This window comes from Camarhynchus parvulus, chromosome 17 (genome assembly GCF_901933205.1).
Source record: "Camarhynchus parvulus chromosome 17, STF_HiC, whole genome shotgun sequence".
In the NCBI taxonomy this organism is placed as follows: Eukaryota; Metazoa; Chordata; class Aves; order Passeriformes; family Thraupidae; genus Camarhynchus; species Camarhynchus parvulus.
The window spans coordinates 4,642,834-4,858,665 of NC_044587.1; the positions used below are offsets into that span (position 1 = coordinate 4,642,834).

The following is a 215,832-nucleotide window of genomic DNA, read 5'->3' on the forward strand; positions in this document are numbered from 1 at the left end:
AGCCAGTGGGAAACCCACTGTCAGCCTCCGGGGAGAAAGAGAAGGGTTTGCAGCTCAATAATTGCCCTGCGCGTTCCCAGCACCAGTTTTAATGGGATTTGCATCCTGCAGGGATGAGGTTTTCCAGGTGTTTTGCTTTTCCTGTGGTACTGAGGCTGTAAGCTCAGGACAGGAGATAGAATCATAAAATACTCTGAGTTGGAAGAGACCCAAAAGGATCATTGAGCCCAACTCTTAAGTGAATGACCCATATGGGGATTGATCCCACGACCTTGGCACTGTTAACAGCATGCTCTAACCAAACCTTTCGTGTCAAGGGTTTGCCTCCTGCTCCTTGGGATGCAGCACTCATCCCTGAGATGATTTGCCTGCCCCTGTTACAGAGGGGTCCATGCTAGAGAGTGATGACACCACACAGCCAGGGCTCAGGATGCTGATGAGTGTCCCAATCCCTCCTCCTCCTCCAGCACAGCCCACTGGGTGTGAGGGCATGGCCCACAGGGGCAGAGCTTGGTGGGAATTGGTGCTGACACTGCTGTGCTCTGCAGTGGGGATGCTGGAGCTGGGGTGGGAACTGCACATTCCCAGATGGATTCAGCTGTGCCCCAGACTGGATAAGCCCTCACCAGGCTCCTGCCAGGTGGTGGGTACAAGTTTGCCCCTTGCCCAAGGGGATGCCCTACACTTGCTGTGGTCCACTGGTAACAAAGCCCAACCTCACCTGAACTCCTCTGTACCTGGAGAGACTTCAGCCACTGCTCCAGGACTTTGGTCCAAGCACTTGAGGGATGTGGTGACCAAGGCTGTGATGACACCAACCTGTCCAGGAGCCTTCTTCTGCCCCAACACAGACCTGGAACCCCGCAAGGGTTAAAAGCCGTGGAGGCGGAGAGGAGAAAATGTTCTTCTGATTTGCTTAATGAACGTTAATTAAGAAGACAGAAGATAGCAGATTCCTTCAGGGTAGAGATGAAAGGCCCGTTAATTAAATCTGGAGAGCGAGGAACAGGGCCAACTGATCCTCCCCCTGATCAGACCTGACAAGGCAGGCGCGGGGCAGGAGCGAGGTGTGCCAGATCCCACAGCCCCTCGTGTCCCACAGCCCAGCTCCAGGCTGGCAGCACGGCCAGGTTCTGGCAGGGTGTGTGGGGCTGGGTGCCTCTTACCTGCCTCCAGCACCGCTGAGGCTGAGGGTGGCCCCATCCACGCCCTGGGGCTGGGGTGAGAGCTGGGTCACTGCCCCGGGCTCCACTGCACTCCTGGAGTGGTTCTGTTCTTAACTTCCAGCAGGAGCTTCTCCTAAAGGGATGAGCTGAACTTGCTGGAGGAAGGGGAACACAGGATGGACAGCTCCATCCTGAGGAGGAGAAGGTTTGGTCACCCAGCTTGGTGGTTTGCCCCAGGTCCCACCACTCACAGGAGCTGGCCACAGGTTAAATGGGAGAGGGTCAGGAAGGCACTGACCACCACCTTGTGCCATGGAGGGGCAAGCCTCTGGGATGGACACCTACCTGTGTTTCAGCTGCCTCACCTTCCTGGAACAGGCAGCTCCTACCACCAGTGATTTGCCAAAAATGGCTTTTGTGCCTGTAGCTGAGACTTGGGGCACAGTAACAGGATTCTGCTGGCAGCCTGCTGCCTCCATGCTCTCCTCCCGCTTTCAGCACAGCCTTATTTTTAAAGCATCCCAAATCACAGTCCAAAAACCACAGCAGCCTTACATGGTCCCTTCCTGACACTGTGTCCAGTTCCCTCTCCCCCTGCATCCCTCGCCCTGGGACTGGAGCAGGGGTTGGAGGCAGGCTGAGCTGCAGGATGCCACGAGCATTCCAATGAGCACAGACATGGCTCTGCTGCTCTCCCAGCCCTGCAAGGGGGCACAGCTGGGGTGACAGGGTGCTCTTTGTCACAAACAGCAGCCCCATGGGCAGGGAGGAGGAAAGGGCAGCTGCCAGCACACCCCCCAGCTCTGCTGACCACGCAGTGAAGACCCCATCTTCAGTGTAGTGGGAAAATAAACCTGCAGTGTAAATAATGGCTGGAGCATCTCTCATGCACGCTGGCTTATTTTGTAAACCTGAACTTTGCAAAATGTCACAAAATGGAGAAACGAGAGGCCTGGGATGAGTAAATCTCTATTAGAAATTCCCTGGGATGGCAGCAGTCATGTTCTCGCTCGATGATGGCACATTCCAGCCCAGCCCAGCTCGGGGAGCGGGGTCATGCGTGTCGCTGATTGCAGAAAGTATTTAATTAACACTGCTGCAAATGCAGTGCTGGAGATGCCAGCCAGACCACGGAGGGCCACCACGCTGCTGAGCTGCAGGAAGTTCTGCCAAGGCTGACAGGAGATGAGGGAGGGCAGAGAAAATTCAGCAGATTTTGCTCCCTGCTTTGCCACAGCCCTCGAGGGGCAAGGGGAGGATGGGGCAGTGACACTGCCAGAATGTCCCCTGAGCAAGAAGGCTTCACCAGCAGTGCCCAAACAAATGGGGAAACCCCATAACGGGTAAAGGAGCTCTGTCCCAAAGCAATTGTCAGGACACACATCACCATCCTCTTCCCTGATGCACAAATGGTCTAAAGTCACCTTTTCAGAGGTAATCATCCCCAAATTCTCTCAATACCTGGCAGACAGTGAAAATAGGAACATCTCAGCTTCACTCGTGCATGACCACAAGCTCATCATCTCACTGATGAGCTGAGCTACTCCAGATCTGACCCAGCTCAAGGACACAGGGTGACAGCCAAGCCATCACTGTCCGCAGGACACGCTTTTCACCCATTGCCTTGGGCTCAGGAGGTCGGGGAGCACAGCAGGAGGAAGCGCCAGGTCAGAGCAGGACCAGCCTGTTTCAGGCACAGCCAAAAAGGACCTTTTCTCTCCTGAGCTCATCAACAGCCTAATGACACTGCCTAAAAAGCTCCACAGTCCCTAATCGCTCATCGTATTACGGCTGCTCACAAGTGAGGCCAACCAGTACAAACCTCCTCGAAGCCTTTCTAAATAATGAGCAGAGGCTTAGGCTCTCCCAAGCCCAAAAGCAGCATCTCAGATAAAACCAGCAGCCTCCTGCCAGCCCCAGTCCCCTTGATAAACCCCTTTGATGGGCTTGTCAGCATCACCTGAGGCCACTCCATTGGCTAACAAGGCACATCTGTCTGTGTGTTCCTCCCTGCCTTTGTGCTGTGGGGTGGGGAGATGTCCGTCCATCCATCCATCCATCCATCCATCCATCCATCCATCCATCCATCCATCCATCCATCCATCCATCCATCCATCCATCCATCCATCCATCCCCACCGTGGCATGGGATGTTCCTGCCATGGCTGCCCCCAATCCTCTGCTGGATCCCTGGACATGCCCCCTGCCTGCCCCATCCATGAGGTGCCCGGATTTCCCCTTCACCAGGGGGTGGGTGACAGCTGAGCAGCAGCAGATGCCACCAGATGGTCACCACAATGAGAGACCTGCCTGAGCTGGTAACTGGGAGGACACTGGAGCCCCTCATTTGCTAAGTGGCTCCCTGTTCTGGTCCCAAGGGGAGCGAGCTCTGGATGGTGGCGCTGAGCTGCTGCCCACAAGACCTTTGCAGCACTGAAGCACCTGCACTGGCACTGCCACAAAGGTTTGTGGCCACAGCCACAGCCTGGGCTGTCCCCTGAGATTGCCTGAGCACTCGCACCTCATCACAGAGATGGTTTCTCAGGGGCTTTGGAAAATCAGGCTTGGGAATCGCTTAAGGACTTTTTAAGCCTGCTGTAAGCCTGGGGGCTTTCCCACAGCCCCCCAGAGCCCATCACTGTGACGAGTGCTGAGTGCTCAGCCCCTCTGCCAGGGGCTGCCTCCCTCCCTCCCCTCCCTCCCTTTCCCATCCATCAGAGGTGCCCCAATACGCTCTGCGATGAATAAAAGTTGTTGCGATACCTTTGACTTTAAAGTAGGAGAAATAACTCCTCTGTAACGTGATCTACCGTGTCTCTCTATCCCCAGGCGTGTCGCCCTGCATTGGGGCTGGGGCTCTGATTTAATATTCTCATGGAAACCGGTGCCCTCATCCAATTACCACGGGGATTTCGGAGCAGGCAGCAGCTGAGCCACCGGCAGCCCCCGGCACTGAATGAGCCCCACGGGGGACAGAGCCCACGGTGACGCCACTGGGGTCACCCCAAAGGTGCTGCAGGGGGTCCCGAGTTAATCTGGCACTCCCAGAGTGGCGGCTGTGCCAAGGACTGGGTTAGACTGGGAGGCACTGGTGGGCACTGGGAGAGCGAAGGAAAAACAAAGCCTCGCTCCAGGCGGCGGCAGAGAGCTCTGTGGGAAACGTCCCTGGAGATTTCCACTTACCACGGGAATAAAACCCTTCTGTTTCCAACTGGAATGCCTGCTGCTCAGCATCCCCCTCCAGCCACGGAGGCTGGATGCTCCCTGGTAATCCTGCATCATTTATTTTCATTGGCTGACAGAAAAAGTGCCATCAGAAAAGCGATGTTAGCTACGCTGGCTGGCATAGAAAATGTTGCTTTAATTGTATTTTATTTGCCAATAAGAAAAGAGAAGCAAGAACAAACCCTCGAGATATCCCCTCTCTCCCCCTCCCATTTAAAATTTCAATTTGGTAATTTTATGACAATGTTTCTGATAAAACCCAACAAAGCACATTAAAGTGAGAGAAGTGATTTATCCTTTTCAGTGGCACGTGATCTTTGGATACATTTCCCAGTCTATATCCATTAAGACAGTTAAAAAAACCAAAAACCCAAACAAACTTGTTTGGTTGTTTTTCATGTCAGTTGTTATTTTTCAGCCATAAACCCCACTATTTTTTCCAACCTTGGTTTCCTCCTTTCTGATCTCTAAAGGCAAAACCAGGCAAGTATTGGACATCCCATCTGAAAAAACCATCACGGAACAGCCCCACTTCCTTCATCCCAGACCTGGCCATCACACCATGTCCTGCTGTGATTTTTACACTTTCAAGGCCATTTTCCTTGAAAATTTCCCTTCCATCCTATCCTCAAAGAAACTGTGTCATTGATTTACTGTTGGAATTGGAGGAAGTGGCTGGCTCGTGCTCAGCCTCCCCTGACGCCGATGCCAGCTGGGAGCTGCACGGGCTGGCCATGGTTTGGGGGTTCCCTGGCCTTTCCCCATCATCTCCACAAGCTGGGAGGATAAAACCTTCCAAACTAACCTGCCATTTAGAAACCAAACCACCAACACATAAACCTGAGGGGTTTCTCTGTGCCACCTGGAATCAAACACTCTGAAGTCTTGGCTAACCAGCCTGGTTCTCCCACCCAGCCGAGCATCCTGAGCTTCCCTCCAGCCTCCTGCAGATTTATTTGCTGCATAAATCCCTGCTCCCACCCAGTGTGGCAGCGACGCCTTCGAAGCGCCGGGTGTTCCACACAGCGTGGGGAGGGCTTGGGAAGGGGTTAATGGGTGGGCACAGGCAGAGCTGGGGAGTTGCTAGGAGACTTGGGGCTTTGGGATGCTGGATGTGATGCTCAGCCAATGGAGAAGTCCTCTGAGGAGTAAATCTGCTAATTTGGGCATCGTTGACTGCAGGGGCTCAGGGTAGATGTGGGTGCTGAGCAGAGCTGACCCTGACCCCCTCCTCCCAGCCCCACACTGATGCTTTCCCATCCTGCTCCTGTGGTTTCAATTAAACCGCTGAATTAATCTCTCGCAATAAACTCAGCTGCTATTGTAGTTTGCTTTGGGATTCATCATCACTTTTGCAGCAAATACAGCAATGAAACAGAGAGGTCTTGGTAGCTCAGGAGGGGAAAGCTGGGCTCCCCCAGGCTGTTTGGGGTTGGGGTACCCAGGTCCCCCCCGGGTTAGTTTTCACCAGCCCAAAGCCCTTTCTGGAGGCTGCCGAGAGCAAGGGGAGCTGGAGGAGGCACCACTGCCCCCCCTCACCTGCATATGCTCCTCCAGATGGCCCAGGCTGCTGCTCTCCATGTGGGAAAAGGTTTTAAATTAAAATCTTCCTTGTGTTTTTTGGCGATTTTTGGCTGGGTTTCTTTCCCCTGACTTTCCAGCTCTCCAGCCCATTTGCCATCATGCAGTGCAGATGGAGTGGCAGCAGAATGGAGCTGGGTGGGTGGGTGGGCACGGGGGGGTCTCCAGCCAGGGCCCAGACACACAGAGACAGCCTTGCACCCCACAGTGAGCCCCTCTCAGCCTGGGGTCAGCCCTACCTCCCCACAGCCCTCCTTGGCTGTCAGGAAAATGAATTGTTCCTTTCTGGAGATCCCTGCTGAGCCCCCCAGCCAGCCCCTCTCATCAGCACCAACATCCCTCCTTCACCATCCCCTGCCCTGCCAAAAGGGCAGGCAGCACTCTGGATATCCATCCCAGTGGGATCTGACCTGGATCTGCTCCAAACCAGAGCCTTTTCCCACCCATCAGCTGCTCATGATGACCCTCTCACCAAGCGTAGAGATGGGACGGGACAAGAGAGGGATGGGATGGGATGGGATGGGATGGGATGGGATGGGATGGGATGGGATGGGATGGGGATGGATGCAGCTTTCCTGCTATCCACAAGCCTGGCAGAGGAGCAATACCCACACCAGGGCAGGATCTGGGCCCTCCAGGGACTCTGGGATGCCAACTTTTCAGAGAAACGGCGGATTACAGCACATCAGCTCCAATCAATACTCTGCCGTAGCAGAAAGCAAAGGGAAAAGAGGAACAAAAAGAGGTTTCTCATTTGCAGGGGATTTGGGGCTTTTGTTGTGTTTGGAGGGAGGAGTGGAAAAAAAATCTTGAGAAAGGGCTGGGAAGGAAGAGCTGGGGGGGACAGAGCAGCACCCACCCCTCTGGGACACTGCTGCAGGGTGGGACCCTCTGAAACATTTGGGGTGCCAGGGAGAGCACGAGGGCATGGGGTGGGATTGGGATGGGAACAGGCTGGGCATGGGGTGCTCCATCTCCTCCTGGCACAGAGGGCTCCATTCTCTCCTCTCCAGACCATGGCATCAGCAGCCAAGAGGGGCAAAAGTGGAGGAGAGGGTTTGGCAGAGGGGAGAGAGGAGAAAAGATGCTCAGCCCTGATCTGATCCTGTTGAGACCCTCACAAAGTACAACCAGGCTGGGGGATGCTCTAGACAAAACAGGGGTGTTAAAGGCGGGGTTTTGGAAACCCAAATATCTTGCAGGGAGAAGAACAGAAGTGATGCCACTGACCCCATGCGGACTGCAGCCCAAGAGCTCTTTGTGGGTGGTTTGTCTCTTGTCTGAACCATCGATTCCTCCCGTGGAAGAAAAAGGCCCTGACACAGCCAGCGGTGTCCTGCCGTGTCACTCAGCAATGGACAGAGCACCCTGGGGGAGAGGCTCCTTCCCTGGCAGCCAAAACGGGCTGAAAGAGGGGGGCAGGGGAGCCTGCACAGCCTCAGCACAGGGCAGTGCTGGAACAGGAGCTGGGGACACACAGGGGAGCCTGCACAGCCTCAGCACAGGGCAGTGCTGGAACAGGAGCTGGGCACACCCTGGGCTGCCCTGCTCCTGTGCAGGGACCCCCGCAGCAGCCAAACTCCCAGCAGGGAGAGCCCCCAGGGGGACCAGGGTGGGTTTTTGTCACTCCGGGTCGGTGGCCTGGTGAAGGACCAGCGAAGGACCATCCGGGCACCGCAGCGCTCTCCCTCGGCTGCTTGGGATGAGGCTCACGCAGCTCCTCTGCATTCCGCGCTCTCACCGGCGCGGGGACGGAGAGCTTTGAAGGAGCTGCCCTTTCATTATTAATATGATGATGATGTCTGACGCCGTGCGTGTGCAGCGACGGCTCTGCCTCCCCTGGCTCCCTGCCAAAGAAAGCACACACGCTGTTCCTGGGGGAGGGCTCGGTGTCCCCCATCCCAGCCTTTCCCCAGCCCTGGCACCGCGTCTCGGTGACCCACGGGACATCCGTGCTCTCACCAGCTCTGGCAGCCTGGGGATGCACACCGAGTGTGGCTGAACACAACAAGGAGGGTGAAGTGCCACCCTCCTGTCCCACTCTCTGTAGTGTCCTGTCCCCAGGGGGCACAGCGCTGACCCCAGCCCAGCCTCTGCCCCACGCCCCCACTGCAACTCTGCTCGCTGTCTTGGGCCACAACGTCGGAGAGAGTGTCTGAAATGTTTCAAAGGGCTCTGTTTAGAGCTTGGGTCTGATCCTGTGTTGCTTCAGCCGTTTTCTTCCCCCAGGCCAAGCCGGGACCCCGGGGCAGCGCGGGCAGAGCAGCTTCGGGAGGGGAAACGCTGCCAGGAGCCGCAGCTCCCAGCAGGAGCCGCAGCCTCCCGGCATCCTCACATCAAACCTCTCCCCGCTTTTGCCCTCGGGCCACAGCCTGAGACATGAATCATCCTCTGCGATGCCTATCGATCCGGGCTGGGCTGCTGGCAGAGCCCCCTCCTCAGCCCCGGGGGAGGGTCTGTGCCCATCGGTGCCCAGACACCACCGTGTGCCCAAAACAAGGCGCACCCTGAGCACCCAATCCCTCCCCACACAGCCTGTGGAGCTGGGTCCAGGGCTGTGGGGCCGAGGGTCTCAGCTGGCCATGGGTGCCCCTTCCCATGTCCCCAGTTCCACAGCTACAGCCGGACCCTATGACAGGTAACAGGAGGTGCCGCGGCTCAGTGTAAGTCCGTGATGAGCCAGGCCAGTGTCCCTGCTGGCCCCTGGCCCGGGCAGGGCTCACCCTGAGCATCGCTCAAGCTCCCAAAACCCCTCTGCCAGGGTGGCAGCCTCTGTCCCGCTCACCTGGAGACCGGCAATTGGGGGCAGCACTGGGACCGAGCCGGACCCTGCACCCTGGGGCAGCCGGTGTCAGGGGACAGCAGTGGGGACACCCCACACACGGCAGGGCTGCGAGGGGCCAGCCCTGCCGGCACAGCCCGGCCAGCCGGCTCCCAGGCTCCCACCCTGCACCACCTCCACCGTTCGGCTGTGGGTTGTGTCAAGGTATGTTGGATTGCAAATTAAGCGTCAGCCCCGCTGCACGGTCCCGGCTCCATCTGCAGAAAATGAGTTGCTGGACTTGGAGAGTGTCCAGTTGTGCAGCTCGGCGTGCCTAACGCCCAGGGCTGACAAGCCACTGAATCACTCCTCCCCGCGCTGCCAGGCCACATGAAGCCAAGATGCATTTCTTTTTAATGATAAGTTTTTATTGTTTGGAGTTCAGCTTAAACAGCTTGCCGGGGGCAGCGGCTCCTGCCTCCAGCACGGCTGAGCGGAGCAGGGAGCTGAGCCCGGCTGGTGCGGGCGCACCGAGCACCAGGGGCACGAGCTGGCCGGGCTCAGCTGCGAAGGGAAGTCCTTGAAAATCATCCACGGGGAAGGAGCTGGGCTGGCAGCCACGAGCATCGCCCGGTGAATCCACACAAAACACCTCTGCAGCCAAGGGCAGGATTTGCACCTGGCCGGGAGACAATGAACACACACCCCCCACACACACGGAACCGATGGATTGAGGCAACGCCTGCGCTCCCCTCCCTGCTCCAGGGAGCTCTTTGGGAATATTCGCCAGCCCAGCACGCATCCAGCTCTTCCCAAAATAGGGTGTGTGCCCTGGAGACAAGCTGATTGAACCCCTTGTTCCCCACACATGCCACCTGCCACCCTGTGCCACACCTGCCCCACAGACAGGCAGCCCCCAGCCCAGTGGAGCCACATGGGAGCTGCTGGAGGTCCCGACTGGGGCTGAGCTCCAGGACAGAGACCCAGGGGGGGTTGGGGGGTGCCCAGGGGACAGCGTCACGCTGCAGGACAAGGGGCTGCAGGGCTGCCCAGGAGGTTTCCCAGGGGATTCTCAGCCTGGAGAGAGAATTCAGCCTCCCCCCAGCCGGATTGAAGCAGCTCTGAGCCATCGCTGCTCTCACGATGCTCCTCTGAACCTCTCAGCAACGCTCCTGCCCGCAGGTCAGACAAGTGGCAAATAAAAGATTTACGGGAGGTGCGGCAAAGCTATGGGAAGGAAAAACCACATCCACACGGGAGTCGCGGCACATGGGGCCGGGAGGGAGCCCTGGCACGCAGGGCCAGCACCACGGCTCAGGGCTGGGAGCGCTGGGCTTTGGGCATCGCGGTGACCCTGGAGGGGCTGGGGGCGGCCGCTGCCTCGCCCCGCCAGCACCAGCTCCGCAGAGTGCGCTGGGATTTGCTCCGAGAGCCCCCCAGCACTTCGGGCACCCTCGGGCACAAAGGTTTGGGGGGTGGCGATGCCAATGCCGCCCTCTCCGCCCCCCCGCCCGGCACCCTGCCCATCCCTGCCCACCGATGGGACTGAGCCCCACCAGCTCGGGGCGTTCCACCGGAGGATGTGGGGGCGTTTCTCCGGGAAGGGGTGAGCGGGTTCCGGGGGCACCCCCCGCTCTCCCCCGGGCCCCCGCAGCACCCCCGATCCCGCTGGTACCCTGCCTTACCTGCTGCCGCTGCTCCAGCTGTGCTGCCACATCTGGGCAGCTGCGGAGCTCGGGGCTGGAGGGGGGGTTCGGGTCCGGATCCGGAATGATCGGGTCCGGGTCCGGGGGGCGGCGGGCGGTGCTGGGGGGGGCGGGGAGATCCCCCGGGGCATCACCGGGAGGGGTGCCCGGAGCGGGGCCGGGGGAGCCCCGGGGGTCGGGGCGGGCGGGGAGGGAAGATCCACCCCCGCGTCCGTGCCCGTGTCCTCCCTCCCTCCTCTTCCTCCCTCCCTCCTCCTCCTCCTCCTCCTCCTCCGCCGCCGCCGCCGCCGCCGCCGCCCGTCCTCCGCCGCGGCCAGCCGGGCAGCGCGGGCGGGCCGGGGGCTGCGCCGCCGGGGAGGAGGTTTGGGGGGGCTTGTGGGGGTCCGGGCACTTACTTGGGCTGGAAGTTGGCGGCGCGATGGGGAACGAGCGTTGGAAAACCGTGGGAGGAGCCTCGCAACTTGAGGATGGGCAGCAGGAGAAATCACAGGTACGGGGCGGGGGGCAAGGGGGGCGGGGGGGGTCACCCAGCCCGGGGGTCCCAGCGACCCCCCAGTGTCCCCAGCGAGCTTTCCTCCCGGCGCACCCCAGCGTGGAGAGCTGCTCCCTGTCCCCACCGTGCGAAGCCCCCCGGGCTGCACCTCCTCACCCCCCTCCCAATTAATGCGTTAATTAACCTGCGGCCAGGGCTCCCACCCAGCGCCGCGGCTGCCCCGGGCTGGGGCAGCGGGCGATGCTCCGGGGCTGCCACACTGCTGAACCGCTCTAAACTGCTTAAATAACCCTTTAAAAGGGATTTGGCATCTCAGCTCCGCGCTGCAGCCGGGCTCATCCCTCCCGGTTCGGGGGCTCCCGGCCGCTGGAGCGGCTCCCGGCCCCCGCTGGGTTTTGGGGGGAGGCCGGCGCTGCGGCGGCAGAGCCTGCGGTGACACGCGGGGATCCGGCACGTGCCGGAGCCCGTTTGCACATCCCGCTGCACGTGTGGCAGCTCCGCCAGCCCGGCCGCCAGCCCCCGGCACGGCCGAGCGGGCTGCGAGCCCGAGAAGTGCGGGATGGCTCGGCTTGGAAGGGACGTTAAAGATTACCCAGTTCCCACCCCCTTGCCACGGGCAGGGACACCTTCCCCTAGAGCAGGTTGCTCAATCCCCCATCCAGCCTGGCCCTGGACAGTTCTAGGGATAGGCACGGGCGTGGATGCGCGCTGAGCGCGGGCAGGATGGGAAGAAGGAGTGCGGAGTATGGGCAAACGTGTCTGCAAAGAGCTGGAGGACAGCAAATCTCCAGCGAGCCTGTGAGTGAAGGGAAAGGACCGAGAGCTGGCAGTGCTGCCCTTCCTCGGCACCCAGGAGCTGGGCAAGGATGGAGGGAGCAGCCGTGAGACGCTCGACCCCAGCTCCGCCACTTTCCTGTCCCCTGACACCCGCAGCGAGGCAAGAGAGGGGATTCTGCCCGACTTCTCCTTCTGCCAGCAGCTCCCGCGCCTCACTGGAGAGGGGCTGCGCACCCCGGCAGACCCCTGACCCCCCGAGACAGAAACCAGCCTGCCCTCCCCTCCCCTCCCCGGCAGAGCTCCCTCCCTGCACACAGGGATTCGAGCGGTGCCATCCGCCCGGAGCTGCCATCCCCCCGGCTTGTGCCCCCGAGGGCGAGCCGGGCAGGATCAGGACGGATCCAGCCCCACCAGCCCTGGACAAGACAGCGCGGGGCCGATGGTTCGCGGTGGGCTCCAGGGGATGCTCAGAGTTTGCCGTGCAGCCGGTGCTGCGGTCCCGGCTCCGGTGGAACCCAGCCCAGCCCGCTGCTGCTCACCCACAGAGCGGCTCCGGCGCTCGCCATCCTGCCCGTCCTCTCTCCTCTCCTCTCCCCATCCGCAGAGAGCGGCGTGCCCAGGCAGCGGGGGCAGGCAGGCTCTGGGTGACGGAGGAGAGCCGGAAAACGGGAGCGGGGTTCAGCTCAGCCGCTCCGTGCCCGCGGGGGGCACACAGCCCCGGCCCGGGGCGAGGGGAGCGCGGCTGCAGCCCCGAGCCGGGCAGGGCGGGATGGGCAGCGAGGGAGGACAGGGACGGAGCGGTGGGGCAGAGCGAGGATGCAAACTGAGCTCTGAATGAGCGAGAGGTCGGGGCTGGGGGACAGACCCTCGCTGCCCTGGGGCGCCTGCAGCGCTGGGTGGACCCCGGCAGGGAGGTGCGGGTATCTGGACTAAAGTTTGCACCAGCAGCTGAGCCTGAGCGATGCAAACCTCGGTGTCCACTTACCTGGGAAGCAGAACACAGGTTCGTCCCTGTCTGAGGGCACAGCTCGGGGGCAGAGCAGCCAGGCTGCAGGACCACTGCCTGCCATCCCTCAGTCTGCTGAGCTGGAGAGGAGCAGGGATTTTGGCAGGATCAAAGGGGACTCCTCATCTTAGAGCATCTCCGAGGGCAGAGCTCAGCCTCTCCTGCCACCACTCTCCATCCATGCTCTCCAGGGACCAGCCACCTCTGGTGCCCTGGGGACGAGCCAGCTCGTGTCCTTCCCTTCCCACAGACTGCAAGTGCTGGAGCTGCTTGTCTCCATCCCCAGAACAGCCAGTCTGCCTGGCTGAGTGGGCTGGGGGCTGATTTGAGGGTCCTGATGGGGTCCAGAGCTGCTCATGAAGTCTGGCTGGGTCACCAAGGACCCAGCTCCCATGGGTGACCAAGTGTAGATCTGCCTGTGCCAGTGCAGGACATGGAGAGCACGGCTCACCAGGGACACAACCATCCCTTAGATCCTGCCTGGGGCTCCCTCCAGGCTCCAGAGCAGGTTTGCAAGTGAAGATCTGCTCATCCCAAGCACCACTCAGTCTCACAGCTTCTGCTCTCCTCAGGAAGGAGTGATTTGAAGACACTGGGACCTCCAGCCCAATGGATGTCCCCAGGGGAACATCAATAACCAGAGCAGGGGGATGTCTTACAGCTGTCCAAAAGTCTTGGCAAGAATTCCAGGAGCTTGAGGCCATGGAACAGGCAGCAGAGACCCCATGGATCGCGAGAGCTGGGTCATGGTGAGGCAGGAGTGTGTGGCAGGGGGTGTCTGCAGGGCCCCACGCCAGCAGCTGTGCATGCTGCTGCAGTGCTGCTTTGCTGGAGGGGCTTGGGGGGACCCCCACCCCAGTTTGGAGTGCTCTTGGTGCCACTGGCTGAGTTTGCCTCCTCTCCCCACTGCAGGTTGCCAGGTAACACAACCTGCCAGCAAAATGCCGTGGGACTCCTGGGGCTGCTGCCACTCAGGATCCTGCAGTCACAAGCAGGGGGGATCCCTTCGGAAGGAGACTGGCCCCCAATTCCTGGTGCTGGTGGGAGGGCAGTGATTCTGAAGGCTGGAAACAGCTGGATGCAGCTCCTGGTGTGGTGTACACCCGGGCAGAGCTGGGAGGCTTTGGTGTGTTACAGCCCAGCTGGATTGTGTGGCCATGGGAAGAGGAGCCTCATCCACTCATGGCTCTGTTCTGGGAGCTCTCACTGCTCAGAGGGGACCTTGGGCTCTGCATCTCCTTGTGCCCCTCCAGCTGGGCATGGCAGCATTGTGGGGAGCAGCATGGGAGGGCACAAAGCCCTGGAGATGAGGGTGCTGCCACAGCCAGGACAACCACAGGGACACTGTCCCTGCTCATCCTGTAGATCCCAAACCACCTGACACTGGCCTTTGGTCAGCAGCCACCCCTCCTGTCACTTCAGGGTGCTGAGAGGCCCAGCTGAGCCCAGGTCCTGGGTGTCCACATAAGGATGTGAGCAATGGGCATCTGCCACCTCTGTCTGCCACCACCCTGCTGCTCCTGGGTGTCCCCCGTGCCCCCAAGCAGGGCTCTGCGTCTACTGCACCCACCAGGCAAACTCCTCAACCCCCTGCTTGCCCAGAGTTTCCCTTATTGCCTTTGACATCTCCTTTTAACCTGCACCGAGGGGCTGAGCCTGGGGCTGCCTCCTCACAGAGCTCCCTGCAGGTGGCTTCCCATGCAGCCCGGTGCTGTTTGATCTGCAGCCTCACTCCATGGAGAGGGGGAGAAACCCAGAGCACACCCTGGGGCTGGTGGGGCATCCCCAGCCCCTCTGCAGCTCTGGGGTCACCTTAATGCAAATGGTTGCGTGAGAGGGAATGAAATGAAGGGTGCTTGAAGGAAGGTGTCACTCCAGATAGATGTGCACGGGAGGGGACAGGGCCTGGGAAATCTTTGCAGATGCAGCAATTTTCCCCTCGTTTCTGTGGAAAGTAGTCTTTGTCTCTCTGAATCTGCAGTTTGCTGCCAGCCCTGCAATTCCTTGTGACAGCTGTGGCCAGGGTCAGGGGGAAATCGCAGCCTCTGTCCTGCAGGTGTAACGAGGAAGGGAGGGGGACCGGGAGCCGAGGGGATCGGGTGGCAGCTCACCCGCTCTGCACCGACTGTGCTGGCACTCGAGGCTTTGCAGGGAGAAAAGGCTCCTGGTGGGCATGGAGCAGGTGCCAGGGGCTGAGCCCATGGGTCTGAGCAGCAGCAGAGCTGCCAGAGGGGCTGGGGGCTCAGAGACCTTTCCCACAGCGGCTCTCCCTTGCCAGGAGGCTCTGGGACTGATCCAAAGGCTTTGGGAGCAGCTCTGCCCCCCTCCAGCAGGAAATGAGGTGGCAAGGGGGATGAAGATAAGTTGCCTGCCATAGCTGGGAGCTGCCCTGTGCAGAGCAGGTCCCCATGGCACTCAGGGCAACGTGACCCCAGCACAGCCCCACAGCCACCAGCGCTGTGATCCCTGCTGTGAGGGACACGAGGGGTTTTCCCATTTTCTCCCCACATTTGTGCCAGGGCAGCAGGGAGCCCCCCCCCACATCTCCTGGGGAGCCAGGGCTGCTCCAGCCGAGGCTCAGGGCTGTAAATAAAACAGGCCACGGGAGCGGGCGGTGCCGTGCCTTGCTCTCGTTATTATTTCATGGCCCGCTCCCCGGCGGGCTCGGCCGCTCTGCTCACTCACTGTGGCCTCCGTGTCCCTGCAGGGCTCCCTGGGGTCCTCCCCTCCCTCAGAGCCATTGCCAGGCCCCAAACCCCGTGCAGATCCCAGCTGTGGGGTGAGGGGATGGGGCAGGGCTGACGGTGTGTGTGTGTGTGTGCCCGCAGAGGATGAGCTGTGGCTACATCCTGTGCACCGTGCTGCTCTCGGTGGCCGTGCTCCTGGCCGTGACAGTCACGGGGGCCATCCTCTTCATGAACCACTACCACACGCCCGTCACCGAGCCGCCCCCCGTCATCAGCACCAACCCCGAGGAGGCCAACGCGCTGGTGACCATCGAGAAGGCCGACAGCTCCCGCATCAACATCTTCATCGACCCCAACTGCCCCAGCGCCGCCGGCGCCCTGGGCCGCCTGGAGGGGCTGCAGGGCTCCCTGCTGCACGCCCTCACCGAGCACGACGCCGAGGCCAAGGCCACCAAGAGCCAGCAGAAGGCCCTGCTGGTGACGGTGGCGGACGAGGTGGCCAAGCTGCTGAGCCACGCCGTGCAGCTGCGAGCCGACTGCGACGGGCTCAAGAAGGGGCACAGCGCCATGGGGCAGGAGCTCAGCGCCCTGCAGGGAGAGCAGGGCAGGCTCATCCAGGTGAGCTGGGGCTGGCAGTGCCAGGCAGGGCAGGCCCTACTCCTACCATGAGCCACCCAACTACAATCCCCTACCAGCACCCTAACCTGAACCTCCTCACTTATCCTCCTCCTTACCCTAGGACTAGTCTACGAACGAATTCAAGGAGGATTAGAATGAGCAGAATAACAGAAAGTTAGTCTAAGATGGTTGATTTTGACTCAAGAGTTTATAGCTCCCACCCTATAACTTTCTTTATGTCCTACCTCCACCTAAGCTTCTACTCAGCCTTCACCCTAAGCAGCCTAGGCCTAGCCTTCCACCAAACCCACCCATCCTAACCCACCGACCCCCACGAATCCCTGGGGGTGGAATTCCCTGTGCCAGTGTCCCTGTGGGCATGGCTGCTCACAGCCCCTGCCATGAGCATCCAGGGGAGAGCACCAGGAGAAGGAGCTGAGGTTGAAGGCAAGTGCTTGGGAATTGGAAGCTGGGAAGTGTCTCCCTGCCAAACCACCCCAGTGGCAGTGAGCCTGGTGTGCAGCCTCCCCCATTGTGGCTGTCCCAGCTCCAGGTCCACTTTGGGAGCTCCAGACAGAGCCAAGCACACCACAGAGCCTTCTCAAGGGCAGCTCATGCAGCAATCAGCCCCCCCTCCTTACAGTCCCCACAATTTCCCAGCCAGTGAGCTGTGTTGAAATGCTTACCTGAGTATGCCAGGGGTCTGCCAGGTGTCACAGCAAGATCCAGGGCATGGCTGGGTGCTCCATGCCTGACCCTCCTGGTACTCAACTCCCTCTGCCCAGAGCTGCTTGTTTCTCGCTGCTTCGCTTCTCTGCCCATCCTGGTGCTCTGCCACAGCCACCCAGTGTCACTGTCCCAGCCTGGGTCACCTCAGGGGACGACAAGAGCTGGCGGCTGCCTCAGGACACGGCTATTCCTGCCGCCTCCGTCATCCTGCCCTCTCCCAGGGATGCTTTTATCCCACGGGACTGCAGCACCACTGCACCCAGCTTTGGGGATTTCTCCTCCCTGGGGGCAATAGGTGCTTATCTGGACCCTGACCCCTGCCAAAAAGCAACAGAGATCAGAGATAAAGCAGCAGAGATGTTTTATGGGATCTGTGCGTTTACACCCCGGCATTGCTGAGCACAGCGGCCAAGGAGCTGGCATGTGGAAGGGGTTTAACCATTTCACCACAATTTCTGTGTCCCCCCCCGTGTGCCCTGCCCGCAGCTGCTGTCGGAGAGCCAGAGCAGCGTGGCTCGGCTGGTGAGCTCTGTCAGCGACGCGCTGGACTCGCTGCAGAGGGAGCGCGGCGGGGCCCGGCCCCGGCTCAAGGCTGACCTGCAGCGAGCCCCGGCCAGGGGAGCCCGGCCCCGGGGCTGCTCCAACGGTGAGAGGCGTCCCTGGGGACAGGGATGGGCCTGGGGCTGCGCGGGGCAGGGAGGAACCACCCAGCATGGGGCAGAGCATCCCGGAGAAGGGATTGAGTACAGCGCAGGAGGTGGAGAAGGGGGAGAGGGAAAGGTGTGTCCTGGGAGGGGGACACTTCCAGTTGTCCATAAACCAGCCCAAAAGCCCCCCCACACCCCTGCAAACCCACCTGCTCCTCACAGAGTGTAGCAGGGACCAGGCAGGGCATTCACCTCCGTGGGGTGTGGAGGGTGGCCCTGCATACATAAAGAGTCACATCCCTCAGCGTTGGGTTGGGATGCAGCTGAGGGAGCCTGTCCTGGAGCTGGGAGCACATGCCCACAGCCTCCCTGGGCACTGGCTCACCCCCATCTGGGTCCCAGCTTGCCCTTGCCATCTCACAGGGACACGAGGTCAGTCCCTGCCAGCTGCTGGGGAGCCCCATCCCCCCTGGCACTGCTCACCCCGAGCATCAGAGGAGAAGGGAGGGAAAGAGCAAAGCAGCACCAAGCTGGAAGCAAGGTTGGGAGCCTGGAAGAAATGGCAAGACATTAAATTAGACCATTAATTAACCAGCTTTCCCCTCATGCCACCCCACCCCGATGGCACCCTGCAGGCTCCCGGCCCCGAGACTGCTTTGACATCTACGTGAGCGGGCAGCAGGAGGATGGGATTTACTCCATCTTCCCCACGCACTACCCCGATGGCTTCCAGGTCTACTGTGACATGAGCACGGACGGGGCGGCTGGACGGTAAGTGAGCTGCCAGCACCCCGCTGGGGACACGGGGACGTGGCCCTGCTGGCCCTGCTGGGCGTGGGAGATGTCACCTTGGACACCAGGAGGTGTCACCAGGAGGGACAGTGGATGTCAGGGGGGCCTGGCTGTGCACCCAGAGCTGCCCAGTGGTGCCAGGCAGAGCCCTGAGCCCAGTGTCTGCCTGGCCTGGGGAGCTGGGCTGGAGCTGCAGGGGGTTCAGGCAGGGAGCTGGTGCCACCTCTGGAATTTGTCCTTCTCAGCAGGGCTGGGGTGTGCTTTGCTGTGCTTTGCCCCAGTGGGGCCGTGCTGGGGCTCAGGGCAGACCCCAAACCCCGACACCTGGCCTCATTTAAGGCCGGGGTGCCTGGGGCACCTCGGGAGCTCTGCTGATTCACTGCAATGGGCCATAATCACAGCAATGGGAGCAGGGGGGGACACGGCTCTGCCACTGCCCCAGGGAGCAGCTGGGGGTCAGCAGCTCCGCCTGCCCTGGAGGGCATCACCGGGGGTCCCAGGAGGTGCTGGGGTCTCAGCAGGAGGGGTGGGCAGGCAGCCTCTGCCCTGAGGCCAGCGCCCCTCCAGCTGGGCACTCTAGGAAACAAATCCCCACCATCTGATTGCCCTAAGCAGCTTTGAGCAGGGCCAGGAGGGAGCTTAGCCCCCCTGCCCTCAGGGGCTGGTGAGAGCCTCTGAGAGCCCACCCAGGGCAGGAGGAACCTGGGGTGGGCACCAGGGTGGTACCAGAGCTCCAGTGGGGAAACTGAGGCACAGCACAGCCGGGGACTCAGCTCTAGGGGGATTACAGAGGGGAGAGGGGGACCCTTCTGGCTCCCCAGGGGGCAGAGGGTCCTTGCAAACCCCGTGCACAGCCTCTGCCAGCCCCAGCCAAGCCTGAAGAGCAGCCCAAGGTGATTAGCGAGACACTCAGAGGCTTATTTAAAGCTGCTGCAGGCGGGAGGGCTCGGCTGGGCTGGGGAGGGGGCTCAGCGAGGGATTCTGAGCCTGGGAGTGCAGTGGCACAGACACCACAGAGCTCTGCCCTGCCTTGATGGGGCCAGGAGCCAAAGCAGGGTCCCAGAGACAGCCAGGGCTGGGCTGGGGGTGCCCACCCCAGGCTCCTGTTTCTGGGGCTGCTCTGCAGCAGAGGGTCCCAAACGTGCCCCCAGTGCCTCGGGTGCAGCGATTGCCTCAGCCACCTCCGGGGGGCTGGGGGGGCACTGCCTGACCCCGGCTCCAGGTGAGCCATGGCATGGCTGGGCGCTGTGGGGCAGAGCCTGAGAATTTCCCCTTCCCTTCCCTTCCCTTCCCTTCCCTTCCCTTCCCTTCCCTTCCCTTCCCTTCCCTTCCCTTCCCTTCCCTTCCCTTCCCTTCCCTTCCCTTCCCTTCCCTTCCCTTCCCTTCCCTTCCCTTCCCTTCCCTTCCCTTCCCTTCCTCTCTGGAGGGATTTCTCCTGACATTTGGGCTCATTTGCATGTGGTGGGTGGGTGGAAGCGATGGCAGCAGCTGAATCAATTTTGACTCGGGAGCTTGGGAGCTGCTGAGCTCAGCTTTAGGCTGCTTGGGCAGCTCAGAGGCCAGGGGGAGATCTCAGGACCTCACTGTCCCCAAATCCTGCTCTGCAGGGTCCTGCTTGCTCCCTGTCCCCATCCTGGGCTGTTTTGTCCCCACTCGGTCCTGCCCAGCAGCAGCAGGGCCACGTTTGTGCTGCTGGGGATGTGGATCTGGGTCAGTGCCACCCGTACCCTGCGCCCAGCACTGCCTGGGGGTGCCCTGTGGCTGCCCAGCCCAGCTCTGCCCCTGACACTCACCTCTGGCTCCTTCTTAAAGTGGTGATGGCATGGTGGAGGTCAAGGGAGCTCAGCATCCCAGCAGGGCTCCAGAAGTTGCCTCTTCACATGATGCTGTCTTCAGAATGTCTTTGCAAATGCCCCACGCTCCTCCCAGTGCCCCTGAGCCTCCATTGCTCCTCATTTGGGGCAAAATTCCCTGGATCAGCACCTCAGCATCAGTGCTCTGTGTGCCTCAGCATCACCCCATGTGCAGTGAGCACTGGGAAATGGTGGGAGAGCCAAAGAAAGCAGGAGAAAAGGCTGTGCCAGCAGCACAACGGCTGTGGTGACATCCAGTGACAGCTTCCAGCTGCAGGGGTACCTGCTGTGCTGGGACACTGCTGGGGACAGCCTCACCAGCCTGGAGAGGGGTCCTGGACAGGGATGGGGCTGAGCAGACAGTGGGCATTGACGCTGGGCTGGGGCAAACCACAGGCAGGGGCTGAGAGGAGCCACAAACCTGTTCTGTTTCCAAGGATGTGGCTTATGTGTCACCACAAACAGGGACAAGACAATTCTGCTGGCAGGGCCGGGCAGGAGCAGCTCCTGGGAGGGCAGAGCTGCCAGCTCTGGTGTTCACAGGCTGCCCCAAGGCACTGGCACACCCTGGGGCCTGGCTCTGCCCAGAGCTTTCTCCCTGGCTGCCTTTGGGTCTCCCTGACCCACAGATGGTCTCTCTGCTGTGACAGGGCTCAGAGGACACCCTGGGCTCTGTGCCATGGCTGCCAAAACTGGACCAGGAGCCTGAGCTCTGTGCTGGTGATGTCCCCACACTGGGAGCTTCAAGCCCAGCAGGAGTTTGGTGGAGCTGAGGGAGAGGAATCTCCAGTGCCACAGCAGGCACAAGCTGGTGCTCCCACTTCTCCCTGCTTTTAACCCATTTTTTTGGGTTTGTGGCTCTGCAGGAGCCTGTCCCTGCCCCACAGGGGCAACTGGGGGAGGCAGAGAATGAGGGAGATAAATATTTCAGCCTTGCCTTTAAAGAAGGGAGGGAAATCCTTTTTGCTTAAGAGGGGGGTGATGCATATTTGATGAGGAGGAAAAGAGCAGCGAGGCAGGGCTGGAGCACATGAGCCTGTGGGTCACTGGTGCACCCAGCATCCCCAGCACCCCACAGGGTGATCAGGAGGCTCCCACAGCCCTGCCTGCACCTGGAGGGCGCAAAAAAGAGGCACAGAAGGGATTGTGCATGAGAGATGATGAGGATGGAGCAGGAGATTCGGGAGGACACAGGACCTCCAGCACTCACCAGCAACAATCCTGGTTTCAAACCCCCTTGGGGCTGAGCCTGGTGGGCAGAGGAGCACTGAAGGCTTCTCCTGGGGTGATTCCTGAGCTGTGCCAAGGCTCAGGCAGTGGAGCCCTGTCCCACACGCTTCCCTGGGCACCACTCAGGCAATTGGCCTATTTAGAGCCGTGGCTCAAAGCCGATTAGGAGGCAGCACTGGTGCTGCAGCCACCTCCTTCCCCACGCCAGCCACGGAGCTCGTGGTGGCTGGGAAAAGCAGCTTCAGGCCCCTGTCCAGCCACGCTGTCCCCCTTTCCCAGCAAGGCTGAAGAAAGCCCCTTTAAATGGGCTTAACCACAGCTTCTCAAGTGCTCAACGCGGGGATAAAAATTAAGGCTCTAATTCTAGAAGGTAAGTACAGCAGGATCAGAGCTGTGCCAGAGCCTCAGCCAGCCCCAAAAACGCCCATCTGGGGAAGGGCAAACAGGGAGAGCTTCACAGGGTGGTTCTGCTTCACGTGCCAGGGTGAAACCCTGTGTGGGAGGGCAGGAGCAGCCAGGGGGAGAAAAGGAGAGTGGCTTCTCCCAACTCCAGGGCTCATCCACATTCCCCAGTCCTGGGGTGCTGGAAGCTCAGCTGGGCAGCTCTGAAGATGGGGCTCTCTGGCCCCTGGCAGGGCTCTGCCCAAGCCACCAAGTGTCCCAGCTGTCCCCACCACGGCCTCGGGAGCGCAGAGCTCGGTGGGAGCGGGGCAGGCTTGCTCAGCCAACTTTAATGCAATTAATCCAGGGCTGGAGGCTTAATTAAGTTCAAATGGTCGGGCATGAAGCAGCGTTTTCTGGATCGCTGTCAATAAATCAAACCCAAAAGTATGGATGAAAGGGGATGGAACACACAGGGCACACGGGCTGGTGAGCAGATGGGAGAGGAAAAGGGAAAGGCTCCGAGCAAAGCTGCACTGAGCCCTGGGATCTGCCTGGATCTGGGGGCTCTGCAGGGCTCAGGGCACTCAGTGCCTCACAGCTGATTTCTCTGGGACATTAATGAGGCCATCACAGAGATGATGTTTTATAATGGGGTGCCTGCCCAGGAGAGCAAGGAGATCCAGGAGGAAGAAATCAGCCCTGCTGGGTTTCACACAGTTCTGAGCACCCACAGTCGGCAGGAGGGCTCACAGCAACCTGGGCAGCCCGTGCTGCAGGACAGAGCTCGGGTCGTGCCCCTGTGTCCCTGCTCCCCTGTGCAGCCTGCAGGGCGTCCACCACTCCAGGGACACCCCACACCTTCCCAAGGAACTTCAGGTTCCCAAGGAACTTCAGGTTTCCTGAGCTCTGCTCACACTTCCAGGCAGAGAATCCTGTGGAGGGTTTTGCCTGAGCAGACCCACCCATCCCTGGGATGGAGCATTTCCCCGGGGAGCTCATCCCTGTGCAACCATTGAGCCCGCAGGGTTTAATTTGTGCCGCTAATTAGGCAGTGGCAGCGAGGGGTTGGCAGGGAGGGGTGGGCAGCGCGGTGGGGAGCAGAGGGCTCACACAGGCTGCGAACAGCCCCACAGCTGATGCCCTTTGTGTGTCCCCAGGTGTTCCAGCGGCGGGAGGACGGCTCTGTGAACTTTTTCCGTGGCTGGGAAGCCTACCGGGACGGCTTCGGGAAGCTGACAGGAGAGCACTGGCTGGGTGTGTGGGGCTGGCACTGCTGGGTCCGGGCGAAGCCTGGGGAGCTCTGGGGTCCCTTTGTGATGGAGGGGACGCTGAGACCCCCACCCATGGGCTGGGCAGGCAGGGAGGGGCTGGAGCACCCCATCCCCACACTCACCCCTTTGCCTCTGCCAGGGCTGAAGAGGATCCACCTGCTGACGGTGCAGGGCAGCTACGAGCTCCGCATCGACCTGGAGGACTTTGACAACGGCACCGCCTTCGCCCACTACGGCAGCTTCGGGGTGGGGCTCTTCTCCGTGGACCCCGAGGAGGACGGGTACCCCATCACCATCGCCGACTACTCAGGGACTGCAGGTGGGCAGCAGGATGGGGGGCACATCCCACATGGGCGGGGGTGGTCCACAGCTGTGGTGGTGTTCACAGGGGTCTTAGGAAGAGACGAGCATCTGACTCCATGTTTCAGAAGGCTAATATATTATTTTATAAAAATAAATATTATTTTTATTTATATATAAATAGAAACGATTCTGTTTTATATATAAATAATATTTATAGATAAATAATATTTATAATATAATATTATATAAGAATATTTTATATAAATACATATATATAATATTTATAATATTTATATAAAAATAATATTTATATATAAATAACATTTAAATTTAAATAATATCTAAATAAATATTCTATATAAAATATTTATATATAAATAATTTTATATATAAACAATATTCTATATAAGTATTGTATATTTATATATAAAAATAAAAATATACTTCTATATTTCTATAATATAAATGTATATGTTTATATAAATATATATTTTATATGTCTATGGAATATATTATATAAATAATATACTATTAATATATAATATAATATAATATAATATAATATAATATAATATAATATAATATAATATAATATAATATAATATAATATAATATAATATAATATAATATAATATATATTAAAACGATAATGAAAGAATAGAAGAAAGGATTTCATCAGAAGGCTTGGACAGAATAGAAAAGGAATGAAAATGGAATGATGATAAAATCTTGTGACTGACAGCTGGACTGTGATTGGTTACTAGTTAGAACCAACTAATCAAAGATGCACCTGTTGCATTCCACAACAGCAGATAATCAATATTTACATTTTGTTCCTGAGGCCTCTCATCTTCTCAGGAGGAAAAACCCTAGGGAAAGGATTTTTCATAAAAGATGTCTGTGACAGGGATCTGCTGGAGGACCCCCACGGGGCAGGGCAGGGCAGGGCAGGGCAGGGCAGGGCAGGAGGTGCCCATCAGGAGCTCCTTTCCCCTGGCACAGGTGACTCCTTCCTGAAGCACAACGGGATGAAGTTCACCACCAAGGACCTGGACAACGACCACTCGGAGAACAACTGCGCCTCCTTCTACCACGGCGCCTGGTGGTACCGCAACTGCCACACGTCCAACCTGAACGGGCAGTACCTGCGCGGCCACCACAGCTCCTACGCCGACGGCATCGAGTGGTCCTCGTGGACCGGCTGGCAGTACTCGCTCAAGTTCACCGAGATGAAGATCCGGCCCATCCGCGAGGAGAATTAGCTGATGGCATCAGCGCCCCCACACCGTGCCCGGCCCCCTGCCCCTCCCCAGCTCCCTGCAGACCCATTCCCTCAGCTGCCATCCTCCTCATCCTCTCCGAGGGCTTGCCCACCTCTGAGGGGCTCCTGAGGAGCATCTGCTGCCAGTGAGGGTGACTTTGGCTCCTGGACACCCACAGATGTTGTCAGACCTTTGCTTCCCACTGCCACGACCAGGTGTCCTGGCCAGAGTGTGACCCACGGCCTGTGCTCATGGCTGGGGCACAGAGGATGCAGCTATTTGGGCAGAGGTGCCCAGCAGGAAGGAAAGGGGCTGCCTGGAGGGAGGGAGGGAGGGAGGGAGGGAGGGAAGGAAGGAAGGAAGGAAGGAAGGAGGAAGGAGGAAGGGAGGAAGGGAGGGAGGGAGGGAGGGAGGGAGGGAGGGAGGGGAGGGGGAGGAGAGAGAGGAAGGAAGGAAGGAAGGAAGGAAGGAAGGAAGGAAGGAAGGAAGGAAGGAAGGAAGGAAGGAAGGAAGGAAGGAAGGAAGGAAGGAAGGAAGGAAGGAAGGAAGGAAGGAAGGAAGGAAGGAAGGAAGGAAGGAAGGAAGGAAGGAAGGAAGGAAGGAAGGAAGGAAGGAAGGAAGGAAGGAAGGAGGGAGGGATGCAGCAGCCCAGGCAGGCTGAGCACCTCTGGACACCTCTGCTCTGGGCACTGACACCTGGCAGTGGGCTTGCCAAGCTGGCAAGGGGCTGGGGGCCCTTGTCATGGGGAACCCCAGGCCCCCCAAACCCCCAGGACTGGGATGAGGCTTCTCCAGCTCCCCCATGGTGCTACTGGTGATGGGAGGCTCAGCTGGGCCAGCCTGACCGTGCCAGCAACTCCTCCCCTGGACTGCAGAACGCTCTCCGCTGCCCCTGCAGGAGCAGCGCAGCTGGGGAGGGACAACCACCAGCTCCTTACTCCCCATTGTCCCTGTCCTGACCCCTGGAGCCTCCCAGCAGGTCGGGACACCCCAAAGTGAGCCAGACCGGCCCTGCAAGGACGCACACCCAGAACTGAGCACAGCATGGAGCTGCTTTGGCAGTGCTGGGCAAACCGGGAGCACAGCAAGGAGGAGAAGGAGGAGAGGAAGGGTCACTTCCCAACACAGCTCTGCCTGCAGCTCACAGCCCCTCCCTCCCAACCAGACCCACTGGATTCACATCAGACTCTCACCATCCAAAGGCTGTGACCTTTCCCCAGCCCCTCTGGGCAGCTCAGCCCCATCTCCCAGCGAGCCCCCTCTGCTCACTGCTGGCCCGGGCACCGCGCTCATTCCCACCCAGCTGAGCTGCGGCACTGGCTCGGCACCTGCAGATATCCAAAGCCTTTCATTTCCTCAAATCCTGTTAAGGTTTTGCAAAAGAGAAGCCCCGAGTGGGGCTTAGCATCTGCAGGGCCCTGATAACTGGGCAGCAGCACCAGCCAGCCCAGGCAGGAGCTGCCATGGGACTGATGTCTCCTGCTGGCTCCCTGGAAGGACTCAAATGGGGGATTTTGTCCAAAAAAAACAAGAACCAAATGTGAGCAGACTCTGGACTGAGAGGGGAGGGGACAGACAGAGCCCTGCCACCCTTTACAGCACTCTGCCTGTGCTACAGCAGAGCCCTGCCCCAAGAAACACCATCAGACAGACAGATGGACTGAGGAGGGGAGGAAAACTCCCCCTGTCTCCATTTCCAGGGGAGCTTAAAGCACGGGGAGATCAAAGGCTCAGCTTCCCAACTGTGCCAGGTTTGTACTTCTCTCTATGAACCTTCTTTTTTTTTTTAAGCCTTCCCCACCTCGGATCTTGTTCTGGACAAGATCTCTCACCCACTGGGTGAGTGTCTGTCTGTCTGCCCTGACAGAGAAATGGACAAACGATGCACTGGGATCACCAGAGCTTTTTACTCTGCCAGAGAGATCCTTCAGAGCCCTCAGGGGAGGGAGAGCTCTGAGTGAAGGGCACTCAGCTCCACGCACTCCATCCGTGCCCAGAGCAGCGGGTCAGGCTTTTCTGGAGCAATGGGAACTGGGGGAACTCAGCAGTGGCATTTCTCAGCACAACAGCAGGAGCCCTGACAGCTTCCAAGGAGCTTCCTGCATTCCCCTGGACCTTTCTGGAAAGGTTCCTGCCTGCACCCATCTTTACTTTTTGATCAGTTTTTGGTGGATTAGCTGCAGCTGGGTTTTCTGATGCTTTGGGCAGGAATGCACATGGAAGCATGCGCTGGGTGGGAAGGCTCATCCCCCCCCCAGACCCCTCCACCGGCGTTCTGCCGTGCCAGGGAGGGAATGCTGTACGTTGGTTTGTTGGTAGCACATCCTTGTGTAACTGCCTGTGTCACCCAGGACCCCCCAGAGATTTGTTTTGACTTGCACGAGAGGTTTTTAATCCATGCCAAGAGGCAGGATTTCCCAGGATTATTCCCAAGAGCTCAAGCATTGCTCCCTGGCCCTGGATTAGGTTAAACCCATCCGTGGTGACACCTCCCTGGACAGGGGTGGGCAGGGGTGACCAGGGGGCTGGGATGTGGCCATGGACCTTCCCAGGGAAGCCCTCTGGCCGTGGTGTGTAGCAGTGCTGTGAAGTCTAGGTCGTGTGTGAGTGTGTCCAACGCTGTACATGTGGACTTTCTAAACTCCTTAATAAAAGGATCTCATCGTTACTCACCGTGTGACAGCTGTGACAGCGCGGGGACACGGCCAGAGGGACGGCAAAGGGGGTGACACTGAATCCCTGCAGCTCCTCTCCGTGCTGGGGGATGGCTCCTTCCCCGTGTCAGGCTCATGGCACAGCACCCTTGGGGACTTGCACCATCACCACACCAAAACCACCCTGCAAAACAAGAGCTGGGGACACCCAGGGGCTGAGGAGGCTCCCCAGGGCTCCAGCCCAAACCAAGGCCCTGCAGGACCCTGGGGTGGCCCCGGGACTGTGGGGGTGGCAGTGTCTGTGCCACGGGGACCTGCTCCCATGGACAGAGCACAGAGCCATGCCCCAGTCGCTCCCTGCTGCCCACTCCACTGCCACAGCCCAGGACACACCTGGAGGGGACAGCAGGGTGCCTTGGGGACCGTGTTCCAGCACTGGGGCTGTGTGTGCTGACCAGGGAGGGTGGGAGCACTCGGCCATGTCCCTGTGGGGCCAGGCCCTGGGCGGGTTTGGGGTCTCCAGTGCTGCCTGTGCACACAAACAGATGGGTGGGACCCCCAAGAGCTGCACACAGGACACACCAGCCATATGAAGGGGACACACTTGGACCCCAGATGAGACCCTCCATCCCTGCAGCACCCCTGACAGCTGCCAGGGACACAAGGCCAGCTCCCAGCCGCTCCTCCAAATGAGGCAGCAAACGAAGGCGGCGCGTTAATGAGCTGCTGCGTTCCCATTGTGGCAGCTCCACCAACCCCTGTCCCCTCCGTCCCCTGTTCAGCTCCCTCCCCGAGGGTCCCACCCTCCTCTCCCTGTGGCCACACGCCCAGGGGTGACACGGCAACAGCGCCCGTGGCTATTTAATGGCCCGAGGCGGGTCCCGCTCATCCGGCACAGAGAGTGCCAGGGGAGGCAGCACCGGGCAGCACCGAGGCGCAGAGGTAAGTGACTGGTGCCCGTGTGTCTGTCTGTCCCTCTGTCCCTGCCTCACACCCCTGCCTCGACGGGCAGCACAGCCGGGGAGCAGTGAAAGGCTGGTGGGAAGCAGCTGGGGACCCACAGCACGCCCGGACCCCAGGATGGGACTCAGAAATTTGGATCCGTGACGGGCAACGGGGAGCAAAAAGGGAGAGGGCAGAACAGAGGCAAGGTGTGAAAAGAGAGGGGGGTGAAAAAGGTAGGGGTGAAACCTCCGGGGTAACGGGTGTTGGGAAGGGCAGGCAGGGGCTTGAGTGCACTTGAGTGAGAAACAAACTCCTTGGGTAGAGCAGACAGCCTGGCCCCCAGCACCTGCAGCAGATTTAAAGGCAGTATCTCCTGATGATGATGATGATTAAAAAAAAAAAATATATATATATACAACCTGTTGATAATAATAATACAACCTGTTTCCTCTTCTGAGCCTTTGCGGGAGGAGGAAGGGAAGGCAGGGGGGAGCCCGGACCCTCTCTGGGCTGGGCGCTGGTGTGGAGGCTGCTGCAGGAGGAGCAGCGGGGGCTCGGGGGGTTCTAGCAGGGGCGGCAGGGCTGGTTTGGGGGGGCTGCAGCAGGGATGGGGAACAGCCCAGGGCAGCCCCCGCTCCCCTGACATCGCTTCCCCTCCCTGTGCTTCCCCCAGATGAGAGCGCCCTACTCGCTGTCCTGCCTGCTCCTGCTGAGCCTGGGCGCCTGCTTCCCTCCCGGCGAGCGCTGGGAGCCGGCACCGCCCGGGGAAGGGGCTCTGCTCGGCCCCGGCTGGCACACGGAGGGCCGGGGTCCCGGCTGGAGGGCAGGGCCGAAGCGGAGGAGGAGCGAGGAGGAGCGGGATGCGCTGCTGAGCGTGGCCCGGGAGCTGCGGGCGCTCGGGGCCGGGCGGCGGCCGGGCAGCAGCGGCGGCCCCGAGGCGCTGCCCAGCGGAGGGGAGAAGCGCAGCGGAGCCCTGGGCAACCTGGCGGAGGAACTCACCGGCTACAACAGGAAAAAAGGGGGCTTCACCTTCCGCTTTGGGAGATGAGAGCTTGGACTGCATTCCCCACCTCCTGCGGGTCACCCCGTCCCGTCCTTCCCTTTTGTCTCATCTGCGTTTGCTTGGAAAAAAAAGGATATTTGGGGTTTTGCTGCTGGGGGTGCCTTGGGGAGGGGGGACACTGCATTTGCCCCGCTCCCAGCTCTGCTCTAGATCTCCCATCCCTGTTCCTGACCGATGCAGTGGAAGAAGAGGAGGGTGCCTTAAGGAGGAGAAATCACCAAATCCGTTCCCTGATCACACAGAGCTTTTGCTGGGGCGCAGGGAAAGGGCCTGGTGCTGGGTCTGCAGTGCTGGCAGAGAGCAGGGGTGACACACGGGCATGGGCAGAGCAGGGGTGGCACAATGGGATGGGCAGTGCCAGCAGGGCCAGGCAGCGAGGCTGGAGGGTTACAGCAGGATGCTGTGGTGCTGACAGTCCCCAAGACTGTCTGTAGTCCAGGGCCAGCCGTCAGTGAGGAGAGGGTCCCTCAGAGCTCTCCACCGAGCTGCTGCTCTCCCGCCTATTAAGGGAAAGTCCCTCCGGCAGCAATTTCTGCTTAGTGTCAAGATGCCTCTTACACGAGGCAGCTTCTGCCCGCAAAACCAGGGCAGAGCAGCAGGGTTCGAGAAAATCTCGTCCTTAGCAACCCCTGGAGTGAGCACAGAACCCTGCCCTGGCACCACCAGCCCTGCCACAGCCCCACACTCCTCACCAGGGCGAGATTGTGATGCCTGACCTTCGATGTCCTTGTCACCACCCAGCTCCTGCTGACAGCCTGGCCCTTCCCAATGCCTTCCTGGCCTCCTCACCACCTAATCCAGCTGTAGCTACTGCAGAACTTGGCTGCAGAAGGACTGAAACAAGAACTTCTGACCACTGAGAGGTGCTCAGTGTCACTGGTGCTCCAGCCACCGTCAGTGCAGCTTTGGGGACCATTAGCCCCAAAAGCCAGCACAGGAAGAGCCCCAGCCACTGCCTTCCCCTCTTTTGGGCAGATTTAGCTGTGCCTATCCCAGTGTTTTCTCTGTGCCTGCCAGAGGTAGCAGCAATCAGAGCTCTAACTACCTGCTGCAGGCACTAACAGCAACTCACACACTGAGCCACGGCTGATATTTCATTGCAGGCACAGAAATGAGCCTGGAGATGATTTGCAAGCGCTGAATTGCACCCTCAAAAATCAGAGACCGTGGCAGGACTTGGTTGGGGGAGTAAAAAGATTAAAAAAAAAAAACCTAAATCAGGCTGCAAGAGGTGCATTGTAATATCCATCAAGCAGACAGAGCACTTAATGCAGTGCTGCGTGAGTCCTTCTGGCAGCAGGAGCAGTGACTGTGGCTGGATGGAGGAGCTGGAGCCCAGGGGGAACAATCATGGGGCAGCAGGTGCAGGGAGCAGGGGAGGCACAGCACCAGGCTCATCCAGGTCTGCAGGGACACGGACAGCGCCAGGTTTGGCCCTCAGGTGAGGATGGTGATGGCTGTGAAGGTGAGGACGGGCATTTCCCCCCCTGCAGCCCTGAGCATCTGGCACTGGGGAGAGCAGCAGGGCCACCCACGGCACTCAGGGCGGCTGAGCCCGCACAGACCCGCAGCGCAGGCACCCCCAAACCCATCTCCATCCCTCCATCCCTCCCCAGTCCTGCCCCTGTTTGGATCGGGACGCCGGCGCCGCCTCACGCAGCGGAGACGGAGCTTTATCGACGTTCCCATGGCAACCACTTCCCCCTGCCCCTCTCTTTTGAGTGTTCAAACCATCAATAAACTCGCACTGATCAATTTTACCCTGCGCTGGAGCCGGGGGGAGGGATGCAAGGGAGGAAGGGGAAGAGTTTTGGTGTAACTCGGGGTTAGTGAGGGCTGGTAAATCCCTGGCTTTGCTGTGATGGATCATTGCAGGGGAAAGTGGCACTGGCTGCTGCGGGAAGGGAAAGGGAACCTGCTGGGCGATGCCGTGGCTGAAGGGATGCCTGGGCTCCTGCACTCAAGTCCCGGAGAGGAACAGGCTCAGAACAGCCTCATAAAAGCTCTCACATAATGAGGCTTTGATTGATGTGCAATAACCTCGGTAGAACTCACTGAAAATCGGAGCACTTACCTGGCAGGTGGGACGAGGTTGGGCTCAGCCCCCACGCCTCAGGGCTCCTTGATGGGGCGCTTGGGGCCAGCAGGGCAATGCCATCACCCTCTGCCAGGAAAGGGGCTCCTGCCAGGCTGTGACATGGGGCAGGTGAGGGGCCATGGCATCCCTGAGCTCCCCTGAGCACACCTCGGGGTGCCTGGGAAGAGGCAGCGTTCCAGGCTCTTGGTTACTGCTCTTTGGTGATTAACGCTGGGGAGGGGAGATAAAAGTGAATGGAAAATAACTGCCTGGAGCCTGGGGGTGTAGCTGGGAGGAAGGAGGGGGGAACATGCCAGGAACGACCCCTGAGGGGCTGGAATGCCCACCCCTGCACAATGCATCTCCCAGCCAGCTCCCACAGGAAGCTGCACCCCTGCCCAGGTCCTCTCCTCCTGATGGGGAGCAGCTCCTGAGGGGCACCCAGACCCTGAACATCTCTGAGGGGTGGAGAGCTCAGAACTCACCCACCCACAGGGAGCTGCATCAAACAGGCCCTGGATTCCTCTACAGGTGGCCAGAGACAGCCCTGCAAGCATTGCCACCACAGCTGGGACTGTCCATGAAGTGCCCCATTAACCTTCCCTGCCCAGGCACAGCCCCTGGCCCTCCCCTGGCCTCTGCTGCACTCCCATGGGCTGCCCCTCACTGCTCCTCCAGCCCTGGCAGGGCTGCTGCACTACAAACACACAACAGGAACAGCAAATCTCCGAAACCCAAAGGATCCTCTGTACAGAAGAGCCTGGATTAATTGCATCCCAGGGACTCACGAAGAGGCTCTGGGTATCATAACTGGGTCATGCAGGCTGCAGGAGCACAGGTGGGACCTTTACAGCAGAATAGATGCCAGGACAAACACAGAACCCTCAACAAAGGGGTGATTGCTGGGAAAACGTTCAGCACAGCCTGGTTTGCAGGTCAGCTTTCTGCTGAGCTGGATCTGCCACTGAGCAGCCAGGGAGGACAGCCCTGAGATAACTGAGGGCTGTGCTCACCCACAGCTTTAGGGACATTGGCACTGCCAGGGCATCAGGACTGACCAGGAGTTGACCAGGCAGTGTGCTGGCACACCTGGAAACACCACGGGCCCAGCCAGGCTGCCATGCCAGCCTGACCATAAAAACACGGGATTTGCAAGAAAAAGAGTGAGCACAAAACACTGACCACATTTTACATCTCGTGACAAGCAACTTCCCAACAAAAAGCAAGATGACATTAAACGAAAACTTAAAAGAGTGAACATTGTAATTTCAAAGACACGAAAACCAAAACAAAAGCACAAACACAGCTATTTTTCCCCCAGAGCACTCTCACTTTCAAGCTCAATAGCCTTGAAAATTGGAGCAATCAAACTGTTAAATGCATCGATCTGTTAAATCAACTCCTACTGTACTCAGCTAAATTTAGCCTTTAATCCCCTCTCTCTCACTCCCAACACCAAAGATCCAGGGGCTTTCCCCAGCCAGGTCAACCAGGCTCTGCCTTCCCACACCAGAGAGCAGCCCCTAAGCCAGCAGGGATGGAAATCACGAGCAGTGACAGCATTTAGGGGCAGGTGAAGCTTCTCCATCTTCCCTCAGCCCACAGCTACTCACCATACCCAAGTTTGGACCTTGGCCAGGGTGTTGGTCACTCACAATCCCACCCAGAGCTCCCTGAGTGCTGCAGACCCCTTTGCTGGGCCTGTGCCTTGCCAATAATTTTGTTTATATTCACCAGTGCATCCTCCTGCTTCTCCTTCAGCTTCCTCAGCCTCACCAGCAGCAGCCCAAGGTTTCCCATCAGCCTTGTTCCCCTTCAGCCAGGACCCACAGATTTCACCAGGGACTTACTGAGGGGATTAGAAATGGAAAGAACTGGGTTACAACCCTAAAACGTCGTTGTGGAACTGTGGGACACCACACGCTGTCACCTGCCCTTGTTTTCTTCTCATCCTTTTTTAGTGTTCAGCATCTTCATTAATCAAAGCAGTGGCTGATTTTAGAGGCTGCTCAGTGCCTGGAAATGTTCCTCCCCCGAGGTTTGCTAGAAAGGCTGAAGGGAAACAGAAAATAAGAATGGGCAAGCAGAAACGAGGGAGGGAACTGTATGAGGAGAGAAACTCATGGGTCATTTCAGAGCAGAGGAGGAGGAGGAGGAGGAAAACACATCAGCAGCTGAATTACAAAACACAAACCATTAACAGAAGAAAAGTTTAGTCAGATCTCTGATATAAATCTCCTTGAAGACAACAGCAAAGTCTTTGATTCAGAAGAGGTGATGACACAGTCTTACTCTGTGTACCTCTTTTCTCTCCTGACTTTTCAGAGCCAGATCAAAGGAACATGGGAAGGGGCTGCTGGCCTGGCTCTGACCATCCCACTGTGCTCAAGGGTCACAATGAACCACCCAAACAGGGAATTCCTGGTTTCGGATGAGGAGTCTAAAGGGAGTGAGCTGGGTTGGAAAAGCCTCGCTAACAGACAAACACCAGTTTTCCTCAACATTGATTTATTTTTAAATACACTACGCAAGAGAGACTGGAATAAAAAAACAAATCAAAAAAATGGAAATAGAGAAAGAGAGAAGAATTGAAAGTCATGTACAGAAACAATCTGTACTGGACTAAATTAAAGGGGAAACGACCCCCTTAAGTATCACAGAGATGAAGGACAGAGCTATTTACACACTGTAAAAAAGACAAGTCTACAAAAGTGTGTAATAACGAGATACAAATGTATAATATAGTGGCACAATATGTTATCAAAGTAAAAACAGTACCTCCAGGAAAGAGACAATTCAAGGGTTGGGGTTTTTCTTACATTTTTAAAGGCAGCCTGTGGCAGAAGTGTGTATTTTCTTTTGAACATTTGTCACATGTTAAGTCATGGCTGTTTGTGAGGGCGAGAAGTGGCATGAACACACACGAGTGAACTACTAGAAATCATATACAAAACAAACAGTTCCAAAGAGAACAGCATAAAATACAATTGAAGGCAATTAGTGTTTAAGATACACAAGAGGGGTCACGAGTTACAGGGGAACAGAAAATGGGAAATGTGTTTTTTCTCATGTTTGGAACTGTTAAGAGGAGTTAAATTGCACTGTTAATAGCCCTAAACCTTGTTCTTTCACTATTGTCACCAGTCACAATTAGTTCCCAGCATTAATTGGGAAGGTCACAGGACCTTGGCAAGGAAGGCCTGGAGTCTTGCTGTCAGCATGTTGAGGCAGTTTCCTTGGGAGATGCACCCCAGGGAAGTGTCTGCAGTCTCCCCAGATCCTTGTCTGATGCTGGATGGAACCATGCTGGCATGAGGGTAGGAAAGCTCTCAGCCCCAGAGCTCTGGCACTGGATCTCCTGCCAGAGGGTTCCAGGGGCACAGAAAGGCAGACACCACAGCCCCCCAAAGCTCTGCAGGAGGGCAGGGGCCAGGCTCCATCTCCATCACTAAACAAACAGCTGGAAATTCAACTGGAGACACAGCACAGCAGCTCTCACCCACTGTGAGGGGCAGGCTCAGCCAGAACAGGAGCTGGAGGCACAGCTGGATGTGGATGGCTCACCCTGAGCCATCTCCTCCCACTGCCACCCTCCCAGCTGCCCAAGCTCTGTGACCCCCACCCCAAAGACCAGCCCTGTTAGTGCCACATCCTCCTCCTGACCTTCTCCAGGCCTGTTCTGCAGCTGAGGGAGATCCACAAACAGGCTCCAGGGCTGTGACACCAGCGGGGGCTGCCTCCAACACTGTGAGCCCAAGCAATCCACTGGAGCTCAACAACACTGAGAAACTACTGAAAACACAGAAACCAAGGGCAGCGGGTGCAATCAGAGGAAGAATTTGGGCAATCATCACTTGTAGCATTCTGTCATTGAAAAAAACCTTACATTAATAATTTTCCTCCCTTCCCTCCCAAGCACCAAATCTGTTGCATTAGTGTCAGGTAAATGTCAGACTTGGGCCAGGACCACGTGCTGGGCAAACTCTCCCAAGAAATGCAGTGGGTATATTGCTATCCAAACACTCATCCTCATGTGCAGGGGGGCAGAAGGAGGGGACAAAAATGCAGTACAAAGTCCTCCTGGGGAGGAGGTCATCTCAGTGTCCATCAGTCTGGCTTCAGTCTCAACGGTCTGTCCAGAACAATAAAATATTAATAAAAAGGCATGGTGTGACATCAGCATTTAGACTTGTAGTCCACAAGGCAAGAACTCCACAGATAAGACGATTACAAGTATATGAAACACAGGGAATGTGGGTTCAGAGGGTGGGAAGTGCCTCCTGAACACAGCCCTGCCCTTTGGAGCTGGGGTGTCCATTCACAGTCTGTGTCCTTGGCACAGCCCTAACCCCAACACCCCGCTCCTTTCTCAGTCCACACGTTACTCTCTCCACAGCTGGCTTTGGCCCATTGTGATTGATTGATTCATGGTTTGTTTTCCAGCCTGGTTTCTTGCTACCTCTGGACGATGTCGCTGATTTCTTTCACCGAGCTGAGCAGTTTGCTAAAGTCCTGGGTGGCGGCGGGGCCGCTGCCAGCGCTCGCGGGGCAGATCTGGAGCTCCCTCAGGTTGTTCTCCAGCTTATTGATGGCCTCCCGAAAGGCAAATTTGTTCCTCATCTGCTGAATGGAGTCCACGTAGCTCACACAGAAGGTGTAGAGGTTCTTGCCAGCCTCCAGGACGGCGCTGTGGCTGGCCATCTGCTCAGAGTTCTTGCTGATGGCGAGCCGCAGCGCCTCGGTGCTCTCCAACACCACCCCTTTGGTGATGGTGCCACTGGCAATCCTCTCCGGGGGCTGCCGGGTCTTCCTCAGCGAGACCCTGGTGGATATGAGGGGGATGAAGGCTGTGGATGACGTCTGGTCCCCGCCTGGGGCAGAGGGTACGGATGAGGAAGAGGCAGCTGGGGTTGCTGTGCTCAGCAGCAGCTTTGTAGAGGATTGTGGCTTTGGTACAGAGGGGATCCCCAGCTTTTTCACACCTTCCCCTGACTGGTTTGGCTTGACAGCATCACTGCCTGCAGCCTCTCCAACCTGAGTCAACTGTTTGGATTTCGGCCCAGACACCACATCTGCTGCTGCTTCATGGCTGGGACTGTGAGAAACCTTCCCAGGCTTGGCAATGGACGATGAAGACAGTGGGAGTGGAGGGGCTGGTTTCAGCTTCGGTAACTTCCCTTTGTCCTTCCCTGCCGACTCTGAGGTCTGCTTGAGCCTCCTCAGGCGTGGCTCCTCAGAGGAAGCTTTGCTGGCCCCCACGAACCCAGCAGGGTTGGGTTTGGCAGCAGAACCTTGGTCCATCATCACAGTGGTACCTAAGGCACTGGATTTGACTCCATCATCCTTGTGGAGCCCGCTGGAGGAAGGAGGGGCAGCAGGCTGCCTACGGCCAAGTTTTGGTGTCAGGGTGGGAGGGCTGGAGCCAGGGCTGGACTCTGCATCTTTGAACACATCATCAGCAGTCTCTTCATTCTTCTTAAGCAGCCGTGGAGGAGGGGTCACTGTTCCCCTGACAGCAATTTCAGGTTTGGCCTCGTTCGCCCGTTTCCGAGGCAGCGCTGGCTTCTCACTCTTGTGCCCCCCGAAAGTGGAGGAGTCAAACTGGCGTCCCGTGGACTGCAGATCCCGAGGCAGAGTCACAGATTTCCACTCTGTGTCCTTGGCTCCATGGGGCACACAGGAGGCTGAGCAGGACCTCAAGAAACGCTTGCTGGAGTTGGAACTGCTCTCCTCCTCACCAGCCACCCCTCGATTGCTGCTCATCGTGCTGGACTTCTTCCGTAGGTGGGGAGATAAGAACCCAGAGTTCCCAGCCACGACCCCGTTGGTGACACCAGCCCCATTGCTCGGGCTCTGGAACTTGGAGGGCTCAGCTGTGTCTGCAGGAGGGGCAATGAAAGCTCCATTTCCAGCATCTCTACACTCCTCCTCCCCGCCCACCCTGCGCTCCGAGTGTCCGTCCATCTCCCTGAAGGAGCTGCTCCTTTTCGGAGGGGTGGGGGCAGTTTTCTTCTTCTTCTTGATCAGGGCACTGAAGAGGTTGTGCTTTTTGTCTTTTGGCAGCAGCCGCTCATCTTCATTCAAACTGCTCTCCAGGGCCACCCTCTCCTTCCGTGGGAGCAAGGGAGAAACAGCAGGTTCGTGATCCAGGAGGTCTGCAAGGGAAAAGGGAAGTTTTCTGAGATTGCCCAAAGAGCCAGAATAACCCATTTTATTACAGGATCAGTCTGGTGCAGCACCTCCAAAAGGTGCAGGTTCTCTAAACAGACACAACTTCAGAGCAGAAATAAATCAAGTGCAGCCACACTCAAGCCTAGACTGAACATGGTCCATGATCCTGCATCCATTCATTCCTGAGGTGGCTGCCAAACTACTTTCCCTGTGGGTTTCTGACTGGAAGAGTGACATACAAACACTACATGTTTGTGTTCAGATTCCCCTCCTCACATCTGGAGATTTGTCTAAACTTCACACTGTGAAGAAGATAAATAGGAAGAAGCCTTTGCTTTAGTCCCTGTGCTATTGCTGTCTTTTGAATCGCTGACCCTCTGAATTAATAAGGCACCTCTGTAACCCACCTCCATCCCCAGGCTCCTCGTTCATTTTCCTGATGTCATCCTTTGTGGGGAATGGAAAGGACTGTTTCATGACCAGAAATGGAGATCAAGCTATGACACTTCAGGTTGTAGCACAGTGAAGATGCTCAGCTTTGTACAGCAACAGAGAAAAGGGGCAGTGCCAGGCTCCTTCAGCAGCGCTGCTGCAGAGGGAAGCGAGGGGGTGACCCTCTCTCCACTTACAAGCAGTACTTAAAAATGAATAATGGTTTATAATAAATTCATAGAGAGTCCTGAAGGTCTCTGTGCTTGACTGACAGAGGGGCTCGTTCCCAGGCCAGGCACTCCAATGGCATTCTAATCCAAAGGAGGAATGCCTGCAGGGCAGCATATACATTTACAGCTTGACTAGGCAGCAAGAAGGGAGATGAAGCAGAGTCATAAGGAAGGATGCTTCTTAGTCACAAACTGGTGATCATCATGCTAAGGGGAGGATTTTGGCTGAGGAATGGATTTTGGTTGAGGGAAGAGAATTTGAAAAGAAAATATTTGTGTCGTTTGAGAGGACAACATGTTTTGCACAGGAACACTGCAGTTACACCATTCCCATGGGATTCAGGGGGACCTGGACAGCCAGAAGAGCCAGATCATGGCCCTGCTGAGTATAGACACTGTAGAGGTGCAGAAATCCAGAGAAAACTAGCAGCTAACACTAAGGATCAGCTTCCAGCTGCTGGACTTGCTATGGAAACACTGACAATTGGAAGGGAAACTGCAATAAAACTTTATTGTGAAAAAATTTCTTCCACAGTAAAGAATGAAATGATTCCCAGCATAATGTTAAAATCATATTATGCCTGCTGTACTTTAATTTCTCAAAGCTCTCAAGTATTTAAATGAAATTATTTTAACTTCAAAAGCTTGTAATAATAGGCAATTATATTTCCTATATATGGTAAATAACCTTCCTGCCTGAGTCACTGATACTTTCTTTTTCCATCATTTAAAATCCCCTTTTTCCCTCCCCTCTGCCCAGATGTACTTTGGCTACTGACACATGTACCACTGGGTGAATCTGACATTACACAAAAGAGGTCAGTCTCATGAATGGTCAGAAGAGGCAGCCTCAACAGGAGCTGCAAAAAACCCCACTGCATTTCATTTTACATTCTTGTTTTTCAAGCATAGAGCTAGACACAAATCTCCTGTACTCATTCAGCCTTTTACCACTGCTTTTATTACCTCGGAATGGAAGGTAAGTGCCTGAAAAAACTGATTGGAAGTTTAATTTTATGGAAGAGTCTGTAAATACCTCTTTGTCCCTCGCTGAAATTATATTTGGTGCTTGCCAAGAGTAATACTCTTCTGTGCTGCAAGCACAAATCTGGTAGGATGGAACAGTGAAGAAACCTCCCTTATGGGGCTTGCTAAACCCAAGCTATCACCCTGCTTTAAATTATGCAGTGTGGTAGTGTAAAGTGGCTTGAACACAGCAGATTACCCAGCACTCAGATGCAGTGGGAGATCCCACTGATAGCTACTGCCAGGGAATGGGAAGAGAATATGATCAGAGAGCTCTGTGCTCAGGCTCTGGTCTTTGGGGAGCTGCAGGCAACAGCCATTAAGTTAAAAGAACTCCAAGGGCTTCTCTAAGCAACAGCAGGGAGATCACCAGTCCCTCAGCCAGTTAAGGATTCACACTCCCAGCTGCTCTGTGTATCTGGTTCCAGAATTAACAACCTACCTTTGCAAAAACTAATAAAAGGAGTTCTGGACCCAGGACAGCAAACTCAGCAGCCTGTCACCCAGAAACACAGCGAGGTGGCACCTGTGATTAGGCACAGCTTTGCCTACGTGAGGGCCTGAAGCTAGATGTGCATTTTGTTTCCCCCTGTATTTCCTGAAGGAATAATGACTTTAATTAAAACCTACCACATTCCCCCTGGCCTCGAGCATGTGCAGTCTCCAAGCCCTCGTTGGCATCTTTGCTTTCTGCAGCTCTCCTCGATGTTCGCGTTTTGGTTGGCAACTCTGGGGCTTGCAGGAAATTGCTCACTACACTCCTCATGCCCTTCTTTCCCAACTCCTTCTCCACCTCTGCAAGGCACAGAAGAAAAACAATCACTGCAATCAACTGAAGATAAAAAACTATTGCTCTGTTTGGAATTAATAGCACAAAAGAAAAACAACACAAAACAGGGGTTCCTTGGGGTTGTTCCCTTTAAAATGAGATGGCTGCCCAGAAAAAAATACCCATGTAAACAAATAACTGCTTTTGCTTTCCACAGCATTTACACCAGGTAGTAGAACACAGGACTGAGTTTCACTGCAAAGCAGTCTATGAATAACAGCAGAGTTAAGGATGAAGTCAGCCCTGATCTCACCCCTGGTACTGCTGGTCCAACAGGGACCCAGACCTACCATCAGATATGCTGGATTCCTGAAACATCGTTTCAAAGGCCTGATGGATCTCAGCAAAGGATGGTCTATCAGAAGGACTCCACTGCCAGCCTGAAAAAAAGCACACCACCACTCAAATCTTCCCTCCAGCAGCAGACACTCACTCAGTACCCTGCACCAAGAGGAGCCAGAAATCACAGCTCCCTTCCAATACACTGAGATAAAATACTGACATGAAAATGTGATTTACAGGGTGCTGAGTGTCTGCAACCACTTTGGCTCAGTGACAGCTGCAGACACCCAGCACTCCCTAAATCAGGTTTTGGTGTCAGTGTGTGACAGTAGGTGCTGAGCACTGCTGGGGAAAAGTGCAGGGCACTGAGTCACGTACCAAAAGGCCACAGTGAAGAGTCACAGTCTGTCCTGCAAGAAGCCAAATGAAGCTCCTGCTTCATCCTTGGAGCACAAGCTTTTCTTTAAGTTGTCAGGAAAAAGGAGACAAAGGAAGCATTGAGCTCCACAACAAATCTCCTCTCTGGGCCTGTGGGCTCCCAGCAGAGATGAACAGCTGGTTTCATAGCATGTTCATCCTCTAGAGAAAGCAGTTTTAACCAAACACTTCCACACAGAACTGCACCTTCCCTGATACTGGCAGGGGATTCTCACGTGTTGTGGTACATAGCCAGACCCCTGCACTTTTATTGCACCCTCGCAGAGGTAAAAAGCAGCATCTGCAGGGCTAACAAACACTTACATGCTCTCATGAGCTCATAAACTTTCTCAGGACAGCCTTCAGGTCGCTCCATACGATAGTCCTTCTCCAACAGCTCATAGACTTGAGACAGGTCAATCCCAGGGTAAGGGGACATACCATAGGTTGCAATTTCCCACAGCAGAACACCAAAGGCTGCAGTAGAGAACGAGAGGAAAGAAAAAAAAAAGGGGAGGAAAAAAATCAATAAGCTTTGTTTTCATCTTGAATTTGAGAGGATGTTTAGTGGGAGCAGTCACTAAACAGTGCTGCACACTTAGACCAGCCCTGGGTGGCTCAGATCCCATGCTCAGCAGCAGCTTAAATGTTAAAGAAGCGTAACAAGGCTCTCCGTCAGCACAGACAAGTCTCCTGCGATATGACAGGGTAGAATTAGACTAATTTTCAATGTATCAGTTGTCTCCAACCTGAACGCCTTGAGATCCTTCAAGTCCTATTAGAGGCACAATTAAGAGACTTCACAGTGGATTAGCTGAAACTGCTTCACTGCTGCACTGCAGTCGCTCCCTCGGTGTGACAGCTCCTCTCATTTGCAACCTCTCCCTGGAGGACTCGCACATTTTAATAGCTCAGTGTTTTTGGGGTGCCCTTGTTTAGCTGCAGTGTGGTCTGGAAGGGGAATTTGGGAGGCAGCAGTGAGTGGAAAGTTTGAGCAGTTGTTAGCAATGGGATACGGTGAGGGTGAGACATTTTGGGCCCAGGGAAAGCTGAATAGGAAAAAGGAGAGCACAAAAAGGGTCTTGGAACAGGCATTCAAGTGGCAGCAGTCAGTGGGGATGCAGGTCAGCAGCGGGGTCAGGCGGCTAACCCAGGAGTCAGGCACACAGAATCAACCCAACACCAGTTCAACAACCTGCATGTAATTAGTTCAGTCACCCTATTCTGTTCTTAACCTGAAGAGAAAGCGATTACAATTCTGCATAAATAAGGAAATCACATCACATTACATGGCAACGCCACCAAGGGCAATTTACATTAGACATTTCTGTGCACAATTTTCTTTGATTGCTGTCTTGAGGCAGTGAGGTGAAAACATCTAAACCCTGGCATGCCCAGCAGCAGCCCTGGCCTCTGGGGACAGCTGATCTCTGATGAGATCCCAAAGTCCACTGCCCCAACTCTGCTTCCTGAGGTTACATTAACCCTCAATAAAGATACCCCGTATTCCTTTGGGATCTTTCCTCACCCAAATACTCTGTTATTGAAAGGCACCAGGGATCCTGCAGCCACCACAGCAGTACAGCAACATCCTAAGACTGTGGCAGACACTCAGCAGTCAACACCACATGGAAACCCAAAGCAGCAGAAACACCTTGGTCAGCAATCACATACTCCTTGGGAGGCTGCTTTGGCTTTTCCTCCTCCATCTACGAAACATTTTACATCAGCCATCTACCTAAAAGTTTCTTCAACATAAAACCTTTCTCTGCACATTTTCCCCCAAACTGCAGAAAACTTCATCTCTGCTTCACTACTGTCTGTTGGTTTATACATAGAAGATGCTCAGGATGTCATTTTCCAAGTGCCTTTGGGACCACATTCCACAAACCTCTATCTCATGTCACTGGGCACTTTTGAGAATTTGACCAACAGCTATTGCAGAGATATAAAACCCAAAGAAATGTACTGATAAAAGTACAATGAGATTTTCTGTGGTCAGATTTGATACAATATAGCTCAATTTAGCTAAGTCTACTCTTATCACCAGCACTTCAGGGCTCTTCAATAACCATTTGTCATCAAATTTTCCCTCTGCTTCTCCTCATCTCATTCCAAAGATTATTCCTTTAAAATGCAGAAAGACAAGCTTGGAGCTATCACTAGACAGATACACACATAATTATTTTTTTTAACATAAAACGAACCAGATTCTTTAGTCCTTGAAGTAGTTAGAAAGTTTTTGGCTATATAATAATGTATCACTTCATAGTCCTGTGCCAGAACCCCATCAAGGCAGTAGCACTGCTGCACTTCAGCCCCATTTCTACATTTCTATGAACACTAAAGTACCCTTTACTTTTCATATTTGCCAACAACTCAAATATATAAAATCAGGTGGGCATTCTCTGCTGAGACTGCCTAAGCAGAGATTACTCCTGCACTCTGACAAGCTCACAGAACAACGTGGCTCAAACCAGGGAATTTGCTGCTCCCTCCTGAAATGTTCCACAACAGCCTCACTTCCCAGCCCTGGAAAAGAAGACTATCATCTGCATTAATTTCCCATGCAAATTCTTACCCCAGACGTCGGATTTGATGGAGAACTTGTTGTAGGCCAGGCTTTCTGGTGCAGTCCACTTGATGGGGAATTTTGCTCCAGCGTGGGCCGTGTAGGTGTCACCCGTCATTAACCTGCTCAGGCCAAAGTCTGCCACCTTCACCAAGTGGTTCTCCCCTACAAGGCAGTTCCTGGCAGCAAGGTCCCTAAAAAGAAGAGGCAAAAATAGGCAATGAGAATTCTTTACCATCTCACTTTTAGTGATAGCAAGGCAGCCTGCTGTTCCTGAAGAAACCTGGGCCTGTGTGATTATTTTGATCCAAATATTACACAGAAATTCTGGAGTTACATGCACACACACAAGAGGGAAAGTTATTTTCCATTCCCTCTTGGTAAGACTGTCATCCCAATTTTTTTTTTCTTCTAATTTGAAGTGAGAGCTTCAAGAAGCCCCCTCACTTTCAATAAAAGCTGCCACCCTCAGGATAAAAATATTTCAAAGAAATGTCAGTGCTCAAGTTATCAATAGCTGGGGATGAGCGCTGAATAAACTGAGTTTCAATTCCTCACTTCTTGCCCACCTCTGTGGCACTTCAGTCACCCCAGCCAACACCAGCCTTTCTCCAGAACTCCTTTTCCAGTCCTTGGTTAAGGACCAGGACGAGCTCCCCGCCCTGCTCTTCCTCCTCCCAGGTGTACCACCTTTCACAACACAACTTGTTCACAACCAGCATTTGGCCTTTGCAAACCTGCTGGAGCCTCTGCTATCAGTGCTGGCATTTTCAAAGGACTGGGTAAAAAGCAGATTTAACTTTTTCTCCTCTTTTTTTCCACCATTGGCCCCACCCTGGCAGGTGAGAGATGTGTACAGTGTATTTGCCACTTCCCTGGCTTGTACATGCTGTTTGCATCCTTGGAAATGCTTCAGGAGGATAAAAATGTAAAGCACAGAACTACATTTCTCCTAATATTAGGTTTTGTTAAAAACACTTTTCCAGATTATGTCACATTGAACTAAAAATTGATTGTACCAGGAAGCTCCTGTGAGATCTTTAGATATGAGGCAGACACTGCTGTTTCTGTTGCTTGTTCTGCTCAACTGGAATAAATTAAAAACAGAAAAAAGTACATCTAACTGGATGCCCATTTAAATTTCACAGTGTTTTTGAATGTACCTTCTTATCAATGCTGATTACTACAATGTGTATCCAAATAAAAGCTCCTCTCCATAATCAAATTCCTCCTCCTTCCTGATTTATTAAATGAGGTCAGAGCACAGCATTTGAATCCATGGATGTGAATTGTGACAACACTCTTCAAATAATTGGGTAGGTGGTTATGGGGGTGGCTGATAAGGAAAGAAGCTACTATTTATTTTAGATAAATGGGTCATCAGAAGTAAGAGGAAATGAAATGAATGGCAGAGAAGACAAATGAGATTCACACAAAGGAGTTTTTAAAGTTTACTTCCTGCGGGCTGAAGGGACAAAATCCTTTCAACAGAGCAAATCAAAGGCTGGAAATTTTAATTGGCAGCATCACTGTTCAATTTATTGACTGATAGCAGCATTTAACCAGGCCTTTCAAGCAGCAAAGGCAACTCATGGCTTAGAAGAGCACCTAGAACTTTACACACCATCTTCATATTTGTCTGTAATAAAAAACCCACGTGCTAATTCCATATTCCAGTTAATTGGGCAGGAAAGGTCATGCTACAACACTGAGAGCATCTTGTACAAAGCTCAGGCACTCTGAGCCCTGATGCAGGATGTGTCATTACATTGCCAGGAGCCCATTTCTGCAGACAAGGAACGCAAAGCTCCAGCCATAATTGCAGCACACTTTAAAGGTCAGAGTCCCTGAGACTTTTAAGACAGTAGAAATGCTTATTAAAGTGAATACACAATCTGGACAATAGCATGGAACAATCCCTGCAGTGGAAAACAAAGTGAACCAAACAAGAAAGAACAGAGGCTGGGGCGGTGCTGGGAGGGTGATTCTGCTGCAGGGACCTGCACACATCCAGCATCACCAACTGCAGCTGGTTTGAAAGGCTGTTAGAAAGAAGGAACTGGCTTATCTGGTCCATTAAAAGTCCATTACTTTGGCTTAAATTCACATTTCAGCCCTTGCCCAAAGCATATAATACTGATGTGTCTTTCACCTGCATCTACTTCAAAGGCAAGAGAAAAAACCTGTGAGAAAACCCATCCTTTGGGCAGGTTAACAGACTGTGCCAGATTTGCACTAGTGTGTTAAATATATGACACCAATCAATGCTGTGACAGACTGAAAGGGAGGAAAATACATCAAGGATTGTTCTGTGCTCAAGATTCAAGGGTGCTCCCTGTCCTTCCTACCTGTGGATGAAGTTTTTCTTCTCCAGGTACTCCATGGCTGAGGAGATCTGAGTTGCCATGTACAGCAGCACCACAGCATTCACCTCCTGCCTGTTACACTCCCTCAGGTAATCCAGCAGGTTCCCATATGTCATGAACTCTGTGATGATGTAGAAAGGAGGTTCCCTTGTGCACACCCCTGGGGAACAACATAAAGTTGACAGTGAATGTTGGAGAATATAAGTGAATCTTCAGGTTTCAACCTCAAAGGCAATTTGTACCTCCAGAAGGCAGAAAAATGGGGCTGGTGGAAAGAATGGATTCTGCTTGGAAGTGGTTAATAAAGGGGCTTAATTTTCTGCTTCAGCCTCTGGCAAATTAAACATTAGGGAGACGAGATCATTAAAAATCATGTATTAGTGGTACAAATTGTGAATTTTGCCAGACAATAAGTGTCTGTATTTAAAGCCTTGCTATGGTAAGCAGCTTATCTGCTCCTTAACATCCATATCACTGCACAAGGGTTTAGTTCAAATCCCTCTGCTTGGTATTTATCACTTACCTAATAATTGCACCAAGTTCGGATGCTTGATCTCCTTCATTACTGCAGCTTCTTTCAAGAACTCTTCCACCTCCATGGTATCCTCCTGCAGAACAATGGCAAAGCTTTGGCAAAGGCAGTGTACACAAAGGAGAAAGAGATTTTTATATGAGGACACAAAAAGAACTGCAAACTGACAACATACGCCACAGTTCTCACACAGTAATTTTTCCCTGTAGCCACAACACAAAGCCAGGGAGTTACAAACATTAATTTTTTTTGTATGATTTTAAAAATACATATTTTTGTCATTTTCATACTAGCTGAGCTTGCTGGGGCAAGAAAATCCATATGCCTTTTGTGAAGAGTCTCTCACAGAACACTTGGGAGCAGAAAAGGAAAAAATAAGCCTGTTCCTAACAGGAAAAAAAATAACATTAAATAAAAAGTACAGAAAAGGAACAAGAACGAACATAAAAGAAAGGATACACCACAATCAAATGGTTGAGAGGCTGCTGAAAGGCAGGCCCTTGTGTTCACTGGGCAGGAATAAGAAATTCCCTCTCTCAGTCAGGGAGGCACGACCGATGGCAGCCGTGGTGTGACTGAAAACCTAAGGTTTCACAGATTCATTTCTGGCATTCAGAGCCTGACCCATGACGTACCCATACTGGGTAGAGGTGTCACTACCAATTTGTTGGGCACCATAAAGTCATGGGGCACAGCACAAAACCAAGAAAGATACAATCTTGCTCAAAAGACGTATTTTTCTGAAGGAGATACGCCCCAAATGGCCGGAAGGTCATTTCAAAGTGGTGCAAAAATACAGACCTATTCCTAAAGCAATGTTTCTTTCTATATCCATATTTTTTTCAATGATGGATTAATGTTGACAGGCTACATGGACAAAGTGTTTTAGGGAAGGATTGGAAAGGATTTACTGCTGCTGGTGAGAACGATAACAGTGGGCTGCCACTGTGAGATCCAGCCAGCTCCCTGCTCTGCACTTAGCACTGAGAACATTTTTCCAACACTTCCATTCAATCATTTACTATTCATTGCCAATTAGCTTGATTGACAGCTGTGATTTGCTCAACACACTGTCAAAACTAATAGTCCAAAGGTCCTTGTGAGCAGAACCTTAAACTGTTCTCTTTGGCAAAGGAAACTGGGTTAATAATCCAGGTTGCAAAATTATCCTAAATATGCCTTTGTCTTATTCATGCTACGCAAACCTTGGAAGGCTTGTCCTTTGCATAGCTGCTCCACAGTTTGAAATTTCTTACCTCTCAGTGACCATATTAATAAGAAGGACACATACACAGAACCACTGTAGCAATGACCTCTCTGAAAACCTGATCTCGTGGAAAGGACCAAGCTTTAACTGGCTTCCAGCTCCTACTATACTAAACCACGGCAGAAATAAAACAGTTCTGGCTGTCCAGCATTTTCCCAGCACAGCACAGGACCATGCCATGGCATTAAGGGACACCAGGGTTACATGTTGCCTAATTTAAAACACAGACTTCTCTGCTGAGGAAAAAATAAAGGAGGAAAAAAAAAAAAGAAAAGAAAAAGCAGCAGCAGTCCTAGGAGCAGCAGAACTGAGGTGAGCAGTAAGAAATGTGCTGAGCTGACCAGCTCACAGCAGCTCAGCCATTAAATGGCCCTCAGGAGAAGCAGTTATGGCCAGAGTCACAACTGGCTGCACTTGGTCCAGTGCAGGTCACAGAGCCCCTGTCCCCACAGCCACTGCCTTGTGCTCCTCTCCAATTTGGGGGTAAAACCACAAATTCACAGTGTGTCCTGTTATAACAGCCCCTGATAAATACTGTGTCCTGTGCAACTCACAGAGCTGCCAGGGATGGATTTTAACAGGCAACATCTCATTACCAAAACACGGTCCTGCCCTCTCCAGTTAAACACTGAGGAACAGCATGTGCTGCTTCCATCGCTTCTTCTCCAGTTCTGTGCCAGCCATGAGCTATCTTTAGACACTTGACAGAAAACTGAACAACAAATGGGTGTTCATAAAGCATCATTATTCAAAAAGATGCTGGGAGGACTTTTTTCCTCCTCTCTCTTTTAGTCTTTGCTCTCCTTTATCTTTCTTATAGAGATATCTGAGGTAGAGGGGGAAGGAGCAAGAAGAATCATACAAAGTTTTGAAAAACATTCTCTCAAAGGAAAATAAAATGAGTCATCTGAAGATTCGGGCAGAAGCTGCAAAAGGCTTGTTTTTCCCAGTAGAACTGGGATATAAATGTGATTTTAAAATGTTTCCCAAAACTTTGAAGAAAGCTATAATCCCACCTGTCAGGCAGTAGACTAATGGATTTAAAGAAGGTGGATTATAAATTTGCTTTTAAGGATGGTTTTAGCGTACATAATTGCAGGTTGAAGTGTTTCTCAACTCTCCTCCTGGTTGTTCTTCCACTTCCCAGCGGAACACGCTGCTCCATACTACATTATGAACCACTTTTAGTCGTGTTTCATTAAATATTTATTGATTTGAAACAGCCATGGTGTGTATTAAGGTTTCTCCTTCGCACAAACAGATTTGATGGGATAACATGCAGCTTGTCTTTGTTGATGGGTTTCAGGGAGATGAGAATGAAAGCAACAACTTCAGCTTGGAGCAAGATGGGAAGTCTGAAAGCACCAGGAATCCTCACACTGCAGCCAGCAGCAGGAAGATGTTACTGCAAGCTCTGCTCAGTGTGAGCAGGTGTTGTGCTGAACCTGGCCCCAGCCCAGCCCACCTGCACCGCGGCGCTCCAAGCATCCCGAGCAGGGACAACACTAGATGTCACTCGCTCCCTGTGCAAGCTGCACTTGGACTCCCCCACCGGGAGCAGCAGCAGGAACCTCCAGAGTACAGAAAAGGCCAAAATGAAAATACTTTCTGCAGCCATGGCAACCCAGAAGTACTGAGGCAGCCGCTGCTCAGAGAGCAAGGAAGAAATATTTTCCCCAAATCAAGGAAAAGTTCTTCCCCTGACACTGAAGCATCTACACAGTTCCCTCCACTTCAAAATTTCCATTGCAAAAAACCCAAAAAGAAACAAACGAAACCCTCGGTTCTGTTTGTTTCTGCAAGACCAAACCACGTCCCCATTCGAGGAGAGAGAACATGGTGTCAAGTTTGCATAAACTCCTATTAAGCAATCAAATGCAATGCATGCAGATGGTGCCAGAAGATCTCAAGACAGTTTTATAAACATAGATGAATTAAGAAATGACCTTATGAACTCACAGAGCACTATTTGCATTTCAAGAGACAAGGAAACCAAGATGCAGAAATCAGGGAGCAGAGCCAGAAACAGAACTGATTATCCAGTTCTTCATTAAAGCCACTTATGAATTTTAATATACCTTAGCTTGCATACCATTTTTCCTCCTCTTGTGTCTTTTATAAGAAGCAGCTGTGAACAGTTGCTTAAGACTTTCAGGTACACAAGGAGCTTGTCTTTTGGGAAAGACGCCACATAAGACAGAAAATCAAAACATGTAAAGCCTCCCTGAAGCACAGCCTTTGAATTTTATGTTGACTGACTCACAATCCAGAGATTTCTTTAATACACCAGCTTGTGCTGGTGTGTTCATCCGTGAACAGCTCACCTCTACCACACCCTGAACACGAGACACCGTGGCACTATTTACTTTTCTAAGGTTTCATCCATTCTCCAGTAAAAATTGTGCTGTTAACATCCTCCTTTGTTTAGATACGAGTGTTATAGGTATCACATAAACCATAAGAGGATCAAGCTCTTTTAAAAATATTCTTGTTCCAGCCTACAGCACTCAAAGGGAGGGCCACCATCAATGTAACCTAACTAGAAGTGAGGGCAGGCAGCCAGCCTGAACGGGGACTGCTCCGAGATCGAGTCCTACCTTGAGAGTTTTCACAGCCACTGTCAGGTTGTACTTCTTCCAGACTCCTTCATAGACCTCTCCATACTGGCCTCCCCCCAGCTTGTGCTTCATGGTGATGTCGGTGCGCTCGATCTCCCACTTGTCGTAGTTGGGGGACACGCCGTAGATGGTGGGCTTGTTGCGCTTGGGCGCCGGGTAGTGCAGCGTGGTGATGAGCCCATCTGCCACGGTGGAGTGGTGATGGACCAGCTCTGCCAGGGTGTTGAAGCGGCTCTCTGAAGACACATAGAGCTGGGAACCAAAGGGGAAGGGAAAAGCTTGTTCAGGTAATGCCTCTCGGAGAGCTCGTACATAGGGGCTGCATTATAAAATTGTGAAAGCAAAGTGTGGTGTTGCTTCTGCTTGAGCCATGGAACTGTGAGCTCCAGAAGCTCTGTAACCAGCTCCAGAGCCCAGAACAACCAATGCTTACATGGGAAAGGCATGGATTCAGGAGAAAATACATGCACTTTGCCAAAACAACAGGGCAGAAATAGCTGCAAATAGCACTAGACTGGCATGCTGTTGCTTGAGATGTCTTTTTTCAAAAGGCTGGTCAGTGGGACATTTCCTGGGGAGTATGGGGGTTGTCACCCTCAGTGTCTCAACTTCACTATTACTGTTTGGATTATGACAGTTTCACCTGCCTAAATTCTCCCTGAAGCTTCACTAGCAAACCAGAGCTTTCCCTGCTTTAGGCCTGAGCTTCTGCAGAGGTTTAGCATGAAGTGAGGAGCTGCTCTGCTCCATCCCTGTGATGGGCACTGATCAATAGCACAGAAGGAAAATCATTACCACTGAATGAAAACCTGCTGAGAGGCATGATAACCCATATTTGTTACCTTCTTAACATTTATACACAAGATCCATTTTAAGATCCTGCTAAAGATAATGGACAACTGACTCCCTCCCACCAGAGCTGTGTGTTTCCTGCTTCCATCCTCAAGCCCAGTCTTCTGCCAGGCAAGGTGAAAAAAGCTAGAAATTGAATTATTTGAAAAGTGCTGGTTACACCTGAAGGAAACAGGGAGAAATCTTTGCATCAATATGCATTTTGCATCATGGTCTAGCCTACAACACAGAAGATGGAAGAGCTCCATTTCTCACAAAGGCCTGAGGTTTGGCAAGGGACAAGCTTGCAGGAAGAGCAGCACCCAAATTCCTGTCCACTCCACACACTAGTCCTGCTGCTCACATCCCATGCCAACAGCTATGATCAAACTTCCCAAATGCTTCTGACATGCTGGATGTACACTCAACAGTTTCTGCATGTGCACTGGCCATCTGTTTGGGATTTCAGGAGGCTGGAAGTTGATGGCACTGCCAGACATCTAAAAATCCTAGACTTAGGGTAAAATTCTGCTTCTCCCACCTAGACAGAATATTTGGATGGAAAAAGAAAGTGCATCTGTGAAGCTCCAGCAATAAGAGAGCATCACCAACAAAAAAGGGAGCTGCATTTGTAAGAGAAAAAAAGTGTTTGCAAGAAGGGACAAAACCACCCTCAGACTTGATTAGTCTTTTTAATGAAGACTGGAAAATAATGGCACCCTCCTGGGGAGCATGTTCACAGCTCTCCACTAGAATTAATCAGATATTCTTTTGATATCTCATTTCAACACTATGGCTAAAAAATCCCCCTCAAATGAAAAAAAACCCTACAAAAACCTACAACACTTTCCATGATCAAACAGGTGCAATCACCTTAAAACCAGATGTTTTCAGAACAAAAAGGTGGCAACATAAGAGGCTGTTACAGCTGCTTGGTGTGAGTGACCAAGCATTAGCCAGTACAACCCCAATTTAGAACAAGCCACGCCTGTTTGGGAATGACTTGAAGTACTTGCAATGGTATAAGCAGTTCCCATGTTACACTGAGAATTAAAATCTAAAAATATGGATGTAGGAAAAGCTGAACCCCAGGATTACTTGGAAGTATTAGAGAGGCATGGAGAAGGAAGCTCCCCCATGGTTTTATGACAAGTTATATCTCATGAAAATTAGAGATATCTGTATTTAGTGTGACAGATTGTATGATCCTGCTACAGAAGGAGAAAGAAGCTAAATAAATGGCCAAAGATTTTAGAGAAAAGCTGTAGGAGGATGAGGACAGAACAGGACTGCCCTGTCCAGGCCACAAAAACAACACTTCATGCCTTAACACTCATGAAGTTTTCCATTTACGTTAAGATAAACGTCCACCAGTAAATGTGTTTATTCTGTAGGCAGGTTTTTTCTATCCTCTCACTGATGACACCCAACAAGAAAACCACGTGGTGCTGCTGACTTGTACTCTCACAGAGGTGACAGACCCAGCATCTGAGCTTTGTAGGGACTCAAGTTTGCTTCCTGGCTATGTTATTGACACACTATTTGGTCAGTTTTTGTGTACCAAACAAACCATAAACAACAGCCCTGTTTCAAGGGGCTCTGCTTGCACAAATGGACTGCTCATCTGCACTTCTGCCTCCAGACCACATCTCTCTTTCCTGGCTGGGGTATTTTGTACAGGTGGTTGAACTGGCCTGTGCTAACCTCAGCAGATCCTCAATCCAGTGGCACTCCCACTCCCCCCACTCAGCAGACAAAATTGAACAACCACACCAAAAAATCCATGGAGGTTCAAGTCTGCATCCAGTTCAGCCACTGGAAGATCCAAGAGACTCAAGCAGGACCCCAGTCCTGTTTCCTTCCTGCTGAGGACAGCAGGATTTGAACTGGCTGGACAAGGCTATTTATTCAGTTGGGTTACTCAGTAGAAGGTTTTCCCTCAAGTTCTATCAAGTCAGGAAAACCAAGGCCTCTGTACCACGGAAGTGGTTTACCACATGACTGGCTGCACTGTGCCAGCCAAATCAAGAAAGGTCACTTTTAATACCTTCCTTAAAAAAACCCCAACCAACAAAACAAAACATTAGAGGGTGGTCCAAAATAATATGACCCATTAAAGTGGAAAATAAAGAAAAAATTCCCAGAGGAATTTTTTTGAAGCGGGCCAATGCATTCAATATAGTTTGTACTAAAATGAAGATGTACAAACCTCTGATCTCCCTAGTCCCTTCAATTTTCTCCCAGGAAAAAGTCTGGGTGAGGCTTTGCAATGCAGGACACACCACTGAGCTGAGCAGCAGCTGCTCCACATGTTCCTCTAATACCTCTTTCTCCTGAAGCGTGTTCTGCCAGGCATAGGATATGATCCCACCAAAGCCATTCATCCTTACTGCAGCACTGGGAGATATTAAATTCCCTGGACAGGCTGACTAATGATCCAGCAGGCTGGGAGGGCCCCAGGTGCTCAGGGCAGTGAAGGTAAGAGCTCTCCTCCAGCACAGCCATGATCTGCGGCAAAGCTGTAATAAACAGAGTGTGACACGAGCAGCTCAGAGCAGGACCTGCTCCAGCAGCCTCCATTCTGCAGAGGGATAAACAGGGATATTGGCTGTTTCTCTTCCCAGCTCCTCAGCTCTGACAGCCAGGGACAGGGTGCTGGAAGAGCACAGTGTCCCCAGCCCAGCAGCACATCTGCCGCTGAGATGTCGCAATTCACTGCCCAGCTCGTTAACGCAAATTAAAACCAATGAGCTTTAACAGGCCAGGCTGCAAACTGCAGCACATGATGCATGGACATGGCAAACTGCCCCTTCTGCAGGGATGCTGGCACTTGGCACAGCAGCAGGAGCCCTGTGGCTACCTCTGTGCTTGATCCTGCAACGCCCAAAAGCCACAGGTCTCGGTCACTGCTGCTGCTCAGTTTTGTATTTCCAACCACCATGAGCTGCAGATCTGCTTTAGTGAGTTGTTCCAACCTGTGCTTTGCTTTTCCTCAAAAACACCAATGCAAGCAACTTTGTAGAAAACGAACAGTTAACCTGGCTAACACAGACCTGAATGGATTACTGGAGCTCTGCAGAACTGTTTTTCTGGGATAAAAACAGCTCTGCTGGGATGAAAGCCTTCATATGCCAAACTCTATTACAGCTCAAATGGAGAACATGTGCTATCTCCTCACGGACACATGCTTATTTACACCAACCCAAGGAGCCTTCAGTTCAAAACGTTCACATGTGAGCACTGCTCATCTGCCAGCATCTATGGGAACAGAAGGAATATCCACTACAGAGACAGGAGGAGGAATAAGATTCCAGATTGCCATGTAGTCCTTCAAGTATGCTGCATGTCAGCACTTCACAGAGCTGATGTTGACCACAGAGTGTCTACATCGGAGGGAGAAGGAAGAATCAAAATGCCGTAAGTTGGGAATATGTTGCCTTAAATAACATGGTCAGAATTGTCTCAATTACAATCTATTTGTTAAAGCAGACAAAAGTAAAATCTGGTTATCTTATTGGAGGTTTTAGAGTGTTGAGCCTGATAAATAGGAAACACGGGGTACCGGTTCCCTGTATTTTCATACTAAAGATTTTGCAGTCAGCTTTGCTCTAAGAAGAGTAAAGGTCTCATAGGACAAAGGAAAATTTGGCACAGTGGGCTGCTACTATACTTGATTACTTTTGTTTTTTTCTTTTGAAGAAATTTAATGGCACAGAATCTGTCATCTATTAGACGCTGGCAAGAAGAGCCTCAGCAGCCATGCTCCAGACCCACACTTCAACTTCTGTACAGGATCTAAAGAGACACTGCTTAAAATAGATTTGTTAAAAAACAACATTTTCCAAATTCCAATGCTAGTGGAAATGTTTCCATGAAATCAAAACAAAAACCTGTGGAAAACTACACTTTTATGCTAACATTTCTCTGCAGCATCCACAAAGCACAGCATTGCACCACTGCTACAGCACACAACAATCTAGGGAAAAAATGAAGGAACTGGGGACAAAGCCCATATAAAAGTGAAAGTGCCTACCCGTCTCCAATGATCACGCTGAAATACTGTAGAGAAATCAAAACAGTAGTTAAAAATACTGCAGAACACCTCAGAAAGCATTCTGTCCCTAATATTTACAAGATTATTAGCAACAGGCGCTGACTTTTCTGATTTGACAGTCAGGGATTATGTTTTGAACATAAGGGACAAGAATTCTCAGGATCTCTTATTAATGGTCTATTAGATTCTGCTCTGATCTAACTCTACTATTTTCTCCCGTAAAGAAAGGGATAAAATGTTTCTGTATTACATTGTTTTCTACAGGAACAGAACTGTTTTGTCCCAGCCAGGTCAGAATCTCACGGTTTACTGTAACTACACACGTCAAGCCCTGCGACCCGAGCTCAGAACCGCTCAGTTCCATTGCTACTGCTCCACCAAGTATCCCAGCAGGGTTTGCAGAGCCTGGAGCTTACCTTGCCATCAGAGGCAGTGTTGATCCTGTAGTGGTAGACCCTGCCCTCGTAGCGCAGGGAGATGGATCTCTGCCCGGGGCTGCTCTCGCTCTCGCGCACCAGGAAGCTGCCGTTGATGCCGCTGCTCAGCAGGTACTCGGCGGCGTTCCGTGACACCGGCCCGTGGTACCACGAGTGCTTCTCCAAGCTGTTCACTGGGGTGATGTAATTGCTGGGGACCCAGCCCTGCCCGTTCTTGGTCTGAGCCTCGCACCACTCCCCATTGTGATTGTAGCCCAGCACACGGAGCTTTTCACCTTGAGGAAGAGAAAATGGATTTATGTAGCAGGCTCCGAGCTCGCTAGGGCCCCATAGAGGGCCGAGGTGCAAAGAGAGGAATTGCCAAGTCATGATGAAATAGCTAAAGAAGCTCCTGTCTTCCACCTCTCAGACCCTAGCTTATCTCTGTAACCCTATAGGTCACTTTCCCTTAACCCCTACTACTGGACAAGTTTGGGTCCCGTTATACCCTATAAAAAGGGGCTGTTTTAGCCCATTCTGGTTTAGAAGAGCCATTGCTGGAACCCTTCAAAGATCCCTCAATAAAACCATTGCTGTGGAACCGCCAGGACGTTTTCTTCTCCTCTCTTGCATCTGCTTCCTCACTAGCCTGGGCACCTTAGCAAGCAAAGAGCTGGAACCCTAAGAGAGCTGAATCACTAAAGAGCTGATATCCACTGGGTTTGCTAAGAGCGGCCAGGGTACTCGGACACTCTGTCCCCATGAAGGACTGAGCCATCCGGCCCGTGCTGCCTGCTCGGGGGCAAATTAGCCCAGCAGAGAGTCGGGATTAGATTTAGACATGGGAGCCCAGGAGTTGAGGACAAAGATAAGTTCTTTCTGCCTAGCAGATGATTAAATAATCTCCTATAAGAATAGGTATCTGACTCAGCAGGGAGCATGTGTTTCTCTTCAAGCTTGAGTGGATCTCTCCAAGCCAAATAAAGTCACATGCTTCAGATTTTAAGGCTCTCCTGCAGTTCTGCACCAGCTCCAATACTGCTCAAGTTTAAAAAATGAATCCAGCAAATTTTATTTGAACTGAGTTGGCTTGTTGGAGCTAGGAAAGAACTGAAGTGGATAAACAATTAAAAAATAATTTCAATTAGGAAGATAAGTAGATGTGACTTGGAGTACATACAGTGTTTTCTTTCTCAATCCTTCTGGTCCTTATATCTGTACAGTCATTTTTCATACAGGGACTGTGTTTGGAGAACTACGAAAATCAGAGGCTAGCCTCCAAAATCAGCTTAGTTTAATTTCTCAGCTCAAATTCTTGATCCTAATGGAGAATTTAGTTTTGACAGTTTCTTGCCCAATGCAATAAAAAAAAGACAGTCATAACCTTTAAAAAGGTCATGACTTTGTGAAGTATTTGTATTTGTTTAAGATTATTTCCCACAGTAAAAAAAATTCCACAGGGTTTGGTGTAAAACTTAATTATTTCACAGCGACCTTCCTTCCTACACCTTCTCCCACACTCCCAGTGGAATTCTGGCCAGTGACCTTACCTTTAGTTATGCTGAGAGTGTTGTCCCCACTTGCCACAAAATCATACAGTGCAACAAAGAGATGGGGGTCATTTTCACTGGGGCAGGAGAGGAGGTTTTCCTTGGAGTTCCAGCGAGCTGCTTCGCTCAGACCCTGCGGCTCAAAGTCTGACACTACCGGTCTCTGAAGGGCTTCTGCAGGAGAAAGAGGGAGAGAAAGGAAAAAGCAGGTTCATTTTGGCTGATAAAAGCCATCTGGCCAACCCACACACTCTGACTTTCTAAGTTGCATTGTTTCATGACACGTGTGCTCCTCGTGCGTCAGAGGACAGATATGGACGGTGCCTTAATGCAGATCTCTTGCCACATGGGCAGGACACTCTTGTTCCAGAGCTGTCCCCAACCCTCCCAGAGCCCCCAGCTCCTGCCTCTCAGGAAATGCAGGAAAGGGAAAGCCCTTCTCCATCCCTCCAGTGAATGCAGCTCACGTAGGCTGTTTGCTGCCTGTAAATCCTTTGGCTCACACCTAGCTGCTGGAATGGTTAGATTTGAAAACAAACCCAAGACCTTTAAAAGGTAAATCCCTTAATTATCCTATAAATGAAATGGCTAGAACGTGCAGCAAATGGAGCCAAGCAAGGTGAGATTTATAAGACATGGTATTTAAGAAGGAGTTAGGTCTTTCAGGTCTTCACAGTTTTTTTAATCATTTCTCTTCTTATTTGAGAACAAGGCAGTATTTTTTGTTGCTCTCTATCCTGCCCATCCCTCTCAAACTACAGCAGTCTTGAGCATACTTCTACATTTTTAGGAACCCTGGGACAACTCCAAAGACAGAGATTCCTGAAAACTGAGCTTTACAGGTGAATAAAAACCAACCTCCAAAGTTCTTTATACACTGCAGCACATTAGGCATGTAATATTCAGTAAGTATCAGGCAAGTCCCAATACACCAGGGAATTTTACTGCAGTTGCTCCTGCAAGTCCTTCACTTTGGGGCATGACTGTAGAGTTTGGAGCAGAAATGTTCCAGATAATTGTGCCCCCTCACTCTTTAACATGCTACCCCCAGATGTGCTGGCATGCCTGACTGTACTGGCACAGAGCCAGGACAATAAGTTGTGAAACTCTCGTATTTTGAAGGGTCATTCTCCATCTGGATGAGTTTGTTGAGCGAGGTCAGAGAGTTGCACACAAACCATTGCGTCAGTGCAGCTCTGGGGACAGGAAACACGGCACTGTCACTGCAGCCCCTTGCCCCATGAACTGCCCTTCATTACAGCACCAGCCCCTGTCTGCTGAGCCCCTCTATGCACACACACAGGGCTCTGGACACAGAAATTCCATGCCAAGTGTTTCCTAGACTGTCAGGCCACCTGGGAGCACAGAACTGTTTTTATACCTGCAATACTCAGTAGCACTGTGCTGCTATACAGATGCAATCCCGTCAAAACATGATTTTAACACCACTGTTTGTTTGGCCTGGAAATTGACTATAAGCTGTGCCAGTAAACCAGTGAACTGATGCAACTGACATCAGAAAAGGCATGGAAGTTTAGTGTGGACTGGGACATGTGCAAAATATGTTCCCAGTGGAGAAATGATTAAAAAAAAAATCCCACCAACCCCCCAAAATTCAACCTACAAATCATAACAATACACATTATTTTCTAATATCATTTTTGATAGTGAAAGTGCAAATAGTAGTGGTGGCCACTATTTACCCGAAGACAATCTGGCATCCTTGATGTGTTGGTCAGGTGACCACTGGTAAAGGCTCTGTGGGTGGTTATTTATGTACATGAGTACTACTGTATTTGTTGGAAAAAGTATATCATGTATGTGAGCAGAATAGGAAATACAGACACTGCTGGGCCTGTTTTCCTAGCCAAACTGTAACTGCAGGCAGATATATTTCCATAGTGAATCAGAGCAGTTAAATAATTCCACTTTCTAAATGATTCCACAGTCAGAAAAAGTGATAGTGTGTTGGGGGGTTATTTTAAAGCACCTTGATATCCTGGCTTCCTCTTCCTGTGTCCTGCAGGAGAATATATTTTAATAGCCTGGGTTTCCCTCAAGAGTGTCAATGAGACAAGAAACAGAAAATCCACTTCCAGAAATTAAGCTATAATCATTTTACCATGAAAACGCTTTGAAGCCCATTAAGCTCCCTCATCAAACACAGGGCACTAGAGTGATGGGAGATAGTCCAAGGAGTTAGACCATCAGTGAACACCTGGAACAGACAGACAGCAGAGCTGCAAGGGGCAGGCACACAATCTAAGCAAGTAGCAATGCTGTGATGCTCTCCCCCAAATATGGGACAAACCAGCACTCCCTGCTCTGTGGGATGGACCATAATCTCCGTTAGGAAGGAAAATGCCTCCCACACGGGGCACTAATTCGACAGGAAGGCAGGAAATCCAAGGCAGGCTCCCCTCCAACTCCAGCACATCGCAGCCCAGTGAGGATGGCTCAGGCACAAACAGGGATGGGGATGTGGGAGCAAAGCCAAGCGCTCCACAAGAATCCTTCCCTCGTGCCCAGGCCGTGGTGAGGCTGGGACTGACTCACTGCACAGGGATGCCAAGGTATGTGCTTCGATTCAGCTGTGAGACAACACCATGCCAGCGCCAGCAACACCCACGAGTGTGCTACAGAGTCGGGGAAGGCTGGCTGTGCTCGAGGACATTCCTACAGACACTGACTCAGTGATAACACCTGCAACACCAAGGACCTGCAGGAGCAAGGGCTGTTAAACACACACACGACAATTTGCTAAGCTGGAAAACCACGCTGGTCTCCCAGTGAAATCAGAGGATGCTCACACCCTCTGTCTCTCCCAGTCTGACCCTCCTGTGCAGCCACAGGCACCCCAACAGAGTTGCTGGCTGTGTGTGAACGTGCTGAGCAGGAGAGCATGATGGGGACATGCCAGACAACTCCTGGGCTGAGTGGGGCTGGTTTTTCCAGAAGGTAGGAACCCCAAGTTAAGAAATGGGGTGGAGAAGGTGGCGAATGAAGCTTGAAGAGTGTCCAGAAAGGGAGGACGAGGCCCTGAGTCAACACAGAGAAAAGCATAAAGGAAAGAGCAGAATTGTGGTGACCCGAGTGTAGCAGAAGCTTGATAGACCGTGACAAAACACACTTTTAAAGGTCTGGGCCCCAAGAGGAGACTGTCAACAGACTGAGGACACAAAACCATGAAGTGAGAGAAGCAGACAGGACATGTCCATCTGGGAGCCACGTACAGCCGGCTGTCAGCAGCGTTTATCCCTCTGAGCAATTCTCCAGCAAATCTGCCCAGACATTCCAGTCCTTCAGAGCAGGAATTAGACATTGCTGTTCCTACATATTGAGAATCCTTTTCAACACACAGCTCCTTCACCTCCTACTGCTGGTTTTAACTACAATTTTACAGCACTGCTGAGATCTTCAGTGGGCCAGGTTCCTCCTAATAAATCAGCCTGGCTGCTGTACCTACAGGAGGCCATCCTGGCACGGTGATGGGGCAGGAAGCGAGCGTAATTCAATCTGTTATCGCTGGGCTGTCCTTCCTTCCACACATCCACTTTGTCTTGTGCTGCATCCCAGCAAGGCTGCAATTTATTACTCTGCTCTGGATAACACCTGGGTTCCTGATAGGAGTGCTAAAGCAGCACTATAATTCAGTTCTCCACTAACATCAACTAAATGATGATTCTTAATTAAAGTGGTGCAGACTTTGAAATAAGACAACAGCAGCTTGTATTTTGAGGCATTAGCCATAAGAATGTCATCATTTCCTCCCTAATTTTTTCCCCAGAAGGTATTTATGCTTGCACACTAAAAGGTTTCGTAAGTGTAACTATCTCCTACTCATTACTGTTCATACAAAGCCATGAATCATTGTTAGGGGCTGTGTGAGAACTCCTCAGATATGAACAATTCTGGTCTAGATGAACGCAAGCAAATTTCCTTCACAAAGCAAGGGAAGGGCTGGCAAACAGGCAGGAGCACAGAATTACACTTGGCTCCTCCAGAGCTGACTGCAAGGCAGTCCCCAGGGAAGGAAGAGACCTCCTGTCTCCCTACAAAACAAACATCCTGTGGGCTTACAAACTGTGCTGGCATTTTTTCCACAAGGTTTGTAGAGCAAGGGAGTGCAGAACACATCTAGTAATCTCTTTGGAAACACAGCACATGCCACCTAAGCCTTCTCTTTTCCCTACATCCCCTCTACTCCCCTTTTCCCCTGGAAGAAATGATGATAAATAGCAACGCAGATTTAATACTTCCAAATGTTTCCCACTCTGAGCACATATGATGGAGCAGCTGCCTCTCTGTCTCAGTATTGTTCCTTAGTGGCCCTCACAGATTCCCTATGCCTGATGGAATACGGATTTAAATATAAAATTAAAGAACCTGTAAAGCAGATCTTTCCAAAAAGAAGGAAGGATTCATGTTTTATTTCATACTTATCACTCCAGTGAGATCAGGCTCAGCCTCTGCTGTTACCCACTGCACAGACCAGGCCACAAACCCTTCTGCAACAATGGCAATTGCTGTTTTTCCTGCTCTTGGCTGATATTTGGAAAGTCCACCTTAGAACCAGCATGAGGATAAATACCACTTTTTAAACATTGTGTATTTATACACAGAGATGAAGCAGTACAGAAACTGATCCAGCCCCACTCCCCTGAGCTGGGCCACTCCTCCAGGAGATGATTCCATAATTCTGGGGCTTTTAATGTAATTTTTGGTTTTGTTGGTTTGTTTGTGGGTTGTTCTGTTGGGTTTTTCGTCAAGTTCAGTCTTACACAGACTTGTAGGCTCTACCTGAACTCATTCACTGAGTTTATTCCATTTATAACCCCTTAGTGACATGGCAAACATCATCTTTCTCCAGCCAACTAATCACAGCTGTAAATGGATGGAGTGGAACAGTGGGTATGGCAGAAATTTGAACTTTACTCCCAAATCTGCCACTGAGTTCTGCCTGACCTTAGACAATAATGTCTGGGAGAGGAAGACTAAAGAGTAACTAGATGAAAGTGAACTTCAGTATTTCTGACAACTTCACTTTTACAGCTTTCGGTTTTGTTTCCTTCCTGAAGGAGCAGAAGTAGGAAAGTCTGCCTGATTCTGAGCCCTGGGGCAGGGAAAGCACCAAGCAACAATCATCAAGATTTACTGTTATACTCCCTTGTTTTACTGAGCAGCCCTACAGACTGCTCAGGGAAGGACTGACGTGTCTGTGGATGATCAGTTTCACGTCTCGAACCAGTTACAACTTTTCCTGTGAAATGATAATCCTTCCTCTTACCACATCCCCCGGGAAACTGTAGCAAGCACCATCAACCAGATTTTTGAACAAATAAGAACCACTGGAACAAGCACACAACAAAGAAGCCACTGCAAAGCCAGAAATGTGGATAACAGCAAGAGCTCTTCTGAGTGGTGGTAGATGAGAGGCCACAAGGTGAGGAGCAGAAAATAGCCAAGGAAGAGAGGAAATACAGAAGGGAGGCAGCAATTTCACATTAATGCAATTGCTCTCCCAAGCAGGGGCAGATGATTTTGCTCTCCCAGTGACATTGGGGCAGAGGAGTCACCGTGCTGCCAATTTAGGCCTGGCTTAATGTGTGCCCAAATGCATTACAAAAATCCCTCTCCGGGAACAGGGCAATGGGTACAGGCTGCTCTCCTCCCCAGGCTTGTCTCCTCTAGCTGTATCAAGACATGCTAAAAGAAATAAATTAGGGAAGAAAAAAAAAAGAGTCAGTCTGACAGCTGGCAGGACAGGAGTCTCTTCAGTTAAAAAACAAAAGGACTTTACTAGTGTCCCCAAAATGTTTTTTTAAAACTTCACAGAGAATGCTAACAGGTTTTAAACAAGGCTTTTGCCTCTCAGTGGTAGAGCCAAGCCCAAAAAGGCAGCAAGACTATTCCAGCCCCTATTTGGGACATGGACACATTCTGTTTTCCTGATCAGATTGGCAGCAGTACTCGCTGTGCCTCTTCCCTTCTACTCTTTACCCTTTCTTGGTGTGAAGTGGGTGAGGAATTATTCACTTTGGCAAAGGCAGACAGGAGAAAGCCGATGAGGGAAATTCAAATCTGTCACATTTTAAAATAATATTTACTAGTGGGAATAGAAATGAGGGCAAAGAAATGCCCAGCTCAAACATCAATATGAAAACTCAGTCAATGTTAGAACCAGTTTGAACTTATTTTTGACCAAGTTAAGAGAAGGTTTCAGCTTTTCCAGGGAGCAGGACAGTCTGCCCTTGCACACCAGCACACAGCCACGGGCCACAGCACCTGCTAGCCCCCCACACCACACACAGAGCATCTCCAAACAACCCTCGTTCCTGCAAACTAACAGAGCATAAAAGCCTTTCAGAAGGGACCACCATGAAAAGAAAACCACATTTCTGACTACTTGGTCAAAGGACACGTACACCTACACACGTGCCTCACACCAAATCAGCCTTACAGCGAATCCACACTCAGCAAAATATTCTCCATAAGTGTGTTTGAAAATACAACAAATAGACTTGATTTTGTTACATCCCATGCTATTCATCAACCAAGAACTGAATTATTTCTATTACCATATGAATACAAAAATAAGGAATTAAGTAAAATTTTATCTATCCTCCTGGCTGCAACTGGTTTTCCAAGCACCTAATGGACCTTGGAGCCTTTAAGCAGTTATGTTTAAGGTTTCCCAATCTATTACAGTAAAGAAACTTTCAGCTTTCCACACAACTAAAAGAGCAACAGCAGAGTTAAATCCTCCAATGATACCACCACCATCCCATTAATTCTTTCTTTTAGAGGCTGAGGGTTGTGCATGGAAATGGACTGCCCATCACAGGCTGTTCACAGGGATCCAGGAGCAATGATCCAGAGTTTCTGACCCTTGACACAACCCTGCCCCCTTCTCACGATCTGCCAAGCTTAAAATAACAAATCCATATGTAAAAACTTGTTACATTCTTAAGGGCAACACAAGCAAATGGATTTCACTTGTGCTCTTGGAATTCAGGAGTTTGGGACAAGCCACCACCATTCTTTTGGAGGAGTCCTCAAAAATTATTTCAACCTCACAGTAATGTTTATCAGAAAGCTGCCCAGGAAGACATTCAGCTTTAGAAAGGAGTACCAGAAAATCCTGATTTTTCAAACTTCTTTTTCCTCAGCTGAGTATCTCACCCTGCTCTCCAGGAGTTCCCCAATCAATTATGGGGGTTCTGGGCAGTCTGTGTCCTGACTGCCACATTAAGGTTGCAGTTGCCACATTTGTACACCTTTAACATCAACTCTGAGACTGGCTTTGGGTTTGCCCCATGCTGAGGTGAGAAGTGAGCTACCTTGAGATTGAGTAAAAGTCGTTCCAATATGCATTTCCCATTACATCATTAAAAAACCCAAATATACAACACAGTCTTAGGGAAGGAGAAGCTAGAAATACTACAATATTAATTGTGTCCAACGTTCTTAACTCATACTGCCTATACAGCCAAGTCAAACTATGCTCTAATCCTATTATGAAACTGCATTGCAAATTGGGAAGGGGGGGAGTGGCTGTAAGGAACACAAAAGAGAAAACTTGCAGAAAGAGTCAGGGCACCACCCCTGTAACATCATCCTTCAGCATTCATTTCTGCAGAGGGAAATGAGGCCCCAGATGCTCTGCCTGCTCTCCCAGGGCTGTGTTGAAAGATCCAGCAGCACAGACAGGAGGCCCAGCACAGCTTGGGGCTCCTTCTCCACACACACCCTGAGCAATACCAGAGGCAGGGGACACAGACAGAGGCTTTGTATGCTTAAAAGATCGCAGAAGAAGTCAGTCACATAAAAACATCAAAATTATTCATGCATCTGCCCACCATTTGGTTTCTGAAACTTTAAATAAGCAGAAAAAGTCCTCTGGACAATGTTCTTTGATTTTAGAGAACAGAAAAAATTCCTCAGAGTCACTGAATGTATCCAATAAATACAGACTCTCGATCCCAAACTTCTTCAAGTGAGTTTGCCTCGAGCAGCCATTTGTAGATTTTGAGATTCCTAACCTATGAATTTCCGAGGGCCGTTTCTGCAGTGAATATTTGAGAGTTGAGCAACAGCGACTTGCGATAGGCCCCTGGAAATCAGCTGCTGCCTTCCGTGCCTCTGATTTGATGAGTTAGCACGGTCCTCCTGGCAGGAGGATTATTTTTACTGAAACAACATCCAGCAACACAAAAGGAGTTGAAGGAGCCTGGACCTGTGGGATGGACACAGCCCTGGGAGTGCAGTGAACGGGCTGAAAGGAGGGACACAAGGCTGTTCCAGGCAGGGTGTGAAGCCACGGCAGGGTGAAAATCCTGCTTGAGGTCACACCAAGCAAGACCTCAGCCCAAATCCCCCTTGCCCAGCGCGGTGCCTCTGTTGCCCAAGCTTTCCATCCAAACCAGTTGACTCCATATGTTTAACATCTCGCTGTCTGCAAGTAACCACGGCTGTGACTCAAAAATCACTTTTTAAAAGCAAACACGCAAGAAAATTCAGTTAAACGAATGCCTGTGGAAAGCACACTAAGAAGGGGGATAACCAAAACTGACTAATGTGTTACGTATTAACACATGCTGAAAATATTTTACCCATGGATTCATCTAAATTTTCTTCTTGAGTATGGCGTTGGGTTTTTTCACGTCCAAAATAAGGAAGATTCCCCCCACCCCCACCCCAGGGAAAAAAAAATAATAAAGCTGAGGCCTGAAGATAGGGATTTGTTTATGGGCTCGGCAATAAGATCACTTGACATTTTACAACCATAAATGGTAGAGCCGCGCTCCCTCTGTAACTGCATTAATGAAAGGCACCTGGGTCCGCACGCCGCCGGCACCGCTGGGTTCTTCACCGTGGCTCGGGAAAACCCAGCCCGAACGTGGCCAGCTCCGAACATCCCCCAAACCTGGCCCCAGCTTAAAATCGAGGGATAAAACTCTGTCCGGGATGGTGGGGTCGGGATGTGCCCCCCGGGGGTACTCACCTTCCAGGTAGCAGCTGGAGGAGGAGGAAAGCCCCTTCTTCGATTTGCAACCCACCAATTTCAAGCAAATCTCCAACATTTTCATTTGTTAGAGTTTGGCTTCGGCTGTTCTGTTTTCCCTTCCGTCCCCCGTCCTTCAGCGTCTTTTCTATGTGGAATTATCCGTTAGAAGTCTTAAAAGTCTAAAAAGATCCCGGTAAAAGTCTAAAAAAAGTCTAAAACAACATATCCAGGAGAAGCCTGAAACAAAATATCCAGGAAAACTCGACGAAATCCAGCGCTCCGAAAAGCATTACAAGGGCGAGCCCGAGAGGCGGAAAATGCAGGGGCCCCGCACCTCCTCTCCCGGGGAGTTAACTCCAGCCATCTTCCCTCCTTCCCAACTCTTTTGGCGGGAGAGAGAGAGGAAAGGAGGCGGGGAATGAGGTGGGGGAAGAATAAAAGAAAAAAAAAAAAAAGAATAAAAGCTGTAAGAAGAAAAAAAAAAAAAAAAAAAAGCGCAGCCAACTAAGTTGGGGCAGAGTGAGCGGTGCCGGCCGTGCGCGGCAGCCGGCGGGCGCTGCTGGGGCTCGGCTGCCAACAAAGGGCCCCTCACTCCGCCGCCGCCGGCCTCCATGACATCAGGCACGCAGCAACGCCCTCGCTCCTTAACCTCCTCCTGCCTGCGCCTCTCCCAGCGCCCAGGAGGCCGAGGGGGAAACCAGCAGGCTTGGGGAAGAGGAGGAAAGGCGGGATACTGGAGCTCCGTGCCGCCCGGGGAACCTTCCAAGCGCGTCACTTCACAGCCCGTTCCGGGGCTGCTCGAACACCGCCGGCAGCGATGCCCATGGTAACCCGGCACAGAAACGGCGGGGGAGCTGCAGCTCCTGCCCTGCGATCTGTCCCAGCGTCTCTGCGCTAATTACAGGCACAGGGATTCGGGTTAATGCGGTTACTGCTGCTCCTCCGGCACAAGGGCCCAAAAGTTTTCACTCTCACACTACCTACTGTTCTTTTCCCCGGCATGTTACTCAAGGCTACACACCAATTAATGCTCTCTGCTTATGCATTTTTTATAGATTGTTTTCTGGCATTATTGTGTGTGTCCCATTTAAACAAACATAATTTTATATGTTTTTATATATATATATATAAACATATATATATATACACACATTTATAGGTTTATATATATTATACATATATTAAATATATTTATATTTAATCTATTTTATATATTTATCTCTTTTATATATTTATATATTTATATATTTATATATTTATATATTTATATATTTATATATTTATATATTTGTATATTTATATTTATAGATATAGTAGATATAGTAGATATAGTCTATCTACCTACCTATCTCTCTCTAAAGGAGATAGCATATTGGGTATGTATACAACTGCATTATTTCCACTCAAAAATCCCTTTTCACCTCCCAAAGCTTGGGGTGCTCTTGCTGCTTGGAGCAAGAGGTGCTCAAGGGTGCAGAGCTCATAAGGGGCGCAAAACACAGAGCTTGGGGAAAACGGCCTGGGAAGCTGATCCCAGCACAAAACACCCCACAACGTGTGGAGCCCTTGGTGTGTTACACACAGAGTCAACAGAGCAGCAAATCTTCATTTTTGTCCCTGAAAACTTGCCTTCACATCTGACAGTTTATTTTGGCAAGGTTTCTGACTAGTGCTTGTGCTCTTTTGCCCTCCATGGTTTTCAAACATTGAATACTTTAGGGGAAACTCTGCATGCTTCCAGCATCTGAGGTCTGTGCCTCCGAAACAGCAAACATTGCTCAGACTCTTTAAACATTATTTTACAATATCACTTTGCCTCAGTCTTCTGATCCATGGGGTAAAAACATGAAAGGCAGCTGGGAAAAAAAATCCTTGATCTCTCAACCCACACTGAACTGCAATAAGAGCATTTGTTTTTGTTTTGTTTTTTAATACCACAAGTCACATTTCTAGCAAAGAAATAACAGTAAGGACAGTGTGATGTTCACAATGCTTTCACCTTTTTCTCAGAAAACACAAACATGGATATTCCCATTTAATACACCAGAAAGCAGGCAGAGAACTTCAACATTTCCTCAATTCAGACAAAGAGCTGAGGCTCTCATCCCCACTGCTGGCAGCCTGCATGGACATTGGGAAAAAAACAATACATTTCTTCCCACTCTATTCCATCCTCTCTACACTTCTGGAGAATTTCTGTTTTATGGAAGCACCAGAGTTTAAGAGAAACCAACACCTATCTACTTGTTCCTTGCCTGCCTAACAGGGAACTTGTGTGCAACTGCACTGGGGGAGTGAAAAAAAAACAGGAAAAAAAAGATGAGTTAAACACAGATTTGGAGGAGAAAAGTTACATAAATCACAGGAGGAGCTCAGTCCTCACATGTTTCAGCCCAGTGTCATGTTTTAGGATGAAATGAGGTTTTAAGAGCAGACCAAGCATCCTGCACGCAACTTCTTTTCCATGAGATGAGCATCCCCATCCCTATCCCACTTTTCCTGCAGCTGTAGGAACTCAGAATCCCCAAAGCATTCCCTGCAGTACAAAGGCTGCCCCCCACGAGCACCACCCAGCCATCACAATTAAGGTTAATACAATGAGTGCCAGCAGAATTAATGCGGATTACATTTCTGATGAACTCCTGGGGTTCTTATTCCTGAAGAAGAATGCCTCATCTCAAATTAAATTAACCCGCCTGCAGAAGAACCTCACTGTAGGAGAAACACATCCACTTGGGGAGTTAAACACAAAGAGCTAACTGGATAACTTCCTCTGTAGATAAACAAATTAATTCCCTTTATGTTTCCAGGCAGACACGCTTGTGTGGTCCCTGTGCTACAAACATCATCCTTCAACATTTCCTCCTTTGTGTCATGGCAAACTGGGCTGTAAATACTTTGAGCAAATACCCTCTGCCATTCCTGAATGCCATGAAATTAACTGGTGATACAGAAATAAAAGCCATACTGGTAGTGTCACACAACCTCTGCCACTCTTAGTGCTGTCAGCTATAAATCCCTCTCACATTTGTTTGTCATACACATCTTAAACAAGATCAGTCATGAAATGTGTGCAGATTTCTGGACTACAGTGACTGATGCAGCCTTCAACTCAGGCTGTCTGCTGCAGAATGGCAAAACAATTTGGTTGGGAGCAGGCTCAGAAGGTCTCCAGTTCCAGCTCCTGCTCAGAGGGAGGCTATCTCCCTACATCAGGATTTTCCAGGCTTAGAGTGTGCTGGGCAGTTAAACACTTTTTATCCTCTCATACCTACCCAGCTTTGCCTGGTTGTGAGTTTTAAGTGTTGCTTCTCCTCCTTTTGCTGTGCACCTCTGAGAAGAGCCTTTCCAGCCACCAGTGGGGTGGTTATGAAAGCTCTGGGACCCCTTCCACCCCCTCTCTCCCTCGGTCCTGGGGGGCAGTGCTGGCTCCAGCCCCCTCCAGCTCCCTCCAGGGTCTCAGCATCTGCTACAGGGGAAGGAGCTCCAGATGCGGCTTCACAAGAGCCAAAAAGAGGGAAATAATCACTTCCCTCGACCTGCTGGCTCTGCTCTCATTAATGCAATCCAGTATCCATTAGCCTTTATTGTTCATGCTCCTACAAGAGCACAAACCTATTTAGCCAACAGCCTTTGTGTTTGAGCTGCTTCTAGCAGACTGAGATTTATTCTTTACATTCTTAACACTACCCAGAATTTGAGGACAGATTTTTATCCAAAAGAGAATGATCACACACACACACATGACAGCAGCAGCAAAAGGACTGGACTCCATGAACAGAAAGTGAGTTTTGGCATGATCTCACGTGTTAGCAGCTGGAGTGAATTTTGTTGCGATACTGTTAAAAACAGCTTGAGTGTTTGTCACCCATTTAAAATCTGAGCTTAATTTTGTTTTAAAATCCTCCTCTGAAACATGGAAAGTTAACAGAGTTTCAAGTCCTAAAGTCTGGGCATTTTTTGATAGGCACATTCAGCTGATTTGGGATGGGAAAAGTCACTTGAAATCGAAGTATCTCAAACTAGTGGTTAAAGCAAAGGAGTAAACAAGTGTGCCAGAAAAAGAGCAAATTCTAGCTTAAAGTTACCTGTGCCTTATCTTTCTCTTCTATAAATGCAGTTGAGAATTTCCCCACGATAAAGACTAACTCAGTGCCATCTGTAAAACAGTTTTTTTGTCTCTGGAGCAACAAAATGTAGAATCACATAATTTATGAGATGCATTTTTCTTAGTAAGTGGTAAGATTACATTGATTTGGCACATTCATAGGTCACTGTCTTTAGGATTAACAATACACCCATGCCACAGAACCACCCCCATGCTGCACAGCTCTCTTCTAATGGCATTTTTCACATAGTGGAATAACACATCCTAACATCATTACCTGATAAAAAATGTGTGTGTGTGTATGTGTATATGCAAATAATTAAAGAAGCCGATGTTGAAATCAATGAATGACCACAGCATGTGCTACAGATGGAGCTGTAACAAAGCTGGGCTTTGATCCGACAGCAAATGCAGCACTGCCTGTTTTCCTGGGGGTTAGTCCTGCTTTGTCTGACAGGTTCCAGCTTTCCTTTGTTTTTTCAGATCCTCCACTGTTAAACAACTTCATCCACTCTTAGACACCGAGTGCCAAACATTTGGGAAGACAGTGCTATCTATCAGAGAGGACTAGCAGCTTTCAAACCCGGGCTACTCAACTCTACCTTCTTGGCACGTGCAGCACAAAAACTCTGGTGGAGTCTTGTAGAGCTGTTGGCAGTGAATACAATGACTTCACTGAGTCGAGCACATTGAGTCATGAGAGCTTTGTTATGGTAGAGAAATTCCCAAGGCTGGCAGGGTTAGAGGTGAGTGCACATCCCACACCCAGCCACCTCAGATTTAAACAACTGTCTCCTAAGTGGATCACCTCTTAGTCTCAAGTGATTGTTCAGACACCTTGTAGCTACTCCAAAGGACAAGTGAAAACAAGTCTTCCAGGATACTCCAAGGTTCTTCACTTCCTTGGCTATGACAGCACTACACAAGAAGGCAATGACATTTGGGATTCAGTTGTAATATCTGCCATGTAACGAGGAGAGGGTGAGAAAAGTCCTTGCTGGTGTTTTCACACAAAATGTGCTCTACATCAGCCTGGTAAGATCTCCAAGTGAGATTCTCCACAGGAGAAAGCCCAGGAAACCAGGATACTGAGGGATCTACAACTACCACTTATTTGGTGAGCTCTAGGAATCCCACTGGCATTGGGAATTCACACCCAGATAAACAGGGCTCAAGTGGTTTCACCACTCTGCCCAGATGAACCTTTGTGCCAGAGATGTGTGCAAATGCCAGCCTTTCTCCACCACTGCCCTAACTTGGAACCACTCCACCAGTGCTGCCAGTGTCTCTCTTCCAGCTTTTTATGTAGAAACCTCTGTCTCTCCTTTTCCAATTCACACACAAAACATTTTTAGACCACTGTTCTACCTTCCTGTTTAAGCTCAAGATCCAGCTGACATGTTTACAACAGCCAGTTAAAACAGCGTGGTAAAAACAAAAGCCTCTTGGTACTACTCAGATCATTCCACAATAGGTATTATTGTAAATAAAATTTAAAAAAAACACAAACAAAGGCAAGCTAACACCTGAGGGCAAAGAATGTTTTTCTTCCTTCAGTCACCATCCAGCAGAGCTGGAATAGCCCTGCAAGAGCACAGAGAGGCAAATGCATGTACAGGGAGATATTAAACACTTTTGGTACTTGGACTTACTAAGTCCCACTCTCGTTGGTAGAAACTTCACAAAAAAACCAAGAAAAGCCAGGTTACAAAAAGTCCACTGTACACATCAACAGAAAAGCCAAGGATTTTGCAATAAACCATGTGCATTTGTTGGTTTTTCTCCTTGATTTAACAGATGTTTGTTATTTGCAATTTTCATGAGTGAAGGAGGTGCCTGGAAAGTGGTGGGATTTCAGAGATGGAATGTTCAACTATTTGAAATTCCTTTCAAGCAACAGAGCAGAATCCTTATTTTTTTAAGGTAGTAACAAGGCAGAAGGTACTACTAAACTCCTGCAATGGTGATATGTATTCACTGTACTCATGTAAAAACACAAGACAGGTCATGGGCTCCACAGGGAATTGCTTGGAGTATTATCATTTGAAGCCTGCAAGGTTAAATCCAAGTCCAAAGGGCCTCATCACCAATCACTGAAAAAGTTTTGGGCCTCTTCCACTAAACACTTTATGAAACATCTGCAGGCAAAGGGGAAAAAAAAGAAACCAAAGAAACTTGCACTTTACAGATCTGAAAAAAAATAGCAGTGTACCTTAAAGACACAAAAATGGCATAAATTCCTTCTGACTATTAATGACTGAACTTCCATTGTCCAGGCAGTTTGTTAAGGTTGCGAAAGAGAGAGCAGGGACTGGAAGTTCCTGTGCATTAGGTAGAATTCCATCAGTTTAGGGATCCTGCTGGAGTTCAGTATTTTCTGCCAGCCCAGGGAAGGGAGGAATCACAGCCAGCCAGGACGCAATCAGAAAACATACATGCTTGGAAAGGACCAGCAAACAAATTTTAGAGAAATATCTGTGCCAAATACTGACTCAGATCATGAGTGGGAGCATTTCCGTACTTCTTTCAAATGAAAAGGCAAGGAAATACAGAATGAAAAAGTAAAGGTAAAAGAAGAGGTTAAAAGGGGAGCTCAGAGCTGATGACTTCGTGGGCTTTTCTTGGGTAAGCCCGAGCACGTCTGCAAGAAGAGCCAGAGGGACCAGTGAACAGGGGTTAGCCCTGGCAGTAACTAAGTGGTTAATTTCTTCCATTCAAGAGCTGAAAAATCTGCCAAAGCAGAAGAGCAGGCCTCGGAGATCAAATTACACATGAGGAGGGGGTGGAAGGGGAGAAGAAGAAAAGAAAACAAGTATTACTGAACCACGGCCGCATGAGACCCAGCGGGGATTAGGAGAACATGGAGGAGGAGAGCTTTATCCAGGGCTGGCTGTAAACACAAACCCAATCCACGCCTGCAGCTCGCCATTCCCTGCGGGAACACCGACCTGCCCTGAGCCCCTGAGCCCCGGCAGTGTGGAAAACCTCCTGTGCATCAGCTGTGGAATTCCAGTGATGGGACCAGCTGGATCTCCTTTCTCCCTCTGGCTCTCCCCACCCAGGCAAAGTGGTCGTGCTGCTTTCCCTCTCCCAGCTGGAGAGTTTAGGCTGGGGCACACATCTATGGATGTGTCCTGCTGCTGCCACAGGTGCGGGAATCACCAAAGGACTTGAAAAGCAGAGGGATAAAAGCCACGTGGAGCAAGTAATGATGCACAAATAAACAAATAATCCATCAAACCAAGGAGCAATTCAATTCCTTTGCCTTGAAGTTGATCACACAAAGGAGGTCTCGCAGCAGTATTGACATTTTCACAGCCATTTCAGGGCAGGTGAACGTTCCCTTCCCAGCCACACATCATTTCTGTACTCACTCACCTAAGCCTTTTCAGCACTGAATTCAGCAAAGATTATCCTAATTTACTGAAATGCAGAAAATTTCAAGTAACACATGCACACAGCCACAAGAGAATAGGATAAATTTGATTGCAGAGATCATTTTTCTCTAGGGAGCTAATCCTTGACAGCTGGTGCCTTTGAACACTATCAACATCAACAGGCAGAAACCTTTACAACATACAGATATTTTGACAATGAAATGAGTGTGCTCTTTTTTTTTTTTTCCTCTTCTTTTAAATTATTTTTTTTTTAAACCAAGGGAAAAAACCCTCAAAACCCCAACCCAAAGCCCCAAACTCCAGTGCCTTCTGCTCAGGAATTCCAGACGTCACTAATTCATCCACAGGGGAATACATATTATTTTGAGAAAATAGTGGAAGCCCTTTGTAACTATAGAAATAAAAAAGCACCCATATAAGCATAAAACCCACTATATAAAGCTATCTACAGTCACTTGATATGAATTACTCTACTTATCCACCCTCAGGATCTACTCTCAGCCTCCTTTAGATGTGCAGGTAAGTGCCTGGTGCTCCTTAGCACTAATTGCTTATTATTCCCAGTGTAAGAAAGTAAATATATGCTCCCAGAAAGGAAAAGCTTCCAGTTAATTAGAACTGCCTGCAGCAATGGTTCCCTCCAAACAGTTCAGCATTTTATTTTGTTGTCAGGACACAATATAAGAAGTTTTAAGAGTCCTGCTGGGACTATGACGTAAAGGCAGGACCAGTATTTTTTCCTGTGAAGGCTGGGGCCGACAGGAAGAAGCTTCAGACAGAAATAAGGCAAAATCCAAATGTATATATACACCTCTGTCCTGGTCCAACTGGAGCAGGGATACAGGAAAAGGGTCTCTAATTTACTCATGCACTGCTGAGTAAATAGATGGATGCAGTTCAAGTGCTAAACTCTTACAAAGGCTGAACACTCTTTTCCAATTCCTAAACATAAAAACACATTGAAAGAAGCATTTTAATTTGGATTTTTATGAAAAAGCTAGGGAACATTGTCCCTGGGTTGCACCATTAAGACAAAGCAAAAGACTGATGCTGAATTCATAAGGGACAAAAGTTATTAAGCTAAGCTCTTTAAGAATGAGGGTTTTTTGTATGCTTAATCATGCTTGTCATATCTGAATATAGATTTAGAAAATGGCATGAGACTGTGCAATACCTCTGCATGTTTTCTGCCTTTCCAGGCACAAGTGGAAAGATAAAGGAAGGTATAAAAAAGAAATCAGTGCTACTGATCTCCAGCAACCCCAGAAGTTCCTTTCTATTCACTGCCTCTTTACCTGCCCATCATTAATCAGAGCCATTCCCAGAGCTGATATGTTAAATGTAGTCTGAGCTGATTCTGTCTGCCCACATACCAGACAGAAAATAGGGAGAAGTGCCAAGTATCAAGTAGTAACAGCCACTGGCACCCTCCAAGCCATCCCACCCTGCTCCAAGGGTGAGCTAGACACTTCTGTCATGTCAGGCTCAGCTGAGTCACTTCACTGCTCAGGGAGAGAAGAGGATCTCGAGGATGTGCACAAATATTTAAACAAACAAACACAAAACTAAAATACCTGCAACTGCTCTGAAAAGTTGCACAATGCAGCAGCAGGGCAGGAAGCAGGAAAGTGCTGCAGACAAACACTGAGATGAGCTGGGAAGAAATGCTGCTGACACAGAGTGAGGGTCTTCAGCCAGTTAACCCATCTAAACAGAGAGTACCTCAGTCCCACCTTTCCCTTCTTCTCCTTCTTGCTGGCACTGGTGCTCACACAGCCACGTGGTGACCCAGTTCAAGAATGTCAAGAGTCTTGTCAGTGTATGTTCACACAAATAACAGTGCTGGCATCACGAGGGGGCCAGCAAAGCTGTTCCTTAATTCAAAATATTGAGTAAACCATCTGTATTGACAAGTTGTATATAAACAGCTTAATCTTACCAACCTTTCCTACTGAGACAGCTACAAACAAATCCCAAAGAAATAAATATATGAATATAGAACTGGACCAGCTATAGATGGAGTTCATCAATCATTCAGAGACCCTCAAACAGACCACAGTTATTCTGTGCTGGGAGACGTGCTTCCACCTGAAATGGAAGTACTTCATTCAGCCTCCAGTAACTGGCTGCACTCCAGTCTGGATCTAGGGAATGCAATGCCTCAAATTCCTAGAGAACTGACAGATACCCAGATATGCAGCAGTGCTGCAATACAGACAGCAGTCCCAGAAAACACAGCTTGGTGAGAAACCTTCTGGAGTAAGAAGTTCCTCTGCAGCTCCACTCTGCACCTCTCCTGATTCTGGGGTTGTTCCACAGAAGTTCCAGACAGAAGATAGCACAACTCTGGAATTTAACTCACTTTTCTCATTGCCAGTCCATACTGAGGTCTCATGCCAGCCATATACAAGCTCAGCCAAGTTAGAGATGTTATATTCAGTTACTATAAGAATAAAGACTAAAAGCCTGGAACATCAGAGAAGGAAGGCTCTGGCTCGAACTGACATCAGGTGGGAATACCCAGAGCAAAAATCAATGAACTGGTTTTTGTTAGGCCACACATCCTGATTTCCTCCCTTCCTTGGTTCAGCTCAGTCTTTGCACGTCCAGCATGACCAGAGGATTTTCAGATGGTGAAAGAGCTGCTGTGTTCTCCTAATCCCTCCCTCCCACACGTACAGCAGCCAGGGTGCCAGGAGAACCCATTTTAAAATTAATCTCAACGTAGAGGAACATTCATAGAAAGAATCAGGACTAGATATCTTCAGCAGCTCTAGGGTCAAGGGGGATGAAGCAAGGGCACTGCACGGACAATAGAGGATATTGAGGAGTGACACAAAAGGATTTTAAGCCATGTAACACACCATTTATAAAATGGAAAAACCTCACAGACCATGTGATCTCCAATTTTTTAGTTCTACCTGAAGTGTTTATAAAGGACATCACAAGGTCACTGGGAGGATTAGCAGGTTATTGTTTTGGAAAGACCTGAAAGATAACTTGGGTCACTTTTGCTTACACTGTCAACCCCCCAGGCAGGGCCTGGATTTTAAGAAAAAAAAATTTTGGGGGGAAAAATTAAAAAGAGAAAATTAAGTATTTAAAGAGAATAAAATAAGGGAAAATTAACTATTCTGCTTCATTATATAAACAGACATGCCATAATTTTATTTCCAACTCTTCTTTAGATTTCTCCAATCACTGTGGATAAATTACCTGACTTGGCATCTCCATTTTTTTCCCCCAAATGTAAATACTACAAACCTTCAAACTACAAATCAGGAGCCCACTGCTAGGAGTTACTACACAAATGTGAAACATTCAGTAACACACCCAACACACCAACTTCCAGCTTAGAAACCACACTTCCCATGTACTTCAAGGGCACTCACATTCTTTCCATCAAGTGGGACTGCCTCTCGTGGCTGTGGCACAGGGCAGGATTTTAAGACTCCTGAATTCAAATCTGAGGGAGGCTTTTCCCAGCTCACTCAGGGTGTGCTCAATATCACCCACACACCCTGCACCACCTGGGAAATGTCTGCACATGCAGAAATTCTAACAGACACGAAAAGGAGATAGTTCCAAGCACAACAGACAATTTTTTCTCCTCTTGCACAGAAAGACTTTGTTTGCAACCAAAAGGAAGGAGGTTTTCATGTGTTGGAGCACTAAGAAGCCTATCCTGGGAGGAAAACCAGGTATCCCTGATGAAAAGCTGTTGCACAGAAATGTGCTAGGACTCCCTGGGGTCTCTTAGCACAGACAGAGGAGTAACAGAAGCTCGGGGAGCTCGACAGCCTAAGGACAAAAGTGCTCCAAACCACTTCAGTCTTGAAAGCTTGAGGAGTCAACATGGTATTAATTGGACAATACAGAGTCTTCCACAAATGCCTGTGAACACTGATTACTGCCCTTTTCTGAATCCACTCTCTTCAAGCTTCTTATAATATCATAAGAAAAAGCAAACATGAACAGCAATGAGGAACAGCCTATTCTGAAACCACTTCCAGGAACAGGGATTGTTTAAACAAAATACATTAAGTGAAACCATATGTATTAAGGGTCAAACGCCATCTGAGGCTGAATGTGCAGAAATAGCCATTTTACAAAATTTGGGCAATTATCCCTCTGTTGTTTTTGTTTTTAACATGAATAATCAGGGTGTTGGAGGTGTTACCAAGGGGGCAAAGCTTGAGGAAGGAATTTAACTCCACAGCTCCCAAGCTGATGGTGCCAAGAAAATATTCCTGTTAATCCTGGTGCTGCCCTGTCCCAGCGTGCTGGGAGGAAGGTTTGCTCAATCCCATGGACAGAGCATCCTCTCCCCAAGCAGTGAGGGGTCCAGGGTGGGGGTCTGCCCTTGGATTGATCCCCACAGGAGGGTCCCTGTCCTGCTGCCAGACAGTCATTTAATCTGAATCACAAGGGATGCTGCTTTCACAAGACTTGCTGGCAAAACAGAGGTGACAGAAGAGGCTCAGAGAAGGAAAAATAAGGCAATTTAAAGGTGCAGAGCCATGAAAGATGTGCTTTAAGTAATTTCAGCACAGAGCACTAGTGCTGGAACTCAGGGGGATTTAAAGATGGTTGACCATTGCTAAAGATAAATACTAAGCTAAAATATTCAACATTTATGTGGAGCCTATAAATGGGCATCTTGTATGAGACTGACACATTGTACTATTTCAAATACATGTTGATCCTTTCCCACCCTAAATCCATCCAACGTACCTGAAACTTAACTTTAATCAGAGCAGCCTGGGAACCTCAGTGCCTCAAAGCAAAGGGAACAGAGCAGATCTTGGGCACTAAGCTCCTCCAAAGCAAAGGGAATGGAGCAAATCTTGGACACTAAGCTCCTCAAGTATGTATTTAATATAAAGTGTGAAGTGGTATCACTATACAAAGGGGTAAAGTGCCATGGAGGAAAACCTTCCCTCAAAGATCTTGCTCATTGCAACTACATCTGAGTATGGTCTTAGTCACCTGCTGTGGATTTGATAACATCCAATTAACTGCAGAAATATTTCCGTATTCATCACTAGTGAAGTCAGACTGCAATCAAATGTTGCAGCTGCAAAGGCTAAAGCTCATTAATCATTTTTTCTGGAAACCAAGGAGGATGATGATGGAAGGGAAAACTACGATTCATTTCTTTTCAACAAAACTGCCAGCAAGAAGGCCAAAAGAATACCAATTTCTAATTTTTTAAAAATTAATATTTACATGCTAACATGTTAATGCCTGCCAGCTCTTTAAGTGGACAAGTATTTAATGGATACAACATAAATGTATATGCCAGTTATCAGAAGGCAAATTGCACAGCTATGATGTAATGAAATAGCTTAGCTTTATGGGAATGAGGTGACAGCTTTGAAATATGGCTTTAGGTGTAAAAAAAAAACTTGATTTTTCACAGAAGCCACAAAACTGTAATGCAATTACTTGCCTAAGTCTAAAATTTTATAGAAATTTAAATTCAACTTTAAAGATACAAATGAGTCATCAATTTGCATTAGGATGGCTGGGGACCATATCACTCTTCAATCAACATGAACTAATGAAGCTTTCCTGGTCTGAATAAAACAGCTAAACTGAAGTGCTGAGGTGCATACACATCACAGTCACAAAATGCTTTTATGTTCTTGATAATAAAGTGTCAGAATGGGTCTGAAGGAGCCCAGGGACTGAGCTACCCCTGCTCAAAAAAACCCAAATGAATGGGAAAAGCCATGTTTTCTCGTTTTTTCTTCATTCTTGGCTCTCCAGAAACTCATTCTTTTATTTACAGAAAAGTCACTCTGGAGGTTCATCTTACCTGTAAAGGGCCAGCTCGCTTTGATGCTCTTACCCTGCCCTGCTCAGATAAACCAACGAAAATCAGCACCTCAAGTTACTCAGTCCCAGTAAGCAAAGAGCCTGCCTGGAAGGGAGATTTTTCAGGATTTTTTGCTGTGCTGTGCTGGGAGGAACAGCCTCGTTCTGCTGGTCTGGTAAATGAGGAAAAGGGGCTCAGTTCTGAAGCAGAACCAATACGAAATATATAAGCACAAGACACTGTCTTTGACTTCACTGCTAGGCTACTTCCCCTCTTTTCTTTGTACTTTTTCCCTCCAGAAACAGACCATAAAGGTTTGAGTGGGTTTGAATGGCTCACACCCCTGAGAGCTTTCAAATGAAACAACCAACACACCCACAGTACCACGACAGACCTTGGCTATTTCACCTCTGACAGGAACTGAAAGCATTTTAAGGAGAGTACACCTCTGAAATGTCCTGCTGTGGATCACTGCTGGCTTTGGAGGAAGGAGGGATGCCATACCCACTTTGTCCAGCTGTGGGTGGACACAAAGAGAAAGAGCAGCATGCGCTGACAGCAAACCTCCCCATGGTGGTGACACGGCCCAGCAAGGACCTGGGCACGTCCTTACAAGCCACACTGGGTTCTGTGACATCTCCTGGGCCAGAGGAGCTGGGCCAAGAGCAATCCCAACCCAGCTGCACTGCAGCAACACACAGCTTGTAATGCTGTGGAAACCATCCCAAATCTGAGGGCGGTTGAAAATGTTAAGGAAAAGGAGGAGTGGGGGCCAAACCAAGAGGCTGCCCCCACCTTCCTTCCTGTCCATCCCCATAAGTTATTCATTAACATACCAAAATACACAGATCAATGAAGAATTCATGGAGATTCTCTGAATACCAAATTACTGAGCATATTGACAAGGAGAACTTGCTTAACACCCTCTTCCAGTTCCACACCCTGTCCCGGGTGGATCGCTCATAAAGCTCCACTTGTATTTTACAGCAGCAAAGTCCTCCCTGAACCCCTTCCTCACCAACACCTCTGAAGAGTGCAGACCATCTCTAAACAGAGCAGCAGCCACAAATGCTGTGTCTTTAAATCCATCCCCGTTTCATTTTCCAAGTTTCTGTTTGAGCCGTTACAGCTCCCTCAGGACTGCACTGACTCACTGCATTTTCTGGATGACGCAAGCATGCTCCTCTGCACAGCTTCAAAACAGGCTCCAAACATTTCCAGGCAGAAAGTGGCCACCAAAGAACCATGGAAATTAGGTGTTCTTACTTAGCAGGCATCACCCCATGAAGCAGAGGGGCAAATTTCAGTTCCTATCCTTACTGCAAACAGATTCATCGCTGGCATCACTTCTTCCTGGGAATACTTCTAGGAAAGCTTAAGTTTCCACTCTGAATTCTGTGGAAAATATTTTGGTTCTGACAGAACACCTACAAGCACTGGTCCACCACTTCCTCTGACCCATCCAGCTCTGCCCCTATTCCCATGGGATTGTAGTTCCAGCTCTATTATTGAGTGCAAACCTCTGCTCTCAAGCTGCACCCTTTTTAAAGTACCCTCAAAATTCAAAATCACACTAAATTTTCCAAGCTGATTCCCAGTTTCATCTTCCCAGCAAGGGCAGGGAGGTAAAAGAAGAGAAAGCCTATTCCAGAAGGGAACGTTTAGGGAACGCTCCAACAGGTTAAGCACATGTGCTCGTGGGTGGACTCTGTGAAGAGACCTGAAACCACCATGGGGAGACATGCATGCAAAAAACACTGGATTGGGAAAAGCATTTTCCATGACTCAAAACTGAACTCTGTTTCTCTTCCTTCTGAATCCCTTCACTCAGCTCTTTGTGTTCTCCCAATTACTGCAAGTCAGCAAACAGCCCTTTTATGTACATTTTTTTTTTCATACAGGAATGGTAACAAAAGCAAAATAAACACTGGGCTTCTGACTGATGTTTGCAGCTTGATAGCAAAGGAAGCTGAAAAATTCTGGTTTCTGCTTGTTGCCTTCAGCTTTTATCCCCTCTGAAAGATTTCACTGTGATAAAGAGAACTGGAAGTGACATAAAAATGTAAAACTACATAATGAAGTGGAGAACAAATTCAGAGAGAAAGACGAGTGTCTTGTTTTATCATCTCCACTAACGTTGGTAACACACATCTCAGGGAACAGGCCTCCTTGCTGGAGAGGCTGCTCATTCATTCCATTCAAGCCAAATAAAGGAAGATAAATGTCTAAGACAAACCTGTTCACCCTTCACTCTCCAGGGCAGAAAGGCAAAAGCCTTTTGCTAGCAGAAGGCTCCTGATTCCTGCCTCACAGGGAGCACCTAACACTCATTTCCTCACGCTGCAGAGTAACAAGCGTTAGCACAAACACTGCAATATCTGAAACCAAGAATATGGAGCACATGAGGAGCTTGGAGCCCCCAGGAGAAGAGCAGGCAGCAGGCAGCAGGACTGAAGCATGGAGGTGCTAAGAAGTGCAGGATAGCTTCACATGGGCCAGGAGTTCAGAAATCAGTGCCCTGGCTCCATTCCTGCACCAAAACAAGGACTTGGAGGGGACCTGCAAAACTGGTTTTAATCCTTATTGTCAGTCATTCATAAAAAGGCACATGAAGCTTCACATTCTCTGTGCAGAATTGGGAGTTTTATGTTGAACCATATGTGAAAAAGATATCTAGTGTTAATATATGCAAACAACTTTATTTAGATATAGATTTTTTTAATTAGTATTTGCACTGTCTTGGAAAGAGAGGATTGAGGATCCTGCCAGATCTTAACAAAAAGAGCAGATTTTCTAAACAGGCAAACACACTGTGTTTTACAAACTGTGAACTGAAAACTGCATACAAAGAATGCTTTAGCTCACAATCAAATTACTGGTCATTTATCACATTTCTACAGCTAACTAAATTTCTTTCTCTAATTTTTTTGTGTCTTCTGTTTCACTCTTAAAGCAACAGAGGAAAAGAAATGAGCCAGAGTCTTGACGTGGGATTAATGCATTGGTGTAGGAAATTGGCAAACTTTTAAACTGCTTGAGAGCCCTTTTCTTCCCATCAGACTGGATTGGCAGCCTGTGAACCAAGGACACACTAAGGACAGCGATTAGAAAAGCATCAGGAATTATGATTCAGAGAGGTGAATCACCAGCAGCTCCCCTGGGGGGTGAATTTGGGATAAGCATACCCAAAGTGCAGCCCTGTGCCAGATTACACAACCCAGGGCAGCGAGCACAGGATCGTTTACTTGGAGACAGAACTCAGGTCCTGGTTCCCAACCCTCTCCTGGCGGAGCAGCGCGCGGCGCCTGCTGCTCTCGCTGGGCTGTTCCCACTTGCAGCCTGAGCTCTCTCCTGCCCAAAGCCCACACACCAGCACAGCCCTGCTGCCAAGCACGCCACGGAGCCCTGGCATGGAAGCTGGACTTGATCTTCTCAAGAGCTGTTTGTTATTCAACAGCCACAGATGAGCCAGCTTCGCTCTGACTTCACATGGGAAGAGCAGCAGTGCTTTAATCCTGGCGTGCACCGCTCCACTCTTCCCATTCTAGGCTTTACCTTCAGACAGTACAGGCTGGGAGCTTCCCAATGGTTTTACCTCTAGCAAAAGAACATCCCAAGATCAGCACTGGGCCAAATAAACCACAACACCTTCAAGGAAGTTCATTTTGTTCCATGGGAAGCTCTGAGATGCGTTTTTATGAGGGTGCTTTGAATCATGGGTGTGCAAACAGGGAGAGAAATTCTGCAGCCCAGCTCAAGTAGAAACAGTGGAATTTGGCCTGCAGTGCTTCGTCCAAGCAGCCATCTGATCTCATGACTAAGTGCATGCAGAGCAATGGGGGTGGTGGGGAGGAAGAGATGCAAGAAGATGAAGCTCTTCTAGTAAACATCTGAGCTGTCTGCAATCAAGGCTGTGCTATTAAAATGAAGCCCTTGCTGGTTTTCCAGCATCTTTCCCTCTGTTTATCTCAGTTGCCATGGCTCTCACTTGAATCATCTGCACAAATTGCATACACATGTCCCAGGCCACATTATTTCCACTCTCTCCACAGCTCCAGATCAACTTTCACTCACCTGGCAGCGGCTCGTGCCAAGCAGTGTCATTGTGGCCAGCGATGGAGCGCTGCCTCACAGACACCCCTGCTTGGAAAACCATGGCAGTTATTTCAAAAAGGCTGATTAATATTTCAGGAATTGCAGAAAAGGGAAAGAACTCAGAAAAAAAACAGTCTCATGCTATCCTTCATGACCTGGGTTCCAAGAGAGTTGAGTCTCCAGTGTTGATACAACCAAGAGCTCTTCTGGGGCAGCTGGAGCAGGCCAGCTCTGAGCTGCTGAAGCTGCTCCCCTGCTCCTCCAGTGTATGAGCAAGATTGAAAGGAATGGAGTCAAAATTCATCTCCCTGGCACATCAAGCTATCTGAATAATCCAGTATATTGTCCTCTGGCTATGGTTCTGTGCCATGTGTCCCAAACTAATTACTTACATAATCCAAAACCAGGTACCAGCCTACTGACAGAAGATCAGACCCTTGGTGCTGCTGATGCACAGCTCTCAGAAATACACGGTACTGTTTGAAACTTGGAGCTTAGCAAGGTAACCCTAAAGCATCCTATACCTGCAGTAAGATGTATTATCTGAGCATTTCTCTTTGCATTAGAGAATTTACAGAAGAGAACAATGCCCTGCTTAAACAAAGAGCATAAAAACCAAGCTCTACCACTGCTGCCATGTCAAAATTGCAAATACATAAGATTTCTGCCCCCTCCTCCCACTTCCATCCTCTCCAGACCATTAAGAACCAGAAGGTGAGAGCTGAGGCTGTCTGAAAGCAGCAGCTGAGGCAGCACTGCAGACAGGATCCTCTGCCCAGACAGAGGATCTGCTGCTGCTGGAGACAGAAAGACGGCTCAGAGAGCCTGCTGTCCTCCTGTGTCAGACAGACAGCAGACACCCACACCACCCCAACAGGCTCAGGTTGCACAAAAACAAGTATCCCTCACAGTTTGTCTTGGGAATGACTTTTTGTCTGGAGCTGAGCAAGATGGAAACAGAAGGGGATTGCTGTCGTGGTTCCAGAAGTCTGATTACTCCTGCTCACCTGCCCTCTGCTAAGGGAAATCCTGAGCAGCCAGCCAGTGCTGTGCCAGTACCTGCAGTCACACAGCTCAGAAACAGCTCTGAGGTATCATGGTGCTGAAAATGGAAAATCATTTTCTGTAACACCAATGTTCCCACCCTGGGAATTTAACAAACAAGCAAAATATAACAAGGAAACTTCCACTTTAATGCTTAATCGAAACACTGTAATGTTTTAATCAAAGTTTGCATTAGGTGAGAAGCAGGCCCAACGTCAAAATCCCTCTGTTGCCTTCAGCAACTCCATCAAGCAGGTTTATTCTAGAGGAAATTGGCCTTCACCAGGTTTTCCTTCTGTCTATTTTATAATCCTGGGATATAGCTGCAAAGGAATAAAAGAACCACTAAAAGCAACATGGTTTAGTTGTGGCCTTGGCAGCGCAGGGTTAATGGTTGCACTTGATCTTGGAGAGCTTTTCCAACCTCAACAATTCCATAATTCTGTAAAAAGCACTAGTGCTTTGACTTTACTGGGTACCTCCACAATTCTGCACTGAACTGAACACAGCACAAATTATCTCACTTTGCAGCACACCAGATTTCAGAACCCAAGAAAATTGATCCCAAATTCTTGAGATTACTGATTTGCTTCAGGACTATAGCTACTAGAAAGGTTCTCCTGGCACCAGCAGCATGAAATCCACTAAAATAGCTTAATACTAGATGGGTTCATGAATGTTTCAACAGGCAAAGTGTTGCCATAGAGCGGCACAAAAAGAGCAAACTTAATTTTTTATTTTATTCTACTGCTCTGACTTTCTGGGAGAACTTTGCCAGATTTGAATGGAAAGAGAAAACTAAACTGGACTGATTCAATGAAGATATTCTGTGGTTAGTCCAGTACAACATAAATGCTCATCTGACCAGCTTCTACTGTGCAGGAAGATTGACAAATGAGCTTTCCCTGCTTCTCCCTTTATTCCTGGATTAAATTTGGCTGCAAGTTATAAGGTATGGACCAATTACCACACAGACACTATGCAGGAAACCTGCCTGAAACATATTTTCTTCACTTGAAAAAAGTCCAGCTAACAGATTCACTGTCTAGAATAAATTAGCAAAAACCTCACCAGCACCAGGATTGTGCCTTTCTTTCATGCTGCTCATCTCTCATGGAAAGATGAGCAGCACGGCCTGAACAGCCTTTAAGAGGCTGCTCACAAGGTGTGAACGTGTGGATATGTGTCACCCCTGGTGACAACCTGAGACACATTGCAGTGATAGAGACCTGCCATTTCCTGCTCCACAAAAAAGCCCTCCCAGCACTGATATTCCAGGGAGTGATATAATGAGAAGTGATAACCTGGTATTTGGAGCAAACTGGCATTGAGGAGCTGAATCCCTGCTCTTTACTTCACATGCAAATAAATCCCTGTAGCCCAGCCTTCTTTACTCTGAGCTTTGCTCAGTGTGTGTGGAGAAACACACACTGGTCAGTTGAGCTCAAGCCTCCCCTTTAGTGGTGATTTTATTTTAAAACACTGTCACCAAGTGGCAGAGCTCCGAATGGCTGCACGAGGTCAGCAGAGCTGCAAACACCATCAGCTGGAGCAAGACAACCAAAAATCCCCTGTCCCAGGACATCTCAGCACAATGAGGGAAATGTCAGGATAGATCGGTAACTAAATCAAAATAAGCCATGGAAAAAAAAATATCTCAGAAGGAACTTCAAATACTGTGAGGTTTGTTCTGTCAGTATAAAAACTGGTAGATTCAGTTTTTGATTCTTTCCTTTGAAGCGCAGAAATCACTGACAACAAAGCCTGATGATACTGTTTCATGTGAAACAGCCACCTTGGGGGCTGTAAAACAAAAAGAAGGAAAGACACAGCCTCCCACTTTAATCTGCAGTTTGAGTCAAAATGCAATGTTTTATACCTGACATGAAGTAATACAAGTTATTTTTAACTATTATACTTAGTGTTTTCCCAAAGCACTACAAAAAGGCAATTTTTAAGAGTACATACATCTAGGCAAAGCAGGCATTTGAGGATTCATCTATTAATCAAGCTGGAGCCTGGCTGGTGGAGCTGTTAGCAAACTGCATTACCATTGCACCCACAGGGAGGGAGACTCCTCAGCTCATCAGGCACATTGTGATCCATGCAGGAAGTACAGGATGGATTTGTTTCATCCCATACCTGTAAGTAGCCATTTGCACTACAACAGTAGCCAGGCTGTGATTTTGTTACTCCTCCAAGCAAAATGCCACAGTTCCTCTTTTAAATTGCTTTCAATCTTGATTTCTCTATGTGTAACTGAAGGTGAGTGAAGACAGGGAAGGGCATTGCCAGGAACCACCAAGATTTACATCAACAACAACAACCAATCTTTGTGGGTTACTGCTTATATACAGACTATATCCAGAGAGCAGGGACCATCAGAGCACAATGATGGAGCACGTGATACCCAAGTAGTCTCCTGACAACTGCTGTCAGTGCTTTAGAAAGAGCTTTGATGCACCATCATTAAAGCTACATCAGCTCTCTGGGTCTAAACCTGCAGCAAATCACAGAATATTTTGGATTGGAAAGGACCCATAAGGGTCATCAAGCCCTGAAGCTTGGAGATAATTTAGGCTACCTGTGCCTGCTTTCCTGATAGAAACTTGCCTTCTAGTTTATTTGGGGAGTAAACCAAGTGAGTTTACATGGAATTTTCTTTGCACTCTCTATTCATTAGCCAGAAATCCAAAACAGTGTTAAAGACCTGGGAAGATTTTCAGGAGTAAATTGGAGGCAGTGACTTTCTTGCAAGCCTCCCAAAACGTAGCTGATGTTTACTTAGGCCTGCTATAGGGTTTTCTCAGCAATCAACAAAGTTTCCAGCCTCTCAGAAGTTACAGAAGTTTTGACAGATTTCCATCCAGGCTGGCACGTCCAGCTGCAATGGGTCTGGATTCACCAGCCACCCACAAAGGAACTGCTCTCAACAGTACAAAGAGAAGACGGTGCCACATTTCCTCTGTAGCTGACAGTGCAGTTAAAACCAGCATCACCTGAGAGAGGAAAACATCAAATCTGCAAACTGGAGTCCCTGTGCTTCTGCTGTAGCTGTGCAACGCAGCGAAAAGCCCAGTCTGCAGGCTGGTGTTTGTTAGAGCACAGCACACCCCCATGCCAGGGCTGAACACAGGTCCATTGAGCTCCCCTTGGCTGCTCCCAGCTGGCACAGCCCAGGGAACCCATCATCCCCACACTGACACAGACATCTGGGGATTCGGGAGGTTGGGAGCGCCGGGGAACCCAACTCATCCCACAGAACCCACAAAACAATGATTCCACTTTACTAATTGCTCTGCTCTAGATCCCAAAAATGATGCAAAAGAAACAGCTGCCAGCCACTCCCTAAAATAACCTATCATTTCCACCATCCTTCTTGTCTCTCTCAAAAAAAAAAAAAAAATCCTTCTGCCACAGCAAACTGATCTGGAGGCTTTACAGCTCCTGGAGGAAATCTTGCCTCATGCCTAGAGACCTTTAGAAAAGCACTGGCAGCAGAATAAATTATTTACAGTACTATTTCTGACAATACCATCTCCATAAATGATACAAGATTGAAGGGTTTAAAAATGTGTGCATGTGGCATGGGGCCCAAAGAGGTGTCTAATAGAAATATTGATTAACTCGATTTCTACAGACTCTGTAAACAGTCTGATGAAAACAGAAACCGCAAGTAGATTTTTTTTTTCCCATTTACTGTAAAGTAGGACAAAGCAATCACTCCACCCATTCAAACTAAGCCAAATTAAAGTGGTTTTGGACATTTACAAAATTATTTTCTCTTTAAAGCAATGCAATCTACATGTTATTTACCTGATTCTAACTCACAACTTATTCCATTTCCCCAGAATAACTCAGTCATTTGAGGCTTCTGGCTTGAAGCAAGGTTCCTGCTGTTTACTTAGGTTTTCCAGCTGGGTTGAATGATATGCAAAGAGGTCTGAGGACTTGCTGGAGGTCATACAGAGAGGAAAGTCAGTTGGCTCCACTGGCATAATAGCCCTGCACTTTTACAGCTCCCAGGACTTTGCTCTAAGCACCAGAGTAACCTTCTCATCAAAAGATACTAAATCTGTTCTCAACATTTCAAACATTCCCCGGTTCTTAGGAAAAGGCACTTCCCTCCATAAAGAGTTTGAAGCAACCCTGCTAAAGGGCATGATGAAAATCTGAAGGCACTGAGTGCACATGCTCACAATTAGAAAATTCACTGGAAACTGTCAGTGTGGAGTTTTCCATTTTCAACAGCAGAATTTCGAACTTACTTAGGCAAGCAATATAAAAGAAAGGAAACTGCAGGGGATGTTTAAATAGAGCCTGCCTAAATATTTTGTTTAAGGGAACTATTTTCATTTTGACTAGAATTTATGGGAGAAGCATCCCAGGCAACCCATAATGGCCATCAGCCTTCAATTCATCCATTCTGGACTTCCTGCACAGCCAAGGACAATCCAATGCATTCCCTGATGCCTCTGATCCTGCAGAGCCACAAGGAAGGTAGGCAGTACACCCTGAGGTTTTCTCACCCCTACAATTCCACCAGGATAAACTGCCCTGCTAAGCAGGGCTCTGGAGTATTGGATTGGCTGCAGAGCTTTTGATTTGTGATGTTTGGTGGTGTTGTCCCAGAGCAGCACCAGGGACACCAACCACTGCAAGAGCAATTCACCTCTCTTGTGCCACTGCCAACGTGCTTGACATAAACAACCCCCTCTGAAACACTGACAAGATAAAAACAAGGGTTGTAAACTCCTATTTGAACACAGCACTGACACTAAGAGAGATTAACAAGGATATTTTGAAGAAAAGGCATTTTACTAGCAATTCAACACCCACTCCTATCCATAGGGGCCGAACCATTACAATCCATTCTCCAAGAACTGCAGGGCCCTCCAGCAAAAACCTTCCACTTCATCATTTCACCCCAATAGGCCTCCTGCCTTTCAACATTTATACTTCTGCCATCTAAAACCCACTTATTTTCACCTCCAAGCTCTTCAAATTCATGCCCTGATGTTCCTCAGCTCCTCTTCTCTTCCATCCCAGAATAATTCAGGCGACTGTACTTCTGAGATCTGCTCTGCCAGCTCAGCTGTTCTAATGCCCTCTGGCTCCAGTGTGGCTCCTCAGCCCTTTCTTTTTCCCCTCCAGTGCACCAATATTGCATCAGCTCCCATTTCTCAGTTTAGTATTCTTTAAACTTTCTTCTTCTTTTCAACCTTCACAGTTTATTCTCTTTATTTTCTCCCAGTGTTCCTCACTCTATTCTCCTAATGGACATCTCCAATTAAACCTTAATTATATCTCGTACCAGCAGCTGTTCTCTGGCTGATGAGCACACTCTAGAAGAAAACCCAAGGCAAAAGGTCTTGCCTGTTAGACACTTTGCTGTAATCCAAAGGTCACACGTACAGACACATAACCCAGTAATTTACACTTCCTCCAGCATCACAGATTTCTTTTCTTGCTTAAATTACTTTGGAAGAGGTTACCCTACCCTTAACAAGGTTAAGTATCGTTGTATGGTGATGACTGCACATATGGTGATGACTGCAGATGTATAAAGTTTGGCAAGCTGTGATGCTGGGACAGCAGTGCTGGCTGGTTTAGTGACAGGATGACTTTTCTAGGTGCCATCCCCTCCTGTCCCAGCATTCCTGCTGTGCCGTGGCGGGCTCAGACCCTGAGCTGGTCTCTAGGCTCCAGTTAAGCAGGACTCAGGCTTGGCTTAGGGGTTACCACGGTTCTCCAGCCTGACCATGAACCAGCCTGGACAGGGGGTGGGGATGCAGAAGCCAAGTTATGCCAGGAATGAGCCTGGGGAATGCAGCAGAGGTCACATTGCAGAGCGGGTACCGACACATGCCGCTCGTTCCAGCTCCTGGATGGAGGCTCTCCCAAAGCCTGGGAAACTGGCAGTGGGCGATGACCTGCACCCACTGGATCCTCATCCTGCTTAGCATATGCCAAATACAATAAAATGCATTAAGTCAAGTCTTTGCTCTACCCAGCGCATGATGTGATTGGCAGAATAACCTTTTTTCCCCCTCTAATTCTGCTGATAGTATGTAATTCTGTTCATCCCTTTAGCCTTAGCCAAATATTTATGTCAAGTTGGGAAAAAATGCCAGGCACAGAGCAGGAGGTGGAGGGGAAGCAATCTAGAAAAGGCTTATAAACCAATTTCAGTACATAAAGAACTCATTTCTGCAGAGTCACACTCAGATTAACAATCAGGTCCCTATGCTGGCCATTCCTTTTTTTAATTAACCTTCAACAGGTTAAACAGCCCAGGACAATGCTATTGGATGATCAATAAACTTGGGTGCTAATTCCATACACACAACACAAATGTTTTCCTGGGTTAGGATAAAACCTCAGTTGCTTGTCAGACACAGCAACTGGCTGCTAGTGGGGGGCAGATGGACCCTAAAGCACTAATGATCCCACACACTCATGGATACCCAGCCTGCCTGAACTGCATTCAATTCTTCAGTCACACTGCTGCTGCCAGGCAGGGATCTAACACATACATCACTTCTAACACTTAGCCGGTTCTGGATGAATGGGAAAATTCATTATTCATTTAATTCTAAGTAACAGCCAAATGGCCCAATAATCAGCAGAGTGCCCCAATGCTGTGCCAACACAGATGAGGAACAGCTTCTCTCTGATGCAAAGGGCTCAGCGCTGTAGCTCTTGGGGTAAGAATACGCCATCATTTTCTTAAGAGAGTCAAAAGCAAAAGCAAAGCCATAAATTATTTTCTAATTGTTTAGCAGTGAACAAAGGCAAAATGGGCCTGCTGTGTCACAACTCTTCCAAAGGCACACGTGAATAAACAGGACTGCTGGAAGCCTAACAAACTGACAGCCCATCCCAGGGAACACAAAGAGGAATGTTTGCCTAAACACCATCTTTCAGCAAGACTGTAATCAAAGGGAAAAAAAAACCATGTATGATAAGAAAGATTCCTGGTGGTTCTGGCACAGTGATTATTCTCTAAGTAATTGGGAAGTTTGGAAACACTTGAGTACTCTGTTCTGATGGCATGCTTTCAAAAAACACTAAAAACCCAAATGGAGTAGTTCAAACAGCAAACAAGGCCCCAAACCAGTTACTAAACCAAAGCACTACAGACTGACAGGAAAAAAACTCTACACATTTCTTCACATTTTCTGCACTATGAATGAAGAGATAATGGAAGCCTGTACAGATAGCTGGTATTAGCGTGTCCACAGGACAAAGGTATAACTAGTGCAAGTTGAAAATAATCAACTTGCTTTTATGGAGGAGTCAAACAAAAGGGCAGAGAGGGGAGCTCGAGCTGCACATCCCAGCAGGGACAGGAGTGGGCAATGTGACTCCATCAAGTATTGTGGCCCTGTGAGGAACCCAGGAGGTCTGCACTTGATGGCTTTGAAACTGATCCATAAGCTCTGCTAGGTTTGCAGGAAATCAAAGAGGCAGAAAGATCATGGAAACAGGAAAAAAAATCAGGAAGAGAGATAATACCAGTCAAAACAAGTGAGTAACAGAAAGAGAGGAGGATAAACTGGTCTTCTTCCTAGGCAAGTAGGAAGATCCTGCGGAAAAGCTTCTTAGAACTAAGGGAGCACCATTTCAAAATCCTACCAAAAGACAGCATATCCTGAGAAAACAATGTTCCCCTCAGAAGAAGATGAGTCCAATCAGAATTGCTCCTGAAAAACCCAGAGACCACAGAGCACTCCTGTACAGCGCATCAGCTCTCCCTAGAGCCATCTGCCTGTAGGGAACGGATTTACCTTGGTACAAATCACCTGTGCAAGGGAAAGGCAGCACAGCCTAAGCACACAGGGTTTGAGGTTAAATACAAGTTAATACTGTTTATCTGAACCAGGCCAGAAGCAGCTGTTGGATATAATAAGATTGCGACGGAATGAAATGCACAGCCTGAACTTCTAAGCCATAAAACTGAGCTAAGCCAACAATTCATTAGTTATTTTTTTAAAGCTGGCCATATCTGCTGAAATGTGAGCTAGATCACTCAGCAGGTATTCCTCAGATGCATGGGAGTAAAACATCCTACAAGGTATTATTAATGTTTACTATGTAGGTTGGTACAACATCGTTTATCACTGGCTATCTTCAACAGGCTCAACCCCTCAGGCTGAATTAGCCTGGAGTTTTCCAGAAAACAAAACATGAGGGTGCACAGCCTGAAGGGGATCTCCCCAGGCAGAGCTGTGCCTCTGCTCCTGCAGTGAAGTCTGCAGGCTGGCACTCTGCAGATTGACACCCACAAAGCCCCCAGAACGCCTCCACATGCAGGAGTACATCGGTGAAAGGAAAAGAAATGTATGACCTCTTTCATCAGTCATGTTGACAAATCAGAAATAACTCAAGATATCTTAATTACAAAGCCCAAAATTCACTTTTGTGGTTCTCTGGGAGGTGTTGGAAGGGAAACAATCCTTCAAGAGAAAGCAATGAGCTGGTTCAGGTTCTTACAGATGGTAAAGGGGCCACAAATGCTGACTTTAAGTCAATAAAAACACTTTCATTAATAATTCCTAGGAATAAATTTCTCTTTCTACAGTGTTATTTTATTATAAAGATGTTTGCTGTCCTGTAACTACTGAAATGAGATCACCCTGAATTTTCCCACTAGCACCCACAAGCCCTCAAGTAGATATTCCAAACCATACACCTGAGTTATTAAACCAGCAGTCACAGCACATTTAAGAACTCCTTGCACAAAAGCCCTATTGAAGGCAGTTCTGCAGGGGGACCCTGCCTGCTGACCCCAGGCAGACGTGGCTTCCCTGGCCTGAAATGGAGAGGTCTGGCACAAAAAGGGGTTTTGTCCAGGAGGCAGAGAAACCCCCCTACCCAAAACACACCTCCCACTACAGCCCTACACCAGCCAGCTCTAACAGCAATGCTTCAAGGCTTTCACAGAGTGAAACAGCCATAGGAAAACCTGCTCAAGCCTCCCCAGAGCAAAGAGGGATTCCACCAGACGCCCAGGAAAAAGCTCATATAAGCTGTAAAACTAATTTCAGCTTCGAACAGAGAGCCGGCCCCTCTCTATCTCTCTAATTGAGCAGGAGAGCAGCCACGGGGACAGGAGAGGAAACCTGCTCTTGTTCTCTCCCAGAGAAAGGTAATGACAGCATGGCAGAGCCTTTCTATGAGCTCCCAGACTGCCAGAGCACCATTCATCAGGAGAATGGGCCGGGAGAACAATCAGAAATCCATTAGCAAGCTGCGGCTCCGCCTGAGCTCCTGATCAAATGTCACAGCGCTGAATGGCTTCTGCTGCTCCGGAGGATGGAAGGAGCAGGGAATTGTTCCAAGGCGATAAAGATATTATTACAATTTTTAGCTTATATTACAATTATTAGCTTATATACGAGGGGCAGCCATTTGCAATCTACGATGTGCCTTCAGGCAAGGCTCTCAAATGCGGGACAAAAGCTTCCAGAGTTATCAAAATGGAAAGAGATCTCCTCCAGCACCAGCGACTGGCACCACAAGGAAAGCGGTGGGGGAGAAGGGAAAGCTGGAGGTGGAGGGAGCATTGCTGGAGGGATGTGAGCAGTGCTTTTCCTGCCTCTAACCAGCAGGATTTCAACTTGGAAATACTGCAAACTTGCGAGAAAATAGCAAGAATTACCAACGCTGCTATTTCCTAGCAGGGGAGTGACTCCACAGGAATAAATCAGCTCATCAGCAGCATTGCACCCTGCTCTTCTGCAGGTTCAGTCCTGCTCTCAGTGACACTTCACTGTCCACCTATCACAGCAGGAGACAGAGCCAAAACCAATCTGCTCCAAATCTACCCGAGTTGCTTCTTCCCTCAGATGAAGGGTGGTCATCAGGCCATTTAAAAAGCAATGCAAATAACCAGGTTCATAAATACGTTTATCCATTAAGGAGTCTGTACCATGTCTCTGCAATGTTATTTACGCGTCTGAAAGCTGTTATCTGAGCTATTATCCAGCACAGAGACAAGAAAAAGATATTCTGAGTGTATTAGCAACATATTGAAATGATTTGTGCAGATTCCTTCCATTCAGATATGTTGATGCTTGAAATATAATCAGGGGTCTCAAACAGGAAACTTGGATATGTATTATAAGCAGGGAAAAAGCAATAATTAAAAAAAAATAGGAATTCTTCAGTGCAAATATTTCCAACTACAACCTGATTCTCATTATCTTTCATCTGCCAGAAAACAAAATTAAAATATCAATCAAATGTAGTGATCCAGGTAAAAGTCTTAGACTGCATCTCTGGTTCAATAACTGCAATTATTGTGTCACTGTTCTCAACTCGTTGAGCTCCTCAAATGAGATCAGAAATGACTACAGAAAAAAAAACCCCAACAACACAAAATCTCAAAAAACTCTCTCATCCACAAGACGTGAATTACATTTGAACAATGACATTTTTGTCTCCAAAACAGGTAACAGCAAAATGAAAACAAGGTTGTCAGCACTGCCAATATGAAACGTTAGCCATAAAAACTGCTACCGTGGAGTTTTCATTTGCTTTATTTACTAGAATTCTTCTTTTTTTTCAAGAGAGAATCAGTCTGAAGCTTTGAAGTGTGTGAAAACAAAGTGTCAGTATCAGATCCTGGAGGAGGAAAGGCTGCTGAGCACAGCTGAGAGACACTTACTGTGACACTGCAAGCCCAGGGTGGGTACAGTGTTTGTTTTACACCAGGGTACGGAGCTGTCACGAGTTATACACAGGAGCAGATCTTAAAGCTCTGCTTGTTTTCCACCCAGACAAGAGGAAATGCACAGCCAGCAAAAGAGCACTTGGATCTACACGAGTCCCAGCAACTTTCCTTCATCTGTGTGGATCAGATCATACACATGAAAATTAAAATACTGTCAAATAATGGAAAGTACTAGAGCTAGTGGCAAAACTCTTCCTGTAATGTGCAACTCCGGGTCTATTTGTAGTCGCAGTATTTTACAAGTTGAAATTTCCTAAGGAAATTCCCTCCAATATTATCTTTATTCTGGAAAAGCCACTTAGGGGTACTCAGACTCTGATCTCTCCTATGCCAACTGTCAGCTGAGCATGAATCTCCTCTAAAACAATAGTTAAGAACCAGTGGAGGAGGGGTGATTTCCTTACTGGTACGAGGTCTGTGTTCTCCCCACAGCCCATCCTGGCAGGGATCAGCCATCACAAGCATCCAAGGGCTGTGGTGTGGCTGCTACCAGATGAGATGGGCTATTAGTGATGGCCCAGTGCCTACAGGACAGATGTCCTCCCTGCAGTCCATAAGCACAGCCATCAGCCTTGCTGACAGCACCAGCAGCTGGGGGAGTGGGCAGGACACTCTAAAATGCCCTTTCTCTCCCTAAAATACCCAGAACCCTTCCCACTGTCACTGCCTGTAGATCTTCAGGGACTTTTCTGCCAGAGGTTTCAAACCAACAACTTCTGAAGTGCGACGCTCATGTAAATAAGTAGTTTTTCTAAGAACGAATTAGTTGAGCATATTCTATGGAGTTTTTTCATTTGTTTTTGCTCCTGTTCATTTATTCCAATCTGCTGCACCTTCCCTTGGAGAGGTTATTAAACTCTCTGCTAATGGGAGCCAGCACTCGTTTAATTCTTCCTAATGAATGTATGAGTGAGTAGCGGAAGCTATTATGTGGGGCTTAATAAAGGGCGGGAAGGAATTTCCTAAAATTTATTGCCACAGGCTGCTGCTTGAAGATAAAATAAATGGTAATTGCTTGAAACAGGAAAGAGGAGGATGATAAAATGTCCCCAGACATGAGGTAAAAAAAATACCAAATGCTCCGAACCAAAATCTCAAAGCCCAAAGGATCATGAAGGCAAGATGGCCTCCTCCAGCTTCAGCTTTTTATTAATCCTTAAGACTTCTCCTTTGAATATGGATGCTGAAGGATGAACTTGATCTCAGCTGGAATGGTTATTTTATGACACAGAAAAGACATATATATATAAAAAAAGGCATTCATTCTGACTGCATCTTATGAAAATAATATTTGTAGGAAAGAGACAATGTAGAGGAAATGGAAGGACAATGTTTCTGGACTATTGAGTCCAGCAATACAATCTTCCCTAAAATACAATCTTCGCAGAATGGAGGAGACACACATAACATCTTGCTACTATTATGTTCTTTCTTTCCCATTGTTGTGTTGGTCAGGGTTCATGGAAGAAGAGAAATTGCTGAGACGTGAACCTGTGCATTGTTTCTTCAATTTCTGCAACTGTTTGTTAAAAAAGATAAAAACCTGCAGGCTGGATGAGAAAAAGCATCTGAACTGGAAGTCCCAAGTGTCTGTCCTGCTCCAGAGTGCTGCAATCACACTGCCAACCTCCCAGCAAGCTCCAGGTCAGGCCTCAACAACTGGCAAGAACAAAGTGGAAATCTAAGTCCCATCCCCTGTAATTGCAATGTAGGAGAAAAACACAGGTTTTCAAAACAAAGCTTCTTGTTATAACTCACAACAGCCTCCTGTCCACGTAATCCTTCAGGCTTCATTCAGTGTGATCCTGTCAGACAGATGAGTTTGGCTAAAAGCTTTGATCCATGTCATCAAGAAAGCTAAAAAGCAAGTTTCCCAAGAACAAGTCTGATTTTCTGGTTCCACTGAGCTGTTGGAGGTGGTATTTTGCACCTTAGAGACTGCTAAAGTGTTCCCTACCATCAGGCTACTCAGGAGTTACACCAACTTGCATGTTTAATTACAGAAGCAGTGATCAATAGCTCAAGGGTCGCAGGCTGTGGTGGGAGAGGAGAGCAGGGATGTCAGGGATGTCTGGATGTCACCTTCTCCAAATGCCATCAGCATTTCAAGTCCAGCTGTCCCAAAAAGGACACTGCCAATCTCTAAAGCCAATCTTCCCAAAATGCAGCAAGAAGGAACAAGTATAGAAAGATGCCAAAATATCAATCTGAGTGGGCAAAGGAGCCATCACCCTTTACTTAAAGGGGCAGAAAGAAAGAAATATTATTGTCAATAGCAAGCTAATATATCCAAGAACTTAAAAGATGACCTGAGAAGAAAAAACAAGATTAGGTTTGCTCTTTTTTGCTGCTTTGGGCAGACAAAGCCCCTCTCTGAAAACCACTATTTTTCATGCCAGCTTTGACCATCTTAAAACCAGGAAAAAAGAGGATAAAACCCAATTTTTCTTTCTTAAATCCTTGGCAGGTCACCTGCAGGAGCAGGCCAACAGCTTTTCCAGCAGGCAGTAAGAAATTATTACTTCCTTTCTAAACAAGGATTTCAGTTGCTTCAGCTCAACAGCAGGATTTCCATAGCCTTACACAATACAAAGCAATCACTCAACCTGCAAGAGCATCCAATTTGAAAATGGACAGTTGTTTCTCCAAGAGAAAAAGCAACAATTTTGATAGAGACAAAGAAAGCCAACAACAACCAACCCCAAAATAATCAAAACAAATAAAAATAAACAGCTTTAACACACTGAAAGACAACAGGTGAGCAGTTAAGTGCGAAATATCAGGGATATACAACACAGATTTTTCAAAGGACCAAATTTGGGTGCCAACAGGATAGGCATCTACTAGAGGTGTTATCCAGGAAGAGTTTAATCTTCACCCACTCCAATGAATAAATCAAAGCCAATTAAACATGCACAGCATTCCATGTTGGCATCAATACCTGCACAAAAGGCAGAGCTCCCAATTTAAACCAGCAAACACAAATTATTCCATTTCTGTGGACCTTCAAGCACTGCCACACTTTCAACCCTCTTTCCCTCCTATGAAGAAATCTTACTAACCATTTATATGGGTTATAGAGCAAGAAGTTGCAGCCTTATGATGACAAAGAACATAAAGGATCTGGTTTTGACTTAGGAACAATCCAAGCAGGCACTTGTTAACTATCTGTGATGTTGTTCCCTGGTACAAGAAATAACACAGGACTTCATCTGCCTCAGCACCAGTGCATCCTGGAATCACTGCCTACACAAACCTCAATTATCCAGCCTAAAAATATGCATTTTACTTATCCAAGGACAAGCCCAGCACAGAGGAGAAATTATTGAAAAAAAATCTCAGTCATTCTTTGGAATGTAACACTGATGTCAGATGCAAAGAAAAAGCTGGTTTTTTTCCTGTATTATTTGGTCTGCTTTTGGTAGCACATTGCTAATGTGTGCAGGGGCCAGGTGTGGGAGGAAGAGAGGAGGTGGCACAAGGAAAAGCAGGATCCAAAGTCCCTGTTGTGGTTTATCTGCGGTGTCACAGTAACAGCAGCTCTGTCACCCAGTCTGGCTCATAGAAGAGCCCTGGAGAAGCTGGAAAAGAACACGGAGAGAACATTTCCATGGCTCTCCTCCCCCATCCCTGCTATCTGCTTTTACTTGTGCATCTCATAAAACACCCCCAGGCCAACCCCTGGCAAGGCCAGCTCCTCAAGCTTCATAAAACGTCCCAGGTATGATCCCAGGCTAAAAGCAAATCCCTCCCCACAGCCACAAACCTTGGATGCTCAGACTGAGATGTCAGTCCCTGAAATCAGGAGTCAGGGAGGGTGATTTGTACTCCAGAGGAGTCAGCAGTGCTGCATGGCACAAGGAGGTGAATTCCAACATCCCTGGCTCCTGTGGGGCTTTGTTTGGGCAGGAGCTGCATTCACACAGCTCGGCCCCACCACAACATGGAGTCAGGGTGGAGGTGCACTAACAGAACTCTGCAAAAGCTCTCTCACACACATCATCCTCCATCCCTTTTTTGTCTAGAGCATTGCACTCAGATTGGTTTTTTTAAATACCTTTTTTGATGAGGAGAGAGGCACAAGGGGAAGCATCCAACATACTCTAATCCTATTTGTTGTAGTCTAAAAGAAATCCATTTGTTCAGCTTTGCATTCGGCATCCTTGTGATAATAATTTTTAATAGCACTGCTTATTTGGATCCATTTTAAATAAATCAGAAGTGGATTATAAGTCAGGAATGCACCCTGCAATTACCTTTTGAGTGTGAGCCCTCTCAGGTAAGACCTTACTCTGCAGAGCTCCCCTGGACTCATCCCTTATGGACACCTCCACATGGCTGACCATGGATACAAACAGAACACACTGCAGCAAGACAAAGAGAACTCAAATCCAAGTGTGATTGTGCAAGACTGTAGTAAAGAGGTCTTGGAGTAGAAGACAGCACCTTTACTTGCACAGGCTTAGTTTTACTCCTAAAAATTTTAGAAGTTACTACATTTTTAAAATTCAGCTTCTAGCAATTCCAATTTGAGAATCATAAAAAGTGCTGTATTAATAATTGAGATGTAAAATGCCTGTTTGAGTCACTCCAGCCCTCAGTCCCCCTCCCCAAAGGGCTTGTTTGCCTTAGGGGAGCATTTCACAAGCAGCACACCAACTTTCTAAAATACAACTTCAGCAGATGAAAGCCTCATAACCAGAGAAGAGCCACCTTCCTCCTAAATCTGGAATTTTAAAAACTGTGACACCCATGGAGCAATTTAAAGGTAGAATGGGCAGGATATTTCAGCCCAGCCAAGCACTTTGGCTACCACATGGTGTAGTTATTTCAGAAGTGGCTGAGTGGTGATCTCCCCATTTCAGCCACAACATCCACCCTTTATCTGCGGGCAGACACAGCTCTGCCCCGGCTGTGACTCAGGGCTCTGGGGTGACGAGGCACCCCCAGCACTGGGTGATTCAGGCCTGTCCATGGCCATGAAATGTGTCTCATTCCAGGGGCTCCACATCATCCTGCTCCCTGGCTGCTGAAGCCCACCACTTCCTAATTTGGGAACGCTGCAGATGACAGAGATGTCTGAGCCGCGCAGCCACGGCTCTGTTGGTGTCTGTGACTTTCACCTCCATGTTTTTAATGCCTCTCTAGTTAGGCATGACTAAATGATGTGGACATGGCAAACACAATGCAATATTCACTTTTTTGGGGAAAAGCAGCCCAAGTTAACAAATCAGAGCAAAAACACCTCACTGGATTTGTGCTACTTATTGCTATGAGGGGAATGCAAATCTTTCAAGTTAACATTTCACGGTTCTTTGAATCCTTACCTGATAATGAATGCAGCACTGATCTATTTTCATTTAATGTTTTTCAAATCCTGTGTTTTTAACCACGATTACAAAACCATGCTGCTGCTCACTGAAGTTCACAATTCCTCTCAGGAGGGGTCGGCTTATCAACATTGCAGCAGGTCTTCAATGAAATGTCATGCACTGCCTTTGCTTTGCAGAGGCAAAACTGCAGTCACCAAGATGATTATATTAGCATTTCAAGCTAGCATTTGCCTCCAAAAATCCAACCTTTATCATTCTAATTCCTGCTTTTGCTTGGCTCAAAATATCACCTGCTTAAGAGGTAGCTCAGTACGTGCTGCTAACCAGCCACAGCCTTCAGGATTTGACCCTCTCCAGAATAACTGCTGCAGCAAATCCAGAATTAACTCCCAGATTATGTCTCCAAATTGTATTTCACAAGCACAACAACCCACATCACATCTGGTGGTGTACCTGTGGTCAGAAAAGCCTTTTTTATCCCACTTTTCAGCAAGAGCAAGGTAAAAACCACCAGCAGTTCTCACAGTGAGGTCTAAATTAGACTGAAGTTTCCCCAACAGGTTTTTTTCCCCAATGACATGGAATTTGAAAGGTTGAGCAACACTTACACTGTCTTATGTGATCACCTCATAACAATAATTACTACTTAAAACCTGAAACATGATAGCACCTTGACATCCACCCTCAGCGTGGGAGGCACTATTTAGACATAACAGACAATCTGCAGAGCCCAGGGAAATTACAGCTTCTATATGAACATCAACAGTATCAAATGATGGGAAGAGCTTTGTCTTCCCTCCAGTTCATTTCCTGTAAAGGACATCTATTTTCTATTAAATAGCTGCACGTTGAGAAAAAAAAAAAAAAGAATGTATATAGCAAACACATTTAGTGCAATCCATCAATAAGTCTTGTAAGAAGTAATGGTTTAATTGCAGAGACTTTTAAATGCAGCTTCTTCTCCATCCAGCTAAATATATTAAAGAAAAAATAACAGCTTGGCATTTATTCAAAACTTTTCATTTGAGCTTTCCTAAGTTATTTGCAAACATGAGGTGTAGCCAGACAACAATAGCTCTAATAGCTGTTCCAGTTATTCAGGCTAAAATGGGATGTAGTTTTTAAATTAACATTATGTGTTCTCAGACTTATATCAGGAATGAAAAGAACTTAGAGCCAATAAAAATAATAAAAAGAAAACCCCATTCACACATACATATTTATAGCTTAAACTATTTTGCTAGATGCACTAAATCTTCATTATTATAAAAGTCTCCCACCCAAAAGAGATTTGAGTAAAATAGAGTATTACTAGATTACAGCTTTGCTTTTGTGAGCATTGTTATGACTTCATAACAATTTAACTCCACCATTAGCTCTGTGAGAGCAATTCTGACATTCAGACAACACCAACTGTGTAAATAAGTGTCACAGGCTGAATTTGTTTCCAGATATTCCCTGAGCATCCTTGCCATAAAAAGCTCATGTTCACAAATGTTGAACTCAATGCTACAAGAGGATTTACCAAATCAATTTCTATACTGAGAGGGATCTAATATTTAATATTAATATTAGGAAAGTATTTATATCTTTTAAAAGTCAGTGCAGCATGACAAAAGAAGTAGGGGAATTAGACCAATTGCAGAAGACATCAATAAGTGAAAAGGAATGCAGAACTGAAAACCATTTCTTTTATTTTTTTAAACAAAGAATGGGCTGAAATGGAGCTTGAGGAGATGAGGGAGCAAGATTTTCCCATTAACAGTGAAAGCAAACATCACCTACCAAGCTTTTTTTTCATCAGCAAGCAAGCACACAGAGATTACAGGTTCTAGTAGTGTCTAAAAAGACCTGACAGCCAATATTTCTGAAATTCACAGTTGTCACTTCTGACCCTGGTTCTCACCATTAAACTTTTGCTCATTTCCAAGACGATCTCACTGCAGGGATTGTTTTAATCAGAGCAAGTTAGTGAAGAGTCACAGAAGACATCTGGTGGCCAGTGCCCCAAATGACAATTTCACTTGCTTTACACCTTTGCAATAAAGCTTAAATTTTATTAAGTAAATAATTTTAAACACTTCAAATTAATTCAATCATTTCATTCACAAAAACCCAAGTGAAAACAGTTGTGTTTGCTGCATAACAGCCCTGTGATAACCCTCTGTGGTCAGGCCAGGAGCTGAGAACTTGGGAACAGGTATGTTACATGAGGCTGAACGTAACAAGCAGCCTTTGAATTTGGGCAACTTGAACACGAATGACAGAGCAAACATTTCCTGAAAGCCCAAGGAATTTCCTATTTAAAGTTTCCATGGCCTTATCCCACTACCATTCACACATTCAGCCTCTGGAAAAACAACCTTGTTTATTCTGGGAACACACAGGCACAAAAAAAGGCCATGAATTAGCCATCAGTTCCCCCAGGTGTGGAGTGGCAGGAGATCAGCTCACTGGGGTCACTACCAAACCTGACAGAGCCCATGTGGGTGTGTTTTGGATTCTGGATGTGCAGAGCAAGTGAAATTTCCTCCTCTGCAGCTCAGAGTGACAGGAAGCACAGGGAACATGCCCAGGTCACTCTGTACTTCCAGCAGAGATGGACATTGGACAGGGAACAAACAGCAGGTCAGACAACAGGGGAGTCCTGTCCTCCAGCAAGCCTTGCCATCCAAACCCAGCATTTAACAGGCAGCAGAGTATGTAATTCAATATATTCTTCATCACACATTATTCCCAGTTTCTGAGGCCATCACTCCCTCTTTGATGCAAATGTGGAGCGCAAACCACAGCAGAGGAAGGTCCAGCCTTTTACTATTTCATGAGCTCTAAGGAGACACTGGAGCAAATAACATTTGCTACTGCTCAGACAGCACTTCAAAGGAGGAATCTGCAGAGAGGCAGACTGGACACAGCTCAGGCCCTGGAAGACGTGGCAGGAATAAGGTAGGAACTGAAGTCAGCCAAAATGATAAATGCACCAGAATGCCTTAGAAAAGCAGCACTAATGGATAAGCAGCTTCTCAAGGCAGGCAACATGTAGCAATATTGATTCTTTAATACACACAATGAAACCAAAGTCTTAATGATTAATAATCTGTTGTGAAAGTCTATTCATTAGGTAAAAACAGTGCTCAGAAATGACACAACATAAATCAGGCAGTCTCCTCACTCATGAAAGAATGATGAGCTTGCTCGCATCCATGTAAATTAGCAGCAATCACTCTGCATAAAAGCAAGCTCCTGCTTTTCACAACCCAGCTGGTAACAGCCAGGAAAAAATGTTGGAAAAAAAAGAAAATATACATAAAAAACCCCCTAAATCTAATTTCAACACTAATTTCAAAAAATACTTAAGCAAAAACTAAAGCAAGCTGGTACTCAGGACACACAAGGAAATGTGTAGAAAGGGACTCCTCCCAGAGCACAACACACCATTTTAGCAGAATTATATAAAATTTTGCCACAAGCATGATGAAACTTCCAGCCATGTCACAAAAATTAAAGCTTAATATCTAAGTGCAACACTGGCATTAAACACAGAAGTTTAAAAATCAGATTTAAGAACTAACTAAGAAGTAATTTAGTTAAGAACCAAGGAAAGACACTGCCTTAGGCAGCTTTACTCACTAAAATTGAATGCTCATTACCTTTTTGCCCAAGAATCCTCCTTAAACCAATTAAGTGGACACTCTGGCAAGCAGATTAATAACCTCTACAGATTGTTTAGATTGATCTTCAATCAACATAGAGCAGAGTAAGAGCTGAGTGATAAGAGAGTCACAGAAGCAAAGAAGCAAGAGTCCCTGTCTCTGCTGGAACTGCTCTGGATGCTCCTACAGCAAAGGACTTCACAACAGACCTTTTATAAGGAGACTAACTCCTCACAAGAATGGCTGAAGTGACAGAACACTGCTGGGTGCAGACACTGCTCCTCACAGACACTGCAGAGGGAAGGCAGCCCCTTCCCCCTGCCAAAGAATAAGGAAAGCAAAATCTGTATTTTTCCATCTGCAAAAATACTCCAGAAGGTCAGTAGTGTTTCAAACACTTCCTTCAGTCTTTGTAAATGCAAATCAGAGTGTTTTATACAGCTGAAAGAGATGGTACCTGCAACACACCCAGTGTCCACCCACACAGTACCACAGCCATGCAGGTTTTAAACTTTACAGGGTGGCTCAAGTACACTGAGGGAGCTGCAGGAATGTCCTGGTGATGCTGAAATACTTCAAACAGCCCAAAACCCACGGCAGGTGCTCTGAACTTTTACTGAACACAACACTGGTGTCAGCTGGGTGTGAAGAGCTGGACAAACTCCTGCAGCTCTGTATCCCCACTGCCTGGTGCCAGCTGAGAGCATTCCTCACTGGCACCTGCCAAGGCTCTGCTTACAGTCCCATCCACACCAGGGCTATCAAAACACTCTCCCGATTATTTCTTGTCTGCTTTGTCACAGTTCCTACAGGCACAGCTGGAAACACATCCCTGTTGTTCCAAGGCACAACCCAACAGCATCACCACCCTAAAGTGACAGTCAACAGGACAAGACTTTCCAAGGCCATTTCCACCTTTCTGCACCCTCATGATTTGCCACAGAGCCTGACACTGAGAGCACCAGGGATGAAACTCAGGACTCTCAACTCTCAGCAACAGGATTGTGTCAACTCCTCACTTTCAAGCTTCAGATTTAAACTTTCCAATGTAAAATACTGCGAGTTTGATGGTAAATGTTGAAGTGTGCTGAAAGAGATGACTGCCTGCAAGGGAAGATTTCTATGCTAATACCCTGTAGCCTTCTCTTGCCTCCCTGTCCTGATTTCCTACCACAGCCTCCCTATTAAAATTTGTAAATAAAAATGCAGAACTAGCATAATCTGTTAATGAAAGTCTGGCATATGAGCAAGCACTACCTATTTGTCATGAAGGAGATCAACTGCTTAAATATGGCAAGTTATCAAAGATTAGCCAGTGCACAGAACAGAACTGCTTTTGCCCAGGAAAGGGATTAGCCTTTCCCCATCATCACCATCATCATCCACCTCAGCCTGTGGAAAAGCAGTTTAGAAAGTCTTAGGTCTCTCTCCATACATATTCCAACCATAGATCAAGTTTAGTGGAAGAGCTTCTTAGCAAAACCTAGTAGTGTTTGATAATTGAAGCAAGAAAAAAATACAGCAAGTGATTTTTATGATGAAAAGAGATACAGTCAGAGGCAGTAAACAAATCTGCATTCAGCATGCAGCAGATGTCAGCATTAACCAGGCTAATACTGAGGCACAGTGAAGTTGGATTCATACGCAATGATCCCAAAAGCTGGAGATAAGTCTCTCCTAATAGAGATGGAAATTGAAATTTGGGAGCTGCCAAATCTCCAGCCTGACAACAAAGAAAGTTTTGTCAGCTCAGAATGAAAACCTGAAATACTGAAGGCAGACTAAAAAATGGCTTCCAATTAGGCCAGTGCTAATGATCCAATTTCAGGTGAATGGTCTAAAGTGGAGTCAGGAGTAGTAAAGCAGTTTCTTTGAAGTCTCAGGTTTTGCAGTTGGTGAAGCAGAGACAAAGTATAGAAATTCCCTGAGGTACAATGGAAAGAGATAAATGCAGGGGTTTTAAGTACATGGGTTTGAAGAAACAGTTCTAGTATGGAAGGAGTCTCATTTAAATCATTTCCATTATGGGCAATTGACTATCTAATAAATGTATATTGCATATAAGGAAGACATATTGAGCTCCCCTGTAGGATAAAGGATAATGAGTACAAAAATCAGACCTTGAAGATAATCTTGTTCCAAAACCCTGCCATGGGCAGGGACACCTTCCACTACCCCAAGCTGCTCCAAGCCCTGTCCAACCTGGCCCTGAACACTCCCAGGGATCCAGGGGCAGCCACAGCTTCTCTGGGAACCTGTGCCTCCCTCACAGGGAGGGATTTATTCTGTGTATCTCATCTACCCTCAGTCTGCAGCCATTCCCTGTGTCCTGTCCCTCCAGACCCTTATCCAAAGTCCCTGTCCAGCTCTCCTGGAGCCCCTTTAGGCACTGGAAGGAGCTCTGAGCTCTCCCTGGAGCCTCCTCTGAGCTGAACATCCCCAGCTGCCTCCAGAGCACAGGGACTCCAGTCCTTGGAGCTCCCCATGGCCTTGTCTGGACTCTTTCCAACAGCTCCATGTCCTTCCCATGCTGGAGACAGCACTGCAGGTGGGGTCTCAGCACAGTGGAGTACAGGGGGAGAATTCCCCCCCTGCCCTTCATCCCACACTGTGGGATGAGCCCAGGATATGCTTAGAAGTGATTAGAATGTAATTTATTCATTTTCACAACTGAAGTACTTGAAACATGAAACTTAACAGCATAAAACAAGATAGATTATTAAACATAGAGACCCTTAAAATTTATTTTTAATCGATAACGTAGGAAATGGTACTTTTAATTGTTGGGGTTTTTCCTCACAGTGAACTGTACAGGGCACATCTCCAACTGGCAGCTGTGGCAAGCTGGTGCTATAGATCCATTTTCCACAATTGCTTCCTAATTAAAGCAGTAAAATCTTTCAGCACCCTTGTAAGAAAAAGAATTCAGATCTAATATGACAGAGACTGTAGTTGGCTGACTTCAGCTATATTCAGCACTAAATGTTTAAGAAAAATGGACCCAGTTCTGCAGTTTATCTCTCTTTACAGTGAGGTAAACAGCTCATTTAAGCTTCCCTATCACTCACCTGCTGGAAGAGAAACTCTAAGACCACATTTGATCACTATGAAAGACTATGAAAAGGCCATTTTTGTTCGAGTGCTTTATCAATCTCTCCCTCATCTCAGCATCACGTATGTAATAATTAGAGTTCATTTTTTAAGCCTTCAAGTGCTGCTTTTGCTTGGAGATACTGTTCTACCAACATGCTTCAGGGGATCTGCTCATCATTCAGCACAGCAACACCTCCATGAGACAGTCAGAGGAGGTGTGGTGTTTGCCAGTCCCTCCAGTCAGCTCCTGCCAACTCTGCGATCACAGATGAGCCCTCTGAGCACGCACCTTCCTTTGCAGAAAGTTTGAGTTTTGCTGAAATTAACATTCTGGAAAGGCACAAGATACGCTAGTGTGCAAATTTCAAAGGTGCACTGACAGAGTCTTTCCCCTTAACTGTCTACTGGCCACACTTTTTTCTCAGCTGGATGTCCCCAAAAAGCAGTGATTATAGACTCAACTGTCACCAAGGAAAGCAGAGAGAAAGAAGCAAACTTTGCCTTTATAATTCCTCTCAAGTTCAAGCTTGCAAGCAAACTGTGAGCTGGAGTAATCTGCAGCAGGGTGAAATTTGTGAAATCCCAGCAAGGGCTACTCTGCTGCCCTGGGTAACGACACGAGCATGAACTCCAGCTTGTAAAACACCCTCCGTGGGGAAAGCAACAGCACAAAGAGACAAGCCCAAAACTTGCCCATAGATTACTTTTTTCCCCTTAAGGCACTCCTCAATTGTCAACTCAGGACAAAATTTAGAGCCTTTTTGCATTATTCTCACAGAACATTTGAGCACCAGCAGAGCTGATTTCTGGCCAGTTGCCTCCTTGGCTTTTCAGAAGCCTCTCCATGTGTCGCTTTGGGTGCTACGGAGAGTGCGACGACCGAAAAACAGAATTACTTTGCTGGAAGTTATTTTGCCTTACACTGTTAGAATTTGACAATATTCACCAACCCTTTCAGCCAAAATCTGGTACTACTGAAGCAATCCAGATCTTTCACTAAGCGCCTGCTGGATGAGCTCAGTAAAACTTTGCAGGTAATGGTCCCACCAAAAGAAGATCACAAATACCTTTATAAAAACAACTCTAAAAGGAGAGGCCTACTACCAAAAGTTCCACTTCTTGTATTTGTTTTATCATGGGCTTTAATATACAAGAACTTCAGACAAGTACATTTAAGAATTCACCTGTCTCTAGGGGGTTAAGTGCCCCACCATGGAATTTCTCCTTAAGCATTTCTTAGTTATGAAAAGCCAGAAACACAATTTTCCTGGGACAAACCAGTTCCCACAGTGCAACAGAGAAACCAGATACAGTGTTTGGTATTTAGAAGAAACTGTAATAACATACTGAAAGGGAAACATGCAAATATTTAAGCCCTGGAAAAACACCAATCTTATTTTTATGGACTACAGCCCATGGCACAGTAGCTGAATAGGACTGAAGGCATTAAATACTGATCTGTTCATTAATTATAAATTATGTCAGTCTATTTCAAAGGCAAGTTACTGAAAGGAAAAGGAAAAACTTTCTAAAACAAACTTTGTTCCCTCTTAATTTGTCCAGATTTTTAATATGCCATTTTTCAGGACAGGAGCAGCCCAAACTCAGAAGAGAGCTGAATAAACAGTGGTACTGCCTTCTACTGCCAGGACCTGGGAGAACCTTTTCATCCACTCAAAAGAAGAAACATTTCCTCATGTGTATAAGCGAGGCTGATCTTTTGCAGTTCTTTTAACAGATGTCCTAGCCCTGATGTCCCCTTTCAAGTTTATTCTCTTCTAAATCAAGACACCAAGGTCTCTTGTGGACATATGGCACATGGACATTAGAGATGCCATTTTTCCTCGTGAATGTGCTGGGATCTGCTGACCTCAGGTCACACTGGCAAGAAGTTACCATCTGCCTATTGCTGTTAGATGATCAAAAAAGAACGTTTCTGGCTTTTCTGCCACAGCAAAACACCAGAGGGACTAAGAACACTGTATTGCTTGCAGCAAGTGCTCTGGCTGTATCTCACCTGACCTTGAAACTCTGTCCAAAGTAGTAAAAGCAGGAACCAAACTGGGGGTGGAGGAGTGGGTATATCACAGCACTGAAAGCAAGGAAAAATCCAGCAGCAGGTTTAACATCAGAGGGCCAAGTTAGCCCTGATATTCTCTAACCCTCCCTTAATTACCTCAAGTTTCTTCAGTGCACAAACATTGTATGGAAAAATAAAACACTGAAGTAACTCAAAACAGTATTTCAGCAGGGCAGGGTAAACATGGGATTTCTGTGTGTTTGTTGAACACTGCAGAGAATTCCTTGGGCCCTTCTAGAAACACAGAATGAGAAAAAGCTAGAAAGCAAAGCCCTTTAAAAGTAAGAACAAATCAAAACTTTTCCTCTAATGAGATTGTGTTCTTAGACAGCAAATATTTCAATTTTTAGTTCTATACAGATTACAGATGCAGTTTTGTTTTGTTCACAGATAAACTTCCTCTACAGGACAAAACTGTTGCAGAAGCTTTGTTAAAGTCACATTCTCCAGCCAAAGACAGCAGCCAGCAGCACATAATTTCAAAGAAATCTCTTAAAATTCTAATATTGTATTAGAATTTTAAAAGTGTTGTTCAAAAGCAAGGATTACTCCAAATTTTAAGCAAAACCAATGCATTTCTGCACCTCACTTCTGTAGAGATGCCTTCAGTATACAGTTTCTTTGGTTGTGGGAGTGGAGGGGGTTGTTTGGTTGGTTTTTGTTGTTTAAGGAAGAATTTGATGCAGCCACCAAATCCACCTCTGAGTCCCACGGAGTTTTTCATTTGGCTTCTTTCCTGAGATTCTGAACTTCCCCATACTTTGCAGAAGGCCAGCAAGTGACAGGGTCGCTCTACCCCAAACTTCTGGCCTCTAGGACTTCAATCCATCACAGCACAGGATGGAGGTTTAACCAGCTATGAGAAACCACTGAGCAAAGCTGCTCCAAATGCACCAAGAAACTCTTTTCACAACAGCATTAAGTTCACAAACTTTCCAAAATAAAGGTTTTTTTCCAGTTCCAAGTAGCAAAGTCCCTTTGGTAAAGATAATTAAAGAACACCTGTGACTGACCACAGCATCACCACTGGCTGAGTGGTGACACAGACAACTCAAAAAGAATCAAACACTTCCCCAGATTGCAAACCAGAACATAACCAAGGCAGAAATGAGAAACTTGTACAATGTTAAAAAGTTACTCCCTTGCATTTCACCTTTAGCTGTACAATAACCTCTCCCCGGGTTTCAAGCAATCTAACCCAAGTATTTTCTTAAAAAACAAATCAAGATGATTTGCATTAAGCAGCAAGAAAAAGAAAACAAGACTTCCATAAAGTACATGTCTGTATCTGCTCCATGGTCTTGAATAAATCCATATTATACCTAGCTCAGCAAACCAAAATTAAACCAAATACCAATAGAAACTTCTCACCATGTTCCACGAAGACGTTGCAGTGTGGGCCCGCATGCCTCGATGACTCCTTCTTCCCTGCTCCTTTGATGAAGTGCAGGGCAGGCAGACTTGGCCTCCTTTGGTCCCCAAGAACTTTTCCAGGCTGCTGCCCCATAAAGTAACTATGGGCAGCCTTTCCCAGGACGAGAAGTTTTTGTAGCAGTCTGTGATCCCTGATCTTGCAGGCTGGGAAGGAGTTTTGCAGGAGAAGGTATTTAGGTGGGTGCACTGGCTGCACTCACAGTGGGATAAAGTCACTTGAGGTGAAGAATTAAGACAAATTCCTCCAATGCTCCTGAAGACAGCAACAAGGCCCCTTAGGTGATTTTATGCACAAAAAAAAGAAAAAAAACCAAACAAAACAAACAAGTTCAAACCGCTCAGCAATGACCAAGCAGTACCAAAGTTTCAGGTTGCCATATGTAGTGTGTCTTCCACCAGCTAAAGGAGAATCAGTTCATCTCACAAGCAAGAAACCACACATGGGCTCACCCAGGGCAGGAAACAGCCATTCCCACCACAGCTAGTGTCAAGGTTTCTTTTTTTTTCCTCCTTTTCTTTTGCATAGCATTGAGTTAGCAAAGGCCAAAGAGCCACGGGGATTTGGCTTCAAGTATCGCCGAAGTCCAGCAGGGTCAGGTGCGCTGGAACCACGGCAGCTCTCCGGGCGAAGCAGCAGCAGCAGCAGCTCCTGGTGGGCTCCGCACGCTCCCGGGGCTGCAGCGATGGGACCGGGGCTCCTCGGTCACCGGGCTTCGGCTCCTTCCAGCGCCGCTACCTCGGGGCCGGGGGGCGCGGCGGGGCCATGGCGGCGTCGGAGCAGCGCTGGGGCGGCCGGGCCGGCGCCCCGTGCCCGCTGCCTCAGGCGGAGCCGGGCGCGGGGCTGCGAGGCCGTGGAGCTCCGGGAGGCCGGTTCCTGCCCAGCAGCCGGGCCGGGGCAGCCGGGGGGCACCGCGCCGGCCGCATCCCCGGGCGGCGGCGGCAGCGGGGCCGGGCGGGCGGAGCGGGGCGAGGGGCCGCGGGTAGCCCGGGGCTGCGGGACTGGCGGGGGGCGGCGGAGGCGGCGAGGGAGATCCCGGAACCCCCGGGCCGGCGGGCGGGCGGTCACATCCCCTTCCGGCCCCTCCTCCTCCGCCGCCCCCGCCTCCCGCCCGATCCCGGCCCCGCTCCCGGCTCCGGGGACCGGCCGGGCGGGGAAGGGCAGCGGAGGCTCCCGGGAGAAGCCTCTGAGCAGCGTGGCCGGCAGGGCGAGGGAGGGGATCCTCCCTTCAGGCGGCCTTGGGGAGGCACATCTGGAGTGCTGTGCCCAGTGCTGGGCACCTCGGGGCGAGATGGGCGAGGAGCGGCTGGAGGGGGTTCTGGGGGGCACCCAGAGGATTTGGGGCTGGAGCAGCTCTCTGATGAGGAGACACTGCGGAGCTGGGCCGGGTCAGTCTGGAGAAGGGAAGGATGAGAGGGGATCTCAGCAATCCATGTCCGTATCTCCCCGGCGTGTCTGAGGATGGTGCCAAACTCTCTTTCTTCAGTGGTGACTGGGTGAGAAGCAATGGCCATAAAGTAAAACATAAAAAGTTTCCTCTCAACAGGAGGAATAACTTCTTTATGTTGAGGGTGGCGGAGCTCTGGAACAGGTGCCCAGGGAGGGCATGGAGTTTCCCTCTCTGGAAACATTCCAAACCCACCTGGGCACCTTCCTGTGTCACCTGCTCCAGGTGACCCTGCCCTGGCAGGAGGGTTGGACAGGATGAGCTCCAGAGATCCCCTCCCACCCTAACTAATCTATGATTCTGTGAAAAAACCCCTGTGAACAGGCCCCAAAAAGCTCGTGTGAAATCCTTTACTTCTTTAGAAGGGCCACCCAAGTTGTTTTCCCACAGATCTGACTCTGCAGGGGTCTCAGAGCCTCTGGCCAGCTCCGGACCCTGGATGCTTGCAGAGATGGACAGGGAAGAAGAGATCCTTGTGGGATCAGCTGTGTGCACAGCCAGGAATCTGTCACCCTGCTTGCACAAAGGACTTCCCTTCCTTATAAATGCTCTCAGCATACACGGAACTCGATACCAAAACCAGCCATAGAGTCCAGTGACAATTGAAAAAAATATTTTATTGACCTATTTTTGTGCACCATTTGGTACAAAGATGGAGTTAAACCGCCAAATTCTTCAGCAGGCACTGAGAGTTCCCTGAGCTAAAGAGCAGACCGTGGTGCTGAAGATATTTAGTTTTTCATACATTCTCCAGTACACCTTGGGGATAAAGAAGGTCAAGGCAGCAGCTTGAGGTCAGGGTGTTTTGGTCAAAGGTCTGTGGTTGCTCCCACTTGACAACAGGAGAACACACAATTGCAATTCTGTGCTGTAGCCTCCTGCTCAGGGCAACCATCTGGACACAGAGCAGCTTGTTTATACTGACTCCTCCCTTGTGACAAATCCAAACACACTCCATGTCTCCTATGCCATATTCAAGGTCTCTGGCAGACCTGTATTTTTCATCTTCTAACAATTGCATCCAAAATGTAGCACTTCATACAGCCCTGCGGGATCCACCATCTCTGCTGTGCCAGGCTGCTCCTACATCACTAATTCTTAGTCAGGAGACTGAGCTCAAACCATTGCTATTGGATTTCTCCATCAATCACTCAGTTTGCAGGTACTGAGACTGGTTGTGCTGCACACGCACCCATACAGGAGAGAGAAATTCTCGTGCTGAGACAAATCCAGGGTCACATCTGTTGAACTCTGCGGAATTTCTCCAGGTTTATCTCAGTAAAGGAGATCAGCTTCTCACCGAGGTGATATAACCCCCTCTGGGCTCCCACAGAATGGAGGAAAGGGAGGAAATGAAGCTGTCAGCACAGGCCAAGCAGCCCAAGAGAAATTTCTTACAAAACCCAATACCAACCATTCTTCACTGTAAAAGTTACTCTCTTCTGGGTCTGACTGGAGCATCCTGGATAATCTCTCCTACCGTGGCAGGGCTGAAGCAGAGTAAACTCCAGAAGACAACCATGGGTCCACAATAGTCAGAAAAACCTTCACCAAATTAAGCAAAAGTCATTCCAAACATGCAATAGAATCACAGAACTGTTTGGGTTGGAAGGGACCCTAAAGACCATCATGTTCCACCCCTGTCGCACAGGCAGGGACATCTTCCAGGTTGCTCCAAGCCCTATCTAACCTGTCCTTGAACACTTCTAGGGCTGTGCTGTGGACAGTAAAGGCTGTAAATGTGCTCTTCCCGGCTTGCCTGAGATCTGTGCAGAGGAATGCACTTACTTTTTATTTAATAGACCAGGTGAGTCTATCATTCAGGCTGACAGGCAGTTATTCCTTCTGATGCTGTGCAATCACAAGCAGCAAAGTGGGGCAGGTCCTTTGCCAGCAGTTGCCAGCCTCTTTCCACTCAGCAGTTTCTCCAAAAGCATTTCCTGTTTCCCAGAGCACTACTGTAGTTAATCTGGGACAATACAGAGGCAGATGAGTCAGCTGGTCACTCCCAAATGTCCTGGTGAGATACCTGCCTTCCCCTTCCTGAAGGGTACTACATGTTCTGCCCCCAGCCCTGCTGCCAGTTTTTGTGAACATGACTCTCATGTTAAACTTGAAAGCTGCCCAGAAGATTCAGAAATTGTTAGAGAGACAGAAAAGTTGTGTGAATACAGAATAAGTTAAAAAAAAGACTTCAGAGTGTTTTTTTCAATCAAGTCCATGTACATACCACCATTTATTTTTTTTCCTAAGAGATATTTCAGCACTTTTTCTGTTTACCTCCCATTAAGTGTGGGTTCTCACCCAACAGCTGCAGTGACATTTTCTCCATAACAATATTTTTAAAACTCAGCCTCTTCACCAAATAATAAAACTTGGCATGCTAATTAACAGTCCTCAGGAACCTGAGAGAACCATTTCAAGATGTCTCAAATCTCAGTGGGATTTCAGTCTCTTCTCAGGTCTGTGCAAAGCTTTTTATTTGTACCACTCTCAGCTGAACAGCAAAACTGCACGGATGGTACAGAAGTAATGCAATAAGCAGCAGTAATTGGATTAATAACCCATTAGCACAAATTTAAAATCTCAGTGGTTATTCCTAGGAGTAAAGGAATTCTTGCTATTAGTACAAGAACACTGGCACCAAGAAACGAGAAAATTCTTTTTGCAGATGAATGATGTTGTGTTCTTATTCCTACAGACAACACTCACCAGGAAGGGAACCAGCTACCAACCCCACTTCTGAGCACAGCTGCACCATGTGTTAACCCTGGAGGAGGCAGCACAGGAGGTGCTACAGATGCTTTACAGTGTCAGACACTGGTGAACAAAGAAATCAGATTGGTCTGAGCTGTTTTAATGCCTGCCTGGGCCTTTTAGTTCCCCATAGAAAAATGAACACTTACTAGGTTATTCTGACCCTCCTTTCAACTACTTTTTTTTTTTTTTGTTCTTAAACCAGAGAAGCCATAGTTTCTTCCCTTCCACCCTTCTAGCTTAGAAGTTGCCCAGCACAATCCCACAGACTATTTCAAGAATTTAAGGGGCCACTGCTGTTGCTGGCTTGTTGTTTTGTTGCTGCTGGTTTGCAGAGCTGTACTGGATGGGAACTGCCAGCAATGACCTTGCTGAAGCCTTGTTACAGAATTTAGGTCTTGGCACAGCACTGGCTGAATGTGCAAAGATCAATAATTACCCCTCATGGTCACTGGGGAAAATACTGACACCTTTGGTTCCCTCCCATCAGGAAAGATCCACAATCAAACCTCACTAGCTGGTCCTCTTCTTGGGTTTAAAAACAAAAGTGCCAGGTAATCAGGAGTAAGGGAACTGGATGAGTCACATGCCTCCCCCATTTAACTCATTATTAATGCCAAAATATCAGGAATCCTGCAGCTAGCAGGAGGAATCAGAAAGCTCAGAGCTGAAGCAGTCCAGATCTTGAGTTGTTTTTTAGCAGAAATCTCTGAATTTCCCCCTGTGGTATTAAGATAAACAGCTGCTACATTACAGCATTGGGTAAGGGGGTGGGTGGGGGAAGTACTTTTCTAAGTGAAAAATGCAGACTGCTAAAGTTTTTTTTAGCCTTTTTGAACCGGTTTTGTCCGTGGAGGTGTGTATTATGTGGCTACCAGCAGCCTCATGGAGACCTGAAAGTGTCACCATTAAACCTTGGTTTTCAAATTTCCCCAGTCATCTTGAAGATGTGATTGTTACAACACTAACTATGAAATCCTCTTAAAACTCAAAAACAACAATTCCCAGGTCTTGTGTGGACCATTCCAGTGATACCCCCAGCAAGCTCAGTACTCTTTTTAGAGGCAGCACGGGCAGTTGTGCAGCAGCAGAACGGATTAGCCATGTCCTTGCTTGTCCTTAGCCCCATTGTGCTTTAGGATTTGGGCAGCAGCGCTGGTGGCAGCCGCCCAGGCCCTGCTGTTTGGCAGGGCAGCGAGGCGGAGCTGCTGGAGAAGGGAAGTGCCACAAACGCGATCCAAAGGTGCCATCTAGTGCCTGCTCGGGACCACAGGGAAAGCAGCCCGAGCGGCAGGGACAGCAACGAAGGAATTTCTGGTTCCCAGGAAAGCACCGAGGAAAGAATTTTCCCATGTGCCTGAGGAAGAATGCGAATTTGCAACGTGCAATTGGATTCAGGGACAATTGGGACAGATGTTTTATCATCATTTTTAAGAATTACAGTGCTGTGGTGCAAGGATATATTTGCAATACAAATAGATGGAATACATATATAATAAACTAGCTCTAATACAGCACCTGTATTAGAGCTGAGGGGATTCTCCAGGAAAAGCATCACATTCTTCACAGAGAACATGACTAACTGCCTGCCAACACTTATCTCAACGTGTCCACCTCTAACCACTGACCTGAAGGTCTTCGCCAGTGTCATAGTGGGCTCCCTGTCACCCCACAGTCACCTCTGCTTGACTCGCCTTTCCAAGGGATCCTGCAGGGAAGCAGTGCTTGGAAAACCACTGTGAACACCAGGCAGTCCTTCCAGAGGAACCCTGTAAGGGCTGAAGAGGAAGGTCAGGTCCTGCTGGAATGAAGAGCAGCAGCTGAAGCGAAGATAAGACAGTGGAACCATTCCAAGTGTCCTAGCACAAGGAAACTTGAGCCGACCACAGCTCTCAAGCTAGGCTAAAAACAAGCCAATGCACACACTGCTGAAGGACTGATTTGTTTCAAAAATTTATTGAAATGTAAAATACTTAATACAAAACCATACTGGTGACTCCTCAGAAGAGGAGCTCACCTCTCAGGCATAAAAAAAAAAAGACCAGCAGGATATACACAAACCAGGACACTGCTTGTCCAGAGCTCCTGGCTCATATGGACAGAGACAGCCACATCCCATCTCATACCCCTGAGACATTCAAGTCATGAACAGCCAGATCCAAACTGTGGTTAGCAAGGCTGTGGATATTCCTGTTCTCTAAACACATGTGCCTGGGTTGACATTCTTAAAAATGAGGGCTCTCAGTCAGGGGACAGACTGGCAGATCTGTATCACAAGTAAATTAAAATCCAAATCATCTTCTGGGGAGAGAGAAACATCACAAAACAAATCCCTTCCTCTCTGTCATTCTGCAGAAAGTTCTGGGGCACTGGACACAGCAACAGGTGCTAGCAGACAGGTCCCAGTTGCATCTGATCTTTATAAAGGTCAGATATCGATTTTTCAGGCCGTTGCACTAAAAGGCTATTGTACTTAAGTACTACTTTGTACTAAAAGGACACAGGAGATATCCTAGGAGTGAGGAATTTTGGTGGTTTCTGAAGTGTGGAAAGAATGTTGGGAACTAGAACACTGAAAAAAACCATATAATACTGAGAATCAAAGCTGCCATGCTGGGATTTCAAATGACTGCTTCTGGCCATGTGCCCTATCCTATCCCTCTGAATCCAGCAACCTCTGTCGAGCTCCCAGAACAATCTCCTCTGTCACCTCTGGTTTGAGAATGTCCTTGATCTGCAGTGGAAAGAAGAGCAATATGAGCACCAGGAATCAACAACTACTTTGCACTCTGTGGGAAGACAAAGGTCCCTGACACACGACAGCAACCAGCAAAGGAGTTTAGAGGGTTGTGGTGAAAAAAGATCTATGGCAGAGGGTCCAAGGCATAATTAACACCTCATAGGGAATGAAAGCAGAATTCAGATCTCATTTATTTATGGGAAGAGAATTGCCCGTGATAGTGCTGGCAGGAATCATAGTGAAAAGCTGTACAGCAAGAGAGCAAATGGAGGCAGTCCTCCAGCAGTGCAGGATGTGGGTACAGACATGAGCCTGCTCTCTGTACAATACATGACATTTACTTTTTCATTGCTTTATAAAATGCACTGTACCCTCATACAATGCCAAATTTAACACTGTTCTCACAGGAATTAAAGGGTCCATAATCCCAGTGAGGGATACACAACATCTCTCAAAAAGGGACTGATCCCTCCTTAGGAATAGTTAGACTTTGCCAAAGGCAGAACCTTTCAAACTGTCCCTAGAATTGTGCAAAGCAACTTATATTGTGCAGAAGAGGAGAGTTCATGCTGTCACTTACTACAGTATGCTTTGGTAAATTGAAAGGAAACTCTGACTTCAGCAGCAACTGATGCAGCCTTTCTGTTCCCTCCCCTCAGTGTGGAATAAACACCACTGGTTCCTGTACCTGATGAGGAAGGGATGCTTCATAGCAATACAAGATGCTGGTGTCAAAGAGCATTATCTTGTGAGTAACCAGAGCCATGATGCAGTTTCGGAGCCGTGAGATCACCTCCCGGTCAGACAAGGGAACTGGCTGAGGAAGGACAGAGGAAAAGGGATGAATGCACAGGGAAATAATGCAAGGAGAAAAGCCGTGCTGTGCACCTAACACAGGATCCTGAAAGTCTCAGGTTACTCAGGTGCCTGTGACTATGTCAGACTAAAAACCATCACTGGTAGAAGAGGACTCACATTCCCTGGACTCACCTCCAGGTTGGCAGTGTAGCCTCCAGCCTCGTCATCCTTCTGCTCTGGGGTTGGGTAGATCCAGATGAAGCCATTGTTGCCAAGGATCACGGAGGCACCACAGGGCAGGTCATGGAAATGAGTCTTCTGGCGTTTCACAAGGGAGGGAGAGACCTGAACCAGCACACCCTGGGCAAGCTGGAGAGCGGACCACAAACTCAGCGTGAGAGACATCGTGAGCCACCACAGATAACACCAAGCCACTGATACACACTCACTCCATTCCTGGCCTAGAACAACTCTGTTTTAACACCTTTTCCTGTGAAACAGTGAATATAAAACCTGCCTGCCTCTGGGAGCGCTGGGAGGATTAGCTAATGCCTGTGCAGCCCTTTGAAGATGAAGAATACTCTAAGTGCTTAGCACAAATGTTAATAACATCTTGATCGTAACTACACATCAACCATCCCTGCAGAAAAATGAGGAGTCAGAGGCCCAATTTAGCAGAACATTTTCCCTCATAATCCAATCACTGTCCTTCACCCTTTGTGCAATAAGCACACTTCCCTTTCATCTTTTAAGTGCTAATACCCTTGGTCTGGTAATCCCAAACTGCAGCCTACGCTCCAACGGCCCCTTGGCTTATTTCAATGCACAAAACCAGAGATAAATGCCAACTGTGTAAAGCCTAAAATAGAGCCCTGGGGAGAAGAACAAGTCACAGGGGCAACGGCCAGCAGAAGAGGAGTGAGGAGATGTCTCCACAGGATTTAATTCCCAAGTGGCTAGTGGGGCAAACAGAACTAGCAGGCTGAAACTGCAGACAGGGAAAGCAGTGGATCAAAGGGCAACTCAAGGACACTTCCTTTGCTTTGGGGAAACTCTGCTTGGTGGTCCCATGGAAGAGCTGAGGGTCTTCCTGTCCTGCAGGAATGAGTAATAACAACATCCTGCTCTACTGCATAGCTCTTTTCTTAAAAAAGCCTCCAAAAGACCTTATACAAATCGACTGGTGCAGAATGAACCCAGGATCAAGGGCTTTGGAATAACTCACCTTCCCATACTTCAGGCTCCGGGTGTGCAGCGATACAGCCCCATCAGAAAATATAGACTGGACCTCTGCCTGTTGGTGCCACTTAAGGAAAAAGGGTCCCTAAGGCTGCCCAGTGCCACCTCAGCATAGCTCTCACCCCCAGCCAGGCCAGCCAAGCTCTCACTGTTCTTCCCATGCCCTTGGCTCTTCCATCAATGGGAGCAGCAGAAGGATACACTGATGAGATCCCCTTCCTGCAGGTAGTCCCTCATTGCAAGCTCATCTTCTGCCGATTTCCTTCTCTGAAACATCACAAAAAAAGTTACATGTAGCCCAGAATGAGAAAACATCCATCAGTAGCTCTTTGTGGGCGACCTTAGGATGCCATGCAAAACACAACCAGCTACACTCACCAGCTCCCCACCAGGTAAATTTATAGACGATAGCAACAGGACTGAATCCAGCCTGGAATTTGTTTCCACTTTCCATCGCTTCTGCTGAACCTACGGGAAAAAAAAATCCACCCAAACTTATAAGTACACACTCAAAAACTGAATGGGAGCTGCAGCTCACCAAACTGCAGGAGGGGACAGCTCTGCTGGCTTCTTCCAGCCCCATCCCGGTTAAAATCCACACCAGTACCCTGCGCAGGAACACTGATGTGCGTCCGTGTTTTAGGATCCCGGGAAGCGCTTAGATGAGCCACAACCACCCTCCTCCTCCTCCTGGGCACCGCGGCAAACACGAGGTTTTACCTCCGTAATCCTGCCGACCACGATGTCGCCGATCTCGCCGTTGTACCTGGGACAGAGAGCGGCGGTCACACACCTCCCTCACCCGGCCGAGCCAGGCCCCGCCGCCGCCCGCACCGCCGCGGCCGCGCTCACCTGGCCTTCAGCGCCCTGACACACACCAGCTTGTTCACCCTCTCCACCACGCCGGCCACCGAGGCGATCAGCTTGTCGTCCTCCACATAAGTACCGTGGCCCCTGCGGAGAGACAGCGGCTACCTAAAGACAGCCCAAAGCCGCGCCGCGCCGCCCTGCCGCCGCTGCCGCCCCTCCGGCGCTGCCCGCACCTCATGTATCCCGTGTCCGTGGTGATGGTGTCCCCCGGTGCCACCAGGTGCTTCTCGCCGCCCCGGAGCGCGCTGGAATCCAGGGGCGCGCGGGCCGCCGGCAGCCTCATGGTGACCGCCGCCATCTTGGCCCCGCCGCACGCGCCTTCCGCCCGCCATGTTGGCTGCTGGCGACAGCGCGCCTGAGGGCGCGGGCGGCGCCATCTTGAGTGAGGGCGGCAGGGGCGGTGACAGGGCAGCCATGTTTGTTCATGGCAGCGGAGAGCCTCTCGGGCTTCGCTCCGATGGAGCCCAAGGGGGACCGCGGGCATCTTTAGTGCGGGCAGCGCCCGGCCGTGACCCGCTCCCTCAGAACCTGCCCAGTAAACCGGGGGGAAGCCCGGGAACCCTCCCCCGGGGCTCACCGGGCCCCACAGCCCGGGCCGAGGCGGCGAGCAGCGCCCCCCGTTCGGGTGCCCCTCACACACGGTGTTCCCCTGAGGGCAGTCCTCTGACGCCCTCCCCAGCTGGCTGCTGCTCACGCTGGGCTCAGACATCCCCACGGGGATCGGCACTGAGCCCTTCCCCTCGGCCGAGCTGTGCCAGCACGAACTGATATGTCCGTGGAAAAGTTTTTTTCCATGCAAGCACTGGTTAGGGTCTCAGGGCTGCGGAGGAAATGCCAAAATCAGCCCTCCATGAGATGACCGTCAGCAAATATGTCGCTTCCTTCCAGCAGGGCTTGCACCTGTGTCCCATCACAGCCAAAATATGGGCACTAATTCATGGAATGTATCAAAGGATGGCAGCAGCTGTGGCTTTATAAGGGACTGTACAAATTCACAAGAATAGGGACTGGCAGGGTGGAATCAGTAGATAGCACCCACTGCAGAGTGAGCCAGCCCTTACCCTGGCTTCCAAACTGAAAAATGGCTTCTTTAGCCAAAACCTGGAGTTTTTTCCCCTCCCAGATGCACTTCTTGGTCCAACAGATGACGCCACATCTCACTCCCAGGTTGTTGTGGTAGTTAAGACCTTCACTCATCCCAATACCCACATCCTTCCCTTGGCACATAAAATAAAGCTCTCCATGCAATCCCTCTTCTAAATGATAAATGTTCCAAGTAATTTTTATTTAGAATACAAGAGAGGTACAAATGTATTTACACTGTGTACATTTACAATCAAATAATATATAATATCAAAGTCTTGTAAATAATGTTTACATAAATATTTACAAAGTTAAAGTGACAGTTGTTTGGGTTTTTTTTCTTTTGTTTTGTTTATTTTCTTCTGGAAGTGAAACACGGTTTGTGAGAACTTCATACATCTTAGACTTATAATTAATATTAGAATACCTTTTCTTAAGATTTATGATACACAGCTCTCCTCCGCAGTGTGGGGACTCCAGAGGGCGCTTAGAGTTGTCCCTGGGGACAGAGCTGGCCCGGGGACAGGTTTTCTCCGTCCCCAGAGGGCAGTAGCAGTTCCAACCAAAATGTTCCTTCAGAGCTGGGAAAGGGATGGGGAGAAGAACTGCCAGGGCTGGAACGGGCACAGCCCGGCAGAGCTCAGGGTCCCTGCAAATCCTGCCTGCGGATGGGCGTTCCCAGCTGGCACGGTGTCCCCTCTGCCCACAGCATGGCTTGGAGCAGTGACAGACCTCGGTACAGGGCTCAGGCTGGAGCAGGGCGGGCAGAGGGGGCTCGGGTACGGGGAAAATGCAAGTGTTCATTAACTCCGGGCTCCCAAGCAAGGAAAGGTGTCCCTTGGAAGGAGCCACCGGGACCAAAGCCACTCCTGAGGCAAACAGGTATGACTGGGGTGGCCGCATCAGGGCTGTGCCAACCTTTCAATGGGTGACATTGAAAGGTTAGAGCAGAGGAGGATGCATAAGAGGAATTTTTCTTTCTACCAAATTATCTGTAAAACTCAGGCATGACTCCTCCAAGCCTGGCTTTTCGGCTCTTGCAGTCCTCCCCCAGTTCACTGGCAAACCCACAGAGAACATCTCACTGCGTCACTGCATCCCTTCTCCCCTGCCAACCCCAGGGGCCACCAGCCCACCCTGCGCCACATCTCCCTGGGGATGATCCCCCACAACTCATCTGCAGAGCTGGGGGCTCCCCTCCTGCCGACCCCCCGCAGTCAGCGATGCCCAAAAACAACCCAACACTCTCCGAGACACAAAGCAGCTCAGCCAAGGGCCACCCCCCCGGTTCATTGCATGTCTCAGCATCAGTCTCTGCTGTCCCAAATCCTGCTGCCACGCCGGGGCTTCACAGCACCATGGTGGGGATGTGATGGGCCAGGGAGGCAGGGTGGGGCACGGGCAGGGCAGGCGAGTGGGCCTGCAGGGAGGCGTTGGGGGGCCGGTGGCGGGCGCTTTTCTGGTGCGCCCGCAGCCCCGCGAGCTGGGAATAGGCACTTTGGCAAACCTGGCACTTGTAGGGCCGCTCGCCCGTGTGCAAGCGGACGTGGTTGCGGAGTGTGGAGGACTGGCTGAAGCGGCGGTTGCAGAAGCGGCACACGAAGGGCTTGTCCAGGGTGTGGATGCGCATGTGGGAGCGCAGGTTGCTGCGGGAGTTGAAGCCGCGGTGGCAGATGACGCAGCGCATGCGCCCCGTCGTGCTGGCCCCCGTCTCCACCGCGTGGAAATCCTCTGGGGACGACAGGAGATAGTCAGGCGCTGCCCTCCAGCCCGGCAGCTCACCCCACCAGAAGTGCCTGGGGTGCTGGGTGCTCTGGAAACTCCTCACTGCCCTCTTGCTGGCTCCCTGCTGCTGAGGTCACCCATCCTGGCTGGCTCTTAGGATTTTGGGATGCAGCCAGTGCTGGGAATGTATTCAGCCAGATTTAGGTAAGGGGAACATTCAAGCTGAGCTGAATGAATTCCTTATAAATGGGCACAAAACCAATTTTCCCCTCCCTGGGCTGCAGCAGAGCTGGAGGAGGTGGGTGCAGGAGCTCCCAGGAACCTCCGGCCACACTGTCCCACCCCTGCCCCAGTCCCAGCTTCTCCCCTCACTCTGCTGGCTCAGACATGGCTCTCTCAGAGTGGGGAGTAGAGTCAGGGAGCACAGAAGTGGCTCCAAACACAGCCTGAGCTCTGCTGTGCTACAGAGAAGCACCTCAGGGAGCCACTGAGACAAGCAGAGAGAGAGTGAAAGTCCAAGGAGAGGTTCAGATCCCTTAAATGCAGAGTGGGGGTGTAGAGGCTGAGTCTATTTGGTGTTTGATGGAGTGGTGGGGCTGCCTTGCACTCACACCCTGCACTGCTCCTCTCTGCCTGGCTGGGTCAGGCAGCGACTGCCAACACCCCACCAGCAACAGCCATGGGCAAACTGGCCTGGAGGCATCATCCTTAATTACTGAGGACCTGCTCAAGCTGTATGGATCATTTCATAGTCCCTGTGCTTGTCCACAGAGAACTGGGATATCTGACATGCCCTGGGATGTCCCTGCCTTGTGCCCACCCAATGTCCTCAGAGCTGGGCACAGGGTGAGCAAGCAGGGATGCTGCACCCTTGGCTCTTTCTGATGTTACCTACCATGTTTGTTCTTCTTCTGCTCCTCTTCCAGCCCTGGCACACCTGGGATGCCCAGGAAGGTGTTGTGGGAGTTCCCGTACCAGACCAGCAGCTCTTGGTCTGGAGGAATCATCTAGAAAGAGAGATAAAGAAAGGGTTGTTGGGAGGGGTGATGAACATCCATCCCTGCTCTGATCCATTCAGACCTACCCTGGCTGTGCCCCATTTCTGTGAGACCCTGCTGCCATCTGGGACCTGCCAGCAGTCCCCAACACCCACAGGCAGGCACAGAGCAGCCCAGGATGCAGCACTGGAGGTAATGGCACAGCTCAGCACCAGCACAAACCCACTCCAGGCTCTCTCCCAAGATGGGATACAAATATATTTACAGGCAAATATGCAGCTACGGAGCACAGGGACAGATCTGGGGTCTCCAGAGTGCAGGACCCAGAGGTCCCAGCAGCTCGGGGAGACCAGGACAGGGTGGAACACAGAGACATGGAGAAAAAAAAACATTTGTGGAGCCACAACCAGCATGAGTGACACAGACTAAAGCAAGGAGATGGGACATGGAGCCCCAGCCCAGGGCTCCAGCAGAGCATTTTCTCTTTGGACAGAGCCATCAGCACCCTTCAGCTGCGGGGCACAGGCAGCACCTCCCACCCATCCACCCCTGCTGGGTGATTTTAGAAGGTGGAAATGCAGATCCACCAGCAAAGGGCTCATGAGCCCGTGGAGCAGAGGAGAGCTCAGGGCTGCTGTCAGAGACCATGGCTCAGGTGTGAAGCGCTGCCTATATCCTCCACCAAAGCTGCAGTCCCTGAAACAGCCCAAGGACAGCTACAGGAGCAGGGCAGGGGTTTTGCATCATCCACGCTCCTGTTTCCCTGCAGTGACGACACTTCTCCTGTCCCTGCTGTTCCTGTTGTGTTCCCGCATGGCCGGGGCGAGCGGCCAGGAAACGCCACTCACAGCTCCCCTCATGCAGCAGCCGTGGCTGGGAAGATGGATCCTCTCAGACCAGTTCAAACAACACAAATAACAACACCACTTCATAAAAAATCCATATTTTCCCTAGTAATCCCTGCTGTTACGAACCTAATTTAGAAATAGGAACGTCCTGCGTTTTGGAGGTTGGTTTTCTGTACACTGAGCATGTTAGATCCAAGTAAAACATCATCCACATGAAACATAGATGCTAAGTTCAATCACCTCAACATTGAAAATATGTTGAATTTAAAGCATTTGAAATAAATAGGAATTTTACTTCATATCTCTGTCCCTCTGCATAAAGACCTCACTGGGCTGCAGAGGAGGAATTTAGGAGGCAGAGGAAGCCGATATCCTTTTGCACCCCAAATTGATGACACTGTTTCTTGGCATTATTTACTCTTAAAAGAAAATTACCCATTTTTAATACAAGCAAATAAAATATTGCTGAAAGGATAAAACAATCTGCATGGGTGCATGCATGGGTGTATGGTTTTTTCTGCTGAAGCTGCTGCAGCCACACCAGCAGCAGGTGAGCACCCATGTGCATACACCCCAAAGCAAATTCAAATTGCCCCCCAGGAATCTTATGGCCTTCAGATCAAAGGCCAAAACTTTCTGCCTTAGCTTTATTTTCCAGCAGCAGCAACTTGGTATTGCTGAGAAAGAGGATGGGAAAAACAAATCAGCAAATAAGGGCAGGAACGGGCAAAATGCATTAAAATATCCAAGGTAAATAGGAAAAAAAAGCACCAAATCAATCTGGATTTTTGGCATGTAGGTGAGAAAGGCATCCAAAGAGATGGATTCTCTGGCTGGGAAGCCACCAGGGCTGGTGGGGGATGGAGGGTGGCAATGGCTCTGCATGGACACCTCTGGTGCTGAGTAGGGCAGGACCTAAGTTCGGGTCAGTGTGTGTGTGCCCTGCCAAGCTCGGGGAGCAGTATGACAGCAGGGACCCTTTGTGCCCACCTCCTCCCACACATCTCTTGGGGTTCTGCACTCTTAGCATCTCAAATTCACTGCTTGTCCCAAGGGAATTAAACTCATCCTGCTCCACTGCTCACTGCTCCCGCCCTAGGAGCAAGCCCACAGCTCGATCATGGCTATACTCAAGCATTCATTCACCCACCCTCTCTTCTGTGCCTGCACAAGGTGTAAAAACCACAGCTGTGTTCCTAATTACACCACAGCTACCTGGGATTATTTTACTTATTTGCATAATTTAAGAACAGTAGTAAAAAGTACTTAAGGTGCTGTCACAACAGGCACAGCTGCCCACAGGAATATCAGGTCTTAAAACTACAAACACCTGAAGCCTTTTGTCCAGCATGAGAACAGCAGGGAAGTGCTTGGAATTCTTGGGAAAGGTGGCAGAGCCCAATGGGCATACAGGACTCTCCAGCAGGAGGAAAGAATATCTGATCCTCTTCCTGCCCACCCATTCTCCTTTGCCACCCCATGGCAGCAATCCCTAACCCAGCCCTGCTGTGGTCCTGTGCTGTGGAGCACTTGGGTTCGTGCTCCTCCGTGAGCCACTGCAGGAGCCTGGACAGATCCAGAGCGCTGCCCGTGCCCACAGAGCCAGCAGGCACTCATGGTCATTCCCAGCTGAGACCCTCTGCCAGCTGCAAACACTCCTCAGGTGAGACTCTGAACCCGAAACTGGAGTGGCACAATCCCACAGTGCTGGTCTGGGATGGACTGGGACGTGTGCCCTCCTGTGAATCTGTAAGCCAGGGCTGCGGCACGGGGCCATGTCCCCAAGCCACCACCTTTCTCCACCTGCAGTAGTGTTGGGTCATGGAGACACTGCCCATAAGCAGGGCTGGTCCCCACCATCTCCCTGCTGCTCTGGCACTCTGTGATTTGCATGCACATGTCACCAATAATGCCAGGGAGCCAGACACCCACCTCCATCCCAGAGCCTCCAGTAGGGAGCTGTGGGCACTTTTCAGCCATCACCCCACTGCACGGCAGCCTGTGCCACCTCTGGGACTCTGCCCCTGCTCCTGTGCCAGCACAGACCAGCACTTCATGCAGGAGCACAGGGATGAGGGGGCAAGAAGAGCCCCCTCCCCACAGTGTAAAGCCCAGGGCAGAACTGCACCAGCACCACTCCCTGCCCTCTCTGTGGCCCCCTGCACAGCCAGAGTGATGCCCAAGCAAAGCAGTGCGGAGTCAGGCACAGCCTGTGCTCGGCATCTGGATTTCACAGAACCCCCCAAACTTTACCCTGCTATAAAGAAGCAGGTTCTGCACAAAATCCCACTTTTTCAATAGAGCATCCAAGCCCTGTCCTTGCCCAAAGCCCCATATGGGCCAGAACTGCAGCTCTTTTCATGCTTTACATCCCAAACAAGGATCTACTCTCGCCCTGTTCAACACACATCACTCCATGAGCCCACACAAAGAGGGGAGAGAGGAGAAGGGGCCTTTACTACTCCCTGAAGCCCATGCAATAGCCCTTCCCTGTGGTTTCTACCTCTACTGGTGGATCTGAGTGCCAAGGATGGAAAAGCTGCTGCGTCCTTCCACAGTCACCCCGCCACCAACCCAAAGAACAAGGGACCGAGAGTCTGTAGGGGGGGGATACCTACCACCCTACTCTTCTATTGCAGATGCCCGGTTGCCCTTCAGCCCCACTTACCTCAATGGCCTTGTAGAAGATGCTGTTCCCGATCTGGACCACCTCGAGGTTCTGCTCCTGCTCGTTCCGTGCACATTTGATGTAGGTCATCCAGCTGCGGTGATCCTCCTGGCTGGCGTCGATGAAGTACCGCACAGTGCCATCCTCGTTGAAGACCTGTGAGGGCAGAGAGGGCTTGGTAGTGATGCTGCCTGCTGTGGGCTGAGCCCCTCCACCTCTGGGATAAAGCCCCTGGGCAGGGACAAGCTCAAGCCAGCAGAGCCTCGGGGCTGAGATCGTGACAGCAGCTGGAGATGCTGAACCCTTCCTGCTCGTGGTGCTGGGCTGCGGCGGGGCTGGGAAATGTGCCCTGCTCTCACTGGCATGGCTGGTTCTGCCAGGCCCTACCTCCCTGCATAACCCAGCTCCCTTCCTCAATCTCCCTTCTCATCAGAGCCCCACCAGCAGCTCAGCCATAGAGGAAGGGGCTGTTCAGCATCCTGCAGCTGCCATGGGGGCAGGAGAATCCCTGGGTGGAGGGGGAAGGTGCATGCCATGCCCGGAAAGATGCTTAGCAGGATGCCAGAAAAGATGAGACAAGTTTCTGTTAGGTATAAAATTACAATAATAATTAACAATAATTAAGAAGCGCAAGTCTGAGTCAAACAATTTTTTAAAAAATGGGAAAACCCTCCCTATTCACTGTGCATTAGTGCACAATGTCCTGGCGTCTCAGATCCCTCCAAACTCCACGGTTTCATTCGGATTAACCTCACCAGGGCTGGGGCAAAGCAGGGGGCAAGGGACAGGGCAGAGCTGTTTGTGTCCACTGTGGCCAGTGCAGGCAGCAACCAGTTGGATGTTCCACCAGGACGGGATGGGCAGGGCAGGGTGTGATCTGCCTGCACGGGACACGAGCAACAGCATCTCGGGGCTCCTCTATGGGCTGGCTGCACCCCAAGAGCTGGGGAAACCTCATCCTTTTCCTGCAAGGGGTTCCTAAACCCACCTGGCCAGATATTTGCATGAATGGGGAAACTGAGGCACAAGGATGGTGCTCGATGGTGCCCAAGCACGGGACAAAGCCCCAGCACCCCGTCCCTGCTTCTCCCCAAACCAGTCCTGGCTTGGGGTTCGGGGGGGTCGTTACCTCCCACATGAGGTTGTTGTTCTTGCACAGGTCCACATGTTCGGGGGAGATGACCCTGCCCGTGAACGGCCCCATCTCAGTGCCAGCCTTGATCCAGGTCTTGGAGAAGATGCCGAGCCCTTCCCCGGGGATGGAGCTCTGGGCGATGATCACTTCCGACGGCAGCACCAGGCTGGAGAGCTTCTGCACCTCTGCGAGGGGGGAGACCAGCTCAGAAAGGGACAGGGGTGGGGGAGTGGAGGGAGATCGGGGACGGCGGGGACCCCGCCCCAGCCCAGACCCCGGGGCTGAGCCTTTTAAACGCCCAACCGGGCTCCCACAAAGCGGTACAAGGTTTCCCCCGGGGCATTGAGGAGGTACCTGGGAAAAGCATCCCGGGCTGGGCGAGGGAGCGGGGCTGGGAAAGGAGGTTAAATGGTGTCTATTTCGGCCCATCCAGCAATTTGTCATGCTGTTAAAGTGATCTGCATTCATTAAACTCAACTAGAAAGAAATTGCTAATTCTAAATTCATTAGTCCTTTAGGAATGCTGTAGCGGTACATTGTGCCTGAATGGCGCGAGGGCTTGTTTAAAAGGGCCCAGGAATTCCTCTTACAAAATGGGGAGATGAGATGGTTGACATATCGTGAATGGAAATGGAATTAGCCTTCATGGTAAATTAAGAGAGGAACAGAAATCCGAGAGGGGGAAAAGGGAGCTGGGACGCCCCGGCGATGCCGGGGCGAGAGAAAAGATATTGTCCCGGGCGGCTGAATGCGGGACGGCCCCGGCCCCCCCAGCCCGCGGTTTAAGTGGGAACTTTCTCAGGTCAAGCCCAAGTTAACCAAATGAATTTAAAGCCCTTTTTCCCCAGTCCCACGCCGGGGAGAGCGGGGCGCCGGGACCGCATCCCGCCGCCGGACTCCGGGAGCCGGCCCGGGGCCGATGGGGGAAACCGGGGGGATCGGGGAGGGTCTGGGGGGTCACTCACCTCCGGAGAAGGACTGAGCCAGGACTTCGGCCGTGAAGGCTGTCTTGGGGCTGCTCTTCTCCTCGAAGAGCTGCTCGCCCAGGACGTTTCTCCAGCGGCCGTAGAGGAAGCTGTGCAGGATGTCGGAGGTGATCACCTCGGCCAGCGAGAGCCCCTGCGGCTTCAGCCCAGGCTTGAGGACCAGGGCCTCGGCGGGCAGCACCGAGCCCATCATGGGGGCGAGGCGGCGGGGCCGAGCGCGACGGGGCCGGGCGCGGCGGGCGGTGGGCGGCGGGCTGGGCTCCGTTCGGCTCGGCGGCTCCCGCCCGGCTATATATGAGCTTCATTGACCCTCCTAATTGGTTATTAATGACCTCCCTGACGTTAGCGGAGAGACTGGGGCTGCCGGAGCGAGGCGAGCCGTCGGAGCCCCCCCTCCCATCTCCTCCTTCCCTCCCCTCCCGGGGGTGGGGTGGCTGGAGGGAGGGAGGGACACGGCGAGCACACACACACACACACAAACACACACACAAGATACACACACACACATACACACACACCGATACACACACACGCACCGGCTCGGCCTCCCGCACCTCCCGGCCCGGGCAAACCCAAACCCGGGCACCTGCCCCGGGCACGGCAGAACAGCAGCGAAACGGGCAGAAATGTCCCCGCCGGTGTCCCACGGATGGGGCGCACCCTCGGGCACGGTCCCGCTCCCCACCTGGCCCCGCACTCGTTTTGGGATTAAAACGCTGCGCTTTGGGGCCATTGAGCACCACAACGAAATCGGCGGCCCCGAGCCCGACAGCTCCCGGTGCTCTGCGGGGTTCGGCCCTCGCAGCCCCGGGGGAACGGGCTGAGGCTCCCGCAGCTGGCCCCGACCGTGCTCGGCTCCCCGCTGCCCCCGCAGCCCCGGCTCTCCCGGCCGGGACCGGCAGCACCGGGAGGCTCCGGCGCTGCTCCCCCAAATGCCGGGAGAGGGTTCTCAAGCACGGGGAGGGTGGGACGCGCTCCCGGGGCTGATCCCCGCTTGACCCCAAGGCAGGGCTCACCCGGCTGCCGCCACCAGCCCGGCGGTCCCCGATCCCACATCCCCGCAGGAATTGTGCCCAGGTGCGGATCGGGAACCGCTCTTGGATCCCCGGTCTCCCTGCAATCGCAACCATGCCCTGCCGTGCTCCCCCAGGGCCGGACCCACAGCCGGGGAGGCTGCGGTGTCTCCGGGGCTCTGCCGCCGCATCGCCCCGTCCCCGCACCCGAAGGCATTCCCCGGCCAGCCACGGCGCCCATCCCCGCCCTGCCGAGCCCGGCAGCTCCGCAGCCGCCTCTGCTCCCCAGCAAAGCGGCATCAGAGCGGTGCCCCCAAACCCAGCGCTCCCCTCGGGGCCCGAGCTTTGCCGGCTCAGCAAAGGGTTAATCTTTCCGGGATTTAAACCTAGTCCTGCTGTGTCGGAGCTTAGAGCCCTCTCCTTAGCCTTGTTCTTTTGATTTTCATGGGGACGAGGGGCTGTAAAGGGCTGAGGGAAGAAGGCTGGGCCCCCAAGATCCTCGGACCCTCAAAGGCCGGTTCCCGGAGCCCGGAGTCCCGGGAAGCCCCGCCGGGTCTCACCGCGCCCGGAGCAGCAGCCGAGCACAGCCCAAACCCCCAGCTCTCCCCTGGGTGGGTGTCTTATAGGGTGAAGCTGTGGAGTGTCTTCTGGCCCGGGTGAAATGATGCTAGAACCCATGCGCAATTAATTATTTCTATTATTCCAATCGAGAAGTAACGCAGATGTCAGGAACGCACCCAAACCTGCGCTTACTTTCGGGGCTTCGCCCGGCGAGCGGCAGCGCTGTCCTGGAGAGGGGATGTTAACAACCTGCCAGGGATTGGTTTAATAAGCGTAAAAAAGAAGTTTATTTTGTTTTTCTGGACTTTGGCTAGAGGAGCCGTCAGAATATTTCAGCCTTGCTAAACATAACGCATCAGGTGGAAAGGTTCCCAACACCGGCTCCCTCCAGCCGCCGAGGCAAGCCAGTCATCGGATTGCTTTTTTTATTTTTTTTTTCCCCCGTTTCCCCAGGAAAACCCTTCAACCTTCAAGTTATCCCGGGACAAAAAAAATAATAGATGCTCTTGAACCCCCTGCGGCTCCGGTGCGGGCTGCGCTGAACCCCGCTCCCGGCTGCGGGGGCTCGGCGGTGCGGGGGGGTAGTGGTAAAAAAAGGTGGAAAAAAAATTCTTCCATTTTCTGCGTGGTTTTAAATATCCCCAGCTGTTTCCCAAAGCTTCTTCCCGGTCCTAGGAAGGTGCTTTGCTGTGTGTTCCCCCCCCCTTACCCCCTACTCATTTCTCTTTTTTAATATCGCAGCTATCCCTCCTTTTTAACATTTAAGAGGAAACAAGTTTAATATTCATGGCTGTTAATAGAGAAGGGCCATTATCGCCGCCCCATTGTTCTGAGCCCCGCACAATGCTGCTTGTATTTTCATGTGTATATTCCCAAAGTTCCTTCTGAGCGTTTAGTGAGCACTTTAATATTCATGGGTGTTAATAGAGAAGCCCTCAGTATATTGGCATATTGTTGGGAGGTGTACATATTGGTCTGACTCTGAATAGCCACAGTCCTCTTTTCTTTTGCTCTGTTTTGCAGGGTTGATGGGCCAGGAGTAAATGGGCATTTTTCCCCCCCGTCTCCCCCTTACAGAGAGAACATCTTTATTCCAGTCCCAGACTTTCTGGTTTCCCATTCAGGACCCTCAGAAATAATGTCAGGCAGAAGAAAAGTGGAGCAAATCAATCTTTCATGGTCTTTTTGAGACCAATTTGACATCCATGGACTCTTCTTTTCTTTCACAGCCTACAAGGGGATGGTCAGGATCTGGACAAGGTTGGGGTCTGATGAGGGGAGACATGGGATCATAATGCAGCAAAGAGAGAAAAGAAAAGCAAAACAAGAAAAGATTGCAGGGATGGGGTGATGGAGGAAAAATGAGGGTGAATGACAGTGCAAGAAAGGAGATTAGAGCCCAGCAGCTGCTTTTTGGGGGCCGGGGGGGAGGGGGGAGCTCTCTCCCCTCTTCCAGCCCTTCGCATGAATAGGATTTGAACAGAGGGGAGATTGATTTATAGTTATTGCAGTTGAACATTTATTGCTCTTAAAGAGTGGCGGGGAGAAAAGAGAGAAAAGGGGTTTGAAAAGCTCCTTTCTGTATTAAAGAGGTATCAAATGAAGACTGCTGAGATAATATACAGTGGCCAATGGGAATTTGATTTGCTTTAAAATTTAACTCTTGTGGGGCCGCCGGCGATGGAGCCGAGATGAGGGATGGAGCCGCCGCTGCCCCGGGCCGGTGCAGCCGCGATTCTTTCCTCAAACCCCGCATTCACTGCCCGGCTTCGCTGCAAAGGTCTGCGGCGGCTCCTGTGCGGCGGGGAAGGGCTGCAGCGCAGAAGGGGAATTAGTGCTTCGTTAGTACAATTTTCTATTATTTTTTTTTCAGCAGAGGGTAGAACGCAGGAGGGATGCAGAGCTACGAAAATGACCGGCGCAGAGAAGAGCCCTTTTCGAAGCTGAGTTTTTCTTGCCCTAAAACCGGAGGTTTCTCCTCTCCAGCAGCAGAAACGCGATCGCAGCCGAGTCCCCTCGGGCGCAGAAAGGAGCCCATTGTTCAATGGGGAGAAATACATTTTTAGCGGTGATTGAAAGCTCCCCTCTCGTTTGAACTTTAGAAGAAAGTCCCTGACAGGGAAGAGCATCCCCCTCCCTCTGCTCCAACATCTGTTTGGAGCAATCCAGGCTCTAGGGCAGAGCCGGGCTCTGCCCCCTCCCAAAGTCATTAAAAAGATATTAGTTGAGCTGAGAAAAGTCCAGCGCAGCCCCCGATCCGGGGTGGGGTGGGGGGGGGGCTGGTATGTGTCATTAAAAACGATTTTGGATTTGCCAGCGCTAATACGAGGCGAAGGGACCGCGGGGTCTGAGTTCAAAAGCCCCCTGGCCCCGGCCGCCCCGCCGCGCCCTGCCCGCTGCCCGCTGCCCCGGTGCCCGCTGCCGGCGCAGGGCGGCCCGGCCGACCCCATCACCTGCTCCGAGCGCCGGGAAAGGACACGGCGGAGAGCGGGGCTGGGAGCCGAGGCGATCAGCTGCTCCGGCCGCAACCTCTGCGCCTCCACGGGCTGCAAATGCCCCGGGAGCCGCAGGGAAAGGGGGGCAGGAGGGATCATCGCACCCCTGCGGGAGCCGGGGGAGCCGGGGCAGGAGGGATCATCGCACCCCTGCGGCTGCCGCAGGAGCCAGGCGCCTCCGAAGTTGCTAAATGTGTCATTTATTAAAGCATTCAGGGGGCTTTTCTTTGGCGTTTGCTTGCAAACTCACAAAGGCCGAGCTGCTGTTTGGGGGTCTTTTCTGATGGAAAAAGGGCTCGGAGACCCCCGGCACAAAAGAAATCCTGGCAGTGCTTTCAATGGCCAGGACTCAATGAGGGGGACCCTGCGCGGAGCGGGCAGGGGGCGAGGGGCCGCCCGGTGCTGCCTGAAAGGCAGGCCTGAATGTAATGGGGAGATCTGCGTTTATTTGTTGGGATCACATTTAATTAGCTTAGTACAACCCTTGAAAGACAAAGGGACCTCAATCTGGATCCAATCTGAAGCTCGTTTGGAGAGCGAGGGCTCCTGGAAAAGTCAAAAGAGAGAAAGGAGAAAGAAAAGGGAGGCTGGGAGAGAAAGGGGCTGGGGGCCCAGCCAGGTGACTGGCACGCGTGAAACAAGGGGGCCTTTTGGGCACAAGGCAGGGCTCAAAAGGGAGGGAGGAAAATAGCCTCTTCCTCAGGTTTTACCTACTTAAACCCCCTGAAGGGGCTGGAGCTGAAAAGCCTCAATGGGGGCTAAGGAGGCTGCAAAGCAAACAGCAGCACTGGAGAGGGGCTCCGGCCCTGCCGCCGCAGCAGTTGGTGACACTCGGTTATGGGAATGTGCCCAAATGTTACCTGCGCCCGGGAACGCTCCCACCAGCGGAGCAGGCAGTGCAGGAGGACGAGGCGAGGACAAGGCGATGCCCGGGGTGAGCCTGGGCTGAGGGGGCCGGCGGATCCTTGGCATGTTCCCTCTGTAGGGTGGGACCTCCCACCTGTGCCTTCACCCGCCGCACGCAGCACCCCTGCAGCATCACCTGGGGAGCTTCATCCCGGGCCCGAGGGGACACCGAGGAGGGGTCCCCATGGGTCCCCATCCTGCTTCGGAGCAGCTCCTGGAGTTCCCCATCCCAGTAACAGCACAGCGCTAATGCAGGTGCGCGGTGAAGAGGACGCGCTGCCACCTCCCCAGGGGCAAAAAGAGAGCGACCATGCCCAGGGTGCCTCATCCATGGATGGAGCTGAATGGCCCCTTGTTTCCCTCCAAACCGCTCACTGCCACCCTGTCCCTGCTGCCCTCCGAGGGGCTGCAGCAGTGGGGTCGGATGCTCCCGAGCGGTGCCGCCCCCCCGGCCGTGCCCAGCGGCTCCGGGTACGGAGCGTTTGGTGCGGGGAAAAAGCTCCGGCACAGGGCACGGCAGCCCCTGGAGCCGCGGGCTGATCGCGCTGCTCGGGGAAGGAGCTTTAGGGCATTATTTGCCTCCATTTCACTCTGCGGGAGGCCGCGGAGCCGAGCAGAGATGCTGAGCGCTCTCCCCTGCGCTCTCGCTCGCTTCCTTGCCTTTCTTTTCCCCCTTCCTTTCTTTTAAGTGTTATTTCCAGGATTGTTTCGGCGAGGGTGTCGCGGCACGCAAGAGCAAGAGGAAGAAAATCACATTCCCAGCTGCGTCCGAGCTCAAGCGGCCTCGAAAGGGAACACGTTTGTGGCGAATCGCGGTGGCGACCCTCGGCCACCACCGCGGCTCGGCAGGAGCGCCGGTGGCACGGGCTGGCCGGATGCGGAGCTGGGATGCGGACTGCAAAGACAGGAAAATCTCTGCGCCTTTTCCTCCCTCCTGGCAGTGATCTGGGGATGGGACAGTGACACCCCACCAGTCTCTCCCGCATCCCACCAGTGTCTGTTCCACATCCCATCCCTCCTGCAGCATCAGCTCCAATCCAGCTGCGGGCTGTGACCCGGAGCGGGGACTGCGCTGAGCCGTCAGCCGGGGAGGTGCCCGAGGGGACAGTGTGACAGCGTGGGGCTGTGCGTGAGCCCCTCTGCTCCCCCTGCCCGCAGCCAGGGCCCCGCCGGCCGAGCCTCCCCAGCAGCGGCCAAAGCCCCGGGATGGCTGCGCCGGGGAATTGCGGGAGCCGGCGGCGGGACAGAGCAGCTGGGGCTGGCAGGAGCGGGATCTCAGCTCCAGCCACAGCTGCCCTGCTCCAGGGCCGGGGCCGCGGGGCTGGACGAGCCCGGGCACGGCAGAACAGGGATGGGTGACAGGGACGGGGCTGCCCGGCGGGCGGGTGACTCCTCCGGCAGCTCCTGCCCTTCACCAGCTCTATTTCCCCCAGAACAAACAGAGCAGCAGCTCCGGCCTCCCCGTGTAAGGACTGCACGGCAGCAAAGTTTAATATTCCCTGGCGAATGGTCCGGACAAGGAGGCCGCGCTGAGTGACGGCTCCCACAAAGGGCAGGGAGCGCCTAATCCCCGGCACCGCGGCACCTGCACCCCGGCCCGGCCGGGATTAGAGGGCAGCGAGCCGGGCTCTGCAAAGATCAGAGGCTTCATTAGAGCGGCCTTGAAATAGGATTTCCTCAAGTGATAAGGGGCAGGGTAGGAAGATAATCTGGGGAGCTGTTGGTACCTGCCCCCACATCACCCCCAGAGATGCTCTTTTGGGTCACCTGCCTTGTCCGTGGTGCCTCAGACCTGGAGGGAAGTGGCAGGGCAGATGTGGCACCCTCTGTCCCAAATCCTTCATCCCAAGGATCGCTAATTCCCCTCTGCCATGTTCTTCCATCCCAGCAACGCTGAGGAGCTGCCCAGACACGGGTGGGGCTCACTGCCCTCCCTCTGCCCTTGGCTTCAGGGGCCACTCTCTCCTACTGCCAACAGAGCTGTGGCTCCTCCAGCTCATCTTCACATCACTAAACACCGATTTCTGCTCATTTCCACCATTAAAATTCTGGAAAGTTTCTTTTGTGTCTTTTCCAGCCTTATGAGAGCAGTGGGACGCTGCCTGCCATGGGCACCCTGCACTGCTGCTCCCCACAGCAAATCCAGTGAAAAAACCTCCAAACCAGCCAAATGGAGGATGAACAGCTCCCTGCATGGAGTAAACACCCACGTGCTGTGTGACAGGATACACTGACACTGCAAGATTCCAATTCCTCACCCTGCAAACACCAATAACCTTGAAAATCCCCCTGAGAGTGGGAGGAACCAGGTGGGTTTAGGGGAGAAGCAGCAGAGCAGGTGGGACCTTGTGAACATCCACATCCTGCTGGAAAGCTCCATGTTAAACATCAGGAACTCTCACTCTGACCATGCTGCCCATTACTGTAAATACAGTGTTCCTTTAATGCAATTAAATATTAAATACTTGGAGAAGGGGGAAAAAGGTCCCACGTCTTGTCTCTTTCAACAGTAATTTCAGTCTAACTCACAATGGCTATAATGTAGTTTGTTCTCAAATCATGCAAAATTAAAGTATTTTAGTCTATCTCAAAGTCTCCCACTTCTAAAAGCATTGTTTCTCTTCAGGCTCACCAAATACAGAGCACAGGAGAGCATCAGGCTCATCCTGGACTCCATGAGATGCTTCAGTGACAGGGTTTTTAGGGCTGCTGCTCAGAAAGGGTTTGCAGAAAGATCACAGTGTATGTCTGCTCAGGATTCAGGCTCTGCCTGCAGAGTGGGGTGGGTGCTGCCAGCTTGGGGGGTCCTGTGGGACACGGTCCAGACCAAAGCTGTGCTGCTGGGCAGAAGTGGGATGGATTCATTCTGGGGCAGCAGAGCCATCGTGTGCCTGAGCCAAGGGCCCTGGAGAGGGATTGAGGATTTTTGGCAAAGGTAGGAAAGAACAGGGGCTGGGCACCTCCTGCCAGGGCCATTGACTCCAGTCCTGCTCTTCCCAAATGTCACAGTCTGCAGGCTGAGCCTTCCCCAAACTGAACTGATGGGATCACCTCCCTGCCCCTCAGGATTCTGTCCTGGCTCCATGCTGGGCTCTGGCTCCCTGTGAGGAGGAAAAGGCTGCACCATCACCATTCATGGACCCCAAAGTCCCAAATGCGTCCCACTTGTCCTGCCCAGCCCTCAGGGACTGCTCCTGCTCCAGTTCCTGCCAAAGGGACAGACAAACCCTCCCTGCCCCAAAACCCATTGCAGCCAGGGTTTAATCCACATTACCTGGGGCTGAATTTGCCCAGAGCTGAGCAGGAGATTTGGTTCCTCTCCTGGACACCAAGACTTGGCTTTGAAGGCACCACAGCAGCTTCTGGGCTGCACCACACACCTGAGCCAGGACATGAGGAGCTGCCTGCAGACCCAGAGTGAAAGGTGAGGGGGTGTCCAGCCCTGGGCTGGGAGTGACCATCAGAGCAGCCCCAGAGCACCCTGCATGGACACAGACCGGGAAAGCAGCAGGGCTGGAGGAGGCCTTGGAGGAACCCAGGGGCCACCAGCTCCTCATGAAGTGCTGAGGCATCTCTGCCTCAAACCCTGCCCCTCTCCAGCTCATCATGAACTCACAACAGTTCAACATCCGTGGCCTCTCTGCCCAGAGCAGGCAGCAATAATGGAAAACAAATCGGTGAACTTGGGAACGTTTCAAGCACTTCATCCTTCCAGGACACCAGACTGCTGATGAAACCCCAGCTTTGCAGGCACCATCTTAATGACAGGCCAAATTTCAAAGGCTTGCAAACTATTTCTTGTGCTGCTGCCCCACCCCCTCAATAAAAGGTTGCATCAGAAAGAGATATTTCCATAATTTATAGTAGGGGCATTTCACTGGGGAGACTCACTCATCTGTACTTACAGATACATTTAAGAAAATGCATCCTCCCACAATCCTGCGCCATTTACGACTATTGGCACAATCTGTAATCCTCAGTCTTCAATTAAGGGACACCTTAGGGTTCATTATCACACAATTGCTCCCTGTGAACCATGCCAAATGCTGTTTTGGCACAGAGCTTGGAAGATGAATTAGAAGGAAGTCTTCTCGGTAATGCCCGCTCCCAATTCCCATCAGCAGCCTTTATGCCCTCCTCTAGCCATTTTTTCCCCCCTCTCCCCTCTTTCCAAGTGGCTTTTACTATCCCATCTTTCAATGTCTCTCTTGATTCTCTGGAGGTATATTTAGAGATGCTACATCTCCTTTTCTTCCGGCTCTCAATGTGCCTCCCGCTCCCGGCTTCGCAGATGGGATCTTCTTTCCTCCCTTCCCCCGTCACAAACCCCCACGGCTGCCTGGGAGCAGGGGATGGAGCTGCCTTAGGCTGGAGGAGCTCAAAACTCACATTTTACAAGAAAGGGATCTCTGAAGGAGCTACAGTTGTTGCCAGACTTGGTCTGGGCACAACTGATGCCCTCAACACATCTGATAATGGCCAGAGCCCCATCCCTCCCATCCCTCTCCTCAGTGCTGCTCCAGCAACCCCTGCGCAGGGACAGATCCTGATGGATTCAGCCACAAAGTTGGGGAAAAGCAACAAGTCCAGAGCCTTAAAACCAGGGGCTGCCAACCCCTCAGCAGTAAAACCTTACAGGGCTGCAGAGGAAACCTCCTGGTGTTAACACAGACCCTTCTGGCCCAAACGGGGACAATCAAGAAACTTCCACAGCAATCCTTGGTGTCACAGCACCAGGAGGATGTGACAGGGACAGAGTTTCTCCAGAACAGCACCAGGGGATGTAACAGTGAGTTGCTCCACAATTAAAGCTGTTCCTGCTCTCAGTGACCACCCCAAACTCCAGAATAGCATCAGGGGATGTAACAGTGAGTTTCTCCACAATTAAAGCTGACCCTGCCCTCAGTGACCACCCCAAACTCCAGAATAGCATCAGGGGATGTAACAGTGAGAGTTTCTCCACAATTAAAGCTGACCCTGCCCTCAGTGACCACCCCAAACTCCAAAAGCATCTCAGGGGTAACAGTGAGTTTCTCCACAATTAAGCGACCCTGCCCTAGTACCACCCAAACTCCCGGAGCGCGGGAACAACAGAGCCCAACAGACAGGAAATACTTGGCCCACAAGACACCTTGTGGAAATTTTATTATATAGAGTGTAAAATGCAACTGTCAGTCAAATAAAAAGAACACTTTTTTTTTTTTAACACCATGCTCAACATTATCCAATCGCGGTTCTTTATAGTTAGACATTTCAAGCATAAGGAAAAATAAGGAAAGAACCCAAGAACAGTAAATTCAGTACATTTAAAAACGGAATGTCCCGCAGGGCAATTAAAAATGCAAGAAAAAATAGCTTCAATTCCGTTTTTCCTTTAAAAATACACTGTTATCTGTACAAGAAACACTACAGTAAACATCAGAAATCATATTATCCCTTTTATTAAATCAAAATTATTTAGCGCATACTGTGGTTAATACTAGATTCATTTATTTCTCTAGGTAATTTGACAAATATTAGATAAGAAAATATTTAAAAGAAACGAAAAAGCAGAAAACACCTTGGAATTAAAAAATAGTTACTACCTTTTATACGGTTTTATGTTCCACAGTGTTTGTTAAAGGTACTAATAGCAGATTCATTTTAATATTAAAAATAACAGTATTTATATTTCTGAGAGCATAGAAGAAGTTTTTTTTATTTTCTTTTTTTTTTGTTTTTCTTTTTTTTAACAAGCTTGGAGGTCTTAGATACATAAATGCAACTAGCAATGGAGACATGAAAACATGTATTGCTAAAAAAATTAACACGTTTTTATATTACCCCTTTAGACTCTAGAAATTATACAAACCCTACAAAATGCCCCCCCAACTTGCAAACAGTAACTGTTTCAAATACAGAAATCATATCATTAATTACAATACATATCATAGTTCAGTTTTTTAAAAATGCAATAAAATCAAAGACAGCCAAGATACAAGAAATTAGAAGTAAAACATTTAATGAATTTACATATTTAAGAATATTTAAATACTGTTTAAATTTTTTTTTTTTTTTTTAAGATTTGTTACATACCACCTAAGACTTCCAAGCCACTCTTTCTGTTCCAACAGAAAAGATTGAAAATTAAAAGGGAAAAAAAAAAAAAACCACACAAAAAACCCACATGTTGAAATGTCACAGCTCTGGGGTGCGTTTTGGTGCCTGCAAATTCTCTGGCTTCTCTCCAAAAAGAATCCCGGAGGTTTCTTTTTAATATAAATTTGGAAACAAAATTACCAGCATGTCCATACGTTTAGTACATTACTAATTGTTCCTGATTCTTAGAAAAGTTCAGTATAGATTATCCTACAGCTAGTGTTTCACAAACAGAAAAGTCTTCATCAAAATGTTGCAAATCTAGAAACCTCTGTTACAAAAAGGTTTTCTTCCACAATGATTCCAAGGGAAAAAAATTGCCACGAGGACCTTGTTCTACTGCTCCTGGAAAGAAAAGAGAGAGGAGAGAAAAGTTACTGAGCAGCAGGAAATTATCCAAGCTGCCGAGCCCTCCTCCCCCAGCACAGGTCTGTCCCCGCTGCAGCTGAGCGGGAAACAGAGCTCAAAGGATGCTCTGAGCTGCCACCAGAGCCCTCTGCCCTAACGCTGTCCCAGAGCTCTGCTGCCCTCGCCAAACAAGATCCCTCTCTCTAGCAGGGCAGGCTCGAGGAGGAATGAAGAGAAGCCCTTTCATCATCACGGCGTCCAGGTCAGCCTTGGCCAGCGCCCGCGGCGAGCGCCGGCTCCACCTCGCCGGTGTGAGCGGGGAGAGCGGGGCAGAGCAGCTGCTGGGGCTGGCATCCACTGCAGCCTCTGCTCCCGGGAGCCTGAAATAAATGTGGAGCCGTGGGGACAAGTGTCAGACCACAGCAAGGTGCCCCTGCGCTTTGCACAAACTTTTTGCCGCTTTGTTTGCTCCATGAAGCACCGAGTGTGATCAGGATAAATCTCACACAATTCTCAGGGCACTGAGTGACAGCTGAGGGGAGATTTCACTCAAAAGCAGATTAATACAAATTATTTCTCAATGGTTTTGGTCTCTTTTGGGACAGGAAGATGGTGAGCTCTCCTGTCCCAGCATGAGAAAAGGCAGTGCCTGCACTCCCAGTTCAGTGCTGTGCTGCCTCAATAGCCTGGCTTCATCATTCCTTTTACTTTAATTCCCCAAAGTCAAATTGCCTGGGGACTATAAGGAAAGGTTCCCAGGAGAAACAAATAACCTTCCAGTCCTCTCCCAAAAAACCCCTCACCCACCCTGTACAGGAAAATAAGACTTTGATGTTGAGGCAACGCTTCTGTGATCACTTCCTTGGCCACAAAACATCTCTGTTTCACCATGTGAGCCTGAAGGAGAGTCACTACACTAAAGCAAAGCCAATATACCCAATTGCCCAAGAGAAGGAGCAGAGGGGTTTGGGGAAGGTGAATACAGACCTGGCTGTGGGCCTGAGCCTGCCCTAGTGTCTGCCCATAGTAGGCAGCCTGCTGTCGGTAATACTCTGCCCAAGCCATCGTGTAGTCTGGCTGGGAACTTGCCTGAGAAGCAGCACTGGCAGCATGACCTGGAGAGAAAGAAGAAAAAAGGAAGATATAAGCAATTCCAGAAGTGCAAGCACAGGCTTAGGATCTCCTTTTGCCAAGCTTAATGAAGAGCCAGCCTCCTTCCAGCAGCTGCAGACATCTGACAGAGCGACACCGGCTCCACTGCGTGGGATGGCAGGACAGGCTCCAAGCTGACTGTGGGGGACAAGCCAAGAGCACGCAGAAAGCACCCAGAGTGTCCCTGCAGCTGCAGGGACAGCCTGACAGCCTGCACACCCTCATCCTCAAAGGTGTAAAGCCTCCAGCAGCTCCATGTCAAAGCAAGTCCAGAGGTCGGGATCATGCACTCTAACACGGCGCAGAGAGCCAGGCCTGTGACCTTCCACGAGCTCTCCTACCCTCTCACAACCCAGCTCCAGCTCCCTGGGTTTTGCCAGCAGCAGTTCCTGGGTGCTCTGTGTTTCCCCAGGCAGGCTGGCTGCAAGCAGGGGCACGAGGGGCTCAGTGGGAGCTGCTCTCCCGAGACGCGACAGCACAACTGAGAGCTTTCCTACATGCACCATCACCAACAGGGCAGGGCCAGGGGGCATCTGCAAAGGACTGGAAGCTAAAAACGGCAGGGATGGAGATGCAAGTCATCAGATTAGAGTTAACTCCTTGTGACAAGAGTTGATTCATCTCCAGGAAGCCTGTTTCACTCACTCTGTTTTTTGAAATACTCCTCCCATGCTTTGCTGTAATCGGGATGGCTGTTCTGCTGCTGGCTCTGTTGGCCTGTGCAAAGATGACAACAAGGGGCACGTCAGTATGGAACAGGTGACAGTTTCCAGCCAGTGACATCTACCTCTCCACTAGACAGGCCCTGGGTCTACCCCAGCTGCCCAGACTTGACACTTCAGCTTCCACTTTTCTACAGCGTTGGGCATCTTCAGTTCAGGGGAAGCTGAGTAAAAGCTCAAGTTCCTGACCTCAGTTCATCTGCTGAAGGGCATGAAGCCAAATGTCACCCTGCTGGGACCTGCTCAAGCCAGAGCATGTGGCTGGGAGCTGCCCAGTCTGCAATCAGCCACCCTGGGCTCCCAGTCTGCTTGCACTCAGTGCAGGAGAGCTGAGACACCTCACACAGCTGAGATCTGTCATCTCCACAAATATGCCAAGGGAACAGCCATGTTTTGAGTCACCTCACTTATTTCTCAGGGGCTGCATCCTTTACCCCGGCTCTTCTCAGTGGAGCAGAGCTGAGGGAGCCCTGTGAGCAATGCCCCTCCGTACACCCTGCACACACACGAGCCTCCACAGCATGACCTGCACAGCTCCGGGGCAGCCACTCAGCTCCTGACTCCTCAAGATGTCACAAGCCCTGCCCAGGGCACAGCCAGCTCCACTGCCCAGGGGGCACAGCCCAGGCATCACTGAAGAGGCAGCCACGACATCCCAAACAGCCACAGCTGGCTCATGGCGTCATCTCCAGGCTCCCACACTGCTCCAAGGGAAGCAGTGCCAGTGTCTCCTCACAGAGCCCAGACCTTGGGCTCCACCCAGCACAGACTCCCCATCTTTGAAGCACTAAGGAACCTTCAACCCAGCACTTCCAAGTGCCACAGCAGGGAGAGCCCGGCCAGCTGGGAGAGAGGAAGGATTCCCTGGATCCCAGCGGGAGCACAGAGCCCTCAGTGAGACACAGGGCACGCCAGCAGCAAGCACAGCACTGGGAGCTGCAGAGAGGCACAGCAGGAGTGGGGAGCACGAGCACTGGGGACAAGGAGAGAGCAAGGACAGAGGACACGGGTGGAGCAGAGCTCTTCGCATCCCATCCCCGCTCCGTGCGCAGCCCAGCCCCGACGCCAGCCCGAGGGGGGCTTTGAAGTGGGGGGAAGGGGGAAATAAAACACTGCAAGTGTGAAGTGGGTGGAGGGAACAGGGCAGCAGTGTCCTGTCCAGGGGCATAAAAGCGGGTTAAAAGACTTGACCAACGCTACAAGTCAGGACCTTTTCTGGCAGAGGTCAAGGCTGCCTCAACTGTCCACCTGCTAATGCCAACAAAGGACCTCCTTCAATGCCTTTTCTTCTCGGAGAATTACAGTCCACAGCAGGCTGAAAGGACACGCAGCTAAATGCATTTCACAGCAAAATGTTTCCCCAGCCAGTTAATTTATTTAAGATGGGGGAAGTAATTAAAATCTAAATACATGTGTAGGGGTTGGGGGTCTGCCCCTCCTCCCACAAGGAGGGCACTCGAGGCTGTCCCCAGGACGCCGGCGCTGTGACAGGGCTGACAGAGCTGTGACACACAGGCTGCACTCGGGCCAGGGACCCTGCACAAGGCTGTTTTCACATTAAAAAGTGCAAAAGCAGGTATTTACCTATTTTTACAACAATCCTCCTAAGCCTTGGTGAGCTCCACCTGGGCACCACTGCAGCAGAGAAGAGTGGTGAAGGTTCTTAAAGCATTTTGTGTGTGTCCTCTCTCCTCACTCAGCCTGCCTTCAGTGTGCCTGGCTACAAACAGGAACAGGGAGCATCCTGAGCACACGTGGAACTAGAGAGCCAACATCTTCCATCAGGTTCAATTGCAGAAATAAAACACCTGCCTCCAAAAGGCAGCAGTGTGGGACTATACCCACATGGGGAAGGACAATGGCAAGGCAGGAAGCTCCAGGGGTTTTGGGAGCCACCTGAACCTGACAGTGCAAAACTGCATGGGAGTATGAGCTGCATTATTGGTCATCACGGGGCTCAAGGGGGCTGTGCTTCCTACAGCAGGCTCCAAAGCCAGGAGGGGTGAGCCTGAGATGATCTGCTGCAGGAAAGGAGATTCTTCTCTCCCCAGGGACTGGTGGGCAGCATGAGGGGATGTTTCCAGAAGGTGAGGAAGAAATTAAGTTACCAAGGTGAGTTTCTAAAGGCATATTGCAAGGCAAAGAGCAATGCAGTTTTGTAAGCATTTATTCCAAGGCTCTATGGAAGATAAAAGTTAAATATTTTTGTGGAGCTTTCCCTGCTGCACTGACTGCTCTGCTTCCCAAAGCTCAGAGCCCTTGGGGGTGGCAAAGCAAAGGAGCAGAGTAACAATTTTTCCTGTAAAACAAGTTAGTGAGAAAATACTCTTTTTCAGTACCATACTGTTCCACTCCTGTACAGAAGAAAAGTCCACTGAAGGCCATCACTGCATTTTAATGTGCTGAAACCAGAACAACTGCTGACCTTCTCCAAGACCCTCGAGCTCAAAGGTAAAGTCATCATTTCTGGCTATAACTGCTAAGAGGGAGGACTCATCCAGAGTTTAACACAGTTTAACACACACTTCCCATGCAGGGTTCCCATGTGCCACCCCAGCACACATTTCAGAAGTGCACCAAGTTAAAAAAGCAGCACTGAGATTTTCAGATTTCACATATTCACAATGTTATAAACACTCAAAGGTGATCAGTGTTACAGGGAATCACAGGTGCAATTGCAGGCATTGTCCCTGCAATGATTCCTCTACCTCAGGCACTGCAAAGGGCGGGAATTTATACCAAAACTCAAAATCTGCTTCATTGCTAAATCAGCCTTAGCAGTGAAAAGGATCTGCCACTAAACCCCTTTAAAATTAACCCTCCACACTCCTTCTGGTGCTTAGCTTTAGTATAATGAGACCAGACAATTTAAAAATTTGTATTTCTTAAAATATTGTGACTGCAAAGGTCCTCTGGACATTACCACCATCACATGGGCTTTGAGATTACCAAGCAGACATGAATCTGCTCTGTTCAGGGCAAACCATTCCTCAGCTGTTGGAGACACAGGATGATGCAGCTACAGCACCACCATCAGCATTTACTACTTGAATTATTCTGAAAAGGGGACTCCCCATTCCAAACTGCTCAATTTTGACTCAACAGCCTTTCAGGAATAAATGACCAGTACAGGAGCCCTCCCTAACCCTCTTTCCATTTCCTGCATCCCTCTCCCCTGTTGTTCCATCAATCTGGAATCTGAACAATGAGAAAAGCTTGTAAGGAAAAATTAAATAAGAAAATAAGTAAGAAACTATAAGGTCAAGAGCAACGAGATGGGAGGGCTCAGCACCTGTTAGGGACAAGTGTGGTTAGCAAGTGCTTGCCTGGAGAATCCTGGGGGAAGAGAGCCACAGGCAGGAATGTTTTTGTAAACAGAGGAACAGACAGTGAGGACCAAGTTTCTACCCAAAGAGCAGAAAGAGGCAAAAAGCACTTAAGCACACAAAAAGCAGAAGTTTTCCATGTCCTTCAGCTTGTTCTGAGTTCAACCACCACCATGTGCCTCCACACACCTCTTCTGCTCTGCTCAGGAAATAGTTCTGCGGCTTTCCCACATGTGGTCTCATGGGTGAACCTGCCTTTTGCAGAGACTGCAGAGGGAACACCAACCCTTCTCCAGGTCCTGGTACTTACTTGGGACTTGCTGTCCAGGCTGCTGCCACGTCTGGTAGGTGCTGCCCCAGCCCTGTGTCATGAACGCCTGAGGACCACTGCAGAGGACAAAAAGCCATGCTCAAGTAGACAATAAAATACTTACCAAGCCACAGACATGAAGCTGCCCAGAGAAGAGAAGTTGTCACTTATAGTCAGCAGCTGCTGATCAAACAGGCAACATGGGAGCAAAAGGAAAGCTGTGCAGGTGTGAACTGCTATGTCCTGCCTTGGTATCAGTCTGTTCATGAAGCCAAGGTGAAGATACATCACACTGAACAGCACTCCTTGTGCTCTGTGCAGTTCAGGCTTTTTTCCATGCTCTCACTGCACCAGAGATAGGAATTTTGGAGATGCCAATACCTACCTGTGCATCATTTAATAGATGAAATCTTTGCTGTAGTCAAGCTTAAAGCATTGACCTCACTTGCTTTTGCTTCTGAATGCTCAATCTTTAAAAGGCTCCACTCATACCCCACCCCTTCAGGGCCCTCCACCCTTCTCCCAGCACTTTCTAGCTCCCAGCCATTCCCCCAGGCCATGGGTGAGGAGATGCAGCAGCTTACTTTTGATGAGGTGTAGCAGGTGCTTGGCTGAAGGGACTTTGACCAAATCCTCCAGGTCCACCCATGCTGGTACCCTGTCACAGAATCCACAAATATTTAATGCCAGCTCCAAGTACAGGGTGGAGGCAGCTACTATGAGTAGTAGGAAAGGAGAAGAGACACCCTGGGACATGTGGATCCTGAGGTTGGTGTCAAGCCTTCTCCTCTCAGTTCAGCATGAAGGCAGCTTTTCAGCTCTGCCATGCCTCAATTCAGTATTTTCCATACTTTTTTACCAAAGTCTCCTCATTCAGTAGTACTGCAGCATGACTTTATTAAGCCTCAATACCACAGCACTGCACAAGTGTAAGATAAGTCATCCTGAACCTACTGAGCAAGCTGAGTGTTTTACTTTCAGGATGATGCTGCCAGGACTGTGTCATTCTCACACAGTGACACTATTGTCTCCCTTTCAAAAATCTCCTCTGACAGCCTTTTCATACCTTATTATTGCTGTTCTTCCCTCTCATATAGCTGTATACACTACCCAGGATTATGTCAACAGTCAAATCCTTCAGGGACCACAGCAAGAATTAACCAAATGGATGCTGGAGGGCCATCAAGTTCAAGCCAGCTGCTAAGAGGCAAATGGTTTTGAAGCTGAACAATGCAAGCACGTGCATTCTGTGCCATCCTGTGAGTCCAGGCCTACAGGTACCCAACAGTGACAACAGCAAGTCTGAAAGGGACAGAGCAAGAGAGCAGGGATGGAACTTACACCAACTTTCTCATCTATGAGATGTCTAGCGAGCTCGATTTGCTGGGGGACGCCTCTGATTGTGAATATTCTTACACCAGGGTCTGTGTTTGGGGGTGGGTTTCTCTGCAGCTCCACGTGTGCTCCTGACTGCTGATTTATGCTCTTGATGTTCTCACCACCTGAGGAGAAGAAAGCCAAGACATTAGGAGGGATATTCAGCATCTTTTTCCATAAAATTATATCAAAGTCAGGTCCATGGATTACAGTTTCAGGCACCTTCTGTGTGCCTCAGGAGAGGGCTGAGGATGGTAACAGCAAAAGAAACTGCAGTACCTGAGCTCATGCTGCTCCTTTAATCTACTTCACAAGCATAACCTGAAACCTTGAGCTACTCTAACAGTTTTTGGGGTCATGGACGATGCTGCTTAAAGAACACACAAGCCCCACTAAATGCCCACTGCCAGGCTCCCAACAAGATGCAGCATGACTGGGATACACTTTGACAAAACAGATGCAAAACCTGCACTGACTGAATTCCATTGCTTTTGCACAGCTGTTCAAATCCTCTAGGAAAGGAAGGTCACCTGCAATCTAAACATGCTGGTTTTTCTTCTTTTTTCCACCACTAAGGCAAAAAGCCACCAGCCACATAACAAAGCTTTAAGCCTTCTCCCAAACATGAGCTGTTTGACAGGTTATTGCCTTAGAGCAGCCTCTGCTTACAAGGTTTGCTATTCACCCTGCAGCCACACATCCCTCCACAGCCATGGCAGCACACAATCCCAGGCTGTCTCCTGCTATTTCAGAGTTAGCTGTGCATGCAGTGAACATGTCTGGCTCGTTTGCCATCTGGATGCACAAGAGCACAGGAGTGCTTCCAGCAGGATGCAGCAGGGCCAGTCAAAGTGGATCTGATTTCCTCAAGACCTGCTAGGTCCTGGTCTCTTCATGAAATTTGCTTAACAAAAGCCTCAGCCAATGTTACAATGGTTCAATTCTTCTTTTGGAAGCTCACACAACTTACAGACCAGCTCCACTCAACTGGAGAAATTAAAGGGTGTGGGGAAGGAAGGGGTTTTACAAGTTTTAAAAATCACAAACCAAAAAGTCACCAGCTCAAAGGATAGACAGCAAGGAGCACAGAGAGCAAAGGGAACTAACCAGAGATTTTTGTTTGGTTTTCATTAAAAAGAGCCTCCAAAAATAAACGCCTCAATTTTGCTCACATTTCCATCTCTATACATCCAGCACAATTTCAAAACAAACTGTGGATGTTGCAGACACTTGTTCATTTCATTGTAATGGACTCGTGACCTTTTTAACATTTTAAAGCCTTCTTGAGGAAGGGAGGAGAAAAAGTTGCCAAAGGGCAATTAGCTCTTTCTAAATGAATTTTTGAAGATGCATTTAACAAAAGATAATCATGTCACATCCCTGGGCAGACAACAGGGATTGTACTGTGCAGCCAAAAGCCAACCCACTTACTTTCAGTCAAGCATGGGAAAGGAGTAAGATGAAGTTTCAAAACCAAGAAGGTTTTTTGTCTGATGCTTTTGTCTGATGCAGATTTGTTTGAAGCTCTGTTTTTTACATATCGAGGTGAGATCTGAATCAACAGCCAATTCATCTGCTTAGTGAAAACAGAGGACCCTTTCAGGCAACACAATTTGAAGGAGTGGCACAACTTCTTTAGTGGGTGACAGAGGCACAACCAGAGGTTGCTGCTTGCACTGCAGACTAGTTTCTCCTTCCAAAAGGGGATTAAAAATCGAAGCATTCTCAAACTGGAAGCAAGGAGAATACAGATTTCAAATCATTGCCCCATTTAGCATTCAGCACCAAGCCTGTGGCTGCTGGGCCTGTTTCTACAGCAGCTCCCTCCTACAACACACAGCAGAATCAAGTCAGCTGCCTCTCCAGGTTTGGTGGGAGACTGCAAGCTCTACCCCCACTCCAGAAGGACTCAGTGCCCTTGTCCTCTTCCCCCTGCAGCCTGGTACATGTGGAAGTGCTCCCTCCCAGCCAAGCCACCCTCCAGAGGACGCAGAGGCCGTGACGCAGCCGCGGTGCCGGAAGGAATCTCCTCCCCACGGCGAGGTGAGCGCTGGGCACATGGTGGCTGTCTATAGAGCATTCATCCCCTCCATTCTTCCACCTGATGGGGGGCAGGAGCGAGTCAGGAGCGGCCTCCCTCCCGGCTGGATGTGAAATCCTAAAGCAATTAATCAAACCTGCTCAAAGGCTGGGCTGACAAGAGCCAGGCCGGGCGCGGTATCTGTCAGGATTGCCGTATTTATCATGGAAATCCAGGGGGGCCCAGGGAGTCAGAGGCTGTTTCCAAGCACCAGCAAACACAGACAGACTTTGACATGTGTATGGTGCTTGCCTCCACCCTTCCTCAGGGCCTTTGGGAAAGAAAAGCTGCACCTTCCCACCCTCCAGGGGAAAAAGCCATTGCAGGATCTGCAGGCCAACTCCTAAAAGCTCACGCTCCCAAGCTGAGATGCCCACAAGAAAAAGGCACCAGGTCTTCAGTCATGTATGCTGCAGATATTGAGCTGATAAACTTCCCAGCCTCCCTCTTTTCCCAGCTCCTCGAGTGCTCACCAGGTCAGATCACACACACCACACCTGGGTGCTCAGGGCACTTGAGTCAGCACCCTTTGCTTGGGTGCTGATCTCGAGACCAAGCTGAGGGCCCAGAGTCCTCAGCCAGATTTTATAGAAAAGGCCAACAGCCCCATCCTGTATCACAGCAAAGAAAAACACCCAACAGCTGGAAACTGCTCAGAAACTGTCAGGGAGTGCAAAGGTTTTGTAACTGGTCACAGTTAAGAAAGCCCCACTAAGATCCCTTCTGCCCTGCACTGCCCCACAGGCAGCAGGGGTGGAAATAACAAGAATTGCCTGTCTTGCATCAATGTGTGGAGAGTGCAGCACATCCATGCTGGTCCAGACCCCAAAAGGCAACGCTACAGCCATCACTCACTTGACAAAAGTGAAGGCTGCAGCAGCCTAAGAGCACAGGCACTGTGAGAACACCGATTACAAGGTGGTATTACAATGCTACCAGCACTCAAATCACCATACAACTAGTAATTAGTCACTGCAGAAAGCTTCTGATCTGGCCAAGTAAGAATCCCTATTTTGCTGTTGTGGAAACAAAGGTAAAAAGCCACCCTTCACCCCCCAGTGAGGCTGTGCCAGGCCTTGCACTTGAATGCTGGGACATTCACTCCACTACCTGCATTTATCTTTTCAGCACACAGTGCTCTCTGTAGCCACAAATGCTCCACTTCAGTGCACTGCTGAACAACAAGTGACCTTTTCTGATCCTTTATTAAAGATGACTAATGGATACAGCAATAAAGTTTCATTATAATTTGATTTTTCTGTACATGTAAGTCTCACTCGTGGGCTTAAAATTTACTTTGCTTGATCTTTTGGCCAACTGGACTGTTCAGTGAGGACAAGCATAATCACTGCAATTTCTGCATAATGGGGAAAGCAGGTGGTTTTTCATACTGAAAAAAAGTTTTCAGGTTTGTGAACAGGCTTGTGGCAAAAAACAACATCTGAAAACAATTGCAGCTACAGGGCTGACCTGCCCATGTCCCTGGTCATCCAACAGGGCAGGAGCTCAGGGTGCTGTGGGGACAGCCCATGGCAGGGAACAGCAGGGACGTGCAGGAGGGAAAGAGGCCACAACAAGTCTCACCACAAGCTCCCTCCTGACAGGAACACTCAAAGCCACTGAAACTTGGCCCAATGCCCTCAAGTCTCTGCCTCCTTTTCTGCTGTAGCTTATCTATTCCTATTCTATTCTCTGCTGAGGCTGAAAGCCAGCTGTGATTACTTAAATACTAGTTCAGGCATATGTCATTCTTTCTGAAATAAGCAGATAGAAAAATGAAACACTGCCTTAGATAGGTCAGTGCATTAGCTCAGACACATCCCAGCAGTTCAGAGCTACAGAGCTTGTCTGCTCCTGGCTCTACCCTGAGTCCTGCCACTGCCCCACGTGCAGCTCCTGCTCTGTGACAAACTGAGTCTGCTGCTGATGCTCAGTTTCGTAACCATCACAGGCGTGTTCTGATTGAGAGGATGACTCCTCATCCATCTCCTGAGCACGGAGAGATCCACTGGCCAAGCAGCCAAGGGGCCTCCATGGCAGAGAACAAGTTCAGCCAAGTGGCACAAGGTGCACCAGGCTTCTGTGCCAGGCCAGGTGCCAGCAGAGGCAGAGAAATCCTCCTACTTCACTTCATTCATCACACACTTCAGGGGCTGGAAGCAGCTCCTGTTATTAGCACACCCAGAGACCTTCCATTTCCTCACACAGCACTCACAGAAATCCAGCACCATGAAATGACTGCTCTGCTTGTCCCTGATAAACTGTCCTTCAAACAAATTCTCTGTAAAAAGACTCCACAAATGAACCTGCCTTTTCTCAGCCAGCTGCTTGTTATAAAACAAGCTTATCTGACAGCTCTGCATTAAGAGCCTCTCTTACAGCTTGTGAACAAGGGCCTGGAGAACACAATTATGAGTGAGAACACCACAAAGACAACAACCACAAGCGCTTACAGCTTATTCCTACGCTGCATTCACCAGGCACTAAACACTACAATCACAGAAAACCCCAAAGTTTCACTGTCAGGCAGCAAGAACATGACCATCCTGAGAGAGAAGGATTGCTGTGGTATTTGGAGTCACCAAACCCACCTTTGCCTATAACGAGGCCACACTTGTCAGCTGGAACAGTGTAGGTGATTTCCTGCACGCCCCCAGGTGCTCCAACACTCCAGTCCCCACGGCCACGACCTCTTCCTCTGGCAACAGCCAAGTTCCCAAAGCCATCTCGTTCCTGAGAAGGTAAAAAATGTGTGCATCAGTGTTTTTATGCTGGCACCAATGCACATTAAGAACAAAATAAAGCCAGGTCAGTTAAACAGCCTCATAATCAATGGCATTGAATTGAGATATTCCTGGATCTCAGTTTCACAGTCAAGGTTCTGAAGCACTCTAGAAAGATACCAAGTAATGTCGGTTGCCTTCCTGATTCAGGAGGATATTTTTATTTTTAAATGCATGCCTTTATATCTGCTGAAATAAACCTATAAATAAGCATCAACTACTAAAGGACTTTCAGTTTGTGATGGGGGGTTTCTTTAGAGCAAACAATGGATCTTGGCACTGACACACACAAAAAAAGTTGCTTTCCAAGCCTTTCAAGTGTCACCCTGCTGGAATTACTCAGCAAAAATGCACATTTTCCAAAACTTCCAAAGGAAGCTTTTAAGTTCAAAGACACTTAAAGGACATATCCATTTTGCTTAAGTGTTTTTTCCAAAAGCAAATGCCATGGGCAGTCAGAGGCTATCATGACAGACCACAATATTTAAGTGAATTATTTCAAAAAATTATGAAATCAAGTATTCAAACAAGGTATTGGAGCTAGAAGAGATATCAAGATGGACAAATTACGGACCTTGTTGGACAAATTATGTTCAGGTTTCTGAAATGGCCTAAAGTTTTAATTCTTCATAATGCAAAGGGAATATACAACCTCCTTCAAGAGTCTGCCCTAGTACTTCACCTTTCTTGCTCCTGTGCAATGCAATGTTGGTGTGTCTTGGAGCACAGTGACAATACCTGAGCACTCAGCACCTTCCTGTGCCTCCACCAGACCAAAGGGCTGGAGTCTGAAGATGAGGCACCACTGAGCACTGGCAGTGCTCTGCTGTCTGAGCAGAGCCCCCAGTCACTGTCTGATGCTGATGGACTCCCTTCCATCAGGTCACTGTTTCCAAACTTGAACAACAACTGAACAGGAGATAGATGTGGAGCTATAGTGATGCCTCATAGGCCTGGGAATAAAAGACCTTCCCACAGCTCAGTTAGCCCACATGACATTAAAAGAACTTCCATCATACACAAGCAAATCTCAAACTCAGCAGCTTTGGGCAGCAGCATGTGTGCCCTACCAGGGGAAAACTGAACACTGATGCTTTTCAGAAGATGACCTCCATCCCTGCATGCAGCCCACATTCCCAAAGAGCACTTCCAGAACCCACCTGTGCCGTGAGGATGAGCTCACTGATGATGTGTGCTGCGTGCTGACACCGATCCGGGAGCCCCATGACCTGTGCGACTCTTTCAGCGCTAATCCCATCATCTGTGGAGAGAGGTGGCAAAGACTCAATTAAATGCAGAAAACATCCACTCACCAACAAAAGCTTCCGTCCAGCACCAACGCTGCTGGCAGCATTTTCACACCACAGAACTATCCCAGGAGCTACTGCTTCCCTCCACCTTCAGCCCCTCTTCCCTGGACTGCAAGAAGACAAAACCCAGCCCACACTGCAGAGGGAACAACACTCAAAACACTTTCAAATGTCAAAAAGCTATGAAAGAGACTGATATAATTTTAAGAGGAAAAAAGGCAGCTTTGATAGGTGATCAGACAGCCAAGGACCCAGAGAAAGTTATTCAGAATTAATCAACTCCTGATCCCCAAAGGCTTTAATGTCCTGAAGGAGAATTCTTTAACAGGAAATAAAAGATTTTTGTTATTTTATTTATCTGTATAATTACCACTCAAGACATGACTGTTGTGACATCTAATGTTTGCAAATGAGCTGTACATAATCTTAACTCTCTGAAAACCAGGAAGTGCATGAGGAGGCAGCACATCACATTTAAATGGGTTTCAGAAAGAGACACAATGCACCTGTAAATGAGGAAAGCCTGGCTGCTGGAACCCAAAAGTGGAACACTGGTCAGAAAGCAACGGCTCTCCATCCTCACACAAACCTGGTTTAAATTGAATCCTAACTCCAGCATCATTCTGAATCTTTTTGATCATTTCTCCATTTCTTCCTATCACAATTCCAACAGCATACCTGGGCACAGAGACCTGATGGGAAAGGCAAAGGAGTATGAAAGTGCAGAGAACTAGACTGAATGACTCTGATTTTACAAGGAGATGCTCTTAACTTTGAGGGTGGGCCATGTTAGGCAGCTCCAGGCTACAGAACCGCATCTCTTGAGAAAAACAAACACGTGGCCACAAATTCCTTCCCCACTAAATGAACTCTGCACTACAAGAATGCAGCTTCAATTATAAAGTGCCATCTGGGAGTCCACAAGAACTCCTCCTCTTTGCAGAGCCAGACTCAATTCTTCTGGCAAAAAAAAAAAAAAAAGAACACAACACATTTTAAAAAAAGCTTACAGGTTACAAGTGCAGTTGGATGACTCCCCCCAGTACCCATCCCACAGGGAGGTTAGCAGAGCACTGAGAAGCAAACGTACCTCTATGCTGCCTCCTCCCATTCTAGCACTGAAATCACTGCGCACGCCTCGGAAGTCTGCCTGATCTTTCTCTCGGATGATCTCCAGTACCATTTCCCTCGCTTGCTACATGGGGAAAGAAGTTACAGTTAGCTTCAAATTCTTCTGCTTGCCCTCCTGGTGTTAGGGCCTCAACATGGGGAATGGTCAGGCTTCAGGCAGGGGGATCTCCATCTGCTGACAGCAACAGCAGCCTGATTTAGGATTTCTTTTACCACAGTCTGTTCTTGATGGCATCTTCTATGTCTGACAAAACCTGCCAGGTGCACAAGGTGGCAGTTTCTTGGGTGCAATTGCTTCCTCCAGTTTTTCAAAAAAGGTCCTTTAACTTATTTTAAAATATCTTTGGAAGTGGATGCCCTTTCCTACTAATAAAACTGACACCAACACAATAAGGTAGAAGCTGCTGGTAGCATGGCAGAGGTCATGCCCACTAAGAGCTACAGAGCACATAGCAAGGAGGCTGCTGGGCACCACTGAGCTTACTGACTCTGAGAAGTTAAACCCAAGTCTGCAGCAATGCAGTAAGACGTTTTCTGAGACAAATGGATATTTTTCCTACCTACTGACAGCACTCAAGGCCATTCACAAGCCCAGCTAGTCAAAGTCTACCCTGGAAACTAGCCAACAGTATTCACCAACAAAATAAAAAAAGCCTATATGTCAAACCCCAGCATTTGTTTCCCTCTACTACCAAGTCAAGTTTTTGACATCTTGGTTCTATTTCCAAGATTGAGGACAGTGGTGAATCTCTCTCCTGTCATTTTTACATATTTTCCATGTCCTCAAAGTATTTTTAACAGAAAGAAGCAACTCAAAGACATTTCAGAGATGCCAAGACAGAAATATGGGTGATGGAGAGATCTCAAAAGGATTTGAGGAAGTTAAGAAACACTATTGCAGCATCCACAGAATCCCACCAAACCCAAGGATTCATCACACTTCTTAAACACTTCCTAAGTGTGCTCAGCCTTAAGTGCCTCAAAGATCTTCCAGCCTGTGCAGTCTCCCTGTTCCCTTGAATGGAAGATGTGACAACAGCAAATCTTGCACAGCAGAAGCCACCTGGGAAGTGGCAGCACCAAGAATATGATTTAGTTACAAGTAACCAGACTGTCATTAAACTCCTTTTGCACAGTGATACCTCCACAGTAAGAATTTCAGGGGGGAAAAAATTAACTCTAAAACTTGCAATAAGAGCTTTGAAAAATACTAATAAACACTATGCCTGAGGAATATCAACTATTGCAGCAATTTATGATTAGGGAGATCCTATGAAACAGAATTACTTCTATTGGAGACAGGAATGCTAAGCTAGATTTAAGTACTTAGCAAGTTATGAAAGGCACTTGCTGAGAAGTGGAACAGGCTGTGGCTAAAAACTTTAATGCTCTAATTCAGGCGCTCCCATCATGCTGCCGTCCCCCAGTCTGCAGCTGATGGGGATTTTCTCCAAACCACAGGTACATCCACATCTGCAGAACCCTGGCACAAGGAGACTGAGGCACCAATATTAAGCAAACCCCTTGGTTTCAGGAGTTGTTGTAGGATTGGTTTTTAATTACCTGCGTCGATTGGCTGTCTGAGGTAGTTTTGTGAAAGGTTTGCTGTCTCAAACGTGTGATTCAGTCAGTCACTAAGAACCCATTTGCTTGAGTGACACAGAGCTCTCTTTGATTTTTTGTCACACAGACTGGAAAGCATTTCAAAACTACTTTCTCCAAACCCTCCTTCCCCCCATCTCTACTCCTACCCATGTGCAGTATTTATGTGGAGTGACAGCTCCTAAGTTATACTCTAAAACAAACTCTGCTGTTTTAACTTGCTCTACTCAACCTTACAGAACAAACAAAACCAGGAAAGATTATTACATTTACAGTTGGATTTGACTCCATTAGGTGCTCACAAATACACTCAGATTTGAATTTCTCCTCAGTTCTCTTGGGGAACCAGTTTGCTTTTGTTACATACCTGTACTTTAAATGCATCTCCAGTAATACGGAGAGGTTTATCTGCTCCAGTGGGCAAAGGACCATCTTGGATCATAATCATTTTCACACCTGTTCGCTCCTGAAGAAAAAGCACAGAGCAATTTTCTAAGCAGAGTCCCTAAACCAAGGGACTAGATTTTGGTTATTAAACATTATGAAGGTCAAACCAGCACCGTTACAGAGCGCACAAATTCAGGAACAGTCCTAGAGTGTAAAGGACTGCCAGAAACTTCACTGCTCCTGAGGTTCTCAAATAGCTGAAATCCTTGCAAGAACAACCCCCTCCACCTCAACTACTGACTTTCCAGCCCTTTTCAAAATGTGTAGCTGTCTGCATGTAACAGTTATTAAGTGACCAGCCTCCCAACTATATGACAGAGGTCTAATAAGGGCACTCAAAACCCCTCCATTTTTGACCCTAGGTGTTTTTCTATAACCCTGTATTCTTTAAAAACTTGTACCAGATGGAGGAATAAAGAACGTCCAGGAACACAGTTTATACATAACACAACACTTAATTAGAAAGGGGTGGGATGAGAAAAAAAGATGACATATGGCAGCTTTACCACAGACCAGCAACAAAAGAGAAGCAGAGCACTCTACAAGAGCATGGCTGGCATTAAAAATACTGCAGAGCAGAGCAGACATGGCCCTTCCTTGGCTACAGGGATCCCCTCCTGAACAGCACACACCAAGTGTTATCTACAGCACAAGGGTTTCTGTCGCAGTTCTGGCAAAACTCCACTACTTTTGTAGCTGGGGCCACACTGATTTTGTAACAAGAGATTGGATTTGAGCCCAATCTCCGAAGGCAGAAGAGTAGTCCCTGCTGGAGAAGGTTAGAGCTTTCAAGGCCCTCCATTTCAGCCTGTTCCAGTGGATCTAGAGAAGCTGCAGTAGGGAAGAGAGCCCTAAAGGAAATGCATCTTGCGCACCTGCAACTGTTTTATTGTTTCACCTCCTTTGCCGATGACTAGACCCACTTTGGATGCCGGGATCAAAATCTCCTGAATGGTACTGTTGCCATCAACATCGTTGTGAAAACCAGGTCCGTTGCGACAGCGATCTACAATCTGCCCCAGAAGCCGTTTTGCTTGTCTTTGGAAAAGAATCGAGGGAAACAACCATTAGACAACATTGCTCCACGTGACCAAGAGACCAGGAACCATCGGAATGGAGAGGAGAAGTGGAAAGATGGAGGAAACCATAGTCAGCACAATGTTTACCCTTATTTTTAAATAAACTCTTTGATGTCTGTTTTCCCCTATCATGATTACTATAAGCAGTTTGATTTTTGAAGGGGAAGAGAAAAGGAAGAGCAGCAGCATGCTCTGACCTCTTAGGAAGTTAAGGACAATAGTTGAACTACAGCATTTGGGATGCTTGCTTCAAATGAAGATGCTCTAGGTTTTAACTTTTCTAACACATATACAATAATAAAACTCAAGCTCTGGTCTCCTTCTCAGTCAAGACAAAAAGACACACACTGCTCTGATACTAACACAGCCCATGGATTAACCATTCTCTGATCAGTCACAGGCAACTGCTTTGCTCTTCTCTACCTGCTCTTACCAGCAGCACCAGAACACTGTCCTAACACAGCCTCTGCTCCAAGCAGTAGGTGCTGAAGCTACACCACGAAGCAAGGCAGGGATACTGCAGCAGCCACCAGTGAAAGACTGGGTTCTTCTACTCCTGGTGAGAAGAGACACACAAAGAAGCATTTGGGAGATTAAAGATCCCTTCTCTAAATTCTTTAGCATGTCAGGGTTTCCCTTAATCTTGAAGACTCCTATACCAGCACATCCCATTCCTGCCCTTGTCCCACAACCCTTCTGAAAGCAGAAGAAATTCACTGGTTCCCTGACAGCCTAATGCAGCGTCTTCCTCTCTCCACTTCACACCAAGCCACATCAGGCACCCTAAGGATGACTGAATTCTCTCTGGAGATTTGAAGAACCAGTACAAACTCATCCCTTCAAGTAGACATTCCCCCAAGGCAGCTCAGGGGGTGCTGCTCTGAAGTTGCACTCAGAGCAGAGCACTGCTTGCCCTTGACTTTCTCACAACAAAAGGGAAAAGGTGGAATTTCTGGAAGCCTGCTTCAAATGTTCTGGAAAAGTCCTGGGACATTTTATTTATCTTCATATTTAGTACAAAGTTTTTTTAGTGACAATATAGAGACCACAACGGTTAATACACAACATATTTCAGATGAGAAGGGGTCCCTTGGAAATTAACCCTATTAGTTTGTCACTGGATATAACTAATGAAAACTCCTCACAAAACTCTTCTCAAAGAAGTCTGACCCTTAGAAAGGTTTCCTTACTTCATTTTCTTTTTCTACAAGTAGCCTGAAAAAACCAGTTCAACCAACCAATTTGTTAAGAATTTTACCACAAAAGTAAATTAAAATTCACTTAATTCCATGTCCATGTTCTGTTTCACAAATTTAATAGTCTCACTTAAGATTTACTAATATTTTATTTAAAGACAGCATTGGACATGACTACCTTTAACTGCTTATTTCAGAACCACAAAGTTTTAACTACACTTCTCCCTCATTTTCCCACAACTGCATCTCATGAAGCATCCCAGCTTTTTACTATTTTGCTCCTGTTCTTAAATATCCTTTGCTAAAGGGGGAAAACCACCTCAATATCAGCAAGAATACACTGCCTGCCCTATAATATGAGTTTGCCAATTATATTTGTTGGGGCTCACTGCTTGCAGTATTATGGCAGAATAAGGAGATTTAAGTACCCTTAGATCTCTTTAGGAATGGAAGAATGATGAGTGTCTTCTCTTTAGAGAGACAATCTTTGCACCAATGTATTTTCAAACGCAACTCAAAGATTTCCAGATGGATTTTAAAAAACCCACCTACCCAAAGGCTGGGGAGAGAAAGAGCAGCTCCATATGTTAAGTGTGTTCCTGTAAGCCTGAGGATCCTGGATCCAGTTCCAGCAGGAGGTCCTCAACTGGTTTGTGAGAGTCTCAAACTCAGCTCCTGGGAAGGGGGAGGGAGGAAACACTGTCCCTAAAGTTTCTATAGGTCTAAAGATAGAAATCCCTGCTGGCTGGCCACGTGTCTCTACCATGCAAGGAGCAGAATCAAGACTTGGGTTCAGTCCTTTGCTTCTTGTTGGCAGCAATGCAGAGACAAGCACCCAGTGGGCCTCATGCTGCTCTGCAACAACACCAACACCTCCAGGGTATCCTGGAGTGGCACCCACAGGCTTTGGAGGCCTCATGCAGCCCTTCTTCAGCTGGAAGGATGCTCATCTCAATAGGAGTAGGGAAGCGAAGGGGAGAAGAGAAGTGCCCTTCAAGAGCTTAGCTCAGTATCCTGGAAAGCTGCAGTTACTAAACTGCATCCTAGGTGCCCTAAGAGCAACCTCACCCTGAGGAAGGGAATTCCAAGGAAATTTCTGCAGAGGAGTCAAACTGCAAGTGGAAAAAAAGCCTTTGAGGTGCACAGTTTAAAGCATCAGACCAAGAGGTTCTATGCTCCAGAGACCCTCAAGTTTCTCTAGGCCAACATTTGCTGGTGTGGCTAATAACCAAGTAGCACCACTGACAGAGCACAGCATTAGGGAGAAGAGAAAGAAGGAAAAAGGAGAGAAATGAAATCAGAACTCACTCAATGCTCTCTGGTGTCCCAGTGAGTACACAGGGCCTCTCGGGCATCCCACCACTGTCTGCAGAGGAAACAAGGAGAAAACTTGTGGTATATGAAATTAAAAATGTGGCAGCTTTTTCAGTGACCATGAAGCACCAATGGAAGCACCACCCACCTGCACACACAGCATGCTGAAGAATTCAAAGACATCCAGGATCAACATATTTTAAATGATTTACTGGATGACTGCATTCTTTTAAAGCCTTCCCTACCGATTAAAGGGAGGGGTAAAAACTCAGATAACATTGACCAACATTTCCCTGCACAGCACTGCAGCACAGTCTTCCCCAAAGCAAACTGGCACCAAATGATCATATTTGGATGAATGGTCTTATTTTCATGATGCAAAGCAAGCTGTATGGAAAGCTGCTGCCAACCCTGCTGAAGTGTCCTCTGCCAGGAGCTGGAGCTGACCAGACCAGTCAGAGGCAAACCACAGAGCTGAGCAAAGTGAGAAAATTCAGCAGCTCCAGGTCTGAGAACAACATGGATTGTTCATTTGCTCTGCAACCATCTGCTGGTTAAAGGCAGTTCCCTCACTGTTCCATTCCCCAAACCACCTGAGCAACCTGTTTTCTACCCTGCTTGGGAGCTGGGTCCCACAACAGCTCTCCCATGGCTGTCTGTATCCATGTTAATGGTGATAACACACCCTGAGCATGGAAAGTGCCTCATCTAATGGACACAACACCCTTTGACATTAACACCTGCTCACCCACCACACAAAGAGGGGCTTACCTGGAGCAATTTGAATTTTGCAGCCAGACTCTATCTGGATCCGTGAGATCTGTTCTCCTCCCCTGCCGATTACTGAAATGAGTGCAACAAGCATCAGAACAAACTGTTTTTCCTGGAAACTACAGAGCACCTTCCCCCTTTTACTCTGCTGCAGCTTTTTATAAAGGAACAGTTTGACTCCAGGACTGTAGAAGAGCATCCACAGCATGACCAAATTTATCATAGCAGAAAAACATTAAAATACTGCTGGAGGTTATTCTACTTGCTTGGAAAAATAAAACAAAAAAGCCTGTCTTGCACAGGAATGGAAAGAAATAAGCATGAAAGAAATAAGGCACTAGTCTGGGTGATGCTAGGAGAGTAATTTAAGTACATTTTGTTCAGCCTGAACCAATAAGCCAGTTATTTGGAGTACTAAAAAAGGTAAAGACTTGTTTCTTTATAATTCCTATTTTACTGTCATTTTTGAATGGACATGCTATTTGGCTGTCTGCACTCAGCCAGAACCACATCCTGAAATGCTCTATCAACCTCCAGGGAACACAAATATCCCTCTCCCTTAACTCTCAGAGTTAAATTGCTGTTTCACAACAAAACACCCAGTGCACAGACTGTGCCAATCACCATTCCTACCCTTCCCAGACTGCAAAAACAGCAAAGCTGTCAAGTCAACCAGGTACTCCTGGCTCAGGATGCTCCCAAGGAAGCATCTCAGCTGTGGGGCTGCATCCTCCCTGAACCAGAGTGAGACACAGATGATGCCTGCAAGCTCCCCTCTCCCAGGGCCAACATGCTCCATGTGTAGCACCAGGAGTGGCAAATGAAGAGGTCTGGCAGGAGAGGAGGGAGCTTTTCCTCTGCAGGAATTTGAGTTCCAGTCTTACAGTGGTTTAGAGTCGGGACAAAACTTGGCGCTCTATGGGGTAATTAGCAGGGCCTGTTATTTTCCTCTTTACTCTCCATATATCAAATTGGAAGGGATACACAGAGAGCCAGCAGTGGAAGAGTCTATGCAATCACTGCAGTAACACATCAGCAGGAGGTGCCATTGAAAGCCAGAGTAATGATCATTAAGAGGAAGAGAGAAATTAGGATCAAGCTTGAAAGAAAACAGCATCAGGAATGCAAATCTAGGAAAAACTCTGGTCTGGTTGTTTCCCTGCAGCAAATGTGCGAGGAATTTAAAATTCTGTTTAACTTGCCTTTGGTCAACTCATACTTTAACAATTAAATGTTGTTTTTCTTCCTCAACTCTCAAAGTTTTGCATACTCAAAGTAAAATGTTGCAATGAAGGGAAATAAAGTCCCTTTTGACTTGTTTATGTACTGTGCTAACAGGAATTTAAATGAGAAAATCACTAAAATGCCCAGTAACTTGTACCAAACATTCCTGTTCCTATTACTGGACACCAAGCTTTTCAGTGAAGTTTGCATCTGGATTTTAAACACAGATTCTCTGTTCCCCATGAAGACAGCATTAAACAAGGCTTATCCAAGGCTAATAAACACAAAAACTTGTTGTCAGAATCAACAGCATTGCTGCACAGGAAACACATCAAGAAGCAACAAAAGCATCCAAGGTACTTACTAAATCCAACCATTTTATCAGGCACTTTGAACTCTTCTGTTATTACAGCCCTAAAAAAAAAAAAAAAAAGAAAACCCCAAAGTCATTACAAAGAACAATTTGGAGGAAACTACAACCCTGCCTTGGAGCCTGGGCACAGCACAGGGGCTCTGCACACACAAGTAAAAGCACATCACTATCACAATTATTTGTTTTGTAAGGGACCTCTGATGGTCACACAGTTCTTCCTATGCTGGATCCATGTCCAGTCTGTCTCTGGTATCTTTAATAGAGATGATGGAAGAAACTCTTTCTGTCATTTTTGCTCCAGAAAGATTTAACAAAAAAAGCACAAAGTTTCCTCATCATTGAGCCTGGACCTTCCAAGCAGCAGGGTCTGCCCAGTGCTTCTGGGTATTCTCCTCCCAAGAGACACCAACCACAGCCAGTCCTGACATAAATCCCCCTTCTGATATTCACAGGTTTGGTGGTTTGGGACTCTTTTTCACCTCCTTGTCCTTATCATTCTTTTCCTTGGAATTAATAAAGATTGTCTTCAATCATCCTCTGAATTCTTATTATCTCTAGACTTCCACACCTATTGCTCTTAGGACATTTTCAATGTGCTTCAAAACAAATCACTCAAAGCAGTTTCCTAAGACCTGACCATAGTCAAGAAGAAAGGAATTAACTTGGATTATTCTTTTGTTTAGCTGTTTCTGTCTTGCAGGAAATACAACACCATGAACATGGAATTTGCTAACATGCATTATATACAATTTGCTCAGCAATTTCAAAAGCAATAAAACACCTGCATAGTAAGTTCAATGCAGGTTTTGTAGGGAGGTATATTAAAATATTCCATTTTTTTGCTTTAGATCAGTTAAGAAAGGTGTAAAATACACACTAGACTTGATTAGCTAAGTTGCAGATAAGTACTAACACTGCCTACCCCTTTCTAGGATGCTCTAGTAGGACATTAGCTTTAACTTAACCATTAAAAATTTAAGGTTCTACAGCCTTCATGCACATTGTTTGTCCCTTCTGCTGAGGCCCCAAACAGCTGGTTAGGATGGAAATGCACTACTATTCACCTTCAGGCTAATCCAGCTTTAGAAATGTTCTTCCCTTCAAAACAACACAGAAAACTTCTCAAGAGCAGGATTTGAGAAAAACTAAGAATTTTACATTTTTATTGGATGCTGAGACATGCTGGATGACAACTCATACTTGCTTCAGTCTTCCCAAACCATCTTTGACAAAGGAGTCATCCCAGGTCATATTACACCAACAAAACTAAATAATAACAACAGTAACACGTGTCTGTTTGATACTTCCACCTTTCACCAAAATGCCAGATCTTTTCTCACTTTTTCTGCCTTGCCCCTGCTAGGGCAGGGGAAGGGAAAGGAGAGAGAATTTCTTTTTTTCACTCCTGCAGATTTGCAGAGACCAAATCCAAGTTTCACATCAACTCCTCTTTTTTCATCAGAACAAACAAGCCAGGCTGTAGAAAACCCAAGCTGACAGTTTTTCCACATTCTCAACCTCTGACTTTCTAACACTACTACAGATGGTGGATCAATAAACAATTAGAATTGATCAATAAATAATAAAACATAACCCACTGCTTACCTTTGATGTACCAGGGCCCCTAACTGGTTACCTACTGTGGCAGAGAGAGAAAAAAGGGAAAAAAATCAAAGCATTAGCACGGATAAACTAACTTCATCCCTACAGAAAAAGAGTTCTTACCGTTTCATCAAAAAAGAAAGAAAAGCAAAACAGTAATTTAGGTTCAGTGGCTGAAATGAATGCGTTATGTGCTACAAAACAGGAGGGGATTTCTTGATCAACACACACCACAGCCCAGTGTCCAGCTGAACACAGGATAGGGAATTGATCCGTGTCTCCCCATGCTGAGAGTCATGGGAGAAAATCCTGCCTGCCCAAATCCAAATCCCTGCAACTAATCTCCCCCCTTCCCAAATTAAACCCAAAGTAGTAAAAAAAGGGAAAAGGGGGGGAGGGAGGAGGAGGGAGAGAAATCTGAAGGAGACCAGTGTGCATTAACAAACAAGAATAAAAGCCAAGCAGCCTCAGAGATTCCCTCAGTCCAAGCATTGACAGGGCTGGCACATACTTCTCTCAGTGTCTCTGATCTGTGCTCCATGGAGCCCACTTACACGGAGACCTGTTAAAGGAATAGGGCTGTTAAGTAACCTCGTGGCACTCAAACACTGCTTCAACCCAACAAACCACATGTTCTTGAACACATTCCAGGCATTTCTGCCATGCTAGCTGGTGGTCCATCTATGATTAGCAATTATCTCCCTACTGACAACGCTGAGACAGACTGCTCCCCCCAGCCCCAACAGATTAGATCTTTCTTCCAAATGTTAATGGAGAAAATATCATTAGACCAACTCATGCAAAGTAGGAACACGAGCCCTGCTGGGCTTCCTACTGGACTTTGCCTGCAGCAAACCAGCTAAAAACCAGACCATTTGGTGCTAACAACCAGTTGAAAGATTATATTGCATGCCTGGAGGGCACAGAACAAAACAAATGAAACTGGCCAACATGTGAGCTGTGAGAATAAAGATGCTGTTTCAAACTACCTTGCAGCAAGCTGCACATTCTTTGACCTGAAATAAATTGGCAATCAGCTGGCAGGGATAGAAAGTGGATGCATCCCACACTGTCTAAATCTGGTAGAAAAATGCATCAAGTTTGTGGCCAAACACTTTACTCAAAGAAAATAGACAAAGAGAGTCAATAATAGTGTATTTCTGCTGCGTGTCAATACCTCCGTGATAGTTCAGGACCAAAATATTGACAATTTCTATTTTATTACACTCTCCAGCTCAGCGATAAGACAACTGCTGTGTTAATTGACTCATTTAGTTTGTCTTTGCATATTCTCGCCCTGAATATGAGAAGCTCTAATTTGATAATTGTGAATATTGCAGTTGAAAAAGGTGGGTGATGTAATGAGGAATATTTGCTCTGGCTGATAAGCTTCTACCACAGAGCTGAGCAAATACAACCAAACTCAGAATATTTCAACTCCATGCAGTAGGTCTGGTGGTATTGGTGAGAGTGGGATTGCCACAGCCAAGGCCACTCATTATCAAGATGCCAGAAAGAGTGGTTTTAACTCTGCAAAGGCTGTATTTAAATCTCCACTTCTCATTTCAATTCACCAGAATTGCTCTCTTAGCAATCTGTTCCGCTGCAGCCGCTGCCCACAAATTATGAGACAGATACACATCCTATAATCAACTCCCCAAGTTCATGCAAGGAAGGGAAGAGCCTTCATTTTGTAACACAATCCTACACTTGAAAAAGCCAACTTCTGATGGGAAACCTGTACCAGCACAGGAAGTTAAATCAGTCAGGGAATTAATGCTTTAGATGCAGGTAGCAATGGCTCTCCAACCCATTCTGAGTTGCAGAATCCAAAGTAAGCCATTCACCCCCACAGGGAGGTATCAGCCTTAATGCATGTTTATTGTACAAATTAGCATGGAAAAATCATGCCACAGTAAATTATGTGAGAGACCATTGCTTCCAGAGTTCACAGATAACTTCTCAAAAAACTGAGACTGAAGGGAAATGGAGAGAAATTGAAATTATTTACTTCAAGTTGTTTATGATTTATCTCTGTTTTAAGGGGAAAAAATGATGTGGCTCCCAGTTCCAACAATCTAAAGGTCCATTCCTTCTCCACCATGTCCATTTTTCTCTGAAAAACAGGGACTAACATAGAGGCAGGGCTGGGGCAGCCACAATACTGAAAGCTGATGCACCATTCCACCATCTCCCTTCACACCGAGGAGGGGGCTGAAGTCTGACAAACCACATACATATTTGCCCCTTTTACATCTATTCAGTACAATTTAACTGTAACTGCAGTCATTTTATTGCAAATAAGGAAAAATACTGAATAAAATCAGCACAATTTCCTATTAATGGCACCTGCTGGTTGATAACTCTTCAATCTGCTTTACGCTTCACCTTAACTGAATTCTACCTAACAGACACTCAAAACAAATGTGGATTTTTCTTCCACCCCATAAAACAGAGCAGTGCCTCCCACTAAATTAATGTGCATGATGGGAATATACAATCTCTTCAGGAATATCTTCATGGCTAGAATAAAATCAGAGCAACACATCTCCTTGAGAGCAGTGGAACAGGGCTGCTTTTCATACTTTAGAGCCAAAATGGGATCATCATAAATTTTAGAAAGCTACAAAAATTGTTATGCTAATTCTCCATCATTAAATATTGATGGGTTTTTCTTGAATTAAATAGTCAAACCATAATAATTTTTGTGTGTGACTTCACTGCAAATCTTTGGAGGTTTTCCCCCCTCCCTTTAACAACCTCATTTTAAAAAGTGGCCATTTGTAAAGTTACAATTTTGAAGAACAGTGGCATTTTGTGTACTAAATGAAAATTTTTGCCAAGAGATCTGGACTTTTGCCTTGGTCCTACTGCTGCTGCAGATGTGTCAGAGCATCAGTACTGACTTTCATCAGCAGTAAGGGAGAGAATTCCCTTCTGCCCATCACTATTTTCATTGAAAACACATTGGAGGGAAAGAATAAAGTACTCTGTACAGCAGATCATGTTGTGTTTGAGCCCTTGGTTCTACTACAATCAAATTTTATTACACCAGAACAGGTCATCTTCAGATCTGGATATACCACAGGAGCTTTGGGAGGAGAGAGGAGTGGAGAGAGGGGGGTTTGAGGCTTCTCCAAGGTCTCTCACCTTTGTTTTCCCAGATTCAAAGGGTGCCCCAGCCTTCAGCTGTAATGCTGCTGCTTAATCCTCTGGATCTCACAGGACACTCCTTTAAAGCAGCCCAAACAAAGGGTAATGCTCTGTCCATCAGTCTCTTTGCAGCAGACTAGATCCCTGCTTCCTTTGAACAAAAGGAGGCTGCTTCTTTAAAGGTTATTTAGCATTAAACAAACTTATTAATCTGTGCTGATAATTAGGGGGACCTTTTAATTAGAATAGAAGCCAGGGGCAGCAGTTGGCCCTTAACAGGTGGGCTGGGGTCTGTTCCAGCAGCAGCCACAGGCAAGATGCCACCAGGTCTGTCTGCAGCTCAGACTCACCTGTGCCCAGTGCTCCCCTTCACTGAGAAACATGAACCCCTGCAAGTGGCCACAGAAATGCCAGCTGTGACTTCCCAGGAGCAGCACAAATAAACCTGATCTCTTCCCTGCACTACAGCTGCTTGCAGGATTACTTTCAAGTTGTTTCCAGAAAGGGGAAAAAAAAGAAGCCAGGGAAAAGAGAAATAATCAGTCTCAAGGTCCATCTAACACCAATGAGCCAGGTTTCCAGGGCTGATCCTGCTGCCCCTTAGTTCAGATGAGGGTTATGTTAAGGGAAGTGCAAAAAGCACTCACACATCCTGGTTTCTGACACTATAATAAATCTGTTTTTCCTGGAAATGCTTGAAAAGCAGCTGAATTTGTTTTGATCAACACACTGACACCTGTCTCAAGACCACTTCCTCAGCTGGCATCAGGCAGCCACAGCAGCAGCTGTTTACAAAAACAGATGGGAAGAATTAGATTGTCCTGAAAGACAGACAGTTCTCCTGTCACCTTAAACACTTCCTCTGCAGACAATTTTTTCAGCAGTATTAGGAACAGAGATAATTTCCCAAGAGCTGCATGGGGATAAGGAAGCAGTGAGATCTGCACCCAGCTGTGAGCATGCAGTACACAGGGAAATTTCCCACCAGATTTGTTTCTAACCCATCCAGAGCAGTAGAATGTATCCAAATCCACTATAAAATGCACTATAACATTTCTAGAGCATGTGTAACAACATAATCACTTCTTGACAACAGTATCTCCAAACTGTGCTTCACAGACAAGCAGAAAATGGAGAGAAGTGTGGGCATGAAATTCCAACACCCCTTGTTTGCAGCTAACAGAGAACTAAAAAATCATCCAAATAGGAAATGGTTTCCTAATTTAAGTGTCCTATTAAGAGCAACTTCCATCTTCCAGATGTTTAAAGCTAAAGCTGCATTACAGACATTTAATTACACAGCAGCAAGAGCAGGCAGCCCAAGACTAAGATATGGATCACACCACAAAGAGATACAGAGCAAGAAGCACCCAGAGCTTCAGGAGTTGCTTTGCCAGGCTGCAGGCAAAGAACAGCACAGGAGAATCCCACATGTAGGGGGAACTCATCACACAGCTGCATCTCAGCACAGGACTTACCAATACCATTAGAAATAAAACCCAACATGACCCAAGCTGAAAGAAGTGCTACAACCCTTATCCCTACCCTGAAAATTCCTGCTTCTTTGTCAAATTCCAGCCCTTTAAAACATGACTTCTGTCATTTCTCATCTTCTCACAGACCAGATTTTTGGGAGGGGAGTTGGACAAAGCTATATACAGATGTGTATGAACAACCCAAGGGCAGACACAGCATTTAAAAACAATTACAAACAAGGTGCAGTCTGAGGACAGGGTGAGCAGAATAACTGCTGATGCAGGAGTCAGGAATGGCCACTCTGGGAGGCTCTCCCAGGAACAACACCCACCCCATGGAGTTATCTAATGAGCACAAGAAACCAGCAGCAATGCACTTTTCTAGCCCAGACTGCTACTGTGTTGACAGGCTCTGTGTCAACACAAACAAGGCTCACCAAGTTCTAGGGCTCATCAGTACAAGTTTAAGTACAAAGTCCAACCTGTCACTGAAACACTACAACCAACTCACGTGTTACGAGTTCCTAAAACCCATTTTGTCAGGAGGTCAGATCTCCAGTCTGATGAATCAATGAAAAACACAGGCAGGGTAAATGTTGTGAATGACAGGTTCCCAGAAGGCTATTTTTACTCCTTTTCACACACAGCCACATCCCTAAGCTCAGAGCTGTTCAGCATTCCCCAACACTGCCCAGCACCTTCCCCTGCAGAACCAGCACACACCAGACCTCTGGCTTCTCAACAAAGATACAAAATATGGGGGCCCACCTAGATAAATCCATTCTCTCCTGAACCCCCAAACCAAAGGAGCAGCAGCAACCTGTTGCTCAAATGGAGCCAAGAGCAGAGAACAGAAGTGGGTGGTGGCATGTGTTCAGAAAACAGTAATGGTAGCAAGCCAGAGGCTCCACATGAAAGAAACTTCTCCCCAGGCAGCAGCTTGTTTTTTCAGACTGAGGAGCAGACATGCAGCTATTTTCAGCCTTTGTATCAGACAGAAAAAAATTCTTTTCAAAATGAAGTGCTAGGCAGCAGCTTGGCTTATCTCCTCAGCACTCCTGAACATGTTCATGGGGGAGAGAATCACCCTGCAGGGCTATGAGTGTCAGGAAAAACACCAGAGGAAATAGCAAAAAGGAAGACATAGCCATGATTTTTATTTCTTCACGAGAAAAGGTGAGCTCTTTGCATCTGTACAGCAGCAGATAATACAGTTTAAACACTTGTAACAATACATATCATTAGATTTATAAAACCTAAAAAACTCTTGTCCTAATATTTTTTGTTAGAACTCTTGTTCTAATAAAGGTAAGAAACTAGTGGCTTATTTTAAAATTGCAACAATTCATACAATATTAACTTATGACAGTTACCAATTATGCTCCATGCAATAAACTATCCTTTGGCTATGGCCAATTTCAAATTCTTCAGATTTCAGAATTCTCAAATAATAATGGAGAAAGCAAAGCTAAATATTAGAAGTTTCCTTCCAACTTGCATCATCTTACATAAATACCTTTTCTTCTTAAAATTCAAGTAAAAAGCAACCAGAACTTGACAGGAACTCAGCTCCTGGGCTGTGATTATTGTCACAGGTGGAAAGGAGCATGTGTAATACTGTCCCTACACTTTACCTGCTCTCAGAAAAGAAGGGCCATCATGGAAGAACATGTGCTGTGTACACCTGGTGCTCTATATGTGGGCTCCAGAACAGGCCCAATGAAAAAATTCTCCTCCCTCCCACAACTACAGACCAAGACTTAAATGACACAGTTTGTTTGCTGATTCCCAAAGGTCATGAACTAACAAAGAATTGCTTCACATTAATACTAGTGCCTAAGAACACTGTGCAATCTAGGTAAGAGTAAACAGCACAGGGCATCTTGTTTAAAATTTCTGCACACAGAAAGCTGCATTTTCCATCCTTAAAACACAACTGCCTCCATAGATGAATGTCAGGAGCTGTATCCACAAGACTGAGTGATCACAGGCAACTTACCTCCATCATCCAGGGGCCGTTTCTGCACTCCATAACTGTAGACTGATGGGTCCACAAGTGTTGTAGAATTATTCAAGTGAGGAATATCTCCAATTTTAGCAGCAATCTATAAAAAGGAGATAAAAGTATTATCAGCCACCACCACAACTAAACACTGTTTCTCCCAATAGAGCTTTGACCCCAGGCCAATCTTCTCTCAGGTAGTTACTAGATAGGTGGATTTGTACAAGGTGCTTCATTTGTAAAGCAAACAATTTTCTGCTTGCTTTTAATATTTGCTTAATTAAGATCGTATTCACCCAGTTTCTCTTCCTGATCGTAAGTAGCCCTGGAACATTACATTCAGGATTATTTGCTCAAAGGATAGCTGACAAGCTAAATCTTGCTAGGAGGAGGGTTCAAACTAACCTACCAGTTTTGTCCTGGAGAAGCTGTGTGGGAGGACATGTGCTTCCTCCTGCATCCATGCAGATCCAGGCACACAGAAATGCACACACACCCGTGGGGGAGCAGAGGGAGAGAGTGCAAACACACAGCACAAGGACAGGTTTGGGAACTCCCTGTCAAAGAGACTGCATCACTCTTGTTTGCTGTGTGAAGAGTAAGCCAGTGGGCAAACTATCAGTCCAGAACTAGTTACCATTTCCTGCAGTGGTCAGTACAGCACAAACACAACCAATGCTGCCTGTGCCTCTGCCTCCAAGCCTTGCAGAGGGGAAAATGCCATTCCCTGCTGAGCCAGGATACCAGGAGTTTATTCAGAGGAAAGAGGAGAGGCAGGCATCACAGTAAGGGTAAGCAAATAAACTGAGACACACACCTAAACATCACTTAATGCAAGTGAAAAGTTAAGCTCATCTCCAGTGACATCTGGGGACAGCTGTAGAGGTGGGTGCTGACCACACAAGCTCTTCCAGCTTCTCTCTGAGCTAACTGATGGAAACCCACCCCAGGAACAGCCAGGTGCATTCCCTGGGTGCTGCACCCATTACACCCTCCCAGGACAGGCAAACTGCAGTGTCACAGCTCCCCTTCCTACATAAAGAATTTTGCTGTAATAAGCAAGCACAGAACAAAGATCATGTACACTGTATGCTACAGCACTTGCTGCCTTTTCCAGCAAAAATAAAATCATTTAATCAAATCTTTACCAAGAGACTGATCTCACTCCATTATAACTGGATTTCCCCAGGGAATAAGGAACAGGAGCAGATGAAAGAGCATTTTACACAGACATGTTTTAAATGACCAATAGATCTAAAGATTTCTAAAATTTGCATTTCACTGCAACAGAAAGACATCTACAGCAGCTCTGGTTGTTGACACTATCTTCTGCTGCAGTGGAACAAACAACGGCCCAAGATGCAGAACCACAGGGTACTGGAAAAAAAGCTACTTGAAATAATCTTGGAAGATTGAGGGCTTGATTGCTTTTAGAAAGAGAACAGGAAACATTCTGTTCAATGCCTTCCATGAAAAGGGCCCCAGGTTTGGACCATTTTCTCCTTATAGTCCATTCTGTCTTGTCTCCTTTTGCGAAGTCAGAAACTTCGCTGTGTCAGAAATGTCAGAGCTAGAGAATAAAATCTTCCACTGGTACCAGCTGCAATCCTGTAGTGCAGCTTTCATGACAAGCATTTTGTACACCAATATCTCCAGTAAGTCCCCAGACAGCTGGCTATGAAAGCATTAACACACCTTGTCCTCTCCAGGAGGGAGGGCCAGGTGATGCTTTACTCTTCTGTTAAATGTTGTAATCCATGGATTTTGCCCTTTCCCCTCATATTCGGGATGAAGAGAATTTTAATGAAAGACAAAGAGCAATGTTTTCTGACTACTTCAATGCTGAAATATAAATTTTAAGATGTATTTTACAGCAATCTATTAACAGCTTTCATACAGTAACTTGCAACATAGACCAAAAGGAGCAATGTCAGGTATAACACACCCTGACATATTTTGGGACATTTGATTTCAACATCCTGTTCAAGAACTCTCTTTCTGTCAGTGGTTATTTACCATGAATTACAAGTTATGGATGATCCTTTAGAGGTGAAATCACCCAGCACACACTCCAGGAAAAGAAAAAGCCAGTCTGTGGACAGCAGAAGCTGGCTTAGGGAAGGAAGGCAGCCTGAAGCACAAAGGTGTTCAGGACCAGCCTGCTGGCACCGAGGCTGTGTCCTCCCACCTCAGGGGAGCTTTGTGAACCCCTGCTCACAGTGAGCACACAATGATCACCCTGGCACAGAACCCTCCAAGTAAAGGGCAAAGCAAGAGTGTTAAAGCAATTTTTACATTATCAACTCTTAGGATATTTTTCTTTCCCCCCCTCTCCCTTTATTTAAACTTGTACCCTTATCTCTAAAGCCTCCCAGCTGCCACTGGATTACAGGCAGACAACGGTGCCACCTCACCACAGCAGGAAAATGCACCCTGCAAAATGAAGAGCTGAGCTTCCAAAGTACATGCAGCAGCTAAAATACATTTTAACATCTCAGGCTCAACTTAAAATGGGAAGCTCAGATTTTATGACAAGTTCAGCGGGGAAGTAAGCACAAAAATTGGGACATGGCAAAAGCAAGCAGAGCCAGCCCTTATCTGCCTCAATGACCTTGAGTAATGTACTGCTGTTAGCCACTGCTTTTGTCCTGCTCCATGTCAGCCTTAGGTTTTTTTCCTTCTTTTTTCTTCCCCTTAAACCCAATGCATCCATTTTATCAAGCTCTGAAATACACTGGGGGGAAAGGACCACTGTTTCTACACCTAAATTCCCCAAAATAAAGCTCTCCAACAAAGACTTTAAAGGACAACACAAGCCCCAGCTGCAAATTGCGCTGATAAATCCAAGAAAAACAAATTAATCCATGAAGTTGTGTGAGAGAAACAAGTTTTCCTATACCTGGCACTTCTGTTCTCCTATACATTTAACAGCCAGAAAAATGACAATAGAAAACACAGAGTAATACAAAACCACTTCTAAACACAGAGCTTCTTTGCTAGGCACACTCAAACACCAATAGCTGCAGAATGCAGCTTTCAAGAGAACAGGCCCAGCTTCTAGGAAAAAACTCTCCATGGTGCCCTGCAAAGAACAGCAACAGATAAAATCACCAATTCTAGGTATTAGCAGGATAAAAAAACCCAATAAGGCACTGTCATCTGACCCTTCAGACTATTCTGGTCCTTGTGCTGCTCCTCCCATTCACTCAGCAGAACACTTGAGCTGGGGTGACAGACATTTCTCCAGAGCTCTGCAGAAAGCAATAAAACCATGCACAACCATTCAAGCTTCTTGTCACAGGTGGTTTTCCTAAATACCAGAGTAATTGGCAAAGCCTAAATCTATTTGAGGATGACCTGAGAAAGGACTCTGCAAGGGGGTAAAGAAAAGTTTGTCCAAGACCCCTCCATCACCACAGAAATTAAAGTTAGAGCCTGATACAAAGAAGGATTTCAAACACAGCCTGTTGACTCTCAGTCAGTCTCAGAATATTCCCCATTTTTGAGGTAGCCAGGATGGCACATCACAGGCTCACCAAGCCTCAGCCTCTCCTCTCCAGAGCACTCCCAGAACCCCCAGCAACACACTGTTTGGTCAATAAGAACAAAACTTAAGGACAGTCTGAGAGAAATTGATCTTAGTCCAAAGTACAAGCAGCTCTGCTTATTTTCTGATCCCACTATTCAAAATGGGAGCAAACATCCTCTCTCTCTCTTTCCCCACCCCAAAATGCCACAGAAAAGCCAGCCTGCCTGGGAGCAGCTGCACAGATCTCTCCCCACCTAAGAGCCACCAATCCACTTGAGACATGCTGCAGAAGATGCAGGACAGAGCAATTCAAAGTCCCAGCATTGCCTTGAAAAAATAATTATTCATAAATCCCAAGTATTTCAGAGTCCACAAAAAAAATCCAAGCAAGTCCAGCACAAATGCTGAAAGCAATGCAAAGTAATTTCTTTCAAATATATTCCAGGTTTCTATTTTATATTCCCATAATCATCTCACATCCCAGTGGCTCTGAGGAATGCAGCTACTTTTCTTCACTCAGGGAAGTCTTCCTTGTCCTGAAGTTATGTCCTTGTTTAGATATTCAGAACCAAGCACTGTGTTCCACAGCCTGACTGTAATGCTGTGGCTCTCATGAGAACTGAATTTAGCAAATTTGATTCCTGGTCTTCCATGTGACACAAAACCTTGAGAGATTCAAACACCAAGGCATGGATGACCAACCCATAAAGTAAGAACCTGAATTTCTTTCCTCTGCTCCCTCATTCCCTTAGAGCAAAAGGAATACTCCAAAAAGGCCAAAAGCTGTAGCAGATCAGTACAGCTCAGGCAAATACAGCCTTGGTGAAAGCTCAGCCATCACTTCCAGACAAATATTAGGTGCAGCTGCCTTTCCATTTTCCCCTGATTCTGAGCCAGGAAGTTCCATCACAGATTGCTTGGGTGCTGAGGCAAACATCCATCACCTGAGCAATGCAGAGCATTTTCAGTGACATTTGGCAATGACAATAGTGACAATCTGGTTCTGTGCAAGAGAAGACCACCTGCTCTCTTACCCAGCCTCTACAGAGCTCAAATCAATTTTCACAAGGGAAGGAAACATTTCAGCCCTCCAACAGCTCCTTTCATCCCACAAACCCTAACAGAAAAAAAAATCATATTCAACAGGCAGCAAACAACTCACTGCACAAAAATGTAGGACACTGCTCTCCCACAAACACGTGCAGAGCCCACATTTCCCAACACACTTGCTGCCAGGCTGAGAGACAGCCAGAAGGTTGCAGCTGGAATCTTCCAGTTTTGGGCTCATGGAAACCCAGCAGGTACAGAATAATTGCAGCAAGTATAATGAACTTAAGAACAAAAAAAAAAAAAATCAATTAAGTGACCACAGCCAGGGCACAGAATTATTTACTGTTTATTATTTCATCTCCCTCATGCATGGGTTGGGGTCTCTCAGGCTCCCCCTACAAACATGATGAGAGCAGTGAGGCAGCTCCAGCTCAGATCCATTTGCAGTTTGTGCTGTTTGAGCCCAGGATGCTCTGAGGCATCACCCTTTATCCTGTGACTGACCACCAGTGGTACACACAGAAGGGTTTGGGGTGGGAGCGACCTCAAAGCTCACCCAGTTCCACCTCAGGGTCACCTTCCACTGTCCCAGTGGCTCCAAGCCTTGTCCATCCTGGCCTGGGACACTTCCAGGGATGGGGCAGCCACAGCTGCTCTGGGCACCCTGTGCCAGGGCCTCACCACCTTCACAGGGAAGAATTTTTTCCTAATATCTGACCTAAATGTCCCCTCTTTCAGTTTGAGCCCATTCTCTGTTGTCCTGTCACTACAGTTCCTGATGGAAGAGCCCAGTCCCTCTGCAGCTTCCCTGCAGCCCCTTCAGATCCTGGAGGATGCTGTGGTGTCCCCATTGCACCTTCTCTTCTCCAGAGAGCCCCAGCTCTCCCAGTCTGGCTCCACAGGGCAGGTGCTCCAGACCCCTGACCAACTTCATGGCCTCTTCTGGACTTGAAACCCTCACAAAATAATTTCAACCACCTGCACTTCAACAGCAAATAATTATTTTCTTTTACATAAATGAGTTATTCAACTGCTAACAGGTGCCAGCATTATCAGATATTTAAATAGCATGTTTTTTGCAATGAGTAAGATAGAATCAGGTCAAGACAAAAGCAGCTGCAGCACCTCTCAGTTTGACTGCACCAAGCACAAAACCCTGTGTGGGTGCTCAGACATCACATTTGAAGGACAGAGCACTTTCCCAGGGGCTGAAAGAAACAAGGCCTGGCTCACCCTGCAGCAGCTCACACCCCACCAGCCTGTGCTGAGAGGGAAATCAATGGCCCCAGAGCAGCTCCTGTGTCCTGGGAGGGGCAGGGTGTGGATCTGCAGCACCAGGTGCCCCTGGGCAGGTCACTGCAGGCTGCACAGAACAGGGATGGCTGCCACTGACTCCCAGGTGAGGTGGCAGTGAGGGGACAGCACCTACAGAGAGCACTTGAGAGGTTCTAGGGTCCAGCTGAGCTCCCTCAGAAGTTTGTCAGTGAAGTGACAAAGCCTGGGCAACAGGAGGGGATTTCTCCCACCTGGAGAGAACAAAGTCAGGGTCTTTGAGCAGCTGCTCCTGGCACTCAGCTGTGGTACAGCTCCTCCATGTGCAGCCACGAAGCACAAGTGCAGCCGGCTCAGAGATGATAAAAGCCCTGAGGCAGAGCTGCAACAGGAGATGTGAAGAACAGCCACAGCACCCGTGCTGTGAGCAGCAGCTTCTGGTTCTGCAGCCACTTTCCACACAAACACCTGTACTGGAGGCAGGGGTGTTGATTCCTGCAGGGCTGTGCACTTGCACTGGAACTTCCCATTTTAGCACTGAGTAAGCTCATGGATTGCTCTGGGGAGCACCTAACTGCCCCCTCCCTCTCTCCCTGCAGGGAATGCCAAGCTCCTGCTCTGCCCAGATCTGTGTTCACAGAATCAATTAGCTTGGAAAGGATCTCTGAGGCCACGGAGCCCAACCTGTGACTGATCAGCACCTTGTCAATCAGAGGATGGCACTGAGTGCCACATCCAGTGCTCCCTTAAACACCTCCAGGGATGGGGACTCCACCACCTCCCTGGGGCCCATTCCGATGTCTAATTACCCTTCTGGGAAGGAATTCCATGCAATGTCAACCTAGACGTCCCCTGGCATAGCTTGAGACTGAGTGCTCTTGTCCTGTCGGTGGCTGTCTGGGAGACCAGTCCGACCCCACCTGGCGACAGCCTCCCTTCAGGGAGTGACACTGTCACAAAGTCCCCCCGAGCCTGCTATTCTCCGGGCTGAGTGCCCCCAGCTCCCTCAGCCGTTCCTCACGGACACCCACCCCAGCCCGTTCCCCAGCCCCGCTGCCGCTCTCTGGCCGGTCTGAGACCCGAACCGGCACCGGCTCAGCCCAGCCAGAGCCTGCGGGCCGCCCCCTCCCGCACAGCAGCGCTGCCGCCCTGGCACCGAGCACGGCCGGGCTGTCAGAGCCCCACCGCCCCCTCAGGGCTCCGCTCTCCCGGCACAGGGGCAGCGGGGCCGCGGCCGTGCCCCGCCTCCGCTCCGCGGCCTAGCGGCGCCCCGCGGCTCCTCCCGCCCGCCCCCGACCCGCCGGCCGGCGCCTCACCTGCCGGGCCCGGTGCAGAGCGTCCACGAACCCCTCGGGCTTGATCCCCACGGGCGCCGCGCTCTGGCTCTGCCCCTGCGCCAGCTCCGCCATGGCCCGCGCCCGTCCCGCCGCTCCGCCCGGGGCCCGCGCCCGGAAAGGGAAGGAGCCCCCCGCTTCCGCCGGAAGTGCCACAGAGGGGCGGGGCTGGGGGGCTCGCGCCGCGGGGCGGGGCCGCTCGCGCGCCGTGGGGTGGGGATGGGGGAGAGGGGCGGGGCCAGGTCAGGCCACGCCCCCTTGGACCCCCGGGACCGCCCCCGGGGCCGGCCCGGGGACACCGAGGGGACAGGGATGGGGACAGGGATGGGGACAGGGATGGGACACCGAGGGGACAAGGATGGGACACCGAGGGGACAGGGATGGGGACAGGGATGGGACACCGAGGGGACAGGGATGGGGACAGGGATGGGGACAGGGATGGGACACCGAGGGGACAGGGATGGGACACCGAGGGGACAGGGATGGGGACAGGGATGGGGACAGGGATGGGACACCAGGGGACAGGTGGGGACAGGGATGGGGACAGGGATGGGGCACGGAAGGGACACGGCTGGGACCGGCAGCGCCGCTGTCCCGGACCCTGCTCTGCCCCTGACAGCCCCTCCCCGCCTGTGCCATCCCATTCCTGACCGTGCCATCCCATCCACACCTGTGCCATCCCATCCCTGCCCGTTCCCTCCTACCCCTGCCTGTACCATTCCATCCCCACCTGTGGCCGTCCTCTCCCTGCTCGTGCAATCCTCTCTGTGCCCGTGCCATCCCATCCCTGCCCGTGCCATCCCATGCCAGGCTGTGCCACCAGAGCCCTCACCGAGCCCCTCCCTGGAGCACGCCTCCCACAGCACCCATTCTCTGCCTGGTTTTGTCCGTGTGTTTGAGGTTCCTGACTCACATGGCCATGGCTGGGCACTGCCGTGGTGTTGGTGACACTTTGCACAAAGATTCAGGGCATGGGGTGCTCTGGGGAGCTCTGGAGGTGCCCCCAGGTCTGCTCCAGTCCCCAGTCCTGCCACAGTGGAGCAGCAGGAGATTCTGGGATGATGATGCAAGGACCAGTTAGTCAAGGATTCATGCAAAGAACACGCAAAGCTTGTTCCCTGAGCAGGGCCCTACACAGCCCTTCCTGCTGCTTTTTGTGAGTGTCATTTTTGGGTGATGCCTCCCAAAATGCTGCCTACACCCAGCTCCTGGCCTGGCTGGGTCAGTCCAAGGTTCACTGACCCCACAGCCCATTTCCCAAAGCCCTGAGTAGGAAATTCAACACCTGAAGGATGTCCCACAGAGCTCTGTGCTCCTCCTTGCCTGGGTCTTGCTCTTTCCAGTTCTGTGCATCCCATTTGTGCCTACAGGAGCAGGCAGGAATTGCTGAGCTGATGGAATGATCCTCACACCAATGGGCTGCCTGCTCCCCAGCCTTTCCCCCTCCCAGAAGCTGGGGTAATTTTAAGCAAAAAGTCCATTTGTTTTAGGAAAAAGCCCATAGGGGAAGGATTTTAACCACAGAATGGTTTGGGGCACGGGGACTTTAAAGCTCTGCTGGTTCCACCCATTAGACCAGGTGGTTCAGAGCTCCATCCAGCCTGGCCTGGAGCACCTCATCACCTGAGATGATCACCACAGCCACCCCATCATCTTCTTAACGTGATGGAGGCAACATCTCCAGCCATGCCCAGGGCTTTGCTTCCTCCTCTCTTGGGAACACCCAGAGACTTTGGATTCAGGGAATTTTCCCCTCCTAACTCTGGCTGGGAAGACCCAATGTGCTCAGCACCAGCTGCCCCTTTTCCCCCGGGCTTATCCTGGGTGGGGAATGACCCCAACAGCCCCACCTGGCTCTCAGGGGTGCCCTGTCCTGAGCAGGATCCACCCTGTGACCCTCCAGCTAATGCCAGTCTCAAAGTGGCTGCAAAAGTGACCAAACCTGCAGCATAAAGCCACCAGCACTGGGACACAGGCAGGGAGAAGCTGGAACCTTCCCTACCAGACCCAGAGCGGTGCTCAGGGCTGTGAGAGCTGAATTTTGGGAGCCTGAAGCCCTGGTAAGAGACAGAAAATCCTCCTTGGCACTGGGCAGGAGCAGCTGAAGGACCAGGCTGCTGGGAGGGTGACAGCCAGCCTCAGCTCTGGAGCTGGCAAGAAGACATCAGGCAGTGATTGAAAAGAGGGAAATTACAGGCCTTAAACACTTCCAGAAACAAATTTCTGATGTAAATCTTCCTTTTGAGGAATAAAAAAAAAAATATATAAAAATAAATAAATAAAAAGCAAGGGAGTGATTCTACGGCTCCATCCCCCAGCTCCCCCCTCTCGAGGCACACGCACACCTTTGCACACACACACTGAAATTAGTTGTGACAGCTGAAATTCTCCACTCATCGGATGCTGTTTGACAGGGTACTTAAAAAAGGAGGAGGGAATGGGGAAAAAAATAAAAAAAAAAAAGGAGAAGAAGAAGAAAAGGGAAAGTGGTTTGGTGTCGCATGGGGGAGGCAGAAGGGGGGTGATGTGCTGGGGGGTTTCAAGTGATACAAGACGCATAATTCAGGCTTCTTGGATTGCAAAAGCTCCTCTTACCTAAAGGGCCTGCTGCCTTTATTTTTATCCAAATGGCTCAATTACTGCAAAGCCCCACAGAGAAAATTATGGATGTTTGCCTCTATTTTTCTCCCCTTGTCTCCACAACTGTAGATATTTTGTTTTCCTTCTTTCCATCTCTTTTTTTTCTCTTTTTTTTTTTTCCCTCTCTTGTGGTGGTGGTTGTGGTGGTTGTAGGGGGTAGAAGGTGGCTGGGGATGAGGATGGGGAGATTTGGGGGGCCTGGGGTGAGGGGGTGGGGTGCTGGCATGTGGTGGCCCTGCCACCATCACACACCTTGGTCCTCTCTCCATGTCCCCTGTGTCACCTCACACCTTTGGCTCCTCGCATCCCCTTCTTCCCCACAGCCCCCACTCTTCTCCCTTCCTGCAGCCCTCTCTCCCTCTCTTCTCCCCCACCTCCCTCCTCTCCTTCCCCCTGCTCTCCTCCCCACCACCCCCTCCCTGTGCCTCTCAAAGCCACCATAATAGCAGCTTGTTTGGCACTTCACTTGGTCTCAATGAGAAAATTCCCCTCTCTCCCTCTCTTTGCCTTCGTTATTTCCAAACCCTGCAATAGCTCCTTTGCTCAGGGCTGCGGGAAGTGCCCATTTTTCAACATTTTTCTTTGGCTTATGTTTGTCATCCTCTGAATTACCGCCCCGGGGAGTCCAGTCAGCCCGACACCGGGCCCTGCTATTCACACCTCTCCTGCTCCTTGAGATCATGTAGGGAGAAATTAGTTATTTATTTCGAGCACCACTGCAATGCACTTCCCCACACGAGTGTTTGTTTTGATCCCCTGCTGGAAAAGGAGGCTCCACGGGGAGCGCTGGGTCCGGCTGGAGATGCGCTGAGGGCAGGGCAGGGTGTGGGAAGATCCAGGCATTCCCAGGAAAGCTGTGAGCACAGAGACCCCCAGCATGGTCCCCCAGCATGCTGAGCTGCCTTTCTGCAGGTGCTGAGAGTTTCCAGGTGATTTGGTCCCATCAGGAAGTCTGTCTGTGGTTTTACCCCTGGGTCCCCTGGCACCAGGGGTTCATCCCACCCTAACGTGGCAGGCAGTGTGACCCAGGAGCCTCTGCCAAACGCTGAAAGATTGGACAGGTTTTGTGGCTGGAAGAAGAAACTCTGCTCTAACACACTGGTCGTGGTCCCCAGCCCCGTTCTCCACTCGCTGCTCTGCCCACCCTGTCCCAGTTTGCAGAGCAGGGCCAGCCCTGCATCAGCAGCCAGCCTGTTGTACAAGGGCAGCACAGCCTGGGCAACATCCTCCAGCCCAGAGACAGCCCCCAGTTATGGAAGAAGGGAAGGACCATCCTTGGAGATGGTGATCCACCTCCTCTCCTCCCTGTGCCAGCTCAGGAGCCAGTGAGCTCCCCTTGCAGACCAAGCTGGCATGGCTGTGGCTGCACAGTGAGGATGCTGCCAATGCCCCTGAGCCCTTCTCCCTGTGCAGATGCCATGGCCAGGCACAGGCAGCACTGGCACTGGCGCTGGCACCAGCAGGCTGCAGGGAAGGGGCCCAGGGAGCTGCAGCTTTAAAGAAAGAAGAGGAGCAGCGGGAGGACGAAAATGCAAAATTGGCCCAGTGGGTAGAGCTGCTATTTAAGTGCAGTTGAGAAAGGAGCAGGAGGAATTACAGGAGAAATGATAGTGTCCTGACAGCTGCCATTTCCCAGCACCAGCCTCCCTAATGGAGTCCTAATGTAGTGGTGGGCTCCTCGCTGACAGCCCAGCCCGACACAGGGCTCGTCTTTGTGCTGCTGACAGATGGGACAGTCCGGACACAAACCTGCAATCCTCGGATTCCTGCCGCCGCTTAACCCCTTCCTCCCCAGCACCGGCCCCTGCCAGGTGTGGGGTGGGGTCTGACCAGCCCGCAGGGACCCCCATGGCACAGCAAGGGAATGGGGATGGGAATGGGGATGGGATGGGGATGGGGATGGGATGGGATGGGGATGGGGATGGGGATGGGGATGGGGATGGGGATGGGGATGGGGATGGGGATGGGGATGGGAATGGAAATGGGAATGGGGATGGGATGGGATGGGATGGGGATGGGGATGGGGATGGGGATGGGGACAGGAATGGGGATGGGAATGGGGACGGGATGGGGATGGGGATGGGGATGGGATGGGGACGGGAATGGGGACGGGAATGGGGATGGAGATGGGATGGGGATGGGAATGGAAATGGTAATGGGGATGGGGATGGGAATGAGAATGGGGATGAGGATGGGGATGGGAATGGGGATGGGAAGGGGGACAGGAATGCGAATGGGGATGAGGATGGGAATGGTGGAATGGGGCAATGGGGATGGAAACAGGATGGGGATGGGAATGGGAGGCAGCTGCCCTTGTCTCCTGCCTCATCCCTTGGCTGCTGCTGGGGCAGAGGCTCAGCCTGGCCATGGAGTCGGAGCAGGTGGCAGCACCAGTCCCTGTGGGTCGCTCAGACTCTGCCCCGTGCCAATGAACTGTGCAGGTGAATGTGGGCAGGTGAGCAGGGGCAGGTGTGCTCCGTGCCTGCACGGAGGGCTCTGGGCTGCCTGCCCAGCACAGCGCCCACAGGCAGCCTTCCCACTACCTGGCACTGTCTCTGAACCTCCTTGCCTGCCTCAAATTAGCCCCAAACCCGGGTGTGATTGGGTGGCTGTGAGATGAGAGGTGTGACAGCTCCCCCGCCCCCAGAGCAAGCGGCAGTGAGCGCACACTGCTCCCGTCCTGCTGCCCAGGATGCCGGGGGTGGCAGCAGGAGAAGCTCTCCAAGTTTTTCTGCAGAAAAATAAATTCAGATACTGCACATACTTCTCTCTCTCTCTCCGGGGTGGGGGGGGGAAGGCTGGGTCCCCTGGTTGCAGAGGGGGAGATTAACCACCCTCTGATCTCTTTCCCATATCCCAAAGGGCCCAAAGGATTCCTCGGCAGGGATTTCTGGATGCTTCTTCATTCAGTAAAGGTCCAAGCCTCTGCCTCCCTTCCAGCATTGAAGCATCTCTCTCTGGCATCCTCTCTGCCCTCCATCAGGCACCTGGATCTCCATCCCCTCCAGTGAAACCCACTGGCATCCCTCTAAGCTGCAGCAAAGCTCTTTCCCGTGAGCATGGGGCAGCCAGCTCTTCTGGCCTCCAGCCCAGAGTAGCAGCCACAGAGCTAAAGTCACCAGTCTGGCAGGGTGGCACCCATCTCATCCCCCCAGAGCTCCCATTCCACTGCAGCTGCCTGCTTTCCTTCCCAGGAAGGAATCAGCAAGTAGGACAGAGTCCAGGGAGCTCTGCTGCACCCATCTGCTCATCCATCCCGCTGCAAAGCCCCACTCCTGGCTCTGTGACCATCCTCTCCAGGCTGTGGGGAATGGAAACATCCCAATCCCATATCCCTCACCACACCCTGCAGAGCAGCTGAGAACCCCAGGGCCAATCCTGGTGGATGCTGAGGGTTCCCATCACCACTGCCCTGGTCCCTGGCAGCATCAGAGCCTCCTTGGCAGGAGAGCGCAGCGCGGGCCCTCGGCACAATTAGCCAACAAGTGGCTGTTTTGTGAGGGATTGTTGCTGATGTGTTTTAAGTGGCTTTCTGAGTGGAAAATGTGAGGCGCTGGAGAGGCCAGCAGACAAAGAGTGGGATGCATTAGGTTTTATTGGTCTGCCTCGTGCACATCTGACATCACTCCACGGAGCAAGTTCTGCCTGGCTTTAGGGAAAATGAAAAATAAAGCAAGAAAAAGCGGCCGAGGGTGCAGGGGCGGGGGAGCGCCGGTGATTCAAGCAGGCAAGTGGGGGCTTAATAGCAGGAGACACTGGAGCAAACTGTGTCAACCAGATGGGACCCGGGTGCGGCGGGAGGAGAGGGGAATTAGCCAACCCTGCTTTGTTCCTGCAGAAAGCGCGGCCCTCTCCCCCCAGGAGCTGCCTCCATGTGATATAATACAGCCCCTTTCAGCCGCTAAGCTGGCCAAGGACAAAAGTCACCAATAAATAGCGAGAGGGCCAGGCTGAAAGCAAAAGGCAGAGTTGCCAAGAGCTCCCTGCTTTTCTCCTTGGGCTGCCCGAGCTGCTGGGCATCTGCCCTGGCTGCTGGCACAGGGGCCCTGGGCATGGCTGTGGAGTGGTTCTGGGGGACAGGAGGGGTTCTGGAGGTGTGGTGCCTTCAGCAGGGGTGGTGTTGGAGTGTTGCCCGTGTGTTCTTTGCCTTCATTCCCCGAGCCAAGCCATAAAACCAAGAGTCCTCATGCCTTGGGCATCCCCCAGTGTGCAGCAAGAAGGGCTGGAGGCTGCTGTCCCAGCCAGGCCTCTCACTGCTTGGACTTACTAAGTTGATGATCATCCTTTCCTGTCACTTCCAGGCTTCTATAAAAACAGCCCCAGCACCAAGTAGAACAGTTCCAAAACCCCTCATCCAGGCCCAAGCACCACGGGTAAGAAGCAGACCCTCCGAAGCAGCCCCACCCCTGCTGAGCAGTGCGGCTTGGAGGCTGAAGCCACTGCAGCTCCTCGGGTTTTGAAGGCAAAGATACCCCAACCACTGTGCCCCAGTGCACAGAGTGAGAGCTGGAAGGAGGAGACCTCACTGAGCTCCACCCCTGATTCTGGGTCCTCCTGCCTTCCCAATCCCCAGAAATTGCCCAGCCCAGCTAAGCATTAAACCAGCCATGGGGCTGTGCAAACAAGCGGGATCCCCTCATCCCCTCCTTCCCCTGGAGGGATCCTCCTTGCCCTTGCAGAAATATTGATCCAGATAAACCAGGGAGACGCATTAGGTGCCCCGGGGAGGGTCAGGAGATCAGCGGCTCAGCTGGGCCCCTGCTGCCCACGGGGTCCAGCCATGCAGCACCAGGATGGGCAAGGGGACAACTGAGGGCCTTGGGAAGCTCCTTATGCCATGGAAGGGGCCAGGGCCAAAGTGCTTTAGCCAAGGGGAGGTAAAACAAATCGATGAGGGGCTGCTGTGACACGGTGACCCTGCGCTGAGCCCTGGTTTTAATGTGTGACAGCAAAGCTGGGCGGGGGCTCGGAGGCAGATGGCTGAGGGGGAGGTGAGAGAGGGCCCGTGCTGGTGGGACAAGGGAAGGGCAGGAGCTCCCAAACTGAGCAGAGGCCAGCAAAGCCCCCAGGGAAGGAAGAGGAGGTGGGAGAAGGGAGCTTGGACGCTGACACGGGGATGGGTGATGGCTCTGCCATGAGCAGGGTGCTGCTCATAGCCAAGGATCACTCCAGTGCTCCCTTCCTGCTGCTGCACCTGCCCGGTCAGACCAGAGGGGTGCCAGAGCTGAGAGACCCCGAGGCTTGCTCCAAACCCATTTCCAGGTGAGGGAAGCATCCCTGCTGAACGGAGGTCTCGTTTCCAGCCCTCATCTCCTCACTCCCACCCCCCGCCGGAGCCAGAGCAGAGGGCAGGAAGGCACCAACGGCTGCAGATCCTGTTACCTGCGGCCAACAAAACCTACCTGTCCCTTCCCAGCCACTCCCCCTGCCCCCTCTCCGGGGGGACAGGGCAGAGGGACCCCCTGGCCCTCCCTGAGCATCTCCAGGTCATCCCCTGCCACGATCGAGTGACCAGATGGACGCTGGGCTCCGAGTGCAGCCTCCTCTGTAGGTCCCTTGTCCCTCCCCGAGCCGGCTGAGCTGTGAGGCTCTGTCCCCCCGGGGCAGCCTTTGTCAGGGCATGCAGAAGGGCCCCTGTGTCCCTGTGATCCGGCCCCACAGCAGCGTGTCCCCAGCCGGAGCATAAAGCTGGCTTTCAGGGAGCCGGCGTTGGGAAACTCCCGGGGAAGGAGCGAGGGAGCTCCTTGTTAAACGTGAGACAAAGCCACCTTGTTAAGGGCTTTACAAAGGCCACCATCTCCCCCCTGCCTGGGAAGATCAGGGCTGGTGACTCCCAACCTCACTGGGGGGATGGCTTTGCCTAGGAAGGATGGGAACACGAGCAGCCGTGCTGTGCTGCAGCCCTGTGACCTGTGTGCGGAGCCCAGGGCACCCTCTGTGCTCCCATGGACCACGGGAAGCCACATCTCCAAAGGAAAATGGGAGCTAACCACTCATCCTGGGGAATCCTGTGGCTTTCCCAAGGGTAAACCATTGGTGCCAGTGTCCCTGCTGAGGGGATGTCACCCAGGGCTGGGGAATGCCATCTGCACAAAGTGATGGGGTGCTGGGCAGCAGCAGAGGATTTTCTGTCCCTCCTTTGGGAGAGGCGATGCAGGGTCCCCTCCTACACACCCCACAGATGGCAGATGGAGCCCCAGGAAGGGATGGGATATGGGCACAGTCCCACAGGGCACAACCACACACCACCTCTCTGCTTCCCTCCTGCAAAACAACATGGTTTTTTTTCCTTGCATGGGCCCAGCAATGCATTTCTTTGCCCAACAAAATAAAGTTTCAGCAAAAAACCCTGCAGCCCCACAGCTGCTCTATCTCTCCAGGTATTTCCTCTTAAAACCCATCTCCCCTCACTGTCTTTTGCATGAAAAATCCCTGCCCCAACAAGGTCAGCACAACCTTTGGCATGACTTTTGTGGGCTCTGATGGTCACTCAGCCTCTGAGGGGCCCCACCAAGCCCCTGGGCTCCCCATTTTCCAGCCCACATCTGGGGGCTCCACACACCTTGGCCGTGTCTGAGCCCCCAGGATGTGCTGCACACACCTGGGCATTGTTCTGAGCTGTTCTTGGCAGTTCATGCTCAAATCCACATGCATATTAAACCTCACACCTGGTAATTACCTCAGAGAAACAGGAAAATGGTTTGTGCCGTTGGTATACAGCAGGATGTGATAGCCAGGGATGGCTGGTCAGCTTCAAAAAACAGAACCCCCAGAGCCCAGCTGGGTGTGATGCACAAGGGGAAGGGAAAGGGCAGACCTGGCTCTGCAGCAATCCTGAGGGATGGGCAAAACAGGACAAGTTCCAGGTGGGGAGTCCCACCCAGCAGCAAGTGTGATGCCAAAGAAGCCACATTAACAGCAAGGAACTGCCACCCTTGCTCTTCCCTGCCTCCCTCCCACACGTGCAGGTGGCACTTTGGGGGTCCACATCTCTTCTGGCATCATCCCCACATCCTTCTGCTCTTCTCCCTGGGGAGCTGCCACCTCTGGAGAACACACCACCTTCTCTTCTTTGACCCAGCACATGTGAGCAGCTCTGTGGTGACGCTGGAGGTGCCAGTTCCTCGCTGGGAAGCCCCAGCCCCAGCTCTGTGCCCCATGGAGCCAGGCTGCAGGCAGCTCTCCCTCCCCAGGACAGCAGCAAATTGCAGTGCTACAGCTTTAAAGAAGCGTGTCTGCTCCTTGGCAGGGCTGGTGGCAGCAGGGAGAGCCAGAGGACACCTGCAGAGATCCTGTACAGCTGGGGAAGATTAGCCTTTTCCACTAGACAAGAGCCATTACCATGTTCCAATATACCATCACTTCCGCTAGGAGAGCCTGCAGATGAGATATCGATTGCAGTGACCCCGGCCAAGCCCTCCACCAGAGCCTGGGAGGGTGGCAGAGCAGCCCCATGGCAGAGCCCGGGGTGCAGAGAGGGGCTGCACCTCCCCAGGGGTGGCCAGGGGCTGCCCCAGAGCTGGAGCGGTGGGTGATGCTGCGGGGGATGCTCAGGAGAGCTTCAGGTCCCCGCAGCGACCCAGGTCCCTTCCCAGGGTCACTCTGGGCTCTTTCCAGTGCAGCTCTGTCCTGGCAATGGGCAGCCCCCAGCCCATCTTCACTGCCCTCAACACTCTCTGGGTGCTGCAGAAAAAAGTTTTCACTTTAAAGGCCAAAATACTCCCCCAAAAGCCTCTCTGCTGCGGAGTTCCATGTGGTTCAGGAGGTGCTCCTAGAGTGCTCCTCACCCACTGCTTTTCCCTCCTGGCAGTCCCAGCCCCTGAAATACCTCCCTGAGACACAGAGGGGTGGAAGGACAATAAGAAACTGAGAAACCACCAAATCTTGGGAACTGGAAGGGCTGATGGCAATTAAGGCAGCAAGGTAATTAAATGTGGTGTCTATCTCACAGCATCCTATCTCTGCAGCCCAACAGGGAGCGCAGGCACTTTGGTGGGTGTCCTCTATCCTTTGAAACCAAGATTTCTGAAAGTTTTTTCCCTTCTCCAAGACTCACACTGGGTTTGACTTGGCTTTTTGAATACACTGAGCTCTGCCTTACCAGCACAAGGCACTTGCAGCCCAGTTGGAAGCAGCAGCTGGGAGCTGACACGTGATACTCCTCCAAGGCTGAGGTGTCATGGCCATCACTGCCTCTGAGAGCATCCTTGTGCTTCTCGAGGAGCTGGAGCTGCCATGGTGGGGCCAAAAACCTCACTGGGCACGCCAGTGGGCAGCCAGGATCCCCTCAGATCTGGGCTCTGGTGTGAGTGCTGGAGGATATTCCAGGACTCGGAGAGAAATGGCTTTTTCCAGGTGATGATTTAAGCATCCAGCTGGCCCAATGAGCCTTCACTGAGCTTTTCCAGCATTTCTCAAGCTTTGGGGCACAAGAAGCTTCTGCCGAGACACTTTGTTTTGTTGTTGTTTTGTTTTGGGGTTTTCCCCCCAAATAAAAGATATCAGCTCCTTGTGGCACAAAATTGTTTCAAACTCCACTTTTCCAATGGGCTGTTCCACCATAGCCAGGGATGGGCATGGGAGGGAACTCTCACAGCTTCCAGGGCTGCTCACTGCCCCATGGGCCAGCACAGCATCCATCCCTGGTGTGTGTGGAAGGGAAGCAGCTCTGTTCCTGTGGTTTTGTGGATGGTTCCTCAGGTGAGGTTCCAAACCCTTCCCGCAGCTGAGAATGGGCTGCTGTGGGCTGAAAAGGGCTCCACACTGGCACCCAGCCAGGCTGGCTGCTCAGCACAACCTGCTGCCCACCATCCCCACTGGGGCTCCTGCAGGACCCCACGTGCAGCTGCACTTGCAGCACGGATTTGCTGCTGGAAGCAGTGGGATTAAGGGAATGGGGTGGCCCTGCAGAGCACCCCCGCCTCCCCACAGCCCACAGGGGCTGGACAGGCTCCACCAGCCCAGAAAACCATTTCTGTCCCCTCTCCTGACAGCCCTCTGCTGCTTTCTCCTCCCAAGATGGTCGCTGCCAGTAATAGCAGGGAAATTCACATCCAAGCTGGGAAAATAACATGTTATTTTCCCAGCTGTGATGTCAGAGCTTGTCACACTCGCTGGCTTGGCAGCAGAGTGGGCAGGGCACGCCTGGACGTCCCCAAATGGCCACTTGGCCTGGCTGTCCTGTAGGGGTTACTAAAATGTGCCCCTTTTTGGTGGCAGCTCTGCTTTTGCTCCCCAAAATGCTCCCCAAACACGTTGGGAAGCCCCACATTGCTGCTGCTGGGCTGGGGCTGCCACAGCAAGCGCCGTGCTTGGTGCACCCCAGCTCCAGGGAGCATCTCTGCTCCTCTCCAATGTGGGGACATCCCAAAACCTGTCCTTCCCCAGCCTCAGCAGTGCTGAGCACCAGCGCTGAGTGTTTGCATGGTTAGGAAATCCAGTCCTTTCCCCTTTCCTTTCCCTCTGCTTCCACAACAGCTCCAGGTTTCCCTCTCTAAGCCTCCCAGCAAGGTGTGAGCATGGGGACCACAGGGACCTGCAGCTCTCCAGGCACTCTGGGAGAGGGATGCCCTGCCCAGCCTGGACCCAGCACTCCTTTCCTCCTCACCTGCAGCACCACCAGAGGATGTTCCCTGCATTTTTTGCCTTTCCCGAGTCTGCTCTTTAAAACTCACCTTAAAAAGGCACCCAGCTCCCCGCTGCAGCCCCTGGAATGCCTCTCTGAGAGGTGGTTCCCGCTGCCCACCTTCCCCACGAGGTACCACCACCCCCCCACGTCCTTCGCAGCCGCTCTAACCCATCACAAATTCCCAAAGCCGGGCTGGGGGAAACGCTGGCCCGGGGGAGCAAACAAACGAGGCAGGAATAAAGCGATGAAGCCCGGCTCTCAGTGCCAGACCCCGCGCGTGGCTGGGGTTTATTTCTTCCCCCACTTCTCCTCTGATGGACAAACCTCTTTTTTTTAATTTTTTTTTTCCCCCCCTGATTGGATTTCACTTGCAGCCCCGTAACAAAGCCGTCACCTCCGCTCCAGGGAGACGAGTTACAATTACCAATTGCCGCCACAATTAGTGCTACTTCTTCCAGGAATTAGGGGAGCGGGAGGCTCGCGTGCGATTGATTGCTATTCATCCTGCTTTACGGTGACCTTGCTCTGGAGACGATGATATTCCTTCAGCCTGGAAACCGGGATTTGAAAAAAAAAAAAAAAATTAATTGTAAATTAACAGTAAGAACACACATTTCCTTTCAATTAATTTAAGCAGAATGAGGGGGCGTGAAGAGCAGGCGTTTGTTAAGGCCTGTACAGTTTAATTATTTTTTTTTGCCCCCACGAGATAATGTAATTAATCTTAGAGGAGTCGGGGGGACACGGAGCATCGGGGGGAACAAAGCAGTTAACAGGCAAAGGAAAAATTAAGAGCCCATTATGTAAATGCGGCGTGTTTTACAGCCCTGGAGTTGGGAGGGGTCTGAGAAATAAGTAAAATAACAAGGCTGGCTGCGCTGGGGAAGGCTGCAATTAAACAGGGCTGGTACTGGCGGGGCTGGTGGCACCCCACTGCTCAGGGGGAGCGTGCAAAGGGGGCTTGGATCACCCCCAGAGCCTGAGTGAGGATGGGGGGAGCCCTGGGGTGCTGGGGAGGGTCCCCTGGACCCCACAGACCTGAGGGAGTTGATGTTGATGAAGCCGGTGGCATCAGCAGGCTCGTAGTCCCCTTGCACGTTCATGCTGCAGAGAGAAAGGCACTGTCACTGCCTTGGGATTCCCAGGGGAGTCAGGGCTGCCCTTTGGGAAGGGAGAAAGTGTGGGGGACCCCAGACCTGGCTGCTCTGCCCTGCTGCTGCCCCCTCATCCACTGCAGGGGGCTCAGGGCAGGGTCCCTGCCAGCCCCTGGGGAAGGGGCACATGGCTCAGCCATGCCCAGGCTGCACAGGCCCTGCCAGGGACACAGCCCCAAAATTCCCTCCTTGGTCCCTCACGTGCATCATCACCCTTCCGTCATCATCATCACCCTCCCACCATCATCACCCTTCCTACCTCCCCGTGCTCTGGCACTGCCCAGGGATGCTCACCCTGTCCCAGAGCAATCCTGCAGGGATGGCTCTGGAAAAGGGACGGGATCCTGGGCAGGAGACACTGCCCCAGGCATGAACAGGGCTCCAGACAGGCAGGGACAGCCCCACACTGGTGTGGGGCTTTGTGGACCTGGCGGTGATTCCTCAGTGCAACACTGAGCACATCCCCTTTCCCAAGGCTGCAGCCACCCACTGAATCCCAGCTCCAACAGTTTCCTACATCCCCAAAACACACGGCTCATTTCCCAGAAACCACAAACCTTAAAGCAGGAAGTGGAGGGAAATAAAGAAGAAAAAAAAAAAATAAAAAAAGAGTTTACAACGATTTTACCTCCCCTGACGGGCTACAGAAAAACCTCTGTGCTTTTATTTTTGCTCATTCGAGTGGTTCTGACCTGCTCTATAATTACGTTACTTTCTACCTACTGTGCAGAGGCATTTCCACACAGCTCTGCCTCTCACAGCTTTCTCTCGGGTTCCTGTGACGCCGTCACTCAAGGGCTTTCAAACCAGCGATGTAGAAATCAAAAAGAAAAGGAAAATGGTTGGAGACGCAGGGAGAATAAGTGCCCCTGCTTTTCTCTCCCTCTCTCTTTTTCCTCCGTCCCACCCCCCTCCATCCTCCTTTTTTTTCTTCCCTTTTTTTTTCTTTTTTTTTTTTTTTTTACTTTATTCATTTAATCTCTCCAAGTGAGAGAGCAAAGCATAATGAAGGGTTGGGACGGATTATTAGGAGCTGTTGATTTTGAGGGGGAGGGAAGGGGGGAAAAAAAGCCAGAGAAGAGAAAGAGAGAAGATAATTTGACTCCGACTGATCTAAACTCATTCGGGTGTATTTATGGCTTATAAAGTGTTTAGAGAGATTGAAAGGAGTTGAGGGAGGGCTGAGGGGGGAGCGAGCAAGCGAGAAAACAACATGAAGAAAAAGGGAAAAGCCAGAGGGGGAAAAAAAAAAACAATATTGACTTGAAACATGGCTCATGCTTCAGCTGGATGCTGGGCTGGGCCCACGGTGTCACCTGGGGATGGGATGGGATGGGATGGGATGGGATGGGATGGGATGGGATGGGATGGGATGGGATGGGATGGGATGGGATGGGATGGGATGGGATGGGATGGGATGGGATGAAGAAGGGTAGGATGGGGATGGGGAAGGGGAAGGGGATGGGGGAGGGGAGGGGAAGGGAAGGGGAAGGGGAAGGGGAAGGGGAAGGGGAAGGGGAGCTCACTGTCACTTCTGCCCACCCTGCCCCACTCACCTGACCAGCTCCTCGTTGTAGAGGGAGCGTGGGGACTCCCTGCCCAGGATGTAGACGTGGCCCTTGAAGACGGAGAGGCGCACGGTGCCCACCACGGGCTCCTGCGAGCACCCGATGCACTCCCGCAGGAACTCACACTCAGGGCTGTGCCAGAAGCCTGGGGACACGAGATGGGATCAGCCAGGGGCTTGGGGAAGGCCAGAGGGACCTGGGACCCCAGGGCAGCCTAGGGTGGTCCCCAGGCTAAGCCTTACAAGGCAGAGCCTGGGTAATTTCCAGGGAAGGGATGCAATTGCAGGACTGGGTGAGGAAATTAGATGCTGGGACACGCAGGTTGAGCCATGAGGGATGGAGATCTCAGGTGTTTCTCGTCTCCTCAGTGGCCCTCAGGATGGGAGAAGAGGGTGGAAGAAACTAGAAATAGGCCATGGGACCATCCTTGCTCCAGTTCTGCTGAGCAGGGGTGATTACGCAGATGAAAAGGTTTGTTAAGTAGGAATGAAATCACCACTCAAAATCCACCATCTCGGGAAGGCCAGGTGGAGACAGACAGATGGACACAGAAATGGGGGGGGGATCAGCTCCCAGACCCCAAGAAAAGGATGAGCCATTGTCCCCTGGGATGGGCAGAGCAGGGGTCTGCCCAAAGGGCCAACCCCAGCCTGTGGACTGTGCTCAGGGGGATGCAGCCCCACAGGAACACCTCAGCCCCAGCAGCTCTGGGAAGGGAAACCCCCTCAGCAGTGGGGCTGTCACCCCAGCAGTTCCCATTCCCCACCCCAGAAGGATGCAGAGCAGAGTGCTCCCCCAGCTCACACAGCCTGGGCTGGCACTGGGGCTGCACTGGCTGTGCTTTGGGGCACAGGGCTCTCAGCACCTTCCAGGCCCCCAAGGTCAGTGAGGCTCAGCTTGTCCCTGATGCCTCTCATGAGGAAGTTTGGTTTGTCCCCACTGTGGTGCCAGCACGAGGAGCTGGTGGCACACAGGGGAGCAGTGCTGGCACCCCAGAAAACTCCATCCAACCCCGACCAGCCTCCTCCTGCCTGGCTCCAGGGGGGACAGCAGCCCCTGGCAGCCCAAATGCCCTGAGCTGAAGGCCTGGCTGGGTGTTGGGGTGATGTGCAGGCACACCCCGAGCCCCCAACCACATCCTGGGGGAGTGGCTGGGGCACTGCAGGTGCATGGAGGGGCCGTGCCCTGCCTGCCACCCCCACGCCCCTCCTGTCCCTAGGCAGGGTTATTAGCCAGGGAGTCCTGGGAGACCGGGAATAAAACCTGGGAGATGCAGGAGATAGAGGTGGAGAAAGAAAGAGCCCATTCACCGCCCTCCAGGCGTGCCCCGGTTTTATCTCTCCCATCTCACACCGGTGCCCTCTCACCTTTCCCTTCCCAGCTGGGCTCTGGGGCTGAAGCCATTAAAGAAACAAATAATTTCTTCTGTTGTTTGGCCTCACCAGCCACTGAGCAGGGCTGTATCCTGCAGCCTTGTCCCCGGGGTCGGTGTGGCCCTGCTCCAAGGCACAGCACCACGGTCCTGCAGCCCCTCAGCACCAAACCCACCTCGCCGAACTGACCCCCCTCAGCTGCTCCACTCCAGGGGATTTGGGGACCCCTTCCCTGAAATCAGCACTGCCATGCCAGTAGCAACCCCAGCTCCAGGCAAACACACTCCTCTTTTTGATCCCCACCCTCCAAGCGCAGCTCTTCAACTAGCAGGATTGATGCAAAAAATCCCCTTAAAAATAACCCCCAGACACACTAAAATAATAACCAGCTGCTTAAATCCTGCCTCTGACAGCTCCAGGTGGGAGGAAGCATCCCCCCCTGCCGACCCCCCACTGCAGACCCTGGAAGCGATCCCCCTTAATGACCTCCCCACCATCCTGCCCTAATCACGGCGCAGGCAGGGGGACAATGGCATTTCCGCACCTGGAAAGGAGGGAACGGCTTCAAAGCCACCCCTCCACAATGGGATCAATAGGAACAGGGGGAAGATAAACACTAATTCTCCTAAAAACGGGACTAGCTGCAATAATGAGGTGTTAAAGGAAGGCGAGCTTGAAAACCTGGCCTCGGGCACGGGGGGACCCACGGGTGCTTTTTGCACCCTGCTGGGGTTTTTCCTTGGATTTAGGATTGGCTGGCAGGGGAGTTTAGGACCAAGCTGGGAATCCCTGGGGATTCAACACGTGGAGCCAGGGAAACAGCATCCTCTGCCTGGCGGAGGTGGGGAGGGAGAATTCGAACCATGATTCCCTCAGTGGCTTTTTAACCTGGTGGCTGCACAACAAGCCAGTGGTTAGGAATAAACAGACAAACAGGTTTAGGCCTGAACTACCAAAAAAAAAAAAGTAGTCAGAAGAAAGGCAGGCCAGGTGAAAGTCTAATAAAAATGGCCAGGGGTGGCACTGGAGAATGAATGAGGGCAGGGGCTGAGATCCAAGAGGAAGGTGACAAAGGCTCCCCAGCCCCTGTCAGGGCCCTAAAATGTGATTTCAGCAGCAAAGGGGCTCAGGCATTAAATGCTGATTGCTGAGGAAGATGCAAGAGTGAATGTCCTTGGAGGGGAAGGTGACAAGCACTGGCACAGCAGCTGCAGGGGACAAAACCTGACCCAGTCCTACTGAATCTGCTGCTGCCCAAAGCCTGAGCTCCCAAAATCAGGTTATTGCAGGGTATCTCCCCATGGAGGACCCCACAGGAATCATCCCAGCCCTTGTGGTTAGAGACCCCTGAAAAGTGATGGAAGCAGCTGGGAGGCTGAGAAATCAGGGCCTGTGAGTGACAAATGTTTGGCCATGGGGCAGGAACCTCCAGGGGTGACAGCTCTGAGCACCCAGGCGTGGGCAGAGGGGCTTTGAGCCTGCTTAGGCCATTCTGGGCTAATCCTGCTTCCTTCAGCTTAGCACCAGAGCCTGGGTGGGGGTGGATCCGTGGAGCAGCCCCCAGGGCAGTGCTGGTTCTCCCCCCAGGTGCCAGGGCAGGGAGCTGCTCCTGTGGCGCGGGGGAAACGCTGAGCTGCGACCCCCCAGACTCAACCCACGATCTGCTGCTGCACAGGAGGGAGGACGCAGGGCTTCAGTGCCGGGTGAGCCACTATCCCCTCGTTCCTTATGGCTCCCAGCCCTCTCCAGGCAGCGCTGTCCTGTCCCAGAGCAGCAGCCCCAAGCCGCAGTGCCCCTGTGTGGGCTGCGCACCACATAGCACAGCCAGGATCCTGCATCCCTCCTGAGAGAGCCCCCTGTGCCACTCTGCCAGGGCACAGGGACACTCCAGAGCCCCCTGTGCCACTCTGCCAGGGCACAGGGACACTCCAGAGCCCCCTGTGCCACACTGCCAGGGCACAGGGACAGCTCTCCAGCTCCAAATGCCCTGGCAGGGTTTGAAGTTTAAAGTTTGGGCGCCCCATATCCCAGATATGGGAGGCAAGGACAGAGGTGGAAGGGGTTGGAGGTGGGAGCTGGGGAAAGGTGACAGGAGAGGGGACAAAAGGATGGTGAATTACATCCAAGTGTGCTGGCTGGGATGAAGTGGTGGCACTGGGCTGGGAAAGATTCCATGAGAAAGCCTCACGGAATATGGCATTGCCTCCCAAAGGCAGGCACGGAGCTCCCTGGGCAGGGAAGCAGGCACAGTGTGGGGTTTTGCCCAGTCCAACCCCACCTTTCTCCCCAGGAGCAGCCTCAAAACCCACACCTCAGTTTTGCCACCAATGGGACCCGCAAGCTCCAGCAGCAAGGAGGGAGGATGAGGAGGAAGGCTGGGAGGAGGCTGCTGTGGCAGCACTGGACTGCACCTACCGTTGTACACCAGCTCTGAGAATTTCAAGGAGAGCCCCTGCTTGATTTTCCTCACTTCCCGGTCCATGGTGAAGGCCTCGATATCTAAATGTGCATGGTACAGGATCGTTCCTGCTGGGGTCTCATAGATACCTAGCCATTTTTCCAGGCAGGGGGAAAAGCAGAAAAAGACAGAGAAACGAATGAGACCCAAACTGTCAGCAAATGACAAAAAATAATGACTTGGCTGACAGAAGGAGCCGTGGTCGAGCGCATTCAGTCTCAGCTCGCTGTAAAATGCATCTGTCATTATATTCATGCTGGGGCCGAGACAGTCCACTCCGCACCTTGCGGAGAAAATTTCTAGATTCCCCTCTTTGAAGAGGCACTCTGACGAGGCTAAATGACAGGGTTTGGGAACCGATCCCCCCACCCATCCGTGCCCAACGGTCTGCAGCTGAAAACCTGTAATTAGCAGAGCGAGCGGGGCACAGGCATGGGGAGCGCGCAGTGCCCTCCTCTCCCCGCGGCTGCCGGAGCCAGCGAGGCTACCTGGGGCTGGCAGGGCAACTCCTTCGGGGCTGGCAGGGCCCCCCCAGTCCCTTCCTGCTGCCCCCCCATTGCACGAGGCCTGGGGATGGAGGGTGTTTAATTATTTTGGCGTGCTGCTCCTTTGTTCTAGCCGTTCGAGGCTTGTTCTGAGCGTGGTGTGGTTATTTGGTGTTTAAATGCGAGTGTGGCCAGGCGGTTCTCCCGTCCATGGAGGTGGAAATATTGTGGGGAAACGCTGAGCTGGACTGGCTGTGAGTATGTGATGGGAAAGGCTGTGAGCTTTAAAGGATTGTCTCCTCCAAGCCCAGCTCCCATCTCCTGCACCATTGATCCTAAATCCATCTGGAGTCCAAAATGCTGCAGGCAGTGGTGGGGTCACACCCTGAGCTCCGCAGCCAGGACTGTGGCAGCAGCCCAAGGCTCTTCCATCACATCTCATCCCAAGCCAGGGCTGTGGAGCTCAGGGCGTGACCCCACAGCCAGGGCTGCTCCAGCAGCATGTCCCCGTCCCCTGCCCACAGCAATGGTCCCTTCCCAGTGCTGGGCAGCTGCTGTGCTGCAGTCCCGGGAATGGCAAAGGGAACCAAGTCTCCACTGAAGGGGATGTGTCCCCAACCAGCCCCAGGAGAGGCTGAGGGGAGCCCACAAGGCTCAAAGCTTCACCAGGCTCTGCTCTCCCAGTGCCCTGGAGAGTGGCACAGGCTCAGCATGTCCTGTGCCAATGTGGCCACAAGAAGATACAACAGGATCCACAAGGGCAGCAGCCCAAGGCTCTTCCATCACATCTCATCCTAAACCCATGATTCCAGCATCCTACAGGACCACAGTCTGACTGTCCCAAAGGAGAGCCAACCCCTCCTCTCCAGCCACCCCAGTGGTAATGCAGCCCAGTCCCTGGGGCAGCTCAGGTGCTCACCGAACATCCATTCCCTCAGGATGTGGGAGCAGACAGCCAAATTAACACCAAAACCCAGCTGTCCCCATGGGCACAGCGGTTTGGGTCCATGCCTTGACCCCCAGCTCCTGCCACTCTGGGGGTGCTGGGGGACAGGACCAGAGCGTGTCAGCTGGGGCAGAGGGGAGGGCAGCTGACAGCCACTCTCCAGCCTCTGCCGAGGAGACAAGAGACACCTTCAAAGTGACACTCGCACAATCCCCAAGTGTCTATTTTCCTCTCCCCATGTTTACAGGAAAAAGACAGAGGTGTCAGCACTGCAGCCCAACGATGCTTCAATCACCCCATAATTACTGCTAAGGAAGGGGGGACGGGAGCAGGGGGGACAGGGAGGGAGGCAGCGAAGGAGACAGCTGCTGCTACTTAAAATTTTCTAATTTGTAACCTCGGCTGTCACTTCACCTCCATCGGAGCAATTCTGCTGCGCTGAGTGCAGGCTGTCACTCCCGACGTCATCCCTGGGACAGGAAGGGATGTGCTGCCTTCCCGAGGGGAAGGGCAGGGGGATGCTGTGCCCACGGGAAAATGCTGCCCAAATTTCCACCCCTGGCCCGGGGCTGAGGCTGAGCCCTCAGGCCCAGTTTTTGTGCTCATAGCAGGGAAAGGGTTTTCCACTTTCCTCCTCCATCAGCTCAGCGCATCCAGAGGAGGAAAAATGAGGGAGCCAAGGGGAGGAAAAGCCCCAGCCACCAGCAGCTCTCAGCTTTTGGCAGCGGCTGTCCCCCTCCTTCCCTCTTCCTCCCCACTGACTTCATTTACCTCACTTAATTAGCCCCCCTTCGGAGTTAAAAAGATAATTTGATAATGAGGGAGTGAGCGGGAGGCAGAGGCAGGGCCGTGCCCCCCGGCCCAGCCGTGCCCCCGACCCTGGCACCCTGGAATTATTCACCCTCCTGCCACTAAAACAAACAGGGCCAACCCGAGTTAATTGGGCTTGAAAGGCTGCGAGTGGTTCCGTGTGCCCCTCGCCCATTAGGCCTTAACGAAGTCCAATTAGGAGCTTAGTAAAAATCAATGCAAATGAAGTTTTCCTCTTCTCTGACTTCCTGGGGCTGGGAGATGAGGAAGAGGAGGCACCTTTGCTGCCACCTCCACCACAGGGAAGGCTCTGGCCGTGCTGCTGGCCGTGCCTCAGTTTCCCCTGCAGAACCCCAAATCTGCAGGACAACATCACACTGCTGGGCTTTACAGGATTTTCTCCTCCAAGCCCAGCTCCCATCTCCTGCACCATTGATCCCAAATCCATTTGGGGTCCAAAATGCTGCAGGCAGTGGTGGGGTCACAGCCCGAGTTCCAAAACCCTGGAGGAGAGCCGGCGCCTGCAGCACCTCCTGTTCTGACCTGCTCCATCCCACACTCCCTCTCTCCTGCAGAGCGCATTTATGGGAGGTTTCTCTCAATCCCCAAAAGCCAACCAGGGGCGGGATCCTGCTCAAAGCAAGGAGGGGGAGGTTTCCCCAAGGTCTCATCCCCACGGGGAGCCACCCCAGGGTTTCCTCCCTGCAGGGCTGGCCCGGACCCCCTGGTCCCCCGGCGCAGCGATCGCTCGGCGGTGTCACACAGCAGACAGATGTGACAGTTAAATGGGGTTTGGAGGAATTATTAAATGCTGGAAGGGTCACTAGAGCGTGTCAGTGGCTCTTAGAAAAAAAATAAAGCAGATTTTGACAAATTACTCAGCATCCTGAATGCAAATGCACAGGCTGGCGTGTGCAGGTCGGGGTTTTTTTTCTTGCTTCTTTTGGTTTTAATTTGATTATTCAAACTCAGATCAAATGATTTGGGGTTTTGTTTCTTGCCCTGTGGTGGGGAAGAACACTGCAGGCTTAGTTTTACCGAAATATTTGCTGTTGTCCTGCACAGAGGGCAAGTTTAAAGAAAGGAAGCATCTAATTAAGTATTAACGAGATTTAAAACAAAAGAGTTGGAGCAAGGAGTTGGGAAATGATGCTGAGCCACCTCTTCAATTAGTTTGCACAGGGCAGCTTGCTGCCTCCAGAGGTTTCCAATGAAATTCATCCCAATGGAAGATCAATATTAGGAGACATGGACTCAAAAATGTGCGGATAAATCAAATATTTGCATTTTTTAAAAATATCAAAACAGTAATTTGCATCAGCTTCCTGTGGTTTGCACAGGTATTGGAGAGTCAGAGCCTGGTGTGTTTGCTGTGGGGACAGGTCTCACCTGGGGACACCGGGACCCCGGGCTGGTGCCAGCAGTGGCAGTGAGAGGGAAACTGCTCTCATTAGAGAGCAACGAGGAGTCCCTGCCATGGGGAAATCTCTGCCAAAAGCTGATGGGGAGGCAAAGGCTGAGGGCTGCTGGTGTGACCTGAACCAGAGCACCCCAGGATAACTGAGCACCCATCGTGGTTTTCCCATTTTTTTTGTCTTTTCCGGGCAGTGCTCTCACCTCTGGACTTCATCCCAACGAAGCGATTCTCCACGATGTCGTTGCGCCCGACCCCGTGCTTGCCCCTGTCAGGAGAAGGGAAGTTGCTGCAGTCCCAGCCCCACAGGTGGGTCAGAGGGGTGGACAATGGGGAAAAACCCCAAATGACAGCAGGCCAGCCCCTGGGCAGCACTGCTGACCAGCAGCAGCAGGGACAGAGATAAAGCAGGTGCAAGGAAATGGATTTTTCTCTCCACCACTTGCCACTGGGGCTACCACTACTGCAGGCAGCCATGGCATTTAGGCCACTGGGCAAGGAGACAGGACATGGCATAGCTGTATTCCCAAAGCACTTTGAAAACCACTTATTAACCATTTAAAAAGTGAACAAAGTGGGAAAGTTCATTCCCATTCACCAGCAGGAGGATAAAGGCACAGAGGAGGATGGCCAGGGACTGGGTGGCACTTAGGAGGGATGGGTGCCCTTGTGGGCATCCTCATGGGTGCTGCTGTATTTTTGGGCAAACTCCTGAGGATGGTTCTGTGCCAGCAGCAGCAGAAACTGGGCATGGGGTGGCACATGGAAAGAAAACCCCAAAGGAGCTGCTGCTGTGGAGACAGGAACAGAAAAGGGCAATGAGCCTGGCCAGCAGGTCTCCATTCCCCAAAAAGTCAACTCGCCACATAAAAAGGACACTGAGCCCTCTCAGGGAGACAAGGCAAGGCAAGATGTGGGAGAAGGGGGTCCAGGACTGAGCTGGGACAAGAAGTAAAGACAGGGGCAGGGCAGCTGGGGCACACAGGCAGCCCAGAGAATGCTCAGAGGGCTTTTTAATCCTCCTCACAGCCAGTGAGCAAAACCCTGAGGTATTTATACCCCTGTGCTCCTGGCCTCGGTGCCCAGCTCTGCTCGCTGGCATTTATGGCACAACTGGCACCATCCCACCGCTGGCCACCATCCCTGGGCTCACCAGGATGTGAGATCCTGCTCCCACCCCACTATGGGTGCCCTGGGGACGCTGCCCTGTCCCCTCTGCTGGCCGGACAGGGTGGCACTCACGCGATGTCGTTCAGGTACACAAAGAGCTCCAGCGCCGAGGAACGGGTGGCTCCGTCCCCAGTGTTGGTGACCTTCACTGGGACACCTGCAGAGGCGGGGAGAGAGGATGGGCAGGATCAGCCGGTGTCAGGATCCCCCCGGAACATCACGCTGTGGGCGTTGAATAGATGTGACAGATATGAACTCTAAATAACTTCTTAAAAAGGCATATCCAAGCTGGTGCGAGGGGGAGGCGAGGGGAGGGGGACCCACCTCGGGAGAGGAGCGAAATAAATAAATAAATAAAAGGCCATAAAAACGTCACCCCCCCTCTTTTTTTCCTCTCTCTCCTCCCTCTCTTTTTTTTTTTAGGGCCTGTGAAATTGCAACCAGGCCCTTAACTAATTGAATTTCACGCTCCGCAATTGTCTTACGGCGCTGCACCTTCTGTCCCACCAGCCCTTGCTGGGAAGGGGGGACAGAGTGACAAATGTGTGTCCCCCCCCTCCTCTCAGCAGCACGGGGGGTGTCTGGGGGGCACCCCCAGCCCGGGCTGCTCGCACACGCACGCACACGCACCCCGCGGCGGGGCGCTCCCCGCCATGAATTCATTATTGCACCTTCCCTTTCTTTCCCCACTCTCCTTAATTTTTTTGGGTTTTTTTTTTTTTTTTTTTTTTTTAAGGGCACTGGGCAGGAGCAAAGCAGAGCGGGGTGATGGTGATGGTGGTGTGGGGGTGCTGAATAGAAAGAGGCATTTTTTTCTTTAGCGGTGTGAAATGAGCAATAAATGTATTAGGAAGCTGACAAGGGGGCTGCGGAGCCCACAAAGAAAAGCGGTGCGGAGTTGGAGGCTAATCCCCCCTCCATCTGCCCTCCTCATTACCATTTAACGCACTATCAGTTGCCAATCAGCCTCAATGCCTCCCTTTCTAGTCTTTATTATATAGGCGCCCGCAAGAGCCCTGTCTAGTGACGGGGGCTGTCAGCTCCCCCCCAGCGCCCCCCCCTTAAACCCCCTATTTTCCAGGGGTTTATAAACTCAGTTGTAAATTGCTATTAAATGTAAACTCGCGGCAATAATGAACCTTAAGCTGCTTCTCGGCGTGGGCCCCCCCACCCCGCGCCCTCCCCTCGCCCCGGCTCTTTCTCTCCTCATCCTCCACCGGGATATTGGCCGGGGTCCGCTCGGCGAAGAGCCGACAACGTCGGGGCTGTTGTTGCTGAAAGCTGCTTAGCCTTTGAAATAGTTAATAATTAGATTAAAACTTCAAATAAATTAACTAGGGGCTGAATGGGCTGCCGGGAGGGGGGGCTGCTCCTTGCAGGGGGATCGTTATAATGGAGCAGGGAGGCTGGCGGTGGGGAGGGGGCGTCCCCTGCCAGCAGGGTCTCCCCCCAGCCTGTGCTGGGCTCGCCCCTGCTGCCAGGGTGGGTGGTGGCACGGGGATGTGGCTGGCAGAGGTGGAGATGCTGCTCAGTGTCCTCTGCTCTGGGGCTGGGCTCTGCCTTGTGTCCCCAGGGATGCAGTGGAGCATCCCTGTCTCTCCCCATGAAAGCATCACCATCCAAACCCTGCTGAGCAGCTCCCCAGCTGTTACCTGGCCAGCATCACCTGCATGCCCTCAGAGCCACCTGCAGGAGAGGGGACCCTGTGCCCACTGTGCCCTGATAGCAGGTGAGCTCAGATCCTTTTCCACTCTCAAGAGGGGTCCCAGAAAGCCCCTGGGATCTGAGCAGACCCTCTGCACTCCTCAAAGAGCCCTGGTGTGCTGCTGCACCATCCTCAGCCCCAATGTCAGAGTCAGGGCCCACCCATCTGTCCCCAACCTGAGGGAGCTCCCAGCTGCCAGAGAGCCCCAATCCAGCTGGGAAGTGGGGCCTGGGGACCCAGGGACAAGGCCTGGCAGCAAGGAGGCTCTTACCCCGCTCAAACTCGATCTCCAGCACGTCTGGGGTGTCGGGAGACTTGGCTGGATCACAGGTCTTGGTGTAGAGCCCGGGAGGAGCCTGGTTCTGCAGGAGAGGGAGAGAAGAGGGACAGTCAGTGGCATTGCCACGGTCAACCCTGCTGGCAGCCCCAACCCGGAGTGCATCCCCCATCCCAAAGCACATCCTCCATCCCAAGGGTGCATCCCCCATCCCAAAGCATATCCTCCATCCCAAAACACATCCCCCATCCCAAGGGTGCATCCTCCATCCCAAAGCACATCCCCCATCCTAGGGGGTCATCCCCCATCCTAAAGCACACCTCCCATCTCAGGGGTGCATCCCCCATCCCAAAGCACATCCCCCATCCCAGGGGTGCATCCCCCATCCCAAAGCACAGGACCAGCACGGCACCGGCGCTTACCGGGGGCCCCGGGAACAAAGGGGTTGGCAGAATCAGCCAATTTTTCCCCTCAACTTGATCTCATCTTTTCCTCCACCGCCCCCACAGCTGGAGGCGGGCTGGCTGAGGAGAAGCAAGTCAGGCAGGGAAAAGCAGGGCGCCGGCAGCGGGCGGGCGGGCCCCGCGCGTCCCCGCGCCGCGGCCGGGCTCATTCGGCGCTGACCGAAAACGCTGATGAGCAGGCCTGACCCCAGCAGGTGCTCCCGGCACACCGGCTCTTTCATGGTGTCCCCGGGGTTAATACACACGGGGGAAAATAGAGCAGCAAAGCAAAAACCCATTTCAGAGCACATCAACCTTTATGTATATATATTTTTTTTTTCTCTGAGATTTATAGGGAAGAGGCATCTTATCTCCATCAGAGCCAGGCCAGCAGAGGCTCGGGTGCCGATGGTGAATTGCTGCAATTGAAGTGCGTGCCAGAAGGGGGTGGGGGCCGGGAAATGTAATATAAAAAAGCTTTCCGGCCCGGAGAACAAATGCTTTGCAATTTCACATGGCCCCTCAGCACTCATCCGTGATGCCACTGCACAGGCTGACCCCAAAATACTTTCAGATCTGTGTTTGTAAACTCCTGCCTCCAGAGGGACTCCCCACCCAGCCACAGCTCCAGGAGGTGGAAGGGGAATGGAGGCACAGAGCAGCCAGGGCGCTGCAGCACCATGGAGAGTCAAGCAGCCTTTTAAAGGTGGCAAACTGGCATTTCCCCACTAAACCCAGCTGGGCAGAGCTGGAGCTCTGGGTGTCTCTGGGCAGGGAGGCTCTGCCTGCACCCAACGCCTGGCCCATGCTCTCCCTGTTCCTCTTTTCCTTTTTTAAGCACAATTCTGCTCACTTAATCAAATCACAGAATAGTTTGGGATGGAAGGGACCTTTAAATGTCCCTTTTCCTCCCTTCTCTTGCATTCCAGCAAGGAAAAAAATGATAAGGTATAAAGCAAGTTAAGGAAAAAAGCCCCATAACAATCCATCCAAAAGTGATTGCTTAAAAAAAAAAAAATAAGCTTTTTAAATGGAAAAGTAATTTCTCTACAGAAGAAATTTTCATCTAAAAACTTTTCCAGACTAGCAACAAGAATTTTAGTGAAAACTACAATTTATTTTTGTCCAAATGTATTTATATCTGCTGAACCACTGCCAGCACCTGGGGGAACCCCACACAGCTGCAAGGGAACCCCATCCCACCCTCCACACTGGGGGGACCCCTGCCTCACCCCAAACCTGGGGGTGCACATCCCAACACCAATCCTGGCAATACAGACAGAGCTACCCAAGCACTCCGTGCAGCAAACCCCTCCTCAGGACCCATTTAATGCCATTTTTGTCCCTTTCCCTCGTTTTAAGGGACAGGCACTGGCTCATCTCCCCCGCGCCCCCACGCACAGATTACACGGGCTGTGGATTTCAATTTTACATCGTCTGGCCTTTCCTAGCCCTGATCACACTTATTAACTAGATGAACCTGCGAGAGATGATGAAAAACTTTGAGTTCAAAAGGAAAAGGTGGAGGGGGGTGGGAGAAAAAAGACCGGAAAGTATTAAAAACTCTTTACTAAACATTGGAAGTCAAAGTCAGGTAGTTTCCAATTTTCCGAGCCAACTATGAAAACCCCCATTAAATAAAATAACTAAATAGAAATAAAAGTGACATTTGGCTTGCATTCCATCATTACGGTGTGAGTCTGTCCTCTTTTTATTCTCTCTCCTAAAAGCACAGTTCAAATGACAAATAGTTTGTTGCAGTGTATCAATGCCTTCTATTTATCCCTCCCCGCAGGGGGGCTAGTCCTGCAATGTCATCTTTAAAGGGAAGAGAGGGAAAAAAGGGGGGGAAAAGGGGGGGAAAAAAAAGGGAAGAGTGTGTGGAAAGTGAGAGAGGGAGGGGGGAAGAAAGAAGCAAGAAAAACGGGGCAAGAAGAGAAGAAATTGGAAGCAAATGGTCCATGAAGTAAACCATGATGCAGAGCTATCGATGCCGCAAATGGTTTATTCATCCGGCTGATATTGTTGTGCCCGGGACTGAATGAACTCTTTCAGAGTGCCATATGAAGTTAAAGCAAGTAAATTTCTATCTTTCTCCACATTAGCTGCCTCATTGCCCTTCAATCGGGCCTCACAGAGGCAGAAAATAGCTCAACCATCTGCTTTCAAATCCCTGCGTTTGGCAGGTCCCGGGGGTTTGGGGAGGGGAGCCCGCCGTGCCTGGCACCCCGGACCTTGCCAGGGCCACCTTGTGCCCAGCACCTCTTCCCGGGCCGGGCGGGGGACAGCAGCGACAGGGACAGCAGCGACAGCAGCGACAGCCCGCTCCGGGAAGGCGCGTCCAGCACTGCCACAGGGTGAGGTGCCCGAGCAGGGGATGCTCCGGATGGGGTCAGGGCACTGCTCAGCCCCGTTTGGGAAGGGAACGGGCTTGGCAGAGCCTGGGGAGTGTGGGGCAGAGGAGAAGCGCTGGGTGGGGCAGCTGGCTCGGGATGGGCGCGGGTCGGGCCCGTGCCACCTTCAGGTGAAGCCGTGAACGCCCATCCCGCTGCCAACCGCTGTCCCCGAGGAGGAGACCCCACGGGAACCCCGCTCTGACCCACAGACACCCCTCGGGAGGGCACCAGAGGAGGAGCGGGACCCGCTCTCCACCTTCACCTTCCTCTTCCTCCCTCCCCGCCGCAGGCACGCGTCAGCCCCGCTGCGGGAGCGGCTGCGGGCACGGAGCTCCAGCGGCTCCGCTCCCTCTGCGCCCGCCTTCCCCTCCTCTCCCGGGCTGTCTAATTAGGCCTGATGGATAGTTTAAATAGATAGTTTAAATAGAAAGTTTAAATAGCGGCCGGGCCGGGGAGCCGCTGGAGCGTGAACGGCGCAGGCAGCGCCAGCAGCGCCGCGGGCACGGCTCGCACCGCCGGAGATGCGGCGCTGTCACCGGCCCCTGGTCCGTGCTGGCAGCCAGAGCTGGTGGCCCCACGGGTGCCCACAGGGTCTCCAACACCACCACCCACCCAACAGGAGGTTTTATCCCGCAACGCGATGGGGAGCGGGCTGGCGAAGCGAGGAGGGCTGGGCGAGCTGCAGGGGACACCCCGAACGTCTGCCACCCGTCACCAGCACCGCTTCTAACTGCTCCTTTAACGCTGCCCGCCACTCTGTCCCCTCCGGTGTCACCCTGGTCCCTTCCCCTATTGAAGCTGGCAATGAACGCGCCGCGGGCGGCGGCGGAGCCTCCCCGCACACACGGGCGGCCCCGCCGTGAAATTTCCAATTAGGCTGCAAATACACGAGACGCCCCCGGCCCCGTGGCTGCCGTGATCGATTACCTTGGGGTTCTCCAGGATCCCGGCTTCGTAGCTGCAGCAGGCAGGGAGGGAGAGAGAGGTCACTGCAGCACCTGCAACTTTGCAACCCCAAAACCCACCGGGACGAGACCCCCGCTCCCACCCAGCCCATGAGGATGGACATAAGTACACGTTAAGGATTTCCAGAGCAACCCTGAAGGGAGAGCCAGGCTTAGGAGAGTCCAGGAGATGAATGCTGCCACTTGGAATGTGGACAACTAGATAGAAAGGGAGGATGGAGGATTTGGTGTCACCCGTGGTCAGCGTGTGGTGGGGCAGCCTGAGGCAAAGGGCTGTTCTGGACATGTGGGTTGGACGGGACTGGGGCTGCAGATCCCAGCTCTTCACCTCATGGGAGTTCCCACCTGCCCAGCTCCTCACCTGATGTGCATTAGGTTCTCATCCATGCTCCAGGGCGTCTGAGGTGTCACAGGCACTGGGATCCCATGTTTCTGCCAAGAAAGGGAGAGTGGGGGTGAGCCAGCCTGCAGGGACAGCCAGCCCTCACCGATGCTGCTTCCCAGCAGGATCAGCCCCAAAAGCACAAAGGCACAGCCCATGGCACCAGCAGGGCAGCACAGAGCGACGTGCACTCCCATGTCCCTGAGCAACATCAGCTGCCACCACGGGGGCCACCTCAACAGGGACATCAGGGACACTGTGTGGCTGGGTGGGGGGAGAATGGCCATCCCAGCCCTGCCACAGGCTGAGGAGGGGCCCCAGAGCACCCCGTGAACCCCAGAGATGGGCACCCCAGCAGAGACCTTGCCTGCTTTCCCCGGCTCCAGGGCAGGATGGTGCAATGATGCCCTCAGGTGTGTGATGGGATTGTTGGGGTGTTCATTGCAGGGCCAGGAGCTGAACTTGATGACCCAGTGGGTCCCTTGCCGCTCAAGGTGTTCCATGATTCTGCAATTCCCCCAGCCAGGCTTCTCAGCAAGGGGAGGTGACACCAGGATCTGAGTCCCCAAACCCACAGGACGCTCTAGAGCCCACAGAGGACAAAGGCTCTGCCATGAGGGGACAGCAGCACATCCTCCCAGCCTCGTGCACACCCTTGGTGAAGCAGACACACCCCAGGCAGGCTCAGTGCCCAGGGACGGGTGGCCCCACAGCTGCTGCCTGGCCAGCAGGACTGCAGCCCCGAGCCCAGCTCCCTAACAAGGTCACCAGCCTGCCATTTATCCACTGACACTTCAATGGGGGAAATTGCCTGTGAAAACGAGGTGAATACGTGGGGGAATCAGCGGGAGAGGTGACAGCAGCAGGCTGGAACTGGAGCCAGCGGGGATGTCACCCACCCTGCAGGGACACCGAGTCACAATGTGCTGGCTGCGGGGTGGACATGGCAAGACAGGGATGGGGACAGCAGCTCCCACTGAGCCTTGATGTGTCTGTACAGCCTGGGCAGCTCTGGCATTGCAGTGTCACCACAGCAGGGACTCAGTGAAGGGCTCAGCTGGAGGCAGGGGCTGAGGGGACATTTCTTGTTTTGCCAGGAACAGGGGAAGGAAATGCTTGTGGTTGCTGGATCACATCCCTCAAACCCTCACCTGAGGTGGGAACAAGGTTCTGAGATCTCCTCATGCTGCAGGGGGACTGACCCAGCCCTGCTGCTGGGGGGACATGGCCTCAGGCTCATGGGTTCTGATTTGCTGGTTCCCCACCATAATTCCAGCATAGGGCCTGCTGAGACCCCCCATTATCCAACCTAGATCTTCTCTGGCACAAATTAAGGCCATTTGCTCTTGCCCTATCTTGTATTTGTGAGAAGAGACCCAGCATTGGCACACCCATCTCACCTGAGGTGTACAAATCCATCTTCCAGACCTGAACACCAGTGATCTTGAGCTGCCTTGTGCCCTCTGCCAGCCCTCTCCTGGCAGCTGGGGAAGCCAGTGCTCCCCAACCCATCCTCACCCCACTTCAAAGAGGATCCTCCAAGGCCAGACCCAATACCTACAGAGCCTAGGCAGCCTTTGCTGGAGCCAGAGGTGCCAGAACCAAAGAGGGATGTTGTTCTCAGCTTCACCTGGCTCTGCCTGTGGCCAGGCTATTCCTGGAGCAGCGCCCAGGAGAGTTTGGCTGCTCTCATTCAGTTGTGTGAGAATGAAGCAGCCCCTGGCACAGATTTGCTGCCAGAGCAAGGCTGGCTTCAGCCCCTGGGCAGCAAATCCATGGAAAGAGCTGTGCCACAGTGAAACAGAGCCTCACTTTCCCTGGCACCAATGGAGCCCCAAACATCATCATCTTCCAATTCTCCCAGCGCCAAGGTGAGCACATGCATGTGCTCAAAGGACCTGGCCATGCATCTCTCTCTCCTCAGGATGAAAAAGAAGGGAAACCACCTTTTTTTTTTTTTTTTGTTACAGATAAGCAAAGACTGAAAAGTACTTAAACCCTCACCCACAACCTTTTTGCTCATGGAATGGGGCCCCAACCCATTTCATTTCCCTTCCTCCCCCTTCCCAAACAAACAAAACAATCCCCACAACCAAACAAAACCCCCAACCCCAAAACACATGTTCCATTTTCCATATAATAAAACCACGGCGCTCTTAATAACTCCCCTATTCGACAATTTGTTTGGCAACATATGGAAAGCTCTCGTAAACTCTCCCCTTCATAATACAGCAGCAGATGGCAAACACAATCCTCAACACACCACGCTCTCCTGGCAGCCCTAATGGACTCAGAGGGCTCCTCACCCCACGCCACATCCCTCCAGCTCCACACCTCTCCTTCCCTGAGATTACCCAGGCAGATTCAGTGGCAGCTATTTAAAAACTGAAGCAATTTTCTGGTTTATGCACAGAGCTGACTTTTCCCTTTTGATTGATTGAGCTGAGTTGTCAAGCATTTCCATGAAGTCGCTAAAAAAGAAAGGTACCCTGGTGGGCACATAAAAACCTGATGCAAAACTTCTAATATGTTTTATTGTAACTTGTACTTCAAAAAGGAAGGGACAACAGAGGTGAATGTATTTGCTTTGTGTGTTACACAAGTCAGGGAGCTGGGACCTGTTTCCTTGGAAAGAGGGTTACAATTAATAGCCAGGTAATTATGGGGCTTTTAGAAAGGAAGGAGAAAAAGAAATAGAGGAAAGGGGGGTGGGGGGAACTCTGACCAGGAGGCTCCTGAGTGGTGCTGCAGGGATGTCGTGCAGGGTGTGCTGCTGTCACCTGCCAAGCCTGGTAAGCATCCTGTGGTGGCCCTGAGCATCCCATGGTCACTCCAAGAATCCCACGGCTACCCTGAGCTTTCACAGCCACTCTGAGCACCTTCTGCTGCCCTGGGCATCTTGTGGCTACCCCACACCAGCTCCTACCTTGGCATAATCCATCAGCTCACGGCGCCCAGGAAAGCGCTGGTAAAACTCAGGCAGCCTCCACGGTGCAACAACCTGGCAGGAGAGCAGGAGATGAGAACCCCCCTGCCCTCTTGTTGCCCCTGGGAGCCAAGACCCACAGGGTGTTGCTCCCCCAGCTGAAATTTAATCTCCCAGCACAAGGTGGGAGTAAACCAAACCCCGACCCTAACCAGGCGCTGGATGCAGAGGGAAACAGGCAGCATCGATTAGCCAGCAGCTGCCTTGGTACTGGCTCCTCTGTGGCCTCGTGGTGTTTGGGGTAAAAATAGATCAATTAAGGATCATTACAGCCCCCTGAAATGCCAAAACGTCGCTGTGTGCAGCTGGTGGCTTGTTAAAGTGAGGCAGGGCCGTTTGCACGGGTGTTAAAACAGAATTCCCAGCAGCTGCACAGGGCCAGGAGCCCGGCACTGGGGAGGCAGGGGATGGTTTTGGGTGCCTTACCTTGATCTTGGGACACAGGGCATAGCAGCTGAGCTCAAAACGAACCTGGTCATTGCCCTGAAACAGGGAAGGAGATGCTGAGGGGTCACCCCAGCCCAGGGTGTGACAGCACACACAGACACGCACACTCAAACTCACACACACACACACACACACACGCACACATTCAGCCTCTGAGGAGCTGCTTGGCTCCAGTCACAGCTGCCCCTTGGGCACAGAGGGTAAGGATCCTCTGTCCTGATCATTCCTGCTCCATCTCCATGGCTGGTTGGAACGCCAAGCCGCCTTTCCTGTAGCTCCTGATTGCTGTGTGTTCAAACCAGGTTTGGGTATTTTTTCCCCCAAAGGCACCAAAGGACAAAGAAGGAAGAGGGCAAGGTGGGGGTAAGACCACAGCGAGCAGAGGGATGCAGAAACTCATCATTAAATAGCTCAGAACCTCCCTTTAGCTAAATTGTCCCTTGCTGATTAGATCCCACTAATGAGTACAGGTAGCTGGGAGGGGGCAAGGAGCAGCAGGAAGGCTGGGAATTACGAGCACTTCCAAGGGAATAGCACTCACTGAAACCAATTTTCCACCCTCACCACGGGGTGTAAGGACCCCCACTTCCCTGCCGTGGGCCTGGAGGATACATTTACACCGGGCTGGGCATTCCCAGAGGACTATTACACACATCCAGCAGAGCACTCAGCTCCCTCCCGGGCCCGGGGCTCCTCCATCTGCTCGGCAGCAGCGGGATCCACACCCCAGATGGTCCCATTTGAGGCTCCGCAGCCGGGTCGAGTTACCGGCAGTCCGTCCGTCCGTCCGTCCGGCCCTGCCCGTGCCCGGGGCTTAATGGCTTGGGGAGTGCAGCCACCGGGGGTGCCCCTGCCAGCAGGGATGGCTGGTGGCACCTGGGGGCAGAGGGGACACCGTGGTGCTGGGGGTGTGCTGCTCCAGGGCACCTCTGAGCCGGAGCTTTCAAGAAAAGCTTGGTGGGGATGGATAGGATGGACAGAAAGGGGGGCAGGGTGCAGGGACCCGATTGCAGCAGGAGAGAGAGTAATTCCGGGCATGTAGCCCCCCACCCCATCTCCTGGGTGCTGGCAAGTCCCTCGGCTGTCTCCTGGCTGCATTTCACATCCCCTTTCTAGCAGGGTCCCCACCGAGGGAACCCCCAAACCCATTGCGATCCCCCCGGGAACCCTAAGAGACTCTAAGGACCCCACCTTAGCCCAAGGAATGCGCTGTGGGAGGAGAAGGAGGCACCGGCAGGTCCTGGGCTCACCCGCTGAGCCCTCACCTGCCCCAGGTGTCCAGGGAGCGGCTGGGGGTGCCGGGGGTGACCCACGGGCACGTCCCGCAGGTCCCACAGCCCCACCACGCTCCCCGAGGGGGATTCCCCCTCTCCAGGAACGGGCTGGCCCCGAGAGTCCCTTTGCCACGGTCTCTGGCTGCCTCTAGCGGCAAAGCGTCCTCCCTGCGGCCGGCGGGGACAGCGGGGACGGGGACAGCCGGGACAGGGACGGGGATAACGACAGGAACAGCCGGGATATGGACAGGAACAGCCGGGATATGGACAGGAACAGCCGGGACAGGGACAGGAACGGGGATAGGGACAGGAACAACCGGGATAGGGACGGGAACGGGGATAGGGACAGGAACGGGGATAGGGACACGAATGGGGATAAGCACAGGAACAACCGGGATAGGGACAGGAATGGGGACAGGGACCGGCACAGCTGGGATAGGGACAGGAATGGGGACAGCGACCGGGAGGGCCAGAAGTGGGGACAGGAATAGGGACAGGCTCTGGGACAGTCGCACCAATTCCAGGACAGCCCTAACCACGCCGGGTTGTGCTGGCTCAGTCTCAGCCGGCTGCTGGCCCGGGCAGCCTCAGCATTTTGAAATTCCTGCCAGACACAGAGTGCTCAGCTGTGACTCCAGCCTTCCCAACAGCGAGACGGAACCGAAATTGGGCACAGAAACCCCAGAAGCGAGGAGGAAGTGTTGAAACACGGCCGAGTTTTGCACAGTCCCCCCAAAACACCCTGAGCACCCCTCCTGGCACCCCCAGCTTGCCCTGCAGACTGAGCAGCTCCCTCACCCGAGCACCTGGAGCCATCCCCCTGCCCGGTGCCCGTGTGCCCCCTGCTCACCTTGCCCGTGGCCCCGTGGGCGATGTAGGGGGCTCGCTCCTGCTGGGCGATGCCCACCAGCCCTTGGGCGATGCAGGGCCGTGCCAGGGCCGTGCCCAGCAGGTACCGATCCTCGTAGAGCGCGCTGGCCTGCACTGCCGGCCAGATGAAGCTCTCCACGAACTCCCTGCTGACGTCCTCGATGTAAACCTGCCAGCAGAGGGACCCTGATGGAAGAGTTGCTGCTGGGGAAACCCTCTCTGCAGTTTTAGGAAGAGTGCAGCAAAAATCTCTTTGCCTCTCTTTTCCTAAATGGCACTAAAAGGCTTTGGGGCAAATCCTCTGGAGAAAGGATTTCTCATTGGCACAATCGCCTCTCTGGGGTGTGTGAGACCCCAGGGTTCACCCCCATGGTGGGGAGCAAGGGCAGGGACACTGTTACCTTCTTGGCCCCCAGTGCCAGTGCTTTCTTTCGTGCTGCCTCAAAATCTTCCTTCTGCCCAATGTTGGCCTGGAAAGCAGTAAAAAAAAGAGACTCGGTGTGAAACAAGGCCACAAAACCCAGAGCAAGCCCAGTTTGGCACAGGGCACCATGCGTGGCATGACAGAATCCATGGCGGCTGAGGACACCCAGGATGGGCAGGAGGGGAGTTCCACCCCCTGAGCTGGATATCTCAGGGCCATGCCCTGCTCTGCCAAGCCCTTTGGCTCTGCCCTGCTTCCCTGCCTTCATTAGCAGAGGGTCATTAGCTGGCAGGGACAGGCTGTGCCACACAGGGCTGGCAGCTCAGCAGAGCAGCAGTGAGCTGGGCCATGGTTAACCAGTGTGAGCAGGGTCACACCCACAGCACACACACACAGCAGGACCCCCACTGCTCACCCAACCCCCCCAGACCAATGGCCCTGCACCCCCTGCACCCCCAGGGACAGCCCAGAGCTCACCAGGTAGGCGATAACATCGTAGCCCTGCTCCTTCAGCCACACCAGGATGCAGGAGGTGTCGAGCCCCCCGCTGTAGGCCAGGACCACTGTGCCCTTGGACTGAGCCATGGTGCTGCCAAAGCAAAGGAAAAGGGGGTCATGGAGCCCCTGCCCTTACTGCAGCCACCAGCCACAGCATCAGGAAGGATCAGCTGAAGCAAGAGCCCTCCCAGGCTGCAGGGAGCCAGGGCAGGGCTGGGGGCAAGAGGAAAAGCCACAGCGCTGTGACCACAGCCAGGCTGGGGCTCTCAGCCAGGGAGGACACCCTGAGGTGGCTGGACAATGGAGGAGCCCAGGGCAGCCAGGAGGGTGGTTTTGCTCCTACCTTTTCTCCGTGCTGGCAGCCCCAGCACAGCCTGCCCCACGCTCTGCACGTGCCCTGCAATGCTGGCAGCCCCAGCACAGCCTGCCCCACGCTCTGCACGTGCCCTGCAATGCTGGCAGCCCCAGCACAGCCTGCCCCACGCTCTGCACGTGCCCTGCAATGCTGGGGAGGAAGGGCTCAGGC

At 50.4% G+C, this 215,832-nt stretch overlaps 8 protein-coding genes across 12 annotated transcripts; 2 read left to right on the forward strand and 6 right to left on the reverse strand.

Annotated features, from left to right (window-relative positions):
* Positions 1–10,834: 10,834 nt before the first annotated feature.
* Positions 10,835–24,761, forward strand: FIBCD1 (fibrinogen C domain containing 1). Its single transcript, XM_030961465.1, has 8 exons — positions 10,835–10,928; positions 15,543–16,019; positions 17,235–17,394; positions 18,031–18,158; positions 18,436–18,444; positions 22,812–22,908; positions 23,065–23,244; positions 24,231–24,761. The coding sequence occupies exons 1-8, from the start codon at positions 10,857–10,859 to the stop codon at positions 24,488–24,490; spliced, it is 1,383 nt and encodes a 460-aa protein (XP_030817325.1). The 5' UTR covers positions 10,835–10,856; the 3' UTR covers positions 24,491–24,761.
* A 4,001-nt stretch (positions 24,762–28,762) lies between these two features.
* Positions 28,763–29,137, forward strand: QRFP (pyroglutamylated RFamide peptide). The gene has a single exon (XM_030961674.1). It carries the CDS (start codon positions 28,763–28,765, stop codon positions 29,135–29,137), a length of 375 nt encoding a protein of 124 aa, XP_030817534.1.
* A 4,583-nt stretch (positions 29,138–33,720) lies between these two features.
* ABL1 (ABL proto-oncogene 1, non-receptor tyrosine kinase) lies at positions 33,721–111,451 on the reverse strand. Of its 2 annotated transcripts, none has more exons than XM_030961205.1 (11): positions 110,564–111,451; positions 56,823–56,996; positions 55,273–55,568; positions 49,951–50,223; positions 46,078–46,162; positions 45,537–45,714; positions 43,198–43,382; positions 40,941–41,093; positions 40,208–40,297; positions 39,719–39,883; positions 33,721–37,384 (listed from the first exon to the last, which is right to left on the reverse strand). In XM_030961205.1, exons 1-11 carry the CDS (start codon positions 110,697–110,699, stop codon positions 35,685–35,687), a joined length of 3,435 nt encoding a protein of 1,144 aa, XP_030817065.1. In that variant the 5' UTR covers positions 110,700–111,451; the 3' UTR covers positions 33,721–35,684. The 2 variants fall into 2 exon arrangements, with proteins under 2 accessions (XP_030817065.1, XP_030817066.1); XM_030961206.1 differs by lacking the exon at positions 110,564–111,451 and adding an exon at positions 65,827–66,684.
* On the reverse strand, positions 111,330–116,479 carry LOC115911060 (basic proline-rich protein-like). The gene is made up of 2 exons (XM_030961746.1): positions 116,457–116,479; positions 111,330–111,942 (listed from the first exon to the last, which is right to left on the reverse strand). Exons 1-2 carry the CDS (start codon positions 116,477–116,479, stop codon positions 111,330–111,332), a joined length of 636 nt encoding a protein of 211 aa, XP_030817606.1.
* Positions 116,480–116,771: 292 nt separating this feature from the next.
* Positions 116,772–120,788, reverse strand: EXOSC2 (exosome component 2). The gene is made up of 9 exons (XM_030961344.1): positions 120,649–120,788; positions 120,458–120,559; positions 120,326–120,371; positions 119,984–120,073; positions 119,807–119,872; positions 119,592–119,660; positions 118,559–118,735; positions 118,257–118,385; positions 116,772–117,562 (listed from the first exon to the last, which is right to left on the reverse strand). The coding sequence occupies exons 1-9, from the start codon at positions 120,771–120,773 to the stop codon at positions 117,482–117,484; spliced, it is 885 nt and encodes a 294-aa protein (XP_030817204.1). The 5' UTR covers positions 120,774–120,788; the 3' UTR covers positions 116,772–117,481.
* A 967-nt stretch (positions 120,789–121,755) lies between these two features.
* On the reverse strand, positions 121,756–130,167 carry PRDM12 (PR/SET domain 12). The gene is made up of 5 exons (XM_030961422.1): positions 129,898–130,167; positions 128,927–129,117; positions 127,798–127,953; positions 124,179–124,290; positions 121,756–123,289 (listed from the first exon to the last, which is right to left on the reverse strand). The coding sequence occupies exons 1-5, from the start codon at positions 130,109–130,111 to the stop codon at positions 122,907–122,909; spliced, it is 1,056 nt and encodes a 351-aa protein (XP_030817282.1). The 5' UTR covers positions 130,112–130,167; the 3' UTR covers positions 121,756–122,906.
* Positions 130,168–140,005: 9,838 nt separating this feature from the next.
* On the reverse strand, positions 140,006–179,124 carry FUBP3 (far upstream element binding protein 3). Of its 4 annotated transcripts, none has more exons than XM_030961321.1 (19): positions 178,976–179,124; positions 171,806–171,911; positions 165,690–165,740; positions 165,182–165,212; positions 163,568–163,617; positions 161,980–162,051; positions 161,203–161,260; positions 158,495–158,657; positions 157,540–157,638; positions 155,530–155,634; positions 155,029–155,131; positions 154,290–154,390; positions 152,938–153,079; positions 148,231–148,391; positions 147,474–147,547; positions 146,890–146,966; positions 143,177–143,248; positions 142,367–142,494; positions 140,006–141,376 (listed from the first exon to the last, which is right to left on the reverse strand). In XM_030961321.1, exons 1-19 carry the CDS (start codon positions 179,066–179,068, stop codon positions 141,368–141,370), a joined length of 1,695 nt encoding a protein of 564 aa, XP_030817181.1. In that variant the 5' UTR covers positions 179,069–179,124; the 3' UTR covers positions 140,006–141,367. The 4 variants fall into 4 exon arrangements, with proteins under 4 accessions (XP_030817181.1, XP_030817180.1, XP_030817182.1 ...); XM_030961320.1 differs by having other exon boundaries at positions 165,182–165,215; XM_030961322.1 differs by lacking the exon at positions 165,690–165,740 and having other exon boundaries at positions 165,182–165,215.
* A 12,465-nt stretch (positions 179,125–191,589) lies between these two features.
* ASS1 (argininosuccinate synthase 1) lies at positions 191,590–215,393 on the reverse strand. The gene is made up of 14 exons (XM_030961272.1): positions 215,286–215,393; positions 214,786–214,854; positions 214,365–214,553; positions 212,220–212,276; positions 211,734–211,808; positions 208,787–208,857; positions 208,388–208,418; positions 204,616–204,706; positions 202,712–202,796; positions 201,673–201,737; positions 197,772–197,903; positions 193,972–194,128; positions 192,300–192,365; positions 191,590–191,811 (listed from the first exon to the last, which is right to left on the reverse strand). The coding sequence occupies exons 1-14, from the start codon at positions 215,391–215,393 to the stop codon at positions 191,757–191,759; spliced, it is 1,251 nt and encodes a 416-aa protein (XP_030817132.1). The 3' UTR covers positions 191,590–191,756.
* Positions 215,394–215,832: the final 439 nt, after the last annotated feature.

Excerpts from the sequence above, each read along its gene's own strand:
- FIBCD1 (XM_030961465.1), top strand. The coding sequence starts at position 10,857 with ATGGGGAACGAGCGTTGGAAAACCGTGGGAGGAGCCTCGCAACTTGAG. Across the intron at positions 17,395-18,030 it reads GCCCCGGGGCTGCTCCAACG|GCTCCCGGCCCCGAGACTGC; the intron begins GTGAGAGGCGTC and ends GGCACCCTGCAG. Across the intron at positions 22,909-23,064 it reads GACAGGAGAGCACTGGCTGG|GGCTGAAGAGGATCCACCTG; the intron begins GTGTGTGGGGCT and ends TGCCTCTGCCAG.
- QRFP (XM_030961674.1), top strand. The coding sequence starts at position 28,763 with ATGAGAGCGCCCTACTCGCTGTCCTGCCTGCTCCTGCTGAGCCTGGGC.
- ABL1 (XM_030961205.1), bottom strand. The coding sequence starts at position 110,699 with ATGGGGCAGCAGCCTGGAAAAGTTCTTGGGGACCAAAGGAGGCCAAGT. Across the intron at positions 56,997-110,563 it reads CAACGTCTTCGTGGAACATG|AAGCCCTTCAGAGACCGGTA; the intron begins GTGAGAAGTTTC and ends TTTCTCCTGCAG. Across the intron at positions 50,224-55,272 it reads ACACTGCCTCTGATGGCAAG|CTCTATGTGTCTTCAGAGAG; the intron begins GTAAGCTCCAGG and ends TTTGGTTCCCAG.
- LOC115911060 (XM_030961746.1), bottom strand. The coding sequence starts at position 116,479 with ATGACACTGGCGAAGACCTTCAG. Across the intron at positions 111,943-116,456 it reads ACACTGGCGAAGACCTTCAG|AACCCCCTCCAGCCGCTCCT; the intron begins GTCAGTGGTTAG and ends GGTGCCCCCCAG.
- EXOSC2 (XM_030961344.1), bottom strand. The coding sequence starts at position 120,773 with ATGGCGGCGGTCACCATGAGGCTGCCGGCGGCCCGCGCGCCCCTGGAT. Across the intron at positions 120,560-120,648 it reads ACGGACACGGGATACATGAG|GGGCCACGGTACTTATGTGG; the intron begins GTGCGGGCAGCG and ends GTCTCTCCGCAG. Across the intron at positions 118,736-119,591 it reads GGAGCCTGAAGTATGGGAAG|CTTGCCCAGGGTGTGCTGGT; the intron begins GTGAGTTATTCC and ends TCCGCTCTCCAG.
- PRDM12 (XM_030961422.1), bottom strand. The coding sequence starts at position 130,111 with ATGATGGGCTCGGTGCTGCCCGCCGAGGCCCTGGTCCTCAAGCCTGGG. Across the intron at positions 127,954-128,926 it reads ACAACAACCTCATGTGGGAG|GTCTTCAACGAGGATGGCAC; the intron begins GTAACGACCCCC and ends CTGCCCTCACAG. Across the intron at positions 123,290-124,178 it reads GCAGAAGAAGAACAAACATG|AGGATTTCCACGCGGTGGAG; the intron begins GTAGGTAACATC and ends TGTCGTCCCCAG.
- FUBP3 (XM_030961320.1), bottom strand. The coding sequence starts at position 179,068 with ATGGCGGAGCTGGCGCAGGGGCAGAGCCAGAGCGCGGCGCCCGTGGGG. Across the intron at positions 165,741-171,805 it reads ACGGCCCCTGGATGATGGAG|GTCTCCGTGTAAGTGGGCTC; the intron begins GTAAGTTGCCTG and ends TTCCTTTAACAG. Across the intron at positions 146,967-147,473 it reads CCTGCTACACCTCATCAAAA|TGGTCCTCAGGCGTTCATGA; the intron begins GTAAGCTGCTGC and ends TGTCCTCTGCAG.
- ASS1 (XM_030961272.1), bottom strand. The coding sequence starts at position 215,393 with ATGGCTCAGTCCAAGGGCACAGTGGTCCTGGCCTACAGCGGGGGGCTC. Across the intron at positions 212,277-214,364 it reads CCCACGGGGCCACGGGCAAG|GGCAATGACCAGGTTCGTTT; the intron begins GTGAGCAGGGGG and ends TCCCTGTTTCAG. Across the intron at positions 201,738-202,711 it reads GTGTACCTGAACGACATCGC|GGGCAAGCACGGGGTCGGGC; the intron begins GTGAGTGCCACC and ends TTCTCCTGACAG.